This window comes from Bos indicus x Bos taurus, chromosome 14 (genome assembly GCF_003369695.1).
Source record: "Bos indicus x Bos taurus breed Angus x Brahman F1 hybrid chromosome 14, Bos_hybrid_MaternalHap_v2.0, whole genome shotgun sequence".
NCBI classification, from domain to species: domain Eukaryota; kingdom Metazoa; phylum Chordata; class Mammalia; order Artiodactyla; family Bovidae; genus Bos; species Bos indicus x Bos taurus.
In genome coordinates this window covers 4,037,706-4,270,347 of record NC_040089.1, presented here as the reverse complement: position 1 = coordinate 4,270,347, position 232,642 = coordinate 4,037,706, and the positions used below count along the sequence as shown (strand labels likewise).

Below are 232,642 nucleotides of genomic sequence, written 5' to 3'. Positions count from 1 at the left end.
CTGCTGTGAGCATGTGGGGAGGCCCGTCCCCCTGAGGCTGCAGGGTCCACACCCCATAGGAGTTTCCCTGGCTCAGAATCCAGGGAAGGCCCGAGTGACACACTCTTGCTTACACACGTGCACACTGAGCACATGGCCTGAACAGTGGCTTGGTCCGTGCTCCCCGGGGGAAAAATGATGCTTCCCTGGCCTCGAGGGGTCCACGTGGGGAAGATGCTGGTGATAAGGAAGGACCATCACGGAAAGCAAAAGAAAAGGAAACTCGGATTTATTGAGCACCTGTTGAGCTGGGCGAGTCATTCACAAATATACACTCAACGCCAGAAGCTGGAGACACATGCTTCCCAGCTCTGGCCAGCACCCCGGCCAACTGCCCGGCATCAGACACACGGGAGTGGTCTCTGGACCCTCTTATTTCAAAATGAAAGTGAGTGAAACCAACACAGGGGCCACGGAGGAGCCTATCCATGCTCAGAAGCCAAGTGAACACACAGAGGCATCTTTTTCTGTGTCAGCTCCCACATTTTTGGTGCAGACGCTGCGAGATTCCAGGAAGCAGCCTCCAGCCGTGTGCAGTGTCTCCCTTCTGCAGGCTTGGGACCTGGAGGCGCTGAGCCGCTCCCAGAGGACGGACCTGCCCGCTGCTGCGTGCACCCGCCATCCAGAGCAGAGGCTGCGCTTCGTGTCTGCACCTTCCTTCTCTTTCTGCTTCACTTACTTCTCCTGGGAAGCAGCGGCTGTCAGCTAATCTCTCCCTGGGCGACCTCTGAGCACAACCAAGAATAGAAGCCCATTGTCCTCATTTTCTTAAAGTTTCCTTTTGAGGAAAGAGGTAAGTTTGGCAAGTGTCCGGTCAGGGTTTCATAGCACCGAGAGTTTCCTTAGAATTGGCAGCTACACTTCAATCGGGGGCCGTCAGGAGAATGAGAAATGTTCTCTGCCTCACGAATCAGGTTTCCCCAACTTCAGAGCAGAGGGGAAAAACTCGAAAAGCATTACCATATGAAATAACAATAATAATAATTAACAATAATAATATTATAATCTGACCGACCGGCAGCATCTGTTGGTTTTAATAATGTTGAGGTCTCTTAAGAAAAACAAGACAAAAAAAAAAAAAAACACACACACACACATGATAAAAGAAAGAAAGGAAAACAAAAACCACATGGCTGAAATGTCTCAAGACCTCTGGCTTCCCATCGGGCTGTGCGTTCAAGTTTCAGAAATCCACCAGCGTCTCCTGGCATCCCGGCATCTTCTAGGGGCCCTTCACGTTACCAGGTCGAGCAGCAGCAAGGCTGGCGAAGTAGGCACACTGTGAGGGGTCGCACTGGCCCGGGGGGCCGGGGGGACCTGGGGGGCCGGGGTGTCCAGCTGGTCCTGTCTCTCCTTGAGGCCCGGGACTCCCGGGAAGCCCATCTTTAGCATAGCCAGGTTCCCCGGGCTGACCTGGACCAAGGAGCAAAAGAAAGAGACGGTGGTTCAAGTTCCTTCCGGAGCACACACAAGCCCTGATGCCACTATTTTCATTCAGAAGTGAGCTGAGGATGCCACAGGCTCAGAGCAAACACCCCACGGTCTGGGCGCCCTGCCTGGAGAGATGAGAATGGTCCCCATGGACATGGTGCAGCCAGATGGCTGCTCTTTGCATCCGACACCCTGGGGCCCGGCCCCTCCCCTACCCCAGACTGCAGCCCAGCCACTCCTACCTGGGATCCCGGGGGGTCCCATCTCGCCTCGGAGGCCAACTCCAGGTGCCCCTGGGTCACCTTTGGCTCCTCGCTCACCTGGTGAGAAAAACACGCGCTTCTGATGCTGGAGACTCACGATGGTGGCAGAGGGAGGGGCCCCACCACGGGGCTGGGGGCAAGGCCAGCACTGTGTCAGACGCCTCGCTCCTGTGCACACACTCATTCATGCACACTCGCACTCGAGCACACACTTGCACTCAGAAATATGCCCATGTGAACACCAAAACAGACACCCCCTCGAAAACATTTGCTCAAATACACATATGCACACATACACATTCACTCAAGTGTGATTACCAATGATACACACACATATGTACACTCACACATATATTATACGAATATGCATATGTCATAAACACATCAAACACAGACACCCAAACGTTCACACTCTCTCCTATACAAACACATATGTCCACACACATCCACTGGCACATGCCTACACGTCCCCGTGTTCTCACAGCATTCCTTCTGAGCCTTTGTCTAGGAGGAGCTGGGTGATAAACAAGCCTGAGTATACGTAAGACACAGCCCTACTCTTGAGAAGCATGAATTCTAAGACAGATGACACAGGACACAAAGAAGACTCTAATAGGAAGCAGAATCAGGTATAAGTCTTAATAATCACAGGAATTTAAAACTCTAACATGTTCAAGAGAAAGAGGGTTCATTCCCCCAGGAGGATATCTGAGACCAGCGAGGAGTTGGGGTTAATACTATACAAACTTGATTAAACTGCCTCGCAGCTTTTTTTTTTTCATCATTCCTTTTCTTTGAGATGTTGTCTCCAGAATATCTCCTGTATGTAGTGTATAACGTTTTCTTTTATAACCCAAACCAAAATTCTGCCAGTCCAGGGAGATTCTAGGCCATTCTTATTTATTGTTCCAGTTACTAAACTCGGTCAGTCGTCTGTCACAGTCTGACTTTTCTGTGCTTTATGCTTGCTTATTGGCATTTATTTAGTAAATTTTGTTTCATGAACCAACAGAAGACAGACTTGGATGCAAACGTTAAAAAAGTTGAGAAGCAGAAACATTACAAGATGATGCTTCTCAGTGAACGAAGAATTAAGGGGGAATTTCCTAGCAGTCCAGTCGTTAGAACTCTGCCCTTTCACTGCCCAGGGTGTGGGTTCAATAATCCCTGGTTGGGAAACTAAGATCCCAGGGGGCATCTGCCCAAAAAAAGAATTAAGGAATGGAAGACTGAAGGAGGGAGACGTGGCAGCTGAGATGACAGCACCGCCTCTCCCCTCCCCCGTGCTTATTCCTTGCTGGACAGAAGGGGTGAACAGCCAGGCTGCTGAATTTGGGCCCGGGTCCTTCCCCGCCCTTCCACATCTGTCCGCCTGCAAAGACAATGCCTTCCTCTGTGCACGGGGCGCTGTTGACGGCGGCAGGCACTGTGCCTTGCAGGACAGGCTCGCTGTGTCCAGCACAGCCACGTCCAGGTCAGGTATGTCCCTGAGAGCTGGAGAGCTGGCAGCCATGTCCAGTTTTAGTTCAAACCACTTTATTCCCATGGAAAAGCGTTACTCGCTCAGTCATGTCTGAGTCTTTGCAACCCCATGGACTGTTGCCCGCCAGGCTCCTCCATCCATGGAATTCTCCAGGCCAGAATACTGGAGTGGGTTGCCATTCCCTTCTCCAGGGGATCTTCCCAACCCAGGGACCAAACCCTGGTCTCCTCCATTGCAGGCGGATTCTTTCCTGTCCAAGTCACCAGGGAAGCCCATGTACAAGTGAAGTGAGTGAAGTCGCTCAGTCGTGTCCAGCTCTTTGCGACCCCGTGGACTGTTGCCCGCCAGGCTCCTCCGTCCATGGGTTTCTCCAGGCAAGAATACTGGAGTGGGGTGCCATTTCCTTCCTCCAGCCCATGTATAGCTGGCATCTGATGCCCGTTTGCCTGGAGATTAAATGTCTTATTCCTCAGTGACCTCTTGAACGGGGAAAGAGAAGACATCCTGTGTACTCCCCGGACCGTGAGCAGTGGAGACAGAGACGGACCAGGATGGGAGGAGGAAACAGACTCGCTCCTCTGGGCAGAAGCATCATTTTGCAAAAACGTCAAGTTTGAAAACCTCTTAGGCAGATGAAGAAACGACACGATGTCAACATGCAGGGTGTTAGCAGGCTGCGGGGGCGGGGAACGGGCTGACTCCTGCATATTCAACGGAGCGTGTGCTGTGCACACTGGTTCCTTCTCTACAAAGCACCTCGTCCCAGCTCCTCACTCACCTTTGGGACCTATGGGGCCAGAGGGTCCCTCCAGACCCCCTTGCCCTGGCCTTCCTGGCTCCCCGATGGGGCCTGCCCGACCTGGAAGCCCATCTTTTCCAGGAGGCCCTGGGGGTCCGGGTCTGCCTTGAGAGGGCTTCGTGTGTGCAGAGGGCATCTGGGCCAGGAGGTAGGCGAGTTTGGCTGTGGAGTAAGAAAAACAGAGAGGTGTTTCATGAAGGAGGGATAAAGGACTGAAGATGGGCCAGCAGCGCACTGCAAAGCTCGAGGCAGTAAGAGCTGGGGAATAGCAGCGAGAGAGACACACCAAGAGCGCGCTGCAGGGCGCGTGTCCGTGTGGACGCTGCTCCGGAGCCAGGCAGCTGGGCTGTGGTCCCAGTGCCACCACTGCTGGTGGCATGGCCCTGGGCAAGCCACCTGACCTCTCTTAGCCTTTGCTGCCTTTTCTGCAAAACGGGGGCAATGAAATAAGTCCAACCCCACTGGGCTGGTGGAAGATGGAACCAATGAGACGAGGCATCATGACAGCCCCCGGCACGAGATCCAAGTGGTGCGTGGATGTCGCTGTTCCCCTCGAGGCGGCAATGACAGCAGCAGCAGAAACTGTTGCAACTCTCAGGCTGGGGAAACTGAGGCCAGTGGGGGAGGGTGAGACTTCAGTGGCTTACACAGAGCAACTTAGGGACTTCTCCTAAGCGTGGAATTCCTCATCTATAAATGAAGGGCTGGACGCGATGTCATTAATGATTCTTAGGTGTGTGAAATGTTAAAGATCACAGGCTGATTCCAAACCCAGAGGTCCAGCCGCTGGCCTCCATGCCTTCCTACTGCACGGGGCATACACAGCCCACCCCAGGGCCACCAGGGGCTCTTCCTGTGTTTTCCAGACGATCAGGCCATGCCCTTCACCTGGCAATGGGGAGTGACCAGCCCAGAGAGGCAGTCCTGATGCCCTCCTGGGTCTCAGTGGTAAAACCAAAGCAGAATCAGGTCTCTGACAGCCTGGCGGGGGAGCTTCCGAGTAGCCCCTTCCCCACCCTCCCACATGAGGAAGCGGGAGGGGCGTGCGCCGGAGACCGGGGCACACAGCTGTTCGGCTCACAGCCAGGACACTCTCATCTTGAACGTGGAGCAGATGCTTCTGATGCTTCCTCCTCCCAAGATTGTTTAGAAGAAAGGATTCAGCTCAGCAGATGCTCCATCTGAACTCATTCAAAACAGGACTCGTCTCTGCCCAGGGGCTGGAAACTCCTCGTGTGCCCGATAAATCTAACATCCAGAAGAAAGGCTGTAGATGGGGATGCTCACACACGGGCGACCTCAGGACTGCCCCGCCCAGGGGGAGTCACCATTCCAGCCTCTGGTATCCTTCCTTTCTTCACCCTCCTTACCACCAGCCCAGCTCTGTGCTGTCCTCTCCAGGGAACGGTCTCTGGTTCTCCTGGGCAGGGAAGACGGACCACACTCACTCGCCTGGATACCCCACAAGGGCATTGAGACAGTCATTGTGTTCTGTGCTGCATCCACAGACCCAGTGCAGAGTCTCGAATGTGCCAGGAGGAATATTTCACTGTCTGAGACCTGACCACGTGAATTAATGTGCCCTTCCCCTTTGCCCACCCGTGCCTGGTAATGGTGGTGGGTTTCCGATCTTCCCTAGCCCAGAGTGGTTTGTGACTTTCTTCTCCTAACAGTTTCCAACACAGAGGGCAGGCGGAGATGAGATGGGAGAGGATGCAGTGGCTAAGAGCCTGGACTCTGCAGCCTGGCTGCCTGGTTAGACACTCACCAGCTCTGCAGCCTCGGGCAGGTTACTTAGCGTCTCTGATTTAACCCTCATCCATGGCTCAAGAGCTCACAGAGGCTTCCTTACGTCAGTAAACACGTGTGGGTTCTGAGAACTCCACCTGACGTGGAGCTGGCCCTACATACTGGTGCTATGACTATTACCTCCCCACCCCTCCCTTCCTGAGCACCTGCTCTGTATGGGGCCCATGCAAGACTGGGATTTCACAAAGAATCCTACACAGGAGAATTACAAGGATTCTAGTTCCTTGAAAGCACAGTGTGTTCCAGCTCCCATTAGGGTCTCTGCACATGCTGTGTCTAAGGTCTGGAGTCTGGTCCTTGGTGTCAGCTCCCACGGCCCCTCCTCCAGGAAGCCTTCCCTCACCTGCTCCCCACCCTCTCTGAAATCTTAGTTTCTTCCCCCGTCCTCCTCTGTGTCCTCTGTGTCACATTAAATCACGGGCATTTTCTTACTATACCGAAGTCATCTTGCCTGTGCCTCTGTCTCCTGTTCTGGGCTGTGAGTTCTACAAGAGCCATTGCAGGCCTGCCAGAGCTCCTTGTTGATTAGATAAACCACTGAATGCACAGAGAAGTGCTCATGGCAAGGCTGGTTCTGTAGGTGGTGAGCTCCCCTTCCTGGAGGTAATCAAGCAGCCATAGCTCAAGCGGCCCCAAAGAGCGCCTTGGAGCGGGATCTGTGTCAGAAGAGGCTGGAGGGAGCCTACAAGGTGCACCTCTGTGCTGACTTCTGCAGGAGCCGCCCTGAGGCTGCCTTTACCAAGCCAGGCTGCAGAGGTCCCGAAGGAGAAGTGAACGGACTACCGCCCAGGCTTACAGAGCATCTAGGACCCGATGCTGTGAAAAAGCCAGCGACTCACTTTCCAGCTGTTTCTCCAGTTCCTCTTGGATGAGCCGCCGCAGGATGTCCATGGATGGAGACTCGCCCTGGGAAGAGGGAGGGAAGGTGGAATTACTCACCTTCCTAGGACCACCTGCCTCCCGAGACCCAGAGTGCTCAGGAAACCAAGACGGCCACAGCCACGCAGACCACAGCTCCCTAGTCCAATCCCTTTAACACCTAGAACCATCTCCCCACCCCCTGCCACGCAGGCAGCATCATTGCGTCTTGCATGGTGACCTGGATGCCTTTCTCCCTGAAGCCCCTGCTCCCTCTCCTTCCTGCACAAACCCCCTCCCCAGCCCTGGACCCGGGAGGCCTGACTCTGAGCCTCTCCGGGCTGAAGTCCCCCCACCTGCAGGGCCAGCTCGCAGGCTGCCCCCGCGCTACCTCAGGCTTGCCTTCCTCCCACTGGCCACGTGGTGGCTCTGGTGTCTGGCCTGCCCCGCTGGCCCCACAGGGTGTCTGCTCACACAAACGATGAGCAGTCAGCGGAGCAGAGCCCTGCCTCCAGGCCCCCACTGCTACATGCAGCTCTTAGAGTGATCCGTGAGAGCAGACCTCATGCCATGTCGGGCTCCTCCCTGGTCGTCAGAGCCCTTCCGGGAGGCGTCCACTCCCAAGGGTTGGGGTGTTTACTGTGCTCATCGCTGCAGCCCCAGCATTGGGCTTACAGTCTTATTTCCCTTTTTTCCTTTCTGGCCAATGACCCTTTATCTTACTCCCAGAATTCCCATTACTATCCAGAGCAGCAGGACACGCGGCAAAGACTCGGTGGGTGGAGGCACTCTGGAAGCCCACTGAGTCTGCGAGCACCCACATTTGGCTGAAGGACAGGACCTGGCTGCCCGGCCTCTCCAGGGGGGTGAAACCCAGGCTGACCGCAGAGCCCCGCAGGAACAGGGCCAGAGCCTCAGAACAGGCGGGACACGGGACCCGGGCCTGTGCTCTGGGCCACAGGAGGGGCCCCCGAGGACCACGCAGGCTGCAAAGCGGGGGTGGGGAGATCACATGGACCTGCAACCAGCCCCCAGGGACGGGCCCACCAAGCCCTCCCTGACACACTACAGCCAGCGTGTCCCTGTGTTGCAAGACTGTGTCACGTTAAGAGCTTGGCCACAAGAAACACTGTGTTCAGAGAAAAAAACAAACTGCTCTCAACAAGCCTTTCCTTTTGCACTTGGGAAAAGCTAGACCCAGAGGGAAGACCAAGCACCCCAGACAGCAGACAGGAGGGAGACTAGAGCCGGGTGTCGGATGGACGGGGAAGGAGCCGTCCCCATGGGGAAGCTTGGGTCACTGGGAGCCTCTGCATCTTCTCGACTGCCTGTTGCACAGGGTCCTGGGCAAACAGCATCACCGCCCGGAGTGAAGCCTGGACCACGGGGACAGAGGGACTCTATCCCCAAGCCCTTCGTAAGCCACATGTGTCATTTCACTTAACCATCACAGCCAGCCTGTCGGGAGAGAGGCATCCTCGTCCCTTTTGGGAGGGACGGGAGGGCAGGCTCAGAGAGGACAAGTAGGGGTCAGCCCTCGCTCACACAGGTCACCAGTACCTGCAATCTTGCCCCTCTGGAGCCCACACACCTCTCTGGCTTCCCCTGAGACCCTAAGGAGCCCCAAGTTTGAGGCATCGCCCACACGCTTACCCTTAGCCCTGGAAATCCTGGCTGGCCCGGAGGCCCTGGGGGACCGGCCGGCCCGCTCTCCCCAGGTGGCCCCTGGGGGCCCATGAGGCCTGTGTGACCCTTGTGGCCTGGGGTCCCGGGGTCGCCGGGCTGGCCCTTGCCACCGGGAGGGCCTTTGTCACCTTTGATGCCAGGATCTCCCTAGAGGAGGCAAGAAGAGCATCCGTGAGCAAAGGTTAGAAGGCACCCCCAGGCCGGACATGCCCCAGGCTGCAGGAGGGACCCCCGGGCCCGGGTCCTCAGTGCGGGAGAGGAGACCTCAGTCTTGCAAGGCCCGTGACGCTGCGCTGGTGCAGACAGGACTCGGGGCCCAGACGGACAAAGCTGTGCCCCTACGTCACGCAGGTCTGCCGGGGATGAGGTGCGGACTTTCAGATCCCAGTCTCATCTCCTCCCAGCAGAGAAGGCCAGCGCAGTGATGAAACCATCTGCCATATACATGCTTATATGGAAAAGCGTAAAGAGTGGTGGAAAAAGTCTGATAGGTTTCGGGGGGTTTACATAAAAGGTATATGCATATTTACACGTGCACGCCCACCTGGTTCTGAGCACTTGGGTTCCAGAAAGGTACAAGCAAGTGTACAGAGACAGACCCAAGAAAAGCGTGCTGGATGGGCACCTAGTCTCCACTGCATTCACTTGTTTTTTTTCAATTTATATTGTTTAACTGTATCACTTTTCAACAGAAACAGTAAGAAGAGTGAGTTAAAAAATGAATGCAGCCAGATTTGAGGAGGGTCTCCTAAATTTCTCCCACGTGATGGGTTTTATGGGGGCGTTGTCATCTGTGGGTGGTCTCCAGTGTGGGGGTCTGGGAGGGTCCCTTTCATGCATCTCAGTGCCAAGGCCTGTGGTACAGCGTTTCCTATTTATTCCACATCTCTATATCCCTCTGCGGTGAGAGGACCTGTCCCATATTTCAAATGTTCCAGAGTGGAAGGCGTGAGGAGCCTGACTGCTGTCTGGCAACCTTCCACAAAACCACTTAATGGGGGGAGGCAACTTCTTTATTGACTGGGTATTAGAGAAGCTTCTATTGATTAAGTATTAGAGAAGGTTCATGGTCTGAATTTCCCGGCTCCCAACCAAAACTCCAGCATGTGGCAGCTCCGGCCAGCTCCTGGCTGGCAGGACCCTCACTGTCTTCACAGCCACAGCCCCAGCCCCTGGGTCCATCCTCAGGGACCAACAACCACGAGAATCACAGTCGCTGGGAAGGAGGAGGGCGAGAGATCCAGGTGGGGTGAGAATCCCCAACCTCTCAGCTTCCATTTCTCTCTAGTCTGCAGAGGAAACCAGTCCACACCCGTCCAACTTGCAAGGAAAGCAGAGATAAACTCTGTGGGACCACGGGAAAAAACCCAGGGCGGGTATGGGATGGCAGTGCCTTCCGTGTCGGGCAGCAGTGGGACCCTGTGATGGCCAGCCACATGGAGGACTGTTTAATTTCTCTGGAGGGAACAGCGGTTGTTATGGGTGAGAGAACGCCCCCTCCCCCCACCAGTGTTTCTTCCAAAACAGAATTGATTTTTTACCCTGTTTTTTGTTTTTTTTTTTTTTGAGGAATGCAATGTAAAGAAAAGCTTTCTGAGCACAGCGCCAAGACGATTCATTATGGGAAAATCTGTTCCCTTGTCACCTCCAGGGACAGAGCTGGTTCTTGGCAAACTGGCACTTCGGGCTCCAAGCATGTCATGCACAGGCTTCCACGCACGGGGAGGAGACGGGGAGATTTGTCAGAGTCTGGGCATGCTTGCCTCTGAATGTGTAATTGCAATGATTTTACTCCTTAAAATAACAACCATGAAAACCACAACAAAACCCCAACAACAGGAAAAACCTCCTGCTGTGGGCTCATGACTGTTGCGGGGGGAAAGAGAACAGGGAAGCCCCCACAAGCTGCTCCCCTGGGTGGGCAGCTTCCCAAAGCCCTGGACACAGGCCCCTTGCCCCCAGGAAGGTCGCCTGCACGTGACCACGTGTCCCACTCACCCTTTCTCCTCTGAGTCCTGGCTCTCCTGGCTTCCCAGGTGCCCCCTGCAATGAAAGCAAAGGAGAGCAGTCACTTCACCAGGGGCATCTCTGTCCTTCTTAGTCCTTGCTGCCTGCGGAGGACAGGGGGTCCTCCAAGAGTCCCGCTCCTGCCTGGTCATAACCCCCTCTCTTATGTACCCATCACCTTCGCCTGGCAGTTCCTGAAACACGCCACATTTTCTCCCCAATGCTTCACATGTGCCGAGCGGTCTTTTCCTAAAGCCCTTACCTGTCTCCTCCACCCCTTCCCACCCCTGCCCCTGCTCATCCTGACCAGGGCCGGGGCATCTCTGCTGACACAGCCAGGGGAGGACAGAGCTGAGGCTTGAGCTGGAAACTGACATCATGCTGCTGGGTGGGGAAGGACCATGGCGGGGCAAGGCTGGACATGAGAAGTCAGTTAGGAGGTCCCTGCAAATGCCCAGGGGAGAGATGACGATGGTCTCAAGCAGGTCTCTTAGTGGGAGAGATGGAGAGAGCTGGACAGAGCTGAGAGGTACTTGGGAGTCCGAACGGACACGTCTTGTTAATAAACAGGACTTGCTGATGGGCTGGGTGCAGACCGATAAGTGAGAGATGTATCAAGATGGGACCCCGGGACCGGCTCCCACGCAGAGTGAAAACACGGACCTTTGTTGACTAAGCACCAGGGGGACCTCCCTGGGGGTCTAGTGGATAAGACGCTGAGCTCCCAATGCTGGGGTCTTGGGTTTGATCCCTGGTCAGGGAACTGGATGCCACATGCTGCAGCTACGAAGCGAAGACCCCATGTGCTGTAACTAAGACTAGGTCAGCCAGATAAACAAATATTAAAAAATAAAATAAAAAGAAGGCACTAGGATCTCAGGACAGTGATGGCAGAATGCAGAAGCAAGTGCGGGCGCCCTGCTACGCCGAGGGCCACCTGCAGACACCACGCGGCAGAGCACGCAGCACACCACCAGCCGACAGCACGCGCCACCCGCTGATGACGAGGCCCCGTGTCTCCCGCAGGAACAGGCCCCAGGGGAACAGGGCTGCGGCACTCACCTCCTTGCCTGGGACTCCTTTCTCGCCTGGCTCCCCCTACAACACAAAACAAGTATCCTTTAGCTGCACGGCTGCATCAGCATGTTGCACGCAACACGAGTGCCTTTAAAACAGACACTTTGGCCCGAGTCGTCTCGAGCAACAGCAATCAAGGGTCCCGCCAAGGAGACCCTGACAGGGTCCCTGCTCACCTGAGGCCCCCGGGGACCCAGGAAGCCCGGGAGCCCTGGGCTGCCGTTTTCTCCTTTGGTTCCCTTCTGGCCCTGCGGAGGGAAAACGGGGCAGTCACTCTTCAAGCTCAAGGGCCAACTCAAGAAGGTTCAGAAATCTCGTAGCCCCTCTGTACTCTGCAGGCCTGGCATGTGAACAAAAGAAAAGACAACCCTTTTCCTGGAATGAAAGGGCTGGGTTAGGGAGAGAAGCTGTGCTGAGAATCCCACCCATGGGTGGGGGACAGGAGAATTTCCTGTGAATAGTCAACGGCCTTCCCATTCAGAGCAACAGAAACACAAAGGGACAAACATGTAACAAAACCCCTTGATGGGGACGGGCTTCCCTGGTGGCTTCGTCAGTAAAGAATCTGACTGCCAAGCAGGAGGTGCAGGTTCGATCCCTGGGTCGGGAAGATCCTCTGGAGAAGGAAATGGCAACCCCCTTCAGTATTTTTGCCTGGGAAAAAATCCCATGGAGAGAGGAGCCTGGTGGGCTACAGTCCATGGGGTCCTAAGAGCCAGACAAAACTCAGTTACTAAGCCACCACACTTGACATGTGTGGGGCCCCTCTAAGTGACCTCCCCAGAGAGGCGGAGTTCCTCTTCCCAATCGGTCAGCGATTCTCACGGTTTGGCTCACTTTTGGGGGCAAAGTGTGTGGGAATCTTTCAGCTTCAACCTTTCTGGGAAGCCACCAAATGTGGGTCAGCCCGTCTGCAGCCAGCTCTGCGCTGAGGTGGATCAGCCTTGTGACACGATCCTTCCTGTCTGAGATGTCTCAGCATAGCTGACAAGACTCTGTGATGGTTCCTACACGGCTGTCCCTGGTCCAACAGGAAGATGGGGCTCTACCGGGCACCCAGGTGCCTGGTCTGCTTGGGAATGATGGCTCTCCCAGGAGGCAGGATTTGCAGAGCTACCACCAGGAGGGTTCCTGGCAAACCAGGATGCACTGCTCATCCTGATTTCCACAGTGACAACAGTTAGCCAGCCAGATGGGTCTGCCCATTGCTCCGTGCAGTTACTGCTTGAGTACCAAACTATGAGGATGGCCATCTCAAGAGGATTGCCAATTTTAGCTAATAAATCTACTGTAAGGCTGGGGTGGGAGAAGACGAGTGGACAGGCGTTGACTTATCCAACCCTAGGCTTCATCAAAGACCTGTCTTCTCCACCACGTCTCGCCATCTACCAGACCTGAACCCTAAATCCTGAATCCACTATCCAGGGATGAGGACACTGCTCAAGGCCTGCTCTTTCTACTCCCCGCCCATTGTTCCTTCTTGTTCTCCCCTTTTCCCACCTCCCAACCAGCAGCAGGATCCTCTTCAGCCCACTCTGGGTTACATTCAGCCCCACGATGCATGATGCCTACCCTCTCTCATATGTTAGGGGTCGTGGGCCTGACCCTGTCCTTCCATCCTCTAAAGGCATCAAACAACTAACTTGCACTCTTAATACACTTTAAAAATTCCTTAATAGTTTTTTTTTTTCCTATTGGATGCCTATGGTTGTAGACCACAGAGTTAAGCGCGTAATCACATGAAAGAGGTCCTTCCTGGATCCTCTTGCCTCCAGCCTATTCCTACCATCCAAATACCATGTTTCCCCACTGAGGCTTCTGGGAACAGAGACCAGACAGGCTGATGTAAACCACACACCCTTCCAAAGCTTGCCCTGATTGCATCACAGCCGAGGGACAGTACTCACAGGGCTTCCTGGGGTGCCAGGCTCTCCCGGTGATCCAGGTGACCCACTCTTACCCTGATGGAAGAAACAGCAGTGAGGGTTCTGCTGGGACGTTCTGCCATGGCACAGGGCACAGGGCACAGGTCACAGGGCAGGACGCAGGGACAGAGACTGCTGGACGTGGAGGGCCGGTCTCACACAGAGCCGTGACTTGGACCAGCATGGCTCCACGTGCTTCCTTAGAGGCTGCTTATCAACCCTATGGGGCTTCCCTGGTGGCTCAGATGGTAAAGACTCTGCCTGCAGTGCAGGAGACCTATGTTCGATCCCTGGGCTGGGAAGATCCCCTGGAGAAGGGAAAGTCTACCCACTCCAGGATTCTTGCCTGGAGAATCCCATTAATAGAGGAGCCTGGGGGGTTACAGCATGGAGCTTGGGATATTTAACTCATAATAAATGATAAATACTTAAATGAGTTCACGTGCATGAAAAATCCTGGGCTGGTGACTGCTGCCTGGAGCACAGGCATGGTAAATCTTCGGGACCACATTTGCTGACTTATCCATTCATCCTCCCACTCAGATGCTGACTTAAGGAACAAACAAAAGTGCTCACATCCCTGGAGGCCTGGTCTCAGCTGGGGATGCATGTTCCTGCCTTTATGCCCTCCTCCTTCTCTGTGAGGGGCACCGCTGACTGCGTGGATAGAGAGATCAGATAACATGGCAGGTGCAGCATCACGTGGCCACTGGATGGAAGGTCCCCGCATTCCAGATTCCAGGACAGACTCATAACCGTAACATGCTCTAACTTGATGGGCATTTTGTGCCCAAAACTCATAGTCCCTCCTGCTGCCAATCCATAGGCTGAAGTCCTAATCCCAGGGGTGTCAGACTTTGGCCTGATTTGGAAATATGGTCACTGAATATGTAATTCATTAAGGTGAGGTCACACAGGAATGGGGTGGGCCCCTAATCCAATATGACTGGTGTCTTCATAAAAAGGGGATAATTGGACCAGAGAAATGTCACAGGGAGAAAACCATGTGAAGATGGAGGTGGAGGCTAGGGTGATGCTTCTAGAAGCCAAGGAATGTCAGAGGCTGCTTGCAAACCACCAGAGGTTCAGAGAGCCATTCAAGGCTCTCCCTCGCAGCCTTGGAAGGAACCAACTCTACTGGGACCTTGACCTTGGACTCCTAGGCCACAGAACACTGAGATGATGAATGTCTTAGATTTCTAGCCTCCATAACTGAGGGATAATACATTTCTGTTGCTTAAGCCACTGTGTTTTCGGTCCGTTTGCTACGACAGCCCTAGTGAATGAATACAGAGCACACTCAAACCCCAGGATTCCTAAAGTTGGCTCATGATTCAGGGTTGGGGGCTGTTATAGTGCCCCAGCCATGCCAAGTGGCCCTTTTTTAGTATCTGAATTGTGGGTAGGTGGTCCCAGACAAGAGCCTGGGGAGTGTGTGCTGGGCCACAAGGGTGGGCTTAGGGCAGCGGCTATTTACCAACTGCTAAGACATTTTGAGGGCTTCCCTCATAGCTCAGTTAGTAAAGAATCCGCCTGCAATGCGGGAGACCTGGGTTTGATCCCTGGGTTGGGAAGATTCCCTGCAGAAGGGAAAGGCGACCCACTCCAGTATTCTGTATGGAGAATTCCATACAGTCCATGTGGTCACAAAGAGTCGGACATGACTGAGCAATTTTCACTTCACTTCACTTCAAGACATTTTGAAATGAGATGGTTGGATGGCATCACCCACTTAATGGACATGAGTTTGAGCAAACTCCAGTAGAAAGTGAAGGACAGGGAAGCCTGGCGTGCTGCAGTCCATGGGGTTGCAAAGAGTTGGACACGACTGAACAACAAGACATTTTGTCATTTTTTAATGACACACAGGGCTGTACCAGGATGAACCAACCAAATATCACCATGGTAACAGGCCTGACAAAGCACGGAGCAGATCGCCCTCAAGGCAAAACTCACCGGTAGGCCCCTCAGTCCTTGGGGACCCTGTGGCCCTGTAGGTCCAGTGTCACCCTGGAACAGAGAGAGGTCACGTCACCCCAGACTCGCTGCATGAACATGGTGGAAGCAGACTTCCCCCCGGTGCCCTAGAGACCCAACAAACGGGGCCCAACGTGTCTCATCACCAATCACCAGCTGTTCCCCGGGCACAGCTCACTTCCTGCAGGTAAGTCCTCATTTGTACACTTGCTGACTTAATTTACTTGGATAGACCTGGCCCACCCAGACACATGGGGATCTCGGGGGCTCTACCTGGAGCTAAGGGACGTGACAGGGAAAAGAACTTTCCTTGGCGTCCCATCTCTGAGTCGCTGGTCAGTCACCTGTGGCCACTCCTGCCTCAGTCTCCACAGTAAGAAAAATGCCATTGGAAGGTCTACAGAAACTTCCAGGGTGCCGAGCAGCGGGGACTCACCACTGCCTCCCACACGGTCTTTCCGGCAGCCTCCTAACCGGGGTATAAATCTCCTCATATTATAAATGAAAAAGACAGAAGCTTGGCCATACTCCTACACAAATTAGACTGTACAACACCCTAAAAAAATGGGAGTTTTACATGAAAAGAGAGAGCTGAGCAGCAGGGAGGCAGGCACTTGTACCACGAGCAGGCCTCCGGAGCCTGTCCCCACTGCACCCTGAACTGCTGGGCGACCTGAACCCTCCACCCCCTGCCCAGGGGGCTTCTCTCACACCCTCTACTATAAACTGGAGCGAGAGGGGTCAGGGAGCTCAGGATTCTCAACCTGCCTTTCAACACCGAGAAGCACCCTTGGGGGACAGGGCGGGGGAGAGGCCTCACTCCAGTCAATGCAGCTGCCCTGCTTTGATCTGCCTGCAGGGCCCCCGTGTACCAGACAGGTGGGTTTATGGAATGGATCCCACTGCTAAGGAAAAGCACAAGAAGAGCTAGATCCTTTCCAACTCCAGCGTCTCATGACCACAGATCAGCCGAGATGACAATGTACACCAAGAGCCAGGGTGGGGGGCACACATCACCAGGGCTTAAAGCCAGGTCCTGAAGGGTGCCAGGGGCTGGGCACGGGGCCACCTGGGACCTCAGGACTGCAAGCCAGTGCTCCTGACCAGACACTCACGTCCAGGAGGCCGAGCCGTGTCCACACACGTCGGACGGCCCTGTGGGGAGGGCTCAGGCGGCCCTCAGTGCCAGCAGGCAGGACATCGCCCAGAGAGTCTCACAATCCACCTGTGACTCCCTCCATGGTGGTACCCGCTCCCCTGCCCAAGTTCTAAGTGTCTCCTGGTCCTTGTCTAAACTATCAACACCCCTCCACCCATAGGCCCAGCCAGGACCCACTGGACACCCGCACTCACGTCTTTCCCTGGTGACCCCTCCCGGCCAGGGGGCCCCGTGGCGCCAGGCTCTCCCTAGGAAAAGCAGAAACACAACAGCTGCTGTTACAGAGAGAAATGCGGAACACCAGGGTCCCAGCCGCCAGGCCTCGGAGCACAGGAGGAGGAAGACCAGGAGGACCGCCTCCGCAAAAGCATCCCCACCCCAGGTCCTGGCCCCCAAGTGGAGTCTGCAGTGCCCCTCTAGGCCAGCTGTGAGCCCTCTAAGCTGCAGGGAACCACCAGCTGACAGATCAGGCAAACCGCTGGGGGTTCCACCTCTCCATGCGCCGACCCGTTGGCCCCTCGCTGCACCCTGGCTTCCTCCTCACCGTACTGAGCAGCAGGCCTCACCGAGGGATGCCCCCTGGCCAGGGATCCCTCTGCTTGGGGCACTTGGAAGAGACAGAGCAAGGCGGAGCACAGGAAGACAGGACCCAGGGTTTCCCAGCTGGGATAAGCTGAAGGTGTCCACACACGAGCTCTGGGACCTCAGGAAAACCACCCCCATCCTCCGGCAGCAGTGACCGCACCTGACTCCAGGCTGACCTGGTCAAACTGGTCGGTCATCACTGTGAGGCCCCTGGGAGAAAGGTCTAGAAACACGTAACCGGGGAGGGATGATGCTTCCAATGGCTGCCACTGTCCTCTCTCGGGACACAGCTCTGCCCGTCCCTCCAGGGCCCAGGAGCCTTGTGGCTAGAAGCGCCCATTCGGGTGCATGGGGACCGTCTGACGGTAACATGTCCACTTACCCGGGGGCCAGGTGGGCCAGAGTCGCCTGTGTGTCCCTTGAAGCCCTGGAAGAAAAAGAATGATGTTATCCCACCAGGGAGCAGGCTGGTAACGCAGGACCAGGCGGACTCCAGGGGGTGGAGGGGAGCAGGAGGAGGCAGCAAGCCCCCGCTGGATATGTGCAGGGGGTCTTCTCGACCCGGGGATCGAACTCGGGTCTCCTGCATTGCAGGCGAACTCTTTACCGTCTGAGCCCCCAGGGAAGCCCTTATCTCCTTTAATCTCCTGTTTTCAAGAGCAAGTGAAGGCCCTTCTGGGGAGAATACCAGCCCTCAGGCTCAGCCATTAGATGAGAGCTCTGACCTGCAGGCCCCACCGTTGTGTGGTTGTGGCTGTCATCCTGGAAATGTGTTCTCTGTCCTATCCTCCCCACTCGATGGACAAGGATGGTGGCCTCCGGAGGGAGGCCGTGAGGGTCACTCCCCAGGCTGTGGGGCGGTGCAGTACCAAGGGGAGCTCGAGACTCCGGGAGGAGCCGGGGAGAGGAAGACGCACTCCCTCGGATTTGACTCCAGATTCAACCCTGTGACCTCAGAGAAGTCAGTTGACCCCCTGGAGTCCTAACATCACCATCTAAGAAATGAGGATAATAAAAATTACCCACCTGGCAGAGTTCTGCAGGACTGATTGGCAGAAAGGGGTGTTCTATGCTAGTCAGTGTGACGGAGCAGGGCTGACTTTGGAGCGAGGTCAGAAAATGAACCTGGTCTGGTGCCCCACTCTCTAGCTGTGGGCCTTGGGAGCTTTACTTCTCTTTCTTGGGATTCAGTGTCTGTATCTATCGAGTGAGGGTGAGCCCACGTCTGCAGGGCTGCTGTTCAGGATTGAGAAAGAGGAAAACAGTGCTCTCCACTGTTCAAGACGGCCAGTTCCCTTTCCTTGGGTCCCAGGATATTCTTCCAAGACACTCGAGTCCCAAATCCAGCCATGCTCAGAGCCAGGGACCCTGGTTGTTCTCCTCCCAACAATCATGGACAAAAGCACCAAGTAAAGGAAGCCACACGCAATGTACCTGTCATGTGGCGGGGAAATTCCTTTAGTACTCACAACCACCCTGCAGAAGCGGGAGCGGCTCTGCTGCCCATTTCATAGAAGAAGAAACAGGTTCAGAAAGGTCCCCTGGCCCAGGTCAGAGTTATTAAATGGCAGAGCGGAAGCTGAGCCCAGGTCTGTCTCTCTCAAAGCTTATACGTCTCTAATTCACACAGTGCCAGCCAGAGGAGGCGGGTCTTTCATCACCTGCCTGGGTCTCTAACCTCTATCCCTGCACTGAAGCAGGACTCCTTACAACTCTCAGTTGAGAGATGGGCCTGGCCCCAACACAGTTCCCAGCAAATGGATCTTCTTGGTTGAAAAAAACAAAGAAACAAACCAAGAAACCCCTCCCTCCAATAAACCAGTGGCTACGGTGGCAGTTTAGTCTGAGTTGTGTCCAACTCTTTGGGACCCCATGGACTGCAGCCGGCAGGCTCCTCTGTTCATGGGATTCTCCAGGCAAGAATACTGGAGTGGGTTGCCACCTCCTTCTCCACCAATAAGCCAGTAACAACCTTAAAAAAAAACATCCTAACTCTGTGTTTTAATCCTCCAAAGAGGTGATATTCTGCAGTCTTAGGTTTCTTCTCCTGGTGCAATCAGGTGAAAAGCAGGGAGATTTAGGAAAAAGCAAAGTACTTTTTTGTGTTTTATCTCCTTATTGGATACTAGCCAGCTGAGTTATTGATTTTTTTCTTTTAACAGAGAAGCAAATTAAGGAAGTAGAACTAGCATTTTCTTCTCCCACTTCTTGCCAGTAGGCGATTTCTGGCAATCTTATATCTGGCAAAATTATATCTAGATAATTGGATTTTAAGATTTTCATTAAAAATCACATTTTCCCAAAAGAAAATCTTAAGGAACTGGGTAAACAACTTTGAAATTATAAAGAAGTAAAGCATTTAGCAAAAAAAAAAAAAAAAAGAAAGAAAGAAGAAAAAACCCAAGAACTCTAAAATACACAGAGTTCATTTTTGGAGAAAAGGTATCTTTGTTTATGTGTATAATAAATAGCTCAACAGCTAGATCTAGATTTAAATATATAAATGATAGATATAGACTTAGATATATAAATGTTGGATTTCGTACATAGAAGACGAAAACTCATGCTAGAAGATTAACAGAGCGTTACTTCCATGTTGTAGAATTATGTTAACTCAATTTTCTTCTCTGTAACATTACTTTTCTTATTCTTTTTATGACCATCATCATTTGTTATTGTTATGCAGTGAAAATGTGTTACACTTCTAATTGGAGAAAAAATACTTTAGCTGTGGAAAGGTTTCAGAATGAAAATTAAGACTCATTTTTAGGGTTTGTCATCCAGAGAAAGCCTATTAAAAATATAATAAATAGGATAAGAACAAAGGAAACTTAGAGTACCAACACTGTGACAATGGCTGCAAGAGGGGAAATAAATTTTATCGCAATGGCACAGGAAGCACCTGGATTTACTGCGTGTAAGTACCAATGTCTTGGAAGGAAGGCACTTCTGGAGTCCACGGCTGGGCGGTCTCAAAGAACCCAAAGAACCCGACCCACAGTGTCACAGGCAACTGGCTGGTGGCTTTATTCTATGTGGACAACACACTTACACACACACACACACACACTCACATACACACTCAACACTTACAGGGGGACCGCGGGCACCCTCTGGTCCTGGCAGACCCGGCTCTCCTGTTTTGCCCTGAGGATAAAGAAGAAAAGAAAAATCTGAGGACAGTATTTTCAGGATCTTCCTATTCTTGGTTGCCCAGGCTTCACATCATATTTCTACCAGCCAGTCTCTGCACCTGCCAACCCTACCCTCCGGCACCGTGGTCCATGTCAGTCCATACAGAACAGCACTGTGTAGTCCAGCCTATCAGACTCTTGGTTTTCCTGGGACGGTGCTGGTTACACAAGGTTCATCTCTGAGACGCCCATTCATGGTTGCCCCTATTTAATTCTCTGGATTGTTCTGGGTGGATGAGAAATTAGGTAGACACCCAAGCCAGAAGTAGCTTTATGCCACTCACAAAACCACTGCAAGGCAGCTACTAACAACTGCATCTTACAGAAGGGGACACTGAGGCTCAAAGTTACAGTGTCACTGAGTTAATAAACAGCAGAGCCAGAATGAATCCCAGTGACACCGCAAGGATGCTCTCCTCACCCCAGCCGCAGTGCCAGTGACAGGCGGGCCTGCAACTGACTCATCCCGGCCCCATCCCATCTCCTCCTAACTCGACGCAAGTAACTGGGACACTCTGTTCAGGAGTCTTCCCTACCAGCAGTCTTGTACAGCCCTGGATAGAACAAGCAATAAACATAGGCTCGTGGGTGCTGAAGTCCAGATAAAAGTGGTGAGGGGAGGGGAGGGTTGGGGGAGCAGGGCAAGTGGGTGAAAGGCCACGGGGGTTGATGGGGAGACGGGCAGGGCACAGGAGGGCACACCCACCCCCACAGCTTATCAACCTTGAGGGTCAGATGGGGTCCAAGAGGGGGCACTGGAGAGGCACAAGAACATCCGTGGATTTAGAGTGAGAATTATGGGGAGAAGGAGGACGGGCACCAAGCTCTGATTTCTAAGTAGGTTCCTTCTCTGTCCCAGCTCCTCAAAGTCTAGCCGTGTGGTCTTGGGGGTCACCCCCTCCCCTGGATCTGTTTGTCAGCTGTACACTCAGGACCATCTCTGCTCCACAGGGCCTTTGATGGAGGGGATATGGGCCTAGCCTGGCCCCGGCCCCACAGGCAAGTGGGATGCCCAGCACTGGCTGAAGCTGTAGCAGGAAAAGGGCGACCGCCAGCCCTGCTGAGGGTGTTCTATGCACCAGCACAGCCGGTGCTTCACACAGTGGCGTCAATGAGTCCTCCCTGTAACCCATGAAGGAGACACTTCTGTTCCCCACCAGGCAACACCCCAAGGCATGGAGACGTCAAGGGACCTGCTCAGGGTCAAACAGCTGGGGTTACAATGCAGGTAATTTGGCTCCAGAGTCTCCGAACTTCATCCTACGCTATAATGCATGTGCAAATGTCTCCTATTAAAAATAATGCAACGGCAACTCTTAACAGCTGCCTGTCTACCCATCTGTGTATCTATCCATGCGTCCACCATCCGTCTCTCCACTGTGTTCCTCCGTGTCCCCAGCGCACAGGAATTTAAAGGACCAGGTCAAAGTGGAAAGTAACCAGCCGCCACCCGCAGTCAACGCTGCAGTTTCTGGGCCCCCGCCCTGGGCTCCCCTGGAGGGGCTCCTGGCACTCTGTCCATCAACCTCTGCTCAGGGACAGGGCAGTGCTCAGACCCTGAGGGTGCAGAAGGCCCAAGAGCACGGGAGGCCAGGCCCCCTGGAGCTATACTCCCTTCAAGCAGGTGAAGGGGAGATAAATACCCCGGCCTCCGGTCCTTTGGCAGCGGTGGGAGCAGGCAGGCAGGTGTGCTGCTCACGTGCTCTCAGCCGGTCACCAGGGGAGTGGACCCGGCGTGCCCGCTGGACCGTCCGCTCACCGGCTGCCAGCAGCTCTCGCTCCTGGCTCCACCGCCTCACTCGGTGCCTGCTCCTGGGGTCTGCTCCTTGTGCCTGACCCTGTCCCACCTCCTGGGCTCCCGGTCTGCTTGGAGGGAGCCCAGGAGGTGACGCCACCCATCCTCTGCCAGTTTCCTCCCAAGCAGCTCACAGTGATAAACGTCAGGACGGCCACCCTGAGACCCCAGAAGGAGCTGCTGGTGAGCTCTGGACTGCCTGCTGTCAGGGGGAATGGGGGGAGTCACTGAGCACCCTCTGCTCCCAGCAGAGCCGGCCCTGTATCCCGTGGGTGGACTAGGCCAGCAGTGACCCAGAGCAGACCTGGCCCCTATCCGTCTACGCCCAGTGCCTGGCACAAACCTTTCTGTATGAAGACCAAGGGCCTCACACAGGTATCCTGTGCTGTCAGTGACAGCCTCTCGGGATAGTACGTGGAGCATGCGTGCTTAGCCACTCAGTCATGTCCGACTTCTTGCTACTCTTGGGAATGTAGCCCACCGGGCTCCTCTGTCCATAGGATTTCCCAGGCAAGAATACTGGAGTGGGTTGCCATTTCCTCCTCCAGGGCATCTTCCCGACCCAGGGATCGGCCCCCCTCTCCCATATCTCCTGCATTGCCACTTCCTGCAAACAAGCTGCCTGCCTGCTCTGCGGTACTGACTGCTGGGGTCAGCCTTCAGGGTGTGGGTCCTGACTGCTTCCTTTACCAGCTGGACGGCCTCAGCCAGCCTATTTAACCTCTCTGTGCCTCAGTTTCCTCATCTGTACCAATAATGATACCCTCACCCCACAGGGGTTTTCTGGGGGTTACACCAGGCAAAATGTAATGGAGCACTCGTACCCCGCAACAGCTGTCGGCCACAGTGGTGACATTTGTCCTTCTCTCTCCCTAACTCCACTTAGCAGTTCTATAGGCTGCACAGTTCTAACCTCACCAGGAGTTAAAACCATGGCAGTTGGGAAAAGTAACTCACTAAATCGATTAACAGTTAAAGAAGCCTGATGCATTTAACCAGCTTCTCACCTCATCTGATTCTTCAGCAACTCCAGCGAGTGGCTACTATTATTCTTGTTCTGTCTGAAGTGAGACTGAAGCCAGGGGCAGGCTCTGACTCACGCCAGATCACAAGCCTGCATGGAGTGGAGCCAGCACCCAAAGCCAGCTCCTTTTTCTGGGGGCGGTTGCAATTTTGGCATAAAATAATTTAATTTTATCAATAAGCAAAATTAAATATGATAATACCCTACTGGGCTCTTGGGGAAAGAAAATGAAGACGTGCACAGAAGAGAACTCTCACTGTGCCGGGGTCCCGGCAGCTCCGGACACAGAGCAGCCGTTTCTGCTGCTCTGACGTGTAAGTGATAAGAAACCAAAGAGTCCCTTACCGGCTCTCCGGGGGGCCCTGGTTTTCCATCTCTGCCCTCTTTGCCTTCTTCTCCCTGCAAGAGAAATTCAAACCAGTTATCTGGCTGCAGACACCCAGAGGGAGGAAAGGACGGACTTCTTTTTTTGCCAGGTGTACAGCTACATCCACACGCGACCGACAGACTGGCTGGGTTTCCAGGTCTACTCCCCAGCACCACCACTCTGACCTGGATCCTCTGTTCAGCAGCACCTGGCGCACAGCGGAAAAGCAGTACGTTGCACCGGCATCACTTTTTATTGCTATGGATGGAGAGAAGCCCCTCCTGGACATTCCCTAACTTAGGACACCACAGGCTCATCTCCAGGCCTCCTGTGTTGACGACAGCGACGAGGGGGTGAGGATGCGGCCTCTGATGAGGGTCAGGAACCCCAAGGACTCAAGGAACTCCTGGGACTTGAGGGGGCACTGAGAATGACAGCCAGGGCCACGTCTGGGTGCAGGAAGGCCACCAACATGTCACATTTCTTTCCTTGAAATCAAGCTACGACTCCCACCTGCTCCCAACCCCCTACCAGCCCACCCGCTGCTCTCAATCAAGACACCCTTAGCCTCATGTTTCTCTAAGAGACTATGAGGTTGCAGGACTCTCTGCAGATCAGGACAATGATACGTCACACAGGCTTAGGTTCCAATCCGGGGCTACCTAGACTGGGCAGGTTCCGGGGAAAGAAAGCAGCAGGCGGCAGGGCCATGGGAACCAGAGCCATGGCGGGCAAGGTTCGAACTCACTTGCACCAACAATGCATATGATCTTGGGTGAACTGCTGACATTCTCAGCTCTGAGCGGCCCCTCTCCTAAACACAGATGACAAACCTGCCTGGCAGAGTCATGAGGGGGCTCAGAATCAGTGCTGCCACCTGAGATGCTTAGCCAAACAGCGACGGCAAACGACACCAGCAGTGAAGCTGCTCCCGCCTGTCAGGTGCACAGGAAATCACGCAGCGCCCCTCATCAGCGCCTGCAACGTCAGTGCCCGGGTTCCAGGGGGAAGCACTGTGGACGGTAATTTAAGTTTACTGACCATTCGGGCCACTAGCCAATGCTCCGTGTGCATCCGTAACCCGTAATGATCCTGCTCCTGGCATAACCATGGTAACACCGGGCCACTAGCCAATGCTCCGTGTGCATCCGTAACCTGTAACGATCCCGCTCCTGGCATAACCATGGTAATACCAGGTAAGCCAGCTGGGCAGGCCCGGAGGCCAGGCATGTTGGTCCTTTTCTCAATTAAGAGTTAACTCCAGAAACTGCTTCTCCCCCTACACGGAGTGGCAGAGAGGAGGGTCAAGAGACCCACGCACAGCAGAGAGAGCCCATGGACAGGGTGAGATCAGCACAGCAAGGAGAGTGGCCGGGACTGGAGGCTGGAGACCTCGGCATGAACCGAGGAGTGGGGCTGTGGCAAGGACTACGCAGGTTAACATGCCCACAGCCTGCCCTGCGATTAGCACCAGGCACACAGAAATTATTATGACTCCTATCGCCCAGGCAGAAGGGAGAGAAAGAGTTTTCTAGACAAGGATGATTTGTTAGAGGAAGGCAGGGTAATGTAGAGTGGCTGGGAGGAAGGGCCGTGGAGTGAGAGTGGATTTTACAGGGACAGAATTGAAGAGACAGAGAGGAAGAAACGGGGCTCAACTCACGAGGCACCATGGAGGTCAGATCTTGGCTCCCACCTGCCGATAACCACGAGCAGATGGGTTCTGCATGGGAAGGGAAGAAGGGAGGCAAGAGAGGAGGAAGAAGGAGTTCTTCCAAATCACAGAACCACATCTAAGGTCATTTCTTTCCTCTTCAGTTACCCTAGGACTTTGATGACAAGGGTTTGGCACAAAATTCAAACTGGGATCTTCTCTCCTTACCTTTACAATGGCTGGAATGAAATCAAACATTCCCTAGTTGCTCTGACACACTAGGCCACATGGTTGCAGTTTATACCATCAGGGGTTTCACATCCCAGACTGTCTTTTAAGATCTGGGCACCCTGGACAGGGGACTCAATCTCCGGGGTAGCATGGCCACAGTGAGGGCTACTGGCGATGCCCAGGAAATGCCTCCTTGACCAATGCGGGCATTTATCAGACATTCAAGGAGGAAGGGCTCCACGAAAACCATTCATTCACCCACATATTTATTTCAGTAATATTTTCCATGTGCTCAGCATGTGTGGGGAGCAAAAAAGCCTGGTGTCATAGAATCCACAGCCCAGAACATATCCCAGTGACTACCAGCCGCTCTTGCTTTATGTCCCCAGATCTAGCAACTAGTAAGTGCCTAATTAGACTGTGTTGAATAATCAAATCAATTAATAATGGGGGAGGTGGTCACAGATCACACCATGACATAAAGATGGGATACCTGCTGAGACAGACACTTAAGAAAAAAGGAAAGAGACTAAGCCTATCCTGGCCTGAGGAGCAGAGGGCACTTCTGGAGAGTGATGCCTGGGATGAGATGGGAAAGATCACAGGCATCGACTAGTGACAGAAGTGACAAGAGGGCATTCACGGGGACACAGACACATGTGCAAAGGCCCTGCGGCCCGGAGAAGAGAGGGTGCAGAGTGTTCAGGAACCCAAAAGACAGCCAGTGCATGGCCAGCACAGCCGGAACAAAAGGACACGCGGTGGGGGGCAGTGGGTGGGCCCTGTGGCCAGGAGCGGCGCCAGGAGCAGGCACACTCCAGGCCTGGAGCCACACGAGGACGCATTCTCAACGAGAAGGCAGCAGGCGGCCTCCCTGGGCCCGCCTTATTCCTAACATACTGGAGAGTCTGACCCTATTGAGAAACATATTGGGTTGGCCAAGAGGTTTGTTGCAGTTTTCCCATAAGATGTTGCATAAAAACCCAAACGAACATTTTGGCCAACCCGATATTAAACTGAAAAGTCCAGAACAGCAAGCTTCCCGGGTGGCTAAAGAATCTGCCTGCAATGTGGGAGACCGGGGTTCAATCCCTGGGTTGGGAAGATCCCCTGGAGAAGGGAATAGCAACCCACTCTAGAATTCTTGTCTGGAGAATCTCATGGACAGAGGAACCTGGCGGGCTACAGTCCATGGGGTCGCAGAGAGTCGGACACGACTGAGTTACTTTCACTTCAATTTTCAGTATGTTTCAAGAATCTTAGATATTACTACACTCTGACAAGTAGACTTTTGGGCACCATCCTACACAAGTAAGGAAAGTGCTTTGCATGTAAAATAATCTATTGTAGATTTTTTTAAATAGTTATAAAGTTTATCAGGCAATAAAGAATAATCATATATATTTTGATACATTTATTGGGTAGAGTGTATGTAAAATTTATGAGCGTTTGATACCAGTGCGGAAAATATAAAATGTTTATATTATCACAAACCATTATCAGAGTTGTGTGTGTGTGTGTGTGTGTGTAGAGAGAGAGATGAAAATTTTATTTACATAAGTAAACAACAACAAATATATACATAGAGAAAGAATGAGATTAGGACTGGCTTTGCTTAGTGATTTTTTTTTCTAATTTTCTATTGTACCAAAAAGTCCCCCAGTAAACACGCTTTAACAATGGTGAAATATCATTTTCTTGGCATATTTTTGTAGTAGAGAAACTTGATTTAAAATGAAAAGCCACTTACTGGGATGCCGGGTAATCCAGACGGGCCTTGGGGGCCAGGAGGACCTTCTTTCCCCTAAAAGATCCAAAACACAGAACACCGGTAAATTTCTTGGCTGGCTTTTCTGGAGGTGAGTGATCTCTCGCAGAATCGCCTTCGTGGTCTGGAAGGAGTCCTCATCCACCTTGTTCCTTTCCAGGAGCTGCTTCTCTGTGGGGCAGGGAGGTGCCCTGGGCAGGGCAGAATCACACAGCTGATGTGCAGACCGCAGCTCACTTTGGCCTTATTACATAGACTCAGGGAGAATTAGGGCTTGGAAGGCACAGTGGGAAGAGGCTTAGGGGTCCATGAGACCTGGGTCCAGATCCAACTCTGCACTCTGTCCCCAAACAGCCCGCGTCTCGGGAGCCTGCCTCACTGCACAGACACAGCACCCGCAGGGCTTCAGCACACAGGACGCAGGACAAGAAAAGAACTGACCGGGGACACACAGCAGCTGCTTTTGTTACTGCCGCCCTCTGATCCAGAGGTTCCCCGACTTTTTACCATCCGTGGTGGCGTTTAGTATCCCTTTTCCTCTATGAAATCGACTTTGAAGGATTGTGTTTACCAAGCTGCCTTAATTAATACTTCCTTTCCATTTTAGTCACCAAAAACACACGCCACCGTCAAGCAGATGGGGTAATCAGTGTTACCATTTTTATCCCAGTGGGCTTATTTATAAGCCCTGTGTCTCTACCACGAGTATTTCAGAAGTCCTGGTGACTTCTGAATCTCCTGTCGTTGCTTATCCTTTGTAGGAAGACACTGACATCAGGTTTTACACTCTAATCCACGTTCCACACTTGGGATTGACAACAACTTGTAAACATCTCTGTAAACTTATGTTGCATGATATTTGAGATTGTCCGGAGACACTGTCACTTACACCAATGTAAAATAATCACAAAGCAAACAAAAAAATTTCATCCCCTCCCTGCATCACAACACCTGCAAACACATTAACAAATAAAGTGGGGTTTCTGTCAACTTGGGCCAAATATTCGATCACATGAGGTATTTTTTAAATAGCGATAACAGAGCTTCCCAGACACCTCGTTGGATGCTTATTATTCCAGAGATCCTACTATGTAAACACCAGGAACCTAGGACAAGAGTCAGCAAGCTCTGGCTCTCAGCTCATTTGCACAAAGTTTCATCAGGACACAGTCTCACCCACTAGTCTACACACTCTCTGTGGCTGATTTCACCTTATGATGGCAGAACTGATTATCTGCACCAGAGACCATATGACCCCCAAGACTAAAATATTCACTGTTCAGGGTCTTTTTGCTCCAATCAGGTGAGTTGAAGACTCAATAAGGAGTCAGTATGGTTGTTCCTAAGCCTGTTTTCATGAGTTGTTGCATGCCATAGAAATTATGCAATTTAATTTAATTAGATTACCCAATTAAATTTAGATGGAAAGAAGAAAAACGATCATCAATTTATGCAAATTCAGATGTTGAAAATACTTGATAAAGGTGAGACACTCACTGTCTAAACAGATAGCTGATAGCTGTACCATCAGAAGATAGCTATAAAAGATTAGCAAAAAATCCTAACAAACTAGGATCCTACATTCAACTGCTTCACAGGTGTTGTTATATATTCAAACTACTTTTTAAAAAAACAACAAATAGTAAATGGGTGGATGTTCTTTCTACAACATAATGACAAGAGACTCTATTCAAGGGAACAGAAATAAAAATGAGGGCCTTCCCTCTATGTCAAAAAAATTGGCAAGCGGTTTATACATTTTAATTCAAAATGCAATAGGAATGTTTTAGATTTCTCTCCCTGTGTAAATTCTTTAATTTTATTTCTGTCTTTTAACTACCAATACTCATTGCTTGTGCCAAGAAAACTTCAGCTGTTTTGTGGTTTGATGTTTATGCGTAAAGATGAGGACAGTGGACAGCTTCAAGCACAGGCCTAGCTTGCTAGGACAGAATCAATGTCTTATTTAATGTCGTTTAATTCCTAGAAATGCAAGGATTTACATCTGGGCCCCAAATCTTATTTTCCTCGGGCAAACAGTAAGTTAGTTTTTATCAGGGCCATCTTTTTCTGTCTGAGAATCAATAAAAAGCTGCCTGCAGTATGGCTTATATTTTACTCAGCCTGGAATTTCTAGGTGGGCTGCTTCTAAAGGATCAGCCAGATGATAATCATAAAAAGAACCACATGGCTCTTACTTTTCAATCTTGGCTTCCCCCTGCCCCTAAGCCACCATCCCACACAGGGGGTGAGCATGGAGTTAACAGAAAGAATGCCCAAAATGGGAATTTTCAAACTGACTTCACTCCTAACTTGGATATTAATTTTCTGTATGACCTTGGATGAGTGACCTCACCCCATCTGCTTTGTCTTCTCATCTGAGGAAGACGAGTTCTCCTGGCTGACCCCTGAAGTGTTCCTGGCACCAGAGTGCAGAGATACCAGGTCAGGGTTGACCTGCTTACTAGCAATAGTCCTACCTGGAACATGACCCTGAGATTTCCACAGAGTGGGGTCTGCACCTGGCCCTGACACTTCCTCACTGCATGCCCCTGAACTTGTAGCTGCATTTCTCTGATGCCCACTTTCCTTATCTATAAAACAGAGACAATGATTCCTATTGATAAGAGGCCATCAGATGAGATAAGAGGTTTTAGGGGACTGTAAATCCCTTTAAGAGACTATGCATGTAGTGACTACAAACACAATGCCTGCTAAAGTAATGTTCATCTTTGCTTTATGGTGCTGAAGCAAAGAATGGTCCCACAGCTTCAAGCAATGAATTTAATTCTGGTTTTTGAGATAAAAGTCTTGGGTTCCAACCAAATCGACCTGTGTGTTTTTAGGGTCCTAACCTGCAACTTTCGCTTTCACTCTTAACTTCACTCTCATTTCACTCAGGGCTTTCTGAACAGCTGGGTAACAGGGGCTACTCCTGCCTGACATGCCGCTCATACTACAGGCTCAGGACGGAGCAGCTCCAGGCTTTCTAGTCCCCCATGCCTGTTCCAAGTGGAAACCACACCAGAAAGGACTAGAGAGATGGGGCTAAACCTTAAGCCAGTGTGAACTGGTCGTAAACTGAATTTTGTAACAGCCAATGGCCAGGTCATTTCATCCAAATCTTTCATTTACAGGCTGGGTAACCAGGGTCCTAAAAGAAAGCAACTCCTCCTGTGGTCGACTAGTAGTCAATCGACCCTTGGAACGTGGGCCACGGGAGTCAGGGAGGACCAGGGCAGGGCTGGCAAACACCTGAGGTTCTAGGAAGTTCCAAACACAGGCTGAAGGCAGATCCTGTCCATTGAGGAACTTACTGGGGGTCCTTGGATTCCTGGTGGTCCAGCAGTTCCCGCTATTCCGTCTGCTCCCTAAGGAAGGTAAACCAGAAAGCCAGTTGGTTGTATATCTGAACGGAGGTCATCAGCACCTCTTCTTTGGGCATGAGGCAATGCACAGAGCTGGCACCCTACGCCCCTTCACAGCTGCCTGAACTGGGAGTATTTCAGAGGTGCTCTGCCTTTCCCAGCAGGCTGCGATAGCCTCTGGGAACACAAAGATGCTGGGAGGACAGCAGGAGAGACCAAAGCACTCACCGGCCAGTGATCCACAGGCAAGAGGAATAAATGGCCTCCCAGCAGAGAGGACATTTTCAGCTAATATTGGGGAACGTTTTGGGACACAAGGCAAGAAATATACAACTGGATGTATAATATCTTCCAGGGAGCTAAAGAAAATGACTGCCTGTATCAACCCAGGGATGAAGGGAGGAGGCATTCCACACAGGTGAGGAAGTGGCGTGAAGCAAGCCCCAGACACTCTTCTGCCCCAGGGTTCCTGGGCATGCTGTTCCCTCTGCCTGTAGTCGAAACCCACACGTGTCAGAGCTCAGATCCCACCCTCCTCATCACAGCTCAGGCATCAGGTCCTTAGTGAGATATTTCCTTACTACCAGATTCAAAACTGCAAGTCCCTGCTCCTCACCACCCGTTTTCTGCTTATATTTTCTCCAGCCTTTATGTCCGCCTGACCTCCTGGTGTTTATCACTGTGTTCATTGGGAACTAAAATGCTGCCTTTGAGATAGTAGACACTCAACAGTTGTTCAATAAAGCAATGAACGAGGAGCCGGGCTGGCTGGGTGATAAGGCAGAGGCTCTTCAGATTAATGAATGCATTACTGCTTACTGGCTCTGAAGGAATGGTGTAAGACCTCTAAGCTGTCTGCGTCCATAGAAGGTAGGCAGTGACACTGCCCGAGCCACAGCGGGGTGAGGAGTAAGTGAGGCAGTGTCCCACAACGTGCCTAGCACAGAATCAAGGGTACCAGTTATGAGAGCACCCTCTCAGAGCCAGACTTCCTGGGTCCATGTCCCGGCTCCCCACTGAGAGCTGTATGGCCCCAGGGAAGTTATTTTATTTCTCTGCCATTTCAGTTCCTTTGTAAAATGGAGAAAAAGAGAAAGATAGCACTCATTTAATTTGAGTAAGGTATAAATACAAAGAGTTAACCTGTTCCAGGTACATATTAAGAGACTCCTAGAGGGCTTTCCGTTATCGCAGGTCTGATGACAACAGTCTTCTTCTGTGCCTGTCTGGTGGCCAACCCAAGCCAGGAGCACTGCAGGGAGTGACTAAACACGGGATACAAGCAAGCAAGCTCACAGGACTTTATTTATGCCTTTCAGCCGTCTTTATTCAGTCGTTTCATACATTTATTGGGTGCCTACATTGGCCCAGGTGCGGGCAAAGTTTCAGGAATACAGAAGCGGCCACATCATGATTCATTCATGAACCGGGAGCTTTTTATGGCAGCAGTTGCCTCTCCAATGTCCCTTCTCCCTTCAGGCCAACGCCTTTTCCCATGATCTATACTATTGCTATCTTGATCAGTTTTTCTTTTTGCTGATCGTCGGATGTCACCAAATCCAGTAACACAGGCACACACAGTGTAAAGAAATTTCCTACATGAAATTATACATTTTGAAACAACCAGATTTTCATGAAACTAAATGATAGCAACCCAATCAATTCCCTACAAGGTTGTTCACAAATGTGGCCACCGCAGTGCACACCAATGGCAAGGCCAGAAGAGGAAGGCATTCCAAATAATTACTTACTGGTGGTCCAGGGTCCCCTGGGGGGCCCATGAAACCGGGAACTCCGGGATGACCCTAGGAAAACACAAGACAATTATTTTAAATGATTCCCCAAAGGCTTTTTACTTTGTGCAACTATAGATTTCAGATAACTAGCCAGAAGCCATCTCCTAACTCAGGTAACAATTCTGGATATACATGTGTGTTTGTGTGTGTATACATAAATCTACATATTTATATTTATATCAAAAGGTGGCCGAGGGAGTGTCTAGCAATCTACCCTGGAACTGGATTTGCTTCAAAATAATATGAGGAAGAAGTATACAGATGAAAACAAGAGTGGCTATAGAGCTGGAAGATGCTGTGACCAGGTGAGAAGTCCAAGGGGTGCTTTTTATTATACTCTCTTATTTTCTTAATGAGGTTTCCCCAATGGCTCAGTGAGAAAAGAATCCACCTGAAAAAGAATCTGCCTGCAATACAGGAGACACAGGAGATGCGGGTTTAATCCCTGGGCCAGGGAAGATCCCCTGGAGGAAGCAATGGCAATCCACTCCAAAATTCTCACCTGAAAAAATCCCAAGGACAGAGGAACCTGGCAGGCTACTTGTAGTCTACAGGGTCACAAAAAGTCAGAGATGACTGAGAGACTAAGCACGTTTTTAAAAAATATGTATTTATTTCCATGGCTGCTCTGTGTCTCAGTTATGGCACGTGGGACCCTCAGCTGCGGTGTGTGGGGTCCAGCTCCCCAACCAGGGATGGAACCCAGGTCCCCACGTCGGGAGCGCAGAGTCCCAGCCAGTTGGCCACCGGGGAAGTCTCTACACTCTTATTTTGATGTGTTTGAAGTATCCCGTAAGAAAAACTTAAAAGCAGGTAAATGCATATACACAATTTATACAATGGAAATCGCTCAGTTAACTGAATTACGGCATCTCTGAGAACATTACAATTATTTTAAGAAAGACAGTCATGTCCCCGTGTAGAAGGGAGTCTATGTGTATTACAGAATGAGCTATATCGGTTATGGTGCAAAGTATAGCACCTCAGCGTTCATGCAGTGCAGCAAAGTTATCAAAGCAAGCCAACCACCACGAAAGAAACGCTTCCCCGCCCTCCTCCTTCACCTCCTTCCACAGGAAAACGCAAGCTGCAACGTTCGGTCTAGAGAGCACTGCTGTTGAAAACTACTGAGAGTAATGCAAACACGGTTTGTTTTTCAGGACAGACATTTTTGCCGAGTACGTCATCCAGACCTTGAGTGCAGCGCTCATCTCCTCGCCCCTCGGGTCTCTGCCCCCCGAGCCTCACCTGTCGCTGAGGGTCTGTGGGTCAGGGATTTGCCCACCGCTCAACCTGAACCTCAGAGCCTGGGGTGGGGCCTGGCGTGGAGCGGGTTTACCGTGAAGAGATGGATGGAAGACTTAGAAGGAAAGGCAGGGGCACGTGGAGAGAGGACAGGAGAAGGAAAGGGGGGAAGGGGTGGCGGAAGCAAAACACAAGCAGAGGAGTCGGTTTAAACGCAGAAAGGCTGCTGTAGCTCTGGCTGGGCGGTGATAGGGGACAGTGTTCAGACCCGCAGGAAGAGCACCACATCGTCACAGGGACCATTTTTACAAGGCGTTTGGAGAAGTGATCCAGCAGGGATGGATAGGCTCTCACAGGGGAGAGTCATATGGCAGAAGCAGAGGGCGGGCAGGAGGAAAGAACACAGCATTGTGCATTGGCAGAGAATGACTACCATTTCAGTGAGCGAGAAGCACTAAAGGTAAGTGAGCACAAAATTTTAAAATATATATTAAAAAAAAAAAAAGGAAAAAGGTAGGCTCCTCAGATGATTGGGAAAGGGGAGTGTGACAATGAACCAAGGTGGAAACTATGAAATCCTGATTTAAAAAAAAAAATCCCACCGAAGACAATGAAGAGACAAGAAAAGATTTCCAAAATGGTGGAGTGAAAATTACTTAGGAAAACATAGTGCTGCTTCTTCAGGGTGAACAGTTTATTATAAACTGAATTCTTACCTGGTCACCTTTCTGTCCAACCTCACCGTCTGCACCATGTTCTCCTTTATTTCCCTTAGGAGAAAAAAAAAAGAAAATTACAGAAAATCTTGCCAGAGCTCCTTTGCAAAAGAAAACTTTCGTGTTGCATTCATTCACTCATTCTTCATCAGTTTCTTATCAGGTTTGTGCTGGGGGCCCAAGTAGCTACATGACCTTGAGCAGGTCATTTAAAGCCCAAGTTGTGGGGCATTTTTAATCGACAAAATGAAGAGAATAATGATTGCCCACCTCCTGAAATGCTGGGAGAATGAAATAAAATAATACATGGGAAATACTTAGCATGGAGCTCAAAATATAGTTAAGAGCTTATAATTATTTTTACTATTCTGTGTTGGAATCCTGATTTTGTCATTTACTAATTGTGTGTCACTGGTCAAGGTGTTTCAACTCTTCTGCTTCCTACTTAAAAAACGGGAATGATAACAGTAGACTCTTTGTCGTGGGGTTGCTGTGAGGAAGAAATGGCCGAAAATCCATAAAGCGCCTGGACCAGTGACGGCTTCAGTGGTCTCACTAGTCTCACTGTCCCATCACCAAGGTCATTGTCACCAAGGTCACTGTCACCATCACTGTTGCTGTCACTGTGGCATCACCATGACAACCACTATCCTTCTCCTCCTCTTATCCCATCACCACCACCACCGTTACTGTCATCCTTTTGCCCAGCACCATCACTATCATCTTTTTATTCCTCCTCCTCCTCCCTCACCATGATCAGTACCCGCACCACTCTCATCCTCATCCTCTTCATCAGCTATACCATCGTCATCTTCATTGCCGTCATCATCAGCACCATCGCTACATCACTCACGACTAGCACCTCTATCCCCCTCCTCCTTCACATCACCATCGTCTTCATTATCTGGTCACCAAGACACAGCATACAAGCTACCAAAAATACAGTCCTACAAACGAATCCTGAAAGTACCATTCAAAGCTTCCACTCTCTCTTAACTGTCACCTACTTAGGCTTAGCGGGTTAACAAGTGTATTCCGGTAAAATGTTATTAAACAAAAACACGGTAGTTTCTTTGAAAGAATGCATTATGCATTAAAAGCTGTTGGCAATGACTCAGTCTTGGCTGTGGTTCCAAGCCTGTCTTCCCTTACCTTTGCACCTTTGAAAGTTCGTGTTCCTTGTTTGCCCTGTTTGTTCATTCAGTAGATGAAGGAGCAGAGGTGGTGGGTGGCAGACCTATCTCCGAGGGTCCCTCCAGACTCCCAAACCCTACAATTCTCTCACTGAAACATCACGCCCAGCCCTCTTTCCATCCAGACACTGAACCACACCAGCAGTTCGTCGATGACAATAATTACCCAATAACACCCTAGCCTCCTCCTCTCTGTGGTATATTGGGAGGGTTAGGTGCTCCAGCATCTGTAAAGTGCCAAATGCTTTTGTGTGCAGGAAAAAAAAATAGGTTCCGAGGGGAAGAGCATTTGTTGCAACATTTTTGCGTGCAATTACGTCTATTCTTTTAAGATCGTTAAAGCCAGCACACTGTCTGCAGGCCACTTCCTAATCTCAATGAAAAGAAGTCACAGACTAGCACACTGCTTCTCTGACTTTAAGGATGACCGCCTTAAAAGTAAATGGTTTCCTTTCAATTCCCATCCTCAGTCTGGGCTTAGAGTGGCTTCAACCCTCATCCCGCAACAACTAAAATGTCAGCGGCTCAAGGATCTCCACGGTTGTCTGTCTCCTTCTCCACTGCAGCTGGGGATCAAAGCACACATAGCCACCCCCCAAGCCTGACTCACTTCCTTTCAAAAAAGAGCGCTGACATTTACAGAGCCCCTGCTCAGCTGGGCACTCTGCCAGAGTCCACATGAGGTTCCACTTCATGTATTTCTTTGTTTATATCCTGAGCTAATGCAAAAGAGCAATCGATGTGTCCACATTCTCTCATTCAGCCAGGAAAACTACTCAGTGAAGTAGGGGGCTATTATCAGAGCATAAAGATAAGAGTCCTGAAGACCAGAGAGGTTAAGCCATTCACCTGAGGCCACACAGCTGGAAAAAAAAAATAATCATAGTATTTGTCACCTAGTGGAGGTGAGGAAATTCCAGTTGAGCTATTTCAAATCCTGAAAGATGATGCTGTGAAAGTGCTGCACTCAATATGTCAGCAAATTTGGAAAACTCAGCAGTGGCCACAGGACTGGAAAAGGTCAGTTTTCATTCCAATCCCAAAGAAAGGCAATGCCAAAGAATGCTCAGACTACCGCACAATTGCATTCATCTCACACGCTAGTAAAGTAATGCTCAAAATTCTCCAAGCCAGGCTTCAGCAATATGTGAACTGTGAACTTCCAGATGTTCAAGCTGGTTTTAGAAAAGGCAGAGGAACCAGAGATCAAATTGCCAACATCTGCTGGATCATGGAAAAAGCAAGAGAGTTCCAGAAAAACATCTATTTCTGCTTTATTGACTATGCCAAAGCCTTTGACTGTGTGGATCACAATAAACTGTGGAAAATTCTGAAAGAGATGGGAATACCAGACCACCTGATCTGCCTCTTGAGAAATCTATATGCAGGTCAGGAAGCAACAGTTAGAACTGGACATGGAACAACAGACTGGTTCCAAATAGGAAAAGGAGTTCGTCAAGGCTGTATATTGTCACCCTGCTTATTTAACTTCTATGCAGAGTACATCATGAGAAACACTGGACTGGAAGAAACACAAACTGGAATCAAGATTGCCAGGAGAAGTATCAATAACCTCAGATATGCAGATGACACCACCCTTATGGCAGAAAGTGAAGAGGAACTCAAAAGCCTCTTGATGAATGTCAAAGTGGAGAGTGAAAAAGTTGGCTTAGAGCTCAACATTCAGAAAACGAAGATCATGGCATCTAGTCCCATCACTTCATGGTAAATAGATGGGGAAACAGTGGAAACAGTGTCAGACTTTCTTTTTCTGGGCTCCAAAATCACTGCAGATGGTGACTGCAGCCATGAAATTAAAAGATGCTTACTCCTTGGAAGGAAAGTTATGACCAACCTAGATAGCATATTCAGAAGCAGAGACATTACTTTGCCAACAAAGGTCTGTCTAGTCAAGGCTTTGGTTTTTCCAGTGGTCATGTATGGATGTGAGAGTTGGACTATAAAGAAAGCTGAGCACCGAAGAATTGATGCTTTTGAACTGTGGTGCTGGAGAAGACTCTTGAGAGTCCCTTGGACTGCAAGGAGATCCAACCAGTCCATTCTGAAGGAGATCAGCCCTGGGATTTCTTTGGAAGGAATGATGCTGACGCTGAAACTCCAGTACTTTGGCCACCTCATGGGAAGAGTTGAGTCATTGGAAAAGACTCTGATGCTGGGAGGGATTGGGGGCAGGAGGAGAAGGGGACGACAGAGGATGAGATGGCTGGATGGCATCACTGACTCGATGGACTTGAGTCTGGATGAACTCCGGGAGTTGGTGATGGACAGGGAGGCCTGGCGTGCTGCGATTCATGGGGTCACAGAGTTGGACACGACTGAGCGACTGAACTGAACTGAATCCAGATCTGTGTCCAAACTTTCTCCTCCTAATCAAGTTAATTTCCTGGTTATGTTTTTAGGTCACGATGCTTTGTCCCGCTGGTTTCATAATGTCAAGAGCACTAGATATTTAGTCTGGAAGCCTGACTGATTATGCTAACCATGTTCTCAGAACCTTTCAACACACTAAGAATAAAGCCATCAAGAAAAAACAGATTGGAAACAAAACAAACCAAGAAACAAGCCGCTGTCCTGGATTCTGCGTCCAGGAACATTACTAGTTTGCTATTCTGCAAACTTTGCTTTCTGCAGTAGATGTTTACTGAGGATGCAATGAAAGGGCTTCGCTTTTCCTGTTGAAATGGACAGAAGAAACTCGTACCACAAGCCCTTATATCAGAGCACTGCCTTTAGAAAACGTGACACTGTGAGTTCTTTCTCTGTCTCTTGGAAATGGATATCAATCCTTTTCAAAGGTCAGCAAGCCTTTTGCTGGTTCTAGGACCCAGGAATCGGAGAAGGCAATGGCACTCCACTCCAGTACTCTTGCCTGGAAAATCCCATGGGCAGAGGAGCCTGGTAGGCTGTGGTCCATGGGGTCACTCGAGTCAGACACAACTGAGCGACTTCACTTTCACTTTTTACTTTTATGCATTGGAGAAGGAAATGGCAACCCACTCCAGTGTTCTTGCCTGGAGAATCCCAGGGACAGGAGAGCCTGGTGGGCTGCTGTCTATGGGGTCTTACAGAGTCGGACACAACTGAAGTGACTTAGCAGCAGCAGCAGCAGCAGCAGGACCCAGGAATGGCCTTCCTAGGTGGTGCAGTGGTAAAGAATCTGCCTGCCAGGGCAGGAGACATGGGTTTGATTCCTGGGTTGGGAAGATCCCCTGGAGAAGGAAATGGTAACCCACTTCACTATTCTCACCTGAGAAGTCCCCCATGGACAGAGGAGCCTGGTGGGCTATAGTCCATGAGGTCATGGAAGAGTCAGAAACAATTTAGCGACTAAACAACAACAAAAAGGACCGAGCAAAATATTTCTCAAGCATCTGGGAACATCTCTTTGAAATTTAATCAACAAGGGAAATAAAACCCCATCAGCCAGATGCTGTAGGAAACTAGGAGCCTAACTTCTGGGTCCTTTTTTCCAAGCTGCAGAACTACCTCCAGGCAAAAAATGTGAGCAGTTTGTTTTGATTTTGTCTGAAGTTAATTCACTAAAGCAGACGATTAGTCCAATTACCAGGTGAATTAGGATGAACGTGACAAACAGTACTATGTGGGCCTTTTACGTGAGGACTAATTACTATTCACCCTGAGGACACACACGTCATCAGTCACAGCTGCCTGACCGTAGAAAAGGTGAGGTTTCTTTGTCTTTACAAGCTCTTGGCAGAATTGCCTGTGGTACCCATAATATTCTGGTTTAATGCTTGTGCAAAAAAAATAATTATTTCAGTTCTACCTTCTGGTTTGGGAGAAGATTCTGTTTGGTTTTTAAATATATTTCCCCCATGCCATCATGTACTAAGTACATAATACAACAACTATTTAGAGGTTATATTCATAGCAGAGGCTGCTCTAAGGATGTTAGGTTTTGGGAATCCATCAAGCAGATAATTCTCTCTGGGATTTTACAAATTTTTGAGAGCATGGCCTAAATTTTCTCAAATTAGTAAGCGTCTGCTATTCTCAGAAATTTTGTCCCTGAAAATTTGTGTGCTGTTTCTCTGCTTAGAAAACCTTTCCCCAAGAATGCCTGTCAATGCAAGTAAAATCCTACTTCTTGGGACTTCCCTGGTGGTTCAGTGGTTAGGAATCCACCTTGCAATGCAGGGGAATCGGGTTCGATCCCTGGCCGGGGAACTAAGATCCCACATGCCGAGGGGCAACTAAGTCAGACTGCCACAAGCACGGAGCCTGCACCACAACTCTGAGAGTCTGTACGCCGCAACGAAAGGTCCCACACGACACAGCGAGATCCTAGTGCTGCAACTGAGACCTGAATAAATAAATAAATGTTAAAAAAAATCCTACCTCCTCCTCCAGGTAGCCTTCACCTCTGCCCCGTGCCATTATTTTCCTTAAAATCATTTAACTCTCCTCCTGGCAATCTGTCAGAGTTGTTATTAACTCAGAAGAAGGAACGGTAAGGAGGACCATCCACAGTCACATGCATCCAGCACTTCCTACCTATGTGCTGGGCACCATGCCTGGTGCTTTGTAAATGTTTCCTTGTTTAATCCTCATGTCCTCTCTGTGAGATGAGCCATGTGGTCCTTCTTTTACAGATTAGGGACCCCTGCTTCAGAAAAGCCCCAGTTCCCCAAGTCTTATGATCAGTCAGTGCAATTCACCCAGCTAATAAGAGGCAGAACCAGGCTGGGGAACCACTGACCACTCACTGCTCTCGATAGCCTTGGCCCCAGTCTGATTTTGCTTAGAGTCATCACCTTCTAGATCTTTCTTCTCCAACACATCAGGCCCTAGAAGACATGGCCCATATCTGACCTAACACTATCCCTCCTGACTTGGAAGGGAGCTGTTTAAGGGCATGCCTGGTGGGAATCTCTCAGGACTGAGGCAGCCGTGGGTGAATAGAGACTTCTCCTGAGGAGAGCTTGGACTAAATGGCTCTGGGTTGTCTTCTGGGAAGAATGGGATTCCAGGGCCTTTTCTGGCAGTTCTAATAACAGCAAAAGAGGTTTTATCTCCCACCTCCCAGAATTGTCCAGAACCTCTAATGAGATCTTCTACTCACCTAGCATCCCCAGTGCCTGCAGTTCCCATTACATGATGTGTGGACATGTGGACAAGAAGAAAACCATGTTTTTCACGAAGGACAGAATAATCAGCATTTCCAAACTCAAAGGGGATTTTACATCTGCCTCATTAGAAAGTCATGGTATGATGACAATCTCGCTTCTTCTTCCTCTACATAGATGGTGATCATAATGGGAGCCAGTTTTCAGCTTCCTCTCCTTAGTCAGTATCTTACGCAGTCTGAAAGCTCCAGAATGAAGCTGTGGAGCTGACGGTGTCATTCACCTCCCCAGACCCAAGATCCAGAGACGGCAGCTGCAAATAAGCAGGAAAAGTCTCGGGAAGCCTGAGTCCCCAGATGTTAGATCACAGTCACAATCAAACCTTCCTGATGAAGCCTGTGACCACTGAATACCTAGAGCCTCTGGTTATAAAAAGACACTAACAATGACCACAAATACTCCACTGTGGGCAGCGTTTTCAATTTAGAAATTAATCATGAGGTCCGCAAGTCTGACAGAGATCTTGTTTGATAAGCCAAGTTCAACAGAAAGGAAATGAAACAGCCCTCTGTTTTGATTTCTAGAGAGAGGCATGGGTTGAATGAAGAGCACAGAGACAGGCTTGAGTTTGGAGCCAAAAACCAAGGCAAGCCTGTGGGTGCCCAGGCAAGATAAACCAGTCAATATTAAAGGAAATCAATGCTGAATACTCATTGGAAAGACCTATGCTGGTGCTCCAGTGTTTTGGTCTCTGGATGCAAACAGCTGACTCATTGGGAAAGTCCCTGATCCTGGGAAAGACTGAGGGCAGAAGGAGAAGAGCAGGTTAGAGGATAAGATGGCTGGATGGCATCACCGATGCAATGGACTTGATCTTGGGCAAGCTCCAGGATACGGTGAGGGACAGGGAGGCCTGCCATGCTGCAGTCCATGAGGTTGCAAAGAGCTGGACATGACTGGGTGACTGAACAAGTGCGATTCATCTTCCCAGCCACAGTTGGTGAGAAAGGGAAAGCTATTAAGAGTCAGTACCAGGGGCAGTGAATCAATAGATAGAAGCGTTGAGTCTTCTTGGGCGCTTTCCTTGGCGCTGGTGTTGGTGATAGCATTACTGGGTTTAGTCACTAAGTTGTGTCTAACTCCTGGGATCCCATACACTGCAGCCCGCCAGGCTCCTCCTCTATCCATGGGATATTCCAGATGAGAATACTGGAGTGGGTTGCCATGTCCTTTTCCAGGGGATCTTCCCGACCCAGGGATCAAACCTGCGTCTCCTGCTTTGCAGATGGATTCTTTACTGCTGAGCCACAAGGGAAGCCCCTCCTGGACGCGTAACAGCATACTACCTAGTGGGGGTCTAGGACCTGGACTTCAAGGATTCACTTTGACCTACTAGTTTTGTAGTAGTTTTGTAAGATTGGCATTTAACCTTGCTAGACCTTAGTTTTCTAATATGTAAAGTAGAACACTATCCAAGGATGATGCTCACCATCATAGGAGATGACATTATAAAGCAGGTAAACTGGTCTTTGGTCCTTAATACACTAGGTATAACGTCTCCTGCAGCTCCCTGAGATCTCACTGTGCAGGGTGACCCTGAGAACAAGGCCACCGCAGACTCCCAAGTAGAGAAACAAAACACCCTGTCTTTCAGAAGCAGCACTGATTTCTGTTCTTTTCCTGGATGGAAGCTTTCTTTGACTTCCTCCGACTCTGAAAAGGAACAAACCCTCCCTTGAAGGCAATTATAACAGAACAAAGGCAGAGTCACTGTCCCAAGACAGCAGCACTTCAGGAGTGGTTGGGCTGATTGAGAAAACAATTCCTCCTTAGTGGAAGGAACGCCTTATCTGTTTAATTGATCTGCTTTCCTTTCTCTGAATAAAGGTTATCATGTGGCAGAGGTAGCACCCAGAAGCTGGCAAGCTGACAGCAAAGGTCGTATACTGAGGCTCAGCTGAAACGACCCACCTGCAGAATCCTTCAAGCAAGGAGTTTAGCCGCCACTTATGACCCCAGAAAAGGGGAATCCTCAGGAAATAGCACAGAGGATGCTCAGCTGTGCTGGTGTCTCTTAGCCTAACACTTCCCCAGGGCAGAACCTCCAGTTCTATCTACACTGAGACCTGATGTCTTCAGTTCCCGAAGCAGGAGTCTTGGTTTTGTCAAAACCCTGTAAAACTTCAAAATCTCTGCACAACAAACAGGAGTTGTTTTAACCTGCCGGCCGGGGCCTGGGACACCTGCTGTTTTCCATCCTGATACCCCACAGGCTCCCAGTTGGTGTCACACCTCAGTATTTTTGTTTGCCTCCTTACCTTTTAATAACAAATATAATGGCTCCAACCCCATCTTTCAGGGCTGTGCCTAGGGTGAGGCAAGTGACCACTCACCCAGGGGCCCCATAAACCTCAGATCGGACATAAAGAATATGTCAATGACATATTTTTAAAAGTCAAAGTTAATGAAAAATGAAGAATTTCATCACCTATTCAGTATAAATCTATATCCCTTCCTACTTGAGAACTTCTGAATATGTCTGTATTTAAGTTAAAAGAAAATCGTACTATATGTTTTAAGTGGTAAATTTTTAAGTGATTAAAAATATTTTTCTTTTCTAATAAAAAATTAATGCAAAATAATACAAGATGAACAAAATATGAAAATGGAAATAAACACAGGGCTCCAGATCAGATCAGATCAGATCAGTTGCTCAGTCATGTCCGACTCTTTGCGACCCCATGAATCGCAGCATGCCAGGCCTCCCTGTCCATCACCAACTCCTGGAGTTCACTCAGACTCACGTCCATCAAGTCAGGGATGCCACCCAGCCATCTCATCCTCTGTCGTCCCCTTCTCCTCCTGCCCCCAATCCCTCCCAGCATCAGAGTCTTTTCCAATGACTCAACTCTTCCCATGAGGTGGCCAAAGTACTGGAGTTTCAGCTTTAGCATCATTCCTTCCAAAATCCCAGGGCTGATCTCCTTCAGAATGGACTGGTTGGATCTCCTTGCAGTCCAAGGGACTCTCAAGAGTCTTCTCCAGCACCACAGTTCAAAAGCATCAATTCTTCGGCGCTCAGCCTTCTTCACAGTCCAACTCTCACATCCATACACGACCACAAGAAAAACCATAGTCTTGACTAGACGAACCTTTGTTGGCAAAGTAATGTCTCTGCTTTTGAATATGCTATCTAGGTTGGTCATAACTTTCCTTCCAAGGAGTAAGCATCTTTTAATTTCATGGCTGCAGTCACCATCTGCAGTGATTTTGGAGCCCAGAAAAAGAAAGTCTGACACTGTTTCCACTGTTTCCCCATCTATTTCCCATGAAGTAGTGGGACCGGATGCCATGATCTTCATTTTCTGAATGTTGAGCTTTAAGCCAACTTTTTCACTCTCCACTTTGACTTTCATCAAGAGGCTTTTGAGTTCCTCTTCACTTTCTGCCATAAGGGTGGTGTCATCTGCATATCTGAGGTTATTGATATTTCTCCCGGCAATCTTGATTCCAGTTTGTGTTTCTTCCAGTCCAGCATTTCTCATGATGTACTCTGCATATAAGTTAAATAAACAGGGTGACAATATACAGCCTTGACGAACTCCTTTTCCTATTTGGAACCAGTCTGCTGTTCCATGTCCAGTTCTAACTGTTGCTTCCTGACCTGCATACAAATTTCTCAAGAGGCAGATCAGATGGTCTGGTATTCCCATCTCTTTCAGAATTTTCCACAGTTTATTGTGATCCACAGGGCTCCGAAGGAGCAGAAATTACCATGAGACAAGGGGACACGACTGAGCTGTGTAGAAGGAAAACGAGGGTCTCGTGTAGGCTGGGTCTCATCTTGACTTAACATTTCTGTATTTTGTTCCTCATGGATCTACTTCATTCATTTTAAACGTTTCACAATACTGCATTAGAGTCTCATTTAGCTTGGTTACACCTTCCGCCCAGGTCTCACCTCAGTCTTGGCCCAGGCACTGACAGAGGGCTTACAACGTGCCAGGCGCAGGTGGGAGCATCGTTGAGCAGTCATCAGGGTCAGAAGCCCGGAGGGTCTCTGCCCTCACAGCCCCTCGTTCACCAGGAGGAACGGGAAGGGCCGGGAGGCAAAAAGCCAGCCCAGGGCCGTTGCCGAGACCGTATTCCCACCCCAAGGGTCTTGCTCCTGTGGTCTCTCTCCCACTGACAATTTCATGCTGCAACCCCCATCAGAGGAGCCATACCGAGTCCCAGAGAAACACGGTGACATAGTGACACATGTGTCCCTGAACACGCGTTAGGGATAGAGCGATGTGCAGAGGTCACAGCAGCACAGAGTTGACAAGGCGGCGGGGCAGAGAAAGCCCCCCAGGGCAGCGTGGATGTCCACTCCCTGCCTACACACTCTCCCAGCCTACACACTCTCTCCCCCTGAGTGCTGAACACTGTCCTGACCGAGGGCCTGAGAGCCGCAGCCCCGAAGCCTGCCTGTTCCGCAGCTGCGCGCCCAGCTCCCCTCTCCCATGCCAGCCTCCGAGCTCCGTGAACCTATAGAGCCATGCTGCCTGTTCCAGACAGGTGTCTCATCATTCACAGCACAGTGAATGATGCCCACTGCATTTCTATAGCACTTTCCTAATAACACTCTTTTTTAAAATTATTTTTTATTGAATGATAATTTCTTTGCAGAATTTTCCTGTTTTCTGTCAAACCTCGACATGAATCAGCCATCAGTATACATATACCCCCTCCCTTTTGAACCTCCCTCCCATCTCCCTCCCCATCCCACACCTCTAGGTTGATACAGAGCCCCTGGTTGAGTTTCCCGAGCCATACAGCAAATTCCTGTTGGCTGTCTATTTTACATATGGCAATGTAAGTTTCCATGTTACTCTTTCCATACATCTAAAAATACGGAATGCTTCACGACCTTGCATGTCATCCTTACACAGGGGCCAGGCTAATCTTCTCTGTATCATTGCAATTTTAGTGTATGTGCTGCAGAAGCAAGCACCCTAATAATCCTTTTATCGAGTGCTAAGTTCTTTATCTGTACAATATGTTCAACTCTCACTTCTCTCTGCAGTTGTTTTTATTCACATCATTAGTGGTTGGAGAAATTGAGGCCCAGAGAGGTCAAAGATTTTGCCTAAGGTCACACAGCAACAATGACTCAACTAGAATTCAGAGTTGTCTGACCCCAAAGTTCACGTCATAACATCACTACACGTTCCTATCCAGTAGCTCATCTGTACTTCCAACCACTCAGGTATTTGTAGATGAGCAATCTGAGACTCAACAAGTTCAAGTGCCCATTTCCAAGGTCACTGAGACAGCCAGAGCAAAGGAGAGACCTTGAATGTGGGTTTTCTGATTTTAAAACCATGATCTCGTTACACTGGGCATCACTCTTCCTCAAACTTAGGCTAACCAGTGAGATGAGAACAGATACACGTGAGTTTTATGACGGTTCACTGACCTGAGGTCCAGCTATTCCTGGGGGCCCTGGGAGGCCTCTGGGCCCAGCATCCCCCTGCAGCAGGAAGAACGGGGAGAAAAAAAGAAAAAACAGCAGGAATAAGTGTCTGGACCCGATATACGGCATTGTCAGCAAGATGTCCACTTCCATATCATTCACTCATTTCCCATGGGATTCCCAGGTCCCCGCCTGCCCCTCAGAGTGTCTGAGCAAAGGCAGGCGGTGATAAGGTGTGTGGCTGTGATTCAAGGGTATAACCCACCCCCAAAGTGGTAAATGGTGCAGGAACCAGTCCCCAAGGTGACCCCAATGATCCTCGCCTCCCAACGGGTACCAGAGAGACAGTGCTGGCGTCTCCAAGATGATTCACTTTGTCCCAATGATAAAAACGAAATCTCCTCTTTTGTTCCTACCTTTTTCCCTTCTGTGCCTTCTCTCCCTGGCTTTCCTGGGAGACCTTTGTCCCCTTTAAAACCTGGAAGACCAGGGAGGCCTGGGGGGCCCGGGGGACAGTCATTGCACACGTCCTGAGAGAAAGAGTAACATGATAATACAGTTACTTGTAAAACAAAAGGTGACCCATAGCTCCAACCCCTCCAGACAGGAGGAAGCCAGCAAATGATGAAAAAGCAAACGGGTAGATGGAGTCATTACCCACACAGCCTATGTCAAACTTCATGTTTTTCTCTCTCGTTCTTAAACTAGGTTTCAGCATTAATATATCTGTATTATTACCGCACGTCTCCCTACTTCCGGCCAATGGCTGAAGTGTAGCCCAAGACCAAGACGTCAAAAGCACATGTACCGATGTCTGTGAACATCTAAAAATATTCACAGTACAGATTTAAAGCAAGCATTTAGTACTGTAAGAAACAGCATGCTTTGTCCCTAAAGCCAGAGACAAAACAATGCTGGAGGCTGAATTCTCTGTCTCACAGGTTTACCTAAGTGGTTTCTGAACAAAGAAGCAAAATAAAGAATGCAAGAGGCAACCCCCCTCCCCGAGGTCTTGCTCACTGTAACACACACCAAGTATCGCCTGGCATTCTTCTTAGTCCAAGGGAAACTCACTCAGTCGTGTCTGACTCGTTGCAACCCCAAGCACTATACAGTCTGGAATTCCACTATACACTGGAATTCTCCATGGCAGAATACTGGAGTGGAGTATCTTCCCAACCCAGGGATCAAACCCAGGTCTCCTGCATTGCACGCGGATTCTTTAGCAGCTGAGCCACAAGGGAAGCCCTTCTCAGTCCGAAGTAGGTATTTAATCAAGGCTCTCTGGAATGGAGCTTTGCTCCTCGGCTCTGAGGCAGGTGAGTTCTGTCCCTGGAGTGAATTTAAAGCCCAGGGAACCAATTCTCGAGCTTGTCTGTGTCATCCCCAGGTCTTACAGTTTGGAGCACAGTAAACCCCAAATGAAATTCACTGGCCTGACCACACTCTGTCCAACTCACACCCCAGCATCTTGGACTGCTCCTTCCTTGTGCTGTCGTTGTGCTCAGTCATGTCCGAGTCTTTGTGACCCCATCGACTGTAGACCGCCAGGCTCCTCTGTCCGTGGAATTTCCCAGGCGAGCATACTGGAGTGGGTCACCATGTCTCCCTCCAGGGGACCTTCCTGACCCAGGGATCCAGCCCACACCTCCTGCATCTCTTGCATTGTAGGCGGATTCTTTACCACGGTGTTCCTTCCACGCCTTCACTCTAATCCTGTCTTCCTCCCCGATTCCCTCCTTGTGATAAAGGTTAAATAAAGTAAAACAAGCATGGCTCTCGGAACAGTGCCAGATCATTTCCAGAGCGTTCGGCTTTGATATGAATTCACATACTCAGCCAGCGGCTCCCTCGCTGTTGGGCACGGCGCTCTTCTGCTTCGAGACCACAGTAAACAGCTGTCTTGAAGAGCTCACGGATCCATGGCACCAACTGACCCAAGCAAATGTGCTAACTCGGGCCTTGGGCTGCTCCACTGGAGAGACGGGCCAAGACTTGCTCACGTTCACAGTGGGTGATGTCTCAGGTGGCCTGGCACTCATCTTGATCTCTAATTCAGGATGGACAGGCTTTCATCAACAAAAAGCATCTCTGAGCAGTCCACCTTCCTTTCAGGTGCTCACGCCTACTCAATCTTTGATGTTTCTTTAGAGGTGTCCTACTCCAAGAAGCACTCCTGATTGCTTCACACTGGGGGTATGCTTCTGCCCCTGAGAACCTCCTGCTACAGAAGCACCTGTCTCACTATAGAGTGGTCTCTTTATAGCTCCATGCCGTCCCCATCAAGCAAAAAAAAAAAAAAATGTGTGAGCTCTTCGAGAACAGAAGTAGAGTTGCTTTATCTCTGCATGTCTGATTTATAGCAAATAATCTTCCACAGAGCATGAGCTCCGTGAGGGGCCCAGCCGACCCAATCAACCACCACCAATTGACCTTCACACGCCTAGGGCCACCTCCCAGAAGCTGGTTGAAATGTTAAGGGGAACGAAATGTTGGGTATGTGAAGAAATGGCAAATGAGGTGAGCTGAAGGGCACTGTCTTTAGTTGCTGGTGTTTGGAATGGTGGCAGGCTAGGGAGAAACTCTTCTATTCCTAGACAGTCTCTATAGTTGCTTACAATAGGATATATCTGTGAAATAGGGCAACCCCAGACACGGGATGCATGGAAGCAGAGCTAGGCTGGTTGCAGAAGGACTTCCAGACACTAAGAATTTTTGGACTTGGAGGTACAGTGGGATCCACAGGAGAAAGTGATCACATCTAAGACAAGATCTCACTGTTTTCTCATTTCTTGTTGATTTCTGGCATGGTTAAGTCAGCCTGAGCATGTCATAGTCACACATCCTGTGAGCATTGTTCCCTGATGGCCAGGGCAGCCCCCAGACTTGCTAGAGAGGGGGCTGGACTTAACATACAGACCCGGTCCTGGAATCCAGTGCGCGGGGCAAGACCAGCCCCCGACCCGCTCTCCCACCAAGCCTCCCTTTGCCTCTGTGCCCGTGGGACCCCAGCCCCTGGACCTGGGACACCTCAGTCATGTGGATGCTAGCACTGGGACCCAGGCAGACTGCCCCCAAACACATCTCAGTGGCATATTAACTACTGTGAATTAAAGTTACTTAAGAAATGGTCAGTGTAAGACTGACATTGATACTTCTGTCTTCCCTAAAACAGGAAATAAACCAAAATACAGGAAATAAACCTCTCACGTGAAAGGGGCCCTCCCTGCAGCTGGAGGTGGGAGGACACCTTTATCCCCAGAAACAGGGATTTCAGGGCCAAGAAGCCTGTATAAATCTTCAGTTTTAATTTACTACCCTGAACCCAAGCTCTGCTTAAAGTCTTCACTAATTAAGCACCCAGAGCCTATGTTTCTTTGCCCTGTCAATTCCTCACAAATGTCTTATGTCTTTACCTACAAAGTATGAAAGCTGCCTGTTTGGCCACTTTTTAGGTCTCATTTCTAGGAGACCTCCATGTGCACAAATTAAAGCTTATTCTGCTCCTGTTAATGCCTTGTGTCAATTTTTAGTCCCATCACAGAACTCAAGAGGACCCACAGGTGGAATTTTCTCCCTCCCCATCACCAGCCAGAGTTCTGTGTCCAGCTGGACAGGCTTGCCCAGACCACAGTGAAGCCTCTGCCCACTTGGGGTTCACGGCTACACCTTTCCAAGCCTCAGTCTCCCTATCTGTGAGATGAGAACCTCAGATTCTGGGGAGAAATACATGGCGAGAACACAGGAGTTTCAGCTGCCATGTACATCCCTGTGGTTTCAGCTGTGATTTTCCTCCCTTTGTCCCACTGGCAGATCAGAGAGATGACCCTGCTCATCAATTCTGCTCCCAACTCTTCCACTTAACTGAGTCATCTCAGGCAAGCCACTTTAGTTCCTTTGAGTCCACTTCCATATCTGTTAACAAGGCTCTTTCTCCTACTTGGGAGAGAGTGCAAATTTTAATACATATGAAGCATCTAGCATGTTGCAAGCTCCAGTGTGTAAATGCAGACTCCTCTTTGTCTCCATCCCCTTCCTATTTCCTGAGACATTTTCAGCAAACCCTGTGTCATTGTATTTGGTGCAGGACAGCAGACTAAGCAAGCGCTCAAAACTGCATAACCCTGGAGGGATGCTGCGGTCTCTTGCCAGGCACAGAAATCATCTCCAGATCATCTCACACGAACTTCTGCTGGATTCCTGAACCTTCAGTGCACGTTCATGCCAAGCGTGTAGCCTATACCTCAAACCTCGAGCTGACAGCCAAGGAACTCACTACCTGCCTGTCCTGCATCAGGTGGTCGTCAGGAAGCTTGGATACACGCAAAAATGAGGTCACGTAGCAGAGGAGTTGAGGGCATGAGGAACTGGAACTGGTCACACTGGGAGTGAGTGTTGGCTCTGCCACCGTGCAGCTCTGTCACCTTGAACAAGTGTCTGGCCCATCCCTGCCACCTCCTGCTCTGCAAAAGGCAGTAGGTGATAGTACCCAAGGTCCATCTAGTCAAAGCCATGGTTTTTCCAGTAGTCATGTATGGATGTGAGACTTGGACTATAAAGTAGGCTGCACACCAAAGAACTGATGCTTTCAAACTGTGGTGCTGGAGAAGACTCTTGAGAGTTCCTTGGACAGCAAGGAGATTAAACCAGTCAATCCTAAAGGAAATAAACCCTGAATATTCATCGGAAGGACTGATGCTGAGGCTGAAGCTCCAAAACTTTGGCCATCTGACGTGAAGGGCCGACTCATTGGAAAAAACCCTGGTGCTGGCAAAGATTGAAGGCAGGAAGAGAAGGGGATGACAGAGGATGAGATGGAATCATTGACTCAATGGACATGTGTTTGAGCTAACTCTGGGAGATGGTGAAGGACAGGGAAGCCTGGCATGCTGCAAGTCCATGGGGTCACAAAGTCAGACACGACTGAGCAACTGAATGATAACAGTAACTGGGTTGTTGGCAGGGACTGGGTGAAACAATATTTATCCTGGGAATCGTCTAAAGGAGAGGCCTTGAGGAGGACCTCTCGGGCACAGATCCAACCATGGAAGTTTAGTAAACGGGAACTCTTAGAATACAAAGTTTCTACTCAGGCAGTCTTCCAATGACCAGGAGGAGGCAAATTTTCTGTAACGAAAGATGCCTTCTCAGCAAGAGAGGGTTCCCCCACTCCACAGCCACCCCATCAGGCTTTAACTGACATCAAGATGGCAGTGGGTGATTATCAACTAGGGAGCCAGGATAGTGACTCTGCAGACCTGGGCAAACCCACGAGGGCCAGGCTTCCATCTACAGAGTTTCCAGGCAAAGCACAGCTCTGGAAGGTCAGGGAGTGTCAGGTACTGCCCTGAATGTAGGTGCTCACATTCTCTCGTAGTTCCTGGCTGCTACATCCTTTGGCAGGTCAGAAGTATCAATTTGACTAAACGTCTGTTTCAATGCTGCAGCTGTAAAGCACACAGCAGTCACTCCTGTTATCTCTGCCTTAAAGACTGGGACACTTTGAGGCTGTAATCCTTAAGGGGAGGTGGGGGACAAGAACTGAGGCAAATCCAACGCCTTCCCAGTGGGACAGAATTAGAGAAAAATCACCTAGACTAAAAAGCCTGTACTAAATAGGACTTCAATAGATAATGATTTCTTGCCATGTCCTGGTTGTAAAAAAAAAAAAAAAAAAAAAACTCCCTCTTGTCAGTAAAAATCAAGAAAGATTGCTCCACTCCTCATTTTTAAGTAAAATGTATCGTTTTCCATCAAGGCGTCTCAATGTGTAGAGAGATGAAAAGTCCCAGGCTTCTGAGATTTCCTTTCTCCTTCTGCTCTCCTCCCTTGCTCTCATGCACGAACCGGGTGCTTTCAAATGCCTCCCAAGTGGTTTTTAGAAGACAGGAGATGAGGGAGGGGTGGTCACGCAAAAGGCAGGGCCGGGCTCCACCCAAAGTTCAGACCAAGGCTGAGAACAGAGGCAGCAAATGGTCCCCCACGTGTGTGGCCATAGGACCGCTCTTCTGGAAACATGGATCTTACCCCGCTCTGTCCTGCCTGTCCCCCTTCTTCTCCGTTCAAGACCCGAGGTCCCTGGCCGAGCTCCCAGGCAGCCAACTCTCCGCCCTATCTCAACCGAGCTCTCTCAGCTCACGTCCCCCACCCCCCGGGGAGAGGGTGCTGTGGTTCTGACGATGAGCTCCGTCTGCGCTCAGATCCAGACTCCACCTGGCCAAGGGCCCAGCAGCTCACTCACCGCTCGGCACCTGCGCCCTGGACCTGGCACCAGCAGGATCCTCACCCAACCTGCTGGATTCTGCCCAGGAATATCTTTTCAGAACCCTAGGACGCAGTCCTGTGTGGGGTCCAAAGTCAGTCTCTGGACTCGTTGAGGAGTGGATTCTATTCCCAGAAAGTCGCTGACCCTCATGGTGACTCAGGTTTCTAATAAACAAAGAGCTAGTCACTAAGTCTTATCTGACTCTTTGCGACCCCTGGACTATAGCCCACCAGGCTCCTCTGTCCATGGGATTCTCCAGGCAAGAATACTGGAGGGGGTTGCCATTCCCTTCTCCAGGGGATGGTCCAGATGCAGGGATCAAACCCGGGCTTCCTGCATTGCAGGCCAATTCTTTACTGTCTGAGCCACCAGGGAAGCCCTATAAAGGCTGACACACATCCCTGGGTGGGCTCAGACCACCAACCTTTCGGTTAATCGCCGGATGTGCTAACTGACTGCACCAGAAACACACCAGCATAGCCTTAAAATCCCCTGGAGAAGGGAACGGCTACCCACTCCAGTGTTCTTGCCTGGAGAATCCCATGGACAGAGGGGCCTGGCAGGTTGCAGACCATGAGGTTTCAAAGAGTCTGACACGACTGAGCGACTAACAAGCAAAACGAGAACATAATGGTACCAACCTCATGGAGCAATTGTAGACACGAGAGATGCACGTGAAGCATTAACCATAGTACCACCCGGAAGGATTTCCCGTGACAACGGATCTTATTGTCCAGTAAGACAGCCACTAGCCACAGGTGGCCAGTAAGTACTTAGGATGTAGCTAGTGTGATCAAAGACCGGAATCTTTTTTTTTTTCATTAAGTTAAACAAGTTTAAATTCACACATGTGGCCAGTGGCTTCTGTGCTGGACAGTGGATTTTAGCGCACTGCTGGCACGGCATGTTCTCAACAAATGTTGTTATAGTTGTTTATACTCTGCTCAGACCAAAAAAAAAGACCATATCATTGACATCGCCAGCCTCCCCGTCACAACTCTCAAAAGGCATGCACATTTTTGTTTTTACCTTCACCAAGAGATTTACGTCCCCTGGAGACAGTACTGAAGAGGGGCCCTGTCAAAGTAAAAATAAATAAATACATACACACAAGTGCACACTGCATATTCCATGCTTCTGCAGCGAGCAGCCTTCAAAATGTGACTGTAACAGGTGACATGTCTACACAGGACACAAAGAGCCTGGTCTACGCCCCACGCTTGGGAACCACAGGCAGACTCTTCTGAGCTGTCCTAACTAACATCAGACTTTCTGGTCCCCGCCTTCCTGGCCCTCTCTCTCTCCTGCTGGCCCCTCCTCCCCCTTCCATCACCACCAGCAGGTCCTATGGGTACTGTGGAAGACGAAGGGGGCGGGTTGTCCTTTACTCCAGGTGGGTAATAGCTGCCGCTGTCATTCACATCTAGTATGAACCTAAAGCAATTCCTTCAGCTCCCCCAGGTGAACTAGCATTTTAAGCCTCATTCGTCTTTATGAGTTGGAAGTCTCTAACTTCAGGAGGGGAGTTCAGAAATCATGAGTAATTACAAAGCCTCTGAAGGTGTGAAGGAGTCTGCAGGTCCCTGAGTTCACACTCAAACCCACAGTGAGTTGGGAAGTGGCGTGTTATGACCATGGCAGGCCCAGAGCCCAAGTGGAGTGGAGGCTGGGTTCACCCCAGGGTGCAAGGGACAGGAAGCTGGGAAGGAAAATGGAAATACAAAGGCAGATGCTGAAGGGACGAGGGATTCTTAGGTAAGGACTGGAGACTGGCGTGCTGCTCTGCACACTTCTGCACATCGCAGTGGACAAGGAGTGCCAGAGAGCCCACGGTGCAGAGGGAAGATGGCAGGCTTCCTCCAGAATGTTGGAAGCCTGGGACCACTATTAGACTTGTGGTGGCTGCTTCCTTCTGATTGAGTCCAGGTTTATCCAGTCTAGCCTGTTACAGAGACAATTTCCTGGCTTCCCCACTTTCCCTGACTCCATGGGGTTTCTGCCACATCCTGTGGCTGCAGACAGTGGCAGAAGCATTGTGTAAGTTCACATAGGATAACCTTGGCACTGGCTGGGTGTACGTCATGCTTCCTAAGCTGAAATGCTCAAGTACTGAATCACTGCCCTGGGTTGCAAGAGGACACCACCTGAGACAAACTGGGGTCGGGCTGAGTCAGAGTCGGCGGTTCTGAAGGGGCCCCTCGCCTGCAGGGAAAGCTTGCCTAGGCTGCATCTGCTGGAAAAAGCCTAGAATACCCTTAGTTATCGGAGACCGACCCTGGGGAGGAAGGCCAACCCATGCTACACGCTAATTGAGTAAAACTTTAAAAGGGGAAAGGGGTTTTATTTTGACATTGCATGTTTTCTTCAGGCAAGTTAATAATGCAAGATTTATACTGTCCAAATTGGGAGTTTTTTTTTTCCTTCTTTTACAAATTGGGAGATTTTTATACTGCTGGCCTTGTATTCTTGGGGCTATTTTTCTGCTGTCATTTGAGCCCTCTGTAGAGTTGTTAAAGCTCTATGAGCATGGCTGGGCATCAGTTAGAAGAGAGAGAAGAAGGGGTGGATTTCCCGTCTAGGTACAGCGTGCCCTGGGGGATAATTTAATTAACACCCTGTTGTGATCCATTTCTGTGGGCCTCCAGAGAGAGGCCTGAATACACAGGAGCAAGGCCCGTGCGGGGGGCAGTGGCCAGTCGGTTGTTGATGGGAGGGAAGTGCTGGGGTGAAGAGAGAGAGTCTGTGCCCTGCCCAGGCCGTCATTACCTCCTGGGCACTGACCACCTGCTGCCAGGATGCTGGCTGGCTGGTCACAGAGACGTCAGCTACACAGCCACTGACGACGGGCTGACGTGGAGGTGAGTAAGAACCGCTTCTTGACGGGCTAGCTCTATTTGCTGCTCACACCCGAGAGCTCCCTGTGGGATCAGGCTGAGGCTAGATTCCAGCTGAACCCCCAGCTTTGACCGCCTCTTCCCTCACCATGCCCTGTTTTCTTCAATCTTAACAGGTTTCACCTTAATCAATCACTAGGCACAAGAATCCCCACCAGAGGCTCTGCTTCTAGAGCACCCGAGGGTAGACAGGGGACTCCTGCTACAGGGATTCTAGGGATGCAGCCCTGGGGGAACCCCGCCCAGGGCCCACTGTCCACCCTTGGAGGGCTGGTGACTGCAGGAGAGGCCTTGGTTGTCCCAACCCTGCACATTCCCAAGACAGGTCTGGCCCCGGCTGCTCTGGAGAGATGTACTAAGTCCTTGGAATGCCCTCCCTGATAAGAGTGCCTTTGTTTGCCCAGGGCCTTGGGCCATGCAGTTAACAGTGTCCTTGCTGGGGGCCTGGGGCCAGTCTGACCTCTGGGAGGACGGCAGATGGTGGAGTAACCAAGACCACCCAGGGAGGCATGCCTGGTCTGGGTAAGAGTCCCTTGATGGCAACACCCGCTGAATTTCAGACCACTCAGGGTCACCTCCATGGATTCAGATTACACACAACTTCTGGGAGAGCCGAGTGTGGGCAGGGGACACGTGGAGGCCTCAGCCTCGTGTCTTGGGGGCTCCTTCCCTGGGATAAACCGTCATCCTGAGTGTAACAGCTCTCCTGAGCTCTGGGAACCCTTCTGGTGAGTCACTGAACCTGAAGGGGGTCCTGGGGACCCCTGAGAACGTGACTCATCTGATTATCGAGACCAGAGACCCTGACAGCAGTACCTGGGACCACGCTGGGGGAGGGTGTTCTGTGAACTTAAAGGTAGTCAAGAGAGACCGATGCTCTCTCAGTCTCTGCCGGAAACCAGTTGAGTCACGTCAAGGTGAGCCCATCCTGTCCGCTGGACTCTGTGGATGCACTTCCCTCTGCAGAGGTATCAAGGTCTGGATCTGGCAGAGGTCATTTGAACCCCTTCAGCCTTTGGCCTGAACCTTACTCTTCCACCCACTTCACCAGGGCCTGGCACTTGGGTATCAGGGTGGATGCTGTGAGCTTTATTTGGCTGCTGCAAATCTGACTCCGTGAAGGAGGAGGAGCATATGAATAAGTACCCTCAACCTCCAGCAAGACTTTTCACTCACCCTTCTGGCGGGTCTTAGTGAAGTTTCAGGACCCTTCTAGGAGACCAGGGTGCCCGTCCAGGTGTCTGCTGTTCCCAGCAGCCTGGACGAGGCAGAGACAGATGCTAACGCCCTCAGGGGCCTCCAGGTCTTGGGTCTTTGCCTGACTGACACTTGCAGCAGGCCGGGCTTGCAGAGCAGACAGACGGCCATCCTGAGGGCAAGCCTCTGCCCAGGGGAGATCCAGTCTGAAACCAGTCTCGAGGCCTGGGACTCCCCAGTCGTGGCTGCCACTGTCTCTTCCTTCTCAGGCAGCAGGTTTCAAAGGGCTGATTTCTCCTGTATCTTCCCACCTGCCCACCCAGACCCACTCATCCTCACTGCTCCTTCCCTGGAGGGCCCACTGGTAGCCTGGTTAGCTGGCTAAGCCTTCGGAGCATCTCTGGCGTTGGTAACTTAATCTGGGGGCTGGGTTCCCAGAGGGGATGCACTGCACACGAGGGAAGCCTGCTGGAGCTGAGAGCCCGGCCATGCTGCCTGGGACCAGACGCTCAGGACTCTCTCATCCTGCGCAAGCTGCTGTAGCTCTCCTTGTGAGAGAGGAAAGGAAGCTTCTACTCTAACGGGGGGAAACCAGAAGGAACTGACATTACTGAGGAAAAGGTCAGGACACAGGCCAGTGAGGAACCAGCCCTGGACAAGAAGTGGCTCCTGTCCATTTGCTCACCCCCAGGTCCCCATCCATCCCTTTCTGCTCCAAGTCCTGGGGGTATCAGGGACTCACCTGCCTCTGGCGCTCAGGTGAGCTGGCCCAAAGAGAAGCACATGGGGAAACCGGGATGGGGGCACTGCTCCCTCCCAGCCTCTGGCCAGGTTTCCTGGCAGTGGCTTTGAACCCACAATTTCCGCTCCCATCTGGCAGCCCCGTCCCCACCGTTCCCGCTTTCTCTTGGCTCTGAAGATGGGTGCAAGGTGGTACTGGCTTCTGTGTTTATCTCTGGGCATCACAGCCACCTCTGATTAGTTCCCTCCGCCCACAGCTTTGTAAAAAGCCCCTTCTTAAAGCTTCTTGAGCCATCCGAGTTGCATTTTATTCTGGCTGAACCCCTGATGGTCAAGATTCATCCAGAACAGTTAGATCACATACTGGTTTGCCAGGAGGCCCTCTTTCTCCTGGATTTCCTGGTATACCCTAAAAGAAGAAAGAAAGAACATTAACTCTGTTAAGCACATAATCCTGATCCACTCTGCCCACTCTCTCCCTCAACCTCTCTATCTTGCCAAGTGCAACTCAGGAGAAAACAGATCACCCGACCGTGAAGACTGGCACCAACAAAAACTCACAGCTTCCAACCTCAGCTGAAGACCCAGAGCTTCTCAGAATATATCAACCAGGGCAAATGTTCAGAACAGTAAGCCACCCCTCTCAGAACTCCTTGCCAAACACAAAATTGAAAGTGCGTACGTGTGTGTGCACATGTGGACACACACTCACACATCTGATCTTCAACTCAGGCCGTCTTTTTCCAAACACAGGCAGAAGGACCAACTTTGAAAGAGAGGAGGGCAGAACAGCAGGAGGTGTTGTGTGGGATATAGCCAGGAACTTGCACGGTTCTGACAGCATCACACAGAAGCAAAAGAAGTGCAAGCAGACAACACACGCTTAGAGGCCACGGTGGACAAAGAGGCCAAACACACAACAGGCTCCCGGGGGAGCGGGCGGGGCTCGGTGCACAAAGCAGCTCCCCCGGGGTTTCCTGGTCAAGGGAGGCCAGGGGAGGGGGAGGGGGGTCGGCAGGGACACAACCCACACCCCTTGCCTTTACTTACATCCTGGCCAGCTGGTCCCTGGGGGCCGGGAAACCCAGGCGGGCCTCGAGATCCCTGAAGAGAAAGAAGACATCCCCCAACACTTAAAACAAAAACCAAGGGCCCCCTTGCGTGGGGTTGGTTCTCCTTGTCCAATCGCCTGGCGCACTGACCAATCTGATGGAACGGAGGTACCTGAGAGCAGCCAGGGCTTGAGGACTGGCTGTCTTCAACACACAGATAGAACGCTCTGGAAAACCTTCCCCATGAGGCTGACTGCCCAGGCCCCCTTCGCAAGCCCCCTTCTTACTCCTGCAGTGAGACGGGCCTGAGCTCACTCCGGGTGCAGGGTCGATTACCAGCCTCAGGAGCCCGCTGGCTGGACACACTGACCTGTGAGAGGACCAGTGCGGAGGCCGGCGCTCAGGTGACTGCTAGATATTTTTATTGGAAAGTCGTTGCCACCTGGCTGACAATTTCTAGATGGTACTGGGAGTCGGCCCAAATCATCTTTCAATTACGGATCTCACTTTCTGCAGGAATCTTCCTAGACTTTCCCGCCTGCCTCACAGATTAAAAGAGCACCCTCACTGGCTCCTGGCTCTGTGGCTGGGGGCAGTGAAGCTGGGATTCAAAATTACTTCCTCTGGCAATGTGATGACATGCGTGAAACCACAGCTGTCCGTCTAGAGGGAAGCAGAGGCGGCGAAAAGCAAAGGCAGTGCCGGTCTGCCCAGCTGTCACTGGAGCTCAGGGCACTGGACAACCCTCCTCCCGACTCCACCATTCCACAGGTGAGTGCCTGTATCTTCGAGAGTCTGCACTGTATAACGTTAAAGTTGTTGTTTTTTAAACTACTGTCTTTGCTGGCCTCTCCAACTTCAAATGGCTTTGATTAGCGCATAATTTCTCCCATCAAGACACAACCCTGTATTTAAGTCATACTGTACCGGAGGACCTTTTTCTCCTGGTGGTCCAGAGGGGCCCTAAGAAACAAACAAACAAGTAAGTAAGCAAACTGGAAGTGAAACGTCTGTTTAAATGTAAGGCTGGGTCCTTAAGGAAAAGCTAACACCCTCCCATCTTCTTTTAAGACAAAACTTTTTATTTTTGTATCAGGGTATAATTGATTAACAGTGTTGTGATAGTTCCAGGTGGACAGCAAAGGGACTCAGCCATACATATGCATGTATCCATTCTCCCCCAAACTCCTCCCATCCAGGCTGTCACATAACCTTGAGCAGAGTTCCCTGTGCTAGACAGTAGGTCCTTGTTGGCCATCTATTTTAAATACAGCAGTGTGTACATGTCCACCCCAAAACCTAACTATCCCTTCTTCCTCCCATCCTTTCCCCGAGGCAACCACACGCCAGTGAGTCAGTTTCTGTTCTGTAAGTTCATTTGTATCATTTCTTTTCAGATTCCACATACAAAGGATGGCATATGATACTTCTACGTCTCTGCCTGACTTCCTTCACTCACTATGACAATCTCTAGATCCACCCAATGTTGCTGCAAATGGCAATGCCATTCTTTTTAATGGCTTCCTGCATGTGTAAGGCAGTGTCACCCCCTCTCTCATGCACCCACTATCGCTGTGTGTGGGGATCCTCCTGGAACTTTCTCCACCTGCCCTGCACTGGTGCTGCCCCCTCCTGGCAGCCAGCGGGTGTCTGACGCCTAGCCCATCTCTAGCCCTGGTGTGCAGTGGACCCTGCATTTCAGCATTCTTGTGCTGCATGCCCTGCTTGCTTGGGTGGGATGGGTGGGGGAAGGGGCACGTCTAGACTCCCCAGAGTGGGCTGCATGGCTGAGGCTGCAGTGGTACCCCTTCCTGCACACACATGCACACATACAGATACATGTGTGTGTGCGTGCACACACACACACCACGGTCTGCCATCCCACACATGTGAGCAGCCTACAACCTGGCTTCCCGAGCTGCACTGAAGATGCGTGCCCTGCCTGAGGCACTATCGTCGAGTGTCAGGCCCCGAGTGAGCGGCACTGGCCCTGGGCCGCAAGCCTTCGCATCTGCAGAGAAGATGCCGCCCTGCCCTCCTGCCTGGACGTGTTCTCCTTGCCACACGTGGGTTCCCAGTATAGATGTCGGCACCCTTGGGCATCTCCCAGGCTTCTCCCAGGAGGCTCGTTAGAACCGGTCCCCAGCCCCTGGGTCACCCCATCTGGGACAGATGGCCTGGTACTGTCATTGCTTCTGGGCTCATCTGCCCTCTCTCCTCTGCCCTGGGGGTGCTCAGCACCCACTCTCCAGGACTCAGCACCACCCTGGGAATAGCCAGACACAGCAGAGCATAGCACACGGCATGCTGCTAAAATTAAAATTTTATGGTATGAGAACTTGAAAATCAAGTGTTATCATCCTCATCATTGATGATCAAACTAAGGCCAGAAGAGACAAAGAGACAGCCCAAGCCACATCGCGAGTCACTCTCCAGGTGCAGTGAGTCCCACCACCCGTTCTTGGTCCTGGGCACCTGTGTGTCCCTGAAGTGGCACCCGGGAGAACCTCCAAGATATCCGAAGAGTGAGAAGAGTCTTCACACAAAGGCACAGGTCCCAGACAGCATGACAGACCAGGTAACCTAAAAGCCTGCCCATTAAATATGTCCCAGAAATTCCTGATAAAATAAAATAAGCATCATTTTCAGTGCAGAGTTGAGCACTAAACTAGGGGAAACTTCCAGAGGACTAAGTCAAGCAGGTAAGAAGACAGTGGGCTCCGGGCTTCCCTGTGGTCCAGTGGGCAAGAATCTGCCTTGCAATGCGGGGGTCAGTGGGGGGTGCTCAGTAGTGGGACTCTTTGCAACCCCATGGACTTTGGGGCCCCATGGAGCCCCAGTGGGCACCTCTGTCCATGGAATTTTCCAGACAAAAATACTGGAGTGGGTTGCCATTTCCTACTCCAGTACTTTACTCATATCAACCTAAAAACTCCTCTCAAGAAACACAAACAACCCTTTTAACCCTCACAGAAGATTTCTTTAAGAGTAATACATGAAATACTTTCCTTATTGCACTCTGCAAATATTTACTGAGAGCCTCACATACACCAGGCGTGGCAGCCAGGGGACACGGGTTCAATCCCTGGTCCAGGAAGATTCCACAGGCCGCAGCGTAGCTAAGCCTGTGTGCACAACTCCCGAGCCTCTGCTCCAGAGCCCCAGAGCCTCAGCTACTGAAGCCCAGGCACGTCGGGTCCATACTCTGCAACAAGGGAAGCCACCGCAAAGGGCTGCCCAAGCGCTGCAATCAGGGTGTATGCCCCACTCTCTGCAACCAGAAAAAGCCCTCGTGCAGCAGTGAAGACCCAGCACAGCTGAACATAAATAAGTAAACAATTTTTTTTATTTTAAAGAGAAGACAATGGACTCAGAGTCCCACCCAGAATCTCCCTGACTCACAGATCACTTCCCCCTCCATGAGCTTTCACACTCTCGTCAAGCTGAAGGTCAATGGCACCCATGGATCAATATACATACATCCAAATGTCATTCCTACCATAGTAGCTCCTTACTGAGGCTGTATACTTACTGCTCAAGGAGAGGACTTAAGGACAGTTTATTACTGGCCTGGGGAATGCTGCCAGAGTTTAGAGGCACTTTTTGTTTCCAAATTGAACTCCAAGATGCACCTGAAGCATTTGACTTGTTCATCAGACTAAGCGTTGGATTCCTCTCATCTGTCATTTAATAGAACATCCACATGTGAAGGACGGAATTGGTTGTCAAAAAGGTCTTCATTTCAAATCTTAGTTCTATCAATTATTAATTGTTTGAGCTTGAGCACATTTGTTTTTCTGAGCTTCAGCTTCCTTATTTATAACACAAAGCTGGGTGATCACCTTGGCTCCTATGATCAGAAGCAGAAGATCCTCTAAGTAGAGAACAGGACCGGTGCCTGGCCCGTAACAGGCATTCCCACAGCCATCTTGCTACTATACTTTTAAGAAATAGCGGAGTGTGCTGTGGAGGAAGGACTGTATAATGACTTCCCAGTGTCAGTCTGAAATCTGAAGCCTAAACACGTGTTCCACAATAGCGACCCCATTTCTGAGATCACACCCTCTGATGGGTTTTATTCATGAGTCACTTTACCTGACACACATATTTTGGCCTTTGAAACCGTGTTCCACTTAAAAGGAACTACAACTCCTTGGAGAAATGACTGATCCCACATCTGGACAAGGAACATATTCAAATCTGGAACCTTCTATCATTCCAAAGATCAGGGAAACTACCAACCAGCATCTCTTACATCTGCATTGGCAGGCGGGTTCTTTACTCCTGTGGCTCAGCTGGTAAAGACTCTGCCTGCAATGTGGGAGACCTGGGTTTGACCCCTGGATTGGGAAGACCCCCTGGAGAAGGGAAAGGCTACCCACTCCAGTATTCTGGCCTGGAGAATTCCATGGACTCTATAGTCCATGGGATCACAAAGAGTCGGACGCGACTGAGCAACTTTCACTTTCACTTTCTTTACCACTAGCGCCACCTGGGAAGCCCAAAGACTGCTAGGCATGTGTTAAAAGCACTTAGGGTCAACCCGAAGAGGCTCCTATTTGCATAAATAAGACAGTCTGGACAGCAAAAGGAAGAATATCTGCCGCACATTAAAACAAACTGAATGTGTTTAAATCTGAGTTCAAAATGATTGATAAAAAACCAAAAACACCTCACTGATCATCTTTGTGAGATACCAGGGAACCAAGTCGTTATTTGAAAATAATTAACAGGAAAAATGAGGGAACACCTCTCCACCTAGAAGGACTGGAGCTACTACATAAAAGAACTGACTGAACTAAGAGAGCACCAATTTGCAAGCCTTGATGTGCTAATTGATCTAAGGCTTGGACATCAAAGGCTGTGCACGTCAAGACAAGACACCACCAGACGTCAGATACCTCCTGCTGGAAGGACACAGCCTGTGAAGTCTTGTCAGAAAGATCAAACCTGAATTTGCTCCAGCCTTGAGGCCCAAGTATGGGTGTACAGGCAACACGGGGACCAGGAAGCCCTGAGCTATTCTGTGAGCAAAGTCCGGAAGCTCCATAAGACCTAACAATAAATCTTGTTTCACCAATTTAAAAAATTGCGATTTATAGGTATCTAAACTTGAAATTTGATCCCCTCTACCTTGCTCCTCCTCCCGTAGATATCTATCTAAAGACACAGCCCATTTTATTCGCCATCATCTTTTATCTGAAAGGCTCATGGGTACCACGCTACACGCTGGGCTCCCGGGGCAGGTTCAAACACTTGCTTTGCCTTTCATCAGCAGACTGAGCCAGGCCCACTGTCTGAACCTCTCCAAGCCTGAGTTTCCTCATCTGTAAGCTGAACACAATCACAGCTCGGGCTCCTAGGACCACTGAGAAGACTGCGGAAGGTGATGTGTTGCGAAGCCACACACGGGAGCCTTGCCCATTTGTGTAAGTGCTCAGTATGCCTTGGGAACCATTACAGGAACCTCAAAAAGCCTTGTTGAGTTTAGAAAGGAGCATTTTCAATTGGAAACGAGAGTAGAAATTTATTTAAAACCTTTTTTTCTTCCAACAACAGAGGAGTCCCCCTGAGACTTCAGTCGAAAAGCCAAGATTAGGATATTTGGGGTACTCAGCTCCTGGTTATACAAGGGCCCTGGGGCCTGGGTTTCCCAGGGGGCACTAGTGGTAAAGAACCTTCCTGCCAGCGCAGGAGACGTAAGAGACATGGGTTCAATCCCTGGGTCAGGAAGATCCCCTGGAGGAGGGCATGGCAACCCACTCCAGTAATTCTTGCCTGGAGAATCCCATGGAGCCTGGCAGGCTACAGTCCACAGGGTCACAAAGAGTCGGACACGACTGAAGCGACTGAGCACATTCCTGGGGTCCGGGGCGGTGCACAGCCCCTCCTCTGCAGCCCAGGGGACCTCGCTGTGCACAGAACAGGATGAGAGCACTGGGCGTGAATGAAGCTGCAGCGCCTGTCCTAAGTCCTTGGGGTGACTGCCGAGAAATGCCTGGGGTCCCCAAGTAGCAGCTGGGTGAGATGGGGCTACCTGTCTGCACACACTCCTTTAGAAGGGCAACAGGCCAGCCTGACCTGGGGATGGCAGGAGCGGTGGTGTGGTTCTCAGAACCAAAGGAACTGGACTCAACCAGGAGACAAGACATACGAACAGAAGCAACAGTGAGACTCACAGGTCAGTAGTTCAAAAGCAGCGAAGAGTGTGAGATGACCCTGGCACAAAGGAAAGTGTGTTCTCGGTCACTCAGTCGTGTCCAACTCTCTGCGACACCATGGACGGTAGCCTGCCAGGCTCCTCTGTCCATGGGATTTCCCAAGCAATGATACTGAAGTGGGTTGCCGTGCTCTCCTCCAGGGTATCTTCCCAGCCCAGGGATCAAACCCGCATCTCCTGAGACTCCTGCCTTGGCAGGTGGATTCTTTACCACTAGCACCACCGGGCAAGTCTGGCACAAGGAAGGACCATGTAAACGTGAACTCCTGCTCTACTGCTGCCCTGGCTTGGAGAGCAGCTAAGGGCATCTGCTCGGAGCTAGAACGCTGGGGTCCAATCCTAGCTCCCCGACGTCCTAATATGACTTCAGGCAAATGTCACATCTCTTACGTGAATTCCCTCATTCGTAAAATGAAAGAGAGAACAGGATCTGCTTGGCAGGGTGGCTGGGAGGACTGGGTGAGAGGATCCCATGAGCTAAGTGAGCGGATGGATGTGGGTATCTTGCTCAGAGCTGGACACTGCAAGTGGGCAGGCCATGTGAGCTGTGGTCACGAGCGCTCCAGCTTTTAGTGGCTTTCATTTCCATTCTTGTTCTATTACTCCCTGGAAGAGGGGGGAGTGGGAAAAAGAACGGCTCCACTCAGGAAACATGACAGATGCTTTCCCACATCATCAGCACCATGCTTCCTCTCTCCCGCAGTCTGTAGGTCTATAAAGGGCTGTGAGCTCGTTTTCTTTGTATGTGAACCCTCAGTGTCTGGGCAAAGTCAGAACAAATGACTCCAGAGAGGGAACGCTGAAGACAGAGAAATGAGAGGTGATTCCAGGCAACGGAGGCTGAAAAAGATGTTAGGGGAGGAGTTTTATGGCATTTAAAGGTTCAAGGCAAGCTTCTAGGTGTTACTACCAACATGACCGCGCTGCAACCCTCCCTACACCCTTGATCTAGAAACTACTGCTCAGGCCGGGGTCCTGGGGTGCTGCTGGGGGAGCCCCGCCCTCGCTGACCTCAGGCTCAGAGGCTCAGTGAAGTTCAACAGCACTTTGATCTGCCCTCAGGCCTAACTGGGTCATTTTCAAACTTATCAGATCCCGCTAAGGAAGATCACAGGCAACCTTAAGATAAAAGGGATGTTTTGTTAATGTCTTGAAGGGAGCAGTTGAAACGCCAAACAATTGCCTCTCCATCCAGTCCCCTGCCCGGTGATGCGCAGAGCTTGGCAGAGAAAGCCTCGCTCGGGCTCCCTTCCAGGTGGGGTGAGTGCTGCTCCTGGATGCCCAAGCCTTGGAGCACAGAGCCACAGGAGGAGGGACCAGAGGAACCTAGCCTTAATGTGAGGAGGTGATAGAAATGAGCAATCCCACCCACGCTGGGGAAGCCACAGGCCAGCTGAAGCAGAGGAAGAGAGCTGGCTTCAGAGGACTGGAAGCGATGGTCCTGGTCCTGGACTAGCTGTGTGACATCAGCCAAGTCGCCTCACCTTCTGAGCCTCAGACGGTTTATCTGGAGAACACTGAAGAAGCAGACACCTTCAGTATGAGTGTGATCACTCAGTGGTGTCTGACTCTCTGCGACCCCATGGACTGTAGCCCACCAGGCTCCTCTGTCCATGGGATTTCCCAGGCAAGAAACCTGGAGCGGGTTGCCATTTCCTCCTCCAAGGGATCTTCCCAACCCAGGGACTGAACCTGTGTCATCCTGCATTGCAGGAGGATTCTTTACCACTGAGCCACCAGGGAAGCCCTAGACACCTTCAGTGACCCTCTCCAGCACCTCTAGGCACACACCCACCTGGTAGGTTCTGGTTGAGGTGCCTGCCCTGGGGCATCTGTAGCCATGAGGGGATGCTTAGCCCAAGTTCCAGCCCCCTAACCCCCGTACCCTGGAGCAGCCTTCACTGACTCCCACCAGGAGTCAACCCTGGCTCCACCCCAACTTGTGTAGATCACCTCTGCAGCTGCACCGGCATCTCCAGGGCCTTGCCAGGGGAGGATGCCACTCCCCAAGGGGTGATTTCTGAGATAATTTCCCCCAATAAACCCTCAGCCCTTGAATTCTGATCTCGGGAGATGCTAATGCAGAAGCCCAGCCTTCAACAGAAGATAAACCAGCTTTCACAGGACGCAAGGGTTGAGGACGTGGACGCTCTAGACCCAGCACCAGATACAGACCACTCAGCCTGTGGCAGGGGGCTGCTGAGCCCGGGGGCATGAGGGGCGCATTCATGCCCTGTTATCAGCCCCGCTCCACCTCCACATCCCCCTGAACCCTCACACAGATGGCCTGGCCACCGGGAAGGAGCCGGGGCCAGCAGCCAAAGACAGGATTTATGGAAGCTCCATAAGGTCTCACCCACCACGGAAGCTTTTAATCAGTGGAAGTGGAGGAAGGACCCGGAGCGGTTGACTTGTGGCCTCTCGGCTGGAGGCAGCCAATTACTTTTCAGGTGGAATCACTTGGGTGGGGACGTATTTCAGGGGCGATTTCATGGCTCTACATTGGGAGGTGGGGCGACAAGCATCCCCCTCTGCTGCCTGGCTTTCTGATTAAGGTTTTCCTACGGTGAATCCCTGGGGAGTGGACGGGACATGCAGAGGCCCGGGAAATGACGGTGGGACCACTCCAGATCACAGTTTCTCTTCTAAGCAGCTAACGCCTGCAGGACTCGGAATCCTGACTCTGGCAGAGAAGGCCCCATTAAAAGCAGGATTTCGGAAACAAAAAGGAAGCCTGAACCTGCTGCATGTCTTCACTACATCTTTTTCCATATTGTTTCTTCTAGTTACCAACAGATTGTAAAAGACAACCAAAGACAAAAGATAAAGCTGATGCAATAGAGGGTTTTTTTTTCCATCAGGAATTTTAGCAGAGAAATTAAGAAAAACAGATTAAAACTGGACATTTCCAAGAGGATACCACCTGCCTTCTCCCTGTTTTCCAGGGACCTTTAGGAAGACACAAGGCACTGGTCTTCCCGCCTTGAAGGCAGCCCCACTGCTGGGAGTGGAGTGGAAGCGAGGTGGTCATTCCTGGGAGGAAGAGAACACAGACGAGGGTCCCTGGGGGGAATTTCAGGGAGAGAGTGAGAGGCGTAAGAGCAGCACTGGGGCAAGGAGAAGGGTTTTTACTGTGGTGCTGTGGGTAACGGCACTTCCCAGGTGGCTCAGTCGTAAAGAATCCACCAGCCAATGCAGGGGAAGCAGGAGACGAGGGTTTGACCCCTGGGTCGGGAGGATAACCCTGGAGAAGGAAATAGCAACCTACTCCAGTATTCCTGCCTGGGAAATCCAGAGAAAGCCCACGGGGTGGCAGAGTGGACGCGACTCCGTGACTGCACACACACTGTAATACACCAGGCTTCCTCTCAAGCTCTTTGAGAGACAAACCAGGCACGCTGCTGCTCTGTTTTTTGAATGAGAAACCAGGCAGAGACCAGGCCATGCGTTGCTCCAGTTTATATTCAGATTTCGTTTACTGGGAGTAAAGTCTGATCGTGCTTCTGGGTTAAGATGATGACGACGACAACATCATCAACGAAACACGGGCAGTTTGGATTCTGTGAGGTTTAGCAGCTGTATCAAAAAAACCACCGAGTGTTGGAGCTTCCTAGTAGACTGATGTGAATTATCCACCAAAACCACCAATCCAAAGACCACGTCACAGGATTTTATTTTGGAGATAAAAACCTCTCTTGGGGGCTTCCCTGGTGGCTCAGTGGTAAAGCATCTGCCTGCCAATGCAGAAGACACAGGTTCACTCTCTGATCTGGGAAGATCTCACTTGTCCCACAGTAACTAAGCCCATGGCCCACAACTGCTGAGCCTGTGCTCTAGAGCCTGGGAGCTTCAACTACTGAACCCACTGCCCCAACTGCCGCAGGCCACGTGCCCTCCAGCCTGTGTGCTCGCACCAAGAGACGCCGCCACAGGGAAGCCTGAGCACCCCAACTACGGAGTAGCCCCCACTTGCCGGAACTAGAGAAAAGCCCTCGCGGCGATGAAGACCCAGCAAATCCAGAAATAAATAAATAAAATAAAATTATTACAAAAAGAAAAAACCTTTCTTGATTCTATTGATGTCGTCAGCGATATATTAATTGGAGAGGGATAATGAACTCACCTTTGCCTGAAAGAGCATGAAGGCAAGTCACTCCTCCAAGACCACACCCCTTACCCAACCAGCTCAGGCTCACTGGCTTCCACTCAGGTTTTGCCAAGTTTAGACAGTGAGTCCTTTTTTCCTCCCTTTTCTTTTTTTAACGAGCTTTGTTCTCTCACTCCTCTTTGAAAGGCGTCTTGGTCTCCCCAGAGGCCTTATTCCCATAAGAAGTACACCAGGTTACAGTAACAGCATCAGCCACAGTGCACAGGCCTACAGCCTGACTGACCCAGGGATCACGACCCACCACCAGATCAGCCCGGAAAGGAGCGGCCCCGCGGTCCTAGCAGGCCCCGGCTGTGTGTCCTGGAGCAAGGAGGTGCCGGGTGAATAAAGACTCACCGGAGGGCCGGCAACCGCCATGCCTGGCTCTCCACGGTTGCCAGGAGAGCCGGGGATCCCAGGCGCACCACGGTCCCCCTGAAAAGAGAAAACAACACAGTCAAGATGTCACCTCTGGGCAGGAGAGAGCAAGGGTGCAAGGCAGTTCTGTTCCTCCCACTGTCTGGACCACACCCTCCAGCCAGCATCTCTCCCAGCACCTCACTCTGCACACTCCCTGGAGTTCATCCAAGCTGCCCCTCATCCCACTCAGTCCAAAATGCCTGGACCACAGTCACCAACTGTGACGACTCACCTTTGAGCAGTGACTGTGCCCCACTGTTGCCCATGGCTCCAGATGTGATTATAACAATATCACCCCCACCACAGGTGACCACAATTTCAAGTTTTACTGGGCTTTTTCCACGTTTCTCCTGCCAGCATCCTGAACTCACCCCAGAGTTGACCATGTAGCCACATTTCAACCCAGTCCCCACATCATCAATAAATGAATTCATCATTTTGCCAATAATGTACCAAGTACCTATATTTTGTGAGTCACTTTCCCAGGGGTTGCAAGGGGCAAGAATGACTGAGATACAATCTCTGCCTTCAAGCATGGTGGTTAATAGAGTGTAGGTTTAAGTTCTGGTTTCAACACTTGGTAACTGCCAGCTTCAGAGGGCAACAATTTCCTTCATTTACGAAGGCCAGGGTATACCAGGAGCTGCAGGGCCAGCAGAGGCTATGTTTGTTCGGAGATCATGAGAACAGAGTGGCTGGCATGGCAGTCAATGCACTTCAGCTGCTGTGGTTGTTGCTGGTCTCAGGTGCCCATCATTCTGGACTTTGATCAGACGAGAAAAAGGAGAAGGAAAGGAAAGCAGGGGAGGAATTCTGTTTGCTACTTTCTATAGAAGGACACTGAGACGGTTATATCTTTGTATTCACAATTTCAAAATTCTCGACCTCTGAAAACAAGTGTTTACCCTAACTCATCAGGTAGCAAAAGCTGACTTGCAGTGACTTAAAGGCTAATTAAAATCTTTAGACATCCCCTTTTTCATGGATATTTACACATTTCTATGGCATCACTATTGGAGAAGGCAATGGCACCCCACTCCAGTACTGGAAAATCCCATGGATGGAGGAGCCTGGTAGGCTGCAGTCCACAGGGTCTCGAAGAGTCGGACATGACTGAGCGACTTCACTTTCACTTTTCACTTTCATGCATTGGAGAAGGAAATGGCAGCACACCCCAGTGTTCTTACCTGGAGAATCCCAGGGACGGGAGAGCCTGGTGGGCTGCCGTCTATGGGGTCGCACAGAGTCGGACGTGACTGAAGTGACTTAGCAGCAGCAGCAGCATGGCATCATTATAATGAGTTTGACGAGGAATTTTGCCCCACACACCACAGTAAATGCTATTTTCATCACTTATAAATTACTACTTTTCTAAATTCCAAAATAAACCCAATCCAAAGCACACAGGACCCACACAATTTCACGTAAGAGACTGTACCCCTATATTAGGTCAGCAGATGGTAGCCAAGCCTAATACTGAAATGGGAGGTGACCCTATTCAAGCCACTTACCATCTCCAGGGTGAGTTAATTTGTATGGCAAATGGAAGTAGCCTTAGGAGGTCGTCACGAAGAGCCAATTAGATAATGTGCAACAAATTTATTCCAGGTAGAACCTGACATTGCTAGGCAACACTACTTTATCGAGGCTTATGTTTTTAAGCATTAAATGAAAATCCTATTAATAACTGGCTTATCCTGCAACCACCATCTGAATTTGAAAACTTTACATCTGGACCTTTCAGAAAAATAATGCTTCAAGATGATTTGTTTTTCCTGCAGTGTGACTGTTGATTGGACAAGTTTGTAAGTTATATATTCATTCAACAAATGTTGGTTGTTTATTCACAGCAAACTGCAATCTGGCTCCACGACCAAAGATGACTCATTCAGGGGCCCTGCCCATTTCCAATGCTCTGTGTTCAATTCAGGAGAGAGATCGGAACAGGCTTGCGAAGTTCTCATGAAAGAGATGAACCACAGCCTAAACGCTCCCTAAACTCTGGTAACACTCTCTCCCTCCTGCCCCCAGGCCCATGGTGGCCATGTGTCCTCAGGACCACAGCCTCCCTCTGGCCCACCCTCGCCTCTGCAAACCGTCCCCGAGAAATCCTCTTCAGAGCCCCAGATGGTGCGTCCTGTTTCTTTAGAATAAAATGATGTGGCTGATTCTGGGACTGCCAAAAAAGCTGATTTGTGTGCAGGGGGAAGGCGGGGAGGGGAGGAAGTCAAGAAATAAGGCGAAGGTGGAAAAAAGTGCAATGAACTAAGAGAGATACGATCAGTGCTGGGTCCCTCGCCAGCATCCTGGACGGTGAGAGGACGAGGCGGAGGAGTTCACACTGCCGCCGAGCGACAGCAAGTCCAGTCTCAGGACCGAGACTGAGTCCGCCTTAAAACCACGTTCCCCTGCAGGTTCACGACTAACCTCTCTATCCAAAACTTTATTCCTACCCTTGCCCTGCCCCTGCTCCCCCCAGGATAGAACAGGATCAAAGAAAAAGGTGGGGGGTGGGGACTGAAACTGAGCAGGACCCTGCAGGGTCTTCCCGGGTATAACTCCCTCCGTGTCCTGTCCTCGATTCTTGTCTGGCCTTCCCCAAGTCCCAAAGAGCAGATTCAAGCAGTTACTAATTAGGGAAGAGAGGGGAAGCAAAAACAGGAAAATGGAAAGAAAGCAAAGAACAGCAACAAAGCAAAAAGCAGAAACAAAGGAAACGCAGTCAAGCAAGAAAAGGAATGATGACCTAAACAGTGGCTGAGCAGTGAGACAGAGTCGCAGGACTCCTAGTTTCTCCAGAAGGGCTATACGTAAAAACCTGCCATGCACTTCTGAGCTGTCGTGCAGAAACCAAGATCCCCTCGCGTTAGAGGATGCTGACCAGCATGTGGATACCGGACTGGTTGGAACCAGAAGGTTGATGATTAAGATTTCCAAACATCACCCTATTACCTCACCACCAACCTGTTAGAAAGATGTCCACCAACACACCCCATGACCCTCATATAAATGTTGCTCTTCAACCCTGTCTGAAAGCTGCCAGGGCTTCGGGTCTCACTTGCCTCCCCGTTCTCTTTGCTCCAGGCATCAGACACTACTGTCCTTTGCCCCGTGGCAGCAGGCTGGCTTTGCTGTGCATCAGGCAAGCGTCCTCAAGTTTGGTTCAGTCACACAATAATGTCAACCTGGTCCTGTGACCTTGGATAACTCCCATAACCTCTCTGGCACCCTTAAGACCCTCATCAATGAGGAAACAAAAGAACATTTTACCAAATTCCCACGTACCTACTGCAGACTCATTTACAAGGTAAGAGACTATATAACATGGAGTGTTAAAAGGTGTATATTGTATTTTATTAGCTAAGTGCAGTTCAGTTCAGTTCAGCTGCTCAGTCGTGTCAGACTCCTTGCAACCCCATGAACCGCAGCACGCCAGGCCTCCCTGTCCATCACCAACTCCGGGAGTCCACCCAAACCCATGTCCATTGAGTTGGTGATGCCATCCAACCATCTCATCTTCTGGCGTACACTTCTCCTCCTGCCCTCAATCTTTTCCAACATCAGGGTCTTTTCAAATGAGTCAGCTCTTCGCATCAGGTGGCCAAAGTATTGGAGTTTCAGCTTCAACATCAATCCGTCCAAAGAACACCCAGGACTGATCTCCTTTAGGATGGACTGGTTGGATCTCCTTGCAGTCCAAGGGACTCTCAAGAGTCTTCTCCAACACCACAGTTCAAAAGCATCAATTCTTCGGTGCTCAGCTTTCTTTATAGTCCAACTCTCACATCCATACATGACCACAGGAAAAACCAAAGGCTTGACTAGACAGACCTTTGTTGGCAAAGTAATGTCTCTGCTTTTGAATATGCTATCTAGGTTGGTCATAACTTTCCTTCCAAGGAGTAAGCGTCTTTTAATTTCATGGCTGCAGTCACCATCTGCAGTGATTTTGGAGCCCAGAAAAATAAAGTCTGACACTGTTTCCACTGTTTCCCCATCTATTTGCCATGAAGTGATGGGACCAGATGCCATGATCTTAGCTTTCTAAATGTTGAGCTTTAAGCCAACTTTTTCACTCTCCTCTTTCACTTTCATCAAGAGGCTTTTTAGTTCTTCTTCATTTTGTGCCACAAGGGTGGTATCATCTGCATATCTGAGGTTATTGATATTTCTCCTGGCAATCTTGATTCCAGCTTGTGCTTCATCCAGCCCAGTGTTTCTCATGATGTACTCTGCATACAAGTTAAATAAGCAGGGTGAAAATATACAGCCTTGACATACCCTTTTTCCTATCTCGAATCAGTCTGTTGTTCCATGTCCTAACTGTTGCTTCCTGACCTGCATACAGGTTTCTCAAGAGGCAGGTCAAGTGGTCTGGTATTCCCATCTCTTTCAGAATTTTCCACAGTTTATTGTGATCCACACAGTCAAAGGCTTTGGCATAGTCAATAAAGCAGAAATATATATTCTTCTGGAACTCTCTTGCTTTTTCGATGATCCAGCAGATATTGGCAATTTGATCTCTGGTTCCTCTGCCTTTTCTAAAACCAGCTTGAACACCTGGAAGTTCACAGTTCATGTATTGCTGAAGCCTGGCTTGGAGAATTTTGAGCATGACTTTACTAGCGTGTGAGATGAGTGCAATTGTGCGGTAGTTTGAGCATTCTTTGGCATTCATTGCCTTTCTTTGGGACTGGAATGAAAACTGACCTTTTCCAGTCCTGTGGCCACTGCTGAGTTTTCCAAATTTGCTGACATACTGAGTGCAGCACTTTCACAGCATCATCTTTCAGGATTTGAAATAACTAAACTGGAATTCCATCACCTCCACTACCTTTGTTAGAAGTTAGTTAGCCAAGTTAGAAGACAAAAAATAAACTAAGCACTATACATATTAGAAAAATCCATATTCTTTTGCATCCCAGTTTCTCCTTTAAAAGTTAATATAGGGACTTCCCTTGTGGCCCGTGGTTAAGAATCTGCCCGCCAATGTAGGGGACACGGGTTCCACCCCTGGTTCTGGCAGACCCCACATGCCTCAGGGCAACTGAGCCAGTGCACCACAGCTACTGAGCCCGTGCCCTGAGAGCCTGTGCTCTGCAGTAAGAGAAGCCACTGCAGTGAGAAGCCTGCACTCCACCACTAGAGGGTGGTCCCTACTCACTGGAACTAGAGAGAACTCGAGTGCAGCAATGAAGACCCAGCACAGCCAAAAATGAATAAAAACTTAAAAAAAAAAGAACATTAACAAGGGAGTGGACCTCCCTTGTACTTTGTTTTAGCTCGCCTCCTTTCTTCTTCCCAAGGCTATATTTTATGCACAGCACAAAACCGTAACAGCTGCAAGCTAAACCACACCCATGTTGCAGTTTGTGTTCTTCTAAGTAGCTGTTCACACTCCTGCTTCTCGAACCAGCTGATCCTCACATGCGGGTCTTCTTTCATCCAGGTTCTAAGCTTCCAAATACTTCAGTTCAGTCGCTCAGTCGTGTCTGACTTTCTGTGACCCCATGGACTGCAGCACGCCAGGCTTCCCTGTCCATCGCCAACTCCCAGGGCTTACTCACTCATGTCCATCGAGTTGGTGATGCCATCCAACATCTCTATTGTCCCCTTCTCCTCCTGCCTTCAATCTTTCCCAACATCAGGGTCTTTTCAAATGAGTCGGCTCTTTGTGAGTTTCAGCTGCAACATCAATCCTTCCGATGAATATTCAGGACTGATTTCCTTTAGGATGGACTGGTTGGATCTCCTTGCAGTCCAAGGAACTCTCAAGAGTCTTCTACAACACCACAGTTCAAAAGCATCAATTCTTAGGTGCTCAGCTCTCACATCTATACATGACTACTGGAAAAACCATAGCCTTGATTAGATGCACTTTTGTTGGCAAAGTAATGTCTCTGCTTTTTAATATGCTGCCTAGCTTGGTCATAGCTTTTCTTCCAAGGAGCAAGCATCATTTAATTTCATGTCTGCAGTCACCATCTGTGGTGATTTTGGAGCCCCCCCAAAATAAAAGTCTCTCATGGTTTCCGTTATTTCTGAATACTTACCCACCAATTAAAACTCAGCCCAATCATTTCATTTCTATAAACCCACCTTTGCCTGCCCGCCTCTCAGCCTTCGAAAAACATTTGAATGTATCTTCGTTAACTTTAAGACACCACCCTCCCATTGTCTCTGACCTTCTGACTTTTATGTAAGTATCTTAAAAGAATAAATATTCCATCGATTCATTCATCCATTAGTTCAACAAATATTTGTCAAGTACCTAAATGGAGTCAGACTCTATGTTGGGCACAGCATCTACACAGTTCTGCACCCACAATGCCTACTGTTGGGCCTGGAACAGCCCTTTAACAGCCAATCCCTGAATGCCTGAATAAGTGAATCTATCATCACTCGCATTTTGTCAGGTACTAAATTTTGCTGTTGACCAAAATCAACTTTTTGCTCAGGAGGGAATATGATGAATGACCTCTGGCAGCCCTGCCAAGAATCTGAGTCACAACTGATCTCTGCTGCAGGAGCACAGGCCTGGCTCCATTTGTATGCTTATGGCCCTCTGTGATACCAACACTTCCCCGAAGCAACAGCTTAATGGACTGAAACTCGGAGAAAATGGCTCCAAGAAAAGAGCCAAAGACCTTAAAGCTCAGTCAGAATAAGCAAGGAGGTTCCTGATTAGAAGAAAGGGGGCATGTGAGCTCTAATCTAGAATAGTGACTGTGTTATCTGTTTGGAAGACACTCTGAGCCAGCTCAACAGTGTTTAGGGAGGAAAATGTGTGAGGTCATGGAAGGAGGAGGTCATTTATTGAAAAACTATGTGCTGTGAGATTACTTATCCACAGGAGCCCACTGGGGGTTAACCACGTTTTACTCCTTCATACAGAAAAGGAACAGAGTCTCAGAAACAACAAGCCCCTTGCCCTTATGTCATAGATCTTGGGCTTCCCATGTGGCATCAGTGGTAAAGAACCCACCTGCCAAGGCAAGAGACATAAGAGATGTGAGTTCGCTCCCTGGGATGGGAAGATACCCTGGAAGAGGGCATGGCAACCCACTACAGTATTCATGCCTGGAGAATCCCATGGACAGAGGAGCCTGCAGGGCTATAGCTCATAGGGTCGCAAAGACTCAGTCAGGACTAAAGCGAGGGCATGCACGCATCTATCTTACAGGTAGCTGGGCTGGGATCCTAACCCAGCTCCGTCGGAAGGCAAAGCTTGTTCATTTCGCTAGAAACAAGTCCACCCAAGAGAAGGAAAGGCATCTTTAAGAGTCTTTTTGTGGCTGTAAGTCACTATGAAGGGCTGAGAAAGCACCAAGGAAAATCCTTGTAGCGCACTCTTAAGTCCCCAGGGGTTTTCAGCACCAGGGACAGCACCCAGGCAAGGCCCACAGCTAAACGCTGTGAGGAAGGGCGTCTCTCCCCTTCCTCCCACCTTGTCCCCCCACGAGCCCCTCATTCTACAACTAAAGATCTCTCTGATTCCAATTTACCTTCCCAATGCCAGCTGACTAGGGAAACTTTTATTCTAAACTACATTCCACCTTGCAAACATATACAGTATTAACGCTGAAAGGGTCATCTGTTTACACATCTCATATGTAAACAGGGAGAGAGCACAGCTTACCATGGGCCCCATGGATTTGAAACTGGCTGGTCAACTGTACCCCAGGGCAAGGCCCTCTGCACATCTCACCCCAGGTCTCCGCCCACCTCTCTTCTCCACGCCTCACTGCCGCCTCCCAGCACTTCCACTGGGGCTTCTCTCTCCAAAAACAGGCCGACAGGGATGAGTCAGGTCTCTCTAGACCCCTCACCTTCTTGCTGAACCCTAAAGTAGACTCCACAGGGTGATCTAATGATAAGGATCACTAATATTTATTGGGCACGTACATGCGGCAAACATAAGGCTAGGCAGGCAAATACTTTATTTGCATTACATCATTTTTTCCCCAAACTCTGCCTGGGAGGTAGATTTTTATCAACCTCATAAATAAGCAGCCCAGAGAAAGGACGTCTTTACCCATTTCCGCATCTCTCGTTTCTGGTGCCCTTTCCAGTGCCTTCCCAGTGCCCTTGCCTCCCTGCCTTCTAAGAGGCAATTGATTTCTCCCAGATCCTGAAATCCCTCCTCTAGGGGGAACTGAGAGCTCAAAGTGCTGCCGGGCAGATGCCGGGCTCACGGCATCACGCAGGGACCTCAGACACACGTCTGAGCTGGCTGTGGATCAGGGGTCCTCCAGTCCCTGGTCCTGCCACCCTGCTTCACACAAGCCCACTGCTCTGGGCACAAGGAATTATTTTACAGGCCTGCAAATTCAGGCAAAGTTGTTTCCTTTTTTTTTTTTTTTTTTCCTTCAGAAACTAGGGAGTTGTCAAATATTTGCTCAGATCACTCAAAAGAACTCCCTCATTTCTTTTTCCTTTCATCATGAAAAACAAAATCACCATTAGGGAACACACTTGATCTTCATCAGTACAACCTCAGTATGACTGCAGAGGTCACCCGCCTGAAGGGTGGAAAAAATCAGGCAGCAGGTTTAACCTAGAAAGTGAAAGTCACTCAGTCGGGTCTGACTCTTTGCGGACTACACAGTCTTTGGAATTTTCCAGGCCAGAATACAGAAGCCTTTCCCTTCTCCAGGGGATCTTCCCAACCCAGGGATTGGACCCATGTCTCCCGCATTGCAGGCAGATTCTTTAGCAACTGAGCCACAAGGGAAGCCCCCAGCAATTACTCCTGAGTGCTCAAATTCCATATCCTGGTTATTACTGTAAACCAAGACTTTTACATACTATAAAAACAATATACTCTGTGGTTTTGTGGCTAAGATCCCAAAAACACAGCCAAAAAATAAAAGGAGAGAAATAAAAGAATGAGTATCTGGGCCTTCAGATAAAACTTCCCGTAAGACCAGCATAAATGGATTCCCAAAGTGTTGTATCTTCAGTAACTGGGCTGGGTGGTAGGGATGTGGTTTAGGAAAGTGCTGGCTGACTCAGAAAGTGGGTCCAGGAAAGATAGCCAGTGACACCAAAGGCACATAAAAAGAAATTTTAAAAATCTGTTTGTATAAATACATGCAAGTGGATAAAAATATGGTAACTCTACACTAATGCTTCATGTGATTTTGAATATATTTGTTAAACTAAAGCAAAAAATAAACATTCTAATGTCCTTCACTGACTATGTCACCCACGTTCTTAAGTTTATGCATCTGAGCTGGTCAAGCAGTCGTTCACTGGCTGTGGGGGCCTGTACAACACATGCTCTGCTCTGAACACATTCTATCTCGTGCACCTCTGGTCTTCTCCCATGGTAGGACCCTGCAGAGAACTCCTTCCTTGTCTTCCCCTTCAGCTGCTACACACATTTTAGAATCAGGACAAACATCATCTCTGCCAAGAAGCCTTCCAGAGTCAAACCAGGCTGGGCCGGGAGCCCTCTCTGAAGACCTGTGCCTGAGCCCCCCTCTATCCCAGCATCTGTTCATCTGCTTCTCCCCCAGCTCCTGAGCCAATAGAGGGCTGGGGAAACGTGCCACTCATCCCTGACATCCCCCAGCCCACCTCCAGATCTGACACGCACCAGAGGCTCAGCAGATCCGCAATGAATGAGATAATAAGCATGTCGTTAATGGATGCATGAATGACTCAATGAACTCATTGATTCAGTGTAAGGATAACTTCAGGAAAACTGTCCTCATCACCCAGGAAAGTTCGCTTATGAATACTCCCTCATGGGCAAAGTCGTCTTTTCTGAGTCATGGTTACAAGTAAATTGAAGAAGAGACGCCTGCTATTGACTGAAGTGTCTGCCTTTCCTCTCGGAGGCCTGGTTAGATGACAACCAACCCCCTCCCCTGCAGGGTCAGGAGGTTGGTGGAAATGAGTGACCACCTCCGGGCCTGGCCCACAAAATCTTCCCACAAGGTCCTCTACCATCTTTTCCATCATTTACTCCGGTGTACGGAGGACTCGATAGGAGACACTGAAGTCTTACAGGAGGGAGTGCATGGGACCAGGAACGTGGGCCCCTGAACGGCCGTGTGGTCAGGACTCTCCACTCACCAAAACTCCCATTATACTTCACGTGAATGTGGAATAAAGTTATATTACGTTAATCATCTGAAATCCAAGGACCCTTTGTGTCCCCAGTTAAACCAACAAGACTTGTCATTGTTTAGTCATTAAGTCATGTCCGACTCTTTTGTGACCCCATGGACTGTAACCCACCAGGCTCCTCTGTCCACGAGATTTCCCAGGCAAGAATACTGGAGTGGGTTGCCATTTTGTCCAGGGGCTTTTCCCAACCCAGGTATCGATCTTGGGTCTCCCGCATTGCCAGGTGGGTTCTTCACCACTTAGCCACCAGGGAAGATGCCAGTACAAGACTACATCTACTCCTTCGCTGGCTGCATGTGTCTTTTGCGACTAATTTAACTGCAAGTATTTATTAAGGAACAACTGTGTGGCACCCACTTCCATCTCATGGTTCAGAGCTGCAGAGGCTTTTGTTAGGTGACAAGCGATGAACGTGGAAGTAAACAGGGGTGACCAGAGATGCTCACAATTAAATCTGGCATGTTCACTTTCTAAGTGCAACTCACGGTATCTACAGTTTGGTAGATAAATACTCACCTTGGTTCCCAAAGGTCCTGGCACTCCAGGTGGGCCACGAAGTCCCTGGGAAAACAAATGGGACAAAGATGATCATGGAACCATGAGTGACCATCTACCCATCTACCCTGTGCTCTGGGGACACACAGGACCGGGCTCTCTCCACGACCTGCTGTGCACAAAGCAAAAGCAGCTGGTTTTGAGACACAGGAGCCCTGGGTGTGAATTCTGACTCCATCACCTACCAGTTCTGCGTGACCTCGAGCAAACCCCTCAGATCTCTCTTAGTTTCCTTTCTTAAGATCCTTTTTTTTTTTTCCGGTTTTTAGGTAGTGAAATTTCATTTTATTAATTTTTATTTTATATTGGAGTATACTTGAGGTGTTGTGCTGTTTTTGAGATGTACAACAAAGCGACTCAGTTACATATACACATGTGTGCTGTGTGCTCAGTCGTGTCCCACTCTTTGTGACCCCATGGACTGTAGCCCACGAGGCTCCTCTGTCCATGGCATTTTCCAGGCAAGTGTACTGGAGTGGGGTGCCATTTCCTTTCCAGGGAATCTTCCCGACCCAGGGATTGAGCTGCCTCTTGTGCCTCCGGTGCTGGCAGAAGGATTACACATACATACACCCACTCTTTTCCAGATTTTCCCATATAGGTTATTACAGAGTATGGAGCAGAGTTTGCTGGGCTTGGAGGTGCTAGTTGACTACCTATATTATAGTAGTACGTATATGTTAATCCCAACCTCCTAACTTATCCCTCCCTGCAAGATCCTTATTTTTCAGATTCCCTCAAATAAGGTCAAGGCCAGGTTTCAGGTTTCGCTGTAGGGGCTCTTCTGATCCCAAATTTTGGTCTCTTTCTTACTCACCACTTTCTGTCCAGGACACACTAAAATGTGTTTAAGTCCGCGTGCACGTAACACCCTCATGAACTTACACACACAGCTCATCTGTCTGCAACACCCACTCTGTGCTAGTCCATCTAAAAAATAATTTCTTCCAACTTTCACTTTTTGCATAGATGCCACTTCCTGTGTGAGGCTTCCCTGGCTTACAGATCAGGGAAACCCTTCTCCAGGATGGCCGAGCTACGGTCATCGGACTGCTCGGCTGTCTCGTGAGCATCTCAACAGCACAGGCTCTAACCCATGTCTGCGTCCTCGGAGCCTGACCCACAGCTAGCAGTCCACATGGGACCCTGTGCCGTGCTGGCCTGATGCGCGCGGGAGCCAGCTGCTGCCCCCATACAAGACCCCTTTCCCAGCCCAGCGGCTTTCTTGCAAAGTTTGACAGCGGAGCCTTTTTTCCTTTTCTAACTCCAGCCTGGCCGTTATGGTCACCGAAGCCCCCGACACTTACCGGGTCTCCATCTTTCCCTCTTCCAGGGGGCCCGGGGGGCCCGGGGGAACCAGGATCGCCCCTGGGGCCGGCTGGCCCTGGGCTCCCTTCTTCTCCTGCTGCTCCCTGGAAAGACAAGTGACAGTGTCCGGGATCAAAGAGATGCAGAAAGTAAGGTTTTCAACGGACAACCAATCTAAAGGGAGGGCTTCCCTGGCGGCTCGGTGGTCATAAAACCACCTGCCAATGCAGGGGCAGAGGGTTCAATCCCTGGGTCAAGAAGATCCCCTAGAGTAGGAAATGGCAACCCACTCCAGTAACCTTGCTTGGAAAATTCCATGGGCAGAGGAGCCTGGCAAGGCGCATGGGGTTGCAAAAGAGTCAGACACGACTTAGTGACTAAACCGCCACCACCTCCCGAAAGGGGTGCGTGGGCTCCCTGGTTCAGAAAGCCACCCCTTCCAAAGGCACAGAGGACAAGCTGTGTAATGAGACCCCCAAATTCATATGCCAAAGCCCTCAACTCCAGCACTTCAATGTAGAAATATGGTGTAATTAGTTGAGAGGTGCTGATACTGGAGTAGCATGGAGCCTAACCCAGAAAGAACTGCTGTCCTCACGAGAAAGGGAAATCTGGACACAGGCCTGTGTAGAGGGAAGTCCACGTGAAGACACGGAGAAAAGACAGACATCAATAATCCAGGGAGAGGGGCCTGGAAGACATCCTTCCCTCACAGCCCCCAGGAGGAACCAGCACATCTGACATCTTGATTTAGGGCTTCCCAAAGCAGTGAGAATGGTGACACAGCGCGATTCTGTGGTTTAAGGTACCCAATCTGTGATGCTCTCGTTACAGCAGCCTTAGCAAACTATACAGCGTGGAACATGGGCATGGGAGGCCACTGTAGTTCTCTGGTCCAACCTTCCGCCCGCGGCAGGAAGCCATCAGGTGTGCTTCTTCCAGGCAGCCCTCCCATTCCTGCTTGGACTCCTTCGAGAGCACAGAGCTCACCACCTCCCCAGGCAGCTCATCTCCTTACTGGGCAGCTCCATTAGATGCTGTCTTTATATTCAGCCAAGACAGTCCTCTCTGAAATCTTCCAGAGGTTTGACTTCAAACTCGGGGCTATGCAGACAAAATCCAATTCCTCTTCACACAACAGGCCTTCAGTGATGTGAGCACCACGTGGGGATCCAAAGAGGGGAGAGAGAGAGGGAGCCAGGATCTGATGAGGAAGGGAGCTGGGCTCGGGGTTTGCTCCCGTTTCTGACCACACGCCAGTGCTCGTGCAGCCCCAGCATGGACTGCTGCGGGGACCCCGTGGCCACAGGAAGTCCCTCTCCGGGCAGGGCTTTCTTGGGCCTAAGCTGCCACCTGCACCAGGCATTCCGGATGCGGAAGTGAGGGGAGGTACCGTGTCCCACAGAGGGCAAAGCAAAGGATGGAGAGGACCTCTCTCCAGGGCACAGGGCAGAATCAGCTCCTGCAAGTCTCAGGCCACCCACTAGACAGTCAGAGAGAAGAGCAGATCCTGCTGTGAGGGATTTTTACCACTTTGTACAGCACCGGAGGGGTAGTCCCCTTGCAAATGCATTCTTCTGCTCATCAGAGCAGAGGTGTCTGGCTCCCTCTAGCGGTTGAATGAGCCAACTGCTGTTACTGTTTCAGTTCAGTTCAGTTCACTAATGAAAGAGAAAGTCGCTCAGTCCTGTCCGACTCTGCGACACCATGTACACTACAGTCCATGGAATTCTCCAGGCCAGAATACTGGAGTGGGTAGCTGTGCCCTCCTCCAGGGGATCTTTCCAAGCCAGGGATCGAACCCAGGTCTCCCACATTGCAGGCGGATTCTTTACCAGCTGAGCCACAAGGGAAGCCCTAAGTTGTGTCTTTTTAAGTCATGACTCTTAGTGACCCCATGGACTGTAGCCCGCCAGGCTCCTCTGTCCATGGGATTCTCCAGGCAAGAATACGCGAGTGGGTTGCCATTCTCTCCTCCGGGGCATCCTCCTGAACCAGGGATCAAAATCGAGTCTCCTACCTGGGAAGCCCCAGACGTTCTCACGTTTGCTCAACTAGTCCTCAACATTCCCTTCTAACCAACCCTCTTCTAAGCCCCTTCTAATTTTTCAGTGCCCATGTGTCCCAGAATAGAGGCCCATCCTTTACACATGGTAATAATCAAAGCAAAACAGATGGGCCAGGTTTCTTTTCTTTTTTTTTTTTTTCTCCCTCGCTTAAGGAGATTTTCCACAGGCTGGTCAATTATTTTTCTTCATAACAGATCACTCCTTCTCCAAGGGATGCATTTACAAACAGCCTTCCCATCAAAACGTAAAAGTTTGTATTTACTCCTATTACAACGTTTTGCCAAAATAGAAAAGATAAAATGGTCACACCTTCCAAAGGTCCCAGGTGAAGTGGACCTGAAGGAATTTGCATTGGTAAGTTCAGAGACAGGAGAGCTGGGTAAGGGTTGGCTGTGGAGGATGCATCAGGAGTTGGGGTGGGGTGAGGGGGGGCACTGGGATTTCTGTCTCTGGATGAGAAGCCTCCGTTGGGGGCTCGGGACAGCAAGCCCCTCCCCCCTCACCGCCTGCTCTCTGCCGCACATCAGGGCCTCAGCTCCTCCTCGTCACCCGTGTGGCCCTGCGGTCCGTGTGGGCTCAGTGCGAGCCTGAGACCCGGGCTCCTCAGCCCTGACACTGCTGATGCTCACGGCAGACGGTCTGCACTGAGAAGGGGTGCAGTCCTGTGGGTGTTCAGAATCCCCGTCTCCACCCACAAGATGCCAGAAGTCGGAGTAAACATGGGAGACACATGCTAGAATGCGAGGTCAGGACGTACTGGGGAGCCTGCCCCTCTGCCCTCGGGGTATTGCTGTTTTGGGGGAGGACACCATGTCCCTCTTCTTCCTAATGGATAAAGCTTTTCTCATAGCCTGGGAAGGTTTAATTGCGCATGGGCTAGTATGGGGTGGCTATGCTGGAGCACTGAATTGAGAGAAAGGGGGGCTTGGGAGGCAGACAGACCAGCTCTCCGGCTCAGCAGCTACGGGACGCAGGACACAGAACTTCAGTCTACACCTCTGTTGGACAGGGCCCCATCTGACCCTGCGTCTGTGGCGAGGATTAGAGGAGCCAACTGCAGAGGAGCCCTCGGCCTGCCGGGTCCTGAAGTGGGTCTGAGCAGAGCGGGCTCCTTTCCTGCCTCTTAAAAGCTGAGAACCGCTGCGGAGGGTGGAGACCACACTGCGTCTTACCTTCTCACCACGCTCCCCATCTTTCCCAGGGGGGCCTCTGGAGCCCGGGGGACCCTAGAGACAGAAAGGTGATTGACAAGGTCAAGTTAAAGAGGGCCCAGGGCACTCAGAGAAGAGCGTTGGGCCCCCTCCGGTAAGAGGCTCCCGACTCGTTCTCCACCTCTGACTTATTCCTCCTCCGCTGCCCTCCCACCGCCTCCCTGTCCCCCGGGGACCGTCAGGCATCCTCGCACATCCTCGCACATTGGAGCTCTAACCACGCGGCCCTGCTTCCCGGCGGCCTGCCCACTGTGGGCTGTGGCTCTCAGAGGGTAGGCAGGGTGTGGCACGGAGGGGACCTCAGGGAGGAGAGGGCGACCCAAGAGCACAGCCTTGGCGTCGGTGACCTGCCCGTGTCGTGAGCGTCCCCCAGAGGCTGACTTTTCGAGGCAAGGCTCAGGGCAGGCATCCCGTGGACGCACCAGCAGGGACGTCAGAAAGAGGACGAGCGGGGAGGGACACGTTCGCGTGGCTGCAGCTCGGTCCTGCTGGGGGCTCCGGGGTCCAACAGCAGACGCGCGCCCCGAGCGGCTCCCCCAGGGGTGAAGGAGGTGGGCCGTTTACACACCTGTCGGCCAGGGCTGCTTCTGCTGCTGCTACTGGCCACATGCCATGTGGCTGGACCATAAGGTCTCTTAAGGCCAGAGAAAACCCTCGGGCCAAGGGATGCAGGGCTGGCTCCGGGAAGAGTGCGCTGACACTGTGGGGGGAGGGTCACGTGACACTGGCCAGGGTCTCGTGGTCTCCACAGCAACCACTGACCACGTGACGCAGCCTCCCTGTGCCTCAGTCTCCTCCTGAGTGAAACGGGGCCACTTCTGACAGTCACCTCCCAGGGTCGTGAGGAGTCAGGGAGTGTGAAGGACTTACAACAGTGCCTGGCACACACCTACACCCACATCTGTCCTCTAAGCCGCTGCGATTAGTAACAGAAAAGCTGGTGACAGAACAGGACTGGACTCAACCTGTCTGAGGAGCACAGTTCACCGATGCCCTCCACTGGATGCCACTGGGTGTTGTGTTCCACAATTGAAATAGAAATCAATGTCCAGGGTGGCTCTTAACGCGGGTCACAAGCAGACCCCAGGCCCCCACGGGGTGGCCGCCTCCACAGGCCAAGTGCAGCGGGGCACGAAGGTGAGCCTACACAGCCCACACGCTCCAGGCTGAAGATGAGAAAGCCGAGGCCTCAGGAGGCCCCCACAGAGGCCTGGCAGCCAGTGAGCTGCGGCTAGGACCCGGCAACCCGACAGTCAGGGCGTCTCACATTCCTGCAGGTTCATCCTGCTTCTGCCAAGGCCAGTTGTGACGCTGATCCTGCATCAGCGCTACTCATAACTTTCCGCCCCCAACAGTTTCCTTCACCACACTGAGGTCTCCTGAGTTACCGAGAGCCTCAGGTTGTAGCTTTGTAGGCATCTTTGCTGGGCCTCGATTTCTCCATCTGTGAAATGGGAGCAGGGATGCCTACACCCTGAGTTCTGTCGTGGAGGATACATGAGTTCACCAGGGGGATGGACACCATGGATCCACAACCAGCGCCGGTGTCCCTGCCCTCCCCACCCACCCCAGTTACTCACCACGCTCCCTGGGGGGCCGCTGGGGCCAGGGGGCCCTACAAGTCCAGGAACTCCCTATAGAGAGGCAGAAGACGGTCAGAAAGCCAAGGAATTGATCACAAGCGGCTCCCCCAGTCTTTCTCCAAACTTGCCTCCTATTCAACTCTCCCTGATTTGCTAAAAATGCTTCTAGATGACATTCCCTCCACAGGAAGGATGACCCTCCTGTCCGGGAGGGTCCAAGCCTCAAAGGAGGTGGATTTCAGCACAGAGAGGGGTGACAGGAGGCCAGGAGGACTCTGGGACAATCCTAAGGCCACGGCATGGAGGCGGCAGGGAGGAGGAGTGGGTGTTGAGGGGAGGGCAGAGAAGAAGGTCAGGTGCTGTCAAGCACATGTCTCAGGTGGGGCGTGGCCTCTAGCTTCCGAGCATGGGGGAATGGAAACCCTGAAAATGGAAGAAAATCTGCAGATGTGCACTACGGAGACACGTGCTCTGGTACAATGTAAGTTGATTGTAAGGGTGCGAACAAGCTTTGGAGACGAGCAAGAGGATCTGGTGAGGCGGGTGGACAGGAGCCAGCCCTGGGCCCGGCCAGCCCTCCAGTGTGGACAGCACCTTCCCAGCCCTGTCCGCACACTCAGCGGGGAGCTGGGCGCCCGGGGGCAGGGGTCAGCCCAGCCCCCTCCCATGGGCCCGGGAGGCAGTGGCCAGGAAGAACTCACGGGGCTCCCGGCTGCTCCGGGCGCTCCCTGGGCGCCTTCTTGTCCCTTGGCGCCCTGCAAGGGAAACAGAAAGAAGTGAGACACCTCCTGCAATGCTGTTCTCGGCCCTAAGCAGCGACGTGGGGGCACTTTGTCATCAGAATCAGGTGACCCAAACACAAAGGACAGGATTCCCTAGCGACTCAGAGATAAAGATTCCGCCTGCCAATGCAGGAGATGCAGGTTTGATCCCTGGGTCGGGACCCCCTGGAGAAGGAAATGGCAACACACTCCAGTATTCTTGCCTGGAGAATCCCATGGACAGAGGGGCCTGGTGGGCTATAATCCATGGGGTCACAGAGTCGGACATGACGGAGCGACTAAACCACCACGACCAAACTGAAAGGACAGGGAGCAGGTTTATAGGTGCAGAGATCACAGCTCCAGGCCCCCTAAACTTCTTCAGTCTTCACCACCCCCAGGACACAGGCAGCAGCCCCTACCCTTCATCTTGATGTATACGAGGCGCAGAGGGATGGGCCTGCCCAGGTGCAAACAGGCAGCCGGGGGCCCCTGGGATCTGAGCTTAGACAGGCCACTCAGAGCACGCGAAACACTGCCCAGCACAGAGCCAGTTAAGAAGCCAATCAAAATACAATCAAAATGCTAACACTCTCTAGGAGTCCTTTAAATTGGCATTGGAGATTTCCTGCACTTGAAAAGCCTCCGAGAGTCAGGACCCCCTGGATTTTAAGAGCTGTCGGGGAGGGAGGGTGCAGCAGGTTACCAGCTCTCCTAAACCCACACTTCAGTGACAGAGAAATGACCTCTTGGGCTCCAGAGGTTGCGTTTTGGGGTTTTCTGGGAGAACCTCTCTCCCCAGGCCCTGGACCCAGTCCTAGCAGCGCCTGTTGCGGCGCCCCCTGGTGGACACTCCTAGAATGACAGGGTGGAGGGGCCGGCGAGGGGCGGGAAGAGCTAGCAGGAATTTCTGCTCTGGGAGCCAACGGCGGACAGAGGGCTCTCTTACCGGTGGTCCAGTGGGTCCCCGAGGCCCCAGTTCTCCAGGATGACCTGGCGACCCCTGCAATGAAACAACCCATCAGCAGACGAGGTCACACCCTTGCTCTGGGGAGGCATGAACATGGGCAACGGGAAGGGATTGAGATCCACAAAGAGGAAAGAGGAGGAAGGAGCTACATTCAGCTCAGCAGGGCTCCTGTGTGCAGTTCAGACAGGCCCTTAGGTGTCAGATCTCAGGAAAGCAGACACACAGGGTAAGGGGTGCAGGGGCAGGGTGTGGGGCAGGAATGAGGGGTAGGGGTGTGGACGGGGGTGAGGGGAAGGGTGAGGGGCGGGGTGAGAGGCAGGGGTGAGGGGCGGGGTGAGGGGAAGGGGTGAGGGGCGGGGTGAGAGGCAGGGGTGTGGGGAGGGGTGCAGGGAGGGGTGAGAGGCAGGGGTGAAGGGAGGGTTAAGGGGCAGAGGTGCAGGCAGGGGTGCGGGGAGGGGTGCAGGGCAAGGTGTGGGGCAGGAATGAGGGGCAGGGGTGCAGGGAGGGGTGAGGGGCGGGGTGCGGGGCAGGGTGCGGGGTGGGGTTCAGGGTGAAGGGAGGGGTAAGGGGCAGGGGTGCGGGCAGAGATGAGGGGAGGGGTGCGGGAGGGTGCAGAAGGGGTGCGGAGTGCAGAGCAGAGAGCACTCACCGGCTCCCCAGGCGCACCAGGATCGCCCTTCTCTCCCCTGGGCCCTGGTTCTCCCTGTTGGCAGAGAAGCAGAGTAAGGCAGCTGCGCCTGGCTCACCCTCGGGTTGGCCGCACAGACGTTCCAGGCCTGTGTAGGCACCTTGCGCTGGAGAAGCGAGCAGAAGCCGGCACCACCCTGTGCAGTTTCCACGCTGCTTTCTCCACCCACGACCTTGCCCCCGAGGTTCCTGCCTGCCCCCCACTGCCCAAGCCCATCCCTGATCCCTGAGTTAGCATCCCCACCGCCTGGGCTGGGGCCCCGCTCCCCCTACACCAGCTGTTGATGGAATGTGCACGCTCCACCGCAGAGGGCCGGGGTTCAGTGAGGACACCCCGACAACGAGGCTTTCAACAGAGGCAAGCTCCTTCCTCCTTCCAGAATCTCCATCTCCCACCAGCTCAGAAGAACACACTCTGGCTCCATTTGTCAGACAATATCCTTATCTCTAGCTTGCTTTCCCCCTAGAAAATTTCCCAAGGCAGGAATTTGCAAAAGCGCTTTGTCTGGTCCTCAAGTCACTGGAGACACGACCCATAAAGATGGAAGGGCTGACGGGATGGAATTGGGGGACACAGAGGGAAGGACCGCTGCGTGCTTTCTGCCAGCGGGGGAAGGGACTATGGGGGTCGGGTCAGGAGAGGGACCCTGACGCTCTCAGACAAGATGCTCCAGGCGTTTCTCCCCAGGGCCTGAGATCCAGGAGCAGACTTCACCATGGGGGTGCTCAGCAAGCGCCCATCAACAGCTGCTGAATGCTGAACGCGGGAGCCTCCTTGTCCTCCACCGCTCCCCGCTGGTGATGCCAGCCCAGGGAGATGCCCGCTCTGGGCTCAACAACTGCAGGCACTGGCCAGGCCTCCCAGAACCCTCTGCAGGCGCAGGGGGTGGGTCAGGCTGCTCTTCCAGGGAGCGGCTTCTGAACCAGTTACAAAGCCCCCGTAAGCTCTCAGCTGTACTGTCTCCCAGCCTGAGACAGCCTGTCACTCCATCCTCCAGACAAGGAACGGGTTCCTGCTCCTCTCTGACATCGAATCTGCACACCAGCTAACAGTCCCTGCTCTGCTCCCCACTGTCATCACCATGCTGCCTCGTGGCTTCCCCAGATGGGATCCCCGACATCCCCAGGAGGCTTCTTGTTCCTGCAACAAGAGTTCGGGCTCTCCTTCCAGCCTTCCTCCCCTTTCTAGTCACCTTAATTATGCTGCAAACTTTGTGCATACATGCATGCTAAGTCATTTCAGTCGTGTCCGACTCTTTGTGACCCTGTGGACTATAGCCCGCCAGGCTCCTCTGTCCAAGGGATCTGGTTGCCCCTCCAAATCTCCAGCCCTCGCTGTGTACAGGGACTCGAAGGCAGACCACTGAGGTGAGCAGGGAGAAGTCAGAACAATGGCTTCCAAAACCATCAATACAAACACGGTTACCACGGCAACGAGGCAGCCCCAGAGGAATTCATGCAGTAACCCCCAATGAATCCTTTTTCCCGTGGACACAATTTCCTTGCTTTGCATCTGTAAGTGGCCTCCTGGTTTCTGCAGAGCTCAGACCCTGCAGGAAGGTGTCCCCCTCACCAGGATTCAAAGGGGAGGCTGGGCAGACCTCTGGCCCCTCTCAGTCCCTTCCCGAGAGAACACCTTGGACATCATCTTTTACGGATGGAGCGGTTCCTTTACAGAGAGGCGGGATGTGTAGGTTTGCCGCAAGCTTTAGGGATTCAGGGTGGGCAAAAGGGAGGAGTCCCAGAGGATGAAGGGCTGAGGCATCGTGTAGGGGGATATGGTTCTGGAAGAGGAAGGTGGTGGGCCAGTGTGACAGAGCCTCAAACCTCGGCACCGGCGGGGACAGCGGTTCAGCCAGGGCCTTACGGCCGATAGCTACATCCCGATTCCTGACTCCAGGAAGGCCCTGTGCAAGGTGCTTTGCTCCTCGAACCTCGGGCCATCATCTGTGAGCTGGGCACAGGGCCAGTCAGAGCGATGCCTGCCCTGTGCCCACCACATTCAAGGCTCTCCTGCTTTGTCCCTCTGAGCCCTTCCTTCGAGAGAAAAGACGCAGCCGGAGCCCTGCCTGCTCTCCCCTCAGCATCCTTGGACACTCCTGCAGTCCCCTGCCTCCCCCCACCACCTAGGGACGGCCCCCTTGCCCTCCCTTCCTGCCCGTTCCTCCTCCAAAGCAGCTCAAAGTCCTCCCTCTCTTTCCGTGACGATTTTGGCACTCAGTCTCTCTCTCTCTCTCTGCTCTGTTCTTTTCCATCACATCCAGGATCTCTTTAGCTTCTCAAGTTGTAGTTACTTAATAGCAGCGATGTGGAGAAGGGTCCTCTCCTAAGCCTCTTGGCCAACACACGTGGTGCAGCAGGTCAAGTCCTAACCACAGGAGAACCATGTCCCCAAGAGCGAACCAACAAAGGAGGCGAGCTTGGTGATGTCAGAGACCCTGAACACGCTCGTTTTCACAGAAGCCCCTCGAGAAAGAGGAGGGAAAGGCTCCTGGAGACTGTGTCCACGTTGAGTGTCCTTTTCCATCATGCGCTTCCGTCTTCAGAAAGAGCCACGTGCTCTCCCACCAGCCACCTCCCCAAGCAGGTTCGGTCCCCACTGGCCCCTGAATGGCCCTCTAAGACTTGGCCCCCAAGACCCCCAGGCCGGCCCCCTCTGCCCTTTCACCTTCTGCCGCACACAGGGCTCTGTCCTGCTTGGAACAACCGGCCACCCTGTGCAGTGAGGGGGTCACTTTACCCAAAGAGAGGGGTGGCCTTTACCCTCGGCTACTGGGAGGCCCCGTCCCGGCCCCTGACCCGGGAGGTCCCATCTGCCCCTGGAGCTGGTTGGTCCCTCGCCCGGCCCGCTCCCTGCCGGCTGCCAGGACAAGGTCGGGAACCCAGAGGCCTGACAACAGTTGGCAGGTCAGGGCCGAGGGTCAGGACGCAGCCCAGCCCCCTGCCCCCCAGAGCACCCAGGGGCATCGCAAGCCCCGCCAGGGGGCACCGGGCAGCCACAAGGCACCGCCACTACTTACGGGCATTCTCGGGTGTGGTGTGAACAGGGAAGTCTGCAAAGGAGACCACAGAAACAAGACAGACGTAAGTGGACATCAGCAACCTGCCTCGGACAGACCTACCGGTGAATGCAGCTTCAGGGGCTCCTTTAAGGATGATTTTCAACAGAATCGCACATTCCTTTTAAAGTCCTTACCCTCCATATGAGGCCATCCCCTGCCTCAGCTACTAACTGACCAATCCCTACGTGCCCAGACAAGGCCAGTTCCCAGAGCCATGTTCATCTCCCTTCCTGCACCACCCCCCACCCCGAAATTGATTAAAGCATAGAATACCAAGGCTGGAAAGAAACATTCAAGTGAAAAAAAAAAAAAACATGCAAACCATGCTCACATATTTATATAGCCTTTGTTTTTTTAATTTAGTATTTATTATATATCCGAAACTACACAATGTACCTTACATGTTTCAGTCAATTTTCACTACAAATGTACAAGACACAGCTCCGTATTTTTTTTTTTTTCTTAACAGATGAGAAGATGGAGTCTTCTTCACACTAAATAACATGTTTAAGATCACAATGCTGGTGAGCAGCACAGCTGGGATTCAAACCCACTCTTTTCTTCTGGCTTCAAAGCCCCTGCTCTTTACTCACGCCTGAACCCCAACTCATAATGCCCACCCTGGGACCTGCAGAGGGTGGAGGTGTGAGTCACGGGTGTATACCCACGTTGCAGTCTCACCCTGGACAAGCTGCTTCCTGCCTCTGACCTCATGCCCACAGGCAGCAGGTGGGCATGGGCGCCAAGTGTCTAGCCAGTGTTCTGACCAGCAATAACCGTGCGGCCGAATAAACTAAATCAATAAGCACAAGGTGGTTCTTACAGAAGCTCATGCACTTTCTGGATCACGAGACCCAGGGATGGGTCTGGCTATGGGCAGACTCCCTTAAAAAGATGTTTACAACTATGTGGTTGGTGTGCAGGAGGAGAAAGGATTAGAAGCAGAGTGACTTACAGTGCCAGGTAATCCAGGGGGCCCTGGTGGGCCCACTTCCCCCTAGATGAAGAAATGGAAACAGCAGTAAAGATTCCACCTGCCAATCCAGAAGATGTAAGAGACGCAGGTTTGATCCCTGGGTCGGGAAGATCCCCTGGAGGAGGGCATGGCAACCCACTCCAGTATCCCTGCCTGGAGAATCCCATGGATAGAGGAGCCTGATGGGCTACAGCCCATGGGGTCGCAAAGAGTTGGACACGACCGAGCGACTCACACACAGAGCCCTGCTTATCCTGGGATACCGTTCCTAAGAAGACAGACTCACCCAGTCTTCCTCTACTGCAACTGATAGATATATAGATCCAAGCTATAAAATATTTCAAACACACCAGAACTCTGCTCTGAGAAACATCTATGCGGCCACGTGTAGCTGTAGGTCGTTTATACCACTTATTCCATGGCGCACACGGAGACAAAGTGACCCGTGATCCATCCTCCGCTGACAACACTGACGTGGTTTCCCACCTGCTACAGCCAACGTCCCCACACTCTGTCCTGAAGCCAAAGCTTGAGCCCCCTGAGAGACTCCTCTGGACCCTGCCCTCTCCCGAGGGCTCAGGCTCTTCTCAGCGGCCTGAGGGGCGAGTGTTACATGACAGGCTTGGGAATCGACTCACCTGAGCTTAAAACCTAACTCCACCATTTTATACATTATTTTACTTCTGTTGGCGTGTTTTCCTGTGTGCAAAATAACGATGATGGTACACACAGCTCACAGCGTCCTCTGGGGACTGAGTGAGACCTTCAGCGGGGTCCCAATGAGGAGGAAATTATTATTCCATTTGCCTCGAGGAAAAGAGGCTACTGGGCTGCTCCATCAGGAGGAACGGCCCCCAAAGCCCTTCATTCCATGTGAGTCACGATGGTATTGGGACATGGATATCTCTGCCCACATGTATCCTAGCAGCCCCGGGTCCCCAAGTGGTTATTAGTGGACAAATGAATGAATAAAGCTGCCTGAGAGATGGGCTAGGCTTCTCTTATTAATAGTGACAACAATAAGATGATAATGAAAGCAGTTACATGATAAACCATAATGGAAAAGAATATCTTTAAAAATGTCTACATGTGTGTAACTGAGTTACTCTGCTGTACAGCAGAGATTGGCACCATATTGTAATCAACTATACTTTGATTAAAAAAATTTTTAAGTGGTGACATTGTCTTCTATGCTTGTTTCTACAGTTATACAGGATTTAATCCCAGGTTTCAGCTCACTTTCCTACATGCATTAATTCCCTTCATCACCACCAAAATGCCTGGAACTTCATGTATACCCCCATTCCATGGAAGAGCAAACTGAAGCGTAGCCACACTCGGGCCCCTGCCCAAAGTCACACAGACAGCAGCTGGTGCAGCCTGGTGGCAAACTCTGAGCCCAAGCCCGTAACTACTGCGAGGCATTCCCCTGACCACGTTGCAGAAGCTCCAGAGAGAACACAGCACCCTTTCTAGTGCCGAGTTCCAGAACCAATCTCAACCAAACCATCCAAGTTCAGTGTTTCCCCGTGCAATGCACGTGCGATCAAGCTCTGTCTGTTGTGCCTGAGTCTTTGTCACGCTATGGACTGTAGCCCACCAGGCTCCTCTGTCCATGGGATTCTCCAGGCAAGGACACTGGAGTGGGCTGCCATGCCCTCCTCCAGGGGATCTTCCCGACCCAGTGATTGAACCCACGTCTTCAGCACTGGCACGCAGGTTCTTTACCATTAGCATGACAGTGCAAGGTATGAACAGACATAAACAAGAAGAGGGTTGGAGGAGAGATGTGTCTCCAACCCCGAAGTCCTCAAGACCACCTTTCTGGAAGAGCCTCGCCCGCCCTGAAGGCTGTGGGGTGAACACAGGACCATGAGCTGGCGGGGCAGAGCCCAGGAGCTCTCTGACTTGAGGAAAGATGCTCGCCTAGAGAAGGGTCTCTGAGATCTGGAGTCAGTGGGGCTGGCGGGGGCTCCCATTCCCGCTTCTCTGCAGTTTAAGTGTCTCAGCCCCAGCTGACGCAATCCTCTCAGAGATGCCCTGGGGTCAAATGCTTCAGTGCCAGGTTGGGAGGAGGTAGACCAGACTACTGAGGAAGGGACACCCAGGCACGGCCAGCAGGGGGCAGTGTTGCTTCAATGTCATTTTTTTTTCAAACGCAGAATTGTCTATGATGACATATTTCTCTAGAGGCAAAGAAAAGCAGGCCAGATTTTTCGGAATCGTGAATGCGACTCTGCCGTGGCCCCGGCAATTCTGCCAAAGCAATAAAAGGGGCTTAATGGCCTCGCCGAGTCCTCTGCATCTTGGAAATGAGTTTCTCAAATAGAAATTGCTTTTCTGAGAAGTCCAGGAGAGCAGTGGGCCTGAACGGCTTATCCACCAAAGCCCTTTCCATTGCAGGATCTCTATTTATAGATCGCAGGTCCGTTCAGAACAAAGACCTCAGCCCTCAGCCTGGGAGCGGGGATGGGGGCTGCTGAGCAGGATGGTGGGCAGGAAAGCGGGACACGGGAGGGTGCAGAGCTCAAACTGGGAGAACCAGGTGGCCCCCTGGGCAGCAGAGGGGGGATCGCAGGGCCCCGCTGGGCATGTGAGGCTGCCCAGGCTCCCCTGGGCCAGGCCGGTGTGCCATGTCGACCCGCTCGGAACCTGGACGCTGGGCCTGAACTGCAGTCAGGTATCGACTCCCACCACCCTCCATCCACACAGCCCTGGGCCGGTAGCCTGGCCCTTCCATGCCTCAATCTCACCTATAAACGGGGTGGGGGGTGTCACTGATAATCTGGCCCACCTCCGGATGCCACCAGGATCACCCAAGTCACTATGTGTGCCGTGCTCGCTACGACGACCCCGGCCCGTGGCGGGTCCCACCTCCCTGGCGCTGGTTCCTGGAGGCCCACGGTTCTCAGGCTCCACCACTTTATACGAGAGACTCAGGCACCCACGGATTTCAGTTATCCACAGGGCTCCTGGAACCAACTGCCCGTGGATGCCAGCCTACACAGGCAGCTCTGCTTTCGGGCCAGCAAGGGAGACTCCAGGATCGGATGGGACGCCCAGGACCACAGCAGGGAAAACCAGGACTGCCACCCAGGCCACCGCTGCAACTCCAAGCACGCACTCCCTCCACGTGAACGACGGACAGGCGGTTGTGCGACACGGGGTACTGACGCCCCGGACAAGGGCAGCGGCTCCTACCTTTACACCTTGGTCGCCTTTCAGTCCCGGAAGCCCCAGGGCACCTTTCTCTCCCTACAGAGAAAAGATAAAAAGCAGGAGACATTAGAACGCAACTGAGTGTAACTGCTGCCTCTTCCAGGTGAGAGCAAGGGGGGACCCTGGGCAAAATACAGTTTCGTCTCCCCAGCCTGCCCTGCCATGGGGAGGATCGAGTTCAAGGGATGTTGGTTGTGCAAAGGGGCAAGTGCTCCATTCGGCACCCGACAGCTGACGTCCCTGGTCATTCCCACAAATTTCATCTAAGCTGCTCCACCCTCCTTTCCAGATGGACCCCTTGGCCACCGCCCCTTCGTCCCAGCACGTGGCCCACGGTGGCCCGATCCCCTGACTTTCCTCTTCCTAGACACTGGGGAAAACGCTCCAACCCCAGCCCGGGTCAGCCCGTGCCCGAACGCGCAAACCAGGGCTGGGGGTGCTCTCCTCGGGCGCGGCGCACGGCCTCACCTGGTCGCCTTTCTCTCCCCTTGCACCTGGGAGTCCCGGGAAGCCTGGGAGCCCTGCCTCTCCCTGTGGAAAGAACACAGCGCCGTCATCAGTGGGCTCTCAGGAGGGAGGCTGCCCCAGACCTCTGCAGGAGCAGGGCAACATGGAAACAAAGCAGCGGAGAGAGGGGGATCCTAGACGGTGCTCTGGGGCGGCCCCAGGCGCGGGCCCACTCTGCAGCCCCTCGCCCGGGAGCCCTTACTTCCCCTCTCATTGTCTGACTCCTCATTCCTCTGGGTCAGCCACAACGTCACCTCCGGGCCACGTCTCCTGACATTCCCTGAGCCTGAGTGAGGGGCCTCCTGGGACCTCTTTGGTCACCTGCAGGCACCACTCACTGAACCTGCTCAACTGCTCTTGGCTGACGGTGGTGACCCTGGTACCCAGTACAGCAAGGGGTGCACAGGACGTGCTGACGGTCACAGGGCAAAGAGACGAAGGCACACAGGCGTGCTGTGAGCTCCAGGGAGACAAGCGATACAGGCGCAGCGGATACCAACAAACGCACACATTGGATGAACAAACGAAAAATGAATGAATGAACAGACCTTTTCTCCAGGTTGGCCAGCCAGGCCCTGCTCCCCAACTTCACCCTGCAGATAGAATAACAGACACCCCGTCACTTACCACACACGTTTGCAGAGACGGCTGTCACCCCCAGGTGGTCCCGCAGACTCAGAGCACCTGGCACCCACACCCTCGATGCTCACACAAGCAGCACAGGCCCTGAAGCCCCAAGTGCTGAGCGTTTCTGGAGGGAGGCTTCCACACTCCCCACATGGTCTTGCACGCACGCTCAGTTGTGTCCAGCTCTTTGCGACCCCATGGACTGTCGCCCACCAGGCTCCTCTGTCCATGGGGTTCTCCAGGCAAGAATCCTGGAGTGAGTTGTCATTCCTTCCTGCGGGGATCTTCCCAACCCAGGGATCGAACCCGGGTCTCCTGCATCTCCAGCATCGGTTGGCAGATTCTTTACCGCTAGGGCCACCCGGGAAGCCCCACCCTGGCTTGACCTTCCCTCAAAAGAAACGGTTTCTGGAGCTGCCCTGATGGGAGTTTACACAGGTTGGATCCAGTGATTCTGACTCTAATCACAGTCTAGAGCCACAGGGAGTCCTGGAGCCGCCCCGACTCTGAGCTCTGCTCCCTTCCAGGGGGATCTCAGACCCCCGGCTGGGTCCAGTGGTGGAGAAGCTGTTGATGAACTTGTCCGAGCTGACCAAGCAGCCCGCAGTTGTTCAGACTCCTTGGTAAAACACAGGCAGCTGGGGGTGGAGGAACTCACGGGCAGGAGAGAGATCCATTTCCCCTCCCATGGTGTGTTGCTATAGGCAAGTCTCAGGTAAAATGCTGCTTAAACATCTAAACTTATATTACGTTGGAAAGCAAGCCCTCAGCAGGGCTTCCGGTCGCGTGGATGAAGTCGTGTCCTCTGGCATCAGGTTTCTGACCAGCGTTCCCTGGTCCTGCTGAAGTGGGGGGCAGGGGGTACAGGACCAGAGGGGCCCACTCTCTGACCCCACCCGGCTGCTACGCTCAGCAGGTCCCTGTAAGTCACTGAGGCAAAGAGGCCTGTGGTGGGAGGAGTGGGGAGGGACTGCAATTTCTAACCAGCCATGTGTCTTCAGAAACACTAACTTCTTGAATGCCAGTTTCTAACATCATTATGCATGGACACATAGTCACTTCAGTCACGTCTTGACTCTTTGCGACCCCATGGACTTTAGTCCTCCAGGCTCCTCTTTCCAGGGGATTCTCCTGGCAAGAATACTGGCATGGGTTGCCATTCTCTTCCCCAGGGGGTCTTCCCGACCCAGGGACCGAACCCAGGTCTCCTGTATTGCAGGGAGATTCTTTACCGTCTGAGCCACCAGGGAAGCTAAGTATGGTCCTTATTAAAATCTTTATGTAGATTTCCATAAGGAAATTTGGTTTTCTGGTAAGTGGACACATGAATGAATGAATGAGTGGTTATGCAAACACATAAAGGTTTCCCCTGCAGCTATGCCAGACTCCAGTGGTAGTGAAGTCTATACCGCATGTTGAGAGAGACAGAGGAAAAGAAAGTAAAGAAACTAAAAGCACTATTCAGCATGAAGCACACATTTCATCCTGCAGTTCTGGTGCCACTAGGGCCACTGGTGCCTGAGTCGGTGCATATAGAAATTCTAGATGCGCTCCGCTTCTCCCATCAATCCCCAGTGTTCACAAGCACCATTAGAAACAGCTGCTCTTACTGGATCTGTGCAAACACTTGCTACACAAATTGTCACTTTAAATCTGCTAGGACAGGACAACCTTTACAGTTGGAAAGGCGCTGGGTGGAGGTGGTGCTGAGGTTGGGTAGCAAGCATTTTGAAGGCCTCCTGAAGTGCCTCCTGAATCCGTGCTGTGAATCCTAAGCCAGAGCAGGACCCACGAAGGGCTGGGCGGCTCCTGAGCCCAAGAGGGCGATGCACCTGCTCATCCCGCAGCTGGTCTGTTCCGAGTGGGCTTGAGACCCGTGGTCCAGGATGCACCCACGACCTTCTTCAGAGATACTTACCTTACGAGGCGTGATGTCAAAATAAAGCAACAGACCTCCTGCCCTGTCTCCTTCACAGCTACAAAGGATGTTCTAAGAGCAACGTAACTGCGGAAATTCAGTTTCCAACTTCCTAGAGAAAATTTTTAAATGCACTGCACTATACTAGAAATCGTACAAAAACGGCAGACGAGCTGTGGTTACGGACCTCTCCGAAACTTTCAGTCACTGGGGGCGAGCATAAATACTGAACACGTAGCTGGAAAGACTAAAGACAACGCCGAGGGCACCTCAAATTCACCCCAATACTTCAGATCGTCCACACAAGGAACTCGATGGGAACAGGTTCTTCTGAAGACTGTTTAATTGAATGTGGGAATTTACACACTGTAAGCTCAGAAGGATGAGCCAACTCACACATGTGAGGAAACACAGCTCAAACAGGTCTGGCTGACCCCACAAATCCCCCATAAAATCCAAGGAGGATCTATGGAAACACAGCTCACAGGTCTGGCTGAGTCCATAGAATCCCAGCAGTCAAAAATGAAATATTATAGTGACCTATGCAAATGCTTTAAGTTATTTCTGGAAGATGATCGAATTTCAGCCTATCAATCAAAAACAGGAACGTGGCCTTTGGTGTTTAAAAGACCACGTGATTTACCCCACAGCAATGGAGGGACAAAACGCAGCCAGTTACATATCATTACATTTCAATCACAGATATTTTTTAAAAACAGGAATGTTGAGTCCTAAAAGATGGAGATGCTGTGCTTGTAAGCAACAGTGAGCTGGCCCACGGAGCCCTGAGGAATCCGGGGCGCAGGGGCTCCTAGCGGATGCTTTCCCCAGGGAGTCCACTGGGCATCCTGGAGAGGGCGGGCACGTGGTAACCCACATGTGTTCTGCTCCATTTTAATTTGGTCTAAATTGTGGCTCTGCTGGTAAAGAACCTGCCTGCAACGAGGGAGACCCGAGTTTGATCCCCAGGTTGAGAACATCCCCTGGAGAAGGGAAAAGCTACCCACTCCAGCATTCTGGTCTAGAGAATTCCATGGATTGTATCGTCCATGGAATCGCAAAACGTCAAACACGACTGAGCGACTTTCACTAAAGAATGATCACTTCTTGAAAAAGCGAGGCCACAAGGAACCAAGGGTCAAGGGATTTGCCCATCAGCCTTCACTGGCCAGCGAGGTGACCCAGGTCCTGCCTCCCGGGACAGCAGGGTCACCACTGGGCCAAGTACAGACCATACCTGTGCCCTTTCTGGGCTGTGAGTTATCAGTCGGCCACCAGTGAGCCCTGACTGAGTGCCTGCAGGTGCCTGCTGTGGGCTGGGGCTGGAGGGTGGTCACCAAGAGCCAGTCACAGCCCTTAACTAGCTCTTACCCTGACAGAGTGTGAGGGAGAGCACCTCCGCGTGAGTGTCTGTCTGGACACAGGCCCCTCCAGAAGCACAGGCGCCTGCAAACGTACACACCATGTGCACACACACACACACCCCTCACACACACACACACACGACAAACAGACCCACACACCATGTACATACCCACACACACCCCCCTCACATGCACACACACACACACACACACACCCCTCACATGCACACACATATACTGCATACACACACACGACATACAGACCCACACACCATGTACACACACACACACACACACCCCTCACATACACACACAACGTACAGACCCACACACCATGCACACACACACACACCCCTCACTTGCATACACATACACTGCATACACACACACACACACATGACATACAGACCCACACACCATGTGCACACCCACAACACACACACCTCTCACACACACACAACATACAGACCCACACCATGCACACACACATACACACCCCTCACACACACAGATACATGACATACAGACCCACACACCATGTACACACCCACAACACACACACACCTCACATACAGACACATCCCACATACACACACCCACACCACACAGACACACACCATGTACACACACACACACACCACATACTCACATAACATACAGACACACCCACATGACATAGACACACCAGACACACACACTGTGTACACACACACCTCACATACACACACACACTGCATACACACACCCACAGCACACACAGATGCCCACACCATATACACACCCACACACACCATATACCCATGTACATACCCACTCACACACCATATACACACCCAGAGCACATACGGACAGTCACCCAAATCCAGCACTTGGGCCCCTTCCACAGGAGGTGCCCCCTCTGCATGGCACGTAGGTTGCCTCCGCCGCCTCCATGTATCCAGTCTCCACACGTCTGCACCCCTGGAAGCCCCAGGCTTCCTTCCTTCTGGAGGGGTCAGGTGTGAAGGGACACTGAGGCAGGGAAAGCTCAGGGGACAGGATGGGCAGGGACTGACCCCCTGGCCCCTCACCCCCCAAGACGGGCTGGTTAGCAAGGCTGTCCCTCTTCCTGAGGCCAAGGCTCTCCCGTGGGGATGGGGTCCTTTCCTCCAGCTGCAGGGCCCCCTGCCCTCCAGGAACTCCCTGCTCCTCTCCCTGGGCATGCCGTGGTATGGCTCTCAGCGGTCGTCAGTCCAGGGTGTCACCACTGACCCCAACCTGCCCCTGCCTTTCAAACAGCCCCTGTGCGATGGCCCTGGCTGTCCCTTGCCTGACCCCAGCCTACAAGGCTCTGACAGTGGGGGTTCACACAGAGCCTCAAACACACCACTTAGAATAACAGGCGCGAGAGGAGGATGTCAGAGTCCTTACCCGCGGGCCGCGCTGTCCGGGCAGACCGTCCTCCCCTCTGTCTCCTGGGTCTCCCTGCAAGGAAGGCGGAGGAGAGTCAACAGCAGGAGCCGGGAGTGGAGGGAAGCAACTGAGGACCAGCTCCAGGCTGGAAGCAGGAAAGCTACTCGGACCCGGGTGCTACTGAGCTCCTTTAATTCTGTGAGACCGCAGTGGTCCAAAACAGCAGCTCCAACCACCTCCTAGATTCACCGGCTCTGCTTTTGATTTACAGACTCAAGTGAGCGGGAATGAGGGATTCAGAGCAGGGGAGACCCTGCCTAAGTGCTTTTGAGACGACAAAATACTTGGTCAGCCCTTATCTTTTGTTTTTAAAGAGAGGAGAATGGAGAATATTTACATGACATGTTCTTAAAGTAAGTTACATCCGTATGTATTCTGTATTCTGTCATGAAAAAGTGGAGCTTCTAAGTCTGCCTACTGAAAGGGATGGTGAAAACGCCTGTAACATCCAGAAGTTGCCTTCCAAGGACTGTTGACATTCATCCTTGAGCTTCTGTATCTTTGCCATGAAAAGGTGAGGTTCACTTGTTAAACTGTTGGCTGTATGGGTTTTTAATTATCCCTCTGAAGTGAGTAAACTGTGAACTTGCTTCCCAATTTTATGACAGTTAACCTCTGACTCCTCTTAATGATCTTACTGTAATGAGCCCCAGAATATTTTTAAGTTGAAGTCTCTTATTATGTAAGAGTCTCTGAAAAGGCTTCCTCCTTACAAATAAAATAGATGCATATCTCTAACAGAATAATTTAAAAGTCTTCCGTCTCCAAATCCTCAACCAGTTACCTAGGTAGGAATAACGGGCTCACCCATATCTGACCTTGAATATTAAACATTTCTGAGCCCTGCATGACTCAGGATCCAAACGTGATCCACAGCTGGAGCACCCAACCATCAAAGAGCTCTCTGGCTTCTGGGTTCTGGGTTCCCTCACTCATACCAACCTTGGGTCCTGGCAGGCCTGGGGGTCCATTCGGCCCATCCTTTCCAGGCGGTCCCTGGGCAGAGAGGGAAAAAACAGACCAACATAAAAGGCCCGGTCAGGGCAGCACTGCGCTGAACTGCTTCCAGCCAGGAGCGGATTCTGCAGCCGGAGCTGGCCGGGTGGTGCCTGACACATGCGGGACCGCTCCTGGGTGCCAGCTCTCAGGTGCGGTCACTGTCGTAAACTGTTAGTGGGTGAAACCGTGGGGATCGGTGTTCAGGAACATCTGTGGATGGCAGCTAAGCATGCGCTCCAAGCTTGGACAGGCTCCCCTGAGAATGGGCCTCACAACACTGGACCTCACGTCCAGAGCCTTCACTGTGGTACCCGGAGCTCGACAGAGCCCAGCATGCCAGCATCCAGCCATCACATCTCAGCATCCCGGGGCCTCCACCTACAGCCGCCTGTGGATCCAGCGCCCAGTGACAGGGGGACAACTGCCCGTGCTGCCCAGACTGACTTTTCCCTCAGTAACCCTTTCTCCAATGTCCCGAGCCCCCACCAGTGGTGCGGGTTCCACTGGCTTCTGTAGCCACAGCCTTTCCCCACCCGTTGGCCCCACCAGACAAGCAGCAGTAAGGAAATTCCTTCTGGACGAGCAGAGGCCTCCTGAGGGCCATCACCTCTGACACCCATCATGGTCACATGGTCTCAGGGGCCCAAGGCCACTCTATCACCCATCACCCTGCCCTGAAGAGCTGCTGGCCGAGAGGCAGGAGACACCCAGCTGGAATCTGCACCCTGCTTGTGCGGACGTTAAGGTTTGATGATCTCCACCCTCAGGACCTAAAAGGATTGAGAAGGCCTGGCTCCCTGGATCCTGCTGACTGGGAGAGAGGAAACAGCAGGCACAGAGGCAGGGCCGCCCTGCCACGTCCTGGACCGAGCCTCGCGTCTCCGCGCCCATTACTTCCATGACCCCCTGGTGGTGTCTCCACAGACGAGAAGCCACGCTTCCAACAGCCAAGGGCTGTCAACTGTGCCTCGGGGTTACAGAGCACAGGCAGTGGCCTGAGGAGTGGGCGCCTTGATCCGCAGCCTGGCTGGGGCCCTCGGGGCGAGGCCCTCCAGAGACAGCATGCAGCAGGCACCATGGAAGGGAGGAGAAGGAGGCAGGGTGCCAGGGCCCTGGTCCCCCCAAAAAGAAGGGAAGAGCACAGAGCGTCACCCACCGGGAAGCAGCCTGGGCGGCCAGCGGAAGGGCCAGCCCCTCCCACGTGGAAGGGTAGGAGAGGGGAGAGCGGGGAGGGGCGCCCCGGTCACTCACCGCCTGCCCAGGGGGCCCAGGCTTTCCCGGGAAGCCGATTTCTCCAGGCAGACCCTGCCAAGGGGAACCACAGGGGAACCATTAGTCTGACCTCTTCCGAGCACTGGCTCCCTTCTCCAGGCGCTTTTGCTGGCAGGAGCCCGGATCTTTAGCTCTGACGAGGGCACCCAGGGTGGACACCCCTCGGGGGCATCTGGCCGTCTGTGGTGTGGACCACGGTGAACAGAGGGGTCAACACGCCTCCCAGGCTGGCCAGCGCAGGGCTCGGCTGGGCTGCAGTCGGGGCCACCAGCACCTTCACTCTCCACTGGTGGGATGGGTGGAAGGAACCACCTCTCTCTTCCCCCCACCGTCCACTCTGCCCACAGGTACCTTCCCAGCTGCTCCTGAACTGGGGGAGGAGAGCCAACCCACACACTGCTGAAAAACCCTGGGAAGGACGACCCCCCGCTTCCTGCACACTCTCTAGGAGCAGCCACGAACATGCTGAATGAGCTCAGGAGATATCTCCAGTCTAACGGGCTCCAAAGCTAGCTGTGGGCAGGGCCCTCCTCGTTCATGCCTTTGCTCTGCTCTTGGACAAAGAGCCAACGGATGGCTCCACACGACGATGTCCCTGTCTCCCGGGGCCATGAAACCTCCATCTAAGTGCCCTGGGAAGAGAAAGTCAAAACCAGTCTCACCGGGGGGCCTCCGGGTCCAGGGGGGCCTGGGACGCCAGGTGGTCCTGGGGGGCCCTGAAAAGAAAGAGGGGGGCCTGGGTGACAAACGTGCGTGGAGCAGCCTCCCGGTGGCACTGTCCTTCGAGAGGGAGAGGGATGGGGACACAAGAGATGGGGGTGGGGGTGGGGCTTCAGTTTTATTGCAATACCTTATTTTTTTTTAAACAAAAAGGAACAAAAGCAGAAAGAAAAGATCTGAAGTAAAACTTACACCATGATAACATGTCTGCTATCTGGGTGATGGGCATGTAACTGGTATAGTATCTATTCTGATATTTATTGAGAATATTTGTGCATTTAAAATAAATGTGTCTGTGTGTGAATACACACACACGGAGTTAACCCATTAACAAAAATTTCCTAGAACAGCGGTACCCAAGCATTATTCAGCATCGGATCACCTGGGGTGAACAGACAGATCCGTTAAACAGCAGCTCTCACCACGACACAGGTTCCAGGAGACGCACCTCTGGCCCTTCTTTGTCCAGGTGTCTCTCCACACATGCCCTCCCTCCCATCTCCATCTTTCTGAAACGTTCTGCAATTCCCCCGGCAGAAGTAACCGCTGCGTCCCCCACGCTGAAGGCCAGTGTGACGGTGCTCACGTGACTCACAGGCCCTTGAAGGCAGAGTTCCCCCCTCGTCCCCCGCCCCGCACCTCTTATCGCACAGCGACAAGCCCAGGGCTTGCAACAGAGCAGATGTTCACTCAATGTTTGAAGCCAACTTGATTGCAAACAGCTGGGGAGAGGGCTGTGCACTCAGAGAAGAGCGTCCCATCCCCACTAGAGGGAGGTAAACTCTAAAAAATGGCCATGGTTGCCGCTGCTGCGGACACTTCCCTTTTCTCCCGCTGGGGGCACTGCTGAGTCAACGACGGGCAGCGACGAAGACGTGAACGGAACAGAACTTCCTGCTTGGCACCTGGACCTGGTTTTCCGCGTGGCTCACTGAGTGCTGGAGAGCCTTTGGGGGGTAGCGTCTACTTTTACTGGGAGACATCTGCTTGGACCTGGAGCAACTGAGTGGCCAGGCCGCGCTGGACAGGGGACTGGGCAGGTACGATGGAGGCACCAAAAGTGGCTGGTGACCTCACTTCTCTCCACGTCTGCTCCAGCTCAGCTCTGCTCACCTCCGGGCAAAGCAGCAGTCCTGCAGGTGGCACTCCCAGGACCCACCTCTCCCTGACCTCTGAGGTTCTCACAGTGACCTCAGCCCCGCGGAGCTCATCCGAGGCCCCTTCCCACCACACGCAACTCTCCCTCTAACAGCAAACCAGACACACCTGGCTTCCATCCCTCCTGTGATGCAACACCCCCTGGAGTACCCTGGCCTCTTTCAAAGTAGCCGCTCCAGGAAACGGGCCTCCCGACCAGTTCGTTAGTCCGAACCCGTCCCCCCTTCCTCCTCCACGTCCTGCAGAAGTCCCTGTGGGCTGACGACTGCTTGTCTCAGGCTCACAGCCTGTGTGAGTGGGCTGAGTTTTAGTGATCCTCTACTATAAACTAATGGAGAAGGCAAAGGCAACCCACTGCAGTATTCTTGCCTGGAGAACCCCATGGACGGAGGAGCCTGGCGGGCTCCCTGCGGGTCTCAAAGAGTTGGACATGACTGAGCAACTGAACAACTAGAAATTAAACCTCCTCATTTGACAATATGGAAAACTGAGGCCCAGAGAAGCTAAGGGCCCCACCTGAGGTCACACAGCCCTCATGTGCAGTGGATCCTGAATCTGCCACAGAACCACCTGGAAAGCTCGTTGTAAAACCAGGTTACCAGTTCCCTTGACGGCACTCTTAGGGGTTGGTGGGGGGCTGGGATGACAGAGAGAACAAATGGAGCAAGTGAAGGGTCCATTCTGGGGACTGGAAGCCCTGGTGATGAAATCATTGTGCCTGTACCTGAGGGGCCATCCTGGCTGGGGCTGGTCAAGGAAGGCCCTGCAGCAGGGGCCACATCTAAGCTGAGAGCTGAGGAAGTCCAGAAAAGGAAGAACACTAGGTTCAGGGCCTGAGAACAGGCAGACCTCCATGTGTTGCCAGGACTGACAGTCAGTGTGAAGGAGTGGAATGGGGTTGTGGGGTGGGAGACAGGGCTCCGGGAAGCGGGGGGACACAGTGGTGGGAGGGGGAGCTGCTGGGAAGTGCCCGGGACCTGGCTTTAGCAGTGGAGAAGCAACACAAGAGCCGGTCTGACTTGGCTGGAATAGCATTTGGAAGGAGAAGTTGACAAAACTCGATAGCAGGTCGGGTGTGTGGAACGAAGGGGCAAGCGACTGGAGTCACCAGAACGAAGGGACCCATGATGGCGCCCTGCGCTGTGGTGGGGATGCAGCGGGGTGAGTGTGTCCGGGTGGAGCAGACACCGGCTGAGAGTTCTTGGCGAGTGTTTGAGGCACCCGGCAGAGGTGCCTGGGAGCTCGGGGAGTGGAGGCTGCAGGATTAAATATAGAGGCAGAGGGTGATGATAAAACCAGGAGGGGCCTCATGCCAGCCGATGAACGAAGGTGTGTGAAACCAACTCAGCTCACGCTCTTCTCTTTTTATCATCAATGTGAAAATGCTACTTGCTCAGTCGTGCCCAACTCTTTGAGAACCCATGGACTGTAGCCCTCCAGGTTCCTCTGTCCATGGGACTCTCTAGGCGAGAATACAGGAGTGACATGCCATTCTTTTCTCTGAGGGATTGTCCCGACCTAGGGATAAAACCCTGGGTTCTGGGGTTCTATAGAATCTAGACACAGATTCTTTACCATCTGAGCCACCAGGGAAGCCAATATCTAAATAACCAATTCACCTAATTATTAAAGAGAGTGACAAATTAGCCAATAGATCTAAATGTTAACAACAAAATCCCTGTTTTAATTATTATGAATAAAAACAACTGAGTAATGACTCTATCAATTAACCAATAAGTCTAATTATTATTAATGGGATGTTTTATCCTTCTTGATACGATGGTGACTACACACCAACATGCTCAGTGATTGCAGTGGTGACGTGTAAATAACCAATTAACCTAATTAGCATTAATGATAACAGAAAAGCAAATAACTATTCCTAATAACCACCTTGTTCCAACTGGAGTAGATTTATGAAATTGGATGGAATCTGAAGATGCATGAAAATCCCTTGCATAATCAGCACTTAGTCACACTTCCTGAACAACTTGCAAATGTTTGTTTTCAGAGGTTATTCGTGATCGTGAGTCCTCCTCCATGATGGAAAGTCTTCCTCTAGGACACAGCTCCAAGGGCACAGGGATTGTTCCCCCCTCAGGGGAGGGGGTTTCTGGGTTGAGAAACCCAGCTCAGTCCTCTGGGGTCGGCCCCTCCCCTGGCTGTGTTCCCACCCACTCAAGGGTCTGCCAGCCATGCTGACCTCAATACCTTCGCATAAACAGTCGTCCAGACCAGACACAAATTCCCACTTTTCCTAAAAGGCTGCCAGTACACAGGAGTCACCACCTAGAATGTGTATCTTGAGTCTAAAACATTCCAGGATGACCGTTTTCATCCTGAAAAAAGAGGCACCAAAAGCATCTTCCAGAAGGCCAGCTGCCCTGGGGCCTGGCTCACCCTGAGGCTGGCTCTTCCTATTATAGCAAAGCTAACTCAACTCTAAGCTCCATTTCTGTTGGGGCCTTCCCTACTGGCTCAGATGGTAAAGAAGCCACCTGCAATGCAGGAGATCCTGGTTCGATCCCTGGGTCGGGAAGACCCCCTGGAGGAGGGATGGGCTGCCCACTGCAGTATGCTTGCCTGGAGAATCCCACAGAGAGGAGCCTGGTGAGCTACAGTCCACGGGGTCGCAGAGGGTCGGACAGGACTGAGAAACTGACACTTTCATTTTCACTTCTCCATTTCTTTCGATTGGAAATGGGATAAGCCTTCTCACAGGTGGCTGTAAAGAGCAGATGCGACTGTATACTGACACAGGGAGAGCGTCTGACAGGAGCAGAAACTGAATGGACGGACCCTCAGCCTTCTCATCAGACCAGGAAGCCCAGGAACTTCCTTTCTGCTGTGACAGAATCAACCCAGATTTTCCAGATCAGCTCAGGGACCCTCCTCTGGGCCTGAGAGGCTGACGCCCCGTCCCCCAGAACCAGAGCTCTGACTACGCCCCTCCCAGGCCTTAGCTCAGAGGATCATCCCTCTATCAGAATCTCTCCCTGCCTCCATCACATCTGGCTCCTCTGGGCTTGGACAGGGGCCACGAGGTTCCCCTTCCCAGGGCCGCACCCGCACACGGTGGGGGTTAGGTGAACACCTGCTGGATGAATCGATGAGCAAACACACAGATGGCAAGCAGCACAAAACTGTGGCCAGGCCGAGGGCAGGTGTGCGTGCGTGTAAGTTAGGAAGAGTGAATTACGAGCTGGGCAGGGATCCAGCAGGGAAACACTGCTCTTGAAGTGGGCATGGTGGGCTTGAATGCAGCTCTGCATCTGTGCGGTGGTGATCCAATGCAGGGAGCCAGGTGGTACCTATCATACACTACACCCTCTGGTTCTGAACCACGGAGATCCCCGAGTATATCAGGGTGCCCCATTTCTGGCAAAATCCCTGCCCTATTTGTGTCTATAGCATCCAACTCAAGGCCTGGCACTCAGGAAAGATTTTGTTGAAGGGAAAAAGGCTTCAGAATTTAAAACAAAAGAAAGAAATATATTTTTCAGGGTAGCCAAGAAAACAGTGATAGGGAAAAAAATCTGTAACTTAAAGTATTTTGATGGAGCCGTATTTATGGTGAATTTTTGAAATACACAAGCTTTGCTCTCAAGAAACAAGGTCATAAAACAAATGCAAAAACACTCTTTATCTTGCACTACTAACATCAAAATGTCACAGTGAGTGTGGAATCTTTAGAAGACCATGAATAATGGCTGGTTTTACAGCCCCTTATCCTGTGTTACAGCCTGATTGGCATGTGAGGGGCTGGAATAAAGCCTGAGATTCACGTGTGGGGTGCCCGGCACACACTTCATATTCAGAGCGGGAAAAGCCCATTTGGAAGCATGGTCAGCAGCGTGCCCTGGGTGGGTGCCTACCAGATATTAAAGGACAGTGGCTACCATCACAGACTTGGGTGTGGAGGAGATGTGCCCAGGAACAAGTGGGCGCCAGAGCCAAGCCTTTACTGCAGTGGGAAGCCAGCAAACAAGCCTGTATTGATCCCGCCCGCCTGCTGTGGCCACCAAGCCAGAAAGATGGGACAGCACCCCGCCCAGGGCTCCCTGTGCTCTCACTGGGACCCCAGCACTTGGGCCACATCCCCACATCTTCTGCTGAAATCATCACCCTGTTTTGTTTTTATTGGCATTTGCGACAAATGATGAAGCAGAAGTTCAGAAGGTAAAGGGACTTGTTCAAGATGCCGCAGCCATCAAGTGGCCGCGGCTGGGACCCTAAGCTCCTAATCTCCGCCTCCCTAACTGTGACCCCCCCCCCAGTGCTTCCCAGGAATTTACCGACCCTAATTCCAGGAAGGCTGGGGCTGGGGGTCAGTGGCGAGCTTTGGTGCAATTAGCAAAGAGATCACAAAGTGGGGTGTGATCACCACCAGTGCTGAGTGCCTGTTCTGTCCACACTGAAGTGTGTGTGTTGGGAGGAGGGTGAGGGTGTCACAGTGACTCTGAATTTATAGAAAAAGGGGACTGAGAGGGGTCAGGGCCCAAGTGGCCTGGGATAGGGGCAGGGCCCTCCTGAACAGCACGTTACCCCAAGCGAGTCCATGTATTGGGGAGTCGCACCCCGACCTGGTCTGAAATGGGGAGGGTGACCTTGAGCCTGCCCACCTGCCAGGGTGGCTGGAGGGATCCACGGGGGATCACAGGGGTGGCACACGTGAGACCACGGGGGAGTAGGGAGCTGGACCAGCCTGGGGCCGGGGGAGGAGGTCTGCTCTCCTTCAGGCCTAATCCCCACGCCCCAGGAGACTGAATAGCTGTTCTCCCAGCACTGAGGTGGGATGCAGGGAGGGCGAGGGACCCGCTGCACATTGTTTTTAATGCTCTGATGAGTATTGCTCAGATTCATGCAAGAGTCTGGTTACAACCTGAGAACTGCTACCCTATCATTTCCTTAATCAGAGAAAGCAGTGTGGCTAAGGAAGAGGATAGGAAGACAGTAGTTACCTGCTGCCCCAGCAAGCCAGGGACTCCAGGAGGACCCGCCTCACCTCTCTTTCCCTGAGGACAAAAAGAAGAAGCCAGGATTAACAGGCAGCCCGCGCCCAGAGCCCATCTAATGACACGTCTGGAGGAACCCCCCTGATAACAGACTGTCCGTCTCGAGACACCCTGCAAGGAGGCAGTGTGGGGTGGGGGTCAGGGAAGTCTGGGGCCAGGGAGCCTCCCCTTTGGATGTCAGCGCTGCAATGCGGATGACTTTGGAAACACATGGCCCCACATTTTAAAAAGTACCACACGGTTTACCTGAGAAAAATGCCCTTGTCCTGTCCCCATGACACTCATTCCCTTTCCTTGACAACAACTAATCCTACCAGATGTTGGTTGCTTTCCAGAGGCAATTTTATGTTTAGGCAAGCTTTGCACAGGCGCGCGTGCACACACACACACACACACACACACACAAATGCGCCCACACATGCACACACATTCTCCCCCTCTATCCCTTTTTTTCTTTAGAAATATGGCATAACATTCAATCCGCTGATAAACTCCACTTTATTTCGCTTGAGGATTTAACCCAGACGCTCCTGGGTCAGCACATGGGGAGCAGCTCCACTCTTTCTCACAGTTACAGACCTTTCAGCACGAGGATGAAAGGCGGTGCATCTCGACCCTGGGCAGGCAGGTCACAGGGACCATTTCTGCGCTTCTGCCATCAGGATCCATGCTACTCTGCATGACCCCAGCCGGTCATCCCTTGGGGGTGTGATCACTAAGCCTCGGAGTCTACCTGTCTGGACAGGGGTGAGGTGCGTGCTGGCGAGTCCTCACAACACACAGCATGTACCCTATCATACGTGTACACAGACGATGGAAGGCCCGCTCATCTGCTTCCTTCCTTACAGTTATCCTCACAAGGTCAGAGCATTGCAATGAGAAATGAAAAGGAAGGCATGACTCTGAATCAGAACCACGTTCCTCGAGCACCTCCTCTGTGTCAAACCCTCTTCGGGGGTTTCCCGTATTTTCCTTGTGTCTCCACTCTGCAGGAATCCCCTCGCTCCAGGATGCAGGCACTCTCAGTCCTACTGGGAGGTGGGGACACTGAGGTTCAGAGTCAAGTCTCACCGGGGACCCAGCTAGAACCTGATGAGGTTAAGATCCGGCCCCAGCGCTGTGTGCAGGGCCTTCCCAGGGCTCTGACAATGAGATCATTGGGATGAAGCGTCTCTAACAGTCTGCTGGATTACGGAAGCTGGATGACATCAGCGTCTCCCCTCTTCCTTAAACTCTGGCCCCTCCCTCTCTGCTCCTGTACACTTGTGTTTGTCCCCACGCACTGCCCACCCCCAGAGGGAAGGTGTCTTTACGACCGCAGACTGTGCCAGCCCAGCCCTCTGACCTGCTCTTTCAGTCTGGCGTCCGGTGGCCCTGCTCCCAGCCCTAAGCCACAGCTCACGTGGGCCGCTTAGCTTGGCCCCAAAGATCCCAAGGACTTGGCCCGCCAAGCCACCTCTGTCTGTAGGACCCACGCTCCATCTCAACTGGTCAAAGTCCCACCCCACTCCACTATCTCCTCTTTCATGAAGTCCCAGCTATAATGAGAAATATTGGCAAAATAGGGCAAAAACATATTTGAGACAGATTCCCAGGTGTCATTCAAGAACTCATGAGTTAGAATCGCCAGGGGTAGGGCATGGAGCTCTAAGTAAGTGGCTATGAGAACTCGGCCACTCACCACAATCAAAGAGGTCTTTGATCTTTTCTTTTCCCAACCCCCTTCCTCTGCAATATTGTAAGAAAAAGAGTTCTAAACCTACCATAGATGAGGACAGGCAAACCATTTAACTTGCTGAGTCTTAGTTTCTTCATGTGGAAAATTATAATTATTGTAATTATGTGAAAAGACAATAGTAGAAGAAATAATTCAATATTTGAGAAAATGATTTAAAAAGCATAACAGAGCATCATGCAAATATAATAGATAGTTATGAGGATGAGAAGGAAGATGACGGTGACTCTGATGAAGAAGAAATGCTAATAGAAGAATTCTGGCCCTTTTGAGTCCTTAAGTGGGTGAGAGACCACGTGTCAAGCGGTCCGGCTTCAAAACCACTACCTCTGAAGAGCACTGTAAAGACTAAGATAATGTCCACAGAGTGCGCAGCACAGGATCTGACATTAAGAAGTACACAGTGGTGATGGTGGAGGTGCTGGTGATGACACTGGTAATGGTGGTGGCAGTGACTGTGATGGTGGTGAATATGCTGGTGATGGTGTTGATGGTAGAGGTGATGAGGGTGGTGATGGTGGGAATGATGGTGGTCATGATGGTGGGGGTGGGTGGTGGTGAATATGGTAGTGATGGCATTGATGGTGGTGATGATGGTGGTGGTAATGCTGATGATGGTGGTGCTGGAAACAGTGGTGGTGACAATGATGCTGTTATTGGTGTCAATGACAATGGTGGTGGTGACGATGATTCTGTTATTGGTGTTGATGGTAACGGTGGTGGTGATGATAGTTATTGGTACCGATGGTAATGGTGGTGGTGATGATGGTACTGTTACTGGTGTCAATGGTAACGGTGGTGGTGATGACAGTTATTGGTACCGATGCTAATGGTGTTGGTGGTGATGATAGTTATTGGTGTCGATGGTAATGGTGGTGGTGACAATGATACCGTTATTGGTGTCGATGGTAATGAGGGTGGTGATGATGATACTGTTACTGGTGTTGATGGCAATGGTGGTGACAATGATACTGTTATTGGTGTTGATGGCAATGGTGGTGGTGATGATTCTGTTACTGGTGTTGATGGTATTGATGGTGGTGACGATGATACTGTTATTGGTGTTGATGGCAATGGTGGTGGTGATGATGATAGTTTTGGTATTGATGGTAATGGTGGTGGTGACGATGATACTGTTATTGGTGTCGATGGCAATGGTGGTGGTGATGATGATAGTTTTGGTATTGATGGTAATGGTGGTGGTGACGATGATACTGTTATTGGTGTCGATGGCAATGGTGGTGGTGATGATGATAGTTTTGGTATTGATGGTGGTGACAATGATACTGTTATTGGTGTCAATGACAATGGTGGTGGTGACGATGATTCTGTTATTGGTGTTGATGGTAACGGTGGTGGTGATGATAGTTATTGGTACCGATGCTAATGGTGGTGGTGGTGATGATAGTTATTGCTGTCGATGGTAATGGTGGTGGTGACAATGATACTGTTGTTGGTGTCGATGGTAATGAGGGTGGTGATGATGATACTATCATTGGTATTGATGGTGGTGACAATGATACTGTTATTGGTGTCATGGTAATGAGGGTGGTGATGATGATACTATCATTGGTATTGATGGTGGTGACAATGATACTGTTATTGGTGTCATGGTAATGAGGGTGGTGATGATGATACTATCATTGGTATTGGTGGTGACAATGATTCTGTTATTGGTGTCGATGGTAACAGTGGTGGTGATGATAACGTTATTGGTGTCGATGGTAATGGTGGTGGTGATAATGATACTGTTATTGGTGTCAATGACAATGGTGGTGGTGATGATGATTCTGTTATTGGTGTTGATGGTAATGGTGGTGGTGATGATAGTTATTGGTACCAATGGTAATGGTGGTGGTGACAATGATACTGTTATTGGTGTTGATGGTAACGATGGTGGTGATGATGATACTATTATTGGTATTGATGGTGGTGACAATGATACTGTTGTTGGTGTCGATGGTAATGATGGTGGTGATGATGATACTATCATTGGTATTGATGGTGGTGACAATGATACTGTTATTGGTGTCGATGGCAATGGTGGTGGTGACGATGACTCTGTTATTGGTGTTAATGGTAAAGTTACTGGTGGAGGCAGCAGCCCTAGTGGTGGTGGACATAGCAGCAACTCTGCACTCGGGACCTATACTTGGGTGTGGGGATTTGAGAAGTGCTGGCCAGTGCAAGCTATGCATCAATAAAGAACCATTCATTCACAATAGCCTATTCCCTGTCATTTTTCTTCTCTTTTAAATTGCCACCCAACACATTGTTTGGATAAATGTCTGTGGTTTATCAATGAGGGCAGAGTTCTCAAGCTATTCTGGGTGTCTGGATGCTGAGCAAGACCACTATTTCCAAGGCCACCTGTCTGCCCGTGGAAGAGAGAAGTCGATAAATTCAAAAGAGCATCTCCTTCCCAGGCAGGATGAGTTAACACGGCCGCATGAGGGACCATTATCAGATAAAAAGACTGCTTGTGCAAGTGATTCTAATCTGAGCCGTATGGTCCTTTTTGCTCAGTTTCTGTTCTCCGTGCCTCCAAATGTCAAACATGATTATTTTCTACTGGTGAGAGCTGAATCCAGGTGCTCAGGGAAAACCTAGAGTGTCCTGAAATAAACCTGGCTCCGCGCCATGACAGGAATCAAACAGTAGCCTGTGATCCAAACGATGCTGTTACCATCTGGTAGGTCAGGGAAAGGCAAGAAAAAAAGGCTTTAAAAATCGAAAAGTAAAAACAAGTTCAACCCAGGTTGCCACTGACAAAAGACTTCTTGTGCTTCTCTCTCTTAGATCTATCAGAAATTGGAGCTAACGGGCCTGACTACATTCAGCCACGAGACCATTGGCTCCAAGGGCAGCGGTCAGAGATGCAAGTGATGGGTGCTCAGTGCATCTGCCGGAACAGGTGCTGCCAGCTACTAAGAGGTCCAGGTGCTGCCAGCTACTAAGAGGTCTGTGACCCCATGGACTGCAACCTGCTAGGCTTCTCTGTCCATGGAATTCTCCAGGCAACAATACTGCAGTGGGTTGCCATTCCCTTCTCCAGGGGATCTTTCCCACCCAGGGATCGAACCTGGGTCTCCTGCATTGCAGGCAGATTCTTCACCGTCTGAGCCACCAGGGAAGTCCACTAAGAGGTCCCACATCTGTCCAAAGCTTCCATTGAAAGGCCTATTAATGTCCAGCTTAGAATTCTGGTGTGTATGTGGACACACACACACATACACACCCCATCCTAAAGCAATGGCAGGAACGGTTTAGATCCAGGATGACCTGAGTTTTCATCCCTGCCTCCTCATTTACAATCTGTGTGCTGCTGGGTAATCCAATCTACACCTTCACGTCTTGGTTTCCTCATTTGCAGAATGGGATTGAAACTGCCAGACCTCATAGGACCTTTGTGAGAATTAAGTGCAAAACATGTGTTCAAAACACAACAAACGAACAAACAGCTAAATGCCTGCTATGCAATGACTCAACCAATGTCACCTCCTTCCTATCTTATACTAGAGTTCTACACATGTATGGATAGATTCTGTTTTTAAAATTGTTTTTAAAGCAACTGGCACAATCAGACCCACCATAAGACACTTGGGGATCACTCTATCTCTAGTAAGAAAGAGAGCATCACACTTGATAGCATCACTTCTTCAGGTCTCACCTCTTGGTAAGAGAGGAAAGAAGCCAAAAAATATTGATAAAATGATCAAAGGAACCAAAGAGACTGTCCCCAGCTTGTGGAAGGAGCAGTGACAGAGCCCTGAGTGACCCTGACCTGAGCAGGGAATTTCTGGACATTAAATTTCTCACTATCAATCTCAGAGACTCCCTCCACCATGACAAGTCTCCAGTTTAGCCATTTCAAATTTGACATTGTTTAAATGCCTGGCAACATGGAATTCTATTAAGCAAATCTCCCCACCCCCCACCCCCCGACCCATTTTTGTCCAAAGGGGAAAGAAGATATCTAGGCTATTTCAGATGGGGCTAGGACCACAGAGCAAGATAAAAGCTAAGTAAAAGGTACAGAAGGAACGACATTTTCTTCTTTAAAACTGGACATTCTAGGTACACAGATGACTAACGGGTACATGGAAAGGCGCTCAACATCCCTAATCATCAGGGAGGCGCAAGTCAAAACCACAATTTAGACGTAACGTCACACGTGTTAGAATGGCTATTACCAAAAGATAAAGAATAACAAGTGCTGGCGAGGGTGTGGAGAAAAGGGAAGCCCACTGCTGGTGGGAATGTAAATTGGTTCAGCCTCTGTGGAAACAATATGGAGGTTACTAAAAAAAAGAAGAAGAAGAACCAATCCATGATCTAGCAACCCCAATTCTGAGTATTTATCCCAAGGAAATGAAACACTAACTTGAAAAGACATATGCACCCTCATGTTCAACGCAGCATTATTTACAATGGCCAAGACACAGAAGGTCCCTACATGCCCAAAGATGTATCAATGGACAAAGAATAATATCATGGTATTATACATGCAATAGAACAGTATCATAAAAAGACAGAAACCATGCTATTTGCAACAACATGGATGAATCCTGAAGGCACTATGCCAAGTGAAATACATCAGACAGAAAAAGACAAGTACCTTACAATCTCACCTATAGTACAGAATCTAAAACAAAATTGAACTCATAGGCATAGAGAACAGATTGGTGGGTGTCAGAGGAGAGGGGGTAGATGGTGGGTGAAATGGGTAAAGGTGGTAAAAGTGATAAAAAAAAAAGAGCTGGAATTCCCTGTGGAAGGTCAGAACCCAGATGGCCAGATGGCTAGTCCTGGGTCCTGTTCTGGCCCACACCACCTGGGTGTGTCAGCCACCCAACTGCAGCACTCATGCGTGACCCATGAGCCTTTCACTCTTGCAACCCTAATTGTGTCTGATGCTCACTAGTGACATTATGTTATTGTTGAGTTGCTACGTCGCATCCGACTCTTTGTGACCCCATGTACTGCAACCTGTCAGGATCCCGTGTCCTCCACTCTCTCCCGGAGTTTGCTCAGATTCATGTTCATTGCATCAGTGATGCCAGCCAACCACTTGATTCTCTGCCACCCCCTTCTCCTCCTGTCCTCACTCTTTCCCAGCATCAGAGTCTTTTCAAATGAGGTGACTCTTCACATCAGGTGGCCAAAGTGTTGGGAGTTTCAGCTTTGGCATCAGGCATTTCATTGAATATTCAGGGTTGATTTCCTTTAGGATGGACTGGTTGGATCTCCTTGCAGTCCAAGGGACTCTCTAGAGTCTTCTCCAACACCACAGTTCAAAAGCATCAATTCTTGAGCACTCAGCTTTCTTTACAGTCCAACTCTCACATCCATACATGACTACTGAAAAAATAATAGCTTTGACTAGATGGACCTTTGTTGGCAAGGTGATGTCTCTGCTCTTTATTACACCATCTAGGTTTGTCATAGCTTTCTTTCCAAGGAGCAAGCATCTATAAATTTCATCTTCTGATGACATTATACATTTAGGCATATTTTATGCACTCATATATGCTTTTATTTTCATATATATATAATTTTATAAATGTGAGGCACTCCTCTAAGTGCTACAAATACAAAAATAATGTTCTCATGGACTTACATTTTAGTGAAGAAAAACAAAAACAAATGGATTCTCAAATAAGAAAAACACAAGTTCTCTACAGCAAATTAAAATAGGCTGGTGTGAGAGTGACAGGATGTCTGTTCTGAGATGGATGATCAGGGCGCAAGAGGATATTCTTGGGGGAAAACTTAGCCTCGTGGACGCTCTCGTGTGTCCAACTGCCTCAGTGGCTTGGAGCCAGGCTGCCTCCACTCTGGAACACTCTGGGCTCAGATGCTCTGCAGCGCTGCCAGCTCCAGCTAAGAGTGCTCCCCTGACCGCCCTCTCCCCAGTGCCTCGCTCGGACGAGCACGAGGAAATCAGAACCTCAGATAGGCTTGAGCACCTCCTTTTTCTTTTTCTGACAGCATAGTATTCTTTATTAAAATATACAGGTCCGCTAACTTAGAAAACATGACAATTCAAAAGAGGGTATCTGTTCAGATCCATAAAAACGACTTGATCTTTGCATTCATCACTGGTTTTAACAGTCTGCTCTAACGGCCAATCTTATTTGTTTTAAATAGAGGATAATTGCCTTAAAATATTGTGGTGGTCTCTGCTGTACATTAATGTGGATCAATCATAACTCTATATATAATGTATATATATATATAAATACAAATTTATATTTATAAATATAAATTTATTTTTATAAATTTATAAAAATATATAAAAATAAATTTTTGAGCCTCCGTCTCCTCCCATTACACCTCTTTAGGTCATCACAGGGCACCAGGCTGGGCTCCTGGTGTTATCAGGGAGCTGTGGTAACAGCTTCCTGCTAGTCTTCTCCTTTACACATGATAGTGAACACATGTGCATGCTACTTTCTCCTCGTGTCCTGGGACTGATGAACCTATCCACAGAGGAGAAATGCAGACCCCGACCTGGAGCATGGATGTGTGGACACAGCTGGAGCAGGACAGGGTGGGACAGACCGAGCGCCTCCTCTGCCTCCATCTAAGGTGGGAACCCAGCCAGGCAGTGAGTGCCCAACCCCTGCCTCCACCGGCGGGGGCAGCGGGATGAGACGGGGTGGAGACGTGGATGGGGAAGGGGGTGCCTCGCTGCGACCTCCCCTCCCTTTCACGTCCTCATTGTGGAAAAACAGCAGCTTTGTCCAAAATGAAGGCGTTCGCCTTGCCAGGAATTATGCTGTCTGCCTGTTGCTAATCTCTAAAGTAAAGGGCCTGGATCCCTTTCCTCAACCCACGTTTTAGTCTCAGGGTCTCAGTTCCCAGGTCCCTGGACTCATCACTGTCTCATCTCTTCCCCCATCGCAGCCTGAGCGCTGAAACCAGGAGCTCTTTAGACCAACATTTCAATGGACACTGACAAGGCAGGTCACCCACGGCAAGAGGAGGGATAAGGCTGTGAGTGAGTCGTCACCCTGTCTCAGGCCCTCCTGACTCAGCCAGAGGCGGTGCAACAGGAGGCCGCACCCCAGCCACATTGACATCGGCTGCTGTCTCTCCAGCATGTCCACAGGATCGGCCGCCGATGAGCAGCACCCATGGGAGGGAACAACTTGAGTCAGGAGATCATCAGTGATGCTGCAGGACCGGGGTTCCCAAGGACATGCGTGGTCGTCACCCCCTGCTCACCCGCGGATGCAGGACGAGACAGGCGCCGTCCTTTGGGCCCCTGGCACATGCTCTACTAACACTCTTGCCACGCTGCCCTGTGACTCCAGTACAAAAGAGAATGCAACAATGCCTAGAGATGATGGTGCCAAGTGAAGGAAGTCAGAGAAGGACAAGCCCCACTTCATGTCATTTACACGTGGCATCTAAAGCATGACACAAATAAAGCGGCTACAAAACAGACTCACAGACGTTTAGACATTGTGGTTGCCAAGGGGTGAGGGGAGCGGAGGAGTGAAAGTCTGGGATTAGCAGATGCAAACTGCTAATAAACATTCAGGACGGATAAACAGAAGGCCCTACCGCATAGCACAGGGACCTATACCCAACAGCCTGGGATAAGCCATAATAGAACAGAATATTAAAAAAGAGTGCACGTATGTGTATGTTTGAGTCACTTTGCTGTATAGCAGAAACTAACACAACATTGTGTATCAACCGGACTTGAATAAAGTAATTTTTTTTTAAACCGTGATGCTACAAGATTAGAGCCAGAGGTCAGGAAATGTGAGCTGAGTGTTCACTCTGCATGAGGTCCCCTGCTGGGAACTGAGGACCCAGAGCTGAAGGTCAGCCCTAGTCTGTGGTGGTGTGGGGCACCAAGATGGGCAGCCAGCTTTGGTGTGCCACAACACCCTCTATCCTACAACACAGGAGTCAAACCCGTAAGGTGTGCACAATCTGGACAAAAAGAAAAGGGGGCTCCATCAGGTTAAATGACATGCTCCTAAGAAATTATGAGATTCAAAAACCATACGGATTCTTCACTCAAGAGCAGCTGAGAGCCTATCGGTAGACCTCTATTATCTCATGGCTATTTTTTCTTATTTTCTCCTCAAGGCTTAGCTCAAACATCACCTCTTTCAGGAGGCCCTGGCTGGCCCCCAGCTTGGGTCAGTACTCTCAGGACTGAGTGTCCCCTGATCACACAGAGATGTTAGTTTCTATGTACACAACTCATGGAAAACCACACACTCGTCTGCAGGAGATGAGCCAGGACCCAGCTCGAGGCTGCCCATCCTCAGCCACTGCCGAACTCAGCTAACCCTTCAATCTGCTTCCAGAATTTATCTCAAGCTCAGGAGACCGGCACTATCTCCTCTGTGTGAGCAGCTAAAATGGGGAGTGTGGTGTGGCTGAGTTGGGGCACCAGGAAAGAAACACAGTTTACTTACTCGGAGACCTTGCAAACCAGGAGGTCCATCCTTGCCTTCTGGACCCATCAGACCCTTTAGGAGGAGGAGAAAGGGGAAAAAACAACAGAGATGGATCATGGCAAACACACACAGCCAACACCACAGGACATACTTTGTCTGGACACTCTCATTGGATAGGAAAATACCACCCTGTTCAATTGGGGAACCTGGGAGGTCAGGAGGGGAAAAAAAAATAAAACAATAACCGTCTAATTCCGTCAAGTCTGTAACACTTAAACATGTGCGCCTATCCGATGTAATTAAGTGTGATTGACAAGCAAGGCGTAGGCACCATTGTTCATGCTCTGAAGACGAGCACAGTAAGGACCAAATGCCCGGCCTCAGTGCTCTGTATCGAGTGCACACAAGAGAGCGCCCGGAACCCAAGTGTCTTTAGCTCTAAGCCTGGTGCCTTTGTCGCTGTATCTTGCTGGCTGGGCAAGGACGGGCTTGGGTTATCTGACCCTCCATCCATAGTGATATCCAAACTGATTGTCTGGATAAATAAATGAAATTGTCTAAGGAAGATCAATTTCCACTAAGCAAGGAAAACGGGCACAGGAAGGGGTCATACTGAACTGACAAAGATCCTGCCCTCTGACCCCTCACTATGTATCTCCTGCCTGATCTCAGACAAGTACACTGGGCGTCCTTGAACCTCAGTCAGTTCATCTCCAAAGCGAGGATAATATACCTTCTACTGAGTGGCTGTGAGGACAAAGCGAGGAATGGGTGCCAAGGCCCCGACATCCACCCGGGTCTCCTGACGGCACCCTGGTTTACACTCATGTGCATGACGTCGCCTAGAATACGGCATGAAATGTGGATTGGAAAATGAAGCCTTCAGCTCTGAGACCCTATCACCAACTTTATCAGTGAATTGGGGCCAACAACTCCCTCTCTGCACTTCAATTTCCTCATTTTCAATAATATGTTGTTGTTCACTCAGTCATGTCCAACTCTTTGCAGCCTTATGGACTGTAGCCCACGAGCTCCCCTGCCCAAGGGACTTCCCAGGCAAGAATACTGGAGTGGGCCATTTCCATCTCCAGGGGATCTTCCCGACCCAGGGATTGAACCTGTGTCTCCTATGTCTCCTGCATTGGCAAGCAGGGGATTCTTTACCCCCTGAGCCACCTGGGAAGCGAGTCTATAGACTCAATAATATGACTGTCATACAAACAGCTATTATTGCCACATTTTGCATAACTATTAAGCGACAGGACTGTATTGAGGTTTAAGGTCTTTTCTCTTAATAACACCATTAAAACAAGCATGTTACTGTACCAACTATGGTAACCAAAGGCTTAAATATCCCTTTCTCACAAGGATTATTCCAGTGAGATCAGGGCATACTTCAAGGGAAGCCCCTGCAGAGGTGAGTTTTCATGAAGCATCAAGACATGTCTCTCATTTGATCTGCCAGCTGATCCTTCTTTATTACATTCAATCAAACATTGATACAACTGCCACAACCCGTTCCATCTTGGGGAAAGGATGAAAGATGCAGGCCTCCTCAATGACTCCCAGCATCCGGGAGCAGAAGGCTGTGTGCCATTTCCACTTAGAGAATGGGATGCACTTTTCACTCTCTGGGATTGCTTGTCACAAACTCAAAGTTTTCCCTTCTCAACAGAAGCTGCTGAAGCCAGGCTTTCACTCTCATTCAATCTAATGAGAGCCACTGCTCTGCAGAAGGCCCCAGGCCAAGTGCTACTAGAGATTCAGAAAAGCCAGAAATAACAACTGATCTCTGTGTTGGGCTTAATAAGGCTTCCTAGAGCAGTGCTTCCTACAATCACCCGTTTAACTCTCACAGCACGTTAATGTAGGAGGTGACATTGATGATGATGATTTCCAAGCCAGGAAGACAGAAGGGGATAAGATGGGTACAGTGATGCCATCAAGACCCAAAGCTACTTGGTGGAAGAACTGGGACGTGAAACCAATGGTCTGGGGCTCCTAACCCCAAGAGTCTTCCGTGGCCACAGTGCTCCTTATGAGCTCAAACTGAAATCAGATCTCACTTTGATGTCCCTCCTAAATATCTGCTGTGGGTCACTCCTTCACAAGCATGTATTAAGTTCCCACCATGTGATAAACTGTGGATTTGAGAGATGGAGAGACACTGGCCCTGGCCTTAAGAACCTCACACTCTGGGCCTTTCATCACTGTTCCTCATTTTTCACAAGGTCTTTAGGTTAGGCTACTGGCTTTTTGAACTCCTTCCAAGGGAATTTCATCACCAACACCAGGTACTGTACTCAATCCCATTCTGTCAAGAGCATCTAGCCCCGATACCCTCTTCAGGACCCTGGACAGCTCCACTGAGCTGCAGGGTTGTGCTGTTCCAGTATTTGCAAGAACCGTGGGTTCAGGAGCCTCTCCTTGTTCTAGAAAATGGCCTGCAGGAATGACATGAAACACTTGAATCCTCACTGCAAGTGTCAACTCACAATTATTTCTTTTTCACACTCTTCACCAAACTATGAAATCAGTCCATGTGCTTTCATCCCTGTATCTCCACCCTGAAATATTTCAGTTGATATAAAGCATGTGACCAAAATGTTTGAGGTTTCTTCCCTCCCTCCCTTCCTCATTTATCAAATTTTACATAAAGGGGGAAACTGCCGTTACTACATCCCAGACCCCCGAATGAGAGATCAAGAAGGCTGCCTTGGGAATAAGCAGGCCTGGGCACTGTTACCTTCTTATTCCTTAGTGCGAACCGGGAGGGAAAGTCACTCTGCTCTGTGCAACTCGGAGGACGTGTTGCTGCACTGTGCACTCAGGGGTGAAAAGACGATGGGCTAGACTGTCAGATGGATCTGGGCTCAAAGCTCAGTCTTGCTTTTTAGCTATGTGACTTTGTGCAAGCTACTTACTTATATCTCTGTGCATATCTTCTTTGGTTAAAAAAAAAAACTTCACCCTTCCATACTATGCATATGTTTGCCTACAAGATGTACTACAATACAGATGATCAATACTTGCCACTTACTGATCTGAGCACACTGTATTACCCATGTTATCTACTTTACATCTCTCAACATACTGACGATGGTGGAGAGATTTGGAAATCAAGCCTCAGAAGGGTTTAAGCAAGGTATCTAAGGTTATAGAGACAGAAGGGAAGCTATTCTAACCTGAATTTTTTGATGTGAAAATTTTCTAATTATACTGGAATTAAACATCTTCTCAATTCTAAAGGAAATCAACCCTGAATGTTCACTGGAAGGACTGATGCCGAAGCTCCAATACTTTGGCCACCTGGTGAGAAGAGCCAATTCATTAGAAAAGACCCTGATGCTGGGAAAGACTGAGGAGCAGGAGGTGACAGAGCATGAGATGGTTGGCTAGCATCATCAAATCAAACGACATGAATCTGAGCAAACTCTGGGAGATGGTGAAAGACAGGGAAGCCTGGCATGCTGCAGTCCATGCGGTCACAACGAGTCAGACATGACTGAGTGACTGAACCACAGCAAAATACATCTTCTAAGTTTCTTCTAGTTTTACCCCAGCAAGAATATCCACATTTATCCTAATGAGGAATAGGCTTTACTGTAAATCTGATTATAAATCTGACTTATGATAAATCTGAGTTACTTTAAGTATGATCTATGGGCATTTCAAAATAAGAGTTGTTTTATTTTCTTCAATGAAACAGTCACTTGAAAGAAGCAGAAGTATGTTACCAAAAGGGACCTGATTCAACCTCCACCATGTGGAATTGACTGATTCATATTCATTATCCTTAGTATCTGAACTCACATCAAAAATCATCACAGAGTCCCTTTGAAAGGCCTCTTCCCAGATGGTAATTCTTAACATTAAATTCTTAACAGAGGGAGAAACCGAAGGCTGAAGTGTTCCAAGCCACTTCAAAGTCAGTATTAATGAGAAACAAGCGAAAAGCAAATGTGCACTGGAAACGATTCAATCGGCATTGAAGTGTCCAATGTTTTTAATTCTGTTTTATCTGAAAGGACGGTAAAACACCAGACTGAGCACCAGAACCCCAGCCCTGGCCAGTCTGGGCCTGGGGACTCTGGAGGCAGGCTGCCTGGGCTTCGACTCCAGGTGCAGACGTGCTCATGCCTGACTCGCTCCCGGCAATCTCAGCCCTCAAGGCCCAGTGTCTCCCGTGCTAGATGCTGGCAACAACCCCTGTCACTCAAGGTGACGGGATGAGACTCTGAAATAACCCTGAAATGACTCGGCAGCGAGAATGGCCATGATTTTGCAGACCTAGAGGTATTCAGAGTGGACCCCTGGCTGGGGGTGGGGGCGGGGCGGTGGGGGTGACTTACCGGGGCGCCTGGTGGCCCAGGTGGGCCCTGGTGACCCCGAGGTCCGGGGGCTCCCTGGTAACACAAGCCAAACGCGAATTAGCCGTGACACCCTCTCCTCATGTCCCAGGCCTCCAACCAGGACCCTCTGCTGACTGTCTTCTTCCCGAGTTCCCAGCGTCTCTGAGGGGCTCCGTCTGAGCTCAGCAAGCAGTCTCACCACTACGCTGGTGGCCTTTCTATCTCTGCCACCACCTGGGGTGCCAGGACAAGAGAACCCACATCCCGCTTACCTGCTCGCCTTTCAGGCCCTCTCTCTGCACCTGGGGGACAAACCAGACGTCAGCAAAGCTGGCAGCCTCTTCTCAACAGTCACCCTCACTCCACTCCATGGTGGGCATTTGCACAGCCATTTCTGACTTTCCTCTGATTTTATCCCATTTTCAGTGTGCAAAAGCTTCAGACTCTCTTGTCATCAGAAGAGTTCCTCCTCATTCTCAGAGGCAACAACTCTCCCAACTACACAATACGATCAGTGTCTGAGGCCGGGATTTTACCCTCTAGGGGCTGCACCACTTACCACAGAGCCTGGAAGCCCAGGGGGGCCTGCAGGACCCACGGCACCCTGCAGAGAAATGACAGGCATTTCATTATAGGGAACTATTTTGATATTGAGCTATAGCCCCAATGACTGTTTCAAATTGTAAAGCAGCCAAGATCTGTCCCAGTAACATTCCTTCAACATGAGTTGAGAGTCACTGTATCATCACCCAAGAACCTCTGGTTTCTAGACCCTTCCAACAAATGCTCCAAATCATACCATGGCCCTTGGACCTTGTCTTCCTACTTCTGCTGCATTCATCATAATAAGCAATGAAAACTCACCTATCAGTTTGGTCCCAATCAGGAGGGACCAAACATCTCTATAAATGAGGGGGAGGTTGGAATTTATAATACACACACACACACATGCAGTAGTGGGAAAGAGCTGTCACCTAGATCCAAACTTTAAGAATCATCCCCTCTTAGTGACTTGAAATAAACTACTTATTTTAGGCTCTAGCATCCTCGGTGTCAAGAAACTTCAAGAATACATTAAAATCCTGACACCAGATAACAGAGCAGTATAAATCTCAACTCTAAAAATATTTAGACAGAGAGAAAATAATTAGGCAAGAACTGAAGTTCAAGTGAGCAAGTCTGGAAGGGATCAACCTTCTCCAGCCACCACTGCTAAAGAGAGGCTTTCTCAGCCCACAGGTGTATTATTTATAACTATACCCTGTTTCTGGAAGGAGTCAGAGCAGCCTTTTTCATTTCCAGCGTGTGCTGGGAGGGCATCCGAGTCGGGCAGTAACCTTGACCTGCGCTCTGCAGTGTGACACTGAGCAGTGACGCATCTCTGGTCCAGCCCTCTGCTTTAGCCGGACTCCCCCCGCTGCCCCGTCTCTCTCCTGGCTGTTCTCAGACCCAAAGTCTGATGTCTTTCTTAAGGGCCTAATCATCTGAAAGAAACTCTTTCTCTTGTACTAAATGCAGGGCTGGGTCTCATCACCCCTCCTGCCATAAATCCAGAGCACAGCCTGCCTTCTCCATTTCCCTTGTGACCCTGAAGGCCTAGCAAGGTTATCATCTTCATACATTTTCATAGCGCTTCACAATTTTCCATGCAGTTCTTTGCATAACAGAAATCCTAAGCAGCAAATTCAGTTAATAAGCCTTGTTGTGAAAATGTTCTAACACAGATGATCAGCAGGATGAGATGCAACCTCTATTTTATTTATGAAATACCCAACACATTTTCAGAATTATAATTCTGGTTAAAAAAAAAAAAAAACAGTAAACGCTGCAAAGGAGAGAAAGAGGAAAAGGAATTTGTAAGATTTTTCTATTTGCTCCTACTCTGCCTTAGCCCAAAAAGCCATTTAAGTAGCACAACATTTTAGTATGTCCAGATGTTATATAATGGGGATTTTCATTTGTTTTTTAGATGGATTTTTATTCCCCCAAATAGAAAAACATGTTTAAATACAATAACCAGAAATTTTTTGTAGGCTGAGTTCTAATGCACGATTCACCACCTCTGTCTGCCCTTCGTTCCCGAGCTCTAGCGTGGCCGCCCCCAAAACACAGGCCTCAGTTTGTTCAGGGGAGCAGCTCCACAGCTGCCCATCGGGAGCCGTCCCCACCCCAGCGCCGGGAGCCGTCCCCACCCCAGCGCCTGGCTTACCTTCTGCCCCGGGGGCCCTGGCTCACCGGGAGGGCCGGGTCTTCCCTGGAAAGAGAACACGGGGTCCATCAGGGGAGTGAGTGGAAACGGCAGGGCGGAGGGTAACACACCTCCAGACCTGTTCCTGGCCTTTTCCCCAGAAGGGCCCCTCCACAAGTTTTCCCAGACCGCACTTGTCGCTATGAAGCTTCCCCAGGCCCACATCTCCACGTGGTTCCCTGTGGGCTCGTGGACGCATCTCACGGAACACCCGTGTCAGGACTTTGAGAGTTGCGTTAATTTGCACAGCTTCATATTATTCCCTGTATTTAATACACACCCTGATTTATTCAACTTGTTTCTTATTTATGAGCATCTGGGCCGTCTGTAGTCTTTTAGTCTCGGGGACAGGACTGCAACTCATCCATCACTTTGAACACACGCATATCGCCTGTGGTCTTCCCATTAATGACCAGCTGTCGTGTTACTACGGTTAGACCAGTTTTAAAGTGGTGTGTTCTCTGGGATCCCTCCACTCTGGCGTGGAGGAGTCCATGAGTGGCAAGCTGGGGGCTGGTCATTAAGCCTCCCAAAGCCCCCAGCCGAGCAGGATAGACTGAAGCCCACAGGCCCTATGAGCCTGACCCAGGCCCCACCCTGTCCTGCCCACCTACCTGCTCACCAGTCTCCCCCTGCTTCCCGGGGAATCCATCCAGGCCTTGCTCCCCCTGGCAAAGGAAGGAAAGTGAGATGAACAATGGAGGGACATGCCCAGGGTCAGAGGCACAGAAACAAAGCAGCAGCGAAGGCATTTAGTGCTCCACTGTGCTCTACTCTCCACCAGGCACCAGGAGAGAACCCCCCAAACACACACACACACACACACACACACACCAGGAGATACACACACACACACCAGGAGACACACACACACCAGGAGACACGCATACACACACCAGGAGACACATACACATACATCAGGAGACACACACACCAGGAGACACACACACACACCAGGAGACACACACACATACACCAGGAGACGCACACACATACCAGGAGACACACACACACACGACACACACACACACACCAGGAGACACTCACATACACCAGGAGACACACACACACACGAGACACACACATACACCAGGAGACACACACACACACCAGGAGATGCACACACACACGACACACACACACACACCAGGAGACACTCACATACACCAGGAGACACACACACATACCAGGAGACACACACACACCAGGAGACACACACACATACCAGGAGACACACACACCAGGAGATACTCACACATACACCAGGAGACACACACCTGGAGAGCCCCTCCCCTGTCTACACACACACCCACACACCAGGAGAGAAAGAGACACACACACACACCCCAGGAGACATATATACACCAGAGACACACACCAGGAGAGCCCCTCCCCTGCCTACACACACACACACACACACACACACACACACACACACCCAGGAGACACACACAGAGTAGACTGGACTCTACGTGTACTGGGGGTCAAGGGGCACAGAAGCTGCAGGGAGGTCCCAGAGCTGCTGGTGGCAGAGCCATGGGCTGCTGAGCCCAAAGCTGGTGCTCCAACGCCCGGGCTTCCATCCCCAGACAGGGCAGGACCCTGGGATGTCCTCCCCAGGACCCCAGGAGGTTGCCATCACACCCCGCCAAAGCTGTCCAGAGAGCATGCTCTTCTGGACAGAGCGGGGGCGGCTGTGTCCATCCCCTGGTCCCCAGGGAGTGGGCACCCCTCTTTTTGACTGAGTAGACCCACTGTACACTCTGCTGACTGCCCCGAGCCCAGCGGCCCCTGGACAATCCATTCAGGCCTCACTGTCCCTCAGTCACTAGGAGGTCCTTGTGTCCACAGAGCCTCCATACCTCGTGCCTGGCAGGGCCTTTCTGGAAGATGCCAAAAGCAAGGCTGGCCCACCCACCCCAAGCCCGCAGAGAAGGTCCTGACAGGCGGTAGCAGAGCTGGGCTTGGTGGCAGGTGGGCACTGGCTCTCTCTGGCCATGCTCCACTTCTAGGAGGCCAGGCAGCGGGATGCGCCTATCTCGAGGGGAGATGGAAACTTCCTTTTTGCTGATTTAAGAAATTTAGGAGGTTCACGAGAAAATAAACTGTTCTAAGTACTTATCAGATATAAGAACTGGAAAGGAGCCCAAGAGATGATGCAGCCCAAGCATCTGGTTTGACAGATGGGAAAACAGAGGTGCAGAGAAGGAACCAGCTCCCCCCAAGAGTCGCCGAGAACATCGGCAAGGGAGCTGGGGATCAGAGTCAAAGCAGAGCTCTCAGTGCTCAGGTTATGCCTCCCTGCCAATCCGCTATGCCTCGCTGTTTCTCTTCTTCTCGTCTCCCACCCTCCGTAAATACGGCCTCTGTTGCCCAGCACTGCTCTAAGCATTTTACAAACATTAAGTCATTTAATCCTCATAGCAGCCTTACATAATAACTACTCTCTACACTGAGGACACTTGAGACTCAGAGGTGAAACGAACTCTCCAAAGGCCACACTGCTTGCAGACCCCAGAGCTGAGCCTGAAACTCCGGCAAGCTGGCTCTGAAATCACCATGCAGGGCGTCCCCTGGGCCACGCTGTAGACTGAGGCTGATGGCTGATGGCTGGACTTCCTCTCCAGGGCCTGCCCTGCAGGTGACCCCCTGCTCCCCCAGCTTCCCTGCCAGGTGGCAGCTGCAGGGCGCTGGGCTGTGGCTCAGCCCTCCTGCCACGTCTGTTCCCCAAACCCTGCATGCTCCTAGTGGGGGGACCTTCAAATTGGACCCCTGTCGCCCTGTGCACCAGGGATGCCCATCAAGCCTGTGCCTGGACCCCCAGTTACCCGAAGGGTCACTTCCCAGTCCCCACCTTGTACAGAGGAGGAGCAGAGGGCCACAGAGAGGCCCTCCACCCAAAACCTGACACACGGAGCCACAAGAACTCTCTCCAGAGAACCAAGAGACACGCGTCCCAACCACACGGGGCAAGGGATTCCACTGTTGAAGCTGCAGTGATGAAAGTTTGATATCCGAACAAACAGAAACCACACTTTGGGGCCTGAGGTGAGGGGCGTCACCCTGGCTCTCGCCCCACTCCTTCCGAAGAGCCTTTTGGGGACCCACACGCTTCCTGAGTCACACAACACATTCGTCTCCTTTGACCATAATCTCCCTTCTAAGGGAGCGGCCGGAGAAAACCATCCTAAGTTGGGAAAAATAAATAAATAAAGGCATTGGTGTGAAAATGTTCACCAAAGCAGTATTTTTTAATCATGACAAACTGGAAACAATCCTCCCTGATCGATAATAGGGGAATGAGCACATAAATCATGGCCTATTCACACACGGGGACGCTGTGCAGCCATTTAAGATAAATCATAGACGTCTGCAGCAGCACGGCGGGGGAGATGCTACCCGGAGGAGGAGACACGAGGGTACGCAAAGCAGAACACGTCACGTGTGACGATGTAGAAAGACGTCAGAGACACAGGAGTGAGTCCTGCAAGAAATCAAGAAACGGGCCAGAGTGGTCGCTGCAGCTGCAGTGGGATGGTGCACTTACAGGCTGCTGGTTTTTTTTTCCTGTTGCCAGATATGGCTGTGTGTGTGTGTGTTAAGTTGCTTGAAATAAAATTAAATTTCTTAATATTTTAGAAATGTTCTATAAATGAGAGAAACATGTACTCCAGGAAGACGGAACAGGGCAGGTGCTGAAAAGGGGGCTGGAACACAGCTAAGCTCGAGAGGGCCAATTTTAAGCTTTTGATTTGAAGGAGCCCAGTGAGTGGATGGGCCTGGGATTCCTGGGAATTCGATGCCTGCTGCTGTCCGGGGAGGTGGGGAGGTGGGATGCCGTCCTTCTCCCCACCCCCAGAGCCCTGAGCACTCCACCCATGGAAAGATCTGGTCTGCGGATGACTTGTGACCTGGTGGCGTCAATATGAAGGCACAGCCAGCTTCGGCGTGGAGAGTCTCAGCTGAGGTCAGGTCACAGCACTCGGTCCACAAGGCTGTGTGGGTCACCAAAGCCACAGCTGTCCCTGCACCCCCTCCCTCCGTTGACAGTCAGCGTCCCTGAGGTATGGAGAATGCAGGCCAGTTGCTAAGGAAGATGTGAGTCCCCAGCAGCAACTGGAACTTTTTGAATCCCAATCCTGGGCACTTTTAAAACCCCTCTGGTCTGGAAACCCCAAACTGTCTCTGCAAGGAGATCTCAACCCCTGCAGGTACCGGGACCACGGCCTTCTGGGCCCAGAGTTTACATTTGGGGTCAGAAGCTAATGCCTCCTCTGCACCAGCCCTCAGTTACCATAGCACACACACATACACACACACACACATGTTCACACACACACACTCACACACATGCTGTCCACAGAAAGCTGCACAACTAACTGAAGCAGACTGTAAATACCTTTTCTCCCCGGGCTCCCTTTTCCCCTCGTTCTCCATGGAGACCCTGGAAGGGAAGGGAGGATGAGTAACACGCAGACAGCCCTGTCCAGCTTCTCTGCACTGAGCTTGAGGCCCCGGGACAGCCTGCTCTCCTGGGATGGTGGTGAAGGTCTGTCTCCCTCCCCACGGCAGCCTGCTTCTCCCTCGGGCCTGGGTGGTGAGCTCGGCCCCTGCCTGGATGAGAGCCCCTGGGGCTGGTCCCCCCATCTCTGGATTATCCAGGTACCCCCAGCTAAGACCTGAGCTCAGCTGGCCGAGTGCAGCAAGGTGGCCCTGGAGTCAGTCCCCACTGCCATCTGATCATGGAACCAAGGAATTGAACCTGAGACTCAGGGCCCCTTGAAGCCACATTCCTCCCCCTCCCCTGGGAGAGGGCCACTGCCCCGCCCTCCATGCACACACTGTCCTCAGGAGAAGCACCCAGAACCTGCGTGAAGGCCACCCTCCCCTCTGGGAGCAGACGTGATGGAGACGGCAGCCCAGGTGTGGGCCTCTCTGACCACATGCTCCAAGTTGTATTTATGCACAGATGTGGGGTAGGGACCTGTCACAGGGCCTGGGTCCCAGTCCCCTAGGACAGCAACACAGCCCCTTCCAGCAGCAGCCTCTACTTACGGGAGCACCGATGGGGCCGGGAGGTCCTGGAAGTCCAGGCGGTCCCTGGGATCCCTGCAGAAGACAGTTCCCAGAGCAGAGGTTTGGGGATGGAGAGAAAAGGGCAGGGGCAGAGGGAAGACGCACTCAATAACCGTGTTAGGGGCTGATACAGCTGCTCCTCATCCGCCGCCACGTGCCGCCTGCATAAAGTCCCCCCAGGAGACCCCCCCACCTCTGCTGCCCCCCTCCATGAAGAGCTCATGTCACCCCCTGCCTGGGGGAGCTGGGATTCACGCGCAGCTCGGCTCGACTTCCACAGCGGCCTTTGAGCTCTCACGAGGCCAGTGCAGCAATCTGGTGTGGCCGCGCCCCGTGGCCATGCTGGGACCCGGGCTGGACACGTGCAGAGCTCCTGGTCACAGGCTGGCTTCCCGTGGCTCATCACGCACACCTCACGTGGGGCCAGCACAGCCTGGACACCTCCTCACAAAGCCCACCTGGGGTCCCGAGCCCGGGAGCCCCTGCTACCTGGACCAGGATCTGCTGCCACTTTAAGGCTGTTAAACTGGCCATATTTGTTAAAACCCATTAATAAAAGATTGGGGGCAGGAGGAGAAGGGGAAGACAGAGGATGAGATGGCTGGATGGCATCAGCGACTCGATGGACATGGGTCTGGGTGAACTCCTGGAGCTGGTGATGGACAGGGAGGCCTGGCGTGCTGCCATCCATGGGCTCACAAAGAGTTAGACATGACTGAGTGACTGAACTGAACTGAACTGAATGTTAAAAAGTGCTTTTTCCTCAGCCAAAGATACCCTAATTTTTGTCACCTACTCTACTGAAACAAAAAAATAACAGTGGTGTGTGCATTTACTGATTTTTGTGGAAAACAAATGAAATTAGAAATAACCTGGAGGGCCACAAACAGAGGCAAAGTTATGTAAATTATGATGCATCCGTATCATGGAACGGTAAGCACTAATTAAGAGAACAGGTGGTATTGATCTGAAGTGGGGAGGAAAGACACGTCTCTTGTTAGAAAAGATAAATGGCAGAACGGTAGGATTCACTTTCTGTGAGAATTTAGGAAACATCAGGGATGTGAACACACACACACACACACACACACACACGAGCAGGCATGTGGCTGCATGAGAAGCATTTGCAGGGCGTCGAGTGGGCCCATAAACGTTGGTTTTGCATCAAGATCTGTGCACTAGAAACATCAGAAAGTGAAAGTCGCTCAGTCTGCTCTTTGTGACCCCATGGACTGTATAGTCCATGGAATTCTCCAGGCCAGAACACTGGAGTGGGGAGCCTTAGCCCTTCTCCAGGGGATCTTCCCAACCCAGGGATCGAACCCAGATCTCCCGCATTGCAGGCAGATTCTTTACCGGCTGAGCCACCAGGGAAGCCCAGAAACATCAGAAGAAGAGCTCAGAGCAACACTCACCCGCAGGCCCACCTCCCCGGGCAGCCCCGGCTCGCCCGGTTCTCCTGGCTCCCCCTGCAGCACAGAGAACAGCACAAGGTCACAAGCCGGGGGACTCAGGCCCAGGCCCCGGGGCGTCCTTCCCAGAACTGGATCTCAGCACGGAAACAGCGTCATAATGGCCAGCAAGCCGAGACCTAGGCTCCCCCCAGAAGTGCCTCCGACAAGCAAAGGAGCTGATCTTCACTGCAGGCCTTCATCACTGGAACCCCCAACACGCCCCAGTTCTGCTGGTCCACAGAACCAGGCCGGAGGGAAGAGCGGAGAAAGCACAGCAGCTGGCGTTGATGGTGAGGAACCACTGAGGACCCAAACTGAGTTCTTGGTGGCGAAGAGGACCTCTTTATCCCGGGTCAGATGGACCCGCCTGAGCTGAGATCACTTCCGCCTGGGGTCCCGGGGTGTGTTCCGACTCAGAGGCCGGGGAGGCAGAGGGGGAGTCAGGTGCCCACTGCAGGCGGGCCGGCTGGACACGTGGGCTATGGGGCCCCGTCCAACTTAAGCTATGAACTGAGGACTTGGGAACTGGGTCCCCTGGCTCCATTCCAAGTTCCAGGCACTGGGACAAGAGCCCAGAACTGCTGGTCAACCAACTGTGAAAACAGCTCCCAGGGGCAGCCAGGTGACGCCCGGTGGCCAGAGCTGCTGGTGTGGTGATAGTTACCAGGCTGACCTCCAGGGACCTGGGACGATCCTGGTACAAAGGTGCCCAGTTGGAGCCTGGCCCTGGCGAAGGCCACCCCCGCCTCAAGGACAGGGGCTCCGATCAGCAGGCCCCCAGAACAGACATACCCGCATGCCTTTGCTGCCGTCTCTTCCTGGGGGACCCGGCAGGCCCAGGGAGCCCTAGGAGGGGAGAGAGAGAAGAGCGGTTAACATGGGGTGAGGACCACGCTGGACATAGGCTCTCCGCTGTGGCAGCAGAGGATGCGCCAGACGGGAATCATGGCTGAGATACTCCTACTCAGAGGGCGGCAACACACAGATCTGCAGCCCGGATGCCTCCAGGGGAGGGCAAGAAATGCAGGCCGCGGGCCTCTCTCCAGACCCTTGCCTAGGGGGCCACGTTTTAACCAGACCCCTGGGGGGTCTGTATGCGCCTGACGGTGGGAGTGAGATGCCCCAGCCCTGCCTCTCAGTAACTCGCCACATGGCCGCCCCACTCCAGGCCCCAGTCACACATGCGAGCAGAGCATCAGCCACAGCAGGGTTCTCGACCTGGGTCCCCCAGCACCAGATGGGTCAGTCTTTGCTGGGGGCGGGGAGGCTGCCCTGGGTGATTCAGGGTGTCCTCCAGGGGCCCTGGATGCCGGGTACCACTCCCCGGGTGTGACAACCCAAGCATCCCTGGGAGGAAAAATCACACCAGAAATGCTGGGCTAGGCCAGGTATCAAAATGCTTCTTAAGCTGGGGCAAACTCCGTTCCAGCAAATCAAGAGGAAGCATGCAACACACGTGCCCATGGAGCAGGTGTGGGGGCCTCCTCATCCCACCCCCATGCTCCCTGGAGGCGCAGCAGGGGGGCAACTCAGGAACAGGGAACCCGAGGACCCCTTAGCTCCCATCCAGCTCCCACACCGTCTCCTTCAAATCAAAGGATTCCACCAAGACCTTCATCCCACTCCCCACTCTCCATCAATTTTCCAAGGACCACAGAGCAAGCCAATGCCTCTTTCTGGGGCTTTTCCATCTGTGAAATGAGGATGTCGGACATTCAATGAATCAATGAACTGATGAACCTGTAAGTAATATTTAGAAGAAAATGCTATGGGCTAGACCCTGCAGGATGTCTTCTACAAATATTTTCTTACTTAGTTCTTATAATACGCCCGTGAGAGAGGTTTCGTTTTCTCACAGACACATCACACATTTACAGTTTTACCTAGAAATTAAGATGCACGCATGTATGCACACGTCCACACACACACACACGCACACACACAAATACTTTAAAAATGTTTACAGAGTGCATTCTACGGCCGAACATTCTAAGTTATTCTGTTATTGGAGAGAAAGACAGACAGACAGACATCTCTGGCCCACACCTGCACCTTTCTAGCCATGGGACCCCAAAGGCAGCCACCCTGGAAGACCATGTGCAGACACCAGCAGGATCACTGGGAGGGTGACCGGCGATTTCAGATATAAAGCTCACACCCCACTGGGCACCCCCATGGCCAGCAAAGGACACCACAGCTCACGTGCGATGTGCATAGTAAACTGCCTGGGTGGCCATTTCCTCGGGACAACTGGGAGCTGATGGGATGCTTGCTAGGGTCAGACTGTCCCCTGCTGTCCACCCCTATAAGGGAAGGGCAGCTGTGGCCGGAGATCCCTCAGCCTCTAATCCCACCGCTGCACTGTGGGGATGAACCCCCTGCCCGCCTGTCCCTCCATCTGACTATTCTGAAACTCAGCTGAGGTTGAACGAGGCGACCAGTCCAGATGCAAGTGATTTCTCTGATATGGAACGGCGACTAGACACCAGCTAGCACTGCTATCATTAGCATTAATGGCACAGCCAACAGCAATACGAACGGGATACTAAAGACAGTATCCCACCAACATTCCCAACCTGTCATGTTCTGAGCTCTCTCCGCTCATCAGTGCACTGAACTCGTCCCCCCAGCACGTCCGTGTTTCATGCTCACGTCACATGCAGCCCACGAGCACACAAGGACACTGGATTCCTGGTGGCCTCCCAGCAGTTCCATGGCCTGGTGAGGCAGGCTGGGGCAGCGGAAGCCTGGGCACCCAGCCCTGCTCTCCCTCCCCAGGGATCAAGGTCAGCCCCACTCGGCCTCACCAGCCCCCCTTCCCTGGGGAAGCATCAGAGTTTCCCCAAAGGCCTCTCAGGAGGCAGGCCCCCTGCTCAAGCCACCATGCTGGGGGTCAGGTACAGTGTGGGCTCAGCTCCCCAGATGCCTTGTCTGTCTCCAAGGCCCACGTTTCATCTGCTCGGAGCTAAAGCAAAAGGCAGTGTGTTTCCAGGTAGCCAGGGCCAGCACACTTAATGCTGCTTCCCTACAACATGAGGGAGAAATTCAAGATTTCCCAAAAGGGAAACATCAAGAAGAATAAGGACACCCCCAAGATCAGGCCCCCTGGAGTGGCATGGCGCAGAGCTTGCCCCAGGGGTCAGTTACCCAGTCCTTCACAGGCCAGTCTATCTCTTGGCGGCTGCAGGTGGGGAAGAGAGGTCTGGGGGGCTCCTGCCACGGGAATCCAGGGGGCAGGAGCAGCAGGGCACAGAGCTGCCAGGACCGTGTAATAAAGGAAGCCGGGTAGGAGTCCAGAGACAATGCCAGAGGGGACTCGAGAGAGTTCCGGAACCTCTGCTGTGCCCACGGCTGTCGCAGGTCCAGCCCCGTCACTGCTGTCCAGCAAGTGTCTGGGTGAATCTGTCTGATCACAGGACCGGAGCGCCATGAGGTGGGAATCGGGACTCGGTCACATCCGTGTGAACAGTGTCCACCAGGCCCAGAGCCCCACAGGTGTTCCCTGGGCATCCATCCCTTCCTAAGCCACGTGGGCATGCAAAAGGAGACAAAGGGGAGAGCCCCCTACTTCAGAATTAGCCCTGGGGGTATGAAACCCCAGGGCCAAAGTGCAAATCAGGCTGTTGCAGGAAAACAATGGTTTCAAGAGCCAGTAAGTTACAGCTTCAAATCCTGCCCCGTCACTCTGTACTGACAGAATAGGCCAGGACAGGGCAGCGCTCTGAGTCTCAGGCTCCACTGGGAAGCAGGTGTCATGAACCTCACTGCAGGATCTGTGCTTCCCACAAATGGGAACAGCTCAGCAAACTGCTTTTAGAGAACTGGTATCCCAGAACCAGGGCTTCCCCGGTGGCTCAGTGGTGAAGAATCTGCCTGAAATGCAGGAGACATGGGTTCGATCCCTGGGTGGAGAAGATCCCCTGGAGATGGGAATGGCTACCCACTCCAGTATTCTTGCTGGGAAAGTCCCATGGATGGAGGAGCCTGGTGGGCTACAGTCTATGTCAGACACACCTGAGCACGCATGCATCCTAGAGCCAGTCCCTTCTGCTTTGTCTGCAGGGATGGGCTAGCCCTGCAGCCTAAGAAAGTCAGCCTCTGTAGAGATGAACGAGTATTTTCTTCGTCTAAGAAGCTAACATCTTTTTTTTTTTTTTTTGAATCATGGTTGAGATAACCAAGCCAGCACTGGAAATAAGACACGCACTGAGAAACTTCCACTTTCAAGTCATCGTGAGGTCCAGGCATTTCATTTAGATGGGTTCCTGCCCCAGGAGGCTGTGTGCCCAAGAAAAAGTCAACCTGGCCCAGATATTTCATGTTCCGGGGTCACATGATCTTAGCATCACAGAATGCCACCATGTTCACAGGACACACCTTCCAAAGTCCTTCTCTTGAACTCAGCTGCCTGCAGAATCTGTGAAGAGAGAAGTCAGCGCCCTAAGCCGCTCCCTGACATCCCACCAGCAAAGTCACGCTGCCTCCTGGAGCCTTGGTGTCATCATTTGTAAGATAGAGGTTCGTGCTGCTTGAGATGAGTAAACAAGTGGGGATATAATTGTAGACTATAAAATATTATTGATGTGTCAGTTGCTTATATTCTGTAGAGAACTAAGAACACTTTCTCAGGTCTGTAAGGCGGGTCAATGAGAGGAATGGGAAACAGACCGGAGGCTGGTCTGGAGCAGGAAAGGCTGGCATAGAGGGCTCCTGAAAAGGGAGTTTGGAGCTCAGGATCCACGGCAAAGCACACAAAAAAGGAAAGGGGATGGAGGGAGGGAAGGGAGGAAGAGAAGGGAGGAAGGAAAGAGAGAGAAAGATAAAGATGAGAGACGGGGAGGAGAGGAGGGGACCAGGCTGCGGGGGCGGGTCTGGGTTCATGCGACGCCTCTGCTGACCCTCAGCTGAGCAGAAACAGCTTCCTTCCCCTCCTGGGTCTCAGTTTCATCACCTGTGAGCAGGGTGATGCAAGGAGGAGCAGCACCTCCGGCCCAAAGTGAGATGCCTTGAGACAATGCTTTAGAAAATGACTTGAACATATGGGAATCTGAAAAGAGCATCAGGTTCTGTTATTTGGAATATAATATCTGGAACCTCCATTCTTTGCCTGTGAAAAGGAAATCACTCAGCTTAAGATGACTATATCCGTATATACAATGGAATACTACTCAGTCATAAAAAATAACAAAATAATGCTACTTGCAACAATGTAGATGAGAGTAGAGGTTATCATATGAAGTGAACTGAGTTAGAAGGAGAAAGGCAAACTCCATACTTATCACTTACATATGGAATCTAACATGACACAAACGGAACTATCTATGGAACAGACTCGGAGAAGGCGATGGCACCCCACCAGTACTCGTGCCTGGAGAATCCCATGGACAGAGGAGCCTGGAAGGCTGCAGTCCACGGGGTCGAGAAGAGTCAGACACGACTGAGCAACTTCACTTTCACTTTTCACTTTCATGCATTGGAGAAGGAAATGGCAACCCACTCCAGTGTCCTTGCCTGGAGAATCCCAGGGACGGGGGAACCCGGTGGGCTGCCATCTATGGGGTCGCACAGAGTCGGACACAACTGAAGTGACTTAGCAGGAGCAGCAGCATGGAACAGACTCACAGACATGGAGGACAGACTCCTGGTGGCGAAAGGGGAGAGGTGGAGTGGGAGTCTGGGGATAGTAGCTGAAAACTATCACATAGAGAAGGTACAAGCAACAAGGTCCTACTGTCCAGCATAGGAAACTATAGTCAGTATCCTGGGACAAACCATGAAAAAAAGAATATATGTACACACATACACACACTGAGTCACTTTTCTATACAGAAGAAATTAGCACAACATTGCAAATGAACTATACATCAATAAAAAATAAATTATAAAAAGAAAATACACTTCGCTTCATCTTCCTGTGTCACAGTCACGATGGAATAGAATTACTAAAACCTGGGTGAAAAACAAACAGGAGGACGAGCGTCGATAGTACACATGAAACGCATCACCAACAACAGCCAGGGCTCAGGGGTGAGGGCTTCCCCGCAGCTCACACTGGCAGCTGTGACTCTAAATCGGGGGCCCTGATTTCAAGTCAAAGCGCTGACCTCACCCCCTCCACACACACACTGCCTGGAGGATCCCGCCAGAAGCCCCAGCGGGTAACGTCTGGCAGGAAATTACCCACCTAGGCCCACTTGCGAGAACCATAGCTCCACGGATCATATGGTGACTTCACCGGGCGAAATACAAAGAGAAAACAGGAATGTCTCCTGTTCTATTACTTAAATATCAGAGCCTGCCCCCTAAATCCTGACAAAAGCACTGCTTCGCTGTGGAGATGCCCCGTTAGGATTCCTCTTTGCCCCCTGGCTGAGCCCGAGCAGGCTCTTCAGGTGGAACAGAGGGGTCCTCTGCACAGTGATCCTTCAAGCGCGGCTCTGGCCCAGCAGCATCCCTGGGCCTGGTTAGGCAAGCGGATTCTCTGGCCTCACCCCAGGGCCATCGAATCAGACAGATGGGGAGCGGAGCCTGGCCAGCGGGTTCAACAAACCCCCACTGTGGTTCAGGTGCTTGCTCAAGTTTGAGAGCCACTTTTCTGTGGTGTCTGAATATATGAGCACAATCCCTGGCTTGGCCACACAGATATAGTCACTTGCACCTGGTCACATAGTGAACAGGCCTGAAAACAAGGACAACAGTATCTACCCCGAAACTAAGTAGCTCGTGCTGGCAGACACTTGTGAGTACAGGGGACTGCTGTTACTCCTGGATGCTCTGCAAGTTGTTTTGGATGAAGTGAAGAAAGAGAAAGACACGTTATACCCCTGTGTCAGCCCACCTGGGACACACTTTCTAAAAACACCCTCCAGGCTTCCTGAGGCTCCGGGAGTTGCACAAGTCCTCCTGAGGTGGGGCGGGGCGGGGTGGGGACACTGACATTTCCCAGCTGTCGGCCACCCCTGGGGATAAGACCTCATTGCTGCAGAGGATGCAGAAGATGTCATTCGGTGTAAAAAGTGAAAAACTACATTGGCGTGATAGTAATTATACTCAACATTTATGAGTACTTCTTAACAATAGAAGTCATTATTTTCACTAGTTCACTTCGTCCTTGCTGTAACCCGCCGAGGCCGGTAGAATTATAGTCATCAGTTTATAGATGCGGGAAAGCAAGGGTTGCAGGGGTTGAGTAACTGACTTCGCCAGGGTTACACAGCTGCTAAGTGGCCAAGCTGGGATCTGAGTCCAGCCAGCTGGTGTCTAGGGTCTGCACGCTTGGCCTCCACTGCCCTCCCAGTCCAGCACTTACCCTTCCAATAAATGCTCTCACCCTCCTGTATGAGGCCCTTGGCCCTGTGACTGGGCCATGAGACTTGGCAAGAGCCTGAGTGTCAGACGGAGCTGGAAAAAGTGCACACTTTACTATTCTGGCTCTGCCTGGGGCTGTGAGAACCCGTGAACTCAAAACTTCCTCAGTGTGTCCTTCAGCACCACGGACAGGGTCAGCAGCACCTTTATTTATTCCAACTCCCAGCAATCTGCCCCCACCTACAAGGCTATTTGAGGGCACGTAGGCAGCTAAACTTACTTCCCCCTAAATCCTTTAATTATGATAAAAATAGAAGGCACTCGACCACAGTTATCCAGCTCGATAACCATGAATAATGCACATTAAGGCACAGGCTAAGAATAGGAGATGGGGGTGCTGATTAAGCCAGTCGTTAACAAAGGGGATGAGACCCAGAGCTGGAGGCAAAGGGTATAAATACATCTTAGAAGTTTCAAAAAAAAAAAAAAAAAGAAGTTTCACACATATAAACACACACATATAATTTATATTTTATGGCTCAGAGGCTCTATAATGTAGTCATTGCCTAAAATAAGTTCCTCCCCACAAGGGACGTGGGTTTTGAGGGTCAAGAAATCCCAGATAAAGGCATCTCTCTAGGGGCGGGCAGGGAACCAGCATTGGCCAGTGTGGTGTTAACAGTGGGGCATGTAGGGTCAGACACGGCCCCAGCCACCCTCACCCACCGCTCTGTGCCCTCAGGCGTGCCCTAGACTCCTTCAAAGAGTTGCAGAGGCTGGTACTCATAAACTGGACAGCAGGCAGATGAAAGCGGTCAATAAAAGGCTGACATCATGATTCTTTCCACTTCAAGGTACCTCTCGGAGACGATTCCAGACAAAAATCACCAAGCGCTGGCCACTAAATTCACCTTGGCCACCAGTGTTAATTCCCCCAGGCCATCCTCTCAGACAGAATCTGTGACATAAAAGTGGATCCATCATCCCTTGCAAGGGTCCACGTCTCACCTGCACCAGACCCCCGTGATATGCAGAGACAGCTGAGACCTTCTGAGGACCTGACTTGGTCACTAGCTCTGAAAGGAGGTGCTGGGAATAAAATCCATCACATAGCAGAGCCTGCGCTCCACTCCCATCCACCTGGGCAGTCCATCTCCACTTCCGCAAAATCCTCTCATCTCACAATTTCAAAGACCGCCTGCCTTTAAAGACACCAAACAAAGAACCAGATCCGGTGGGAGAGACCAGGTCTTTCATGCTGTGATGGCACAAGGTGGGTCTGTCGTGTTGAGATGAGAGAACAGTCACTGTGAGAGCAGGTCTGACCATCCTCTGGAGTAGGGCCCCAGGCACCCCTGTGATGTTCATGGGAAGGGCTCCCAGCTGGCTCAGATTGCGGGCTAATCAGGACCGTGTGAGTAGCCACACTGCCACCCACCGCTGGCTCTGCCCTGCGAGCTCTGCAGGGGCCACAGTGATTCTCCCTTCTCTCTCTTTGTCACTCACCCCGACCCCATCCTGGCTCCTCCACCCACCCTGACTCTCAGATGTTGACAGCGGGTTAATCCTGCTCTAAAGCTCATGCCCCTCACTGTGCCATCCTTCCCCCGTCTCCAGCCAGTGCCTGGCCCTAGACTGGGTAACTCTTAAACTTCTGAATGAAGCAGAGCTCCTTACAGACTACTTCCTACACCTTCTACAATGAAAAAAATCACTGTGTAAGAGCATTGTCCTAAATCTTGGGGGCCTTTTCCACAAGAGAGAGAGAAGGTGATGCCCTCCACCTGAGCTCACTGCCCTCCAATACTCTGGCCACCTGATGGGAAGAACTGGCTCACTGGAAAAGACCCTGACACTGGGAAAGATTGAAGGCAGGAAGAGAAGGGGACGACAGAGGATGAGATGGTTAGATGGCATCGCTGACTCGATGGACATGAGTTTGAGCAAGCTCCAGAAGTTGGTGATGGACAGGGAAGCCTGGTGTGCTGCAGTCCATGGGGTCGCAAAGAGTCAGACACAACTAAGCAACTGAACTGAACTGAAAATTCTATCTCCTATGAGCCAACCAGCCCAAAAAAATTCAGCTGAGTTTCTTCTACTTGCTCGTGTATTATTTTCTGGGGCACCGCACTGTGAAATCCAAGCACAAAATCCATACAAAGTATTATTTATTGCCAGACAGGATTCCTGTGAAAATGCTGAAGAAAGGGCTTTCAGGTTGTTGTTTGGATTTTTTTTTACCCCGTGTACCAAGTGCTGAGTATAGAGTTGCTGACCCAAGCATGGCTTGGAGACACTTTGCCCTGATTCCATCCCATGTCTCCCAAAAGCCGTCACCATCTATAAGTTGTGATCCAGACTCCTGAGGGGGGTTGTAAAGCCTGCTCCCCACCCTGTCCTCGGTTACTCTCCACTCTAGGGAAACTGGGTGTGTGTGGGGGCTGGGTCTTCCCAGCACCAGATCTGGGCTGCTCTCCGCCAGAAGGCCACCCAGGACAGGTTTTAGAGCTCCATGAACCCACCACTGTCTCCCACGTACTCAGTACTTTAAGACTGCCTCCTGAAGAAGCACTTGTCACTCTTTCATGGATCTGAGTACTAGTTTCTAGCAGATGAATGAAAGGAAGAATGATGAAAGACAGATTTTTATATGCACCTACCTAAGGACCTAAGGCAGGCACTCTCACAGGCAATGCCAACCTCCTGTAACACAGCCCTAAGGGACGGGCATCAGCGGCCCCACTTTACAGACGATGAGACTGAGGCTCAGAGACACCACCTAAAACTCGCACAGCCACTGCAGAGCTGGTCCAAACCAGGTCTGCCCACTCCCCAAACCTGCTTTCTTTCCAACACCTGAGCCCACATTCGAGCACAAAATGAAGGCTCCTTTACCCTTATTCCTCCATGTGCCAGATTCCCAGGGAAAAGCAGTGCACCCCCAAAGGGCAGAGAGTTCCCCAATATTGAATGAAGCCATGCAGAAGAAAACTGGACCGACACCCTGACTTCCAGACACCAGAGGGCACTGTGGGTCCAGGAAGCGGCCACAATGCAGCCTCTCCTGGTTCTTCCCCTGAAGGGTCTGGTCCCCAGAGCACGAGGGCCCTCGGAATGAAAAGGAGGTTCACTGGACACCCCACGGTTTGGCCTTGCATTTTTGTTTCTCAATCTTTTTCTCTCCTTGGGGCTCATGAACCACGTCTCCAAGGAAAAAAGACACTGTGCCCAGCTGCAGGAAACCTCACACCAACATCCTCACCACGGTTACTCATTTACTTTGTCAACAGGGAAGGACCAAGGATGGAGGGCCACGGAAGTCATCGCCCCTCCCTGCTCTCCCTGACTCTCCCCAAACTAGTCCAAACCAGCCCAGAGCAGTGGCTCTACCCTATCATCAGCATCACCACCACCATCACCATCGTCATCACTGTCACCAATGTAACTGTCATCACCTTCACCACCATCATGACCATCATCCTCATCATCATCACCACCACCATGACATCAGCACCACCACCACCATCACATCATCACCATCACCACCATCACATCACCACATCACATCACCACCATCATCACCATCATCACCACCACCATCACATAACCAGCACCATCACAATCACATCACCACCATCACCACATCACCACCATCACATCACCATCACCATCATCACCATCACATCACCATCATCACCACCACCATATCACCATCATCACTATCACATCACCACCATCACCACCATCACCACCATCACATCACCATCATCACCATCACATCACCACCATCACCATCACAATCACATCACCACCATCACATCACCATCACCATCACATCACCATCACATCACCATCACCACCACCATCACATCACCATCACCACCATCATCACATCACCACCACCACATCACCATCATCACCACCATCACATCACCATCACCATCATCACCACCACCACATCACCATCATCACCACCATCACATCACCATCACCACCATCACATCACCACCATCATCACCATCACATCACCACCATCACATCACTGTCATCACCACCACCATCACATCACCATCATCACCATCACATCACCACCACCACCACATCACCACCATCACATCACCATCACCATCATCACCACCACCACATCACCATCATCACCACCATCACCACCATCACATCACCACCATCATCACCATCACATCACCACCATCACATCACTGTCATCACCACCACCATCACATCACCATCATCACCATCACATCACCACCACCATCACATCACCATCACCATCATCACCACCACCATCATATCACCAACACAATCGCACCACCACCATCACATCACCATCACAATCACAGCACCACCATCACCACCACCACATCACCATCATCACCACCACATTACTATCACCATCATCACCATCACATCACCATCACCATCACAATCACATCACCACCATCAACGCATCATCACCATCATCACCACCACCATCACATCATCATCATCACTACCATCATCACTATCACCACCACCACCATCATCACCAAGACAGAACTGCCAACGATGATGGGATAACAAGAACAGCAGTGTCACACATTATGCAGGCAAGGGCAGTGGATGAATCCTCTGAGCAACCTCTCATGGTAGGAGCTATTATTTCTTTTCCTATCTTTTACAGAAAAGGAAACTAAGGCTCAAAGTAGCCCAAGGGGAGACACACAATCAACATGAATTTGAAGCTGAGTCTTTTTGACCACAGAGTCTGGGACCCCTCTACTGGCCCCTGGTCCTGGATGATGGAGGTCCACGTTCCAACCACCCATTCACTTCTTAGACAAGTACGGATTAATTGCAGATGTCTTCCAGACACTGTGAGGAGGTCTCAAGTCCCTTTTTCTCTATCTCCCCAGTGCCTGAGGTGCAGGCAGATCTTTTCAGGTAGCCCCACAAGCCTGCTTTCCCCTTTCCCTGAGCCTGATTCCATACATATTAAAACACTGAGGGACCAGAACCCCAAGAACCCCGGGGAGAATATGGGGCACAACAGGAACCAGAGAGGATGTTAACTTCCAAAATGAAGGGCAGAAGCAGCCCAGGAACAGAGAGCCACACACCAGTCTTGGGCCAGGAGAGTCAAGGGGCCAAGAGCTCCTGCAGAGCTTCAGGTGTGTGACCCTCAGCCACTCATCACCTTCTCTGAGCCTCAGTTCACTCAGCTATCGGACAAAGGGGATTCAATCAGCCTCCCAGCTTCCCTTCATGGTAGTACCCATCGGGACTGTTTTCTAGCCATCTTACTAGCAGTGACCTTGGGCAGGCCACTTGACCCCTAAGCTAGCTCTCTCATCTGTGAAACAGGCAGGGCACTGCTTTCCCTGAAGCACCATGTGAACAGTGACACACACAGCATGAGACACAGCTTACAGGGTGCGTGGCCTTCACGGGGCTGATGCACATTGTCACACTGGTTAATTGCGTCACCAAAAATTAAAAAAAAACAAAACAGCACAATTCAGAGCAATATGATTTCCAGACACATCGGGCTCCTGTCCATCCAATCTGCTTGGTATTCTGCAACTGCTTTCGAGAGAATATTCAAGCAAAAAAGCCAGTCTGCAAAGCTCTTTCCAAGTGCATGAGTCACCAGTGGCCTTCTCCCTGCCGTGGATTCAGTCATCCCTTTGACTCACCTGGGCCTCCTGCATCCTTGGAGGAGAAGCAGAGGCTCCAAGCTACTGAAGGTGACCCCAGGGACTCAGGCTGGGGGTGGGCTGATGACCAAACCTCAGAACAGCCACCTGCAAGGGCCTTTATGCATCATCACACCCACTCCCTCGTTTCCACTGATGAGGAAGCAGGGACCCAGAGATGGAGGTGACTCACCCCAAATCGCACAGCTCATATGTGGCAGAATCTAAACTCAGACTTTACTAAAAATGTCCAACTGCAAGAGAGTGTCAATTGAGGACAGAGCCAGGCATGCCAGAGCCTCTTCTGCCAGCGCCACGTGTGTGAGGAGGTGCCCCCACGGGGCTCTGACAGAGCAGCTTCAGCTTTGAGGGTGGTGCTGCAGCCTGGACTCCAGGGCACCAGGGACGTGCCTCCAGGCATCAGGAGGAGGCTGCCTAACCTGAGCTCAACCAGAATGCACGGGGCAGAGATGCAGCTGCTCCTCCGAGGAGAAGGGGTGACTGTCAGTTTCTCCTGGTGACATCTACACACGAGAAGGGCAGCACATCACTCAGAGCTCAGGCTGGACCAGGACCCAGGCTGAGCCCCGACTTCAAGAGGGCTCCGGCAGCCCCAGTCCTGAGCCCGAGGAGCATCTGGGTGTCCTGTTAATAGCCTGTGCTCTGGCTCTGGGCCCTCAGGAACCAGCACGCTGGCAGTTATCAAACCAAGTTCCAGCTGCGATGCTTTGAGCCTACACAGGAACCGTGGAAGGTGGTCCGTCAGCCCTGCTTCAGGCATCGGGAGACTAGACTCTGACAGCAGGGCTGAGCAGCACCAGCCACCCAGGTCTGCAGGTGCAGAGCTCGCGTTATGCTGTCTGCTCACGCCCTCTCTCCAACGGCTTTGCATTCTTGTGCACCAGTTACTATGTGTGTGAGCATGTGCCTGAGCTTCTAATACAGGTAAACAAAGAGAAGTTCATTGTGGAATCAACGAAGACACAAAGGAATATAAGGGACAAAATAAAGACCCTCACAGCCTGGCCACCCAGACAACCAGAGGTCAACAATGGGGATTTGCTTCCAGAATTCATCTGTCTCTCTTCCACACACGCACATGCCCACACACAATGAATGAGTCACACTGCATAGATATTTTGCAATGTGTTTTAAAAATTAACAAAATATTACCTTCATTTTCTGGGTCATTAATTATCCTTCTAAATGTGACTATGTGTCCATAAGTGTTATTGCGTTACGGAGCTGTGCCGTTGTGTTATGGAACTGCACAACGACGACTCATTCTACAGTGCTGTAGCTGCCGACAGAGCGATAGTTCTTTCCAGACTGGCTTATAGATTTCGCTGAAGGAAACGTGTGGCTATGTACTTGTGCACAACCTCCATTTATCTCCTCAGAGTAAATCTCTAGACCTGAACAAACTAAATAAAAGGTACTCTACAGAGAAAATGGGCTGGGTATGTGAGAGCTCTGTTTCCATAGTAACTTGACAGAGCGGCACCTGCTTTACATCATAAACCCTATGCAAGAGGTTGATGTGAGCCCCCCAGGGTCCAGTGGTCTGCATCCTGAGTCTGCAAGTGCCCAGACTCTGACAAAATGATCAACATGAATGTATGTTGCAAAGTCTTGTGGCTGTTCTCCTGAGAAAAGGGAGATGTAGCTTTGATCACTGGTGTGAGTAGAAGATGGCATTTTAGTGACTATTTTATTGCTTCTTCTAGGTGGACACTGTAAGAAAGTGATCCCCTCTTTCCCAGGATCTGTCGAGTGTGTGCATCATCGCCACGACGGATGAAGGTCAGAAAAGGTGCAGCATTCGTAGCTGGGGAGCACGTCACAGGCCTCCGTCCCTCCATCTGTCCTGCTGCTGCCGCCTGCCACTCTGTCCCTCCTCATCTTCCTTTTGTGCTTCTGCAACAATCTCCTGGCAATTCCCCAAGCTCCTCTGGTCTCCCCCCTCCTACCGGTACCTGCTATTCGAACTTTCTCAGCACGTCTGATCAAGCACAGACCATCCTTCCCATCACTGCAAACAAGCCTGGACAGGTTTTGATACTGAACGCCCAGCGTGCTGGTCCTCAAACCACATCTGCAGCTCTGTATCCCACTTACCAGGAGCCCCATGAAGTGCCCTGTGCTCTTAGGCACTGCAGAGCATCCAGGACCTAGACAAGCCTTTCCCTCCTTGCACTTAACACTGAGGCACTCAGCCGGGAGACCTCTTCCCTCCCACCCAATTCTTACCAGCAGCAACACGGCACACACACCTCTCCTGAACCCAAGGCCCTCATCCTGGTCCTGGGCCACCTCCATGGCCCCTGGAGGAGTGAGACAACGGGGAGGTGCTTACCTTTTCACCCTTTTCTCCTTGCACAAAAGGTCCTCCGCCCTGGAAGGGGAAAGCAAAAGACAGGTTTGCTGCAGACCATCTCCATGGCACGGCACCACACATGGCGAGTGTGCCTGGGATTCGAACGGCTGGCTGCTTTTTCACAAGCTCTGCCAGAGAACCTCTAAAAGTCGTCTATCATTCACTGAGTGTTGATTATCAACATTTTTATTTCATTTTCCCAATGACTCAGCATGACAGTAGTATTCTTTTTTCCACATCAGCTTTTGAAAGATGTAATCTGTTGTTGTTTAGTCGCTAAGTCACATCCAGCTCTTTGTGACCCCCATGGACTATAACCCACAAGGCTCCTCTGTCCATGGGATTCTCCAGACAAGAATACTGGAGTGGGTTTCCATTTCCTCCTCCAGGGGATCTTCCTGACCCAGAGATCGAACCTGAGTCTCCTGCACTGGCAGGCAGATTCTTTACCACTGAGCCACCAGGGAAGCCCAAGATACAATCTACACAGCACATAATTCAGCTATTTACATTCAACTTAGTACATTTATAGACTTGTGCAACATCACCACAGTCAATTTTAGAGTCTCATCGCCCCCCAAAGAACCCCATACCCATGGTTGTCGCTCCCCTTTTCCCTCACCCTCTGCTCTGGGCAACAATCAGTCTCCTTCCTGTCTCTGTAGGTTTGCCTATTCTAGATATTTTATATAAATGGAATCATACAATATGTGGGCTTTTATGACTGGCTTCATAGCCAGTGTTTCCTTAGCGAAGTGTTTCCAAGGTTCACCCTCCTTATGGCCTGTATCAAACCTCATTCTATTGTAGAACAATATGACGTTGCATGGCTAAGACACATTTCATTTATCCATTCATCAGGTAGTGAACATTTGGCTTGTTTCTGCTGTCTGGTTATGATGAATAACGCCGCTATGAAAATCCATGGGCAAATTTTCATACAAACACGTGTTTTCATTTCTCTTGGCTGTATACCTAGGAGTGGAACTGCTGGGTCTTGCGGTAATTCTGTGCTTAACCCTTGAATGAGCGCTGGATGGTTCTTCAAAGCAGCTGCAGCGTATTGGAGGGCTCCCCGCCTCCACACTCCTCGCTGTGCACCCGTCCCTGTGCGTGGGGCTCCACGCCTCCACACTCCTCGCTGTGCGCCTGTTACTGCGAGTGGAGCGCCGACATCGCTAATCCTTGGTGACGACTTGTTTATCTCTCACTTCAATTCTCAGTACTGACTTCACGTATTTAGGAGTTCTGTTCTTAGGTGCACATATGTTGATAACTGTTGCATATTTTTGAAGGATCAACATTTTTATCGTGATAAAATGCTCCTCTTTGTTTCTATTAACTTTTTAAAGCCTACTCTCTCTGGTATGGCTACAGTCACTCCAATTTTAATGTTTTCAACTTGTAGAATGTGTATTGGACACATTTTCAGCCTATTTATATATTTGAATCTAAAGTTTGTCTCCTCTAGACAGAACACGCTGGATCTTGCTTTTATGTCCAGTCTGAAAATCTCTGCTTTTTAAATTAGTTTGTATAATCCATTTACAGGCAATGCTGGTTTTGATATAGGCAGATTTACATATGCCATCTAACTTTCTGGTTTCTATGCCTCCTGACTTTCTTCCTTTTTTTCGTTCTTTATTACTCTTTCCTTTACTACATGAGTACATTTTTACTGCAATATTTTAACCTCTTTAAGGATATTGTCACTGTATACTTTTAAATTATTTTTCTTGGAGGTTGTTTGAAGTTTCCCATATATGTCTTAACTTTTCAGGATCAACCTCAGACTTACACTAACTCACTTCCATTGAGGTTGAGAGACATACTGCTGTGTGACCTATTCCATCTCCCCCCCTTTTGAGCTACTGTTGTGACAAATATTTAAGTACCCAGTGATACACTGCCATAATTATTACTTTGAAGTTGTCATCCCCCTACATTCTGACCTCAATTATTTTTGGTGATGAGTCAGCTGATGATGTTATTGGGGTTTCCTTCCACATTGTGACTCATTTTTCTTCTGCTGCTTTCCCATTTTTTGTTTTGTCTTTTAGCATTTTTTATTGATATTATTTTCTTGGGCTCCAAAATCACTGTAGACGGTAACAGCAGTCATGAAATTGAAAGATGCTTGATCTTTGGAAGACTCCTAGACAGCATATTAAAAAGCAGAGACATCACTTTGCCAACAAAGGTCCATATAGTCAAAGCTATGGCTTTTCCAGTAGTCATGTATGGATGTGAGAGTTGGACCATAAAGAGGGCTGAGCACTGAATAACTGATGCTTTTGAATTATGGTTCTTGAGTAGACTCTTGAGAGTCCCTTGGATTGCAAGATCAAAGCAGTCAATCCTGAAGGAAATCAACCCTGAACATTCATGAATGACTGATGCTGAAGTTGAAGCTCCAATACTTTGGTCACCTGATGTGAAGAGCTGACTCATTGGAAAAGACCCTGATGCTGGGAAAGATTCTAGGCAGAAGGAGAAGGGGACGACAGAGAATGAGACGGTTGGATGGCATCACCAACTCAATGGACATGAGTTTGAGCAAACTCTGAGAGACGGTGAAGGACAGGAAGGCCTGGCGTGCTCCAGTTCATTCGGTTGCAAAGAGCTGGACACGACTTAGTGACTGAACAACAAATTGATATTATGATGTTTCTAAGGATGGATCTCCTTTTGCATTTCTTGATTGGAGTTCCTGAGGCTTTCCGAGTGTGTAGGTGACTATGCTTCATCAAGTTGAGGATGTCTTTAGACATGATTTCCCTGATTACTTTTTATTCTCCTCTCCTGGTAACCATATTATGTGCCCACTGATTGACTTCACGGGCCCCCACATTTCTCTGAGGCTCTTCATTTCTATTCATTATTTTTTTCTCTCTGATCTTCAGTTTAAGTAATCTCCACTGATTTATTTTCAAGAATTCTGGCTCTTTCTTCAGCCAGTTCAAATCTGTTATACTTCTTTATATTCTGTATTTGATGAGATATTGTCACAACACTCCCCTCCATTTCCTTCAGAAGTTTCCTTTAGCTCTTTGGATATGATTTAGTGCCTGCTTTGCAGGCTTTGTCTGTTAAATCTGACATCTGAGACCTCTCGCTGGCTGTTTCTGCTTTTTTTTCCCCATGTATGAGTAAGATGGGTGTTTCACTAGCCCCCACCTTGTAACACCGATCTGAAGGTTAAGTGAGAAAGAGTACTGTCAAACAGTACTCAGGTAAACAGAGCCAGGTACACAATGCACACTGTGACACCAGCAGGTCTTCCTGCTTCCGTGTTGCTCTGCACAGAGCAGGTGCTTCCCACCCCTACAGGAGGCAGGCATACACGGTGTGGGTGAAAGGCGGAGCTCAGCAGGTGAGCACAGGACTCAGACTAACACAGGTTCAAATCTCGCCTCTGACACATGTAGGCTCCATGATAACAAGCATATCATACAAGTCTGAAAATCCTGTATCCTTCACATCAGAGAAGTGACGAGACTATGTTCTGGGGTGGGATGAACTGGGAGACTGAGATTGGCATATGTACGCTATTGATAGTATGTCTAAAATAGATAACCAGTGAGAACCTACTGTATGGCACAAGGAACTCATTCAGTGCTCTTTGGTCACCAAAGTGGGAAGGAAATCCAAAAAAGAAGGGACGTGCATGGCTGATTCGCTCTGCTGTACACCAGAAACCAACACAACACTGTAAACCAACCATACTCCAATAAGAATTTAAAATAAGCGCTTCTAAGAAGTAAGGAGGGAACCCACATGGAGCACTGGTGAAGAAGGGCAGGCGGTACAGTTACAATTACGAGCTCTCAGATGATGATGTGAGGGGTGCTATCTGCCAGGCTAACTCATCTAGGAGAGTGACTCTGTCTCATCTGTCTTGTCTTCAGGGAACCCCCTGAGCATAGAACCTAAAAGGAACTGGCTATACCCACTCTCATTCACTGACCACTTACCACGGCCCAGGCATTTCATAGACAAAGCTGTTACTTTCTTTACTTTGCTAGTGGAGTAAGATGAGATTTTCAGAGGTTAAGAGACTAACCTCACAGTCACCCAGCTAATGAAGACTGGAGCCAAGGCCAATGGCTGGGGTCCACCTACTCTGAATCTGTGCCATTGATGCTAGGAGATGCAGCGCCCATCTGGAGCACAGGATTCCGGGGGTTGGGGGTGGGGTGGTGTGGGGTGAGGCCAGAGTGGCCGGGAGGCACCCCCATGCCCGTGGAGAGGGGTCCCCCACACTAGCCATGGTGGAGAGGCCTTCACTCACCGTATCTCCTTTCTCTCCCTTGGGTCCAGGAGCGCCTGCTGACCCAGTGGCTCCCATGTCTCCCTGAGGGGCGGAAACCAGAGACAGCAGCGGGTCAGTTCCTCCGGTCAGGCAAGGCTCCCCGACACCGGCTGCCCACAGCCCACCTTGCCCCCATTTCCTGGAACCGACTGGTTTTATCACTGCCAACTGCACCATGAGGCCAGGCTTCCCACCCCCGGAGAGGGGAGAAGCATCTGAATAACTTCCCCAACCTCCTAATTCCAGGAGCCCAGGGCAGCTTGAGACAGCGAGTGGATGAAAGCCTCGCACGCTGGTTGCTGGGAGCAGGAATGGGAGATTCCATGCATCCTACCAGACCCAGCTCAGGCAGGGGCCCCAGGCATCCTGGAGCCCCCCAGGCAGCTTCAGGGCTCCCCTCTGGCCCCGCTCCCCCACCCACTCTCCCAACTCCCAGTCATGCCTCTTCCTGCTGCCTCTGAGTCCTGGGGACCTGGCTCCCTGTCACCCATAGGCACATCCTTGCATCCAGAGAGGGCCTGGGCACCTGGGTCCACCAGGCCACACCTGTGGACATGACCTGAGTGACCTCTAGGTAAACGGAGCCAAGGGACTCACAAGTGTTCACGCAGCCTCCTAACCATGGACGGGCTGGGACACAGATGAAGGGCCAGGACAGCTGACCAGCCACAAGGCAGCTAGGCTCCCCTGCAGGCCGTGGGGCCTCTTCTCTCCTTGGAATCCCTCCCTCGCACCTAGCTTCTCTCCCAGGGCCGGGGGGTGGGCTCTGCCGCCCCACAGCCCGGATCTGTTCCACCACAGCCCCAGTACGGTTGCTCTGTGAACAGTCGCTGCTTCAGACAAACATTTTCTACTTAGAGGCTCACACCCCCAGACGGCTCTGCTCCTTTCTTTCATCTGACAGCCAAGAAGTCAAGGTTAGAGCCTGGGGATACCTGAGCAGAAACCCCCACTCTCCTCTTTGCAGAGAACACCGGGCACCCTGGATCTCAGAGCTGCTTGTGTGTGTGTGTGTGTGTGTGTGTGTGTGTGTGCTCGCACGTGCATGCACGCCCATGTGTGTCTTGTGTATCTGTGTGTGTGTGTGAGTGCACGACCATGTGTGGTGTCTGTGTGTGTGAGTGCACACCCATGTGTGTCTGTGTGTGTGTCTGAGTACACGCCCATGCGTGTCTGTGTGTGTCCTCTCCATCCTAGCAGACTTGGGGCAGAGGGGAGCAGGGTGACAGGAGGGGAGATGAAGGAGATACCCAGAGGAAGGAAGAAGGGAAAAGACAAAAAGCGACCTTAGCAGGCACTCCACGGTGGTTCACTGAACTTGAACATCATCCATGCAGGTGAGGGATGGGGAGAGGGAACGAAAGGGGGAGGGGGAGGGGAGAGTGAATTAGGGAGGAGCGAAGGGAGGCATCCCTGTGTCTCCACCCTTACACTCAGCCCCTCTTTCTGACACCAGACCAGGTGATGGTCACTGGGGCACGCTGACCTCTGCCCTCAGCCACTGTATGACCCACCCCCAGGGGCAATCCACATCTTTCTGAGTCTCAGCTTTCTGAGACCAAAACCATGATGGGAGATGACAGCCCCGTCCCACCCCATAAATGCTGTAAACCTGGGCAGTGGTGGAGACAGAAGAGGCTGGGCCCTGAATGAGGAAGGGGGAGGCCCCGGGGAGACACCTGGCTTTGAGCAATTGGTGAGCTTGGAAAATGAGCACAAAAATAATTCCAACCAATTTAAATAAACAGATCGCAGGTGCTAAACAGACTGTTTAAAGCCCAACCCCCAAAGTTTCTGGACTATAGAGGCCTGAAAGGATGGATGAGGGTTAGCTGACCACAGAGAACTGAGGCTGCTGGAACAAACAGGATCTGAGCCTGGGTGTGCGAGTTCCACCTCCTTCTAGCTGACACTGTCAAGCTGAGAAATGAACCTTCTGAGCTGCGAAGAGACTCAAAGGTTCCAAACTTCATGGCACTTGCTCTGTTCTTCCATCTCAACAAGCTCAGAAGAAAAACCCCACAGGACAGTAAACTAACACACCACTGTTTTGGTTATTTTTTCTTTCTTTCTTTCTTACAAAAAGAGCAAATCAAAAGATCCTCGGGCTCAAAGGACTCGTCTGCAGCTCCAGTACTGACCTTTGGGCCGGGGAGTCCCACGGGGCCATCGAAGCCCTTCTCACCCTGAAGGAAGAAAGACAAAAGAAACAAGTAAGGCTCTGTCTTAATTTCCCCCTTCTCTCTTCACTGGTGGGTGATCCCTGGCACAGGCTCGTAAGCCAGTCTCTTAGAAAGCCATGTGCTGATCAGTAAGCTGGACAGAGTTCACGGCAGCTGAGAGCTCCTGATTGCAAACTGCCAACCTGCATGGGGAGCTGGGACCTGGCCTCCAAATACAGCTACTGGTGGAGAGATCATCCATCAATCGACAGACGCCAGCCTCAAACTCTGGGGAGCATCACCCAATAATCCATTCCATCCATCGCTTCATACGCTGCCTGGATCCCACCTTCCCATCAACTCAATCATTTAATACAGTGGCTGAAAATACACACATGAAATGATTCAGTCTTTGCCATCTGGAATTTATGAGCTTATGGAAGTAGAGACAAACAGAGTCTTCATCCAGGATGATAACTGCCATGGTAGATGGAAGAAGAGGGAGAGGAAAAGGCCATAATGTCATGCAAATAGCAGGTGCTGAAGGAATAATTACGGACAGATGTGATAATGAAAGGAAGAATACAAACAGGGAGGGAGCCTAAAGGAGGGGAAGGGAGGAGCAGGGAAGAGGAGGACAGGAGGAAGGAAGGAGGAAAATCAGACAATAATACGATGAGAAAAGGATTTTCTGAGGATGTCTTGAAAGAAGAGCAGGCATTAGCCAGATAAAAAGGCCAGAGGGGGAAAGGTGTTCTAGGCAGAAGAACCTTCACACGCAAACTGCAGAAGGCAAGGAGGATCTTGCCCCCTCCATGGAACAGGACGCTCCTGCCTGCCTGGAGACTAGGAGGGGAACGTGGAGTGAAATGAGGCAAGAAGGGCAACTGGGAGCCACGAGGGGCTGCACAGAGCAGGGACAGCTGGGGGAGGGGATCCAGAGGCCAAGCCGAGGAGGTCAGTGGCCATCCAGCGGGTGTCTGTGAGCTGGGGACGGGGAAGGTGGGTGCTAAGAGGGGACAGAAGCCTGCTTGACCCCAGACTTCCCTGCAGGGGTCCCCGCCAGGGCAAGGCCCCGGGGAAATCCTGACCTGGGCAACCCCACTGGTCCCTGGCACAGTCCACGTGCCGGTGCGCCAAACCTCACATTGTTGCAGTTACCCTTCTCATTTGGGGTTTTTAACGGAAAACAAAGACTCCAGAAGGATTTGGGTTTGGATGGTTGCTTTTGTTATGACATTGATGAGTGAGAATATGATCAGCATGTTGTCCGTGGCCTGAAGCCCTGAGCGTGCCCAAGGCGCCATGGAGGAGGAGGAGCCGGAGCCCTGCCCGGCACCCTGTGGGCACCCACTCTGACTCCCTCCCCGGCTTCTCCCAATCAGAACCCAGAACCAGGCCAGAGGTGCCTCACTTCACCAACTCCCCAGGAAAGCTTCAGCTTGGAGCAAGACTGGGCTGGCTCCTCGAGGTCTTCCAACAGGTAGGGCCATGGTCTGACCACCCCACCTGACTGAGAGCTCCTGAGGGGCCTTCTGGGAGGAAAAAGAAAAGACAGAGTGATGGAGAACAGAGGAGAGGGAAGGCGGTAGGGAGGAGAGGCTGCCACGATGGGCAGGCTTAATGAAACACATCTGTTGGGAAATTCTTAAAGTGTGTTTATTCCAGGTAACCTCAATCACCACTTTGTATGCTGGCCTGTCTCCCAAGACCCCTGCAAAGTCGGGGGGCACCTGCTGCGTGCCAGTCCCGAGCTGGGAGGGGTAGACAGAGCGATGACTATGCTGAACACTGGAGATGGAGGGCCCTGGAGCCACCCAGGGCAGAGCCTAAAGCAGAGCCTTGTGGAGACCAACTCCAATTTGTCATCCTGGTGTTACTTGTTTGTTCTGTTCCAACAGTGGAATTTTTTTTCTTATTAAGAAGGCCGCTGGTCTACAGGAAAACAACAGATGATGGCCCCAGGCATCCCAGGAGACATTTCATCCAGACAAACAGGAGGTGGTGGTGCTAGTCAGAAACGCACTGGGTTTTAAAACAAGAGGTGCTGAACTCTATTCCTATGTACGTTCAGATTCCACAGCATGGCCAACAGAGTGCAGACGGATGGCGGTGGACCCCACAGAGCCACCGAACCCTCTGCTGCTGCCCTGCTGACACTTATTCTCAAAGCAAATCTGGCTGTTTAGTTGCACAGGAGTGAAGAGGACACCAGGAGGCAGAGAAACTTTGGGAAGACATCATTAACGTCAGAAAAATGTTCATCCCAGTGGGGTCTGAGGGGCTCCCCTCCCAAGGCCCACAGAGATCCGGAAGAAGTCCCAGGAGCAAGGATGGTCCCCAGACCTCAGAGCTACCTGGAGCCCGGGGTCATCCTGCCCTGGCAGCCCATGTGCATGATGGGAAATTCCCAGCTCCACCGCTAGTTCTGTGAGCTCTGGGCCCACTGAGCTCTGGGGCCCCAGGCCTGCGGATAAGGGTGGACTGTGTACCTTTTCTCCAGGTGGGCAGGAGCAGTTGATGGTCTTCAAAAACCCGATCTGCTCACTGCCGGAGGTGGGAGGCGGCTGGGGCAGCGGGGAGGGTTCCGTCAGCACGGTCACCTGACACTGGGAGGAAAGCAGAGCGGTCAGAACCTGGCTTTTTGTCCAGCACCCTGGAGCACTTCCCTGTTCAGGCAAAGGGGAGCCAGGAACCCTGAGGAGGCCGGAGCCTGAGCAGGACAGGCAAGTATCTGACTATAGGTCCTGGCACTCCGAGATCTCGGAGTCAGATGGGCATGGAGTCAGGCTCATCTGGAGTCAAATGAGACAACGGGTCTCGGCCCCTCCACTGGCCTCTCAGCAGCCTGAGGGAACCGCTTAACACCTCTGAGCCTCAGTGTTAACCTCCACAAAATGGGGACAAGGGCGTTTCCATCATAATGCGGTGAGAAGGGTTTAGTGGGACTGAAGTATCGAGCTGGACACCAGGAGCCAGGCACGTGCCAGATGACTTATTTCTTCCCTTCCCTCGCTTCTTTCCTCCTTCCCTTCCCCTTCACTGCCTCGCTCGTTCTTTCCCTTTGTTCTCTCCTAATTTAATCTGTCCTCCTCCTTTCTCTCCCTCTCCTCTCTCAACAGCCAGGCTCATCTGACTCTGCAGCCCCACCTCTGACAACGACCACCTCTGGGTGCCTGTGCCCAACGGTCGTCCTGAGACAGGACACACTGACAGGGTGCTCACTGTACTTAGGATCTGGGCCGCCCAAGCACAGTATGGGGATTTTAGCCTTTAGCCCTGGAAGGCAGGACTACTGAAGCATCCTTGGGGTGGGTCCTCGGTAAAGAGAGTGGAGAGGAGGCACCTTGGCAGAGGCGGAGGTGGGGAGGGCCCAGGACAGGCAGAACCTCACGGAGGGTCCAGGCACACCAGGCAGTCTGGTCCGGCCCGCTGTTCCCGACCCCGAGCTGCCTCCCCGGTCTTGCTGATGAGCCCTGAGCACTGACAGCACCAAGGCCATTCTCTCCTGGGGACACGTGGCCAGCCTCTGCCCCTCATCACCCAGAGCTGGGCCCCTGGGACTGCTGACTTAGGCCAGAGGGACCTGCTCCCCCAACCCACACCCCACCCGACCCGGAACTGGAGCCCCTGGTGATGACCACCAGGCTCCCTCCGAGCCCGCACTCTGATGGCGGGTGTCCTGATTCTGCTCCCAGACCCTGAACACCCCCTCCCCAGGGGGTCACGGGGAGGAAGTCAAGGGCCCATCCCCCCACCCCCCGGCAGAGTCTCTGCTCACCGGACCCGAGGGGATGTCACAGCAGGTCTCCAGTTCCGCGTGTCGGGAGTCGCAGTAAATCACGACCCGCTGGAGGTCAAACTGGGAGGGGAAGTGAGGTCAGAGGATGAGTTTGGGGGGGTTCAGAACCCAGGCTTCCCCCTGGTATCAGGCAGGCCCCGCTCAGGGATCCAGCCCACTTCCTCCTTGGGGTCCTGTGTGGTGGTCTGACTCCAAGCTGAATGTCAGAGGGAGCCAAAGTATCATCTACCGACATCCCATCCTTCCAAAAGTGCAAGCCCTGCGTGCAAGGAGCGAATGAGCACAGGCTAGGAGCAGTGTCTCCTGCTTTCTGTGAGTCAGGCCCTCGCACACCCCTCCTCTCCCTGCTCACTGCCCTGCATTCACTGCAGGCCAGGCTGTGACGTGGTCGCCAACGGTCTCCAAAGGTTCAGCATGTTCCTCTTTTCGACCCTTCAGCAGCTCCACAGGGTGTCTTAACTGAACTTTTTTCATATTACAAATCTGCTTCTATCACTGTCTTCAATACCACTGTGCCCTTAATATAAAGGGGCTCTATTACCCCATTTTCTCCAAGAAAGCACACCAGAAAGAGACCAGCATATTCAAAACCCAAGACCTGCTGGTTATGATGGTAACACATCGAGGCAACCTAAATACCCACCAACAGGGGAACAAATAAGCAAAATGTACACCAAAATAGAGTATTATGAAGCAGCTAAAAGGAATAAAGGCTTAGACACATAATTTTAGAGGAAAAAAGCAGTATGTGACTACACATGCTATACATTACTACATACATTTCAAAATATCCAGCACACATCCAACAACACTACATTCGATCACAGAAATGCAAATACATGAAAAAAAAAGAGAGAGAGAGAGAGAGATGGCCTTGGGAAGAGCTAGCTATCCCAGATCATGATTCGTTTACATCTTGGCAAGCGGGGGACACTTCCAGTTAGAAGGATAGAATGACTTTAGTTTGAAGACGGTGCATAAGTGTGTGTGTCTGTGTGTGTAGGTGTCGGAATGCACCTCTAGAGAAGAAAATACATTAAAGGAAAAGAGAAACAAAGGAGGAGGAAAGACAAAGAAAAAAGAATGATGGAATGAAGAAGGAAGGACAGCTCTTTCCAGCCACTGGTTAACATTCCGGGATAGTGGAATCAGGATGCTTTTTACTTACTTCCCACATACTTGCCTATATTTTCCTAATTTCCAACAATCAGAAAAGGGAAAAGAGTCTATTTAAATGTAAAGGAAACTATATAACTCTATCTACCCATCGATTTTGCCTACACATATACGTAGATGTGGCTCAGCAGTAAAGAATCTGTCTGCAATGCAGGGGACACAGAAGATGTGGGTTTAATCCCTGGGTCGGGAAGACCCAGGGAGGAGGCACGGCGACCCACTCCAGTATTCTTGCCTGGAGAATCCCATGGACAGAGGAGCCTGGTGGGCCACAGTCCATGGGGTCACACAGAGTCGGACGTGACTGCTTGATGAGTGTGGGTGTGATATGGAGATACATGAGCCACTTCCCCAGCGCACAGTGCCCGGCACACAGGAGGTGCTCGGCATATATGCTAAATGAGTAAGTGGCTAGGTCACTGAACGAGTGAACGATGGGACACGGCAGTGTTCTGAGCCGGGGCCCTCCCTCCTAAGACGGCCCACGGTGACGACTCGGTGAGTGATACAGGCAGGCATGGGGGCACCCGGCTCCTGAGGCCCCCTCCCCTGAGGTGACCCCGCGACCCCGGAACTCACGTCGACGGGCACGCTGTCGTAGAGGCGCTTGCCGATCGCCGTCTTGCCCTGGATGTCGATGTTCTCCCGCTCCTCGAGGGGCAGCGTCTGCACCAGTGCACAGTCGACGTACAAGGAAGCGTTCTGGGCCTGCACGCTCAGGGCCACCTTGTGCCAGTCCCGGTCGAAGAGGTCGTGGACCCGGGGGCCCCGGAAGACCACCCTGACGGCATCCTTCATGGCGCCCACAGCGCTGTACTCCACGGCCTTGTTCTCGCCATCCAGGCGGATGGACACCTGCGGAGGAGGGCACCAGGGACCTGTGAGCTGCCTGGGCCCGAGGCGGAGAGGACAGCGGAGAGGGGAGGCCGCAGAGTCAGGCCGCGGCCACGACCCTCCCGAGCCGGTCAGCCTCGGGGCCTCCTCACTGCGATGCGATGGCTGACAGCTCCCTTGTACACTGTTCCCAACCCTGTACTGGAAGACTTGAGCTCACACGTTAATCCAGGGGTCAAACTCTCAAATGCCCAGAGGGGCCATGCCGGTAAGAGCACATTTGTAAACCTGCAAGTGTGGATGGGGCTTGAGTTGTCAGACCTACCAGAAACCGTGGGTGGTTTCAGCGTCTTTTAAAAGCCCAGAGAACAAGACTGTTTCCAGATGCCAGGTGCCAAGTGTGTAATCCGTCCACTAACCCACCACTAACCTGCTCTCTCTCTCACCTTGAGGATAAAAATGAATCCCCAGCAGAATACAGGGAACTTGCCCATCTTGTTCACTGGATTACCCCCTAGCCTTTTGCAAAATGCCTGGAAAACTCTGGAGGAAACTTTTACTTTCCTCCTACACCCAAACTGGCAAATCACTTTTAAGCTATGTGACCTCAGGCAGGTTATTTAACCTCTCTGTGCTATTTCTTCATTTGTAAAACAGCACCAATGATAGTGCTGACTTCATAGAGTGTTACAGGAATTAAATTTAATTTAATTTACAGATATGTAAAACATTTACAGTACTTGTTATAAGTCAAGTGCTGTTCCACGTATCAACTATAATAAATCAAGCGAGTTCAAAGACATCACTGCAGTGCCGCCTTCTCTGAGACACACACATAACTGGATTCTAGCCTGGTCATTTGCTCTCACATCCTCAGGCATGTTGATTTATTTTTTCATAGAACTTTGGGTCAGTATATGAAAGTATCCCATTCACTTATTTTGTCCACCTGTTTCTTGCCTGCCCCACCCCATCTTTTTAAGCAGGCACTCTGTCTCTGTCGCTCATTTCTTTAACCCCAGTAGCTAGGACAACCAACACACTCCACACAGTAGCACTTAACAGAAAGGGAATGAATGAATGGGAGCTCTGAGGTTAAAGGAAGGAGCCCACTGCTCTGCATATCAGCCAGTGTTCAGGACACCACCCAGGTGTTCTAGTTTCTCTGTCTGGGCTCCACGTGGGCTCAGTCCAGCCAAGGGGGACCTAAGATTTATTATTTTTTGCACTGTCTGGTGGTATGTTACAATTATAGGGAGAAATAAAACTATGAACCCTTAATACCCTGAAACTTCTCATGTGCTGTGCTTAGTTGCTCAGTTGGGTCCGACTCTTTGCACCTCCATGGACTGCAGCCCGCCAGGCTCCTCTGTCCATGGGGATTCTCCAGGCAAGAATACTCAAGTGTGTTGCCATGCCCTCCTCCTAAAACTCACATACATATAATCTAATACTTGTGATTATACCTAGTCTGCTACTTCTTGAAATTGGCTTCACCTGTTTGAGCCCTGAACCCCTGAGGACTTGGCGAGCTTCATGAAGCCATGAATTTTTCTCCAATGTTTCCATTTCTTCCAGCACGATAAGAACACAGGAAGGCCTGTCAGGCCCAAGTCCTGTGTCTACCAATCTGAGCCAGGAAGCCTCAGAAAGACAACCCATGGGTCGGATCCATCAGCAAACCCTGCTGATTCTATTTTCAAAATACATGCCCAGAATCCAATTTCTCCGCAGTTCCCCACGATCACTTGATCTAAGTCAGCCTCATCCCTCGCCATCCCTCACCAAGAGGACAACGGTCTCCCAGGCTCCCTGTTCCAGGCCTGCCCACCTCCCAGCATCCGGAGCAGACACTCACCTCCTCTGTCCAGCCTCCCGCGCTTAGGTCCCTGCACTGGCCGCCCACCCGGTCAGGAGCCTCATCTCCAAGTATGCCCCCCTCCACCCCTGCTCCAGGGCCAGTCTCTTCCTGGCCCTTTATCAGACCTGGAGTGAGTGAGCGCCCCTCAGTTTCTCCCAATGACATGCCAGTGGTCAAGGGAGGCTGTAATCCTACATGGGGTCATGGAGGTAAATATAGCTAGGTCCGGTTACAGGTTCAAGAGCACAGAGGGAGGCTGCTCGCAACACTCTGCTCAGAGCTCATCTGCTGCTTGGCTTCTGTCCACTTTTCTTGGGTCCGGCCAGGATTCCCCAGGGCATGCTTGGGGTGGCCATCATGGCGTCTCCAGGGGAGGATCAACCCCGAGGCTGGTTCGACAGAACGGGACTGCAAGGTGCCTCTCCGAAAAGGCAGGTTCTGACTGCGCACAGCTCTGCAGGATCCCAGCCTGGGGCGCATTCTGGCACAAGAAGAGGAGGGGGTGGACATGGCAGAGGGAGCAAGCAGCCCTGCAAACACCATGAAGGAAGAGAACCCAGACGGCGGGGGCAGTGCACGCTCACCCACAGGAATGTCACGGCAGGAGCCCAGGCCCACAGCACCGGACCCCGAGGAGCCAGAGATGTGCGTGTCTGCAGACGGTGGACAGGGGTCATGGTGCGCTGCCTGCTGTCTGCAAAAACAGCCTCCGGAGCAGACGCTCACCTCCTCTGTCCAGCTTCCCGCGCTCAGGAAATCAGGCCAGGGCAGCCAAGCCTGACCACGCTCTGCATCCCAGTCTGACCAGGGATGCTGTAGCAGTCTCATTACAGGACTAGCTGATGGGGACCGGAGCCAGGAGGGACTGCCTGGGCTCCAATCCCACCTCCCCACATCATGACCTACGAACGCTAGGCAGACGCTGAAGCTCACTGTGATGCCTCCTCCTCCTATTCACAGGAGGTCCCCAATAGCTCAGATGACAAAGAATCTGCCTGTGATGCAGGAGACCTGGGTTTGATCCCTGGGCCAGGAAGTGCCCCTGGAGAAGGAAAGAGCAACCCACTCCAGTATTTTTGCCTGGAGAATCCCACTGACAGGAGCCTGGCAGGCTACAGTCCATGGGGTCACAAAGAGTCAGACACGACGGAGCGACTACCCCTTTCACAGAAAGGGTGAAAGCCACCCTTTCATAGGGTGGCTATGAGAACTGAAGAAGGATCTCCGAAGCAGTCGGAACAAGCTTGGGCTCCTACTGACTGTGTGTGAGTGTGGGTACAACGTGTGCTTGGGGGCAGGGCTCAGCTTCAACCTCGGGAAGGGAACTCACCACCACGGAGCAAGTCCCCTCTCAGCGAGCCGCCCATGAGTGGCTGCTGTGCTCCTGCGGCTTGAGCATGCTTTTGTTTTGTTTCAACCCCAAATGAAAATACATGTGTCTCCCGGATGAAGATGAGTCATGTCTCGATACAGCTCATACGTCGTCAAGAGGGGACAAGGGTGAAGGACAGACACAGTTGGTCCATGGGCTCTGAGAACAAGGGGTTTGGTAGCTGCACCTCAGATGAACACATCATGCTGCTCTGATGGTCAAATCAGAGAGAGGCAGGCCCTCACTCGGCTGCCTGCTCTGCTGCACTGTCCCAGCTTCACAGGGATGAGAACCACAATGCACCTGATGTGGGCAAAGACAGGCTGCAGCGCTCCATTCAAGGTCAAACCAAGGACGACCATAAAAACTCTATTATACATCAGGCAGCATCTTAGATGCTTTACAGACATCACTCTGTACGATGCCTCCACCAACCATTGACAGGAGGTGCTCTGTGTCCCGACTAAGAACATCAGGACTCGGAAAGCCAATGTGGCCCTGAGCCCACACCAAGAAAGGACCAGACACAAGGTCTGAGCCCAGTCGTGCCAACTCTGAGCCGGTTTCCTCCACTGCATCACAAACACGCTGCTAACACAATACGTGCATTAGGACAGCAGTGCTGGCCGCCACCTCCCCGGCTGGGCTGAGGGTCCCTGAGGCAGCAGCTAGGCCTCCAGCCCACCAGGGTGCTGGGGGCTTGGCCATTAGTGAGAAGTGAGGCTGCAGTCCCCCCGGGGGCCTCCCGGTCCCCCAGGGGTCTCCCAGTCCCTGCAGGTGCCCTGGGCCTGGATACACTGGACTCTCCATTTTCAGAGCCCAAGACAGGACCCATGGAGAAAACACAGCAGGTGCTGCCCTGCCCATGAGGAGGAGACAGAAGCCCACACTGGGACATGGCGTGCAGCTCGCACCTGCGGGATGCCGTACTGGTCGATGACCTGCCAGATATACCAGTCTTCTCTCCGGGATGGTTTCCTGAGCCGGAAGGTGGTGACAAAGGCGTACTCATCGGGCAAACCTTGCGGGAACACGTCCCTGGAGGGAGACAAGAAACAGACACCACCAGGCTGAGGGCAGAGGCTGCAAAGGCAGCCCACGCACCCCAGGGTCACTGAGTCTTGCCACGCTGACCTCGTGGATTTCTGAAGTCCACCTCATCACCTGCCTTCACTGCCTTCTCCTTCCAGCAGTGCCTCCACCCAACTCTTTCTGAGCCCTGCCTTAGCCCCTTCAAATCCACCTGCTCCCCTCCAGGGCTCACCTGCTTCCATCTCTCCAAAATCAATGAGATGCGCTACCCTGCCTCCTGCCCTGGGGTCAGATGCAGCCGACTGTGCCAGCCCTCACCTCTCCCTGCCTGCTGACTCCCAGCAAGGCCGCACAGGGGTATCTTATCCTGCCTGGTTGCTGCCCCACATCACAGGACACCCTCCATCCCCTACAGAGCACGGGGGCCAGCTCTCATCTGGGGAAGTCCCTCAACCCCATCAGCTCCAGCCCAGACAGCCCTACAAGGCAGGCACACTGCCCTTTGCCGACAGCATCCCAAGGGAGCATGGCTCCCCACCAGGAGTCAGGGCCGTGAGGAGCTGTGCCGCTCCTGTCCTAGCTGAGGGCAGCCGGGCTGTCAGGGCAAAACTCCTGGGGCTCAGCAGCCCAGTAGAGGCTCCCCCCCAGGGACCAGCTGGTCTCCAGAGCGCCCCTCATCACTATCAGCTGTTGCCCTGCACGCCCTGCTCAGAGGCACTGCCTTCTGTGCTGGAGCAGGTGGAGGCTGTCTGGTCTGAAAGCCAGGACGGGAAATGAGGGGGCGTCTGGCTTCCTGGTTCTCAGACTCATGGACCCTCAGGGGCCCTTGGTTTGGCTGTAGGAGCTGCGAGCAAAGACTGGTCCTCTCTCTGTGCTTCTCAGGTCTTGGATCCGAGCTGCGAGTTGGCCCAGCTGCTCGGAGTCGTTCTCTGAGCTGGAGTCTCACCCTGGATCACACCCCAGCGCTGTAAACAGCACCCATCACTCCCCTGGGCCTCCCCCAGAGCCAGGGCCACCCCCGGTCACTGCCCACGGGAGGGTCTGCACAGACATGGGCTTGGGAGCCTCGGATAGACGCTGCCCTTCACTTCCTTTTTCATCTTACTGCGTCAATGAGGCCAACTCTGCTACGGAGTTTCTAAACACACTTACATCTCAACACGTGTATGTGTAACATACAGACAGATATGCTATGAGCGTGTGTGTGTTCAGTCGCTCAGTTGTCTCCAACTCTGTAGCCCACCAGGTTCCTCTGTTCATGGAATTTTCCAGGCAAGAATATTGGAGTGGGCTGCCATTTCCTTCTCCAGGGGATCTTCCCAACCCAGGGACTAAACCCACGTCTCTCGCATCTCCTGCATTGGCAGGTGGATTCTTTACCCATCGAGCCACCTGGAAGCCCATGTATATGTGCTGTGTCTATGTATTTATAACTGTATCTACATCTGTTTATCTATACACAGGCACACCTCGTTTTGCTTTAGCTTTACAAAGATACTGTGTTTAGATACTGCTTTAGTTTTGAAGATACTGAGTTTTTTTTTAAACACAAGACTGGTGGCTGCTCTGCACCAAGCAGGCCCATGGCTGCCACTGTCACACAGCATTCTTTTTTAATTAAGATATGTACATTGTTTTGTTAGACATAATGCTGTTGCACACTTAACAGACTACTGCTACTGCTACTGCTGCTAAGTCGCTTCAGTCATGTCCAACTCTGTGCGACCCCATAGACGGCAGCCCACCAGGCTCCTCTGTCCCTGGGATTCTCCAGGCAAGAACACTGGAGTGGGTTGCCATGTCCTTCTCCAATGCGTGAAAGTGAAGTCACTTAGTCGTTCCCGACTCTTAGCGACCCCATGGACTGCAGCCCACCGTCCATGGGATTTTCCAGGCAAGAGTACTGGAGTCGGGTAACAGACTACAGTTCAGTGTAAACGTAACTTTGATACACACTGGGAAACCAAAAGAGTTGTGACTTGCTTTGTTTCGACATTCAATTTACTGGGGTGGTCTGAAACCAAACCTATAGTAACTTAAGGGCGTGCTCCTCTCTCTCTACCTCTGTCACTACCTTCCTGTAAATCTATCAAGAGACTAAGACTTTTTATTTGGCTGTTTATACATACACAGATATACAGGAGGGGGTAAAGGGATTGAAGTTGGAGGACCAGAGTTTGAGGCCAACTTCTGCTTCCTAGGACTATGAGATTTTGAACAGGTTACTGTCCCATTTTCAGACAAAAAAAAAAAAAAAAAAATACACGCATGAGTGAATGAAGGATGGACACCAAATCCATATGGAGAAGTGAGTGTAGGAGGACCGGGGAACCAGTAACATTACAGGGAACAGATCAGTTAAGAAACAGGTGGAATTTCTGGGGTCAGTGATACGGACGCTTCATCGCAGGGTGATCTCACCAGGCACTCTGCAGGCTAAACCCCTACCCAGTGCTCAGCGAGCAACCAAGCTCTCTGGCTGCTTCCCGCCCTTGCTAAGGCGTCCGGGGCAGGTCTGGGGGGAAGCCAGCACTCACTCCGTCCTCTGCACCACAGGGAAGGATCCCATCCGGACGTAGGAGCTCTGCGCCCCGTTCTCTCTCTCCCCCAAGAGCGTCTTCACACTGAACAAATCCATCAGGTCAAAACCTGTCCAAAGAGACGAGAGGCACATCAGAGAGAAGACGACTCTGTCTGTGATACCGCAGGAACAGAAGCATGTCCTTCGCTTTGTTTTGGCTCCAAGAGAGGACCTGGCTCACTGGTCATGGGAAGTAATGGGAAAGACATGATCCTAGGGCTCGGGGGAGCTGGCGGGACGAGGCAGGGGCATCCAGGTCAGTCATGTATCTGTGTGATGCTGAGCAGCGACATAACCCCCAGGAGCCTGGGCGCTTGGTTGTGACAGAAGGTTGACACGCCACCTGAGACTGTCCTAAGGCCCCCAGGTGGTCACTCAACACAGGGTAGGAAGCTGACTCAGCAGGTCGGTTATTCCTCAGGATTCTGCATCACCAGCCACACATCCAGACCCACGACCCTCTACAAAACCTCCTGGACCAGCGTGGGGGGCTGGCTCGAGTCCTGCAGATACGGTCCTCAGAGAAGCCCAACCACAGCGCCCGCACGGACACGTCAGTGGGATGCATCGGCCTGACACCGCATCCCCGGGGAAGGAAGCGCTCCCGGCCAGTGAAGGGAGGCCCTCACCCATCTCCACATCCCCAGGTCTAACGTGCCGCTCAGCATCGGCAGCACCAAACCCACAATTCTTCAGTAAGATTCCTCTGTCTCCAACACTCTGGGGCGAGGCCACGGAAAACAGGAAATGAACTCTCACGTTAGGATGATTAAAACATCTTCTACCACAAAATTCTGCCCTAAGAGATGACTGAGTCATCCAGCTTGTATTCTTGAGAGCCTGTCTGTTCCCAACTCTGGGCAAGGAGCTGCAAGGACAGAAAGCACTGACCTCCAACCGAGAGTCTGAGCAGCAGCAGAGTCAGACCAACCTGGGCTGACCCGGAAGTGAAAGTGTTAGTCTCTCCGTCATGTCTGACTCTGCCACTCCATGGGCTGTAGCCCTGCCAGGCTCCTCTGTTCATGGGATTCTCCAGGCCAGAGAATACTGGGGTGGGTTTTTCCATGTCCTCCTGATCATGAGGTCCTAGCTATGTGACCTGAGGCAGGGTGCCTGACGTCTCTGAGCATCCATTTCTTCATCTGTAGAAAGGGGGCTGTCTTTGCATGCGTCTCACAGGGCTGTGGTGAAGCTTGAATAATATGGTACAGAGCTCATCATACATAGCCTGACATGCAGTGAAAGATCCACGGAACAGTTTTCATATTAATTACTTCCCCTGACAATGACTGCCGTCTCTTATCCCACTACATCTGTCCATGGATTTCATTTATTCATTCAATATGTATTTTTTGAGAGGCTGCTCTGAGCCAAGCACATGTCAGCACTGGCAACAAGCTGGGAGAACTGGCCCCCAGAGGTTCCCAAGAGAGTGGGTTCAAAATCCAGCGGGCACGTGCCCGATGCCCACACAGCAAGGTGCCAGGGCTGAACGGGAAAGAGGCCTGCTCCTTCCCTTCACAGCACCATCCCTCTTCCTGGAAACCTCCACTTTCAGTTTGGTTTCCCTGTAGTAGTTATTTGTGAGAGAACAACAAAAAAAAAGACTTTTCAAAAAGCAAACATATGCTCTGCTGCCTAATTCCACTTTCACTGGTTTCCATGAATAAAAACAAAGACTTAAACACCACGAAACTGAACAACAAGCAATTAACGAGGTGGCAGCAAAGGGCACCAAGAGAAAGATGAATTGCCTGCAATAAATAAAGGCCGGGAAGGAAAATGAAAAATGTTCCCCAGGTAAGCGGACTCAGATGTGACGCACCGAGAGATAAAGAGGCAATTGTTTAATGCAGCAAGTGCGAGGGGGCACCTCCCTGAAGTCGTGGACTCAGCTGAAGCAAATGGCATCAGGGACACTGTGACCACTGCCCAGAGTCCTTCAGGGGTCTGCGTGGGACCAAGCTCCGCTGGACACCCCGGGCATGAGAGTCACTTCCAGGTCTTCAGTGGGTCTGGCTGAGGTACACACAGTGTCTGTGTCCAAGGAGGAAGCTGAGCAATTGGGGGTGGGGCCTGATCTGATTCATGCTTCCATCCCTGAAAAAGGATGGGATCCGCTGCTGTTCTTAACTGAGGCTCCACTGGTGGAAAGAGGGAAGGAGAGAAGAAAGGAATTCACTAAACCACTCAGGGCTTCCTACGTCTTACAATGCCCCATTGGCTGCTCAGATTTCAGTAATCAACAGGACAAAATTCCCACCGTGCCTCCCACTGCCTGAAGTCTACTGTCCACAGAGAAACGGGCACAGAGGTGAGCAGTGTCCGTATAGTGGGTAGATGGGAAGAAGGGAGATGTCTGGGCTTGTAGAGGAGCACATGGAGTATCTGCCTGGCCCAGCTGAGGAGACATTAAGGAGGGCTCCCAAGAGGAGGCAAGGCCTGGCCTGAATTTAAAAAACAAATGAAATCTGGGGAGAGGAGGAGGGAAGGTCATTCAAGGTAACTGGATGTGCAAAGGTCACCGGACCTGAGGCAGTGAGGTTCCTTCCGAGAATCCCCACTATTTCAGGATGTCAGGAACCACGAGAGGGGGACCAAGGAGTGAGTGAGGCAGATGCATATCGGGCCAGGCTCCAACGGCCACATGAGGTGGCCTGGGCTTCTTTCTGTAGGAGGTGGGGGGCGGGGAAAGGCTTTAAAGCAGGGAGAAACACAACCCCGGGCCTGTGCTCAGAAGTCACTCTGGCTGCAGGGATGGAGGAGCTGGGAGACCAGGGAGGACCAGACTGGAAACACGGGGCTGGGGGGCGGGGAGGGAAGAGGCACTAGGCTGGGATCATCTGAGTCGGTCGGGACTTGGTGATGATTATCTGGAAGTCAGAGACCAGACAGAAGGAGAGACCCATCAGAATGCCTGTGGCCAAGTTTCAGAGTAAGACCGAGCCCAGCACCTTCCTTCACCATTAAATAACTCCTTCAGAGAGCACTGCATAGCATCGTAGTTGCTAGAATCTGCAGAATGTTCAGGTTTCAGAGCTGGGAGGGGTCCTAAAAGGCATTGTGCCAGAAGTGGGTAAACTGAGTCCCAGACTGCCGCCTCCAACTGCCTGGTCTGTCCTCCACCCCGTCCTCACTGCTCCAGCCCCACTGAGCCCGAAGACTAGCTGGAGTCACTTAAGGAAACACCTGGAGATAAGCCTTTGCGAACCGCATCTTTTACAAAACCTCCTCCCATTACCCGGCTGTGCTGAACATGGCATGTCTGCAGCACCTTCTGTCCTTAACTCCAGCCTCAGCCCCGACAAGCCGCTGCAGCGGGACCCCACTGGGACGCTCCAGGAAGTGGGTCAGAGGGCCTGAGTGTTTCCTCACCCGTGGTCACTGGCTGAGGTCTGGGTTACTCTGTTACACCTGAGGAGGGTTAACCTCCTGATTCATCTCACCTGCTGTGCACACAGGCAGCACAGTCTCCTGCCATTCTAGAAACATCCCCCAGGCACCAAGTTGCAGATGCTGGCTCATTCATGTGGGCAGGCAGGGTTCCTGGGGTAGGGGTCGGGCAGAGCAGCACCTACGAGACACCTGGTTCTGATCGCCCAAGGCTCACTGCCTCGGGAGGGAGACTGCACGTGGGTTCGTACTGGACCTGAGATAGTTTAGGGTGGATGGATGGGGCTCCCAACCTGGCCGGCACTGGTGAGGAGAGCTGGGCTGCTGTCCTGGAGGGGGAGAAAGCTCCCCTGTGATCATGCACCTAAAGTGTCTGCAGGACGCCTGGCCACAGGGAGCAGTAGACAGATGCTCATCACCGCCAGGATGAAGGGGAAGCCGGCTCAGCCGTCCCTACGTACCCCCAATCACCCCGTCATGGATGGAGACAGCCTCTGCAGTGCTTATTTCTGCTGCTGGCTCTGCAGTCATGTGTCTCTCTGCTCCCTCATCCATTGATTCGCTCCTATATTTATAACTCTGATTCACTCTCTCCTTCACGCCCAAATGCAGCTATTTATTCACCTTCTTACTCGGGCTGCCCATCACTTACTCATTCCCCACATCCCTCATCCTACTTCATTCTCTACCGACGCCTATAGCATCACCACCGACTCCCAGATGGAAGACGTGAATGGCCTCCCCCAGTGGGCAGTTCGTGGACAGGAGTTGCTACCTGCACAGCTCAGACCGTCCCCAGGAATTTGGTGAAAGACAGCGATGAGGACAGTACCAGCAAGGCTACCACCCTTGAGTCCAGGAGGGTCACGGTCAAGTCCGGCAAAGAAGAAAGTAAAAGTGTTAGTCGCTCAGTTGTGTCTGACTCTATGTGACCCCATGGACTGTAGCCCACCAGGCTCCTCTGTCCATGGGATTCTCCAGGCAAGAATACTGGAGTGGGTTGCTATTCCCTTCTCCAGGGGATCTTCCTGATCCAGGGATCGAACCCAGGTCTTCAGCATTGCAGGCAGATTCTCTGCAGTCTGAGCCATCAGGGAAGATTCACGTCTGGCAAATGGCATCGCAAAGCAATCCGTGCTGGGTGGCTGTTTCTCGTACCTGTGATCTCCTTGGTTCCGCCATTGGTGTGCTTAAAGCGATCTCCTTCCACACGAACGCTGGGGCAGAGCACATCTGAGAAGGGCGAGAGGAAAGAGACTGATGAGCAATCTTGACGTTCCCTCCGTGGAAAGTGACAGGGCAGAGACCCCGTCCACCCCCCAGCATGTGGGACATCTGCCGGGAGCAGCGGCAGAAGCAGGGCCACACCGACCGCGTGTTCTCTTTACTCCCAGATGTACCTGATGAGCATGGGCCCTACTGCCAGTGCCGTGCCCAGAGGTGACACAGGAGCAGGCAAGGTCCCAGCAAGGAGCTCACAGTGTGCCCATTAGAGGGAGCCCAGGAGCAATGCCCGAAGGGTCAACAGCGTCCTAAGTGACAGGAATAGGTCTGGATTCCTGGTGGTCTCAGGATCCAACACCCAGCCCTGCCTGGGAGGTCAGGGAAGCTTTCCCAGAAAGGTGATGCTTGCGGTTTCTCCTAAAGGAACAGTAAGACTCAGCCAGCCGGACCAAAGAACAAAAGGGGACACAGGCAGAGAGGCAATGTCACTCACACAGGCATGAACCTAAAAGATGAGAATCCCAAGTCAGAGAGGTGTCAATGGAATGGGAAATGTGCTGAGGGCCCACCTGCAAGGCATCTGTTACAACGCCCGAGGGAGCTTCAGGTGCCACTCCAGGCAAACCCCAGAGGAAGCAAGACTGCTCAGTTATACAGAGGCAATGGAGGAAGTCAAAGTAAAACATACTTCGTTATATGGCATATCATATCTAAACATCTTCATGATTTCTCAACTTTAAAAAAACACTGGAAGGAAAAGGGATTCTTTCAGTTGCTCTAAAAATCCCAGAAACTCATTGTTACCAAAGGGGAAAGGGTCAGTTCAGTCACTCAGTCGTATCTGACTCTTTGCGACCCCATGGAGTACAGCACGCCAGGCCTCCCTGTCCATCACCAACTCCCGGAGTTCACTCAAACTCATGTCCATCGAGTCAGTGATGCCATTCAGCAACCTCATCCTCTGTCATCCCCTTCTCTTCCCGGGGAAAGGGTAGGGAGGGATAAATTAAGAATTTGGGATTGGCAGATACAAACTACCATATATATGTGTTTGTGTATATATATACACACATATATACATATGCTAAATAAACAACTAGGACATACTGTACATATAACACAGGGAACTATAGTCAGTATCTTGGAATAACTTAGAATATTAAAGAAACTGAAAAAGAATACATATGTATATATACACATATGTGCATACACATATATGTGCATAACTGTATATATACACATATGTGCATAACTGAATCACTTTGCTGCACACCTGAAACTAACACAACATTGTAAACCAATTATACTTCAATTTTTAAAACTCCTAGAGAACCCACTGTGAATGTTGAAGTCTCGGGCCCTAGTGTTGGCTTCCCTGCAAGAGATTAGGCTTCCCCTAATCTCTTTCTCTGTGTGAGCATGTGTGCCATGGGACACCTTACAGAGAACACACTTGTCATAGGGTAGCTTGGAGGACAGGCAAGATCAATTCATAACGGGATTAAATTTATCACCAGAGGCAACTCAGCACAGATGCTGCCCTGCCCTGGAAGCAATCTGGTAACACACATTATTGTAATAATCACACCTGATCAGGCAGTCCTGTCATCCCACAGATGTCACATACAATGACTTCTTTTCGGCACAAGTGTTTCATTGTGGGACCCTTCACCAATCAGGAGTGAGGAGCAAGAATGGGATTCTCCCTGATTTGGGAGGAGGTATTTTTAACATTTATCCCTGAAGGCACCAGAGGTCTGACAGGCCCCAAGGAAGGGGTTATTTTGGAAACAGCACAGAGCTGTCTGTGTCTAGAACCACATATATGCAAGTGGGTGCCGGCGCTGCGCAGGGTACAGACAGCGCCACCCAGGACAGAGGCAGCTGCGGGTGACAACCAACTGCTCCAAGACTGGCAGGCCGCCAGAGGGATGCACTGGGACTGTGCGTCATTAAAATGAACTGACTCAGAACCTGCTAGCCTTGATTATGAGCAAACCTCTGGAGTCGACGGCTGGAGCTCAGGGCAGGCAAAGCCACTGAGTCTTCGTCTCTGCAAATATCCCAGGGGGAGGCCCTGACTCCCGAACCGATGGCCAAAGACAGTTTGAAGGCCACGAACACAGAAAAGATGGAAACGTTTCAGAGATGTCAACATGTGCCCAAACCACTTTAAGAAATCAGTCCCCAGACCACCTGCCAGTCCCCTCATGGGAGCCATCACTAAGCCCCATACATGCCAAAGCCTCAAGAGGGAATTTATAGCTGACAATAAGTCAGGACAAATGGCTCCCAAAATACACACTACATCCAGGCTTCCCAGGGAAGAGGGGGCCCTGGAGGGTCACCTCTTTGCAGGGAGTGGGGGTGAGCACCCAAAGTCACTCTCAGCTCGTAACTATGTGCCTTTGGCCAAGACACGTCCACCTCTTGGATAATGATCTATTTATTTCCACATGAACTTGCTTATTGGAATTGAAATACAGAGGTCCAGACACAATCCAGGTCCTGAGCTAGTTTTAAGGACCCACAAATGAGAAAACAGATAAGATAGCATCCCTGCCTTCAGGGTGCTCGCGGGCTGACTGTGGCCAGGGCCTGAGACGGGTCAGCTCCAGAAAGTGCCAGGGCTGCCCTGACACCCTGTGTCTGTCTTCTTGCCTCACAGCATCCTCCTCCTTGACCCTCCAGACCCTGATCAGCAGCCCCCTGGGCCTTGCTCCCACTCACCCCAGCCTGAGTGAGGACCCCTCAGCAGGGTCCCGTGTCCTAGGGCTGGTGGTGCCGTGCTGAAGGCACTGACCAGCGTGGCTGCCTCCCCAGTTAAGTCTAGAGGCCCAGCTGAGTCTCAGTCCAGCCCTGTCTCCACTGCCTTCCCGGCTCCAGGCTCAGAACGGGAGGCGAGTCCATGATGGACGGAAGGACCAGCGGTGCCTGAACCAAGAGGTAAACGCTGAGTGGTAGACCAGATGCCTCCTGGGAAAGGGCTTCACTGTGCTTTCAACCAGGTGAGAACTCAGAGTCCAGGACCCCAGCCACTGGGGCAGGCACTGTTAGCTGCCACCCTCATACCCATCCCTCACTTCCTCCTGGCGAAAACAATGTCACTTTTATTCAGATGAGCAGCATTGTTAGCCCAGGGAGAAAAGCGGTGAGTGGTAGGTCCAAGCCAGTTATGACTCCTATGGTCCCCACCTTTCCAGCCACCCCCTCCAGCTAGAGATGCATCTGTGACCCAGTTCTGGCCAAGGGCGTAAACACCAGAAGTGCACGGTGGGTGGGAGAAGGCTGAGGTCTGAGAAGACCTCCGTTTCCCTGATGGACGGGGACAGGTGGGCCGAAGGGGCTGGCAGGGGCACGTTCCCTTCCTCCTCCTTCAAATGCAGGACAGAACATCTGCAGCACTGTCTAGGAGAACTGAAGAAAGAGGAATTCCGCTGCCCCCAAGTCCAAGTGAAAAGCTTGAGAAAAAGCAAACGAGCTACTGAGAGACTGGATTACCGTCACATATCCAATCAATACAGACTTTTCAGGTTATCATTCAGGATCAACGTAAGGAGCCGCTCTGGAATTGAGGAGGAGAGTAAGTTCTCAGCAGTCAAAACGTGTATTTAACTAGTTCCCAGTGAGCTGGTTGCTTTTCCTTTTTGAAAGTGTGAGAGCATAAAAAAGATACAGCTGATGACAAAGCCCCGTTTCCCCCGGAGTTCACTCATTGATGTCTGTATTCCCTCAGCCTTTAGGAAGGTAGAACATTCTAGACTTCCTGGGAGCAATGCGATCTCCCTTTCCCCAGGATGGATTCTTTTTCATCAGAAGCTGCAACAGAGGCTGAGTCTTGGCTGATCAGAGCTGCTGCTCCCTGGGGCACATGACAGAAACTCACTGCAGGTTCTCAGGAAGAAAAAAAAAAAACTTGCCCTCAGTTTACCGAGTTGCAAATAGGGAGCATGTGTCTGAGCATCAGGGGAGAGACGTTAGCAGAGACAGTCTCTGCTGTCCTCTGCTTCGAGCTGACCCACTCCGCAGCTCTGTATGGAGGAGACACGCCAGGTCATCCCAGACATGCCTCCCAGTCCCCTGGCTCCCAGTCCAGAGCTTCTCCAGTGGGGGGAAAATGGGAGGGTGCTGGCAACTACTGAGTGGCTACTGCGCGCCAGTCACACTGGAGATTTGACTCACAACAGCCATTCCAGGAGGCAGATTTTGTTCCCATGACTTAGATGGAGGAATGGAGGCTAAGACAGGTTAAGAAACTCACCAGGAAGGAAGGGTGTCTGGGTTTGAATAAAGGGCCACCTGTGTCTAGAATGAGCGTGCAGAGGTGGTTCCCCGGCCAAGCTGAGCAGCACCGGGAGAAGCTGGGAGCAGAGCCCGAGGGAGGAGGCGGTCACTGCCCATCCATCACCTCACGGCCATGAACCACAGACGGGATGACGACGGTCCAAGTGGGCAGGGGAGGGGACTGGGGAGGCAGACACGGGCCAGACTCATGGGGTCGTTACTCTGAGGCCAGGAGGCCAGCCAGGAAAACAGTCCACACACCCCCACTCTGGAGAGCCAGGCCCCAAGGCCCCAGGGATGAAAGGAATAATGATTAGAACCACAGGCTTCCAAGGCCGATGGTCCACACATCGAGGTACTGTGGTCTGCTTCTGCCCGGGGCCAGAGCTCTCCCTGCGGTCAGCAGACGGAGGGAGCTTGCTCTGCACAGACACTGCGCCAGGGGCGTTGAAAACATCAGCACGTCTGACCAACTCCTCCCTGCAGCTTTACGGGCCAGGTGCGGCAGTTCACAGGTGCAGAAACAAAGGCATAAAGAAGTCAGCAGGCTGTCCAAGGCCACAGAGCGAGCAGGAGGCAAAGCCAGCACGCCAGCCCTGGCGTTGGCTCGGGACCACGACAGCACGAAGCTTCTCTCCAAGGTCACCAGCCCAAGGTCACCCAACACAGAGGACCCAAGTCTGTCTTGTCTCCAAAGCCTGCAGGGACAGATGGCCAGCTTGCTACTTTTGGGGGCACACCTTCTGCCTCTGGACGCCCCGACATGCACCCAGAGCTTCCTTGGTCTGCACTGAGGATTCATCTGCTCTCTGACTTCCGCCCGTCAGACCCGAATACTTGGGCCTGCTTATGGCTGGCTCTGAACAGGACACTGGGGAACCTGGGGAGGGCAGATGTCAAGACTCTGACCTTGAGTGTACCCTCTGCTGGTGCCAAATCCAGAACGGCCCCACTGTCTCTCACAAAAGTGGGTTAGATGTTTTCAGATAGTCAGCGTCCTCCTCTCTCCAATCGTCTCCAGCTGAGCATCCCTTGTTTCCAGCAGCTCCCTCACCCAGGAGAGGAAGATCGGAAGCAGTAAGACCCCAACCTATGAGCACACACGCCGTACACTCACAGGTCCCGGGGCACGGCTGAGGAGTGGCTGCCATCCTCCGGGACTCCAGGTCACCCCTGGAAACAGCCCTTGCACCCCCCTGCCCGTCCCTGGTGACCCTGCCACCCCTGCCCCTACAGCCTCCAGCTGCCTAAGCATCGAGGGTACCAGAGCAAGGCTCAGGCCTCCTTCTAGTAAAGTACAATATTGATAACCTGCAAATACTGTGCTAGTGACTCACCTCCGTATCTTCTGCCGACAGAGGCCAGTGGTTGGTCTCCTTTGTGACACCTGTCGGTGCAGTGTTATGCCCATTTTTCAGATGAGACAACTGAGTCTAAGATCGCTTAGAGAACCTGCTCCAAGCACACCTCTGGTTAGCGGTAGAAGCAGGATTCAGACCCAGTATGACCCCAGCATTTCCACACTTGACACCACAACTCGACATAAACGTACGGGGTGGGGAAGAACACACGTTAACACTTAAACTGTGGCTACCTCTGCGAGGGCAGGACTTGAAGTGGTTTTCACCTCCTTTTTGCTTTTCTTTGTTTTCATGTGGGCCTTAAAAATATGAAGGTGATTCACTAGTACAGTATTTGCAGGTTATCAATATTATACTTTACTAGAAGGAGGCCTGAGCCTTGCTCTGGTACCCTCGATGCTTAGGCAGCTGGAGGCTGTAGGGGCAGGGGGCGGCAGGGTCACCAGGGATGGGCAGGGGGGCGCAAGGGCTGTTTCCAGGGGTGACCTGGAGTCCCGGAGGATGGCAGGGACCTCGTGGGGCTCATATGCACGTCTGGACTCAAGACATCTGCCACAAGGAGCAAATGTGTAAACATACAGACGAGGCAGCCCCGCCCTGCTGGAGTCACAGGCCAGACATGGGGGATGCTGGGAGCAAAGGCAGAGAAAGACACGGAGAAGCAAGGGGTCATCATGGGTGATCAGTCCACAGAGGAAACTGGCTGGTGAGGGGCGCTAGGTATGGGGGTCAGGACGCACATGGGGTCTGAGAAGACTCCGGGCTTGGTGCTTCTGGGCTGAGAGCTCAGAAGGGAGCAAGCAGCCACAGGAAGAGCAGAGGGCCAGAAGGTCCCAGCGAGGGCAGAGCCCTGGGGAGGAAGCCGCTCGGTCAGCCCAAGGGTGATGGGCAGGGGGGTGGGAGGGCAGTACCAAGCCCTGTAGCAAAGTCCAGGGAGGGGAGAGGGCAGAGGTGGATCAGGGGACATCTCCTAACCCCAGGTAGAATCTTTCAGAGCAATGAGGAAATGACTCTGCCCGGGATACAGAGCAGGGCAGGAAGGGGGCCATCCCGGCCAGGGAGAAAGAGTTTATCACGGTGACCTTGGAAGTGCGACCCCTGCCAGGAGGGTGTGATTCCAGCTGTCCGTATTCCTTGGACCTCCTTCCTCCTGGGGACTGTCCCCTGGGCTAAGCACCAGTAGGTGTCAGCAGAGACTGCGAGGACCTCCTGGAGGCCAGGCAGGGAGAAGCCTGGGGCGGCTGGAAGTTGGGGGGGCGGCTGGAAGTTGGGAGGGCGGCAGAGCCTTCGGCCAGCACCCAGGTGCTCAGCCCCGCAGTGACCGTTAGCACCTGGCATCTGAGCAGCACCTGAATGCAAACCTCCTTCACGCCGCATCTGACGAGCGCCTGCCACACACCTGGCACTAAGTCAGGCCAGGGCTCGTGGTAAGGGGCCCTCGGCACTCAGGGAGCTGCCGTCTCCAGCAGACAGGGTGGAAACTGGTCAAGCCAGGCACTGATGTCTCCAAGAACCGTGTGATCCAACCCCTGGAAGGTGCGGAGGCCAGTGAGGGGTGCAAACAGCAGGGTCGGAGCTGGCTGGAGGGCCAGGGTGTCTCCACTGAGGTCTGAGGTGGAGCCAGGCAGGTGATAGCAGGAGGAGGGCGGTCCTCCAGAGGCACGGGCCAGGGCCGGGGGGCCAGAGAGCGTGGCCACCATGGCCCGGATGGCAGACAGGGAGGAGCGACCGTGAAACAAGCTGGGGGTGGTCCAGGAGGGGTGGGGACTGACAGGCCCTGGTGGGAGATGCCGCTCTGCCTGGGCAAGGATGGGGGTGGACAGGCCCTGGTGGGAGATGCTGCTCTGCCTGGGCAAGGATGGGGGCGGACAGGCCCTGGTGGGAGATGCCGCTCTGCCTGGGCAAGGATGGGGACTGACAGGCCCCTGTGGGAGATGCCGCTCTGCCTGGGCAAGGATGGGGGTGGACAGGCCCTGGTGGGAGATGCCGCTCTGCCTGGGCAAGGATGGGGGTGGACAGGCCCTGGTGGGAGATGCCACTCTGCCTGGGCAAGGAAGGGGACTGACAGGCCCTGGTGGGAGATGCCACTCTGCCTGGGCAAGGAAGGGGACTGACAGGCCCTGGTGGGAGATGCCACTCTGCCTGGGCAAGGAAGGGGACTGACAGGCCCTGGTGGGAGACGCCGCTCTGCCTGGGCAAGGATGGGGGCGGACAGGCCCTGGTGGGAGATGCCACTCTGCCTGGGCAAGGAAGGGGACTGACAGGCCCTGGTGGGAGATGCCACTCTGCCTGGGCAAGGAAGGGGACTGACAGGCCCTGGTGGGAGATGCCGCTCTGCCTGGGCAAGGAAAGGGACTGACAGGCCCTGGTGGGAGATGCCGCTCTGCCTGGGCAAGGATGGGGGCGGACAGGCCCTGGTGGGAGATGCCACTCTGCCTGGGCAAGATGGGGGCGGAGGGACCAGCCAGGGGGTGGCAGAGAGCCACAGGGTTGCTGAGGGAGAGGCGGTCAGACCCTGGGCTCTCTGCCAAGCAGAATGAGCAGGCGGGTGGCCGACTGGATGAGGAGAGAACCAGAAAGAATGTTCTGAGTGTCTGGAAACCTGTAGGAAGAACCCATCTGGAAAACAGAGAACCCAAGTCCAGTTCCCACCACCCCGTGTTTGAGGTGTCTCAAGACACCCAGCAAGCAACCAGATCCATAAGCCTGGCTTTCCGACTCCAAGACGAGGCGCCTGGCTTTTGGTTTGGGAGTGGCCCATGTGCGGACAGCGTTTAACGTGCTGGGAGGGCGTGGAGGACATGGTTTGGAGAGGGAGAGGGCCAAGAGGAGGCCTCGGAGTAGGTCCCAGCCTCCCGTGTCACATGCCAGGACACGAGAACTGACCAGCAGAGGAGGCTGAGAAGGGGAGGCTCGTGAGATTGGAGCGGGACCCAGGGCAGGGAGGAGGCCCAGAGGCTACAGGAGGGAGCGTCTCAGAGGACAGGGTCAGGCCCCTGAGTAACAGAGTTTACCACCAGGAGGCAGAGCTCACGCCCAGTGTGGGACGGCAGCACGACCCCGCCCTGCACCCCGAAAGCACCATGTGGACGGCCAGGGGCCGGGGAGGCTTCGTGGGGGAAGCCACGCTCTCTGTGCGAGGCACCCTCCATCTTCTCTGACCTTCCGAGACTGTCTCCTCAGTTCCAGAACCGAATCCACACTCTTAGCATCGACCCTTCAGGGTTCCAACAGGGACTGGACAAGAGAAAGGACAGGAGGCTCCAGACTCAGGGCTGAGGCCATGGCGATCCCATGGGGTCACGGCCCCCCTCACCCCAGGACGCCGGTGCCCAGCGAGGTGTCACCTGAGGTGTCCGCACCCCCGAACCCCGAGCTTCTGCAGAATCAGAGAGGACAGGGAGCAGCCCCAAGGTTTTCACACAGGGCAGGGGTCCCACGTGAAAAGGTTGCTGAACGGGCGAGAAAAGCTAGGCAAAAGGAACCCTCCATTCCTTCCAACATGGAGTCTGAGGAGATGGAGAAATAGGTAAAACCAAAAAAGCGGCAAAATTATCACATGACTCCAGAGAAGGGTGAACAAGATACGTCCCCCTGGCCCTGTGCAGAGGGGCTGAGACTGGGCTGGGAAGACCGGAAGCGGGGGGTTGGGGGAGAAGGGGGAGACCCACGGCGGGAAGAGGCCTCGGGAACCCAGCTCTGGAGGCAGTGCAGATCTGAGGCCCTCAGCATGTGGCCAGGACAAACCACCTCACCGCTGCATTTCAGGAAAGAGGACAGGCTGAGGGAGCGCAAATGCCTCCTCACAGGCACACCCCTGACCGCTACCCACAGCGTCTGTGGGTCTCAGGGCGGATGGGCGAGCAAGATACCCAGTCTCTTCTCTCTACTTTCAGCCACAGCCTCTCCATTAGCAGGCGGCCTGGGGTCAGACTGTGTCCAGACTCAGGGTCATGTCCCCAGTCAGGGGAGAGAGACAGAGGCCTGGAGCCCACTGTGGACAGTGGGGCCCAGCTCAGCCGTGCACCGCGTCAGGCCCTGAACGCCTGTGTGTGGGGGGTGGGATGGCAAGGTGGGCACCAGGGCACCAGGCAGAGGCAGACACAGCCAGCCCCCAGGCCCACCTGCCCCTGGCCACTCTCCCCAAGGTCGGCGGAGGTGGGTTCCTGGAACGGCCACCAGCTGCATTTCCGTGGGAGCCATGGGGAGGCCAGTGGGTCAGCACGGCCAGCCTGGCTGCCTCCCCCCAACACTGGACAAACCAGCCGCAGAGGCAGAGCGCTGAGTGGAGCCGGGGCTGAGGCCGGGAGGAAGGCTGGGGCACGAGGGCACACAGTCCGGGGAGCAGGGCCCCCACCTAGGGCTGCCCGCCCACCCGCCACAGGTGGCAGCCTCCCCCAGGGACCTGCAGGCAGAGGCTGCGGAGCCCCTTCCGCAGTGCGGCTTCCTGCCGACCTCACACAGGGAGTGCAGGCACGGGGGCCCCCCTCCTCCCAGCTGACCATGGCTGCTGCCCCATCCCCTTCCAGCCCCGTGTCTTCACCAGGGCATCACCAGGTGCTGGGCTCTCTGGTCAAACCTCCGCTCACCTTTCCTAATTTCCGAAGGCCGACCCTTCCGCCCACCCTAGGCCTGCCCTCAGACAACCTTCTCGGGGACACGCACCCCATCTCTCGGGCTTTGCCCAGCCCACCTGCCTGGGGTGCTGGGCTCAGCTCCAGCTCCCTCTCCTGCTCCACCCTGAGCCTGGGGGCACCAGGACCGTGAGGGGCAGCCGTCGGTGGGGTCTGTGGACAACACTTGACCTTGCAGCCTGGGGGGTCCTTACCCCCACAAGGGCCCTGTGAGGCAAGGCCAACTGAGCAGGAGCAGTGACGAGAAGGGGGCTGGGCATAGGCTGGGCAGACTGGGGCCGCTGTGTCCTGGACACCACTGGACGGGGGTCTCGCCCGCCTCCTAGGCCCACGTTACGGGGATGGGACATGTTTCCGGGGACACTTTTCACACTTGATCGGTGACTTACATGTAACAGAGTGCACAGTGGGTAGGTTTCCTTTTGTTCTTCTGCCTGGGGTTTGGGGCTCAGGGCCTCCCCAGTGCTGGGCAGGCTTTGGTCAAGGCGGAGGTCACTGGAGATGCCCAGCTCTGCATTCCAACCCCTGGAACCATGGGTCCCAGGGGGTCCACCAGTACAGGCTCCTCTGGTTCAACCTGAGCTCAGGGCAGATCTCAGGCCCTAGGCAGACACGGCAGCAACACAAAACACCCAGGCTGAGCAAGCAGCGAGGGACGCCGGGCTCGCCCTGCAGGGGAGCTGGGGCCCCTCCAAGAGCTCCTGTCATCACTGCCCCTGCCTTGGTCACTCATCCTACGTCCAGCTGTTAGACTGATGCAAGGAACAGGAGATGGACTGAAAACAAACAAACCAAAGAAAATCACTATGTGTTCATTACTTGATCAAGCAACACTGGCTACGTCCAGAATATGAGCAGGTATTTCAGAAGCGCAGACAGACACTCCATATGCACTGGGGTTTTTTGTTCCTATTCCCCATGAGATTCCTCCATCTCTCTCCCACGCGTACGTGTCTGCTAAGTCGCTTCAGTTGTGTCCGACTCTTTGCAAGCCTATGTACTGTAACCCTCCAGGCTCCTCTGTCCATGGGATTCTCCAGGAAAGAATACCGAAGTGGGCTGCCAGAACCTCCTCCAGGGGATCTTCCCAACCCGGGGATTGAACCTGCATCTCTTAAGTCTCCTGAATCTGCAGGCAGATTCTTTACCCCTAGCAGCACCTGGAAAGCCCCAAATGCACTGATTTTTAATAAAGCTGTAATTTTACAACTTCCAGGGTGAGGGTCAGGAGGAAGGGGGTTTTGCTGTATGGACCACCTGTCTCTAGATTCGTGTGTGAGTGTGTGTAGGCACATACATGATCCATGTGTGTGTTCTGAGTGGGCATGTGTGTTTGCGTGCCCGTGTGTTTGAGTGTGTGTGTGTATCTGTGTCTGTGTGACTGTGTGTCTATGATTTGTTGTGTTTATATGTGGATAAACTCAAAGAAACCTGAATCTGTGTCATTAAAAGGACAAAGACAGACACATTTTACAGCCAAAAAGTCGGCAAGAACATGCTGCTTTGACAATTGTTTTCCTTCAGCCTTCCAGGAAGCGTGAGGCTGTATCAGAAGCACAGCAATTAATCAGCCGCATTTCTTGGAAAGCCCCAGACACTGTGTAACCCCTGTGCCCCCCTCGCCCTCCCACAAGTGTGAATCCAGACCAGCTAGGTCAAGGTTAGCTACAGGACGTGAGAGACACTCAGAAGGCAGAATTCCTCCACATAGTTAATTATATAGATGCATACTTATTTACAGACACGTGTGTATATATAGACTGTGTATACGTGTGTATACATTTTGCAAGTGCCAATTTCACTGTGGCCACTACATTTCATCCCTTTACCAACGCAACACGAAAGCCACTGTGGCAAGTGCAGAGTCAAACCTCCCTCCCTGAGCTGGAACTCCTGGCATGACGATGCCAGTAAATGAGACAGTCATGCCTGCGTGCACGCACTCTGTCTGGGATGGCCCCAGGGACAAAGAGCGCCATGGCTGGGACCATCCCACAGCCGGGCAGTGGCAAGGGGAGCACGCAGACCCACAGCTGACCTTGAGTCCTTTTTAGTCGTACCGGGGTATGAATCCTTGTCTAAGACGTGGGATGGCAGAAGGACTTTTTAGGATACACGAGTCACCCCTAAAAAATGGCAAGGCGAGGAAGCACCTATAAAGCAACAGCTCCTGGGGGCAGGGGAGAGGGTTATGCAGGATGACAATCAAGACACAGAAGGGAAGGGGCCTTCTGGATAATTTATAATTTACAGTATATAATGGGTGGGATTATATATAACATATTATTTATAATAGTTAATATTAATTTTTAATGTATTAATTTAAAATATAATGTAAAATACATATTAATTTATAATATAATAGGTGGGTGGGAACCCCACACACCCTGCTCAGCACCCCATGAAACGCCCTCTCCAGGGTCACCCCAGGAGACAGTGGCAGCAACTTCAGATTCTCCTAACCATTGCATCAGAACCCATCATCGGGAGTCCGTGATCTTTCCCTCTACAGAGCCAGAGAGTAAACACTTCGGACTTCATGGGCCACGTGGTTGCTGTCACAACCACTCTGTCTGTGGTTGTGTGAACACAGCCACCAGCCATATGTAAACAAGCTGACATGAACTACATCCTCCAATAAAACTCAGTGTGTAAAACGTGGTGCCTGAGCGGATCTGGCCTGCGGGCTGGAGTTGGCCAGCCCCTGCACTAGGTCAAGGACGGGCTTGCCTTCCTGAATAGGCTAGCTCTCTTTACAGAATCCAAAGTGCGTGAACTTCGAGACCCTGCCTGATTCCCTCCTGGGATGAGGAGCTCACACGCAGTCGTTATGTCTCAGAACTTCAGTTTTTTACGTTTTTCAAATATAGATTTGTCATAAAAATAGTTTATCAGTTGCACCTGACTCTCTGATCCCATGAACTGCAGCATACCAGGCTTCCCTGTCTTTCACTATCTCTTGGAGTTTGTTCCAATTCATGTCTATTGAGTCAGTGATGCTATCTAACCACCTCATCCTCTTTCGCCCCCTTCTGCTTTTGCCTCCAATCTTTCCCAGCATCATGGTATTAAGTATGATAATAAACAATGCAATAAAAACAAGAACCACTGTAAGTGGTTCACTAGATCAGTAAATATCACATTCTTTCAGACGAGGAGACCAAGGCTCAGAGAGGCTCACACTCCAGCCCAGGCACCACCAGCGGGCAGCAGGCAGCGGGCAGAGTTGGGATTCCATCCAGTCTCTGTCCACAGATCAGAAATGCTGGCAAGGCCGTGCCCTGATTATGATGGTCACAAACTCTGTGCCAGGCTACAAAGGGAGCCTTTCATGTGCATGTTCCCTGGGCTCCAGAGAGTAGGTAGTAATATTACTGTCCTCGATTTATAGTAAAAACTAAAGGTTAAAAAAGGAAGCTGTCCAACAGAGAAACTTGTGTTTAACTGGGGCCTGTAGACCTCAGTCCATCTGCTCAACCCAGATGCTACAACACTGTAGCTCCCCAGGGGCAGAGGGCAGGCTATGAACGCAGGCCCTCCCCAAGTTCTCATCCTGTAATCCTCACACACGCCAGAAACCACGCGTTCCCAAAGCGGGTAATACTGCCTCCAAAGGAGCAAAAATGGCTTTCAGTGAGGGTTTGAAAAAATCTGAGGGATTTCAGATGGGGCCCTCCAAAGTTCAACCTACCCAAACAGCATAAATAGTAGGTGTGATATTACGGTTTCAGAGAAGCAGGCAATGAGAGGAAACAAAACACTTACATAAATACCCTTCAAAGGAGATAATTATTTTTAAAAGGTCAAGAAATACTGCCCTGCATAAAACACATAAACTCAATCACCTTTCTGACAAACAATAACTATGCACACGTGAGCTTCCCAGGCGGCTCAGCGGTAAAGAGCTGGCCTGCTAACGCAGGAGATGCAGGTTCCATCCCTGGGTCGGGAAGGTCCCCTGGAGAAGGAAATGGCAGCCCACTCCAGTACTCTTGCCTGGGGAACCCCACGGGCAGAGGAGCCTGGGGGCTACAGCCCACACATGCCGACACACACAGTAAGAGCAGACAGTGGCAGAATGTGTGCTCAGGGCCATTGTTGTGTCAAGCACTTTCCGCATCCCAATCCTTAGATTTTTTAGGACGCTCAACAAGGTAGAAATGTCACCATCATCCTCTTTGTACCAATGAACAGGACAGGAAGAGGTGAGCTAATGGGCCTGAGGCTTCACCCAGGGTGCGGGGTGCCAAGGCCTCCCACCAGCCCACACTGCACCGGGGGGAGTCACTGGGCATGTGCAAGCCTGCTCTAGGAGCCTCCCTACCTGCACAAATCCACAGAGAGCTCAGCACTTAAAAGGCAGGACAGCCATCCTAAGACCCCAGAACCCAGCAGCAGAAAGCGATGGTCAGGTGGGGAGAACTCAGGATGCGAGGGGGCCTACTCCTTCTGTGCATCGGGAAACACCCATCAGCAAGTGTGGACAACACGAGCTGCCCTCCCTGGTTCAGCAGAGGCTAAAGGCGGAAGCTCTGGGGTTTGGACATGTGGGTCACGCAGATGCGGCCAACAGAGGAGTCAGGCAGGGGCCTCATCAGGGGCGCGGGCCCCGTGGGGCCGGGCTGGGCAACTCTGCCTTCTTCCCCAAGCACACAAATCAAGAATGAGTGATGGGTGGTTTTTAGTTTTCCATTGCTTTCAGTAATTTTCCAATAAAATGTCCCAGCTCATAATCAGAATTAAGAAACCCCATGACCGTTTCCAGGGGGTGACCTCAATCAAGACAAGTTTTCCCAGGGAGGACCTCCCGGTGACCTTCAGGCAAAGGGTGGGACCCCCAGCCTCGCTTCCTGAAGGCGATGTGGTCAGGGAGCCAGGCCACAGGCATCCACGTGGCGGCTCCAAACCCGCAGCTGGGGCGGCCGCCGGCTCTGCCCCGGCTTCAGATCCATCCAGGGGGGACAAGCTGGGCAGGTCGCCTCATGGGCACGTGTGTGCTCCTAGATGTGAGTGTGTGTGTGGTGTGTGCAGTGTCTGGGGGTGCATGTATGATTTATGGGGTGTGTGTGGGTGTGTGTAGAGTGTGGGGGGGTGTATGTATGGTTTATGGGGTGTATGTGAGTAAGTGTGTGTGTGTGTGCACGCATGCGCTGACCTCACAAGTCTCTGGGCCACGCAGAGGGACGTGGGAAAGGAGACGGGTAGGGACAGGAGGACTTGGTCCCTGGGCACAAGGCCGCCAGCAGGGCTGTGCCCTCTCTGATGACCACAAGACTCAGGCCCCGAGGGAGACAGGCCCAAACAGACTCCCAGCCCAGACACGCCGCCCAGACATGCCAACAGCTAGGCCCAGGCTCTCCCTGGACAGTATCTCTTGGTCCTCAAGGGGACATTCTCAGGTGCTGAGGTGCGCTCTGCCCTTGGCTGGTTCTCGGCCCCCTCCCAGCTGAGTGGACTCTGGAGAATCAAGCCCCAGAGTCAAGCCTCAGCATCCACCCTCAACAGTAAGGGTCCCTCGGCGGCTTTGGCGATAAGCGCCCCTCGGGGGTAAGCGGCCCTCACAGGTAAGCGCCATGATGCTCCACCCCTGGGCACCACTGCTGCCCACCCCCGCCAGGCCGAGCCCCTCCTCCACCAGCATCAGGGCCAGGCCTCCTGCAGGCCCTTGGCTCTCCTGCTTGCCTCTGCTGGAACTCTGGCCCATCAACCTTGGCGTGAACGGCTGTTCCACGTCATTCCAGCTTTTCTCTTCTCAAAGGCCTTCCTATAACCTTCCCACTTAAGACCCTTTATCATGCAACCCTTTTTCATTTCTTCAAAGCACTTAACCACTCTATGAAATCACAATCAAGTTCACTTGATTTTTTTTTCCCTCCATCTTCTTTCTGGAAAGTATTGCCCTAAAAGTAGAATCTCAGATGTGATCACTCACCATCGTGATCCCCTTGCCTCAGAACAAAGTCCAGGAGATAAGAGGGAAACAAAAAATATGTGTTGAGAAAGTAACACAAGCGTATCACAGAGAGCCTTTAAGACGCGCACTGCCGCGAGCTGCTGTCTTCAAAGGTCCACCTGGTCCGTTCCCAGTTACACAAATAAGTCCTGTGATTTACTCACACTGTTTTTTGCTATTAAAAAAAAAAAAAGCATAGAATATATTTTCAAGTGATTCCCTCACCTGAAGGTGAAGTGGCCTATGGCAGATACGGTCAAAAGCAATAAAGAGCCTCTCAAGGAATCTCAGTGCCCAGCCCCCAGGCCCATCTTCCCCATCCTCACGGTAGCCAAGTCTGTGAGCAGGTCTAACGAGCAGAGGACGTCGGGACCCTTCTTGCAGGGGCTGAGGACATGCATAAAATCACAAACTGGTGAAACGCATGGCTGGGGAGGGGATGCCGACATGCTCCCCGTGAGATCTGCAGGAGAACAGTGAAATGCATTCCACCTCACACATAAGAAAGCCCCTCTGTGTGTGTGTGTGTGTCAGTGTGTGTGAGTGAGTAAGGATCGCATCCAGTAGTCAAAACCCACTGGGAAAGCATGTGGACACACAGCACAGAGGAGGGAGGGAGGGAGGCTGCAGAGACACGAGAAGCTCCTCCTGGGCCCTGTCACACTAACATCCAAGAGCTACAGGACACAGCCCAGGACATGGCCCTTGTCCCTGGGGAGAGGGGAGGCAGGACCACCAGAGAGCGTCCCCAGAATAGAAGTAGGTGGAGGCTCCCCGGCTGTGGGTGCTGGCAGCCACAGGATCGCTGAAGGCCACACCACCAGCTATATAAAGGCTGTGTCGTGGCCGTGACCGAGCCCAGGGTGGAGAGGGCTCTTAATTACAGCTGCGGCTCTGGGGCTGGGCCTCTGCCCCACGCTCTGCAGGAAGCCAGGCTGAGATCCAGTCCCCTGGGGGCCTCGGCAGGCCATGGAGGGGCAGGAGCTGATGCCCTGACACGGAAGTGCTTCCCTGGATGAGTCCAGGGCCAGGGGGACAGTGAGCCATGGGCCAGAGCAGACCTTAGGGGAGGTCACTGGGCAAGGCCACGGAGGTCATGATGCTAGAAACAGGCCTCTGACAACACCGCCATGCATGCTTAATGCTGCTGCTGCTGCTGCTCCACTCCTAAGTCTGCAGATCATCTCTTTCATTTATAAAATGAGGATAAAGATTTCTTCAGCTACCATGACCTTCATCGGTCTACTGAACAAACAGCCACTGGTCACCGTGCAGGAGCCAGGGCTGGTCCAGGCCCTGGTAGGGTTCAATAATTAGACATCTGATGGGATTACTACGGAAGGACAGCTCAGAAAAGCTCAGACTCGCGGGCACTGAGTGTTGAGCTGGGTGAGGAGTCGAAGGCCTGATTCCCTGTGATCCTGGATAAGCCACTCGGCCCCTCAGTGCCGTCAGCGACAGAAGGAAAACTTACTTAGGGGATTGGGGTGAGACTTCAAAGCCACAGTAGGTTTAAAGATGGTTCCTGAATATCCAAACTTAGTGGGAAGAGCTCAGGCTCTGCGGTCAGAGTGAGGTCAAAATCCCAGGTCTGCTCCCAGCCAGCAGGGCCACTTCAGGAGTGACCCGAACTAGCCACCCTCCGAGGGACCAGGAGTGGCCATGGGGTAAAAGCCAATATAAGTACCTAAGTGTTGTGAATATGAACTCTGAGAAAGGATAGACGTGGAAAGGAAGCCATAAATGCATTAGAAAAAAAAAAAAAAATCAGCTGGCGGCACTAAGTTATCCTATTTGCTGCTATGATTTAGGAGGCAGGTTATGGGAATTTTGCTCCAAGCAGAGAGGGATGATGGCATTCTGAGGCCTGAGAAGCAGGACAGTTCGAGTCCATGGCTGGTCCAGGAGCAATTTGGACAAAGAGAAGCTTCTGCAGCAGCCACCCTCAAAAAGCACTGTCCAATCTCATGCCTGGTCCTGTCCCCACATCACCCCCTCCTCTGCTCACATGGTCACTCCCGGCTGGGCTTCCAGACCAGAGCAGGGCAGCCACAGCCCCCACATCCCAGCCTGTCCTGCCTGAGGGCTGGGGCTGGGCACCCACCTGGACACTGGCCCCTCACCTCCTGTGCGCTGAGCTGGGACTCAGTTTCCCCACTGTCCCCCAAGACTGCCCTGCCTCCCTCTGGTAGCCAGGCTGGCTAGAAAGCACAGGCTCTGGAAGCAGTCATACCTCAGTTCCCATCTGCAGCATCAGCAGCATAGAAGACGGAGGAGGAGGAGGAAGCGGAGGAGGAAGAAGATCGTATGAAATTTCCTAGCAGCCACAGTTTTAAAAAAGTAAAAAGAACTAGGTAAAATTACTTTTAGGAATATGTTGTATTGAACCCTAAATTTTGAGGATGTGTGTGTGCTTCATCTCTCAGTCGTGTCTGACTCTTGCGACCCCACGGGCTGTAGCCTGCCAGGTTCCTCTGTCCATGGGATTCTCCAGGCAAGAGTACTGGAGTAGGTTGCCATTTCCTTCTCCAGGGGAAATCTTCCCGACCCAGGAATCCAACCCAGGTGTCCTGCATTGCAGGCAGACTCTTACTGACTGAGCTACAAGGGAAGCCCCACATTTCCAGAATACTATCATTTAAACATGTAATTAATATAAAAAGATGCATGAGATGCTTTACTCCCTTTTTTCATACCTCGTCTACAAAATCCAGTGGGTATGGCACTCAGGCACTTCTCAGTCTGGACCAGCTCCAGATTGGTCACTGGCCACATGTGATGGCCAGCGCGGGACGAGGCACTAGTTTCCCCAGATGCAAATAGTGAGCACTGACACCGCCCCTTCCCCCCACCCCAACTGGGCTGGGTGAGAACACAGTGTGAATGAAACGCAAATATCCTCCCCAGCCTTCAAAACGTTTGGTGCTCAGAGAACAGCGGGCTCTCTGAGTGCTGTTCACCTCCCCCACACCCTGGGAAGTCAGGTTGGGGTCCTTCTCCCCCAGATGTGGCCTGCCATAGGGTGCAGGTATGATTCACCCCCCACCCCCCATGCCCCAGCCTGCCTTTTCCAGACGTTCATCAACCTCCAACATCTAATCGTTCCACTCTGCTCACCAACATACACACGAGGGAAACAGTTATTGTTGGCTAGGATTTCAGATTTGCTGAATATGCTTAGTCTTTGCATTTGGGAGGCAGTAGATCATTGCATGAGTTGCTTCCAACATGCACAGCACAGAATCCACTGCAGGTTGCTGCCCCTGATTTCTTTTTCAACAACATTCAGGCAGCTCCTCCTCCATCCCAGGCTCTGTTCCAGGCACTGGTACCCCTAGGAACAGCCTTTCCCTGGTGAGGATTATATTCCGTGGGTGAAGGCAGCTCTGACGCAGACAAACGAACAGAAATTTCAAACGGCAGGAGGCAACCAGCATGCACAGTCTGTGGTATAATCATGTGTCACTTCCCTGCTGCCTCCAGGAGGAAAAGCTTCCCAAGGACAAGAAGGACATCAGCTCCAAGTCCGCATCCTGGACACCTGATAATTGCCTGGCAGAGGACTCACTCAGTGTGTGACTGCTCAGTGAATGAATGAATGGACCGACAGATGGACTGAAGTGAACCGATGCCGACTACAGCGTACGGTTGGGTTGAAGTTGAATGAATGAACAGATTAGTGTGAATCCACCATGGCTGTTGAATGAATAAATGAATGAGTGGACTGGATGGACTGAATGATCACAACACTGGAAACCCATGTCCTTACTCTCAGATCTCCCAGGTCATCAGTGAGAAGCCCCCGCGGGAACAGCCCGGATCCAGACCATGCATCATCTGCAGGTACCCTGCCTGTGCCAAAGGGCTTCTGGCTGTTTGGATGCTGTGGGGCTCCTCAATCTCACCCGCCACGTGCTTCCCACTACGTTCCTGTTCGCTCTTCTGTTTTGTTTTGCTTTGTTTCTAATTGAAGCAATTGTGAAGACATTTTGCTTCCTGAGTCTCCAGAATACAGCGGACCCTCTCAGCCTCCAGCTGTATTTACAAACCGGATTCCCTTCAGATGATTAAGAATAACTCGACTCTTCCCTCCATTCAGGCATGTGGAGAAGCCTGCGAGGGAGAGTCCTGACTTTCTCCTGACATTTCCACAGCAAATGTGAGATGTGCTGGCCGGCTGGACGTGCATCCTTTCCCCTTTGGGTCTGGTCCCTGGTGTTCCTGCCGGGGTCAGATCCCTTTCCCTGGGGGAGGAGAGGCAGTAACTGACCCCACTGCACAATATCAAACAGGGTCCTGTGGTTCAGGCCCAGAGAGTCAGCCTGCTTTCACTCTGAGGTTACGGTGATTGGCTGGGGACAGTCACAGGGTCTAAAAGGCATCCAGCTAGTCAAGTCCAGGCCTGTGGGGTCACCCTCTCCTCTCCTGGGTCCAACCCACACCCGCTCTTTCTCTGTCCTGCTCAGGCCCCTGTCACCCAGCCCTTTCGCTGGCTGCTGTGGGATGTCAGCCAGCCCGGCGGACAGGGAGTGAGGCAGGGACTCCTTTCCTGCTCCCTCTGGGTCACGGCCGAGTGGGCAGCCGCGATTCTCCCCGAGACGAGGAGACCAGAGCTTGTGATGGTCAGGCCCTCCCCACCCAGGGGCCCCGGCTCCCTGCCATCCCTGCTCCAGCCACTGGCTCCCGGTGCTTCCCTCTCCCTCCCCAACCTCAGTCTTCTCCAAACAGAACCTCATCAGCATCTCTTCCATCCACGCTGGTCACTGCCGGACGCTGACACACAAATCTGCCAAGAACAGAATTAACAGCAAAGGCGAGCAGAGCAACAGGAGAGTAGAGGGCCCGGTCCCCGCTCGGGGCTGCCCAACCGCTGGCCTCTGCATCCTGGGTGATGTCCCTGTGTCTTACTCCTTAAGCAAGTTAGAGCAGGGTTTGCTGTTACCTGTGACCATTGTCCCTCGCTCAGACCCAGGGTCAGTGGTGGTGAAATCTGTGTTCTAGGGGCACAGGGGGATGAGGGCAGAGGCCGACAGCCCAGATTCTGTGCCCACACTGCCACTTTATTAACTGGGCAACACGATCCAGTGACTTGACGTCTCCAGGGTTGTCCGAACCATTCCCAAAGCCATCCCCTGGGAGGGGGAACCTCTTCAAAATCTAGCTTCTGGTCTGCCAAGACGAAGAACCACTTTGAACCCAGGCTGCCAGGATGAAGAAATGCTGGCGGGAGTGGTCAGCTGGGTGCTCACAGACTCTGAGCCACCAGGCTGGATGACTGCCCCTGGGCTGACCTGGTCCTAGCACCCGCCTCTGTCAGCCGGTATTTCTGGCCATATGCACCTAGATCAAGTCTCTACCTGGCCGTTGGCGCAGCAGTTCATCCTCCCTTCCTCCTCTTCCCCACGTGGTGCCATCACCTCTCTGGACTGCTGCTGAGGGCCCTGCAGGCCTTGCAGCTGTGCCCCCTTGGATCTCAGCATTCAGCAAGAAGGGGAGCATCTGTATCTTAGGAGGCTGTAACGAGGGTCAAATGAAGTCACTGTGGAAGTCCACAGCCAGTGAACTGCACGCTATGGAGCAGGTGAGTGTCCCTTAACCCTCTGGGCATCCCTTTCCTCATCTGTAAAACGGGCCTGGGCATCCACCCCCAACACCATTCTCTGAAGTTGCCCAGCTGTCTTGTGAGGGGGCTCACTAACCTGCCAGGATTCCTTTCTCCGCGAAGATCTGACCATGTCACGTCCTGCCCAGAACCCTCAATGCCTCGCCGTGCACACAAGGCCCCTCTTTATCCAGGCCTTGACAATCACACAAAGCCACCAGCCCCCACTCTGCTCCTCTCCTCCAGTCATTATAGTGCACTGACTAAACGTTGCCACCTCATCCTGAAGCTTGTGCTCTTTCTTCTAAACTAAGTGCCACCTCCTCCAGGAAGCCCTCCCTCATTCTCAAGGTCACCATCCACCAAAACAACAGCAGGACCTCACCCACCACATTCTTTTCTTTGGTGTCTTTCCCAATATCTAGATGAGGAACAGATTTCATTTTCTTGGGCCCCAAAATCACTGCAGATGGTGACTGCAGATATGATATTAAAAGACACTTACTCTTTGCAAGAAAAGTATGACAAACCTAGAGAGCATATTCAAAAGCAAAGACATTACTTTGCTAACAAAGGTCTGTCTAGTCAAAGCTGTGGTTTTCCCAGTAGTCATGTGTGGACCATAAAGAAGGCTGAGCGCCGAAGAATCAATACTTTTGAACTGTGGTGCTAAAGAAGACTCTTGAGAATGCCTTGGACAGCAAGGAGATCCAACCAGTCCATCCTAAAGGAAATCAATCCTAAATATTCCTTGGAAGGACTGATGCTGAAGTGCCAATACTTTGGCCACCTGATGTGAAGAGTCAACTCATCAGAAAAGACCCTGATGCTGAGAAAGATTGAAGGCAGCACAAGGGTACAGGATGAGATAGCTGGATGGCATCACTGACTCAATGGACATGGGTTTGAGCAAACGCCAGGAGATGATGAAGGACAGGGGATCCTGGCGTGCTGCAGTCCATGGGGTCACAAAGAGTCAGACACGACTTAGAGACTGAACAGCAACAGATGAGGAAAGCCTGAGGGCAAGGGCTGTGTCTTATCTTTTTCTATAGGCCCAGAAATCAGCACAAGGCTGCACAAAAAACAGACTCTCGTTAAGTATCTGTGAATAAGTAAGTAGAGATTGAGAAAGTCAACACAGAGAAAAAGCCACAGAGTGCAAAAGAAATGGAGACAAGCATCAAGGCTCAGACAAGTCTTAGCTGCAAGGCTGGCCCATCCCTGAGACCAGGTCCCTGCAGCTCCGGCCTGCTGTTCCCACTGTCAGTCCCTCCTCCACTGACCCAGCCTCCTGCCCCTGTCTAGGTGGGACCCTCAGGGCTCCCTGACCCAGGGCTCAGTCCCCCAGAGAAGTCAGTAAGACAGAGGCAACACTGCTCCCTGCCCCCACCTGGGCCCGGGAGGGGGAAGTTACCAGGAAGGAATGTCACCCCAGTGAAGCAGGCACAGGCTGAAGCTGGGGAAAGGCTGACACGGGAGAAACCCACTCCAGCCCCTCCTGTCCTGGAGAGGGGGCTGGCCTCAGGATGACCCCACTAGAATCTTGAGGTCAGCCGCCCAGGTCAGAGCCCTAGGGGCTCCTGGCTCTCTGCCCAGTTGTCCCCTTACTCCACCCACAAACTCTTCCCTCTCTCATCCCCCTAGCCCTAGCCACAGTCAAGATTCCAGACAAATAACTCGGAGGCCTCGGGTGATCTCAGAGAGCAACAGGTCAAGAGGCCCTGGCCTTTGGGACCAGCAGCAGCCATCATCTTGAAGTGGCTGCCTCGGGCTTGCCGGGGACAGTTCCTGAAGGCGGTCTGTGCCCCATTCTTCCATGATTTTTCACTGTGACACCTCAGGAAAGGGGCAGGACCTGACATCTCTCACCTGTGTGAGCAGGTGCTTGGGCGAGGCCTTGCAAGCACCTGCTCTGACTCAAGGGCCCTGAGAAACCAATGCATAGTCCCCATGGCAGATACGGAGCTGCAACCAGAGACAGGTAACCAAAATCTGAGGCTGGATGGGGTTTAGGACCCAGCCCTCATGAATTTTCTTTCCCTGGACTCAGGGCCCAAGGCACAGGGCCCATGGGACCCTGAGGGTAGGTGTGCACGCTGGGGGTGGGTGCGCCTGGGTTTCCAGGTTCCTGAGCTGCAGAGCAGCCGCAGGGTGTCCTCAGGCCCGCCTCTGCCTGGAAGCTGGGTTTGCCCCTCGCCCCGCCCGCCCCGGGCACGGTCCCCACTCACTCTCGCACAGGCGGCGCCGCAGCTTGCCCCGGATCTTGTCGATGGCGTCGAAGTCAGACACGTGAAAGACGTGCGCCGCTGTGGGCTCGGAGGCGATCTCCTCTAGCTCCTCACGCAGCGCCTCGCCCACGCCCACGGCAAAGATGCGGATGCCAGCACGACGCGCGGCCGTGGCAGCGGGCAGCACCAGGTCCTGGCTGCGGCCGTCGGTCAGCAGGATGGCCACCTGCTTGAAGGCGCGGTCCCCGGGGCGGCCGCCGGCTCGTGGCGTGAAGCTGTGGCGTGTGATGAAGCGCAGCGCGTCGCCCGTGTGCGTGTGGCCGCCGTGGTAGGCCAGCTGCCGCGCCGCCGCGCGCACCGCAGCCCGCGAGCCGAAGCGGCCCAGCTCGAAGGCTGTGGCTGGGCGGTCGCTGTAGCGCACCACGCCCACCCGCGTGCGCTCCGGGCCCACCTCGAACGTGTCCACCAGGTTGGCCACCCACTGCCGGACCTTCTCGAAGTTCTCTTTGCCCACGCTCGAGGAGGAGTCCAGCACGAACACCAGGTCATAGTGGACAGTTTTGCAACCTACAGGGGCAACGGGAAAGGCAGGGTCCTTGCAGCGGGCTGGAAGTATGGTCATCTGGGTCCCCCAGACCTGCCTCCAGGCCCCGCCCGCTCCGCGGGGTGAAGCGAGGCTGGGCTGCCGCCTTAAAGCCCCAACCTTGGTTCCCTAAAGGCTATCTGATGGGGAGTCTCCCCAAGATTGCTGTGAAGTTCACCTGACTACGTATATAGTTAATATGTACACTCACATATATATATAGTGAATAACATATAAGTATATATTATATACTATAGATAATTATATATACAGTCTACATGTATTTATACAAGTGAATAACATAATTATATATTATATATTATGTACTGTGTATAAGCATATATGATTATGTATAGGTTACAGATATATCCATGTAAGTGCATAACAGTCATGTAACAGTGCTGACTACTGTTGTCAGTTTCTTTAACTCCTCCTACTATGTTGGTTCAAAAGTGACTTCATTGTCTTTCAGACCTGCAAAAGGCAATCCAAAAAATCTTCAAACGCTCATATTTCCATCTGGGCAGAGATAACTACTGCTAACCCACGGTGTATTTATCTATGCTGTTGGCAGAAGTGGGCCTGTACCCGTGGCACTGATATATAAGCTGGTTCCCAGCATCCAGTGATAGGCCAGGAGCCCATTTCCAGTGTGATAATGCTGGTTTCCATGGCTGCAGAGATTCCGCCACAGGGATGAACATAATTTATTTAGCCAGTCCTCTCCTGTCAGAGAGTTAAACAGTTCACAGTGTCTCACTATTAGAAATCATATAAAATGGATTGCATTCATATATTTTAGAAAGTCTACGGTGCTTTATAAAAATAGGCTCATATCTTTACAAATATAAACTTTATATAAGCTATATGACACTTTTGATTAAATAAAATGCAGCACTATAATTTATTTCTGATCCACAGGGCAACCCTGTGCAGAGAGCTTGCTGGTCCCCATTTTACAGTTAGATAATAGGAAGAAAAGTGTTTTCTAAACTTCAAAGTGCTGCCCAAGTAGACAGGGGAATCATCAAAATGCCCTTGCCTCGATTTTTCCAGAATCTGAGTCTTGGCCATGACAACGGGAGCAGCGGATCAGGCTTCTGGAAATACCTGGCACAGACAGTTGATCAGTGAAAATAATTTTTTTTTTTTTTAAAAAAGAGAGATCTCACTGTGTTAAAACGTCCAGTTGGCAAAAGTAAAAAATATTGACTGTGGTGGCCAGTGAGGATATAAGGAGAATGCCTTTATGGGCTCAAGGAGTGAGTCTGGGGTTTGTCACCCCCATCATCAGAGCCCTAAAAGCCTTGTATCTTTGAATCCGCCAATTCCAGATTCAGTGATTTACTTAAAGAAAACCAGCAGATAAATAGAAAGGGCAAAAGTAAAGCTGTAAGGAAGTTCATGGCAGCATTGCCAAGCAAAATCCCGGAGCCTGCCTTCATGGGTACGCATAAGGACCACTTAAATAATATTCCGCCTGCATCATTCAATGGAATGCTAGGCGGCCACCACAGTGATGGCCGTATTTACCAATGTGGATACACCTTCCACTCTACCATTGCCACATTTACCAATGTGGATACATTTTTCACTCTATCATCTATCACTAGGTATGAAAAGCACGTGTGTGTGTGTCTGTGTGTGTCTGTGTGTGCATGTGCATGTATACAACTGCGTATTGAGGAGAGAAGCTACGAAAAGAACCATCGCTTCTTTCTGGCAAGCAGAGCCATGAGCGAATTGTATTACCTTGTAGTTCTATGTAGTCCTGATCTTGCGTTTACACAATACACAATGCATTAAGTTCAAAAAACAAAAATGATATAGCTAGGTATATTTAAACACACACGCACACATCCTCATCCCACCCTGCTCCAGTGCTCCCCTTGAATTTTCCACGTCTACCTTCCCCTCTAGTTTTTTAAAATCCAAGTCCAATCGGCTGAGAAGCCGAGGTGAACCCCTGCCTTCGCAGAACGGATCCCCTAACAGGATCAGAGCTTTTGAAGTGTGTTTGCCCAGATGTGTGCACTCAGAGAAAACTCCTGGGGAGTTTTTGTCCTGGACACAAAGGTCATCCTTTTGCCTTTGGGACCATGATGTCCAAGCCTGATCAGGGTGATTGCTGCCCACGGCTCTAACCCTTGAGGTGATGTGGTTGCAGGCGGCAGAAGGTTCACTCGTGCGGGAGGCCTCACCACGGGGCCACTTTCTCTGGAGGCCAGGGCACAGGTGCGGTTGCAGGAAGGTGAGAATGAAGGGCAATGAGGCGGGAGGGGCCCTGGTTTCTGGCTTCGGTCCTGCCACTCGCAGGGGCCCTGTGACCCCACAGACTGCTTTCCACTCCATGAAATGGGGGCGGAGACAGAAGGTCCTCGGGCCTTCCCACTTCTGAATTTGATAATCCTGGTGCCAACTGGGCACTTGCAGCTATACTGGGGGCACAGAAATCTCCTGGGAAGGCCCGTGTTCCCCACACGGAAAACAAGATGTCCACACTCATCACTGTCTGTCTAGCTACCCCAGCTTTGTGAGTCGCAGGCAGAATAGACCCTTGTAAAGTGATGGAGAAACACAAGCCTTGGGGGGTTGTTGTTTGTTTTTCCTCTTCTTTGGAGGGCCCAGATAAACAGCCTGACTCTAGCTCAACCCTGCCCATTCGTTCAACCTCACAGGGGGTGGGGCATGGGGGCGGGGGGGCTCTCTTTTTTTTTTTTTCAACGTTTTAAAAAAATCAAAGCATAGTTGATTTACAATATTGTGTTATTTTCAGGGCTTAGAGCAAAGTGATCTGCTTATGCATATTTATGTATCAATCTATAGTCTTTTTAAAAATTCTTTTCCATTATAAGTCACTACAAGATACTGAATATAGTCCCCTGGACTGCACAGTAAATCCTTGCGGTTTACGTAGTTTTTATCCAATACTGGGCATCTCGTCTGTAAAATGGGGCAGCATTTCACACCCAGCCATCCAGCGGCAGTTCTCTCCCTGAGACCAGGTCCAGCTGTGTACCGCAGACCTGGCATGCAGGCTCGGGGCTGGGTGCCGTGACAGCCCAAGCCGCTCCCGTCCTGACTCCTTCCCCAGGTCTCCCACGGACCATGACTCCTCCCAGGAGGCCCTCGGACAGGTGGGCAAGCCGTTCTGTCACTTCTCACCTCTCCCGCCCGGGCTGTTTCTGCTCCTAACTTCCCCACTTTCTGGCCGCTCACTGTCCCGGCCACCCCTTTAGGCTGGACTCCAGGGCACTCAGTGCCCCTCGGGCTGTGGCCCAAGGTCCTCTCAGGAACCAGACGAGGCAGCAGGACGCTAACCCCACTGCTGTCCCCACACCATGTATGTGGTCAACAGAGACACAGCCTCAACACGTTGTATGATCGACCTCAGATGTGTGTTCACTCTCTCACACGTGTACACGCCCCAGTGGCATGGCTGATTATGACTCACACTGGCTGGGGGACAGTGGACACCACACCTGGGATGACCCACACTCTCACACCCCCTGGCACTAGCTCACCCCCGGCCCACACCCACACACACATGAACACACACCCACTGCTCTGTATTCCGCCTACGGCCCTACCTGCCCTCTGGGCCTGACAGCCGCGGTCCCCGCTCCAAAGCAGCAGCATCCACAGGAGGCCGGCCACGACGCTCCCTCTCAGGTGGCCCATGGCTCTCTCGTGCTTGGGAACCAGCATTTCTTGGCCAGGAAGAGACACCGTGAGGGTCTACTGGAACATGTCCTGTGTGAAGAAAGAACATCTTTACAGGAGGGCCCTTGAGCTAAGAAGCTGCAGAAGTAACCTCTGGACCCCCTCAGGGGAGGAATTCCCCAGACCCAGCCTCCCAACCCTCTTCACTGCTGAGACTCAACTTTTCACACAGCCAAAGGTGTGACTTTCTAAGAGCAAAGCTCAGTGTTACCTCCTGTTCCCTGATTCATCCATCTCTCCGGTCCCCATCCATCCATTAGCAGATGCAAATTAATTAAGAACCCGCAGGCCTCCTGTTATCTGCTCCCTAAGGCTCTTGACCTGTGACACTAACGTCATTATTCTGATCGTATTTTCTACTTTTAGACATTAATAGGCTGCTTTATTTGTTTAGCATGTCACAAGAGGACATCTCTTTGCCCATACTCAGCTATTTTCTTACAATAGATTTGTAGGAAAACACTTGGGGCGTCCGTCCTATGGGTTTTGAAAGGGCCCTGGTAAGAACTGTCAAACTGCTTTGCAAAAAGGCTGCCCTGTTTTCACTGCCCCCAGCAGTGTCGGAGTGCATGTGTGGGTGCCCCTCTCACTGCGTACCTGGCCGCACAGATTGGCACCATTCCTTTGATCTTGGCTAACTCAACATCCCTTCTTGCTTTCAATGCATTTCTTTGATCCATTGAGGTTTATTAGCTAAATGATTTCCCATTTTGTGTATTTTATTTTCACGTGGATGGCCATTTCAAAAACTGTTTGTCATTGAGAACACCAAGATCCAGGTAAAGGAAACTGCTTATAGATGTTACCATTCATTTATTCACTCACAAATATTTGCCAGTGGCCTTCATGTGACAGGTTCTGAGGGCAGGCAGATGAATGTCACCAAATCCATACTCACGGACACCTGGGAGACAGGTAAGACATAGGCCCAGGCAAGGTAGGCTCAATGACACTGAGAGAGGGAAGGGGGTGTTTATGGGGGCTCAGGAACAGGAGGGGGATTGTCCTGTGACCATTTCAGGAGAAGGTGAGATGATAGTTACCATGTGTAAGAAACCCTAAAAACTCACAAAAAGCCATTAGAACCAATAAACAAACTCAGCAAAGTTGCAGAATGAAAAAAAAAAAACAACATTCAAAAATCTGCTGTATTTCTGTCCAGGAGCAATGAACAATCCATAGAGAAATTAAGGAAAAGAATTTTATTTACAACAGCATCAAAAAATAGCATAAAATACTTAGGAATAAACTGAACCAAGGAGGTGCAAGACTTGTACCCTGAAAACCACAAGTCACTGCTGAACGGAATTAAAGAAAGGCCTAAATATGCAGTAAGACATCTTCTGTTACTGCTTTATGGTTATAGGGTTTCTGTCTGGGGTGATGAAAATGTTCCAGAAATAGTGCTGATGTTTATATAATATCTGAATGAACCTGTTGCTACTGAGTCACACACTTAAAATGGTAAATGTTATGTTATATACTTTTTATTACAATAAACCTTATAAATGATGTCCATATCCTTATCTCTGTGAATATGTTATGCTACATAGCAAGGAAGAATGACAGATACAGGTGGAATTAAGATTGCAAATCATGACTTCCTTGGTGGGCCAGTGGTTAAGAATTTGTCTTCCAACACCAGGGACGTGGATTCAATCCCTGGTTGAGGAATGAAGATCCCACATGCCACAGGGCAACTAAATCTGTGTGCCACAACTGCTGAGCCCACACACATAGCTAGAGAGGCTGTGCGCTGCAACTGGAGAAGCCTACACACCGCAGCAAAGACCCAGGACAGCCAATAAATACATAAGGAAATGAAAAAAAACAATAAGTTAATGCTAAAAAAAAAACAAAAACACATAGCTAATCGCCTGACCTTAAAATATGGAGATAACCTGGAGTATCTCGGTAGGCTCCATGTAATCACAAGGATCCTTACAAAAGGAAGAATCTGGGTCAGAACACAGAGAGATGGCAACCTGAGAAAGACTTGCTCAGCCATTGTTGGCTCTGAGGACAGAGAAAGGGTCCACGAGCCAAGGAATGCAAGTGACCTCTGGAAGCTGGAAGAGGCAAGGACTGAATTCTCCCCTCTGGACTTCGAAGGGGACAGCCCTGCCAACCCCTTAATTTTAGCCCAGTAAGACCCATTTTGGAATTCTGATCTTGAGCACTTTAAGATAATAAATCTGCATTGCTTAAATTGTTCTATGATTTGTCACAGCATCCACAGGACACTTAATTCAGATGACAGTTTAGGGGAATGGAGGGCCCAGTGGATCCTGGGGCATACTGAGTGGTCCCTCCTGGCAACTTCCCACCCTCCCTTTCTCTTCACCTACCATCTACAAATGTTTGTCCAGGCCTTTTTCTCTGGACTAAATCAAGTCCCCCCCAAATTCACGTGTTGAAACCTCAATCCCAAGTGTGATGGTGTTTGGAAGAGGGGTCGTTGGAAACTGTGTGTGTGGTAGTTGCTCAGTTGTGTCTGACTCTTTTCGACCCATGGACTGTAGCCCTCTGTCCATGGGATTCTCCAGGCAAGAATCCTGGACTGGGTTGCCATGCCCTCCTTCAGGGGATCTTCCCAACCCAGGGATCAAACCCAGGTCTCCTTCACTGTAGGCAGATTTTTTATGGGCTGAGTCACCTGGGAAGCCCCTTTTGGAAGATACTTAGGTTTAGATGAGGTCATGAGGTTGTGTTCACCACGATAAATTAGTGTCTTTATAAGAAGAAGAGATCTCAGGAGTGGTTCTCTCTAGTGAGGGTGGACTGGTTGGCCTAACTGTGAAACAGGCAGCAGATTCTGTAACAGCCCAGGAGCATCCCCACACTGGGCTGAGGACTGCCTGACCCCACATCCCAGGCTGCAGGTCAGCACGCTCAGCCCTCTCACAGCTCCATCACCCACCAGCACCACTAAGAGAAAAGCAGCTTCGGTCGATGGGGTCAGATGTAGATTGGGGCAGACCTCGCCAGGAGGTCAGGAGGCAGAGCCTCAACCCAGAGTGCCTGGTGGTGCAAATCTCCGTCAATCACCAACTCTGCAACCTCAGAGAGCGACCTAAACTTTCTGCGCCTTAGCATCCTCACTGAGGAGTGAGATACGAACAAACCACCTTACAGGGTTGCTGCAAGGGGATTAAACAAGAAAACTGCAAGTAAGGGCTTCCCTGGTGACCTAGCGGTTAAGAATCCACCTGCCAATGCAGGGGACACAGGTTCGATCCCTGCTCCGGGAAGATCCCACATGCTACAAGGCAACTGAGCCCATGTGCACAACTACTGAGCCAGCACCCTAGAGCCAGAGAGCCACAGCTGCTGAACCCGTGCACCTAGAGCCTGCACTCTGCAACAGGAGAAGCCACTGCAATGAGAAGCCAGCCCACGGCAACTAGAGAGCAGCCCCCACTCACTGCAGCTAGAGAAAGCTGGTGCAGTGACAAAGACTCAGTGAAAGCAAAAACAAACCTTAAAAAAAAGAAACCTGCAAGTAAAGCCTTAGCACAACCTTAAGGCCATGTCAGTAGCAGAAGCCAGGGCAGGGACTCCGACCACACGTGCTTCTTCAGCCCATCACCATCCTGTGCACGTGTGCATGCTATGCCACTTCAGCCGTGTCCAACTCTTTGTGACCCTGTGGACTGCAGCCCTCCAGGCTCCTCTGTCCATGGGATCCTCCAGAAAAGAGTCCTGGAGTGGATTGCCATGCCCTCCTCCAGGGGATCTTCCCGACTCGGGGACTGGACCTGTGTCTTTTACTTCTACCTGCATTGGCAGGCGGGTTCTTTACCACTAGCGCCACCTGGGAAGCCCAAGGGTCCCTTACCTGGGTAAAACCCGGCGTCACTGGAAAGCCTCCACGCTGCACATATCACAGGTCCCATCTCTAGAACAGCACCATGGTGTGGACACCTGCATCCCCCATTCACAGGCCAGCAAGCCAAGGCTGACAAGCAGGGAGATGCCCCCAGCACACCCAGCTGGTGAAGGGTAGAGCTGCATGTGAAAGCAGGTCCACAGGACTCAGAAATAACTATTCCTTAGGCAATGGCACCCCGCTCCAGTACTCTTTCCATGGGAAAATCCCATGGATGGAGGAGCCTGGTAGGCTGCAGTCCATGGGGTCACTAAGAGTCGGGCATGGCTGAGCGACCTCACTTTCACTTTTCACTTTCATGCACTGGAGAAGGAAATGACAACACACTCCAGTGTTCTTGCCTGGAGAATCCCAGGGACAGGGGAACCTGGTGGGCTGCTGTCTCTGGGGTCGCACAGGGTCGGACTCGATGGAATCGACTTAGCAGCGGCAGCAGGACAGCAAGCTCCCCCAGGGCCAGTCTGTGCTGAGCTCTGTCCCGGTGAATATGTGTGGAGATGAAAATTCACAGTCTTGCTGTCTGGTCCTCTAAAGAAAAGGCTGGGGAAATGTGTGTGCTGCAAGCCAGGCCCCTTTTAGCAACATCTTCTCTGCAAGGCAGTACTGCGAGCCCCACCCTCCTGAAGACGAATCTGGGATCAGGGAGCACAGACAATTTTGCTAGGCACCCAGGCCAGTAAAGTCGGAGCTGGACCTGCTGTCAGGCCTGAATAACCAAAGTCCACACTCTCCAACACTCACCTTTTTAACATATATCACATGCTTACTAAATGCCAAGAGTCATTCGCAGGACTTGATACATAATAACTCATTTAATCTGGAAGGCAGGTATCATGAGACCCATTTTACAGATTAAGAAACTGAGGCACAAAGGGCTCAGGAACCTGCCCCTGACACACACCCAGTAGCCGGGATTTAGTCCCAGGCAAACACAGGCACATAGGTATAATCAAGCATAACAGGGCTTCTCAGGATGTTGGGATCTGGCTGGAGAAACCCTTCTTTCTTAAGCACAGAGACAACATGGATATAGCCAAAACAAGTCGTGCATCCTCCAGAGGACAGAGAAGGGTCTTCTCTGGTTGTTGTGTGATGGATTCCATTAAGTGATTTCCAAACATTGAACCATCCTTGCATGCCTGGGATACACTCTGTTTGGCCATGACCTAGAACTCCCTTTATTCACTGTCATATTTATTTGCTAATATTTTGTTGAGAGTTTTTGCGTCGAGTCTCACGAGAGATATTGGTGTGCCATTTTCTCTCCTCGAATGCCTTTATTTGGGATTAGGATCATGTTGGCATCACAGAATGAGATAGGAAATGTTCCCTGTACTTCTGTCTTCTGGAAGATGTTGTAGGGAAGAGAATGAATGAGTGTTCATAGCAAAATGCCCACAAGGAGGCAGGCTAGGTAAGGCACCTTTATGCTCAGGAGCCACTAAATGAGCATCCCATCTCCATCAAAAGAGGGGATCACCCCTACTCCATAGGGGATGCTGTGAGGGTTCCATGAAGTCGTTTCTACAAAGCATGCTGCAGAGATACTGGCACAGACCAGGGACACAGCCACTGTACCTGGTGAGATCTGTGTGCCCTGCTTCCCCACCAGCAAGCATGGGTACCACGATTCTACTTCTCTCACCAGCTCTGTCTAGGACTTGGCTGCCAAGTGGGCACGACGCAGGCCACACCCTGTCCCTAGGAGGCAGGGCTATACCATTAGTCTCCAAAAAGTCCAGCAATTAATTTACTGAGCTGAGTTCCTTCCACGAGCCAGCCCATCGCCATAGTAACCAGCCTTCCCTATTCAGGGACTCAGAGGTGGGGGAGAAAAGACACTGAGCAGAAGACAATTTAGAGGGAGAAAATGAGATCTGGCACATCGCGAGGCAGCCTGGACAAAGTGCGAGCTCTGCCTGCTGCAGAGGGTCTGGCCGCTGCCCACGGAGGGTGGAGACTGTGTGGAGTGAGGCACCGCGGATGTGTTGCTGGGGCGACGGACGAAGCTCTGGGCAGGAATCTGGTGGAGACAGGAAAGCCTGGCGTGGCTGTGTCCAGGACACTGAGCCGGGTCCTTCTGAGCCTCTGCTGTGCTGTCTGATGAAGACCGCACTTGCAGGGGCAGAAGGGCAGAGGGAGCTGTCTGGCTTCTGTCTCTATGGAAGCCCAAGAGGCCAGCTGCCTGGGGAGTGCTGGGGAGCCTGCCTCCTGGATTCAAGACCTGCAAAAGTCCTCCTCAGTCACCACAGACCGAGCACCTTCAGGGCCGTTGACTATTGCTGCAGCAGCTGGCACAATGACAGAGCTTCTGTTTAGAACCCTGTGTTCAGAGTCCAGTTCTGCCTGTGACTCGCTGTGCAAACCAGGGAAGTCACTTAACCTCTCTGGACCTCAAACCATTCACGTATAACACCTATGTCACAGGCCAGTATTAACTGCGTAGGGGTCCCAGGCCTTTGATGTCTAACTATTCCCCAATTCAGTTATGCCCTGAAGGCAGGTCAGGTACTTACTAAGTGCCAGGCGCACAGAACAGGACACTGTCCAAGAAGCTTCAGACCTAATAGTGGACGCAGATAAGCAATTAGATGCTTCCATTTCTGTAGGGTCAGTGTTCTGATAGCACTTGACTTAGGCCTGAGAGTCAGGGAAGGCTTCCTGGAGGAGCTTACACCTGAGCGGAGTCGGGAAAGATGGGTGGAGAGCAGGCAGGGAGATAAGGGTTGTCTTCACCAGGAATAGCCCGCCTCCCTTCCAGGATCACTTATGAGCAATAAGTAAAGTATTTAGATGAGGAAGTAAAAGCAATGATGAAAATTCAGGCTGGACCACAAGGCCAGAATCCATGTTAATAAAGACAGTCAAAGGACTTGGTCAGTAACCTAGTAAAAGGGGTCAGACTCTGCCCTTGGAAGCAGTGGATGTCCTCATGCAAGGGAGTGACCTATATCAGTGCAATTTCGAAAACCCTATTGAGAAGGATGGATGGAGCAGAGGTACCAACAAGGAGGCCAGTGCAACATCCAAAGAGAGATGCTGATAATCTTTCCTAAGACAGTAAGGAGGTCAAGTGGTCCTTGGGCTTCCCTGGTGGCTCAGACGGTAAAGAATCTGCCTGCAATGTAGGAGACTAGGGTTCGATCCCTGGGTCGGGAAGATCCCCTGGAGGAGGGCACGGCAACTCACTCCAGTATGGACAGAGGAGCCTGGCACACTACTGTCCATGGGGTTGCAAAGGGTCAGACACGCTGAGCAACTAACGCCAACATTTTCAAGTGGCCCAGCTGCAGATCCCATGGTACCAGACTTCCAGTTTGAACATCTGGGAGCCAGGCACTGAGTGGGGTGGGGGCGATAAGCAGGACATAGTGAGTGAGTCTGAGTCGCCTGGAAGACACCCGGGTGGAGAAGTCAAAGACATCTGAGTCTAGCTCAGAAGAAACAATGGGGCAGGAGACCCTCCTGGAAAAGTGAAGAGGGAGCAGAGGACAGAGCCCTTAGGGAAAGCAGTGTGCTGCCAGGGTGGGGGCAGGCAGAGGAACCAAGTGCCCGCCCCCTGCCCTGCTGACACAGCGTCGGCCTCACGGTCAACTACCGCACTTTGTCTCAGAAGTGCTAGGGTACTTCTGTGCTGCTGCTTTGCTTCCCGTGATCCAATGTTTTCCTGTGACTTTCATGGTGGAGAACCCTCTGTGGTGCACTTTCAACTATAGACAAACAAACAAAATCTTCAAGAGAATAAAAAGATACATCATAGATCAGGAGAAAATATTTGCAAAAGATGCATCTGATAAAGAACAGTTCTTCAAAATAAACCCAAAACCCTTAAAACTCAGCAATAGGAAAACAACCTGATTTTAAAAATAAGCTGAGGTTCTTAACAGACCCCTCACCAAAGAAGATATACAGAGGGAAAACAAGCACAGGGGAAGATATTCCATATCACCTGTCATCAGGGAAATGCAAATTCAAGCAGCAGCGAGACACCCCTCCACACCTGTTAGAACAGTCCAAAGACTGACAACACCGAATGCAGGCGAGACTGTGGCCCAACGAGAACCCTCAGTCATTGCTGGTGGGAGCGCAGAATGGCGCGGCCACTTTGGAGAACACTCTGGTGCTTTCTTACAAAACTAAACATGTTCTTACCATGTGATCCAGCAGCCACCCTCCTTGGTATTTATCTAAAGGAACTGAAGCCTTAGGTCCACACAAAAACCTGCACACGGATGTTTATAGAACTTTATGTATAACTTCCAAGACGCAGAAGCAACCAAGATGCCCTTCAGCAAGTGAATCAATAAATAAACTGTGGTCCATCCAGACAATGGAAGATTATGCATCACTACAAAGAAATGAGCCAGCTAGCCATGGAAAGACCTGGAGGAACCTTAAATGCATATTACGACGTGAAAGAAGCCAATCTGAAAAGGCTACATGCAGTATGGTTCCAACTCTGTGCCGTTATGAAAAAGGCCGAACTATGGAGACAATAAAAAGATCAGTGGTTTCCAAGAGTGTGTCGGGGGTGAGGGGAGGGAGGGATGAACAGGCAGAGCACAGAGGATTTTTCGGGCAGTGAAAATACATGTCCAAACCCACAGTATGACAGCTGGTTCAACAGGTTATGCGATAACAGATGTGGTGAACGTACAGTGGCATGAACGATGTAAACAGTAGCCAGAGCCATGCTGTGGTTTCACTTGAATTGTTTTATCTCCTCACAACAAGCTGACCAAATGGTGGTTAGAATCCAGGAATCTCAAACTCAGGAAAGTTAACACATGTGTCTCAAATCATACACCCAGGAACATGCAGAACTAGAATTCAGCCGTAGACAGATACCATCAGTAACCACAGAGGACTGCTCCCTGCCCTCTACAGAATGAAAGCACTAGCTGATGTCTCATAGAAGAGGAGGAAACAAGGGAACTCGGGACTTCAGGAGTCTAGTTCTAATTACCAGCAAGAACACCCACCCAGCTCTCCTTCTACTCAGACACTGAAAGACTCACATGGAATCAGCTTAAACCCCAGGCTACCAAAATGCAGGATCAGTTTCATTGCAGGGGATGGACACAGAATGAGAAATGTGCTTTGCTAACCTCCTTCTTTGTGCTGTGGAATTCAAAAATATTTCCTATCAGTTCTTTTTATCAAGAGACCAGATGCCAGTCGCGTTTCTCTGCCAGTTGCTAAAAACTGTGAATGAAACTCAAGCCACGGCATCTCTGGAAACTCTGCTGGAGTTTCCGGGAAGAGAGGCGTGTTTCTGATAGAGATGCTAGGTTTGGAGTTGTGGAGGGCCATTTGCCATGACCCGGGGGTGGGGGAATCCTGATGGAGAAGGAAGCCACCCATTGAGGGGAACGAGATGAGTTTTGTCGCTTGAGCACCTTAGCCCAGTGTTGCCCAAAGTCCACAAGCACTCAGAGCTTTTGTGTTGGGGATAAATATTTCTCCAGCCCCATTTTTTAAAAAATCTAAGCCAGTCTGACTGGGCTTCTTTCACTTCCAAACCACAGACAGGCCTTGGACTTTATATGGCTCTGCAGATAATGGCTCCATCTTGCGCTCACCCAGGCCCTTCCAAGTGCCCTCCCCACCCCGGGTCCTTAATCTCCTTCCTTGCTCTGTGTCTTTTCCCCTCTTCCCCTCCTTTCATGTTTGATTGACAACTCAGCTTAGACTGGCTTTCCCAGAATCCTTTTCCAAGGGCTGACTTCCAAAGTCCATCCAGATACCGCACCCCTGCATCCTTCCTGGGCCAATGGGGCAGCACAGAGAAGGATGCCTTCCCTTGAGAGAGCCCCACCATCCGCACCAGAAACCACTCAAGGCCCGTGATGGCTCTGTGAGTCTGTGCAAACATCCGACAGCTGCCGTAACCCTGTTCTTCTCTCTTTCATGTTCAGTACTGAATTCTTCTTGATTTTGTTCTTTATTTTCTCTCTCCACCGCCCCACCCCAAATAGACTGTCTCAGTTCATTTTACAAGAGACTGTCTCCGATTACAGGGTCCTGAGGACACAGAGAGATATTTCTGTTTAACTTATTTTGAGTAGCGTCTGGTCTGATGAAGCAATGCATATAAATAGTGCTGCAGTGCCCACTCTGATTTGGGAGGTGCCGACCCAGTAGAGTCCTCATTTTTGGGGGGAAGGACAGTGAGGAGTCATAAGTGGTGTCCCCCGCTGCCAATCTCAGCTCTCAGCCCCCGTTGGAGCTGAGATTGGCAGTCAACAGAGAGCCACGGGCCGTGGGGCCAGACAGACTGGAGTTCAGTTCCCGGGTCCAGCACTTGTCAGGTTTGCTCCATGATCTCAGCTACTGTCTAAGCTTCCGCGCCTCGTCTGTAACAAGGGGATTAGCCTGCCCCATCAGCTTATGGGAAGGATTAGGGTCCCTACCACAGTGCCCGGTTGCCAGTCAATTAAAAAAAAAAAGCTATGAGCACTCAATTAAAGGAAGTTACCAGAGAGTCCTTTCTAGCACTTGTTTCAAGTCAACAGTACCTTCTGTACCACCACATGAGACCTCTGTCTGAGAGAGTGGTCTACTCCAAACTCCCCCACTGCCCCATGCTTGAGGCAGAGGAACCAGAGACCAAATTGCCAACATCCGCTGGATCCTCAAAAAAGCAAGAGAGTTCCAGAAAAACATCTATTTCTGCTTTACTGACTATGCCAAAGCCTTTGACTGTGTGGATCACAACAAACTGTGGAAAATTTTGAAAGAGATGGGAACACTAGACCACCTGACCTGCCTCTTGAGAAATCTGTATGCAGGTCAGGAAGCAATAGTTAGAACTGGACATGGAACAACAGACTGGTTCCAAATAGGATAAGGAGTATGTCAAGGCTATATATTGTCACCCTGCTTATTTAACTTATATGCAGAGTACATCATGCAAAATGCTGGGCTGGATGAAGCACAAGCTGGAATCAAGATTGCTGGGAGAAATATCAATAACCTCAGACATGCAGATGACACCACCCTTATGGCAGAAAGCAAAGAAGAACTAAAGAGCCTCTTGATAAAAGTGAAAGAGGAGAGTGGAAAAGTTGGCTTAATGCTCAACATTCAGAAAACGAAGATCATGGCATCTGGTCCCATCACTTCATGGGATATAGATGGGGAAACAGTGGAAACAGTGGTTGACTTTATTTGGGGGGGGCTCCAAAATCACTGCAGATGGTGACTGCAGCCATGAAATTAAAAAACACTTACTCCTTTGAAGAAAAGTTATGACCAACCTAGACAGCATATTGGGAGAAGGCAATGGCACCCCACTCGAGTACTGTTGCCTGGAAAATCCCATGGATGGAGGAGCCTGGTGGGCTGCAGTCCATGGGGTCGCTAAGAGTCAGACACGACTGAGTGACTTCACTTTCACTTTCCACTTTCATGCATTGGAGAAGGAAATGGCAACCTACTCCAGTGTTCTTGCCTGGAGAATCCCATGGACAGAGAAGCCTGGTAGGCTGTAGTCCATGGGGTCACACAGAGTCGGACACGACTGAAGCAACTTGGCAGCAGCAGACAGCATATTAAAAAGCAGAGACATTACTTTGCCACAAAGGTCTGCCTAGTCAAGGCTATGGTTTTTCCAGTGGTCATGTATGGATGTGAGAGTTGAACCATAAAGCAAGCTGAGAGCCAAAGAATTGTTGCTTTTGAGGTGTGGTGATGGAGAAGACTCTTGAGAGTCCCTTGGACTGCAAGGCGATCCAATCAGTCCGTCCTAAAGTAAATCAGTCCTGAATATTCATTGGAAGGACTAATGTTGAAGCTGAAACTCCAATACTGTGGCCACCTGACATGAAGAACTGGCTCATTTGAAAAGACCTTGATGCTGGGAAACATTGAAGGTGGGAGGAGAAGGGGATGACAGAAGATGAGATGGTTGGATGGTGTCACCGACTCAATGGACATGAGTTTGAGTAAACTCCAGGAGTTGGTGATGGACAGGGAAGCCTGGCGTGCTGCAGTCCATGGGGTAGCAAAGAGTCTGTGACTGAGCGACTGAACTGAACTGAACTGAATCCACTCTCAGCCCCTCTCATGCTTCCACCTAAGCCTGAGTGCCCCCAGTAACCAGGTGCTGGCAACCTCGCAAGGCACTAAGAACATCTCAGAATCCTGCACTCTTGGAGCTGCACAGTGTCCGAGAGATGTTAACCATCTTCGGGTGAGGAAGCTGAAGGGAGGATCCAGCCCTCACTTGGAGCCCCTACCTTAAGAGATGCTGTAGTCTAGCATCCAAGCTCCTGGCTCAGCCCTGGGGGTACCCAGGACCCCAGAATCTCTGAAGACACTTTTCCTTCTGAGGGTGAGACTCTGACATCTGAACCAGATTGTAACCCTGTGGGTTAAGCTCTGTAAGTCTGTAAAGGGCCTTGGGCACAGTTGTCATTGGAGCACACAGGTCTGTTCACGTCATTCCCAGCAGAAAGCCTTCTCCTTCTGGCCCTCAGTCTGGTCCCGATCTCCTTTTCCAGGTTCGTGGTCCCCACCGAAAAGGCTCCTCATGAGCCTTTTCCTCCAGCCTCAGCAACTTCCCCCTCTTTCTTCAACACCCCACAATTGCCCTAAGTCTTTGCCACTGCCTCTGTCATTACCTCTGGGATGACAACAGTCTTTTCCTTGCCAGGCAGACTCCTACTCATCCTTCAAAACCCCTAGGATGCGTCTTCTCCTCTGTGAAGCCTTCTCTGATTTCCCACAGAGGGAGTGTCACTATCTTCTTCAGGCTCCCACAGACCCCCGGGATGATACTGTTTTATCATCTCACAAACAATATTAAAACTGACCTCCTTATCTTCTGAACCCTGTCAAGTGGGAAGCTGATATTGTAGTGTGTTGCTGTTGTTCAGTAGCTCATTTGGGTCTGACTCTTTGTGACCCCATGGACTGCAGCACTCCAGGCTTCCCTGTCCTTCACTGTCTCCCAGAGTTTGCTCAAACTCATGTCCATTGAGTTGGTGATGCTATCCAACCATCTCATCTCCTTCTCCTTTTGACTTCAGTCTTTCCCACCATCAAGGTCTTTTCAAATGAGTCAGTTCTTCGAATCAGGTGGCCAGAGTATTGGAGTTTCAGCTTCCACATCAATCCTTCCAATGAATATTCAGGGTTGATTCAGGTTGTATTATGATGGGCTCCAGCATAACTGTCTCTCTCTCCCTCTTTCTGGGCCATCAATACATGAGCCTAAGGAGTGACTGAGCTGAACTTAAGGCATTTCCCCTCTGGGGGTGGGCAGAGGTGAACTCAGGCAGCTTTGGCTCCTCCCATCCCCTCATCTAGTGTTTATGTTATTTTATCTTATTTCCTATGATCTTTTTTCCTTCTCCTTCTGGGTCAGGAAGATCCCCCTGGAGAAGGGATAGGCTACCCCCTCTAGTATTCTTGGGCTTCCCTGGTGGCTCAGACAGTAAAGAATCCACCTACAAGGTGGGAGACCTGGGTTCTATCCCTGGGTTGGGAAGATCTCCTGGAGGAGAGCATGGCAACCCACTCCAGTATTCTTGCCTGGAGAATCCCCATGGACAGAGGAGCCTGGCGGGCTACAATCCATGGGGGTGCAAAGAGTCAGACACGACTGAGCGACTAAGCACAACAGCTTATTGGTCTGTGTTTTCCACGGAGCTCCTTAGACTTAGCGGTCATGTCTCAGGGCCTGGAAGGGTGACAGGCACAGAGCAGGCACTCCATGCATCAGCATAACCATGACAGAGTGTCTCCACTAACTTAACTCTACATTGACTTAGATAATAAAAGCACATTCTCTTTTATTTTTTTGAAAAAAAAAACTAAAAAATATAATCTTAAAACTTCTACGTGCTGAGAATAGAGCAAGCATGTGGCTTATGAGCACAGGAGTTACCGTCTCTGTCTAGTCACAAAGGGTGTTTCTTTTTTTCTAAGAGAGCTTCTCAGATCTCCAGGACCCATGCTCCACAGGTGTGAGTAGGTGGGGAAGGTCAGGGATGCCTGGGGAGGAACCAGGAACAGAGACCCCCACTGGGTGTTTCCTTCTCAGGGAATCAATGCACAGATGTGCCTGACACAGTGGGACCAGGGAGGTTCGTGCCCAGTGTTTCCCGGGGCTCCGGCTCACTGTTGTTCAAAGGATCCGCTGTTCTGGCATCACTGTATGGGGACTCCAGGACTAAGGCGAAGAGAAAGCTCCAGAAATACCTCCCCTTCAGGGGGGGCGGCAGTGGGAGTGGTTCTGCTCATCACCTCTGTGCTTTGCCATGTCCAGTGAAGTCAGGCTTTTCAAACCCAGTCTGAGCATTTCTCGGTGGGAGAATTCGCAGGAGCGACAGAGAAGAGCCTCTTGAAAGGTTCTCTCTGAGGACTGAACCCTGCCACCCCATCCTCTTTCCTTCCTTTTCACCTGAGAACAGTCCACACATGGCAGATCAACTCGTGGCGACGTTAATGCATCACAAGGCCCTCGTGCATCCATCCACCCGCGGGCTTGGTCTCTCACTCACCGTTTCGTCAGTCGGCTCTCTCGCCCGCCCTCCACCCAGGGAGTCATGCATTTCTGCACCCCCTCCGTCCCTCCCCACCTCATCACCACCAACCACCCACCCATACAGGCGCTCACTCACACCGCAGGCCCAGTACGGAACCCACTCCCACCCAAGCCCACACCAGAGCTTCGGCAACGGAGATAAACCAGGCAGAGTTCCTGCCTCCGGGACTGCACATGGTAGGAACACAGCCCCAGAGAGGAACAAGGCATTCAAAATAGTGTGGGGTCAGTTGCAGCGACGTGGGTGAACAGAGTGAAGAAAGTCAGAAAGAGAAAAGCAAATACCATATATTAATGTGTATGTGTAGAATCTAGAAAATGGCACTGATGACCTGTTTGCAGGGCAGGAATAGAGACACAGACAAGGAGAACGGACGTGTGGACCCTGCAGGGAAGGAGTGTGGAACGACCCGCGAGAGTAGCACTAACATATATACACTGCCATGTGTAAAGCTACCGGGAAGCTTCTGCATAGCACAGGGAGCTCAGCTCGGTGCTTGCTCTGTGATGACCAAGACGGGTGGGTGGGGGGTGAGGGGTAGCGGGGAGGCTCAAGGGGGAGGGGATACGTGTGCATGGCTGATTCATTTTCTTTCACAGCAGAAACTAAAACAACATTGTGATGCAATTATACTCCAGTTAAAAAAATAAAAACAAATAAAAATAGTTTGAGGAATTCTCCACTTTCCTCCAAGGCTCCGTGTTTACCCTCTAGGAAGCCGGATGTGAGAGCCCAGCCTTAACAGACAACACGCTGACACAGAGAAGGGAAGGGAGGGGAGGGGAGGACAAAGTTGGGGGAGCACAAGCGAAAGAGGCTTCTGCTCTTATCTGGCCATTTGCCCCTGGACAGGTCGCCTACCGCTCTAGGTCTCTTCTCCTACATAAAGTGATGACTAACTCTGTCTAGTATTCTTGCAGAAATTAGCCGGGGGGAGTGTGTTCCAGTAAGTCCTGCTGCTTGGTGAGTGGTTGGCTAGGGGCACCCAAACCCCCGCCTGAACACACCGGCGGCAGCTTGGCCTCAGGGCACTGGGGTATCTGCCCCTTGAGGCCCTAAACACATCTGGCCTGCAGCAGGCATTCAGAGCACTAACCGGACACAGCCCTGGGGGCAGGGCTATCAGGAAATGACCAACCAAAGAGGCAAGAGATACAGGTATTTGTAGTCAGTATGTAATGCTGGAGATCCTGGTTGGATTCCTGGGTCAGGAAGTTCCCCTGGAGTAGGGATAGGCTACCCACCTCAGCATTCTTGGGCTTCCCCAGTGGCTCAGAGGGTAAAGAATCCACCTGCAATGTGGGAGACGTGGGTTCGATCCCTGGGTTGGAAATCCCCTGGAGGAGGGCATGGCAACCCACTCTCTTGCCTGGAGAATCCCATGGACAAAGAGCCTGGTGGGCTACAGTCCACCGGGTTGCAAAGACTCAGACATGACTGAGCGACTTAGCACAGTACATTCAGTATGTGCTGTACAGCCAGTGCATCATCTGAGGGAGGGGTGATCCTCTGTGATCAGGTGTTCAGGACTTTCTTTTCCAGCATAAGAACAGGCTGGTGTGTCTGACAGGGAATCCTGGGGCCTGTACGACCTTCTAAAGGTTCTAGCAAGTTGACCTACCAGGCATTAAGGATGTCAGATCTACTCACTGACCAGAGATTTCCGGGCCCTGAGCTGTCCCTCACCGTGTTTTCTGAGCCCATCCCCTTGGCTCCGGTAGAGATTCTCTAAAAGGTCCTGGACCACACAGACAAGCAAGAGAAGGGCCAAATTCAGACCCAAGTCAGACTTACACCCACCAACACAGCCCAGTCCACGAATCCAGGCCCCTAGGGCTCAGTGGGACCCCCAGCAATGCCCAAGGTCCAGAGCTGCCTGGTCATCACTCGGAGCTCACCCCCCACCCCACCACCACCACGCCACGCTGATGGGAAGGACTAACATCCGCCATGCATGCCTGTGTGTGGGACGCTGTGCCAGACACTGCAAATAACGGTACCACTTTTCCAATCTTGATATTTCACTCCCTTATTTGTGATTTAAACCAAGCTGTAATTTTATTAATCGGATACTATGTGCCAGGCACTTGATTATCACCGTTTGGAAATTCCTTCCTCCCACAAAGATGTACTAAGTTCCTTACTGCACCCACCATTGTGCAGACACTAGTAATTCAGAGATAAGAAACACAAAACCCGTGAACTCCAGGAACTCACTAGCAAGGGGCAGAAACAGACCAGCCCTTGGGGGATGACAGAAGTTGAAGACGTGAAGCTGTGGCAGCATGGGGGGCAGGGGGCGAGGAGCACAGGGAGGGCGGGGTTCGTGGGAGAAGCGAGCTGCAGGGAAAGCCCACGCGGACTCGCCCACAGCAACTCAGGAGCAAAGGGAAAAGCTGAGCTGCAGTAGGTGTTTCCACAGAGACCTGCAAACATGCCATCCAGGGTCTTATCCTGCCTGTCTGTTTCGCTGAAGGCCAATGAAGACCATTGCCCCACAGCCCAGTGGCCTCAGAGAAACCATTAGACCAGGCAAAACAGGCAATTCAACCTTTCAGTTATTAACAGAGCCCCTCCTATGAGCTAGACACAGTGGTAGGTAAACTTGTTGTAGTAGTCATTGTTGCTACAATTGTTCAAATGTTGGATTTTTGATTGATGTGTATGTTTGGATATAAGATTCTGAAAGGGTATTTGTCAGAATGTTACTACTGGATAAGCTGGGGAGATGAAAACACAGGACATTGCCAATAATTTTGCCCTTGTAAAAATACACTTTCAAGTGTAAAGCAACTATACACTAATAAAAAAAAAAATAAAACAAACATACATGTATTTAAATGCTAAAAAACATGCTTTCATTGCTTTTATAATTTAAGACATTCTAATGAAAAATATTTTCTAAAAAGAACAAAGATTGTCCATTGGATGAATGTTATACATTTATCTTACACACTTAAGGCAGATCGGAATTTTGGTTCAGCCCATGGATTCTGCACGAAGACATGGGTTTGAGTCCCAGCTCAGCTGCTTACTTACTGAGGGACTAAACATCTGTAAGCCCCGGATGGACAGGCCACTGGGCTGTCCATCTGCACAGGGGTTAGCAGCATAACTGATCCCCAGGAGTGATGGGAGAATGTGGATTATATACCCTGGGACCAAATGGGGTCCAAGCTCAGGCTTAGGGTCACACTAGTCTTGTTTTTATAGAGGTCAAAAAAATGTCATGGGAAAGGAGATTTCAATTATTCTACTTTTCTTTTTTTTCTTTGGTCACACCACATGGCATGTGGGATCTTAGTTCCCTGAACAGGGATGGAACCTAACCCCTTGCATTGCAAGCACAGAGTCTTAACCACTGGACTGCCAGGGAAGCCCCCTTTAATTATTCTAAGTACCGCCAAAAACATGGAGTAAGGGCTGACAGACAGAGGTGGCAGGGAGAAAGCTTTCATTTTAACGTGATATCCACTAACAAACCACTGGTTCCCCTTGGGAGGTGGCAGTTTCTCTGCCCCGGGAGTAGGATAGGAGAAGGTAGGCAAAGGCTGGGACAGATGAGTCAGACTCCGGTAGAGGAGATGGGGCAAGGTGGCTGTGATGGTCATCTCACAGGCTTGAGAAGAAAGAGCCTGTTAAAGGAACGACTATCCGGTAAAGCCCTGTGTGGTCATGAATCTATCACCCCAAAGAAGCTTGTAGCACTGTTTGATTTTCAAGTGAGACTTTGTTGAATGGATTGTTGAGCTCAGTTTGCTTTTTCTTGTTTTTATACAGCACACTCTGGCTTCAGCTACTTGGCTGCCGGGCAGTCAAGACCAGTTCCAATTGGCTCCTCTCTGTCAGGATGCAGTTAAAAGAAAGTCTTCTCTTTAGAGAGCTCCAAACAAAAAGGATGTGCAAATTGCTTTTTTTTTTTTTTTTTCCAAAACTGTATTATGAACCCAACTTTAAGAAATTAAAATGATGTTCTCATCTCTATCAGAACTTAGGCAGAGTTAGCTAGAAGTAGTGAGCACACAGTAACTGGCAGTGTCCAAGCTAAGGCAGGCGGACAGCAGATGAGAACTTAACCCCATCAAATGGGGTTTGTCACTAGAGGGTTCCGACAAGCTCCATGACCACAGCGGGAGGGCTGGTCGGCACATTCCCTGGATCTCGGCCAAGACTTCCCTCTGTTCAGACCACGATGTTACCCAGCTTTTGGCTTCTCATAAAGGCCCAGTCCCAAAACCTCCTGAGAGCCACTAAAATGGCCGTGCCTTTTGACCCAGAATGCCTATTCCTTAGGAATAATCTCAGGGAAGGCATCGCAAGGGGGGGAAGTCACATGCAGAAAGATGCTCGCTGAGGCAGCAAGTGGGAATGGGGAGTTGGAGGGGCACATCCACCAAAAGGATTAGAAGAAGCGATAAAAAATGGTGCTTACTAAACCACAAAGAAGGCAATGGCACCCCACTCCAGTATTCTTGCCTGGAAAATCCCATGGACAAAGGAGCCTGGTAGGTGGCAGTCCATGGGGTCGCACAGAGTTGGACACGACTGAGCGACTTCACTTTCACTTTTCACTTTCATGCATTGGAGAAGGAAATGGCAACCCACTCCAGTGTTCTTGCCTGGAGAATCCTGGGGACAGGGGAGCCTGGTGGGCTGCTGTCTAGGGGTTGCACAGAGTCGGACACGACAGAAGCAACTTAGCAAACCACAAAGAAAGCGACCAATTTTGCTAAATCATAAGGCTGAGGAGTGCTACATGTCATTCACTCATTCAACGTTGCAATTCCTGTGGACATTTGTTCACTTACTCATTGCAAAGTGCAAGGAGGAGAGGTCAGTGTGGCCGCCTGGCCTTCACACACACACACACACACACACACACACACATGCACAATGGGCAGGAAGACCAAGGGGAAGCCCTCTATGCCCAGGCATCTCTCAGTAGACATGCATTTAAGACCCATCTCTGTCTCTAAATACAAAACAGTCAAGTCATTCACGTTCTCCTGGACTCTGTCCCTTCATCTGTAAAATGGGGCAACTGTACTCTTCTCATCTTACCAGATACATCTTTATTGATTTCTGTTATTTGATTTTTATTAATAAAAATATTTATTTAATAAAAATGATTAAAGTTGTTTTTGTCAGGCAAGCTGCCTTGTCTTCCACTCTTGAGTAAGAAGATGGGCTAAGAATTCCTCAGGGACCTTTCCCACCCTAAAGATCCCTGTGGGCTTTTTTCATTCTGGCTCTCCTCAGCTGCCTGCATCTGTAATGGTGGCTCCTTCTGTTGGTGTGATAAGGGCTTTGATCCCCCAGATGTGGCTTTGAATCTTGGCTCTTGTATTCCCTCTACCTGTCCCGAGGTAAGCCATTCAGACTCTCACCTTCGGTTTCCTTGTTCACAAAACCAAGAAATGAATGACCCACAGAGAGTTCACAGTCCTGACCCGAGTGACCACACACCCATGCTGGCCTCTATTGGCAGCAGCCCTGAAGTAAGAGCAGGGGGCCAGAGTGGATGAGCAGAATTTTAGGGAAGGAAGCACTTAGGAAGTGCAGACCCTCAAGCTGGGAGAAGACCTTAAATGTTCACATGGCCATCGACGTTCAGATCAGCACCCATTCCGGCCCTGTGAAATGGCCGTCCAACCTCTGTTTAAATCCCTCCAGCATCGGAGCCTCGTCCCCCAGTGATTGAATCCAGGGGAACCCCTCCTGTCTGTGACCCGATATTCCCACTGGACAGGAATCCAGCATCCAGTGAAATTTCATTCACCGGTCCTCCTGCTTCCACCCTCTGGGGACCGAGAGAGTGGGTCAGCTGTCTCTTCTCCACAGCATCCCCGCAGATTCCATCAGCCACGGGTCTTCTCTCCTCCGCAACAGAGGCTCTTTCTTACAGTCCACAGCTCTGTTCCCAGGGAATTCTCTGCATTCTCTCCTCTGAAAGTGACTCTGCTTATCTGCAATCCTCTTAGAATGGAGCCAGAGGGAGAGAGAGAAGCTGGACCTTCCAGTCCAGAGGGGGCAAGCCCCCTGCCGGTCACACCAGTGACACCGATGACTGTGGATGACCAGGGGGCATCCGCCTGGCTGGTGGGCAGCCACATGGATGGCCTCCCTGGGACACAAGCCCAAGGCTGTCCCATCTTCTCACTTTTCAAGAGAAGCCAGAGATTAAGATGTGTACATGAAATCTCCTGATTCAGTTTATGTTGAAAAGTAATCAAAACAAATGCAAAATGCTCCTAAGAAGCATTAAGACTATCTGAGGGCTGGATCAGCCTGTAGGCCACTTCCTTAACCATTTTGTAAATAATGAAAAAACTTTCGAGAACCTGACGAAACTTTGAAGAAGCTCCAGGGGAAAAAAAAAGTTACAAATTTCTGCTCCCAACATTTTCAAGGCCCCAAGGAGGTGTGTGCGTGTGTTCCGACAGTTGTGTCTGACTCTTTTCGACCCCAGGGACTGTAGCCCACCAGGCTCCTCTGTCCATGGGATTTTCCAGGCAAGCATACTGGAGTGGATTGCCATTTCATACTCCAGCAGATCTTTCCAACCCAGGGATCCAACTCGAGTCTCTTGGTCTCCTGCAATGGCAGGTGGATTTTTTACCATTAGCACCACCTGGGAAGCCCCTTCAAGGCCCCATTGATCCCCAGAGTCACTTGTGGATCTGCAGAAAAGGAAACCCTCGACTCTTCCAGCCTCTTGACAGACACAGGACACCCACCGACACAAGGTGGCAATTTCCCTCAAATCACACAGCTGGCCCCTGAGCAGCAGAGTGACAAGGAGATGCAGGATGGGGTGGGGGTACAACCACTGATGCCACCCCCTCCCCGGGTCTGTGCAGCAGAAGCTAACTTAGATCCACCGCATGCCAACGAGGTCCCGGGCACTCTCAGAGTTCTCCCCGTGTGCTTTAATCATGTCCATTTGGCAGATAAGGAACCCGAACCTCCCTGGGCACAGCTCCCCCAGCTCAGGGCAGCCAGAGAGAGCAACAGAGTTAAGACCAGGAAGCCAAATGAGCAGCAAGGCTCCTGACCTTCTTCAGCATCAGTGCCAACCAGATAGCACACCCCACTCAGCCCAACACAGAAGCCCTGGGCTTTAGAACTTCCCTGGAACAACTCAGTGAACTAAACTCAAAGGGTCTGAAGATGTGGCCTATCACCGGGGGCTCTCACAGCACAAGTCTGGCTTCCTAGGATTTTTCCGGGTGTACATCCTCAATGAGACACAGACAGACGGGAGCTGGAATGACCTGTGTTCCCACAGGGGTGCCGTACAAAGTGCTGGAAGATGACAAGTAATGGAATGATGTTCTGTGGAGGGGACCAGGGGGGTCGCCCCCTTCAGGACATGCCTGATAAGCCTCTCCCCTGTCTGTCATCTCTGAGTCTGGACTTGAGTGGGGAGAAGGGAAGGTACATTTTCCCAAAAATGTGACTAATTCCAATTACATTTTATAACCTGGGACAAGAAGCTCAGGTCTGCTGCAGAGATTGGCTTTGCAGAAAAGGAACAAAAACACCTTCCTGGGCCAGAGAAAGTTGGGAGAGGGAGACACACTGCTCAGATAGGAAAGAGATGTCAACTGAGACCAACAGGCAAAGCTCCTGGACACTGAATGCAAAACCAAAGGGACACTATCCTTCCCCACTTCACTCTCTTTGTCATTTTTTGTCTTTTTTTTTTTTAATCTTTCTGGCTCCTCTTCCAAATTTCTTATTGGAAAGTTAAAAGAAGCTAGGATGTCTCAACAACTCAAAAGTAGCAACTCAGAAACCAACCTGCATCTGACAGGCTGCCGGGCGCCAGCCACCCTGTGCTCCTGTTTCCCAGGGTTGTTTGGCTGGAATCAAACAGGTGCTTCTCACCGACTTTGCTCCATCCCATTCTGAACCTGGGCCCAGCACAGGCCCACCTGTCAGGACCGAGGCCACACTGCCTGAGGAGCTCAGTGCGCTGGTGCTCCAGAAAGAGCTAGATCCCAGGGAGGAGAGGGCATTGCCCCCGGGGCTCACGCCCCCAGGACGCTCCCCTCCTGGTCGCGGAGGAGATGGGGGAAGCCTGAAGCCCTGTGACCCCCGGCAGCCCCGAGCAGAGAAGAGAAGCCGGCCTTACCTGGCAGGGGCGAGGCTCAGGGGGATGCCAGCCGGGGTCCCAGTCCAGGCGGATCCAGAAGAAGCGAGTCTGGAGAAGCCGCGAGCCCCAGGCAGCCCCCTCCCGGGCGGGGGGGTGTCACCGCCCACCCTCCCCCCAATCTAGCAAGCTGACTCCCTAGATTAGACCTGTAATAGCTCTGGCGAATTGGCCCCGGCCGGGGTCCGGAGAGAGAGCTACTTATCCGACCACTAACTAAATAAATACTGTAAAAAAGGTGAGGCTTGGCACTTAGAGGATAAAACAGAAAGTTTGTGAGAAACAGAAAAATAAGGAAACGGGAGACACCTCCTTGGGGGGGAAAAAATGCAGCAGCGGCAGCCAGCCCAGCTGCTGCCCAAGAACAAAGCTGCTCTGGTCCCCCCAGGGGCGAAGCGGCCGGGGCGGTGGGATCCCCAGCCCGGAGCGCGGAGGGCGGGGCCCGGAGGTGGGCGGGGCGATGAGGGAGGCGGGCAGTGGGGGGGGGGCTAAGAGGGGCGGGGCGGGCGAAGGGGCGGGGGCGGGGCGAGCGGAGAAGGAGTCGCCTGGTCCCCTGGAGTGCCAGGGGCCGGAGGGGCGGGAGGCTCCCGGAAGAAGGGGGAGAGGAGGATGGGGTGTCCCTCTGGGGGTCGCGGTTGGGGGGTGGGGGCAGGAGGCTGGAGAGGGGTCAGGGCAGCAGGAACAGCGTCGGGCCCCAGGCGGCAAAGAGAAGTCGCTCAGAAGCCCGGGACAGGGCCTGACAACTCGTCCAATTATAGACTTTAGCGGGTATTTCGGTCCCTTTTACAGCCTGGTCTGAAATAGCCGCCTCGCTAGGCAGCAGCTGCCTGCAAGTTTGGAAAGTTTGGAGGGGCAGGGGGCCGGAGGTGGGCGGCTTCGCTTTTGCCGCGCTCTGTGAGCCCCTCTCCTGGCTCAGCACCTGCCTGCCTCTGGCTACAGGTGGCCCCTCTCCCTGCTCTCAGAACATCCTGGGCGAGGGGTGAGTTGATGTCCTTATTTTGAGATGAGGACTAGGAAAGTTCAGGGAGAGCCGTTGTCATCCGCCTGCGGGGGTCCCCCAGAAGAGCAGGGGTGGGGGCCAGGTGGGTGTGAGAAGCACACTTCCCTTCCTCAAGGGTTGCCAAGCCTCCAAAAGAAGAGAAGGAACAGGTGCTGACCCCAGGGGCTCTTCTGCTTTTTCTTGCTGACCTCCGTTCCTAAAAATGGGCCGGGCATGAGTATTTTGAACTAGATGAGAACATGGCTTAATTTGAATGACCTCCCTCAGCCCCACTCGACCCAAATCAGACTCCCAAGCTCGGGGGTGTCTTTATTTGGCCTCCTGCTCGGCAGCAGGGATTTAATAAACAGACAGAGTGGGGCTCATCTGTGACCCAGGGAATTCTCAGCCATCCAGCCCCTTCCTTCCCCTCCTCCTCATTTCCCTTTTCCCCTGTGGCAGTTCATTCCACATGTGGTTACTGGGAGCCCACTTGGTACCAGGCAGAGTGTCAGGTGCCAGGTAAATGGAACACAGGAGGCGTGCTGGGAGCGGGGGGGTGGGGGGCACTGTCCTGGCATGGGATGGCGACGAACTGACATGGGTGCCCTGGTTATCAGAGTGACAGGTAGGGTAGGGAGGTTAGGAAGAGAGTCATCACACCTGCGTGAAAGGACTAGACGGCACAGTCACTTAACACACAGGCGTCACGGGCCCCGTGTGTGCCCAGGTGCCAGGTATCATGGTGAGCCTGGTCGGGAGGGGGAGGTTGCCTGTGTCCATCATCACAGGGAGACAGAAAACAGGGATGCAGCCCACCGCACTGAATGACCAGGTTGTCCTAAGAGCTGTGAAGGACACAGAGAAGAAAGATGAATTAGAGAGTGAATGGAGAGGGAGCCGGACTCCAGAGTCAGTACCACGGGGCCGTGACTAGAGATGGGAGCACCTCTGCCCTGCCTGGTGAAGGAGGGCACCCAGGGTCGAGGCTTGCAGGGTGCCCAGAGGTCACTAGGGCACAGACAGCTGTCCAGGCAGAGTGAAGGACTTGAGCGTGGAGTTGAGGGCCCCTTGTGGCCTGGGGTTCGTGGGGGGACTGTGGCCAGGACCAGGCTAGAGAGGGGAGCAGGGCACAGGTGACTGATGCAGCTGGGGAGGCCTGAGAAGAGTGTGGACTGGAGCCAGATGATCAGGAGTGTCTGGAGCGCTTGTGGGGCAGGGGTTTGGCCAGTAGGGGGCTTTCTAGAGCCCATGGGCCATGGTAGGGAGGTGAGCTGGGAAACCATCCAAGATCAGAGAGAGAGCTCCTAGAACAGCTAGTGCCAAGCCCCATGCTGAAAACGAGCTTGCACATTTGAGGGGCGGCCCCAGTGGGGTCCCACAAACAACCTCTCCCCTCTGATGACCCCTGAGACCTAGTGAGGGAGGTCGGCTCACAGGACAGAAGGCCCCTTCCACCATTGTGACTGTCTCTGGGACCCTGCCCTGCAGTGGTCCTGTCGCCCAGGGCTCTCCCCCTGCCCCTGCCCCACGCCTCACCATGACGGAGTGTGTCCTGACCACCAACTGTGGACAGAGCCCACGGCCCCCACCACACACCCTAGCCCTCAGTCTCCCATCTTCCCTTCTGCTGCTGCCAGTGGTTTCTTAAAAATTATTTTGCTTTTAATTTTTATCAAATGCAATGGTAACCTTTTTTTGCCATCTATGGGGTCGCACAGTGTCGGACACGACTTAAGTGACTTAGCAGCAGCAGCAGCGTCTATGGGGTCACACAGAGTCATACACGACTGAAGCGACTTAGCAGCAGCAGCAGCAGCAGAAGCAGCAGCACATGGGATCTTAGTTCCCTAACCAGGAATTGAACCCTTGCCCCTGCAATGGAAGCACAGAGTTTGAATCACTGGACTGCCAGGAAAATCCCTGCTGCCACTGTTAAACCAGGATGAAGGCCTCTCTGGGCTGGACAAACCCCTGGAGACCAGAGGCCTCCCCTTCCATCTCCTTCCCCACCTGAGCACTCCGAGGCCCAGAGAGGAGGCTGGGCACACTCGGGACTGCTGTCCAGCCCCTCCTCGCTGCCGTTCTTCCAAACCAAACCTCTTCACGAAAAAGGATCCGTGGGTTCACAAGGTCATGCCCTTCCTCTGAGAAATGGACACGAGGATTTGTTCTGTTCTGCATCTCTGCAAAGAGAGGCTGAGAGCCTGGAGAAGTGAGCAGAGGGCTCTGCAAAGACAATTTCAGAAAGCTCTGTCTCGCCTCCTTCCCTTCTGGACTCTTTCTCTGCTGAGTCCAGTTGCTGAGTCCAACTCTGATGCCAAGCTGCCCACATTTTCAAGATGTGTTAAACAGAAATGGAAAATGTGCATGGGTATCATTCCTCATGGGCCTCCTGATGGCTCAAACAGTAAAGAATCTGCCTGCAATGCAGGAGACCTGGACTCGATCGGGAAGATTCCCTGGAGAAGGGAATGGCTACCCACTCCAGTATTCTTGCCTGGAGAATCCTATGGACAGAGGAGCATGATGGGCTACAATCCACAGGGTTGCAAAGAGTCAGGCACAACTGACTAATACACACACACACACACCATTCTGCATACAAAAGTATATGGATATCCATTAAACAAAGAGCTAGAAAATGTCTCCTGTGACTTACTTCCTTCTCATTTCTTCCACCCATTCCATCATGGTGATGATTAACACCATGGGTAAACATATGGAACAACTTTAAGGTGATCGCCAGTCATAGTTTGCATTTCTGGGTGGAAACATCATGGGATCCTCTACTCAAGGTTTCCCGAAGGTGCAGTTCAGGTGTTGCAGACCACATTTCCCTCAGAAATTTCTGGGGAAGAATTTCCCAGTGCCGAGTGCACTGAGGTTGCTGGCTGTGGTGCCTTGCTTGTAGCACAGAGATCCCTGTTGTCTGGCTCCCCGTCAGGGCCGAGCGTGGCCCCAGCATCCCTGTGAGAGGTCAGTGCTCTCCGTCAGACGTCTACTTCTTCCTGGGCCAGCCCAGTGGGAGCACCGCTCTCATGTCTCTTTCTGCCTTCTTCTGCCACCAGCCAGAGAAAGTTTGGCTGATGGGATTAGGTGAGGCTCTCCCAGACAATCTCAATAAGCTCCCTCTATTAATGTCATGTGGGCCCCATCACATAACACAAACCCAAGAGTGATACCCCACCCCACGCTGATGTTCTAGGGGTTAGAGAGGGACGTTTTCCTGGGAGGAGTCACTCTGACCCACCACGCCCTTTTATCAAACTTCTTCACTTATTGAAATCTGTAGTTATTCTTTTCCTTCCTCTTAAGAAAATTGGGGTATTTCCTGCATTTCTTTCTTACTTCAGTCTCTGTGAGGGCAGTAAATGCATCTTCTTGATCACTGCTGTGTCCCCAAGCCTAGGGTGGTGCTTGCCGTGTAACAGGTACGTTACAAATCAAATACAATTGACAGGATGAACATCGCGGAAAAGCGAGGGGGCCAGCTTGCGGTGGTTGGAAGGGTGGGGCGGGGGAGGGCATGTTTGGAATGGATTCTGGGCACCCTCCACCCACCAGCCTCCAAGGGGATCCTTTGAAAATCAAATCCAGTTTCTTTATCTTTGCTGGAAATGCTCCTGTGGGTTTCCCCATTTGCTTAGAATCAACTCTGAAGCCCCCCGGCCACACCGTGTTCCTTCACAAACTGCCCAGGACCCTGCCCTCCCCACCGTCTGTCCCTGGACCCTCATCCCAGAGCACCAGCCCCAGTGGCCTCCCTGCCTTTCCTCGCACCTGGAGTCCCCCTGCACAGTCGGGGCTCTCGGTGACCCTCCCTCCCATGAGGGCCGGCCTCAGGCGTTGTGTGCTCCTCCATGGAGGGTTCGGGTCAAAGGCCCCCTCCTCAGCAGGCCCCCTCCCCACCCCATCTGCGTTTATTGGGCACGATGTCCGAGGTTATTTCGGAACAACCTAAATGCCCCCTGTGGATGGATGGATGAAGACAGTGCGGTATGGACATATGATGGAGTGTCATTCTGCTTAGAAAAAAGGAAATCCTGCCATATGTGACAACACGGTGCGTCTTGAAGACACTCCTCTCGGTGAAACGGGCAAGTTTCAGAACGACCAACGCTGTATGATTCCACTTCTGAGCAGCTGGAGTAGTCAGATACACAGAAGGAGGGCATGGAATGGTGGTTGCCATGATCCAGGGGAGCAAGAAACGAAGAGTCCCTGTTCCAGGGGTACGAAGTTTCACATAAGCAAGATGAATCCGTTCTAGATTCTCTACAACAGTGTGCACAGTATGGTATTACACACCTAAAAATGGGTTAAGAGGGTAGATCTCATGTTAAGGGTAGATGTCATGTTAATTTATGACAATAATGAATTAAAAATAATGCAAACCAGCTCGACATCTGTCCCTGCTCCCTACTTGGCTTTGTGGTTCTCCAAGGCCTGTCATGGGCTTCCCTGGTGGCTCAAATAGTAAAGAATCTGCCTGCAATGAGGGAGACCTGGATTCAATCCCCAGGTTGGGAAGATCTCCTGGGGGAGGGCATGGCAACCCACTCCAGTGTTCTTGCCTGGAGAATCCCCCTGGACAGAGGAGCCTGGTAGGCTGCAATCCATGGGGTCTCAAAGAGTCGGACATGACTGAGCGACTGAGGACAGGCCGGTCGTGCTTTCTGATGGTGTATTTTATGTTTGAGTGTTTCCTCTTTGTCTCCGCAGCCAGAAACAAGACCCAAGAGGGCAGGAAATTCTGTTGCATCCTTTGGTGAGGACAGCGCCTGGTCCAGAGCAGAGAGGAGCTGGTGAGTGAGGGGACTTAGTCCCTGGGCTGATGTCTCCTCCTGAGATGCCCTGACATCTCCAGTGAAGCTGGAAGTGTTAGTCGCTCAGTTGTGTCTGACTCTTTGTGACCCCAGAGACAGTAGCCCCACCAGACTCCTCTGTCCATGGAATCCTCCAGGAGAGACAGCAAATAATATAGCAACTAAACAACAATGACATCAGTCACCACGAGTTAGGCACCTGTGTGCTAGAAACACTTGCAGACATGCGTGTGTCACTTTGAGCACAGCTGGCGGGGTAACAGGGCCAGCCTCCTCTCATGGATACAAGGCAGAGGCTTGGTTGCTGAGAATCCTGCCAGAGTTGTCCACCTGCCTATGAACCTAGGTCTTCTTCTAGAAGCTTTTCTTCTACATATCCCAGCCTGAAACATGACTTGAAAATTTCCTTTTTTTTAGCACAAAAATGTTCTGGTTTCTGAAAAGTGGGTCGAAGTTATCTGCTGAGAAATCAAACACTGATTTCCTGGCAACTCAGAATCTCCTTCTTCCTGGATCTTTCCCGGTGTCCCATTCAGGGTGATTTCAACCAGAGCCATCACACTCATGGTGTGATCCTGCCAAAGCCACCTAGGCAAGTCCTGGGTCAGTTGCTTGCCCTTGGGTTCACACCCCATTCCCAGGCTTCCCTGTTTTAGAAATTGAGCCAGTTACACTAATTCAGTAACTCCTTCTTCCTGTGAAGTCCCCTGCTAATCCTGGGCACCCCGGGTGATATGACTGCCCACGTCCAGGGATCTTCCCTGTCGGTTGGCAGCATCCCAAATCATAAACTTCCCTTTTCCAGATGAGGCAAGTGAGCTTCGGAGGGTCGCTTGCTCTGTGTCAGAGCTAGTAAAGGTCGAACCATTCCTTGATTGTGAAATCAATTAAATTATGTGCAGTGGGTCAAAGACAACTGGAAGGAACATTAGTAAAAACGGCAGTGATTGTACTTCCCGGAATGCATTCCTCATCAGCACAGATATGTTCCCAAGAGTGTTCAGACCAGCACTGTTTACAAAAGTGAAAAATGGGCAACAGTCATAATGTCCAACGCTAGGGGAACGGATGAAAGAAACGAGGGAAAGTCATTCAAGTGGAGGTTTAGGGTTATGCTCATTATAAGGTAAGAAAGAATAAAACAGGAGAAGAGTTGAGGGAAGAAAAAAAGCAGACTCTCCCTTTCTCTTTCCAAAAGTCTTTATCGAAGAGATGCTTTTGTAGCTTTCTTAATATTTTCTCCATTCTATTTTCTAAAATGAGAACATGTTCTTTACATACCCTGCATGCGTGCTAAGTCACTTCAGTCATGTCCGGCTCTTTGCGACCCCCATGGACTTGTAGCCCACCAGGCTCCCCTGTCCATGGGATTCTTCAGGCAAGATACTGGAGTGGGTTGCCATGCCCTCCTCCAGGGGATCTTGATTTCCATCTGTTCTTTCATTTCACACACACACTAGACGCCCATCACATGCCAGGAAATTTCACTAAGCTTAGTGAATGGAGAACAGGAATTTCCGTCGCGATTCCTCAAGGGATAGGTGGCTATTCCCAAGTCTTTAGTCACTGACAGCAGGCTGCAGGAAACATCTTTCCATGTGCGTCTCACTCTGTTCTCTGTCTGTGCTTGTGAATTAGGCAGGAAGGGTCCTAGAAATGGTCCCAGGTGGTTAAAGGATGTGTACACCTTATTTCCTGATAGATTTATTTTTCTTGGATAGCTTCAATGTTAGAGCCCAATAAAGAAATAGCAATCTTACTCTGTACAGGACAAGAGGGATGGGGGGAGGGGGTTTGGAGACGGGGGGCTGCTTTATAAACTGGAGTTTTAAGAAAGAAGGAAAAGTCTGGACGGTGCATGTGTGGAGAATCTACTGTCTGCTCGGCACTGTCAGAGCTGGTTACACCCAGCTCACAGAGACAGGGGCTCCACGAGCATGCTTATGTGGCTGAATGATGCAGAAGGCACCATCATCCCTGCTGCAGAGATGAGAAAGCAGAAGCTGGTTTTCGACTTCCCCCACGCCCCACTGCTGCCCAGAAGTCAATCTGTGTCCCCCATGGGCAGCTGGGAGGGGGTGGGGGGGACCAGCGAGGATGGAGTGCTCACCCACAGGGCCGCCATCCGGTGACAGATGCCTGCAGAGCAAGCATTCAAAACGCAGGAGAGAAAAGCGGTGCGGATCTGAACTCTCCAGAGACCGTCTTGGCTGCATGGAGTGGCATTATCTGTCCCCGTTGTTCCAGAAAAACAAATCCACTTTCCTAAATTACACGCCTGCCTGTATTATAGGGATTACATATCCTCGCCCATCTGCTCGGCAGGCATCCATTGAGCCGGGCCTCCGGCCTCGCAGTATCAATTATGCTGACAAACGGCCTGTGTTCACATGCCCCGTCTGGCGTTGCGCTCACCCACCTTTACAGGCTGTGAGAAAGGTGCAGACAAATCTTTACAGAGCGACAGTGGACTGGGCATGGGCTTGCACGCGGGATGCGCCCTGCCCTCAGGCTATCTGGACAAGGAAAGGGTTGGAAGGGGCGGCCTTCTGCCTGCAGGGGTTGGGGAGGGGGACCCATACATGGTCTCGGAGAGATACCCTGAAGTCTGAGTATCACCCGCTGCAAGGACTCAGGGCAGAGAGGGGAGACCACCAGGAACCCTTGTTCTGCCGCTTACCCGGCTGCGTAACCTTGACCAAAACACCCACCATCTCCTAGGTCCTGCCTCGTGGTGCCCATCCCGTGGGTTCACGCAAGTCTTCTGAGGGTGACTTCGAGCCTTCAGTAGTTTCCTCATGTAAATGACATCCCCTCTGTGAAATTAGCCACAAATGCCAGCACTTAGTAGGTGCTCAGAAAAGCTAGTCATGGTCCTCTATTGAACCATACAGTCTCAGGAGAGTGGTCTGCATGTGGGATGTGCATGA

At 51.7% G+C, this 232,642-nt stretch overlaps 1 protein-coding gene, 1 long non-coding RNA gene and 1 other non-coding gene across 3 annotated transcripts; 1 reads left to right on the top strand and 2 right to left on the bottom strand.

Moving 5' to 3' along the window:
- Nucleotides 1-251: 251 nt before the first annotated feature.
- Nucleotides 252-224,330, bottom strand: COL22A1 (collagen type XXII alpha 1 chain). The gene is made up of 64 exons (XM_027560770.1): nt 223,887-224,330; nt 201,175-201,337; nt 197,002-197,568; nt 172,871-172,945; nt 168,276-168,387; nt 165,621-165,744; nt 161,219-161,494; nt 159,443-159,523; nt 158,154-158,270; nt 155,641-155,685; nt 153,479-153,541; nt 149,167-149,205; nt 134,605-134,658; nt 133,774-133,827; nt 132,338-132,391; nt 131,682-131,726; nt 127,897-127,950; nt 127,244-127,288; nt 125,594-125,638; nt 125,307-125,336; nt 125,035-125,088; nt 120,701-120,754; nt 110,468-110,521; nt 104,291-104,344; nt 103,608-103,661; nt 102,300-102,353; nt 101,316-101,369; nt 96,545-96,589; nt 95,958-96,020; nt 95,472-95,525; nt 92,250-92,291; nt 91,253-91,285; nt 88,195-88,248; nt 87,525-87,578; nt 86,516-86,569; nt 85,812-85,865; nt 84,193-84,246; nt 80,951-81,055; nt 79,605-79,649; nt 68,889-68,966; nt 59,092-59,127; nt 58,163-58,216; nt 57,477-57,521; nt 53,310-53,357; nt 46,432-46,545; nt 46,019-46,072; nt 34,257-34,310; nt 32,251-32,304; nt 30,449-30,502; nt 27,114-27,167; nt 23,457-23,510; nt 20,192-20,245; nt 17,481-17,525; nt 16,708-16,761; nt 15,334-15,387; nt 13,360-13,413; nt 11,629-11,700; nt 11,438-11,473; nt 10,367-10,411; nt 8,336-8,515; nt 6,664-6,730; nt 3,995-4,177; nt 1,713-1,790; nt 252-1,452 (listed from the first exon to the last, which is right to left on the bottom strand). The coding sequence occupies exons 2-64, from the start codon at nt 201,290-201,292 to the stop codon at nt 1,262-1,264; spliced, it is 4,845 nt and encodes a 1,614-aa protein (XP_027416571.1). The 5' UTR covers nt 201,293-201,337; nt 223,887-224,330; the 3' UTR covers nt 252-1,261.
- On the bottom strand, nt 45,447-45,553 carry LOC113904532. The gene has a single exon (XR_003514552.1). It is a non-coding gene; the product is annotated as a U6 spliceosomal RNA (small nuclear RNA).
- On the top strand, nt 58,223-63,818 carry LOC113904078. Its single transcript, XR_003514399.1, has 3 exons — nt 58,223-58,568; nt 58,681-58,935; nt 59,562-63,818. It is a non-coding gene; the product is annotated as an uncharacterized LOC113904078 (long non-coding RNA).
- Nucleotides 224,331-232,642: the final 8,312 nt, after the last annotated feature.

Coding starts and splice junctions, on each gene's coding strand:
- COL22A1 (XM_027560770.1), bottom strand. CDS start 201,292: ATGCTGGTTCCCAAGCACGAGAGAGCCATGGGCCACCTGAGAGGGAGC. Junction 95,526..95,957: donor GGGGAGAGAAAGGCGACCAG/GTGAGGCCGTGC, acceptor TTTTCTCTGTAG/GGAGAGAAAGGTGCCCTGGG. Junction 91,286..92,249: donor CCCCTGGATTACCTGGCACT/GTAAGTCACTCT, acceptor TCTCCTTTGCAG/ACTTCCCTGTTCACACCACA.